The 267,496-nt window shown below is 47.9% G+C and overlaps 2 protein-coding genes and 3 long non-coding RNA genes across 25 annotated transcripts; 3 read left to right on the forward strand and 2 right to left on the reverse strand.

Annotated features, from left to right (window-relative positions):
* The first annotated feature begins 35,752 nt into the window (after positions 1-35,752).
* Positions 35,753-147,046, forward strand: PUM1 (pumilio RNA binding family member 1). 21 transcript variants are annotated; one of them, XM_084787656.1, is made up of 22 exons: positions 35,755-35,925; positions 41,797-42,167; positions 64,314-64,382; positions 82,825-82,930; positions 83,805-83,983; positions 92,613-92,779; positions 95,033-95,303; positions 106,778-106,871; positions 109,000-109,116; positions 112,919-113,070; positions 115,213-115,351; positions 117,188-117,331; positions 118,602-118,898; positions 119,974-120,210; positions 127,528-127,795; positions 129,093-129,222; positions 131,032-131,166; positions 133,433-133,570; positions 136,517-136,642; positions 137,337-137,458; positions 139,241-139,433; positions 145,263-147,046. In XM_084787656.1, the coding sequence occupies exons 2-22, from the start codon at positions 41,808-41,810 to the stop codon at positions 145,392-145,394; spliced, it is 3,576 nt and encodes a 1,191-aa protein (XP_084643782.1). In that variant the 5' UTR covers positions 35,755-35,925; positions 41,797-41,807; the 3' UTR covers positions 145,395-147,046. The 21 variants fall into 21 exon arrangements, with proteins under 21 accessions (XP_084643790.1, XP_084643791.1, XP_084643772.1 ...); XM_084787645.1 differs by having other exon boundaries at positions 35,756-35,925; positions 82,822-82,930; XM_084787659.1 differs by having other exon boundaries at positions 35,756-35,925; positions 82,822-82,930; positions 131,032-131,160.
* LOC311600682 lies at positions 66,657-70,745 on the forward strand. Its single transcript, XR_014780311.1, has 2 exons — positions 66,657-67,617; positions 69,462-70,745. It is a non-coding gene; the product is annotated as an uncharacterized lncRNA (long non-coding RNA).
* A 12,826-nt stretch (positions 147,047-159,872) lies between the features above and the next one.
* Positions 159,873-193,873, forward strand: SDC3 (syndecan 3). The gene is made up of 5 exons (XM_084786289.1): positions 159,873-160,145; positions 184,689-184,806; positions 186,207-186,829; positions 189,190-189,478; positions 190,115-193,873. Exons 1-5 carry the CDS (start codon positions 160,014-160,016, stop codon positions 190,279-190,281), a joined length of 1,329 nt encoding a protein of 442 aa, XP_084642415.1. The 5' UTR covers positions 159,873-160,013; the 3' UTR covers positions 190,282-193,873.
* Positions 193,874-221,214: 27,341 nt separating this feature from the next.
* On the reverse strand, positions 221,215-230,905 carry LOC311599348. The gene is made up of 2 exons (XR_014779871.1): positions 230,732-230,905; positions 221,215-221,947 (listed from the first exon to the last, which is right to left on the reverse strand). It is a non-coding gene; the product is annotated as an uncharacterized lncRNA (long non-coding RNA).
* Positions 230,906-240,898: 9,993 nt separating this feature from the next.
* LOC311599349 lies at positions 240,899-244,761 on the reverse strand. The gene is made up of 3 exons (XR_014779872.1): positions 244,461-244,761; positions 241,685-241,860; positions 240,899-241,003 (listed from the first exon to the last, which is right to left on the reverse strand). It is a non-coding gene; the product is annotated as an uncharacterized lncRNA (long non-coding RNA).
* Between the last annotated feature and the right edge of the window lie 22,735 nt (positions 244,762-267,496).

Below are 267,496 nucleotides of genomic sequence, written 5' to 3' on the forward strand. Positions count from 1 at the left end.
TCTTGTCGGGAACCAGACAGACAAGAGCCCAAAGCCTTGAGTTCAGCCTGACCCACAGGAAGCCTTTGGAGACTCAGCCTGCCCATCTTTGGCAAACCTTTGAACCTCATCCTTCAGGAAAGCAGGTCCCTAAGCCTGGGTACCTATCCCATAATTCCTACCCACCCACCCCAAGCAATTACACTAACCCTCAATCCCTTTACCTACTTCGCCATTGTGGTTTCAAAGGGGAGGAAGATGAGTCCTGAAGAGGCAGGATGGGGCTTGGTGAGTACAGTCAGGAGGGCCAGCGCCCCACCCATCCCAAGCACTGGCAGATTAGGAGGACTGGCTCTTCTTCATCACCTCTCTCCAGAGATGCCCTGAGGACCACATGTCCTCAGTACTGCCTGGTGTGTTGTGTTCAGAGAGAGAAGACATCAGTGCCCCCCAAAGCTGAAGCAACCGTGGATTAGGATGGCAGCGAAGAAGCAGAGGGAGCTAGCAGAGACCTTGGGCGGTAGAGACGGTTTAGGCCACACCGCGGTGACCACATCCCTGCCAGGCCCACTTGTCATCCAATGTGCCACACAGGACAGCCAGGCCCAGGCGCTCCTCTGACCATCACAGGTCCCTGGGTGGTGAGCCAAGTCAGAGGGGGATGAGTTTCCCTTCGGCCAGGCTGCCTCCTGCCACTGGGCCATCTCCCGCAGGTGCACTCACCTCTCCCATCCCTTCCCAGGCTGCTTTCTACTCAAGAGTTTGGCCACAGGTGCTTTGAAGCCTTGGTTTTATACACTGGGTTTTGCAAGGGGATTGGTTGGCTTCTCAAAGAGACCTTGTGGGCTGGGACCTCCCTAGTATCCATGCAGGTGGGTTGATTAAAAAAAAAAAGAAAAAGGAAAAAAAGTTTTCTTCACTGTGCCTGTCCTGCCCTCTTGCTCAGAAAGGGAAAAAGTCCCACCACCACCCCCAAAAGGGGTGGGGGGGGGGCGGGCAAAGCTGGATGGTCATTTCAAGTTTCTTGTTGTTGCTGCTGTTGTTTGTTTTTGAGACAGAGTTTCTCTGTGTAGCCCTGGCTGATCTGGAACCCACCATGTAGACTAAGATGACGTAGAACTCTCAGAGATCCGCCTGCCTCTGCTTCCCGAGTGCTGGGATTAAAGGCGTGTGCCACCGTCACCCCCCGAAGTCATTTCATTTTGTTTATTTGTTTGTTTTTTGAGACAGGGTTTCTCTGTGTAGCCTTGGCTGTCCTGGACTCACTTTGTAGACCAGGCTGGCCTCGAACTCACCACAATGTCTCTGCCTCCTGAGTGCTCATAGTAAAGGTGTGTGCCACCACTAGCGTGTGCTAGTCATTTCACTTTTAACATCTATACATAAAGTTATTGTTTGTTTATTTTAGACAGGCTCTCTCTTTTTTTTTTCTCCCCGAGACAGGGTCTCTCTGTGTAGCCTTGACTGTCCTGGACTTGCTTTGTAGCCCAGGCTGGCCTCGAACTCACAGCGATCCACCTGCCTCTGCCTCCCGAGTGCTGGAGTTAAAGGCGAGGGCCACCACGCCTGGCTCTTATCCTTCATAATCTTCCTCCTCAGTGTCAGATTACGAGTGTGCACCACCATGCCCAGCCTTTATTATACACCCCTGAGGCCCTGGCTTGAGCCTTAGGCTAGCTTTGTGGCTTTGGGCAAGCCACTGTCTTTTCCTCAAAACACTACGGAGGTTGCTGGGTAGTGGTGGCACAGATCTCTAATCCCAGCACCCACAAGGCAGGTGCAGGAATCTTGGGAGTTCGAGGCCAGCCTGGTATACAAAGTGAGTTCCAGAGCAGCCAGGGCTACACAGAGAAACCCTGGAGAGAGAGGGAGGGAAAAAAAAAAACACCACAAAATGCTTTCTATTTTGTTTTCTCAGTAAATGCACATTCTGATGATGTTTCTGGGTCTCTTGCATCCCGGCTCTTCTCTCTTCTTGACAAACTGAGTTCCTAGCTTTGAATGGACGGTGTCTTAGTTACTGTTCTATTGCTGTAAGGAGATACCATGACCACAGCAGCTTATAAAACAAAGCATCTAATTGGGGGCTTGCTTACAGATTCAGAGGGTGAGATCAGGGCGGCATGCAGGCAGGCAAGGCACTGGAGGAGTAGCTGAGCGCTCACTTCTGATCTGCAAGTTGCAGGCAGAGAGCGAGACTGAGCCTAGTGTGGACTTTTGAAACCTGGAGGCCTGAACCGGGCATGGTGGCGCACGCCTTTAATCCTAGCACTCGGGAGGCAGAGGCAGGCGGATCTCTGTGAGTTTCAGGCCAGCTTGGTCTACCCAGTGAGTCCAGTACAGCCAGGGCTGTTACACAGAGAAACCCTATCTCAAAAAACCAAAACCAGAAACCTGGAAGCCCACCCCTAGTGGCACCCCCCCCTCCAACAAGACCCCGCCTCCCAATCCTTCTCTGTGAGTCAAACACTCAGATAGATGAGCCTATGGAGGCCGTTCTCATCCGGACCACCACAAGCTGGCCTACGCTGCCTCCTACCCTTGACGTTCATCCCTAGAACCCACATAAAGGTGGAAGGAAAGAACCAAGTCCCCCAAATTGTCCTCTGACTGTCACGCACATGAGGGGCTCACATGCCCACATATACACCATGCAAAAGTTTTCTCAAGTGTGCCAACCCATATGTACATTAATAATAAAATAAAACAAATTATTTTAAGTTAAGAGCCAGGCTGTGACAGAGCACTGATGGTACACACCTTTAATTCCAGCACTCCAGCACTCGGGAGGCAGAGACAGGCAGACCTCTGTGAGTTTTGAGACCTGCCTGGTCTACAGAGCAAGTTCAGGACAGCCAGGGCTACACAGAGAAACCCTGCCTCAACAACAAAAAGATCCTCACTTTATCACACCTATGAAGTCCCTTTTGTCAAAGTGGTCCATGCCTGGGTTCCAGGAATGGAGTGGGAGGGGGCACCCTGCTTCCACAGGGAAGGAACTCTTTCTGGGTTATACAGCCCCAAGTGTTGAACAGAACCGGGGAGCCTCAACCTGTGTGAGGGAGGTGGGGTGTCACTGAAGAATTCTGCTCACGGAATTCTTGCAGGGTCAGGCTGTCACTCTGAAACCTTTGCACATTCCAGGAGCCCAGGTAGAGCATCTCAAGTAGAGTGTTTTGTCTAATACACACCAGGTCCTACATTTGATTTTTTAAAATTTTTATTTTAAAAAGATTTATTTATGCCGGGCGTGGTGGTGCACGCCTTTAATCCCAGCACTCGGGAGGCAGAGGCAGGTGGATCGCTGTGAGTTCGAGGCCAGCCTGGTCTACAGAGCGAGTCCAGAACTGCCAAGGCTACACAGAGAAACCCTGTCTTAAAAGAACAAAAAACAAAAGATTTACTTATTTATTATTATGTATACAGTGTTCTGCCTGTATGTACACCTGCAGGCCAGAAGAAGGCATCAGATCACATTACAGATGGGTGTGAGCCACCATGTTGTTGCTGGGAATTGAACTCAGGACCTTCAGAAGAGCAGGCGGCGCTCTTAACCACTGAGCCATCTCTCCAGCCCCCTTTTTTGCTTTTTCAAGACAGGATTCCTCTGTGTAGCCTTGGCTGTCCTAGACTCACTTTGTAGACCAGACTGGCCTCAAACTCAGTCCACCTGCCTCAGCCTCCCAAGTGCTGGGATTAAAGGCGTGCGCCACCACGGCTGGCATGCATTTGATTTCAAGCATCGTAAAAACAGGGTGCCAGGCACTCTTAGTACTTGCCTGTTATCCGAGCACTCAGGAGGCAGAGGCAGAAAAATCTAAAGTTCAAGGCCAGCCTGGGCTATATTAGACCCTGTCTCAAAAAGGGGATGGAGGTGAAGGCTGATGAGATAGCTCCATGGACAAAGGTGCCTGTTACCAACCCTGACAACATGAGTTCGATCCTCAGGCCCCTCTGGTGGAAGGAGAGAACTGACTCCTGCAAGTTGGCCTCTGAGCTCCACATGCGCACTGTGACACACACAACATAAATAAAATGTAACATAGAAAAAAAACATTTTTAAAAAGAAGCAGAGCTGGGCATGGTGGTGCACACTTTTAATCCCAGCACTTGGGAGGCAGGCAGAGTTCCAGGATAGCCAAGGGCTGTTACACAAAGAAACTCCGTCTTGAGAAACCAAAGCCAAAAAGAGGAGGAGGAGGAGGAAAAGAAAAAGAAGACCCTCAGGGTTTCCCCTCTATCCCCTGAAATCTTAATATCTGAAAGCCCAGTACCTGGGCATGGTACTACGTGCTTTAATTAAATGCTGTAATCTCAGCACCCCAGAAATAACACCACAAAGAGCAGAGGCTAGTTTGAGGCCAGCCTAGGCTACATAAAACCCTGCCTCAAAAACAACAAAAAACAAAGCCTGCTGGGCAATGGTGGTACATCCTTTTAATCCCAGCACTTGGTAAGCAGAGGCAGGCAGATCTCCGTGAGTTCAAGGCTAGGCTAGTCTACAAAGTGAATCCAGGATAGCCAGGGCTACATAGACAAACCTTGTCTTGAACTCCTGCCCCTGCCCCCCCCCCCAAAATAGAAAAGCTGGAGCATCTCCTTCCTGGTGAGTGTGGTTCATGATGGAGACTGTGGGTGACATGGCATTCCTTAATACATGTTTAGGAAAGAACCTTCTGGAAGGTTCCCTGTAACCAGGCTCCCAGGTTCATCCTGTGGGTGTTTGTTGAAGTCTTTGTATGTCCACTAAGCAAGGATGAAGGGCTGTAAGGTCTTCCCCACTCATCCTGGTCCTGGAAAGGCCAGTAGCAGAATTAAAGCAGGTCAACAGGGCAAAGACAGGCAGTCTGTTTGTTTGTTTTTCAAGACAGGGTTTCTCTGTGTAGCCTTGACTGTCCTAGACTCGCTTTTGTAGACCAGGCTGGCCTTGAACTAAAAAAACGATCTGCCTGCCTCTGCTTCCCAAGTGCTGGGATTAAAGGCGTGTGCCACCACCGCCCAGCCGCATGGATTTTTCTTAATCAGAGTTTTGCAAACTCAATACTGGCACTTTGGGCTGGGTGACTGTTAGCTGTAAGCAGGTGGTCTATGCACCAAAGGATGCTTGGAATCATCCCTGGGTACCACTTGCGAGATGTGCCCCTCCAGGTATGACAATCAAAATTATCTGTGGACATGACCCTGAAAGGCTGCATCACTCCATTTAAAAAATAAAATGTTGTAATTTTATGTGTGTTTGTGCACATATATGCCTAGTGCCTGTGATGGCCAGAAAAGGGCAGCAGATCCCCTGGAATTGGAGTTACAGAGGGTTGTGAAGCCGCCCATAGGTTCTGGAAATTGAACTCTGGTCCTCTGGAAGAACAGCCAGTGTTCCTTACCAGCAAGCCAGCTCTCCCGGCCCTGAGGCTGTGACCTTTGAACATTAAACTTGGATGGTGGTGTTTCTGCCTGTAAAATGGCATGGAGAACCTGGGCCTGGTGGTACACGTTGTTAACTCCAGCCATTCAAGAGGTAGAGCCAGAAGAAGTTGATATTCAAGGAGGCCTGACAACTTAGTGATACCCCTATCTCAAAATAAAAAATAGCAACAAAGGGTGGGAGAGTTGGCTCAGTGATTACCAGCATTTGCTGTCCTTCCTTGCAGAGAACCCAGATTTTATTCTCGGCACCACATGGTGACTTAAAACCATCCTTGCCAGGCGTGGTGGCGCACGCCTTTAATCTCAGCACTTGGGAGGCAGAGGCTGGTGGATCGCTGTGAGTTCGAGGCCAGCCTGATCTACAAAGTGAGTCCAGGACAGCCAAGGCTACACAGAGAGACCCTGTCTTGAGAAAACAAAAACAAAAACAAACACACAAACAAACAAAAAACCAAAAACAGAATGTAGTTGAGGTGTGGGAGGATTATAAAGTGTTAACTTACTGCTCCTTGCTTAGGTTCTGTTTGTAAATATATTTATTTATTATTATTTATTTATTTATTTGGTTTTTTGAGACAAGGTTTCTCTGTATTATCTTGACTGTCCTCTGTAGACCAGGCTGGCCTAAAACTCACAGTGATCTGTCTGCCTCTGCCTCCCAAGTGCTGGGATTAAAGGCGTGCGCTACCTCGACTGGCTAAATGCTTTTATTATATTACATTTTATTTATCCATTTTGTGTGTATTGGGCGGGGGTGATTGCATGCCCACCATGGCATTCCTATGAAGGTCAGAAGATAATAGTTTTGGTTTTGTTTGTTTAGTTGTCTCAAAACCAATAGTTAGTTGGTTTTGAGACAGGTGTGTAGCCCTGGCTGGCCTGGAACCCAGAGATCCACCTGCCTCTGCCTCTCTCGTGGTCTGAGAGTAAATGGGTGCATCGCCATGCATGGTCAGAGGACAGCTTTTGGAAGTGTGTTTTCTTCTTCCACAGTGGAGCCCAGGGTTTTCGAAGCAAGCTCTTGCATCGGCTGAACCATCCCCCAGCCTTTCCCCACCCCCACAAATACAGCGTCTCTTGCTGCCAGGCAGCCTAGGCTGGCCTTGCGTTTCTGATCCTCCTGCTTCCCTCTCCCAAATGCTGCAATGACAGTCCTGCACTACCACACACAGCTTATGCAGTGCTGGAAATTTACTGCTAGGACTTGTGCCTAGGAGGAGCTGTATCCCAGCCCCTCAGACTAGCCTTCAATTGGATGAAATACTTCTGTCACATTTCCCAGGTGGTAAAATTCAAGATGTGGACCACTGTACCCAGCTCTTCGCTTGCTTCCTTCCTCCCCTCCTTCCCTCCTTGCTTAGATCGGGTTTGCTATACTCTTCAGGTTGTTTTGAACTCCTGAGCTCAAGCATTCCGCCTACCTTCTTCTGGACCATACTCGTATGATACATATGATATGGCACATACGTATATGTGACAAATATATGTGTCATAGCACCAAGTTCATGAGCAACCTCCTACCAATCACTGCGAGCTATCCAGCCTTCAAAAATACTGAAAGTATGGGCTGGAGAGACAGCTCAGCAGTTAAGAGCACTTGCTGCTCTTGCAGAAAACGTGTTAGGTTCCCAGCATCCATGTGGCAACTCACAACAATCTATAACTCTAATTCCAGGGATCCAATGCCCTCCTCTTCTTCTTCTTCTTCTTCTTCTTCTTCTTCTTCTTCTTCTTCTTCTTCTTCTTCTTCTTCTTTTTGGTAGATTTATTATTTATACAGTGTTCTGCCTGCCATGCCAGAAGAGGGCACTAGATCTCAGTATAGGTGGTTGTGAGCCACCATGTGGTTGCTGGGACTTGAACTCAGGACCTTTGGAAGAGCAGGCAGGGCTCTTAACCACTGAGCCATTTCTCCAGCCCCTCAATGCTCTCTTCTGACCTCCTTGGCACCAGGCATGCACATGATGCAGATGCGCATGCAAGGAAAACACTCACACATAAAAAAGTAAACACTAACCCAGCATAGTGCACACCCCTGTAATCAATCCCAGCACTCAGGGAGGCAGAGACAAGCAGATCGCTGTAAGTTCAAGGCCAGCTTGGTCTTCAGAGTTAATTCCAGGACAACCAGGTTACACAGAGAAACCCTGTCTTAAAAACAAACAAACAAACAAACAAACAAACAAACAAGGGCTGGAGAGGTGGCTCAGAGGTTAAGAGCACTGACTGCTCTTCCAAAGGTTCTGAGTTCAATTCCCAGCAACCACATGATGCCTCACAACCATCTATAATGTGATCTGGTGCCCTCTACTGGCCTGCAGGAGTACATGCAGGCAGAACCCCTATATACATAAATAACTAAATAACTCTCTTTTTTAATTAAAACAAACAAAACAAAACAAAAAGTGTAAGTCCTTGGGTATAGGCTCCTGAATAGCCACTAAGAGCTGTGGTGTAGGGGTTACAGAGGTAGCTCAACTGGTAGAGTGTTTGCCTAGCATGCCCGAAGCCCAGTAACATATAAACTGGGTTCAGTCATACACTTGTAATCCCAGCACTAGGGAGATACAGGCAGGAGTTCAAGGCCATCCTCAGTATAGAGAGGGTGAGAAGCTAGCGTGAGATACATAAGACCCCATCTCAACAACGAGTAAAATAAAGAGTCATCCTTATCGGAATAGTGGTGAGTGTCTCTGTTTGCCACTCAGGAGACCACGGTTCAATTCCTGATGGCATCCTTTGGGGCTAAAGAGATGGCTCAGTAGTTAAGAGTGTTTGCTACTCTTGCTGGGCGTGGTGGCGCATGCCTTTAATCCCAGCACTTGGGAGGCAGAGGCAGGCAGAGCGCCATGTGTTCAAGGCCAGCCTGGTCTACAAAGCAATTCCAGAGCAGCCAAGGTAACACAGAGAAACCCTGTCTCAAAAAAACGAAAAACAAAACAGCGTTTGCTACTCTTGCAGAAGACCCTAGTATGATTCTCAGCACCCAGAAATTGGCTCGCAGCCATCTGTAACTTCTGTTCCAGGGAATCCCCTTCTCTGATTTCCACCAGCACTGGGTATGCAAGTGGTACACAGACATATGTGCAGTCATAATACTTGTGAAAATAAAAAAGAAGATACAAAAGAAAGAAAGAAGAAAGAACACCTTGCCAGGTAAGGTGGCACACACCTTTAAGCCCAGCACTCATGAGGCAGAAGCTGGCAGATCTCTGAGTTCCAAGCCAGCCTGGTCTACAGAGTTCCAGAACAGCCAGGGCTACACAGAGAAACCTTGTATTGATAATAATAATAGTAATAATAACAATAATAATAATAATAATAATAATAATAATAATAATAATAAACAAAAGATTAAAAAGTAAAGAATAGCTTGACTGGGGCTCTTAGGCCCCAGATAAATCTTGGTTGGACAGGGCTGGAGAGATGGCTCAGTGCTTAAGAGCGCCACCTGCTCTTCCAGAGGTTCTGAGTTCAATTCCCAGCAACCACATGGTGGCTCACAGCCATCTAGAATGTGATCTGACGCCCTCTTCTGCAGATAAAGCACTCATATGCAATAAATAAAATAAATAAATCTTTAAAAAGAAATCTTGGTTGGGCTGTATATAGCTAGCTGTGCTGATGTGGCCACATCACCACATGAGCTCTTCAGAGACCCAGCTATGAATGAGAGAGAGCCTTAGTTCCCAAAGGCAGTGCCAACAAGCTTTTGCAATCGTTCCACAGCAAACTCTCTGTGCGTCCTTGGCCAGGGCTTCTGATTCCCTGCTGGTTCAGCCATGAGGACAGGCTGCATTTTATACCCAGCTGAGATGCAGCAGGGTTGCCTAACCGTCCAGGTACTGTTGACCTGGGATCTCCACCCCACAGGCCCTATTCCACGTGCATCTTTCTCTTCATGCCCTATTCAGGGATCGCAGGCCCACAGTGTGCCTGGGATGTTGAGAGCGGAAGGAAATAAATAAAGACACTGAGACCTAGCTGCACAAGGAATTTACTTCCAGGAACTGAGAGTCAGGTAGCAGGCAGAGGCACAGGCACAGGCAGAGGCACAGCTACAGGCACAGGCACAGGCACAGGCAGAGAGGCACAGCCAGGGGCAGAGGCAAGTGGATCTCTGTGAGTTCAAGGCCAGCCTGGTCTACAGAGCAAGTTTTAGGACAGCCAGGGCTACACAGAGAAACCCTGTTTCTGGGAGTGGGGGTGGGGGAAAATGTTACCAAGTAATTTCTGAGCACCACACTAATGTCCTTCCATCTTCACAGTGACCCTGTGTGGTGGTTTGGACAGGCATGGCTCCAATAGACTCATGTGTTTGAATGCTTGGACATAGGGAGTGGTGTTATTAGGCGTGACGTTATTGGAGTAGGCTTAGCCTTGTTAGAGAAAGTATGTCAGTGTGGAGATGGGGCTTCGAGGGATGAGGTCATATAAAGGCTCAAGATATGATGGGTGGCACAGTCTCCTTTGCTGCCTGAGGATCAAGATGTAGAACTCTCAGTTCCCCCAGCAGCACCATGTCTGCCTGCACGCTGCCATGCTCCCGCCATGATGATAATGGACTTATCCTCTGAAACTGTAAGCCAGCCCCAATGAAATGTTTTCCTTCATAAGAATTGCCTTGGAGCGGGGCGTGGTAGGGCACACCTGTAATTCCAGCACTAAGAGGCAGAGGCAGGCAGATCACTGTGAGTTCGAGGCCACCCTGGTCTACAAAGTGTGTCTAGGAAAGCCAAGGCTACACAGAGAAACCCTGTCTCGAAACACCCCTCCCTCCCCAAAAAATGAGTTGCCTTGGTGGGCTGGAGAGATAGCTCAGAGGTTAAGAGCACTGACTGCTGTTCCAAAGGTCCTGAGTTCAATTCACAGCAACCACATGGTGGCTCATAACCATCTATAATGCGATCTGGTGCCCTCTTCTGGCCTGTAAGTGTATGTGCAGACAGAACATTGTATGCATAATAAATAAATCTCTAAAAAAAAAAAAAAAGTTGCCTTGGTTCAGCACTCAGGAAGGCAGAGGCAGGTGGATCATTGTGAGTTCAAGGCCAGCTTGGTCTACAAAGTGAGTACAGGACAGCCAAGATTGCAGAGGAAAACAAAAACAAATTGCCTTGGTCATGGTGTCTCTTCACAACAATGAAAATGTACCCCATGAAGCAACTGCTATGTATATTTCCCCTTGTATAGAAAGAAGAGGCCGGGTGGTGGTGGCGGCGGCGCACGCCTTTAATCCCAGCACTCGGGAGGCAGAGGCAGGCGGATCGCTGTGAGTTCGAGGCCAGCCTGGTCTTCAAAAGTGAGTCCAGGACAGCCTAGGATACATAGAGAAACCCTGTCTCGAAAAACAAAAAACAAAAAAACAAAAAAACAAAAAAAAAAAAAAAAGAAAGAAAGAAAGAAAAAGAAAAAGAAAATAAGAAAGAAGAAGAAACCCAGGCATAGAAAGTAAAATGGTGTGTGTGTGTGTGTGTGTGTGTGTGTGTTAACGTTCTTGGGCGGGTAACTCCTGACTATATTTTCATATGTACACAGTTTGGGGGCTGGAGAGCTAGGTCATGGGTTGAGATCACTGGCTGCTCTTGCAGAGGACCCGAATTTAGTGCCCAGCACCACATCACACATATCACCGTTACACCTTCCTACGAGTCCAGCTCCAGAGGATCGATCCATTGCCTCTGACCTCCTTGCGCACCTGCACTCAGGTGCACAAACCCACACGCGGACACATAATTCAAAATTAAAAGTAATAAAATACATTTTAAAGTATATGGTTCTACATGAGACATGGCAAACACCTCCCCATCTTCAGCTCTGTGTGTGTTTGTGTGTGTTGTTGTTGTTGTTGAGACAAGGTCTGATTTTGCAGCCTTGGCTGGCCTTGACAAACTCCAGAACCTCAGCTCTACCTGAGTGCTGGGATTACAGGCATGTGGTAAAATACTCTGCCGATAAATATATTTGGATGAATGAGTGAATTAGATGGTAATTATCTGGTGGGTAAGAAACAACTCAGGGGCTGGAGAGATGGCTCAGAGGTTAAGAGCACTGGCTGCTCTTCCAAATGTCTTAAGTTCAATTCCCAGCAACTACATGATGGCTCACAACCATTTATTATTTATTTATTTATTTATTTTGGTTTTTTGAGACAGGGTTTCTCTGTGTAGCCTTGGCTGTCCTGGACTCGCTTTGTAGACCAGGCTGGCCTCGAACTCACAGCGATCCGCCTGCCTCTGCCTCCTGAGTGAGTGCTAGGATTAAAGGCGTGTGCCACCACACCCAGCTAGTACAGTTCTTAGTAAGTACAAATGCATGCTACTGGAAGTGGGACCGGCTGAGACTACGGATACTTGGGACCCTAGAGCGGCCTGCGGAATAGCAGGCCTATGGAGCACAGCACCCAACTCTCCCAGACCAGCTACTTGCTCCGACACCCCCACCCGTCCTTCTCCCACCTACAGTCGCCCCACCTCCGCCGAAGTGTTCCTCTGGCCCCGCCTTTCTCAGCCTAGTCTCGCCCCTCCCGCCCCTCCCGCCCCTCCCGCCAGCTTTCTCCCTTCGGGTCCACGCCTCCTTAGGGCGGAGTTTTAACCTCCCGCCCACCTCTGCCTCCCAAGCCAGAGTACCATCCTCCAACCTTTCCGGCCGGGTGTGGGGCTCCACCCTAGTTCCTCTGCAGGAGTGGAAGATACAGACCCCACTGCTTTCTGGCTCTAGTGCCCAAGGTTGAGCTGAGATCGACTTTGCCCCCATCTACCTTGGTTCCTCCCCTACCTAGGCCTAGTCGGGTCTGCGTCTTGCCATGGCCCCAGACGGGCCTCTATCCCCACCCCACTCCACCCCCACTCGTCAATGCACTCACCACTCACTAGTCCACCAGGCTCTGTCCTTTTTTTTTTTTTTTTTTTTGCCCCGCCCACGATCGACTCCTCCTGGGCATGCTTTGACTTCAACCCACTCAGACTCTGTCCCCAGTTAGGCCCCGCCCCCAGATCCTCCTGACCCCGCCCCCCGGTGCGGCTGCTGCTCTTCCAGGCTCGGCCCCGCCTTGGCCCCACCTCGCCTCTTCTTTGTTCCCACTGGGAGAGCCGGCGTCTCCGGGAGCTGCAGAATTCTCCGAGTGTGGCCCGTCTGAAGTCCAGTTCTTGCTGGTTCCCGGACGCCCGGGCCTGCTCTGTGTAAGAGGTGTGCGCTGGCGCTGGGCCAACCCTTCCTTTGTTCCCTAGAACATTCCTTTGCCCAGCCCTCCTACCTGTGGAGTCCGGATTACGCAGCACGGAAACCGATCGCCTTGTGACCCCTGGCCTTAGCTAACTGCTTCCTTGTGCTGGTGGGAGCTGAGAGCCCGGTACCTGATACCCAATACCTGTAGGAAGGGTATTTAGTGTGTTTGCTGCTGGCAACCGTCTTCTAAGGTTTCCATGGAAAAAGCGAATTCCTCCCCCCACCACGCCCCCACCCTGTTCCTCCTTTCACCTTTTCCCTCACCGCACAATTTATGTTCTGTCTTTGTCTCGCCCCATGTCCTTGACTTCTCAAACACATCCACACCCTTACTCAGTTACCCTAAGGTACGCTTCTGAAGTAATCCCTTACCGGGTTTTTCCAGTTACTGTTTTAACAATCGAGCCATAATTGGACTGGAAAAAAGGCTATGAGATTAAGAGCACTTGCTGCTCTGGAATCCAGTTCGATTCCCAGTACTCATGTTACAGGCTCAGAATGTGATTATGTGGTTTTTCCCTCCCAGGACACTTTGTAATTTAGTTTATCTGATTTTTATTTTGAATATCTGGGGTGGTGGGGTTCATACCCAGGGCCTTATGAATGGTGGTAAGAACTCTATCACTGAGGTACATCCTAGCCCCCCACCTCGCCCTTTGTGTGTGTGTGTGTGTGTGTGTGTGTGTGTGTGTGTGTGTGTGTGTTTGTTTTCCAAGACAAGGTTTCTCTGTGAAGCCTTGGCTGTCCTGGATTTGCTTTGTAGACCAGGCTAGCCTCGAACTCACAGAGATCCCCCTGCCTCTGCCTCCTGAGTGCTGGATTTAAAGGTGTGCGCCACCACACCCGGTTTAGCCCGCTCCCTCCCCCCTTATTTTGTGCCTTATGCATTCTTTTTCAGGGTTGGGGAGGAAGCCAGAAGAGGGTGTCAGATCCCCTAAGACATGTTACAGACAGTTGTGAACTACTATGTGGATTCTGAGAACCAAACCCTGGTCTTCTGCAAAAGCAGTTAAGAACACTTTAACAGTCACTGAAGAGATGGCTCAGAGATTAAGGGCGCTGACTGGTCCTCCAGAGGTCCTGAGTTCAATTCCCAGCACCACATGGTGGCTCACAACCATCTATCATGTGACCTGATGCCCTCTTCTGGCTTGCAGCTGTACTTTAAGACAGAGCACTGCATACATAATAATAAATAAATAAATCTTTAAAAAAAGCACTTGGTGTAGTGGCACACATCTTTAACCCCAGCACTATGGAGGCAGAGGCAGGTGCATCACTATGAGTTTGAGGCCAGCCTGGTCTACAAAGTGAATCCAGGACAGCCAAGGCCACACAGAGAAGCCCTGCCTCAAACACTTAAAAAAACAAAAACAAAAACAAAAAACTACTTTAACTTCATTCCTAACTGCTCAGCCATCTCTCCAGCCTGATCTCCTATTTTTTACACTTTAATTAAGGCATTGTCAATGCCTGTTTGTGGGGCACAGAGTGATATCTCAGTACACATGTACACTATAGAATGTTTTATGAAATTTTAAAAAAGATTTTATTTATGTATCAGAGATACACAGTATTCTGCCTGCATGTACACCAGGACAGGACACCAGATCTCATTGTAGATGGTTGTGAGATATATATATATATATATATATATATATATATATATATATATATATATATAAGACAAGGCAAAGAACAAGGAAAACAAGGCCTGATGTTGATCCCTGGCCTTCATATATACAGGTGTCCATATACCCATGTGAACATGTACACACCAAACATAGAAAGACAAACAGAGAGAGAGAGAGAGAGAGAGAGAGAGGGAGAGGGAGAAAGCGAATAAGCCAATACCATGAAGAGTTAACTGCACCCAGGAGAACTGTTGAAACAAGATCGGCAATGCCAACTGCTCACAAGGGTGTTGGCAAAAGGAACACTTGGGCACCGCTGGTGAGCCTGTGAAATGGTATAACCACTTGAGACAGCTGTTTGGCAGCTTCTACTAAAATGACACACAATTACCCCATGACCCAGCCTTTTTGCTTTTACTCAAGAGAAATTTAAAAAAAAAAAAAAATTTTTTTTTAAAAATAAAAGATTCGGTTTTTTTTTTATCCAGTCTTGAAAAAAAACCTGGAGCCCATCCTTTGGACTAGACTGACTAGCCAATGAGCTACTGAGATCCTCCTCTCTCTGCTCCTCCAGTTCTGAGTGGCCACAGTGCCAGGCCTTTACATGGGTTGGGGGATTAGAACTCATGCTTGTGGGAGGTATTCTACCAACTGAGCCATCTCCCATTCCTGGCCTGACTTTTTAAAAGATGATTAACACACACACACAAAAAAAATGATTAACACAGGCATGCAACTGTAAAGGCTAAAAATAGTGCTCTGAAAACGGCCCCCAGCCACCCTCCACTCCCCCATCCCCTCCCACCCTTCCCCCACTCCCCTATCCCCCACCCTCCCACCCACCCTCCCCCACTCCAATCCCCAGTCACACGCCCCACCAAAAAGGTGAGTTTCAGGAAACCTCTATTCCCTTTGAGCCCAACTTTGTCTTTGGTTGTCAGTCTTTTGTTTGTTTTGTTTTTCAAGACGGGGGTTTCTCTATGTAACAGCCCTGGCTGTCCCGGACTCACTTTATGTCCAGGCTGGCCTCGAACTCACAGAGATCTGCCTGCCTCTGCCTCCCGAGTGCTGGGATCAAAGGCTAAAGGCTTGCGCCATCACTGCCCAGCCGGCTGTCAGTCTTTCTTGAGCCCCGGATGGAGAGGAACTTCCTGTGGTCTTCACAGCTGCTCATCTCCCCAGCTAGTAAAAGCTAATAAATGTTGTTGAGTGAATGTCAGGCACCATTCAGAAAGCCTCAGCTTGTAGCAGGTTTTGGTTTTTGTTTTAGGTAAGAGTCTCACTGTGTGGCCCTGGCTCTGGAGCTTACTGTGTAATCCCAGGCTGGTCTTGAACTCACAGAGATGAGATTGGACTGCGTCTGCCTCTGGAGTGCTGGTATTAAAGGTGTTCACCAACACATCAGAGTTTCTCCCAACTTTTTTTTTTTTTCAACAGGGTCTTCTGTAGCTAAGCCTGGCTTTGAACTCCTGATCCTCCTGCTTCTATCCCCTGAGTTCTGGGATTACAGGCAAACAACACTTTATTACATTTTTTTGTTTTTTGTTTTTTGAGACAGGGTTTCTCTGTGTAGCCTTGGCTGTCCTGGACTCGCCTTGTAGACCAGGCTGGCCTCGAATTCACAGCAGTCCGCCTGCCTCTGCCTCCCCAATGCTGGGATTAAAGGCATGCGCTACCACGCCCGGCATTTTATTACATTTTAATTCAAGAGAACAGCAGTCCCTTCGGATAAAGCCCATAAATGAATGATATCAATAAAATTTTGTTAAATGAGTAAATGATGATGAAGGAAGCCCCCAGGGACTCCTACAGGCAATGCAAGCTTATTCATTTCTGCTTTTTTTTTTCTTTTTCTTTTTCTTTTTTCTAACACTTCCTAGCCAGGCGTTGGTGGCGCACGCCTTTAATCCTAGTACTTGGGAGGCAGAGGCAGGCGGATCGCTGTGAGTTCAAGGCCAGCCTGGTCTACAAATCGAGTCCAGGACAGTCAAGGCTACACAGAGAAACCCTGACTGGAAAAACCAAAAAAAAAGAAAAAAAGAAAAAAGGAAAAAAAAAATCCAACACTTCCTGTCTGTCAGCTGCTGGGCAAAACCACTGAAGACGATCATCGGTTACTCCTGTTGAACAGCATTACCTCACCCTTCTGGTAACAGGATCCCAATCTTTCTCAAGGGTATTGTCTTTCTCCACTCAACCCACACGGTCCATCAGTTCCAGGGCTGTTGACTCAGGCCAAACCACTCAGAATGCGTCAGCCCCTTGGCAACAGTGACTGGCTGTTCCTGGGAGTGTCATGCCAGTGTGGACCAATGAAAGCCAGGCCTGGACTCGCATGGCAAGAGAACTCTGGAGTTGGCTGCTTACAGAAAAAAAACGGCCAGAGGAACTGAGTCATGAGTGAAGGGGAGGAGTTGGCCACCAGAAATGGCGGGACACCCCCCTCACACTGGAGGGAAGACAGTACAGGGGTTAGAAGGGGAGAGAAACAGGATGTACCATGGAGAACTTCGGATTTTACAATTAGAAGCTATTGGAGGGCTAGAGAGATGGCTCAGAGGTTAAGAGCACCAGGTGCTCTTCAGCGGTCCTGAGTTCAATTCCCAGCAACCACATGGTGGCTCACAACTATCTCTCCAGAGATCTGGTGCCCCTTTCTGGCATGCAGGTGTACATGCAAGCAGAGCACTGTATACATAATAAATAAACAAATCTTTTTTTTTCTTTTGGTTTTTCAAGACAGGGTTTCTCTGTGTAGCCTTGGCTGTCCTGAACTCTCTTTGTAGACCAGGCTGGCCTCGAACTCACAGCTCTCCGCCTGCCTCTGCCTCCCAAGTGCTGGGATTAAAGGCGTGCACCACCACTGCCCGGCTAAATAAACAAATCTTGCCAGGCATGGTGACACAGGCCTTTAATCCCAGCACTGGGGAGGCAGAGGCAGGAGGATCTCTGTAAGTTCAAGATCTTACAGCCTGGTCTACAAACCAAGTCCAGGACAGCCAAGACTACACAGAGAAACCCTGTTTTGAAAAAACAAAAACAAAACAAAACAAAAACAAACAAACAAAACAAAAACAGCTATTTGAATGTTTTGAGTAGAGGAGGGGTGGAGGACCAAACATCTCCAGTTCAAAGCCAGCCTGGGGTATGTGAGTTCCCAGGCTGCCCAACACTGTTAGCAGTGAACTGGCCTCAAAACAAAAGGAAATGCAAACAAAGAATGAGAAGCAAGCCTTGCCTGTAGTCCCAACACTTGGACTGATAGGAAGTTCAAAACCAACCTCAGCTTTGCAGCAAGTTCTAATCCAGTTTAGGATACTAAAGATCTTCTAAAAAAAAAAAAAAGGGTCAGAGTTGTCATACGGTCTGGTTCACTTTGTTAGAAGATTTCTATGTGAGGGTGGTGAGATAGCTCAGCAGGTGAAGGAGCTTGCTGCCAAGCCTGATGGGGACCTGTGTTTGATCCCTGGCATCTTCCACACAGTGGAAGGATCAGACTGACTCCTTGAAATTGTCCTCTGCCCTCCACACTTGGCCCCAAAATAAATAACGTGTTTAAATATTATGAAATAAGCCAAGCAGTATTGGCTCATGCCTTTAATCCCAGCACTGGGGAGGCAGAGGCAGGCGGATCACTGTGAGATTGAGGCCAGCCTGGTCTACAAAGTGAGTCCAGGATAGTCAAGGCTACACAGAGAAACCCTGTCTCAAAAAACCAACAAAATAAAACAAATTATAAAATAGAGCATTGTCCAAAGATGAGATTAGGACTGAGGAGAAAGAGACAGAGGCCATGGCTGTCACTGAAGACAGAGACAATCAAACTCTGGTTTGGCCTATGGTTTTAGCTCTGGTGACAAATAATTTGGCATGGCTTGTTTGAGAACAAAGGGAGAGCTAAAGGAAACAGTTTAGAGAGCACCTGCCAATGACATCATTTGAACACCTGGATCCAGCTGTGCCTGAGCCTGCGTCTCCTCTTTAATAATTATGTGAGACAATACTTTATTATTTTGAAATTTTATTACACTGGGTACCATAGGTCATTTGCATGCGCACACACACATATACACATATATGTATGTATAAAAATATTTTTGTTTTTTGTTTATTCTGTTTGTTTCTTGGTTGTTGTCAAGTGGCTCAAAACTATCTATAATGTGACCTGGTGTCCTCTTCTGGTGTGTAGGCACACATGTAGGCAAAACACTGTTTACATAATAAATAAAGAAATCTTTAAGTTATCCCCCCCCCCAAAAAAAAAAAGCTGCCTGGTGTGGTAGCACACACCTTTAGTCAAAATACTTAAGAGCCAGGGGCAGAGGTAGACAGATTTGAGTTCGAGGCTGGCCTGGTCTACAGAGTGAGTTCCAGGACAGCCAGAGGCTACACAGAGAAACCCTGTCTTGATAAACCAAAAAAAAAAAAAAAAAAAGGAAAGAAAAAGAACAAAAAGCCAGGCAGTGGTGGCCCATGCTTTTAATCCCAGCACTCAGGAGGCAGAAGCAGGTGGAGCTCTGTGAGTTTGAGACCAGCCTAGTCTACAGATCGATTTCCAGGACAACTAAAGCAACAGAGAGAGAGAGAGAGAGAGAGCTGTCTTAACCTCCTCCCAATAATACAATAAAAATAAATTAACTAATTAAGTCTAAATAAACAAACAACCTGATTTGGTGCCGGAACTCTGTAGGCAGAGGCTTATGTGTCTAAGTTCCCAGGCCAGCAAAAGAAACAAAAGGAACAAAAGACATTGTTTATAAAAGCCACTACTATTAGGAAATCCTTGATCTCCTGCTTGCAAAGTGCTCATTGAATAATTATCCGGGAAGCATCTAGTGTCACCAGCTCCAAGTCCAGGAGCTGCTCTATGGGATCCAGACCCTGTGCGAATTCCCAGTGAGTTTCAGTGGGTGGGACCAGAGTATCGGGAGCAGGTGATGGGGTCTGTGATCCTCTAATTGCTAGGTAGCGGTGATGGGGGCACAGGAGGAGGGATGACTCTTGCTGCGATGAAGGCGGCAGGGACTCTTTGCAGGATTAGCAGCATCTCCCTGCAATTTCTGCAGCAGGAAAGTAAGGGATGAATAAGAGGCAGGTGCTCAGCAGGCCTGATCCATGCCCCGGAGGGAGTCCAGATTCCATACAGGCAGGAACACTAAGCCCTCAGGCATCCAAATTCAAGAAGAAAATAATACTACCTTTACAAGGGGGGGGGGGGATCTGAGTGAAGAGGCACACACTGTGCAGAAAAGGCAGAGGCAGGAAGAAGGCTAAAGGTTCTGGAACCATCTTGGTCCACACAGTAAGTCCAAGCCAGCCAAGGCTACATAATGAGACCACATCTCAAAAATAAGCAAAAGGGGAAAGGTTGATGGTTCCTTAGTGATGAAAACCCAACTATGGTATAAAAGATCAACGTGTTCAATAGAGAAAGAAAAAAATTACCCCACAAGGGGGTTGGATCAGCCGTTAAGATCTGGTGCCTTCTTCTCATGTGCAGGCATACATGTAGGCAGAACAGTGTATATGTACTAAATAAATAAATAAATCTTAAAAAAAAAAACCCCACAAAACTAAAGTCACATGATGCGAGGAGAGGGCAACTTGAAGTTAAAAGGCAGGTGAAGGTTGTGGGGAGACGCAGCTAAGGTAAATGATCTGCCTGGAAGTAGCCAAGTGTTATCGATGTGAATAACGCAGAGCTGGGCTAGGTGGTCCAGGCTTGTAATGATTCCAACAATCAGGAGGTTAAGGCAGGTGGACGGCAAGTTCAAAGCTTGCCTGGGCTATGCAAATCCTTTCTCAAAAAAATAAAATAAAATAAAATAAAATAAAATAAAATAAAATAAAAAAATAAACAGGGCTGGGGAGATGACTCAGCATCAGCCCAGCCTGATGACTTGGGACAGATAGGATTCTTGCATGTTGTCCTCTGATCTATACACTCAAGCCTGCGTGTGCACACACACACACACACACACACACACACACACACACACACACACCCCACAATGAAACAAAGCAAAACAATAAACAAGCACAGACGTCCAAGAGGGAAGGAGACAAAGTCTTAGGCTGTCGCCCACAGGACCCAGCCAATCCCCATAGTAGCCAAGATCCAGTTGGGGCAGCAGGAAGGGTGTGGCGGGGTCTGTCCTTAAAGCTAACCTTTGCAGACTTAGCTCCAGATCAACCCTCGGTCTTTTTTAATTTGTTGTTGTTGTTGTTGTTGTTTTGTGTTTTGTTTTTTAGTTTTTCAGAGACAGGGTCTCTCTGTGTTAGCCTTGGCTGTCCTGGACTTGCTTTGGAGACCAGACTGGCCTTGAACTCAGAGATCCACGTGCCTCTGCCTCCTGAGCGCTGTGTAGAGTCTGTGTGAGGCTTGGGGGAAGGGTGCCCAGTGGAAGAAAAGAGAATACCTTATAAGCAAGACCCCATCACACAGACGGCTCAGCTTGGCAAGCAACCCTGTGTTTATTCTGGCTTGGTTTTAAGAGTAATATAATGTGTGTACTGGAGTCAGCACCTTTGGGTGCCGGATTTGGCTTTCCATTTTTGTAAAAGATTCTTTCTCTGTAGCCCAGGTTGCCCTTAAACTGGCATCAGTCTCCCAGATTCTGCCTCCCAAGTGCTGGGATTACAGGCATGAGCCACCCTGCCTGGCTATAGTCAGCACTTCTAGCCTGCAGGCCTTGTACATCCTGTAAGAACCTCACACATGCTAGGCCAGCATTTTCCACTTTGCTGCCCCTAGCTACGGCCAGTGCTTTAGGAAAGGAAGGATGAACTGAGGAATTTTCTTTTCCTTCCTTCCTTCCTTCCTTCCTTCTTTTTCTTTTTCTTTTTCCAAGGCAGGGTCTCTCTGTGTAGCCTTGGCTGTCCTAAACTCACTTTGTAGACCAGGCTGGCCTCGAACTCACATCAATCTGCCGGCCTCTGCCTACCAAGTGCTGGGATTAAAGGCGTGTGCCACAACGCCCAGCTCTGGACCTGCTTTCTTTTTTTTTTTAGACCAGGATGGCCTCAAACTCACAGTGATCCACCTGCTTCTGACTCCAGAGTACTGGGATTATAGGCGTGCGCCACCATGCCTGGTTCTTGTCTTGTTTTTTTGGGACAGGGTCTCACTATGTAGCTCTGGTTATCCTGAAGCTACTCTGTAGATCAGGCTGGCCTCAAACTCAGAGATCTGCCTGCCTGTTCCTCCCAAGTGCTGAGACTAAAGGTGTGTGTCACCACACCGGGCTGAACTCAGGAATTTCCTGATCATGGGGTTCCACATACTTCTGTGGATAGTTTGTTCTACCTCTGGGTTCCAGGCCACCTGTAATATTTGGCTTTAGGAAAAGACCCATATGTCACTGTGCACATTCCCCGAGGCCCCTCAATCCCTTGGCCACATATGGAAGAGAGGGCATGGTACAGGGTGAGGCTTAGGGGCTGGGGAGCCTGCACAGGTGACTGGAAAGAGGGCAGGACAGGAGCCATCAGTTTGTTCCTCTACTGTCATGGGATAGGGCATTGTGAGCCACGCCTAGAGCAGAAAGCCCATCTGGCCCCAAAGAGGGCTAATAGGCTTAGCAGAGAGCCTCCTAAGGACCTAGCTAAGGCTCTCTGTCTTTCATCCTTGCCATGAAATGTGCATGCACTTCTTGATGGTTGTTGGCATGGGGTAGCTCAGAGGTATAAAGCATTTGCCTAACAGGTGTGAGGACCAGTTTAATCTCCAGCAAAACAGTCACTCACCCAGTGCCTGTGTTAACTTCAAGAACCTGGGCTGAGAGATGAGCAAGAGAAAGAGGAAAGCCGTGGAGCCCTGCCTGGCCTGGAGCTCTCTCTCTCTGTGGACCAAGCTGGCTCTGCCTCCTGAGTGCAGACATTAAAGGCCAGTGCCACCACTGACCAGCTAGCCTGGAACTCTTATGTAAAGGAGGCTGGTTTTGAACTGATAGAAGTCGGCCTGCCTCTGCCTCCCAAATGCTGGGATTAACGGCAAGCCTCGCCCAGGCACATTCGTGGTGCACAGATATGCACACAGGCAAAATATGTGTTCGCATAAAATAAGGGTAAGTAAATGTTTAAAGCAAAATGTGCCCCATGAAGCCTGGCACTCTCCACTCTCCTGGGGCTTGCTCGCCCCCCCCCCGCCCCGTTTCGTTTAGCCCAGGTTATCCACAGACCCTCTACTAGTTGAGAGTGATCTTGAACTTCTTTTTATATTCATTTTATCAATATGAGTGCTCTATCTGCATGTACACCTGCGGGTCAGAAGAGGGCATCAGATCTTATTATAAATTGGTTGTGAGCCACCATGTGGTTGCTGGGAATTGAACTCAGGACCTCTGGAAGAGCAGCCAGTGCTCTTAACCACTGAGCCATCTCTCCAGCCTGATCTTGAACTTCTGATACTCTCTTTCCCCAACTACCTGAGTATAGGCAGGCATGTGTCACCATACCTGGCTTATTCAACGCTGGAGACCAGTCCATGGCCTTCTGCACACTAGCCAAGTACACTACCAATTGAGTTCCGTTTCCTGATCCCCCAAATTCTTTCTTTGTTTCTTTCTCTCTTTCTTTCTTTCTGTTTCTTTCTTTCTTTCTTTCTTTCTTTCTTTCTTTCTTTCTTTCTTTCTTTCTCTCTTCCTTTCTCTTTTTCTGCAGTGTTAGGGATTAAACAAGCCAGGGCTTCATGTGTGCTAAGTACACACTTTACACACACATACTACTGAGCTGCTGCAGGCTTTAATTGTTTTGTTTTTGTTTTTGTTTTTGGAGACAGGGTCTCATTTAGCTGACCAGGCTGATCTCCAATTGAACTTGTTATGTAGCCGAGGATGACCTTGAGCTCTGGATCTTTCCACGGGCCTCCTAAATGCTGGGATTATAGGCAGCTGCTGCCCCACCCCCACTCCACCCCTGCATATTCTAACTCTTTTGCTTTTTATTTTCTTTTTAAAATTTTATTTTCATTGCGTTGGTGTTTTACCTGCATGTGTGTCTGTGTGAGGGTGTCAGATCCTCTGGAACTGGAGTTATAGACAGTTGTGAGCTGTCATGTGGGTGCTGGGAATTGAACCTGCACCTGGAAGAACAGCCGGTGCTCTTAACCAGGCCATCTCTCCAGCCCCCCAACTTTTTTCTTTTTTTTTCGAGACAGGGTTTCTCTGTGTAGCCTTGACTGTCCTGGACCCGCTTTGTAGACCAGGCTGGCCTCGAACTCACAGCGATTCACCTGCCTCTGCCTCCCGAGTACTGAGATTATAGGCGTGCGCCACCAAGCCTGGCTTTTTTTTTTCCCCCTCCAACTTTTTTCTTAATGGAGATGATGAGAATTGACAATTAAATCCTGAGGAGACCTTGGCCCTGGGGGTTATCACAATTCTCTTCTGCTGAGAGTGTCAGTCAGTCAGTGGGAGGGAAGAAAACCTCTCCGTGCTGGAAAGGACTAGAAGGAACGGTGAGTGTGAGGAGATGGCTACTGGGAGGGAGGACAGATGTCCTGGGGTTGGAAGAGGACGGTCTGATTGGGAGACTGAGAATCTAAGCCTTGGGGGCTCCAGGGAGAGGTGGCAAAATACGAAGGTGGAGGAATCGGGAGCTGGCCGGAGTGAGGCCAGGAGGCCGGTCAGGGTACAGAGAGAGCCCTGAGCCCAGGCTGGGCTTTGTGACCTGTGTCTCCGGGGCAATGGGAAAATGGGGAGGGAGTGCTGGCTGAGGTTCTCTGGTTATATCAAAGGGCAAAATTGCAACAAACTTGGTTATAGATCAAATTGGCTCCCATTCTGCGAGTTGGGACTGAGTTTGCACTGGAAAGCAGTAAGTTTTGTAAGATGAGAACAAAGAAACAAAACAATAAAAATGCTGATTTCTTTCCTGCTATTTTTGGTAATGGTTAGACCTGGGACTTCCTTGTTACACTGACTCAAGTGGACTGGCATCTCCTGTTTTTAGGGACAAGCAGTCTATTTTGGAAAATATCTGCTTCAAGAGAGTTTCCCTGTGGTTTTGCAGTCCATGCTTTGAGTTACTCCATTTTGGTCTGGCTTAGTCTGTTAGGGCCTAGTCAGAAGCCTGCCCAAAACAATGGCCTAAGTTTTGTTATGTTTTGTTTTTTTCAGACAGACTGGGTATCTCTCTGTAGCCTTGGTTGTACAGAGATCTCTCTGCATTTGCCTCCTTGAGTGAACATTTTATATTAATAATACTAATTACACCATTCAGTGTATTTGTGTGTGCCCGTGCGCATGTGCGTGCATGGGCATGTGTGTGCATGCGTGTGCCTTTGTGTGCAAGTGTAGTGGTTTATTTATTTATTTTTAAAGATTTGTTTTTATTATTATGTATACAGCATGTACACCTGCAGGCCAGAAGAGGGCATCACATCACACGATAGAGGGTTGGGAGCCACCATGTGGTTGCTGGGAATTGAATTTATGACCTCTGGAAGAGCAGACCACTGAGCCATCTCTCCAGCCCCAAGTGTGGTGGTTTAAATGAGAAATATCCCCTACAGGCTCATGTCTTGGAACACTTCCTTGTTTGGAAAGGTTATAGAACCCTTGTGAGGTAGAGCCTTGTTGGAAGAAGGATGTCCTGGAGCCAGGCTTTGAGATCTTATAGCCTCTGCCTACTTCCGACTCTCTCTTTGCTTCCTATGTGTGGCTGGAAATGTGAGCAGCCAGCTGCCCATTCCCACTGCTGTGTTGTCGCTGACTGTTGCTATGTCTTCTCTTCCAGGATGGACTACACTTCTCTGGAACTGTCAATCAAAACAAACACTTTCTTTGGTTGCCTGTTACTTTTGTCACAGCCACCAGAAAGTAATTAATACAGCATATTCGTGTGTCTGTGGGTGTACATATGTGTGTCTGTGGAAGGAAGAGGACAAATTCAGCTCAGGTTTTGCTCCTCAAATCCTATCCATCCGCGCGCTCACGTGTGTGTGTGTGTGTGTGTGTGTGTGTGTTGCCAGGGAGACTGTGGTCAGAGGTTTTGGTTTTCACCTTTTACCTTATTTTGGGGCAGGGTCTCTTGTTGCTTCCCACTGCATATGCCAGTGAGCTTCTGGGAATTCTCCTGTCTGCCCCTCCCATCTCCCTGTAGGAAAAGTGGGATTAGCCTGTGCTACTGTGCCTGGCGTTGTGTGAGTTCTGAGGATCCCAAATGAAATCCTCATGCTTACTCAGCAAATTATTTACTCGTGGCCATCTCTCTAAGCCCCCTTTGTTTTTCTTTGATGTCTTGCACTGGCCTGGGGCCTGCTAATTAGGCATCTGTTTCTGCATCCTCAGCCTTTGGGAATGTAGACTCATACCGTCAGGCCGGCCAGAAGGCTCAACAGGTAGAGGCACTTGCTGCCAAGACTGAGTTCAGTTCCTGGAACCCACATGGTGGAAGGTGAGAACGGACTTCTACTTCTACAAACCTTGTTGGGTGTTTTGCTTTGATTTTTTTTTTTTTTTTTTTTTTTTTTTTTGGTTTTTCGAGATAGGGTTTCTCTGTGTAGCCTTGGCCATCCTGGACTCTCTTTGTAGACCGGGCTGGCCTCGAACTCACAGCGATCCGCCTGCCTCTGCCTCCCGAGTGCGCCACCACGCCCGGCTCTTGCTTTGATTTTTGAAACACGGTCTCATTATGTAGCCCGGGTTGGCCCGGAACTCCCTGTGTAGACTAAGTGGCCTTGAACTCCAGAGCTATGCCTGTTTCTTCCTCTAAAGTGCTGGGATTAAAGGTGCGTGGTGAAGCCTCAGCTCTATATGATTGATTTATAACATTTTGCCTACAGATTATGTCACGTTAGCTAGTGAGTGAATCCCTCTAAGAACTGAAATACTTTGGGTGTGGAAATACTCTTGGGAAGCAGGAAGATCAGGGTTCCAGGTCATCCTCCATCTCATAGTGAGTAGGAAGCCAGCCTGGGCTACATAGTGAGTTCCAGGCCAGCGAGGGGTACACAGAGAGGCCCTGTCTCAAACATCATCAACAACAAAACCAACCAGTGTGTGTGTATGCAGAGCATCATAGCAAAGGCCCCTGCATACTAAGCACACCTGACCACTGAGCTGTTCTCCCAGACTCAAAGGAATCTGCAAAGGAGATAAAGATTCCAACATTCTAACATTACCTCTTTGGTTTTGTTTTGTTTTTTTGGACAGAGTTTCTCTGTGTAGCCTTGGCTGTCCTGGCTGTCTCTCTGTAGACCAGGCTGGCCTTGAACTCTTAGAGATTCACGTGCCTCTGCCTCCCAAGTGCTGGGATTAAAGGCGTGCGCCAACACACTTCACTTTTTGTAAGTGTTCCTGTGAGGATGTAGGACCCTTCCCTGGTTGAGTCATCTGCAAATTAAAATTCCCCCAAATATTTATAAGTAAATGTGCTCAGGAAAACAACAAACCTAAAATGATTGCTGTATGTTCTAGATAGTTACAGACTGTTAGCCATGTTGATGCTGGGAACTGAACAAGACGCTGTCGGATCCCAAAGAAACTCAGGGCAAATGGCTAACTGTGCTGCCTATTTAACATATGACTCTAGTTCTCCAGTACCTTTTACAGAGTCCTGGCTCTCTCAGTACTTTTCATCCCCACCCCCACGCTAAACCTCTACAACCCCTGTGCTCCCCTTCCCCAAGCTTCTGATTACTGTAGAGGCAGCTATTTCACCATGGCTTTTGTCCTCTTGGTTCTTCTCACTCTCCTGGTTCCCTTTCTTTTTTCTTATTTTTTTGGGGGGGGCTACACAGAGAATCCTTGTCTCCCTGCGCCCCCCAAAAAGACAAGGTCTCCTACTAAACATGAAGCTTCCATTTCGATAGACTGGCTAGTCAGCAAGCTCCCGGGGGCTGCCTGGTCTGGCTTGGCAATGCTGTGGGCAGAGCTGCCTGGCTTTTTACAAGGGTGCTGGGGATTTGAACTCAGGTCCTCATGGCTCTGCAGCAAGTGCTCTTATCCACTGAGCTATCTCCCCAGCTTCTGGATCTACAGTTTTAACATAGTCTTATTCATCTCCTAAACAATGTCATAATATGTTGTGCCAATATTTATATTCTGCATACACATTCTGACATAACTGTATTAAATTGTGCTGTGATTCTTGCCAAGGAAGAGAATTCCCATTCTCACACTCATCAACTTTTTTGGATGACTCTAGACATTCCATCACTAAAAACCTGACTCATAAGCATCATATTTCAATAACAGCTCCCAGTTTTTCCCCTCGTTTTCACATAGATGTGTACTTATATATCTTGGAATCGGGTTTGAGCTCAGTTTGGTTGGTATGCCTCTCACTCCCCTCATGTTTATGGGGAACATGGAACAGACATCGCCGATCTTCATGTTCCTCCTCATTCTGGCGCTGGTGAAATACTTTCCAGCCCCAAAGACCTTGCAGTGCAGACAAAACAATAGATTCCTTTGAGAGGTGACGTCACCATGGTAGGAAGATCACCCCTCCCCCTTCCCTCAGTGTGATTAGGTGGAGATGCCCTGCATAACCTCAAGCATGTGACTATTGGTCCTTACCTGGTAGCACTGTTTGGGGAGGCTTAGGAGATGTGGCCTTGCTGGAGGAGGTACATCACTGAAGCTGGGCTTTGAGAGGGTTTTTGTCTTAAAAATGTATTTTAGCTGGGTGTGGTGGCACACACCTTTAATCCCAGGACTTGGGAGGCAGAGGCAGGTGGATCACTGTGAGCTCAAGGCCACCCTGATACTACAAAGCCCCAGGACAGCCAAGACTACACAGAGAAACCCTGTCTCAAACACTAAGAAAACAAGCTGGGCGTGGTGGCGCAGGCCTTTAATCCCAGCACTCAGGAGGCAGAGGCAGGCAGATCGTTGTTAGAGGCCAGCCTGGTCTACAAAGCATGTCTAGGACAGCCAAGGCTACACAGAGAAACCCTGTCTTGAAAAACCAAAAAATAAGCCGGGTGTGGTGGCGCACGCCTGTAATCCCAGCACTTGGGAGGCAGAGGCAGGCGGATCATTGTGAGTTCGAGGCCAGCCTGGTCTACAAAGTGAGTCCAGGACAGCCAAGGCTAACACAGAGAGACTTTGTCTCAAAAAAACAAAAACAAAAACAAAACAAAACAAAAATAATAAAATAAAAGAAAAAACCCCCCCAAAAATATGCATTTTAAATTATGTGTGTTGGTCGGGCGTGGTGGTGCACGCCTGTAATCCCAGCATTCAGGAGGCAGAGGCAGGCGGATCGCTGTGAGTTCGAGGCCAGCCTGGTCTACAAAGTGAGTCCAGGACAGCCAAAGCTAACACAGAGAGATTCTGTCTCGAAAAACCAAAAAAAAAATAAATAAATATGTGTCTATGTATGTGTCTGCTCCTGAGAATGAGCAGATGTGCGAGCAGGTGCTCATGGAGGTCAGAACCTTCTAGATGTGGGTTCTCATGAAGCTGGAGTTACAGGGGTTGGGGAGCTGCTTGACGTGGGCACACGGAATCAACTGCAAGGGGAGTGCAGACTCTAACCACCGAACGACCTCTCCAGCCTGGGCTTTGAGAGTGTAAAGACCTTCGCCATGTCCAGTTTGATTTCTGCTTTCTGTTAGAATTTAACATGTGGCTGGGTGGAGTGTCGCATGCCTGTAATCCCAGCACTCTGGACGCAGGGGCAGGCAGATCTCTGTGAGTTCGAGGCCAGCCTGGTCTACAAATCAAGTCAAGGATTTAAGATGTGATCTCCTGAACTGTTCCTGCAGCCACGGCTGTCACAATTCCCTGCTGTGATGAATTCATTTTTGTTTGTTTGTTTGTCTTGTTTTTTTCCGAGACAGGGTTTCTCTGTGTAGCCTTGGCTGTCCTAGACTCCCTTTGTAGACCAGGCTAGCCTCAAACTCACAGTGATCTCCCTGCCTCTGCCTCCTGAGTGCTGGGATTAAAGGCATGAGCTACCATGCCTGGCGAAACTTGTTTTTCAAGACAGGGTTTCGCTGTGTAACAGCTCTGGCTGTCCTGGAACTCCCTCTGTAGACCAGGATCATAGAAATCCTCCTGCCTCTGCCTCTGCCTCTGCCTCCCCAGTGCTGGGATTAAAGGTGTGAGACACCAGGCCCTGGAGGGAAAAATCTGTGTGTTTTGCCTCCAGGTTTGTGTGTGTGTGTGTGTGTGTGTGTGTGTGTGTGTGTGTGTGTGTATGTGTTACACTCAGAGGCTTGGAGGGATCACTAGATCCCCAGGAACTAGAGTCCCCCAGATGGGTGTGAGCTAACATGTGGTTGCTGGGAATTTAGCTGGTGTCCTCTGGAAGAGCAGCCAGGGCTCTTAACTGCTGAGCCGTCTCTCCAGCCCCGTTTGCTTAATGTTTTGAAGGAACTTAGCTTTCTCTGAGTATAGAATTGGCATTAAATGCACATACCTACCCTTCTCACTAAAGTGGTTACTGCTGTGGGCTGTCGGCATGTTCCTATCGTCACTTCCCAAATTCTAAGCAAAAAACAAAAAGCAGGTTCAGAAGCTAAGAAACCAAACTGCCGTGACCTAGCACTCAGAGGCAGAGGCAGAGGCCAAGGCAGGCAGATCTCTGAGTTTGAGGCTAGACTGGTCTACAAAGAGAGTTCCAGGGCAGTCAGGGCTACACAGAGAGACTGTCTACAAAAACCAAAAACCAAACACCCCCCCCAAAACAAAACAAAACAAAACAAAAAACCCAAAGGATAATCTGTGACAGAGGCAGATGCACGGGTACACATGCTGCACACTGAGTGGCCTACAGAACTAGGAATACATAAATTAACAAAATTAAAATTAATTTGCTGTGAGTTCAAGGCCTGGCTGGTCTACAAAGTGAGTTCAGGACAGCCAAGACTACACAAAGAAACCTTGTCTCAAAAAATCAAAACAAACAAACAAACAAACAAAAAACCCATTAAAGTTAATTAATTTAAGGGTGGGAGAAATGGCTCAGAGGTTAAGAGCGCTGCCTCCTCTTTTAACGGTTCTGAGTTCAATTCCCAGAAACTACATGATGGCTCACAACCATGTATAATGAGATCTGGTGCCTTCTTCTGATGTACATGCAGGCAAAACACTGTGTATATATGATTAATAAATAAATATTTTAAAAAATAATTAATTTAAAATTAAAATAATGCTGGGTGTGGTGGCACACGCCTTTAGTCCCAGCACTTGGGAGGCAGAGGCAGGCAGATTGATGTGAGATTGAGGCCACCTCCCCCACCCCCCCTCACCCTCCACTGGTTTAGATGATTTCAAAGATGATCCCAGACATTACATCTCTGTAGCCTAATTAGGAACTTATTTCAGTGGTTTTTACTTTGTTGTTTTTTTCGAGACAGTGTTTCTCTGTTAGCTCTGACTTTCCTGGACTCTTGTACACCAGGCTGGCTTCGAACTCACCTGACTCTAAAGCTGTCTTTTTCCTACAGCTCTCTTGTCAAAACATTGAAACTGAGCAGGACTTAGTGACCCATGCCTTTAATCCCAGCACGCAGGGAGGCAGAGGCAGGCAGATCCCTATGAGTTATAGAGTGAGTCCAGGACAGATAGGGCTACACAGAGAAACCCTGTCTCAGAAGAAAAGAAAAAGAAAAGAAAAGGTTCAGAGCTAGCCAAGTCTGCATAGTGAGTTCTAGGCTACATCCAGAAACCCTGTCTCAAAAGCTCAGCAAACAGTCAGTTCCTCCCCATGAAGCAAAACAACACCATAAACAACCACACCATGACAAAAACAAATAAAGTGCCGGGCGTGGTGGCGCATGCCTTTAATCCCAGCACTGGGGAGGCAGAGGCAGGCGGATAGCTGTGAGTTTGAGGCCAGCCTGGTCTACAAAGCAAGTCTAGGACAGCCAAGGCCACATAGAGAAACCCTGTCTCGAAAAACCAAAAAAAAAAAAAAAAAAGCCAAACCCAAAGGAACCCCAAACCTCTCATGTCCTCTCAGCCGGCTATCAAAAAAAATCCTGACCTGGGCCAGATATGGTGGCGCATGCTTTTAATCCCAGCACTCCGGAGGGAGAGGCAGGTGGATCACTGTGCATTTGAGGCCAGCCTGTGCTTCAAAGCGAGTCCAGGATGGCCAAGGCTACACAGAGAAACCCTGTTTTGAAAACAAAACAAACAAACAAACAAACAAAATCCTGACCTGGAGAGTAGTTCCAAAACAAGAGACCTCAGTGCTTTCCTAGACCCTGGCTTAGTAATTCTCCACTTCCTCCTTAGTTTCCCAATACTATCAAACAGAGCTTTTTTTTCTTTTTTGAGACAGGAATTTCTCTGTGGTGCCTTGGCTGCCATGGACTCACTTTGTAGACTAGGCTGGTCTTGAACGAACTCACAGCCATCTACCTGTCTCTGCTTCCCCAGTGCTGGGATTAAAGGCATGGGCCACCATGCCTGGCAGCGTCTTTTTTTTCTTTTTAAATAAGATTTTTACTTATTATTTATGCAGTATTCTACCCTCATGTGCTCCTGCTTGCCAGATCTCATTACAGATGATTGTGAGCCACCATGTCATTGCTGGGAATTGAACTCTAGACCTTTGGAAGAGCGGACAGTGCTCTTAACCTCTGAGCCATCTCCCCAACGGCTTCTTATTCACTTTTTAGTTTTTCTTCAGTGAGAGAGATTGTTTAGATTTCACTTGGTGAGTGTGGTTGTGGAGGGGAGACTAGTCGGCTGAGGAAACAAAGTGACTGTTGAAAATGGTAAGAGTGGCAGCCGGAAGTGGTGTCACACGCCTTTCATCCCAGCATTTATGAGGGAGGCAGAGGCAGGCAGATCTCTCTGAGTTAGTGGCTTACAAAGCAAGTCTGGCGGATCTCTTTTGAGTCCAGGACAACCAGAATTCCAAGAGAAACACTGTCTCAATACCCAGCCACGCCCCCTAGCCCTCCCCTGCCCAAAAAAGAAAATGGTAACAATGTAGCAATGGAAACAAGGGAAGCCTTCAAGGGAGAGTCTACAACTAAATAAACAGACATGAGTAACACAATTGAAAAACAATGTTTGTTGGTAACAAAATGTCATTTTAGAAAATTAGAAGACATAAAAGCTGCCTGGGAGTATTTACAGTGTTAACAAGCACCACTTTTTTTTTTTTTAATTTAAATTTAGGGTTTCTCTTGTAGTTCCCCCCGGCTGTCCTTGTGTTACTTTGTAGACCAGGCTGGCCTCAAATTAATAGAAATCCACCTGCCTCTGGCTCCCCAGTGCTGGAGTTAAAGGCATGCTCCACCACACCTGGCCGGACAGCACCACTTTTAGACACCTTTATCAGCCAGGCATAGTACAGGAGCAAGAGCCAGTGGAGTCTCTGGAGTCACTGCCAGGTCGCCCCCTCCCACACTAGAAAATTGTCTTGCAGAGCAGGGCTTGGTGGCTCACGCCTTTAATCCCAAAACTAGAGAGGCAGAGGCAGGTAGATCGCTGTGGGTTTGAGGCTAGTCTGGACTACAAAGTGAGTTCAGGACAGCTAAGCCTACACAGGAAAACCCTGTGTTGAAAAATAAAAACAAACAAGAAAACTGTCCTGCCTCAGTAAATCAGACACCTATTTGAAAGGCCTCCCTCCCTCCCTATCTATCTAGATATCTATTTATCCATCCATCCATGTATCTATTTTTACTTGCCCCACCCCCAGACAGGGTTTCTCTGTGTAACATTTTTTCAGTTTGTTTTGTTTTGTTTTTTCAAGACAGGGTTTCTCTATGTTATCTTGGCCGTCCTGGACTCACTTTGTAGACCAGGCTAGCCTTGAACTCACAGCGATCGCCTGCCTCTGTGCCTCTGTCTCCTGAGTACTGGGATTAAAGGTGTGTGGCGTGCCCCCCCCCCCCAGTGTTATCTTGGCTGTCCTGGATTCACTTTGTAGACCAGGCTGGCCTTGAACTCACATCCATCTACCTGCCTCTGCCTCTGCTGTTTCTGCCTGGAGACTTCTGTAGGTCTTTCTTTCCTTCCTTCCTTTTCTTTCTTTCTGGTTTTTCAGGACAGGGTTTCTCTGTATAGCCCTGGTTGTCCTGGAACTTGGTCTGCAGACCAGGCTGGCCTTGTACTCACAGAGATCCTCCTGCCTCTGCCTCCCAAGTGCTGCTATTAAAGGTGTGTACCACTACTGCCTGGCAGTTTTTCTTTTATTTGGTTACAATCCCATGAATTAAGTTTCTACTGATTAGATTAAAAATAACCTTTCTCAAATCCACTCTAATTCTCTTCTCACATCAGCTTGATTAGCTCGCCCGCCCTCCCGCCCTCCCTCCCTCCCTCCCTCTCTCTGTTTTTTGAGACAGTGTTTCTCTCTGTAGCAGCCCTGGGTGTCCTAGACTTACTTTGTAGGCAGAGGTAGGTGGATTGCTGTGAGTTCGAGGCCAGCCTGGTCTACAAAAGTAGTCTAGGACAGCCAAGGCTACACAGAGAAACCCTGTCTCAAAAAACAAAACAAAACAAAACAACAAAAACAAAAACAAAAAACCCCACCAAACCCAAAGTAAATAAAAATAAATATAAAAACAAAACAAAACAAATAGGAGTACTACTTCATCTCTCCTTGATCAGGTTATTTTTAGGTTTTAGGAACTTCTTTGGATTGATATTATGGTATACATAGGTTTGGCTATATGAGTGAGAGGAATCCCAACAGTTTGCTGTGCAGTTCTGGCTGTCCCTGGAACACATTCTGTAGACCAGACTGGCCTCAAACTCAGAGATTCACTTGCCTCTGCCTCTGGACTACTGGTATGAAAGTCATGTGCCACCATGCTCAATTCATGATTTCATATTTTAAAACAGGAACGCTGATGTCTACTATGATTACTATGTCATGGCCTGGCAGTTGTATTTATTTATTTATTATAATTTGGAAGTTTTAAGTTAGGTAAAGAATACAAATGTCTCAGGAGAGCATATGTCACCCTGGTAAACATTTGATAACAGGCCACTCTCGTGAGTCAGCTGGAGGCTATGATCTGATAGAGTTATTTTTGGGCTGGGTGCTGTCTTAGGGTCTTTGAAAGTAATTTCTTTAAGGAGACCAGAGATGTGTGATGTCTCCTCAGCTGGGATTGTCTCACTTGATTCAGTATAGGCCTGAAGACTAATATCTCCTAACTACGGCAAAACCAGCCATATGAAGGCTGGATGTGAGTTAGAGGCCAGCCTGATCTACAAAGCAAATGTAAGACAGCCAAGGCTACACAGAGAAACCCTGTCTTGGACCCCCTTCCCCCCCTTAAAAAAAAAAGGGAAAAAAAAAAGAATATCACAAAATGAATCAGGAAAGCTTAAGTTGAAACTAAGGAACTAAGCCAGACAGTGGTGGAGCACTCCTTTAATCCCAGCAGAGAAGGCAGAGACAAGCAGATCTTTATAAGTTTGAGGACAGCCTGGTTTACAGATCAAATTCCAGGATAGACAGGACTACACAGAGAAACCTGTCACATTAAAACAAAACAAAACAAAACAAAACAAGGGCCGGGGTGGTGGAGGCTGAGGCAGGCGGATCTCTGTGAGTTCGAGGCCAGCCTGGTCTACAAAGTGAAGTCCAGGACATCCAGGAATACAGAGAAACCTTGCCTCGGAAAAAAACAAAAAACAAAAAACAAAAAACAAAACAAAACAAAAAACCCAACCCAACCCAACCCAAACACACCCCAAATCAGCTGGGCGTGGTGGCGCACACCTTTAACCCCAGCACTGGGGATGCTATCTCTATGAGTTTGAGGCCAGCCTGGTCTATAGAGTGAATCCAGGATAGCCATGGCTATACAGAGAAACCCTATGTCGAAAAAACCAAAAACCAAGACTAGCCAACCAACCAACCAAAAAACAAAACAAAACAAAACAAAACAAAAATCACCCAACTAACCCACCAAAAAAAAACCAACTACTAACCCACCAAACAAAAAACCAAACATGTGAGTGCTTGCAAACCCCTTTGGCTTCCTGTTCTCAGTTTAATTTGCTCTGCCATCTCGATATTTCTTATGACCCTTTGATAAAGGGTCCTGGCATTGTTACTGTGTTGCAGAGCTTGCAAATCAGGTTGAGGTCCTATCCTCCATCAGGAAGGCCCTTCTGTTAAGGAGCTCTAGCTCTTCCCTTTTGTACGTTATAATGGGGAAATGGAGGCAGGAAAAGGCGATAATACCAGGAGCCAGAAGTCTGGACGGGGTTCGAACCCAGACTCGGGGCCGGGCTGTGCCAAGGCCCATGCGCAGCCCTAGGTCCGCTCCCCCCCCCTCCCCCCGCCCCCGGAGTCCCCACTACGGCCGATAGAGCACTCCGTGCACTCCGCGCGCGCTCCGGCGCCTTCCACCCGGCTCCCTACGCGGCGGCGGCGGCGGCGGCGCGCGCTCGCCCCCAGCGGGCGGGCGGGCGGGCACAGCGGTTGTGTGTGTGGCCTGCGAGTCTCTCCCGAGTTCACGCAGGCCCTGCGGTTGGCATGGCAACCGGGCAACCTGTTTCCAGAGCCGCCCGCCCGCTCCGCCCGCTCCGCCCGCCCCGCTCCGCACACGCCGCTGCCGCCACCGCCGGAGCCGGGGCCGGCGCCGCTCCCATGATGCACCGCGCGCCAGCCCCAGTTCCCCAGTGGGCCGCCATGTTGTCGGAGTGAAAGGTAAGGGGGAGCGAGAGCGCCGGCGAGCGAAGATCGGGGGGCCGGAATCCATCTTCATCCTACCGCTCCGCCCGTGAGTATCCGCGCCCGGGTGACCCCAAACGGTACCCCGAACCCCCAGCGAGACGATGCGCTCCTCGTATTGGCGTTTGGCAGCGGTTGGCGGGGCGAGAAAGGGCTTAAGAGACGCCGCCGGGCCTGGCGGAGGCTCCGCGCTCGCTCCGCTCGTACGTGTTTGGGAGGCGGCAGCGAGGCCCTATTGTTATCCGCGAGGAAGGGGGTGGGGAGCCGGGCCGCGGCCCCGCTGCTGGCGGCGGCTCCGTGCCTCGGTTCGGCCCTGTTTTGGGGGAGTCCCTAGAGGTTAGTGTTGGCCGTTCTGCTCGGCTTATTATTATTTTTTGGATTTATTTATTTATTTGTTTGTTTTCGGATGGGTTGGCGAAGCCCCCGGGTCCCCACTCTCTCCCGTAGCCGTGGGAGTGGAAATTCGGTGCTACCGCGGGTTCCTTGGACTTCTCGGGCTTCCGTGGCGGCGGCAGTGGCGGCGGCGGCGGTGGCGGCGCCGAGGGAGGAACAATAACATCGCTGTAGAAGGCGGTGGGCCCTTGTTCCTTCACGGGCGAGCCCCCACGGTGGTGGGGAGTGGGCGATCGTGCGAGCCTTCAGTGTTGGAAGGGTCGGCCATCAGGAAGTTTTTCAGATCGCTTTGTACGCCCCTGGGTCTCTTGTGGCCTTTTGTTTTCCGTGAGAGAGCTTGTATTTTTATTTATTTAATTAATTTAATTTAATTTTGATTTTTTTAAAATTTTTTAATTTTTGGAGAGTGTTCTTCCTCTCTGAGCCTCCCGGTGTTGGTGTGCTCTTCACTCCAAGGTGGCTTTCAGTAGGTAATAGGAAAAATATGTAGATACCTGCCTGTACTCAACGCTACAGTTTCGGTCCTCACAAACGTGGTTGGTAAACATGGGTCATTTTGTTTAACTCGTCGGTACCACCCCCACGTCAAGTGAGGAGCACTCCTGTAACTTTTGTCCGGTGTGCTCCCCCCCCTCCCCGACAGCCCCCTCCCCCATGGAAGAGCTCCTACACAGATGACCAGGGAAGGCATTATCCTCACCATAACTTTGAAGGATTGTTCCGGTTTCATTGTGCAAATTACGATAACGCTTCGTTACACTTGATCATTTTTGCTCACCCCATTAATTACTGGGATTATTAAAATGATTTATGAGGCCCTTTTGGACGTTCTGGTTTTACAAGCCAGTTATTTCTGCAAGATAGGGTAGTAGCTTCAGCTTTGTGTTTTGGTGCAAAAGTTACTAACGTGGTCCCTGCGCCAAGATAAGCGGCTTCCTTTGAGGTTTTAGTAAACAAAGTGCACATTTTGACCCTGCGCAGATTGTAACTTTGTAAAAACGCTCGGGGCTTCGGGTTCTTTATCTGGTCTTTTGGAAATGCTGAGTTCTGAACTTTGAGTTAGTATTTTGCCTTTTCACGCCTGAACTCATCTTGTCGAATGCCACAGCGTTTTGAAGTTGGGATTTGTTTAGTTTAGGACTGTGAGGAACCTACTTTCAAATAAACTTACGTCCACAGAAGGTTTGTTCAGTGTAGTAAAGATTAACTTTTTTAAAAAAAGATTTGTTATGTATACGGTGCTCTGCCTATATAAGAGGGCATCCTATCACATTACAAATGGTTGTGAGCCACCATGTGGTTGCTGGGAATTGAACTCAGGACCTCTGGAAGAGCAGTCAGTGCTCTTAACCTCTGAGCCATCTCTCTAGCCCCAAGATTAACATTTTTTTTAAACCTTTAAATCTTAATAAAAGGAGATCGAGTAAACTGTGTTCCTTTGTTTAAAGAAAACTCTTTATTAGTGATATTAAAAGAAAGTAAGCTTGATCTTTATGCAGTTGGAAAGCTGTGAGCAGTACCCAGGCTTGGTACTTCATTGGATTCCCTAAAACACTTTTTAAATAACATGCCATTTAAAAAAAAAGTCACATTTCAAATACTGCATATAGCTTTATCGTTGTGTTTTCTGGTACTTAGGTAACTGGGTATTGATTGTCATTGCCAAGATGTTACACAATTTTTTCAGACACATGTTAGTGTTTAGGTGTTTGCTCACTTTTAAGTTGTCCCGCTTGCCAGGTTTTCTCTCTTGTTTGAGAAACTGCCTTGTCTTGTTAGGTAAAGCAGGAAGTCTCAGGCCTCCAGATAGCCTTACAAAGGGCAATTGTTTTGCTTTAATATTTTTGGAAGTGTCCCCCTCCTCAGTTTTGTTTTGTTTTTTTGTTTTTTTGTTTTTAAAAGACTGATGGTGTTTTCAGGGACAAACTTGATCTTGAGTGCTGGGATTAAAGGTGTGAGCCATCACCACCTAGCTAAGTTTGCTTGCCCGCCCGTGTCTCTCTCTCTCTCTCTCTCTCTCTCTCTCTCTCTCTCTCTCTCTCTCTCTGTCTCTGTTTTTGGAGACAGGGTTCTGTGTGTAGCCCTGGCTATCCTGGACTCACTTTGTAGACCAGGCTGGCCTCAAACTCACATTGATCCACCTGCCTCTGCCTCCCGAGTGCTGGGATTAAAGGCGTACATCACCATGCCCAGCTCTAGTGCTTATTCTGAATATGGAAATTCATTTTAGGAAACTTTTGGCAAGTGTGTCTTATGTTAGAAAATACTGCTTTTATTATTTTATGAGTGTCTTGGTGATTGGGGCCCTGTTGCCTTGAGTGGTGCAGGTAAATAAACTTGTGCTCTCTTCAGAATAGTGGTTTGAAATGTAGTAAATCTTTATACTTTTTATCTTACTTTGTTAGAAGGTTTCCAACAAACTAAATGATAGAGGAAGCTGCCTGAGAGAGATTGCTACTTTTGTTGCAAAACTTGAGTTTTGTATTTTTTGGCCTAAAGTATCAGATGCAGATTTTCTTGTAGCAGAAAGTATACAATGCAGTACCAGGGTAATGAGGATTTTAGAGAATCGAGTGAGAGAAGGCTTTAGGCTGGGATGCACTTTGCAAAGGCTGACGATGAAACAGCTATGGTTTTCTGGCTTTGTACTTGAGCCTAGACAGCATTTTATTCCTGAGTGTCTAGAAGGCTAAAACTATTCCAGTATAAAGTTCAGTTGATGAGTTTTAATGGGGGGATGGGGGGAAGGGCCAGAGGGGAGGATATTTAAATTGTTATTTACACCAGCCATTTCCAAAACAGAAGTTTGGTTTTGTCTTCTGAGAGAATTTTACTGTCTTCCAAGTTGGCCTTAAATTCACAGTGTAACTCAAGCTAGCTGCAAACTATTCTGCTTTAGTTTCCCAGAATGCTGGGATTAAAAATTAGGTTTTGGGTCTGGGTGTGGTGGCACAGCCCTGGGCAGTGGCAGGCCGATCTGGCCAGCCTGGTCTACAGAGTGAGTCCAGGACAATCAAGGCAAAATAGAGAAACTCTGTCTCAAAACAAAACAAAACAAAGTTAGGTTTTGAACAGATTTCAGAGTCCATTGTGACATTTTACTTCTAGTTTCAAAACATGGATTATTTGTGAGAAGCTAGAATGACTTTTCCAGGCGGGTACTTACCTAATTGGAGAATATGGTTGGAGGCTGCAGAGGATAGCCTTTGCAGAGGCTTGGTACCCATCATTCCTGACTCCAGTTTTAGAGGCTATGATGCCCTCTTCTGGCCTTTTCAGACACTGCGTGTATAGAGTACATAGAGTACATACATATACATGCAGCAAACAAAAGATGAACTATTAAAGAAAAGAGAGAAAACAGGTTTCTTTGTTTTGAACAGTGTTGATAATGTTGGAAGTTACTGTAGTGATTGCAGACAGATGTGCCCTAATTGGTAGCCAGTTTACCTTGTGTATACAAATGTAATTATTGGGTGTTGAGGAACTTCAGCAGCAATGGTTCCTAGTAACATTGGATTTTTGTTGTTGTTGGATTTCCAGAGGAGTTTAACCTACTACAGATGCTGGCAGGGGTGGTGGCCTATATCTTTAATCTCAGAATGCTGACAGGCAGATCCAGTGAGGTCAAGGCCAGCCTGGTCTACATAGCAAGTTGTAGACCAGCCAAGGCTGCATGGTGAGACCCTGTCTCAACAAAACAAAACAACAAAATAACCCCCAAGACAAATGGAAAAGCTAGTAAAGATACTGTTGCTAGGATTGTAGAAGGAACCAGGGCTGTTTTTAGACCAACTTGGTCTCTGTTCCTTCCCAGCTGGATGGCCTTGGGGCCTCCTAACTTCTGTAATGCTTCACTTATAAAAGCAGGGCTAGAAATGCTTCCCTTTCAGTGTTAGGGTGAGATAGTGTCTGCCATGCATTTGCTACCCTAGTCCTGTGGTCAGACAGACCTCTGGTTTTTACAGTGAGGTTTAGTACCAGCAAAAAGTGAGTTGGGGTTTTCTTGTCCTGTTTCTAAGAATTGATCAATAACGAACATGCTAGCATTGTATTGTATTTGTAAGTTATTGGCAAAAGTGTATTATAAAAACAATGCCGATGTTGGTTTTTGTCCCACAGACGTGTTAGTTTTTTCTTTTTCTTTCTTTCTTTTTTTTTTTTCTCTGTTTTTTGGGGGACAGGGTTTCTCTACGTAGCCTTGGCTGTCTTGTACTCACTTTGTAGACCATGCTGGCTTTGAACTCACAGTGATCTGCTTGCTTCTGCCACTAGAGTGCTGGGATTAAAGGCATGTGCTATCATGCCTGGCATGTTAGATATTTAAAGAGACTTTTATTTATTTATTTTTGGTTTTTTGAGACAGGGTTTCTGTGTAGTCCTGGCTGTTCTGGACTTGCTTTGTAGACCAGGCTGGCCTCGGACACATAGCAATCTGCCTGCCTCTGCCTCTTGAGTGCTGGCATTACCAGCATGTGCCACCATACCCAGTTTACAGAATCTAAGCTATAGGGTTTTGTTTGGTTATTGATGTGTTTGTTATAGCCATAAATTTTTTCAAAGTATATTGAGTCGGCTTGGTGTTGGGGTGGGGGTGTTGGGGGTGGTTGTCCAGAGGATTGAACTGGTGGTGGTAATGGGAGGGTGGTGGTTGGAATCCAGGGGATTGAATTTAGGGGCCTGTTCAGGCAACGCAAGTACTATACTGCTCTATTGAGCTACGTCCAGTCTATAAACTTAATGATGCTTTCAAAAGTTCCTGGTCACACTCCTGTTGATACATGTCTGTAATCCCAGCTTCCAGGAGGTTGGAAGTAGGCTACCTATTAATTTCAAAGCCAGCCTGGTTTACATGAAATTTTATCTTTAAAAAAAAAAAAAAAGAGTATTTAGAGATGAGTACAGAACCGGGCTTGGTGGCGTACGCCTTTAATCCCAGCACTCGGGAGGTAGAGGCAGGTGGATTGTTGTGAGTTTGAGGCCACCCTGGTCTACAAAGTGAGTCCAGGACAGCCAAGCTAACACAAAGAGACCGTGTCTTGAAAAACCAAAACCAAAACCAAAACCAAAACAAACAAGCAAACAAAAAAGACAAGTACAGTTGTTTGACTTAAGGAGAAAATAAGTTGAGTAGGGAAGCTATTGATTAAATTCTGATTCCATATTGCTGTTCAGTTTATTTATTTATTTTTTGTGTGGCCCTACTGCTCAAACCTAGGAGCTCTTTGTTACTGAGCCCCATTCTTTCTATCATTACTGTTACGTGAAGCTCTCATCACAGCAGTGGGCCCTCATCCCAGCGCTTGTTAGAGTCCTTGCTGCTTTCCATTTTAATTTCTGTCCACATAGGCCCAGCAGCTTCAAAGGAGGTTCAGTTCAGGAAACTTGCAAGACACTTGACTTCTTGGTAGAGACAGTTATGCATGATTGTGTTGCAGAAGAGGGAATTATTTATCACTTTGTACTGGAGTCTATGGAGTTTTTTTTTTAATGCGAGCATTAAAATCTGTTAACTGTTTGTTCTTAGGTGTTGGTGGAATGAGCGTTGCATGTGTCCTGAAGAGAAAAGCAGTGCTTTGGCAGGACTCTTTCAGCCCCCACCTGAAACATCACCCTCAAGAACCAGCTAATCCCAACATGCCTGTTGTTTTGACATCTGGAACAGGGTCGCAACAGCCACAGCCAGCTGCAAACCAGGCTCTTGCTGCTGGGACACACTCCAGCCCTGTCCCAGGAGCTATAGGAGTTGCAGGCCGTTCCCAGGACGACGCTATGGTGGACTACTTCTTTCAGAGGCAGCATGGTGAGCAGCTTGGGGGAGGAGGAAGTGGTGGAGGCGGCTATAATACTAGCAAACACCGATGGCCTACTGGGGATAACATTCATGCAGAACACCAGGTAAAAAAAATTCCCTATTTCAGCTTTGAAACTCTTCTAATCACTGTCTGCTTAGGATGTCTGCTTTCAGGGACTGTCTTGAAACTCTTTGATTGCTTATTTAGTTTGTTGTTACCAAGACTCATTTGTTTTAAACAATGATTGGTCATTGCAATTGTCACTGGCTTATTTACCATTCTGGTGTTATATAGTAGATTCACTAAAGAAATCTCAAGACTGTCTTAATGTTCACAATGCATTTCTAGGAATATCATTAAAAGAATATCTAACTTTTCCCACCATTGATGTGCTTTTAAGAATTGTTTGGGTTTACAGCACAATGTAGAGCAAAGGTTTTTCTGTTCTTTAGTGACTTCTATCTTTAAGATCCTGTTGTTTGGAAACAATGTGAGAATGTTTTAATGCCCTGGAAGAACTAAACTTGACAGATGTTGCAAATTGAAAATTATAGGAACTACTGAAATAAATAGATGCTACAGTTGAAAGTGGGGAAATTAAGAAATCCGTTGCTCATGAAATGTGTTTGAAGTGGAATTGATCAGTGCTAGTGTGAGGGCCTTTTAGGTTTTAACCATCTTCTTCCTCCTGTTCTAAGAACTTTTGTTTTATTTTTTTATTTATTTTATTATATGAGTGCTCTATCTGCATGTTCACCTGTCCACCGGAAGAAGGTATGAGAAGGTATAGATGGTTGGGAGCCACCATGTGGTTGCTGGGAATTGAACTCTGGACCTCTGGAAGAGCAGCCAGTGCTCTTAACCACTGAGCCATCTCTCCAGCCCTGTTTGTTTTATTTTTTGAGACAGGTTTTCTTTGTGTAGCCCTGGCTGTCCTGGAGCTCCTGTTCTGTAGACTAGGCTGCCCTCTGGAATGCTGGGATTATTAAAGGCCTGTGCCACCACACCCAGTGAAATTCATTAATTTTAACTTTTTAATTTTTTGTTCTTTTGAGAGATCAGGTCTCATATAGACCAGGCTGGCCTTGAACCCACAAAGGTTGGCCTGCCTTTGTCTCCTGAGTACTGAGATTAAAGACTTGAGGTCCATCCTGAGTTAATTTAACATTTTTAATCTATTTTACTGAGAAGAGTTTAGCCTGCTCTGTTTCCTGAGGATTAGACTTAATCAGCTACTCTTGGCCATTGGGTGTAAGTGTTATTTGCAAAGACTCATTTGATATTGCCAGTCCAGTGCTTATAGCAAAAGGAACTGACATCTTTCCTTGAGTTTCTATTTTTTTTTCTGCTGTTTCAAAAACAATAGCAGGCATACTTGCAAGTCTGAATTTTCAGTTAGATGTTTCTTGAACTCTCCAGAAAGCACAGTAGTCATGGTTTTCTGTTATTTTCTGTGTGTATACATGTATGGTATATTTGTTTAGTGTGTGTATGTGTTTGAGATATGCTTGCCTGAGAGCCAGAGGAGGACATCAGGTATATTCAACACATACTTCTCTGTGTAACAGCCCTGACTAGCTTGGAGCTCTTGCTGTAGACCAGGCTAGCCTCAAACTTGCAGAGATCTTTCCTCTGCCTCCTGAGTGCACTTATGTTTTGAGACTGATAAACATGGAGTTGGTTGGCCATTTTGGCTAGACTGGCTGGTATTGAGGCCTTGGGGTTCCTATGGCTTGCTTTCCCAGCAATGCTGGGGCTAAATACATGCCTTTACACTCAGCTTTTACGTCAGTGCTAGAGATTTCAAGGCTTCAAGGTTTTTTGACAAACACTTCATCCAAAGAGCCATCTCTTCAGCTCCTAATTCTTCCATTTTCTAAAAAAATTTTTTATGAGGAGAGATGGCTTAGAGGTTAAGAGCATTGACTGCTTTTCCAAAGGTCCTGAGTTCATTTCCCAGCAACCACATGGTGGCTCACAGTCATCTATAATGAGATCTGGTTCTCTCTTCTGGCTTGCAGGCAGAATACTGTATACATAATAAATAAATCTTAAACATTTTAAAATTACATTTTATTTATTTATGTCTTGGGTACATGTGTGTACAGTGAACATGTACAGGTCACAGGACAGAGAAGCCCTGTCTCGAAAACCAAAAAGAAAAGCAACAAAAACCAAAAAGAAAACTTGGGAAGAAATTTATTGATTTCTTTATCCCCTAACCTTTTGGCCTTTCAATAAGGTTGTAGAAATAGAACATGGTAGAGGAGAGGCCTTGAATCCCAGGCTAAGATGTCATATTGTTAATGTGGAATGGCTTGTAGGAGTGTTTTGCCTGCATGCATGTATGTGCACAGTGTGCATGCCTGGTGGCCATGGAGGTCAGAAGAGGATATTGGAGGACCTGGAACTGGACTATAGGGCTGCTGGGAACTGAGCTTGGGTCCTCTGGGAGGAAAAAGTACTCTTAACCACTGAACCATCTCTCCAGCCCCAAACCCCAAACTTTCTGTTCCTCTCGTTTTTTTATTTTTTATTTTTTCCCCTCAGACAGGGTTCTGTGTAGCCTTGGCTGTCCTGGACTTGCTTTGTAGACCAGGCTGGCCTTGAACTCACAGGGATCTGCCTGCCTCTGCATTCTGAGTACTGGGATTAAAGGCGTGCACCACCAGGCCCAGCTTTTGCTTCTTTTTTTGGGGGGGGGGGAGGGGGAGACAAGGTTTTTCTCTCTCTCTCTCTCTCTCTCTTGGAGACAGGGTTTCTCTGTGTAGCCTTGGCTGTCCTGGACTTGCTTTGTAGACAAGGCTGGCCTTGAACTCACAGCGATGTGCCTGCCTCTGCCTCCCAAGTGCTGGGATTACAGGTGTGCGCCACCACGCCTGGCTGCTTTTTTTTTTCCCATCAGTGTCTAGTAAAATGCTCCAGGCTGGCCTTGGGCTCTTCGGACTGTCAATTCTTGTGCCTCTGAGTGGTGGGATTCCAGGTGTGCAGCATTGTAAGCTTGTTCTTGATAACAGCTTGAACACATACACGTGAGGTGTAAGTATGAGAGACTGAGGTGTCTCAGTGGTAGAAGCTTGGTTAACATGCCTAAAGACTGGAGTTGAGCACCAACACTGACAGAAACCACAGAAAAAGACAGGGAACTGAGATGCTCAGCATTGTGGATTGAATTACAAATGTTGGGTTCCTAACTAAAATGAAGTAACAGGACAGGTTAGTTTGGGAGATAGGTTGTTAAATTTGGTAGTGTACCTGTTGACTTCAGGTAAAGATGGGATGCAGTAGGCAGGCGCTAGATGGAGAGCGGTGTCACGCTAGGGTAACTTGGTTTGGCTGGCACCTTGGAAAAGGCAAAGGAAAAAAAAAAGGCTGGCTGACTTGTCCAAACATATTTTTAGAGGCCATAACCTTTACTTTTAAAATCTGTTATTGGGCTGGAGAGATGGCTCAGAGGTTAATAGCACTGGTTGGTCTTCCAGAGGTCCTGAGTTCAGTTCCCAGCAACCACATGGTGGCTCACAGCCATCTATAATGAGATCTGATGCCATCTCCCGGCCTGCAGGCACATATGCAGGCAGAACACTGCATACATAGATAGATAATAAATAAATAAATAAATAAATAAATAAATAAATAAATAAATAAATATCTGTTTTCACCAGGCAAGGTGGTGCACACCTGTAATCCCAGCACTTGGGAGGCAGAGGCAGGTAGATCACTGTGAGTTCGAGGCCAGCCTGGGTTACAAATGGAATCCAGGACAGCCAGGGCTAACGCAGAAAACCTGTCTTAAAAAACTAAAACTAAAGCCGGGCGTGGTGGCGCACGCCTTTAATCCTAGCACTCGGGAGGCAGAGGCAGGCAGATCGCTGTGAGTTCGAGCCCAGCCTGGTCTACAAAGTGAGTCCAGGACAGCCAAGGCTACACAGAGAGACCCTGTCTCGAAAAAACCAAAAAGAAAAAAAACCAAAAAAAGAAACAAACAAACAAACAAAAACTAAAACTAAAATAAAATTAAAATCTGTTAAAGACCTGTAACATCTTAGACTGGCTTTCCTTCTCACAGGCTGGTGCATAAAAGCTGAAAGAGAGTCAAACTCTCTCTTTTTTTTTTTTGGTTTTTTCGAGACAGGGTTTCTCTGTGTAGTCTTGGCTGTCCTAGACTCGCTTTGTAGTCCAGGCTGGCTTTGAACTCACAGCGATCCGCCTATCTCTGCTTCCCGAGTGCTGGGATTAAAGGCGTGCGCCACCACGCCCGGCCTGAGTCAAACTCTCTTAATGATTTTTTCAAAGTGAGCAAATTAGACTCTGAACCAGTTGATGGCACATCTCTGAGATCTAAGATCTGCTTGTGCAAGTCAACAGATGTTTCTTGAAGGATTACTCTGCCCATCTGAGCCCTATTATGAGGAACACATCTGATTTACTGTGCAGTTTTATGCAGTTTGGTTAGCAAAATAGTCACAAATCTGTGGCAAACCTCTTTTCCACCCAGGGCCCTAAACCAAAGGTTGGCTTGGATTTAGCAGTCATTATCACATTGTAGTGGGGGCACCCAAGTAATGCACAGCAGTAGAGAATGCTGGGTGGCTGGCTGGTAACATAGTTATGGAGTATTACCTACACAGCAGTTACAGTGTGCTGTAATGTCTGCACCTCTTCTCCCCACCCCCCAATAGGTTTTCTCTGTTACACAGAACCCTGGCTGTCCTGGACTCTCTTTTGAAGATTAGGCTGGCCTCGAACTCAGAGAGAGAGCTGCCTGCCTCTGTGCCCCACTGCTGGGATTAAAGGCTTGGTCACCATGCCCAGCCCTTTTGTTGTTGTTGTAGGTGGTAGTTGAGATAGCTTCTTACTCTGTAGACCTGGCTGGCCTGAAACTTCAAGTGATCCTCTTGCCTTTTCCTGAGTGCTGGGACGATAGCTTTGTCTGGTTTGGTTTTAGTATTTGTCTCACCTTTTGGACCGAGCTACTGTAAGGTGGAGGTTCTTGTGTCTTTTTGGTGCCCTTTCCCCTGAAATATTCTGTGATTTTATGTTAACTGTGGAAAAAACAGGAGTTGTTTGCTTTTGTCCTCAGGTAGCTGAGGGGTCTTCAGCTTAGCTGTCCTGGAGATGCAAGGCTTGAGACACGGAGTGCAGACAGAGAGTACAAGGGAGGGAGGGCTCTGCAGGCTTGTGCGTTTCAAGCCAAGTTGGGCTAGACTGAGATCTTGTTTTGTTTAAAGCCAGCTGAGGTGACTTGTGCTAACTCAGCCCCCAGCAGGAGAAACACTAGAACAACTAGGTGGGGACTCTGCCCTTCTCAGCCTGTGACTGATGAGGGGGAGAGGCTGTGTGACTGTCAGACAGGTGAGTTGTAGGCACTGAGCGGTGTAGTTCCTGACTTTGGTCCTTACAACTGTGGACTATCTGAAGAGCATCTAGTACAGGACAAAAAGGTGAGGTTTAGTTCTGAGGCAGACCCAAGTGCTGGCATTACAGGAGTATTCCACTGCCATGCCCAGCAGATGTAGTTTTGAAGTGTGGGCCCAGTGTGCAAACTCTAGGCGGACTTGTTTCTGCCTTCCCAGGAAGACATGCTAGTCCCCAGAGAACTAGCACAGCCAAGTAGCATATTCTTAGGCTAACGAATTACTTGAAAGGTGGCGATCATAGACTTGATAATAGATAAATATAAATGCTTTTGACTATCTCATATTCCTGGAGTCTTGCTTTGCATGAACAGTGTGTGTTTAGTGTGTGCTCTATTTTTTTAAAATTATGTATACAGTGTTCTGCCTGTGTATACACCTGCAGGCCAGAAGAGGGCACCAGAGCTCATTATAGATGGTTGTGAGCATGTAGGTGCTGGGAATTGAACTCAGGACCTTTGGAAGAACAACCAGTGCTCTTAACCTTTGAGCCATCTCTTCAGCCCTGTGTGCTCTGTTTTATGAGGGTTCTAAGTAGTAATGTTGGGAACTTAATCACTGTACAGATACAGTCTCAATATGAAGTGATCTTACTCCAGGCCTGCTACTGTACTACTGGGTTATTCATTTTTGCTGGGGGCAGTTTTCTGACCTCTTAGCATAATGGATCAAAAATTTTTTTTACGTTTATCTTTTTTATTTTTACCTCTCATTTTATTTTTATTACCTGTTTTGTAGACAGTCTAGTCTTACCCTGCAGGCCTGGCTACTCTGTCACCAGGCTGGCTTTGCATTTATAGACATCTGCCTGCCTCTGCCTCCTTAGTGCTTGGATTAAAGGCATGTACTACCGAGTCCTGTTATATAATGGAACAAAATTTAATATCAAGTTAGTAAAATGCTTTCATCATTGATGCTTAGGCTGTAATATGATTTGTACTTTTTAAAAAAAGATTTATTTAAGTATACAGTGTTTCTTTTTCATATATGCATGCATGCCAGAAGATCTCATAGGTAGTTGTGAGCCACCATGTGGTTGCTGGGAATTGAACTCAGGACCTTTGGAAGAGCAGGCAGTACTCTTAACCTCTGAGCCATCTCTCCAGCCCCATATAGTTTGTACTTTTGTGTCAACGTACTTTAGATTTATGTTCCTCCTTTTAGTGAAAAACTTTACATTTCAACCATTAAAAAAAAATTACTTGCCTGGCAGTGGTCAGTCTTTACTCCTAGAACTTGGAGGCAGAGGCAGGCAGATCTCTTGAGTTCGAGGCCAGCCTGGTCTATTTAGTGAGTTCTAGGACAGCCAGAGCTATGTACAGAAACCCTATCTCCAAAAACTTAAAAAAAAAAAATTCTGTGTTTGCCCAGGCTTTCACTCTGTAGACCAGGCTGGCCTCCTCCGAGTGCTGGGATTAAAGGCATGCATCACCTCCACCCACAACAAACTATTTTATTTATTTTTTTTCCTGAGATAGGGTTTCTCTGTGTAGCCTTGGCTGTCCTAGACTCACTTTGTAGACCAGTCTGGCCTTGAACTCACAGGTATCCCCCCTGCCTCTGCCTCCCAGGATTAAATGTGTGTGCCACCACACCTGGCCGATTTAATAGTAGTTTTTGTAGTTTAAGTTTTTTTTTTCTGACTAGCATTACGAATTTCATCATGCAAAACTAAAGGTTAAATCTTTGACATGTTATTGTTGCACTCTTATTGTGAAATCTATTTTCTCTGTAAAATGCTGGGAGATAAAGTAGGTGATGAAACAGGGAAAACATTTAAGGTCCATGGTTGACCCGTGGCCTTTATATTGGGTTATCAAGGGCAGACATAAGTAGCTCTGTCCTGGCCACAGTGCCATGGTGCATATTCATTTTGTCTGTGGTCTTTGGCACGAGGATCTGGTGGTGCTCACTGGAGGTTTGCATCATAAGGGATGATCACAGACAGGCAGAGCTCAGTGGATGGAATGTCTCACTGGCCTTGTAACTGCTGTTTTCTTTCATCTTGTGTGGGCATCTTATCGTGATGCTTATTTGTTTACTCTTCAGTGCTGTAAGGGAACTCTGGCACCTTTGTAATTAGAGTTGCCTTTTGGGGTAGGTTGCTTATGTTCCTGAGCATTTGAGCCAGTAGTACTTGGCTAAATAATCCATCTTTCATATTTTGTATCCTCTTTTCCCTTTTTTTTTTTTTTTTGAGACGGGGGTCTGTCTGTGTTAGCCTTGGCTGTCCTGGACTCACTTTGTAGACCAGGTTGGCCTAGAACTCACAGTGCTGGGATTAAAGGTGTGGGCTACCATGCCCGCCTGGGCTTTGACTTTTTATTTTTGTTTTTGTTTTTCAAGACAGTATTTCTCTGTGTAGCTTTGGCTGTTGTGGACTCGCTTTGTAGACCAGACTAGCCTCAAACTCACAGCAGTCCACATGCCTCTGCCTCCCGAGTGCTGGGATTAAAGGTGTGCGCCACCACATCTGGCTGCTTTGACTTTTTAGAAACCCTTCCTTTGCTGTGTTCTCCAGTTAGTTTCTTCTGGACATAAGTAGCTTCCTGGTACTTTGTTCCCTGCTGGGAATATTGTGTAAATGGTACATAGATACCATTTACACAAAAGGTGTGTGGGTTTGTTTGTTTGTTTATTTGTTGATGATAATAGTGTGCTGCTGCCCAGCTACATTTCCAGCTCTGAAGTACTTTTAGACTTACTATGTTTCCAGGAAAGTGGGTTTTGTTTTTTTTTTTGAGAGAGAGAGACAGGGGACAGGGTTTCTCTGTTTAACAGCCCTGGCTGTCCTGGACTTGCTTTGTAGACCAGGCTGGCCTCAAACTCACAGTGATCTGTCTGCCTCTGCCTCCCAAGTCCTGGGATTAAAGGAGGAAAGTGATTTTAATGTGTAGAAAAGGAAGCCTTAAAGATGTTGTCAATAACCACTTTCTTGATACATAGGTTGCTCAATCGAAGTGTTGATTCAGTTTGTTGGCTGCTTACACAGTTGCCTAGCCGTCCCAGTCTGAACATTCTTATCTCCTGCGGATCTCATACTCTGTCACTCCCCAGCCCTGGGTAACTACCAGCCTATACTAGTCTGTGGGTGTGGGGGGCTGGTTCAGAACTTAATAAACTGGATACAGTCTAGTTCTTTGTGACTACCTTCTTTAGCTTGGTCCAGTGTTTGAAGGGCTCATCCAGGGTCTGGAGATGGAGTTTTAACAGGGGTGCTGCTTTCTGAGTAATGCGGGTTTGGTCACCAGTTTTTCAGGGGAGTCATTCGTGCTGTCAGGATCACCATTTCTCTTCTTTTTTTTTTTTTTTTTTGGTTTTTCGAGACAGTGTCTGCTGTCCGTGGAGGCCAGGAGAGGATGGTGGGTCTCCTGAACTAGATTTACAGGTGCTGTGAGCTGCCACGTGGGTGCTGGGAAGTGAACCTTGCTCTTCTGGAAGAGCAGCCAGGGCTGTTAACCGCTGAACCAACCACCCTTTTGGCCCCTGTTGTAGTGTTTCCAAGTTTAATTTAAAACAACTTAATCTTTGTGTGTGTGTGTGTGTGTGAAATATATATGTGTTGCTGTGTAAATGTGCACTTGTCATGCCATGGGTTGTATATGAAAGCCAGAGGATAATCTTGGCTATTAGTTCTCCCCTTCCATTTATGAATCTCTGCTGTTTGTACTGATATGCCAGGCTAATTGTCTATGAGCTTCTTTTTTTTAAAATACTTTTATTGAGTGTCTATGATTTACACGTCATGCACCAAACTCCCTCTCTCCTCCCAGTAAAATAAAACAAACAAACAAAAAGTCTTGTCATAGAAGCTGTAGTGTATCACACCTTTTCTCTACATATGTTTACTTTCAAATGTTCATGGGTCTGGTTGGAGGCCTAAACGATCGTTACTGGATCCTCCCTGGGACTGTTGTTGGATATCCCATCCTTGCTGTGTGTCAAGGAGATTCTTTTTGTTGTTGTTGTTTGCTTGTTTTTTCTGAGACAGGGTTTCTCTGTGTAACAGCTCTGGCTGTCCTGAACTCACTTTGTAGACCAGACTGGCCTCGAACTCACATCGATCCCCTGCCTCTGCCTCCCGAGTGCTGGGATTAAAGGCATGTGCCACCATGCCATACATCAAGGACATTCTTTTTTTTTTTTTTTTTTTTTTGGTTTTTCAAGACAGGGTTTCTCTGTGTAGCCTTGGCTGTCCTAGACTTGCTTTGTAGTCCAGGCTGGCCTCGAACTTACAGCGATCCGCCTGCCTCTGCCTCCCGAGTGCTGAGATTAAAGGCGTGCGCCACCACGCCCGGCACATCAAGGACATTCTTAATCTTTGAATCTGCAGGTCCGACCCTTTCATGTGTTCTAGCAGGTTATACATGGGGTAGATGTTGGGGTGTGGCCCACTCTCCTGCTCCTGTGTCCTCATGGCAGGGCCTGCTTCCCATGTTCTTAGGGTAGGGCCGGCTCACCAGGGTTGGGGGAAAATTCAGTTGTCACATGTGAGAGAAAACAAATTTTTGTTTTTGTTTTTTTTTCCTTTCTTTTTCCAAGACGGTTTCTCTGTAACAGCTCCGGCCGTCCTGGACTCTCTTTGTAGCCCAGGCTGTCCTGGAACTCAGAGATCTCCTGCCTCTGCCTTCCAAGTGCTAGGATTAAAGACATGCCCCACCACGCCTGGCGAGAGAAAACAGGTTATGTTTATCTTTCTGTGCCTGTTTTTGAACATTATTATTTCAACTGCCATCTTTCTGAAAATGTTAATTCCATGCTTTCAGCTGATAAGATAGTTACATATATGTTTCACTTCTTTTTCTTTTCTCATCTCCTGCTGGCTAGGGTAAACTATGTATGTAACCAGGCTTGACCTGATTAACTTTGCATGTAAGTGCTGAGGTCACAGCCATGCATATATGTGCCATGTATTCCTTATCCATTCATCGGTCAGTTTATTTCTAAGTTTTTCTGTGTCTTGGCTATTGTGAGTAGTGCAGCAGTAAACATGAATTGTGTAAGGATCTCTGTGATATGTTTGTCATAGTCTGCATTAGTTACTTTCTGTTGGCTGTACTATGACCAAGGCAACTTAATAAAAGCAAGAAGTGCTGGGTGTGGTGGCACAGGTCTTTAATCCCAGCACTTGGGAGGCGGAGGCAGGGGGATCGCTGTGAGTTTGAGGCCAGCCTGGTCTACAAAGCAAATCTAGGACAGCCAAGGCTACATAGAGAAACCCTGTATTGAAAAAAAAAAAAAAGGAGAAGAAGAAGGGGCTGGAGAGATGGCTCAGAGGTCTGTTCTTCCAGAGGTCTTGAGGTCAATTCCCAGCAGCCACATTGTGGCTCACAGTTATCTCTAATGAGATCTGGTGCCCTTTTCTGGTGTGCAGGTATGCATGTGGGCAAAGCACCGTATACATAATAATAAATAAATCTTTATATAAAAAAAGTAAGAAATACTAAGAACCAAATAAGGATTTGCGTTTATGGTTCCAGATGGATAAAAGTCCATCATTAGGACAGGTGGCATGGTGACTGAATCAGAAAGCTGAGAGATTACATGTTGAACCACAGCCAGAGAGTGAGCAGTGGGAGTAGCATTAGGCTTGAAATCACAAAGCCAGCCCCCATGCCATTCTTCCTCCAGCAAGGTGCTTGCTTCTTAGACTTCCCCAAACCGGTCCAGCCAGGGAAGGAGTGGGGAGAGGTAATCGTGAAATACACAAGCCCACATCTCCTTCAAGCTTCTGGTAGCCATTGCTAGCTCTCTGTTCCAGAGTTGGATACCCTTGTGACAGTGTAGTACTTGGTTAAAGCATTTAGCAATGGTCTTAGACTTGATCATGCCCTATGTCTATTAGATGCCACCATGCTATTGCAGTAAACAAGTGATGGCCTCAGGTCTAGATCCACTGACTGACTCAGTCGTTCATGTATTGCTTCAAGGCCTCCCTGGTGATCCTTATGTGTTCATTAGTTAAGAACCAATACTTTGGGATATTTCCTGAGAGAAGTGTTCTCTATCTTTTATTTCCAGCTCCCGGAAATAGTATATAAATGATGAATGAGGACATTATGTCATCAGGGCACATTGAGTAGATATATTGAGTGGAGTGTTTTATTTTGAAGAGTATTAAGATGTCATTTCAAATTGATAAAAATAAGGTGCAACAGAGTGTAGTGTCATTAGTACTGAGATGGTTTGGGTTTGAAGAAACAGGGAACATGCATTGAAAGGCTTTATTGAAGAACCTTAAAGGGCTGTGGGTACTCTTATTTTGTGATCATGCCTTAAAAAAAACTTGTTGCCAAGATTGATAACCTGAATTTTATTCTTGGCCCTCACACTGTAGGAGAGTATTTATTCCTGAAAGTTGGTCTCTGGCTGCTACACTTGTGATGTGGCATTCGAGCCCTCTGTCCCATGCACACAAAATAAATAAGAATGTAATAAAAATGACAGTGTTTGACATTTTTTTGTTTGTTTAGATAGGATTTCCCTATGAAGCCTGGGCTGTCCTGGACTTGCTTTGTAGACCAGGCTGGCCTTGAATTCACAGAGATGTGTCTGCTTCTCTTGGGAGGCTTATGCCACCACTGCCTGGCTAAAATACATCCCTGTAACCTCAACACTCTGAAGACTGATGTAGTCTTAGGTGCACAGTGAGATGTGTCCTAAAAATCAAGTGAAAACAAATTAAAATATCTGGATCAGTGTCTACTGGTTATTTACTACTTATCTGGAGCTAAGTATGGTGGTTTGAGTAAGAATAGCCCCCATAGGTTCATAGATTTGAATGCTTGGTTGCCATGGAGTGGCAATATTTGAAAGGATTAGGAGATGTGCTTTTATTGGACATAGTTTGTCATTGTAGGCGGGCTTTTAGATTTTCAAAAGCCCAAGCTAAGTCAGAGGTTTTGCCTTCCTGCTGCTGGCTGATAAGGATGTAGAACTGTGTTAACTTGTCCTGCACCATGCCTCTCCCAGCCATGAGAATGACAGTGGACCCCTGCAACTGTAAGCAAGCCTCAGTTAAATGCTTTCCTTTGTAAGAGTTGCTATAGCCATGTTGTTTTCTTCACAATAATAGAAAACTAACAGTAAATTATGCCTCATTTTAGAAAATGCACAGGACCTGATATAATTTGAATTTTTCATTTTCTTAGGACAGGAAAGTAGCTTAGCCCTTCAATATTGTATCTCTTTTCTTTGTTTTGAGACATGGTTTCTCTATGTTATCTTGGCTGTCCTGGACTCGCTTTGTAGACCAGGCTGGCCTTGAACTCACAGCGATCTGCCTGCCTCTGCCTCTCCTGTGTTGGGATTAGAGGCATACGCCACCACACTCGGCCTGTCTTTGTTTTTCAAGACAGGGTTTCTCTGTGTAGCCTTGGCTGTCCAGGACTCACTTTATAGACCAGGCTGGCCTCCAACTCACGGTGATCCTCCTGTCTCTGCCTCCCAAGTGCTGGGATTAAAGGCATGCACCACCCCACCCGCCTAATGCTGTATCTCGTTTGTGTTTAATTTAATTGTAATTTTGTTTTTTGAGATAGGATCTCAATATGTGAGACATTTAACAAATATATAATTGGTTTCTCGAGACAGGGCTTCTCTGAGTAGCCTTGGCTTTCCTGGACTGTCTTTGTAGACCAGGCTGGTCGTGAACTCACAGTGATCTGCCTGCCTCTGCCTCCCAAGTGCTGGGACTAAAGGCCGGTGCCACCACACCTGGCCATGCTTGCACTTTTTATTACATTCTGATTTATTTACTTATTTTGTGTGCATGGGGCAGAAGCCTTGCATTCCACAGCACAAGTGTGGAGATCAGAGGATCAGGAGTAAATTCTTTGCTACACTGTGAGGGCCAGGGATGGAATTCAGATGGTCAAGCTTTGCACCGAGCACCTCACAGGCCTTGAGACTTAAGTTTTTTAAGAGGCACAATTACAGTCAGAGCTCAGGAAACTTTTAAAGGGTTACAGTGAACTTTAGGGTTTGGGATGTATAGCTTAGTGCTTAAGAACACTGGCTGAAGCCGAGTTTGGTGGTAATCTCAGCACTATGAGAGGCAGAGGCAGACAGATTTCTGTTTGAGGCCAGCCTGGTCTACAAAACCAGGGCTACACCTGCCTCTGCCTCCTGAGTGCTGGGATTAAAGGTGGACACCACCATGCCCAGCTTGGGTTTTTATTTCTGGGATAGGGTTTTACTATGTAGCCTTGGATGGCCTCGAACTCACTATAAAGCCCAAGGTGGTCTTGAACTGAGACACCTGCCTGTCTCTGTCTTCTTGGTACTGTTATTTTAGGCATGCACCCCCATGCTGGGCTCAGTTTTTAGTTACTAATTTTTAAAAAATGATTTATTATGTATATAGTGCTCTGCCTGCATGTACACCTGCGTGCTAGAAAATGGCATCAGATCACACTACTGATGGTTGTGAACCATCATGTGGTTGCTGGGAATTAGACTCAGGACCTCTGGAAGAACGGTCAGTGCCCTTAACCTCTGAGCCATCTCTCCAGCCCTATTAATTATTGTTATTGTTTTTTTTCCTGTCCTGGAACTCCTCTGTAGACTAGGCTGTCCTTGAAATCAAGAGATTCACCTAACTCTGCCTCCTGAGTGCTGGGATTAAAGGCATGCAACACCACTGCCTGGCTTCAGTTTTTATTTTTATTTTTTGGTTTTTTGAGACAGGGTTTCTCTGTGTACCCTTGGCTGTCCTGGACTCACTTTGTAGACCAGGCTGGCCTCGAACTCACAGTGATCCACCTGCCTCTTGAGTGCTGGAATTGCAGGTTTGGGCCACTTTGCCTGTTTCAGCTGCGCGCCTCCCGCCCCCCCCCCCTTCTCTGTATAATAGCTCTGTGAGTATGTGTCACAGATGGGCTGTGTAAGCTGCTGCTCCTCCTCTTGTGCAGCTGGAGTGGGGTTCCGTTGTATATTCATCCTTTAGTACTCTTTCATTTAGTGCATCTTTCTTGGATCTGGATTATTATTACTTAATTACTTACTTACTTACTTACTTAATTTTATTGGATCTCCCTCCACTCCCTTACCCCTGGCCTCTTTTTGTAGTCCCGGCTGCCTTGGAACTAGTTCTTAGACCAGGCTGACCTTCAACTCAGAGATCTGCCTGCCTCTGCCTCCCGAGTGCTAGAATTAAAGGCCATCAGGTTGCGGTGGAACTGAGTAAGGGGTTTAACCTTCTTTTGCTTTGTTTCAAAAAATAAATGATGCTGTTTCCTTTTATGACCACTATTTCGATGTTACTCTGTTGCCTACTAGTTGTCATCTCCACACACTGATCAATCACAAGATCCATGAAGGAATCAAAGCCCCGTAGTATTGTTTGTACATTTAACTTCAGTGATAACTTCTTGTCCATAAATATCTTCAGTTCAGGAGATTCACAATTCACATTCACTATTGTCTGTTTGAGAATTAAGCAACAGTGTTAGGGATGTAGTAAACCCAAGCTATTATAACATCTTTCACAATGGCACTGAAGATTGATCTAGCTCTGCTTCATACTGTGCTGCTGTCTCTGGAAACTGCCCACAGCCATCTCATACTTAATTTTTTCTTCTTCTTTCTAGACTGGGTTTCTCTGTGTACCAGCCTGGCTGTCCACGAACTCTCTTTGTAGACCAGGCTGGCCTTGAACTTATAGAGATCAGCCTACTTCTGTTGATCGAATTAAAGACCTGGGCCATCACACCCTGCTCCCATACCTATTTTTCCATTTATTTACTTATTTATCTACTTATTTTAAAGTCTGATACCAGCCTCCTCCTTCCATACCTAATTTTTTGTCAGTTATTTGGTAAAATAGCTATACAACACACCTTTAATCCCAGCACTTAGGAGACAGAGGCAGGATTCTAGGACAGCCAGGGCTATAGAGTAAAACCCTGTTTCAGAAAACAAAAACAAACTGCCACAAAAAACAGAAGCGAGAAAGCAGCATATCTCCTGGTATTGGAGTTATGAATGGTTTTAAGTTGCCATGTGGATGCTGGAAATGAACCCGGGTCTGTACAGGAACAAGAACTGCCAGGTCACCTCTCCAGTCCTCTTCCTCATCAAAGAGCCCTGTGTACTTAGTGCTGGGCTATAACTAAAGTGGCTTGAATGAGGATGGGCCCCTTTACTTGCATTCTTTGTCTCCAGTAGGTGACTGGGAGATGTGTCTTTGTTGGAGGAGGTCTATTGCTAGAGCTGGCCTTTGAGGTTTCAGAAGCCCATGCCAAGCCCAGTTCTGCCTGCTTTCAGTAGATCAGGATGTAGCCTTCAACTACTTCTCCAGCACTGTGCCTGTGGGTCCTGTGTCGCCATGATGGTCATGGACTCTCTAAAGTTGGAAGGAAGCCCCTGATTAAATGCTTTCCTTTATAAGAGTTGCCTTGGTCATGGTGTCTCTTCACAGCATAGAACATTGACGAAGTAACTCACTGTGTATGTAGCCTACACCTGCGGTCCTCTTACTTTTCCTTTTCTAATTGTTTGCATCCATATATGGTTATATGCCCATATATGCACGTACCTGCATAAGTCAGATGCTTGTAAACCTTGTAATATTTGTGCAGGGAATTGAACTTGCATCCTGGAAGTGTAGTCAGTATGTGCTCTTAACAACTGAGCCATCTCTCCAACCCCTGCATTTGTTTCTTGAGCTGGGAGTGCATGTGTATGCTACTATGCTAGGCTACCCAGGTCTAAAAGGCTTTACATTTTTATGTTTTACTAGTGTATGATGCGTATGTGAGTATGGGCTCAGGAGGCCAGAGAACAATATTCAGGAGTAAGTTCTCCCCTTCCACCATGGGTTTCCTGGATCACGTTAGGTCCTCAGGCTTTTACTGACTGCACCATCTTACCAGCCCCAGCTTTAGAAGTTGTAAGTTAACATTTGAGTATATAGTTTAGATGTTACTTGTATCCCCGTGGCACTTTGCATTGTCCTACTTTGAGTCTTTTTATGTTCATATGTTTCTCTTTAAAAATTTAGACATGTTTTTGGGTGCTGTAGTGGTTTAGACCTTAATGCATTTGCTGCTCTTATAGAGCACCCAGGTTCAGTTCTCAACACCTACATGACAGCTCGCAACCTTCTATAACTCCAGTTCCAAGTGATCTTAACACTTTGTCCTGGCCTCCACAGGCAGCAGGCACCCACACATGCACAGGCATACATGCAGGCCAAACTTTTATATATATAAAAAAGACATTTAAGTAGTTGTATCATATTCTTTAAATTCTTTTTTTGTTGGTGAGGTGGGGTGGGGAAGCCTCCAGACTGGGTTTCTCTGTTATAGACTCGATTCGTAGACTAGGCTGGCTTTGAACTCACAGAGATCCACTTGCCTCTGCCTCCCAGAGTGCTGGGATTACAGGCATGTGCCACCACCCTGCTCTTTAAATTCTGCTGGGCAATGCTGGTGCATGCACTCCAAGGTAGAGGCAGCCATGTCTACTGAGCGAGATCCAGGACAGCCAAGGCTCCGCAAAGAAACCCTGTATCAAAAAACAGGACAAGGCCATGGCTATATAGAGAAACCCTGTCTTGAGAAACAAACAAACACTAAAACAAAATCTTTAAAACACATGTTGTGCCGGTCGTGGTGGCGCGTGCCTTTAATCCCAGCACTCGGGAGGCAGAGGCAGGCGGATCGCTGTGAGTTCGAGGCCAGCCTGGTCTACAAAGTGAGTCCAGGATGGCCAAGGCGACATAGAGAAACCCTGTCTCGAAAAACCAAAAAAAAAAAAAAAAAAAAGGAAAAGAAAACACATGTTGTATTTAATAACTTCCTATTTTGTAGCTGTTTCTTCCTTTCCCCATTTCAATATTAAGTTTGAGGTCTTCGTCAATAAATCTTTGCTTATATTTCTGATTATTTGCTTAGAATTTAAATTCCTGGAAGTCAGTTTTAGCAGGTCAAAGGGCATGGATATTAACAAAATTCATAAGGCTTATTATCAGATTCCTAGAAAAGCCAGTAAAGTTGGCTCTAGCAGAAGACTTGCTGCCGCCTTGCCCCTCCCATTTGGTCTCTTAGATTTATTAAGATTAAGTGTAGGGCTGGAAAGATGGCTCAGAGGTCCTGAGTTCAATTCCCGGCAACCACGTGGTGGCTCATAGCCATCTATACCCTCTAATACCCTCTTCTGGCATGTAGATAGAGCATTCATATATATAATAAAATCTTAAAAAAAGACTAAGTGTAAATGTTGAAGGTACATATATTTATGTCGATGGCTCATGTTTTAATTCAGCTAGACGTTAAGGGATCACTTCGAGGGGAAATATGAGCAATTCTCCTGGTAAAACTTATGGAACTCACCTGTAGTCCTGGCTAACTCTATGAGACCAGGCTAGCCTGGAACTTAACTGACATCTGCTTGCTTCTTCCCCTAATGTTGGAATTATGTGCGCCACTGCACTCAGTTTTTGGTTTAAAACTTTCCCTCTCCTCTGTGTAGGGGCTTCAGGGAAGCACTGCACCTCTTAGCCATATCCCCACCCCCTTTCTCCCTCCTTTCTTTTTAAAGGATTTAAAAAGATTTAATTTATGTGCACTAGTGTGCTTGCCTGCATGTATGCATATGCACTACCTGAGTGCCTTGTGCTCATAGACGTCAGAAGAAAGATGGCTGATCTCCTGGAACTGTAGTGACAGATGGTTAAGAGCTGCCCTGTGAATGCTGGGAACTGACCCTGGGCTCCTTTTTTTCTTTTCTTTGAGGCAGGGTTTTTTCCTGTGTAGCCTTGGCTGTCCTGGACCTTTTAGACCATGCTACCCTCCTTTCACCCCTTTGGGAAGCAAGACATGCATGTGGCGTACATGCAGACGAACGTTCGTACATATAAGATAAAAGTAAATATTTAAAAAAGGGGGTGGTGGTACCTGTAGCATGGGAGGAGGTAGCCATAGCAGCAGGGAAGCCCTGGATAGGGAGAGAAAGGTATGATTGGCAAGTAGCACAAAGAAAAGAGATGATTGCTTTTGTGAAAAAGACAGGAGATAAAGGAAGTCTTACAGATATTTAGCAGACACAAAAGAGGAATTACCAGACAAGAAATTAACATCACCTGACAGTCAAACTTCTGAAGAAAAGGGAGGCAGAGAATATAATAACTTGGAAGTCCGGTCTTGGTGGGAAGGGTTGGATGCTGGCTATAAGGGACAGCCAGCTTTTCTCCTTGATGGAGTTGTTCTGTAGGCCTATGGCTTTATCCTCCAGTATCTCTTGATTCCTTTGTGTGTTTATTTGATTATTAGTTTTGTTTTCAAGGAAGAATTTTGGCTGAATAGCTGGCCTGGTGTCAGCAACCATACCATACAGAGCTCCCATATTAAACAAATGGCTTCCTGAATAGGAATAGTTAAAAAGATTTATTTAATTATTATACAGTGTTCTGCCTACATGTACACTTGTGTGCCAGAAGAGGGCACCAGCTTTCATTATAGATGATTGTGAGTCATTATGTGGCTGCTGGGAATTGAACTCTGGACTTTTGGAAGAGCAGCCAGTGCTCTTAACCTCTGAGCCATCTCTCCAGTGCTGAATATGAATGGTTACTATACATCTGTGAGACAGATGTGGTTTATTTGCTTTGGTTAAGTGTAGGTGTAGTTTTAAATGGAGTTTGTGGTATTTCAGCAAAGAAAGCTTTAGGAAATGTAGACCTTTCTTAGCATAAGAGGCAGAAGACAGTACATAAGGAAAGGATAAAAATAGTTTCTAGTATAGGTGAGGCGGGTCACTTGGAAACAGGGAGGCCTGGAGGGAGTGATAGAGCGAAAGAAGGTGTAAGAGGAGACCTGGGAAGGATGGAGGGCAAATAGCAGAGGGAGAAAGAAGAGCAATCCTGGGATAGTAAAGAGTAACAGCATTTCAGGGATGGCGTGGGCACTGTTTGAGGATAGAAAGGGAAGTGGAGAGAGAGAGGCTCAGTCACCTGAGCTACGGCAGACAGGGGCCGCAGTCCACACCTGTGCTCTCCAGAAGGCCGGGGCTGTCCTGAGCTTGCTATGGAAGAGCACTAAGATCCCTTGTAGTGCTGACAGGTGCTCTTGACTCTTGGCCTGTTCTCTACTGAGCCATGGAGAAGGCAGTTCATTGAGGTGCAGTGTGAGTCACGTGTGGCAGTTGCTGTGTTGACCCTATGAGGATGTGTAAGGTGTGTTCCTTGCCTAATCGTACCTGTAGTTTCTTTGGGAAATATGCACAACATTTCTAACATTCCAGTTAAACGTATATTTGCATTTTTTAATTTCCAAGAAACCCCCCCCCCCAAGACAGGGTTTCTCTGTGTAGCCTTGGCTGTCCTGGACTCACTTTGTAGACCAAGAATTTTTTAGTTCTCTTAAGAGATGGCTAACACAGTAAGAGGTAGACCAGCGTGCTGAATTCTGTGTTTTTTAAAAAAAGAGTTTATTAAAAATTTTTTCCCCTGGGGCTGGAGAGATGGCTCAGAGGTTAAGAGCACTGACTGTTCTTCCAAAGGTCATGAGTTCAATTCCCAGCACTCACATGGTGGCTCACAGCCATCTAATGAAATCTGGTGCCCTCTTCTAGCCTGCAGGCAGAATGCTGTATATATAATAAAAATAAATAAATCTTTAAAAAAAGTTTTTCCCCCGAGACAGGGTTTCTTTGTGTAGTCCTGGCTGTCCTGGAATTAGCTCTGTAGACCAGCTGGCCTTCAACTCACAGAGAACTGACCACCTTTGCCTCCGAGTGCTGGGATTAAAGGTGTGGACCACCATGCCTGGCCATTTAAAAATTTTTATGAGTATTTTGCTGGCATGTATGTATGTATGCTTGGTGCTCATGGAAGTGAGGAGAGGGCATTGCATCCCTGAACCGAGTCACTAATGGTTGTGAGCTCTACCATGTGGGTGGTGGGAATCAAGCCCCAGGCCTTTTATAAGAGCAACAGGTGCCCTTCACCTCTGAGCCACCTCTCCGGCCCCTGGCTTTACAATTTGGTAAATTCAGGCTGGCCCTGAATTTGTGATCTTCTTTCTTACCTCTCAGTCTTAGTGCTGGGTCATTTAGATCATACCCAGCTTGAATTGTATAAGTTTAATATTTTTAGCAAACATTCTCAAGTTATTACAACTTAATATTGGATTGTATCATTAGTTGCATAGTTTGTTACCTGTGGATTTTAAAGTATATGATAGAAAGTAATAATAGTACAGTCAGGTGTGGTGGCACACACCTTTATAATCTCAGCACTCAGGGAAGCAGAGGCAGACCAATCTTTGTGAGTTTGAGGCTAGGCTGGTTACACAGAAAAACTCTTTCTCAACCCACCTTCCTCACCCCCCCCCCCCGCCCCCAAGTAACAGTGCTACTATACTTTTACACAGCAGAAGTTAAGACAAATTAACATTATAAGTCTCCCCCCCCTACCCCCCCCCCCAGGGTTTCTCTGTGTAGCCCCAATTATCCTAGACTTGCTTGGTAGACCAGGCTGGCCTGGAACTCACAGTGATCTGCCTGCCTCTGCCTCCCAAGTGTTTGGAATTAAAGGTGTGTGTCACCATGCCAGGCCAACATTCTAAGCCTTAAGTTGGTCTTTTGTTTTCCTTTCCTGAGACAGGGTTTCGTTGTGTATCGCTGGCTGTCCTGTACTCACTCTGTAGACCAGGGTGACCTGGATCTCAGAGTGATGCTCCTGCTTTGGCCTTTGGAGTATTGGCATGAGAGGAGTGCCCCTTCCCCACCTGGCTTCTTTTAGTTTTGATACAAGGTCTCTCCAGCTCAGGCTGTCCTAGAACTCATTTTGTAGACCAGGCTGGCTTGGAACTCACAGATCTGCCTGCCTCTTCTAGGCCAAGTGCTGGACTGTATGTTGCCATCACTCCTCAGTTGTGTTTTGAGTGCTGCCTTTCTCCTATAGCTTGACCTTTGCATTTACTTTCCTAGAAGTTGCCCACCAACCCTGGGAAGGTGGTGGCCAGAAGAGCAGCAGGTTTAGGAGGCTCCTGCTTCAGGAATCTTATTTTCAGGTGTGCAGAAATCTCTTCTCTCAAGGCTGGCCTTGAACTCACAGAGATCTGCCTGCTTCTGCCTTCCAAGTGCTGAGATTACAGGCATGCACCACCTGAGGCCAATTTACCCTCACTGTTAATGTTATCTTATATTTATGATTACTGTTATATATATGTGCATGCATGTGAAAACAGCCTATGGGAGCCAGTTCTTTCCTTGGACCATGCGGGAAATGCCTTGATCCATTGTTCCATTGTTATCTTCCAGTTAATGATGTTGAAGCTGATTGGATGGAAGCTTAAAGGGTTGTATATACATATGCTTTATGAGTTGTGAGGAAGGTTTCTTGTGATATATGCTATTTCTTTCTCTCTTGTTTGAGATTTGAGGGCTTGCTGGTACTGCCATCTATGGATAGATACTGGGATATTCCATAAAATTTACAGCCTGATCTCTGAGAGTGCTGGTTCAGACTAGCCTCATTTATACTTGGCTGCTACAGGCTGAGATGCAGTACTGCTGTAGGTCAAAGACTCACTACTGAACACCATTGCTGCTCAGCATATTGGTCTCTGCTTATTACAGTATGTGAGAAGTAGCTAACATTGTCATGTGATGTATTTTGTGCTTTGAAAATTAAATGAGTAGGTAGGGTAAAGCAGGGATAATTTCTGAGTCCAGATGGTTAAAGGTAAGTGAATGTTTAATTGCTTGAGTTTTGTTGCTGTGTTAGTTTCTTAAAGTAAATATAGAACAACTTTTCATTTGTGCATAATGTGTATATAATATTCATAATGCTGACATAAAGCTTTCCCCTTTATTCTGGACACTAGGTACGCTCTATGGATGAATTAAATCATGATTTTCAAGCACTTGCTCTGGAGGGGAGAGCTATGGGCGAGGTAAGTGAGCTGGTGTGGTTGAAATTGGGCGTTCCTAGGGAAGCCTGGAGTTGTCTTCCATCAGTTTTGTCTGAATCTAGTCTCTAGAGATCTGTGCTTGCTTTTCCTTGTTGCCATCCTCACAGTAGGAATAGGATGCTGGCGAATTGTGCCAAAACTCTGCCTATATAGGGTGACTAGTAACTTAGTCTAGTTACTTAAGCACTAATTAATAAGTTAGCTGTAATGTGAGGTGTTGAAGCACAATTTTATATTCATCAAATGGTCTTCCTTTTACCTCATTTTTCAGTGGCTAGGTGTTTTGACAGTTGGAAAGGGAGTTTTAGATGTGCTGTTAATCAGAGTATGTCAGTCACCTGTGGTTTTACTCTTAATGCTTTTTACTACCCAGGCTCCATTGTGAATGCAGGGTGCTTCCTGGGTTGGCTGGTCAAATACTCAAAGGTAGATATATCAGCTAGTAAGAACAAATCCAGAAACAAGAAACTTTGGTTTCTTTTTAGCATTAAATATTTTGGTTCATTATATTGATAAGTGGAGTTGTCATTGTTTAGAAGGGGAATGTAGCTAAAGTACAGCCAACCCCTGAAGGTTCTGCTTGTTGACAGGAAACATGTACTGATGACAAATAGAGTAGACTGTTCCAATGTATTGCTGAAGACTGCATAGGTTCGTAAGAGACCATTTCTGTACAGCTCCCATTCTGGACAGTAATTCTAGGTTTGTCTATTTTGTTCTGTACTTAAAAAGCTCCCCTATCTACTTTAATGTTTTGAAGGAGGGAGAATGGCTATACTTAGATTTTCGCTCATGTCCTGGCTATTAGATAGTATTTAGTTTAGTGAATGCTATTTGGTCCAGGCATTGTGCTGGGTTTGGAAGATTCAGAAGCAATGTACCCCCTTTTTTGGGGCTTGCACGGAGACCCTTACTTGCTCTATGGCTTTTACTGCTTTGTCCTGAGATTCTTGCTCAAATTGTGGAAGATTTTGCTTTGATTTTTTTTTTTCTCTGTATTTTCTTGTGGTCAGAGAGGTCAGTGTCTGCCTTACCATCTTGGGTTCTGATTTTTAGGAAATGATTGATAGTTGTCCTTGTGCTAACTCTGCCTGCTATCACTGGAGCAGCATGTGGTAATAATAATAAACCTTGTATGTTGTTGGGTAGAAGACTTTGTTATTTAGTTTCTGGAGTAAGTTTTGAAGAGAAAATTAGCAGATTTGTTAGCTATTAAATATGGATAGACTGTTTTTCTTCTGCTATCTCTGTGATTCTAACCTGTTCTTTAACAGTTCAGTGTATGAGATAAAATGAACAAGGACAATTTAAGGAAAAAAGAGTTCATTTGAGCTTCTGGTTCAAGAGGGAGAGTTGATAGCGGTGGGAGAGGCATGACCACAGCCTCTCTAAACAGCGTCATCAGCGGTGTGTGCCTGAGCCTGTGGGCATCGTCTCATTCAGACTACCAGCTCAGCAGGCACCACATTCACAAGGACGCATGGTGATGGCCGGGCCATCTGTAAGCCCCGTCTAGGCAGGTGTTACATACTTGTACCAAACACTGGCCTATTGGGACCAGCTGAGGACATGGAAGGAAGGGTGCTACTCCCACCTCAAGCTCAGATGACTCGCAAAAAGGGCAGTGAAGTACGGAGTGAAGGAAACATTAAGTCTACATGGAGGCAGAACAAGTTTCTCTTATAGTTGAAACTTAGAGAAAAGAAGCACTTGGAGAGCTCCTTGGTATCAGGAGGTACCAGGCTTGGCTACTTGCAGAGTGTGAGAATTTGCCTCCTCTCTATGCATGGGAGAGTGGTATACCAGAAGCATAGCAATATGCTTTTATAATAAAACTTCAACATCTAATTACTTGGTTTTTCTTATTTAGCAATAAAATATAGTCTTTTGAAGGGAGTGATATAGTATTTACTAATACTATATGCATTAAATTTAGGTGCATTGGATGGACTTTTAAATTAGGCACAATGTGTGAGAGGGAGGGAGAGAGAGAATACATAAATACATGAATGTACATGTCTTTAAATTTCAAAGGACATTGATTCCCTTAAAATGATTTCTAATAGTGTTATGCTGCTTTACTCTGTTCAAGTCTTTGTCATAGCTCTTGGCATAGAAAGATTTGGAGTTTTTTTTTTTATTAGAAATTTTGTTGTGTGTGTCTGTCTCTCTCTGTCTCTGCCTGCCTCCTTTCCTCCCTCCCTTCCCTCCATCATCCCCCCCCCCCCCCCACTCCAGTTTCTCTAACAGCTCTGGCTCCTGGAACTCGATTTGTAGACCAGGCTGGTGTCAAACTCACAGAGACCCACCTGCCTCTGTCTCCTCTATTGCTGGGATTAAAGGTGTGCACCACCATATCCGGCAAGAAGTTGTTGCTTAAATTATCACTCTCACATCTTGCTGGTTGTCTGAAGTGCAGCTGTTTTTTTTTTTTTAATTAATTTATATTTTATTAATTCTTGTTACATCTCAATGGTTATCCCATCCCTTGTATCCTCCCATTCTTCCCTCCCTCCCTGTGCAGCTGTTTTTATTTGGAGTGTGTGGATGTTCGTGTTCTCTCTCTCTCTCTCTCTCTCTCTCTCTCTCTCTCTCTCTCTCTCTCTCTGTGTGTGTGTGTGTGTGTGTGTGTGTGTGTGTAAAATGCCTGATACCTGCAAAGGCCAGAATAAGATGTCAGATACCCTGGACTTGGAGTTATCCTAGCAGGTTATGGACTTCCATGTGGGTGTTAAGATTTGAACCTGGGCCCTCTGGAAGAGCAACTGGACTCTTAACTAGTGAACCCAGCTCTCTAGTTCCTGATGTACAGCTGTTTTTAGCTGAAGGGCTTCCTTTCTCTTCATCTATTGTGAAGTGAAAAAGGAAGAAGGGACAGTGTCTTGGGATCTGGATGATAAATGAAAGTAGCTCTTGTGCTTTATTGGCCCCTCAGTTCAACTTCAGAGTCCTCAGAAATTTAAAGACACTTACTGAGCAGCTTAATTGGTGTGGATTCAGGAGAGTATTTTTGTACAAGTAGGAAAACTTACGGATTGTGTTACATTCTCCTGTGATCACCAAGACCAAATATCTGGTAATAACAAAATAAAGGAGGAATTCTTTGTTTCTATTTCATGTGTTTGGGTATTTTGCCTTCATATATTCCAGCCCAGAATCACTTATTTCTCAGTTTCAGAGAGTTTGGGAACATACAACAGAGGGCCTTCTTAACCAGGTGTGGTGGTTCATGCCTTTAATCCCAGAACTCAGGAGGCAGAGGCAGGCAGATCTCTGAATTCGAAGCCAGCCTGGTCTAAAAGTAAGTCCAAGGACAGCCAGGGCTGTTACACACAGAAACCCTGTTTCAATAAACCAACCAACCAACCAACAAACCAACCAACCAACCCAGCTGGGCGTGGTGGCACACACCTTTTTTTAAAAAAAGATTTTATTTATTATGTATACAGTATGATCAGATCACATTATAGATGGCTGTGAGCCACCGTGTGGTTGCTGGGAATTGAACTCAGGACCTCTGGAAGAACAGTCAGTGCTCTTAACCTCTGAGCCATCTCTCCAGCCCCGGCACACGCCTTTAATCTCAGCACTGGGGAGGCAGAGGCAGGTAGATTGGTGTGAGTTTGAGGCCAGCCTGGTCTACAAAATGAGTCTATGATAGCCAAGGCCACATAGAGAAACCCTGTCTCTAAAAGCCAAACAATAACAACAACCCCCCAAAACCAAAAAACACAGAAAAACAGGACCTTCTTTATAGCAGATAAGAAGCAAAAATTGAAACTGGCATACAGGAAGAGGCCATGCAATGTATACCCTCTAGGGGCATGTCTCCTGGGACTGTCTAGTTCCTACCTCCTGCCTTTAAGCTTGTCTAGTAATGCCATCCTTTTCAGACTTTGCCAGGGGATTGATTGTATAGTCTCTGGAGGTGCCCTTATGCACTCAGAATGTGCTCTGTTTGTTTCTAACCCAGTCATGCCGACACTCACTGTTAGCTTCGGCATGGTCTCTGCTTTCCACACAGAAGGGTAGTTAGGACATGACTGTGTATGTCCTAAAAACGATGGGTTTTTGAAAAGAAGAGTATTGTGAGAGTCATCGTCGAAAAGATCCCTTAATACATAGTTGACTTTTGTTTTCCCTCTTACCTCTTTTTTTATGGTCTTAAAAAATACTTATTTTTGAATAGAGTCTTTTATGGAGTTTTTTGTTTGTTTGTTTGTTGGGGTGTGTGTGACAACAGAGTTTCTCTGCATAGCCCTGGCTGTCCTGGAATTCACTTCAGTAGACCAGGTCTCAAAAGTCAAGAGACCTGCCCTCCTCTACCTCCCAAGTGCTGGAACAAAGTCCAGTGGGTATGAAAAAGTCTAGTTCATCTGGAACTGACTATGCAGCTTCCCAAGGGCTGGGCTGCTAGCATGAGCTAGCCGAAGTTTTCTAACTTTTATAGAGCAACTGACTATTTTTCTTTTAGGATGTTGGCGATGATGGAGATGTAGCTCAGGCTGGTCTCAAACGTGACATGTAGGCGACCTTGAATTCATTCTCCTTCCTCCACTTGTAAATGCTACTGTTCTAGGCATTCACAGTCATACTGAGTTAAGATTCCATATTGTTCTATATACCTAGAATAGTTTAGTAATGTAGGCTACCATCTTATTCCTGGCTTAAATGGAATGCATTTAGGTAGTTAGCGCCTCATCATTTAGAAAAATATTACTGACTGAGAAAGGGCTGAAGAGATGGTTTGGAACAGCACTCATTGGCTGTTGTTCCAGAGACTCAGATTCAGTTCCCAACAACCACATGGCAGCTCAAAGCTGCCTGTAACTCCAGTTCTAGGAGATCTGACACCCTCACACAGATATACATGCAGGCAAAACACCAATACAAATGAAATATGAGACAGTCCAGAACATATGGAGTGATAAAGAATCCTTCTCTATTGGCCAGAAGTAGAACAGAATAATAGTATCCCTGAGTATGAGATAGCAGGGTCTCACTATGTAGCCCAGGCTGCCCTGGAACTCAATAGAGAACCACCTGCCTCTGCTTCCTGAGTGCTGGGGTTAAAAGGAGGCACCACCACATAGACTTAGAGGAGGGGGTGATTTGATAGGGATCGAGGAAGCTGTTTATTCAGAGAAAGTAAAACTTAGTAGGGTAGAGCCAGAATAGAGCAGGGCCTTAGCCCTGTGGTTCAGTCCTGTATGTATGACTGTATGAGTTTATGTGCACTGTGTATATGCGGAAGGTCATGGGAATCAGAAGAGGGTGTCAAATCTTCTGAATGTCGTGACAGGTGGGTATGAGCTATCATGTAGGCGGTGGGAGCCAAACATAGATAATCTGCCAGAACATTATTCTTCATTGCTGAGTTACCTTTTCCAGTCCCAACCTCTGTCCTACTGCCTTCATCTCCAGAGTGCTAGGATGATAGGTGTGTACTGCTGCTGGGCCGCAGACCTGCGAATGTAACTGCAACTCAGTTACACTCCTAGCCCTCAACGAGCGCTTTTAAATGACCCATTCAGCTTTCTAGAGCTGACTGGGAATGTTCATCAGGACACATGGATTGGAAGAAGGGCAAAGTGGGAATGACTCAGTACGTGAAATTGTTTTCCATTATGGTTGACAGTTGTCAGCTAAAATGGCGTGTGAATCACATTTCTGAAAGGGACTGCTGTTTAAGCTGGCAGATCCTTTAAGGTAGAGGGCCATAAAAGTAGTTTCTTGAGTAGATAACAACTGAGACAGATTGTCGGTTTAGAAAGCAGGCCTTCTTAGATACAGCAATAAAAAATACCCGACAGGCCATATAACTAACATCTCTTCCCCAAACTCTGCTGCTGAGTGCAGACAGCCATGGTGGAGGCCCTAGTTCTGTTAACTCCGTATTAGTACTGTTTGGTTTAAGCATTTCCTACATCTTGCTGTTAGAATGAAATGTAGCCAGGCCACGTGGTCCAAAGGAGCAAATTTTTAGTAACTGGCTAACTTAAGCTACTTACTATGTGTTGAGTGTGAAGTGACTTTTCTGCATTATTTGGGGATATTCCTGAGGCCTCATAATAGTTTTGAGAATGAGCCTTTTAAGATAAGGTGTCTTCTAGTATGGAAGGGTGGGTGTATTGGTATTTGGACAGCAAACGTCAGCTTTCAATACCATATTTATATGGCACCACCAATAACATCTGTGAGTCACCCTTTTGTTTTGCTTTGTTGTTTGAAATAAGTCTTCACTATGTAGTCCAGCCTGGACCACAAACTGTTATTTCTGTTTTTGCTTGAAAAATGTTGAGATTATAGATATGTGCAATTTTGCCTGACTTGCACCTCAATCCCCACCCCCTTTTAAAAAATTAAGGAAAGGAAGACTAGGTAAGGTCGTAAGTGGCAATACGGAATAGACTCATTCCATTTTGTTGGGCACAGAAAAAGAATGGCTACAAACATGTTGAACAAATACTTTGGGGGGGGGAGTGGCTATGCTTATCACTTCATAGACATGACTTACTTTCTTCTTCTTCTTCTTTTTTTTTTTTTTTCTTCCTTTCTTCAAGACAGGATTTCTCTGTGTAGCTGTCTTGGACTTTGTAGACCAGGCTGGCCTCAAACTCATGGCAGTCTGCCTGTCTCTGCCTCCCTGAGTGCTGAGATTTAAAGGCGAGTGCCACCACACCTGGCTTCATGTTAAGCCTTAATTCCTTTCAGAATTTAGTTTTAGTTTCTGCTCCTCCATGAAGCTCTCCTCACCAGCTAGAAGCTATAGAGAGCGTTCAGGTTGCAGGTGATTTATCCTGTCCTTAGTCCCTTTACTTGTCCAGGTCAATCTAGGGTTGTGAAGAGGTGAAGAGGATGGATAACAGCAAAACTGAAAGGCCTTGCCCCTCTGCTGCACTTAAACACAGGTACCCAGTGATTGGACAGTGTTGCTGCCCTTCAAGTGGAGTCTGATAGGGAGCAGTCCTACTATGTAGCCCTGGCTAGCCTATATCTGCAGTGATCTTGCCTCTGTCTCATGAGTACGGGGGGACTGTAGGCATACTCTGCCATATGCTGCCAAGACATTTGTTACCAGGATCTTGTACCAGATCAATGGGCTGCCTTTTCTGTGTCATCTAAGGCATAGACATGCCCCTATTTGTGTACATAGCCAGACATAATGGTGTTTAGGAAGTTGGACTTACTTGTACTATGTTGCTTGCTCAGATCTGTATTAAACTATGATTTGTGCAATTCTTTCTTTGGTTTTTTATTTTTATTCTTTTAAAATTTTGGGACAGGGTCTCATGTAGTGTAGCCATGGCTGTCCTGGAACTCACGGAGATCTGCTTGCCTTTGCCTTGTAAGTTGCCAGGATTAAGGGTGTGTACTGCTATGCCCAGAAAACTTTTCTTTTTTACAGTAATTTTGCTGTAAGGGACCAGAGAACATCAACCTTACTTCATTATATTTTGATTTAGTTCTCATAATAGGGCACTTAAAGTCTTTTCTATTGGTATTTCTGGTATAAATAGCAGCAATGAACCAGTCATTTCTGAGAGTGCATGACAAGGGCACTCCTGTCTTCCAGAAGTGACAGGAAGTTTGAGGTACTGTCTATGTCTGGGCGTCTTTGAGGGGCTTGTTTCATGAAAGCAATATGTTTTTGCAGTCAGTTTCACAAGTTGCCCCTGATGTGGCTGTGTGTCAAAGAGATAGCCTGTAGTTCTCACTGATTGGGGTCCTAAAGAGCATTAGTTCTTCAGACGTCCAGCTCCCTCCCCAAATTACAGTTCTTGGTTCCTCAGCAGTTCATAGTGGGTCTTCAGGGCACCTTAATGTCTTCTGGATGGATGAAACACAAGCTTTCTATTTGGATCCTGTTATATTTGTCCTGTGTGTCTCAGTGGACTCTACAGAATAGATTTTCAGTTAAAACAACTTCAGCAAGCAAGTGGCTTCCCTGATCTCATTCTTCATTATGATGAGCTTTGATTATTAATTTGTAATTACAGTTAGAAGGCAGAAGAGATGGCTTTGTGGCCAAGAGCATATGCTCTTGCAGGGGACCTCGGTTCTATTCCCAGCACCCACATGTGGCTCACAGCTGTCAGTAGCTCCATTTCCAGATGTGATGCTCTTTTCTGATCTCTGAAGGCACCAAGCACTCACATGGTATACATGTAAAAAACCCTCACATATAAAATGAATAAATCTTTTTTGTTGTTTTGCTTTTTTGTTTTTCAAGACAGGATCTCTCAGTGTAGCCTTGGCTGTCCTGGACTTGCTTTGTAGACCAGGCTGGTTTCGAACTCACAGTGATCCACCTGCTCTGCCTCCCAAGTGCTAGTATGAAAGGCGTGTGCCACCACGCCCGGCAAGTGAATAAATCTTAAAAAAGAAAAAGAAATTACAGACACAAAAAACCAAAACTTGCTCTGGGGGCTAGGGATGCTACCATATATTACAGTAAATTAAGTAAAGCAGTTGCAAAGCTGAGTGGCATCTTAAGAGCTCTTAATGTTCTCCTAGAACTTCATACCTTAGATACCACAGACCTATCCTCTGGCCCCGTTTCTTAAAGATTTTTTAAAAAAATTTATTATTATGTATACAGTGCTCTGTCTGCATGTACACCTGAGTGCCAGAAGAGGGCACCGGAGCTCATTGTAGATGGTTATGAGCCACCATGTGGTTGCTGGGAATTGAACTCGGGACCTCTGGGAGAACAGTCAGTGCTCTTAACCTCTGAGCCACCTCTCCAGCCCAAAAGAATTTCTTTAGTCACTATTGTGCATGCATGCATGTGCATCATTTGCGTGCAAGTATACTTGGAGGCTGAAGCAGGTAGATAGATCTCTCAATTTGGGACCAGCCTGATCTACAGAGTAAGTTCTAGGCTAGTCAGGGCCCTCCACTAAAACAAAATAAAACCACCCAAAACCAAAAAGACCCCATCCAAACTAGGTCTCCCACCGTAGAACCCGTACTAGCCTTGCACCCCAGCTTCAGCTCCTGGGTACTAGGATTACAGACACTCATTTGCTGATAGAACTTAATTCTTTTGTTTTGATTTTTGAGACAGGGTTTCTCTGTGTAGCCTTGGCTGTTCTGGGTTCACTTTGTAGATCAGGCTAGCCTTGATCTCACAGAGGTACAGGGATCTACCTGTCTCCCAGAGTTCTGGGATTACAGGAGTGCACCACCATGCCCAGCTTAGAATTTAATTCTTTTCCACTTAAGGTGTGTGTGTGTGTGTGTGTGTGTGTGTGTGTGTGTGTGTGTGTGTGTCTGTGTCTGTGTCTGACTGAGGTCAGTGTTGGCTGTTTTAAATTCAGGATGGAAAGACTAAACGACTTTTAATTGGCCAGCTGAGCGCCCAATTGGTGGGCGTCAGTATAGTTGTGGAACTAGTATTTGAGAGGCATCGCTCCTGCTTATCACCAGTGTCTGAGCTGGAGAGACCGCTCAGGCTTTAGTGCTACTCTAGAGCTGCCTTGTGAGTCTGGTGCTAGGGGACTTCGTCTGCCCTTCACAAAGTACACACAAGCAAGCATTCACATACACATGATAAAAATAAGACATATCTTTAAAAAAATTCTTTGCTTTCCACACTGAGGGTTCATGTAATGCTGGGCATTAAATTCAGGACTTTGCAGGCTTGGCAAGCACTTCAGCAACTGAACCACATTCCTAACCCTGTCATATGCTGCTGTTATTACTTATTTTTTTTAAAGACAGGTTTCTCTGTGTAGCCCCTGCTGTCCTCGAACTTGCTCTTGTAGACCAGGCTGGCCTGAACTCAGAAATCTGCCTGCCTCGGCCTCTTAAGTACTGGGATTAAAGGTGTGCACCACCACTGCCTAGCTCATATACTTTAAAAAATTTTAAATTGCTTTTATTTGCATTGGTAAGAAGGTGTGAGAATCTCTGCAACTGGAATTATGTGTGAGCTGCCATGTGGGTGCTGGGACTTGAACTCCGGTCCTTTGGAAGAGCAGGCAGTGTGCTCATAATCACTGACCCATCTCTCCAGCCCCTCAAATGCTTATTTTTAATACATCAGTTGGCTTGTGATGAAGCCAGTGATCATTTTTATTACTCCTTAAATAATCTGCCATTTGCAACTTTAGCTGCAACTTAAGGCATTCAAACTATGTTAAATATTAAATAATACAGTATAATCTTTCATTGTGAATTGAAAAGTATGAAAGTTGGTGGTAATTTAGGAGATTAACACCAACTTTCATACTTTTCAATTCACACTGGAAACAAATTTTGTCTAAGAGAAAAATACTTCTTATTTGTAGTGAATTCTAGGTCATTTAGCCTCAGTTTTTCTTTATTAGAATGTAAGTTGTAAACTGTTAAGGACATTTAAAATGTTGCAATTGACAGGCTGGATAGTCACTCTAGTAAGACCATGCACCCAGACCTAGTTCTTCACTGAGGTTTGGCTTTCTAAATGCTGGTGATAAGCCGTGCCTGGTGGGTTATATGATTGTTCTGTTTGATCATAAGATGGTTGAGATTATAAGACATCTTTAATTGGTCTTAAGAGTAACAACTAGCACTGTAATTGCACATAGTGCTAATCTGCCTTTTAAGCTAAAGAACAGGCAGGGGAATCGTGTGATTATCAGTTGCCATTAAATGAATTGTAAAACTATTATTTTTATATTTTTATTTTCTAGGAAAAACGTTGAAATTGTGTGTGTGCATGTGTGTACATGTGAGTGTGTATTTACCACTGTGTATATGTGGAGGTCAGAGGACAACTTGTAGGAGTCAGTTCTCTCCTACCATGTGGGTCTTATAGATGGAATTTAGGTGATCAGCCTTGGTGGCAAAGCACCTTTATTTGCAGCCATCCCAAGTCCCTACCAATTCTACAAAGAATTCATAATTTTGTCACATCAATAAGCACTGATTTTTTTAAAAATATATTTTCCAGACAAGTTTTCTCTGCGTAGCCTTGGCTGTCGTGGACTTAACTCTGTAGACCAGGCTGTCCTCAGACTCACAGCGACCCACCTGCTTCTGCCTCCCGAGGGCTGGGATTAAAGACGTGTGCTATCATGCCCAGCATCCCCCCCACTTTCTTTCTTTCTTTCTTTTTTTTAAAAGACAAGGTCTTAGTATGTAATAGCACAGGCTGTCCTAAAACTCAGAACCCTTCTGCCCCTGCCTCCCAAGCGCTGGGATTGCAGGTGTGCGCCACCATGCCTGCTACCAGTCTGATCTTAAAAAATTTAATTTTATATGTGTGTGCATGGATATGTGGAGGTCATAGAACAATTTTAGGGGGCACCTAGCTTGTTCCGTAGGTTCTGGGGATTGATCTCAGACATCAGGCAAGCGCCTTTACCTACTGGTTTATCTCATTGGCCCACTCTGGGATCCTGAATCAAAATGGAACAATGCACAAAGAGAAACAGTCCTTTTCTTTAGGACTCTTCTATTACATTTGATGGAGGGAGAGAGGGAGAGGAGAGGAGAGAGGAAGCGCGAGTGTGCAGGCGCACATGTTCAAGAGGCAGGGGTGATAACTCACAAATGTGCATGTTGAGAAAGAATTTTGTATGTAACTCAGGTGTGTGCTAATCCTCCATTAGTTTCAGGGTGCTAGGATTACAGGCATATGCCCTACTCTGTCAGTTTGAAGAACTTTGGTTGAGATAAATTCTTGGGACTTGAGATGGCCCTTTATTCAAGCCTCATTCTTGTGGTAACAGTTATTGAGCAGCTCAGTCTTTCTTTCTTGTACAGCATGATGATTTACCGTCAGTATAGGTCATGGCATTTGTGAGCAGTTCTTGTGTTGTCTCATTTGGCTTTATAACAGTCTGGTAGGAAGGGACTAGCTAAGTCTGAGGGATTTACGGTTTTAAGAAGAAAGTTTTAGAAGTGCTGTTGTTTTCATGGACTTGTGAATTACCATAGTCACCATCGGAGCTCAAATTGCAGTCTCAAAAGGGCTCTTTCCTGACTTAATTTCAGCTTCTGTTAATGAAATGAGATAATGAGAAGATATACTAAGAGACTTAAAGGATTTTCTTTTTCTAGAATCTTACAAGGCGGTTAAATGTTCAGTCATTTGAGGTGAAACTTAGGCTTGGAAATTTGAGTAGCCAGATAACATGATGATACCTGATCGTGCCTGTGAGTTCGTAAGCATCCCTGTGTGTGTCTTACAAGCCAAACCTCTGATTGGAGTGGTGTGAAGGGGAAGAGAGAGGAGAGAAAGCAGAGAAGAGAGAGTGGTAGTAGGGTGGGAGGAGATGCTGGAGAGAGGCCGGATGGTAGCCGGGACATGGTTTACAAGGGTAAGCAGTTAACTAATGGTGAGCGTAAGGGAGTACAAGTGATACCCACTTGTTTTGTCTTTCTTTTGACTGGTGCGTGGGTTGGGGTTCGAGCAGGGATAGAGCTTTCTGTAGCCCAGGCTGTTCTGGAACTCACTCTGTAGGCCACTTCTGCCTCCTGAATGCTGGGATTAAAGGTGTGCTCCGTCACTGCTTGGCTTTTCCCACTTTCTTTTAAGTCCAGCAGAGAACCTCATGGATACTTCTCTAGGCAAATTTTAGTATTGGTCATACATGCTGATCCTCAGTCTAGCTTCTCTAGGTTTTGCAGAGCTGTACTCATGGTTCCTGTGAGGTTTGGTTGGTTGGTTAGTGATCTTTTTACTACAGTTACCTGGGTGACACTGTGCCAGCTTTGTCTATTGAACTCTCACTCCTCTCTATTGATATCATATTATTTCATTTGATGTTCATGACAGACCATTTGCAAGGTGAGATAAGGAGGCATATAAAACGAATAGTCAGTTATGGAAGTCAGCGAGTTCCTATGCATTATCACTGAACTTTGAAAGACATCTTAGAATTTTTTTTTGTGTGTGTTAAGGGTTCCTTAATAAGGGATATAAGATGATTGTGTGAGGTTTCTGGTTTTAAATATTTGTTTCTTGTGTTTTTGGTTTTGGTCTTTGATAGCTTACAATTGTCCTGGAACTTACATGTAGAACAAACATGCTTGTGAATTTGTGGTAGTTCTCCTGCCTCTGCTTGAGGTGTCAGGCATGTGTAGCCATACTCCACTAAGTATAACTTTGTGTACTGTCTTTTTTGTTAGACTCAAAAACTGAAAATGGTGTTCCCAGGCAAAACGGCAGTTTCCCAAGTGTCTGATTGCTTGTAGAACAGCACTTCTGTCTTGCTCTGTCAAGCATCACAATGTGTTCACCTGTTTAAGCATTTCCTTTGTGAACCTATGGTTCAGGAAGAGATAAAGTGGCATATTTTCCCCCTCTATTCAATTATGAATAACGTTTGATGGGATGTTATGGGGAAGGAGAACAAGGTTTGTTCTATTACTGAGGATGGTAAGACATTGTGCACACTCTCCCCGCTCCCCCTTAGTTTGTAGATTTTGTTTCAAGATAGGGTTTTTCTGTATAGGTTTTGTTATCCTGGAACTCTGTAGAGCAGGCTAGACTCAAACTCAGAGTACTGCCTGCCTCTACCTTCTGAGTGCTAGGATTAAAGGTGTGTGCCCAGCTCCTTTGTAGATCTTAAAGCAGGTCATTATTACTCATTCAGAGGAATTAGATTATGACATTAACCCCACTCTAACCAGAACAACAAGAGACTAACTCATAAAAGCCAAATTGTAAGCTATTAATTTCTGAGAGCCACTGTGGTCAGTGATTATATTACTTGGCTACAGAGGAAGTCAGTTCTGAGAGGTGCTAGCTGTTAGCATTGGAGTCAGAGAAGTTACTGGGCTGATGATTTTAGTGTTTACTGTACCCAGGTTGACTTGTCTTGCTCCTTTTCATAGGTGTGAACTTGGTTGCCTTCATGTGTTCTTTTCTACGTGCCAACTGGGCTGATACATTCTGACTGCATCTGCTTCCTTGGCTTTGTTGGACCAATTCCTAATTCCACCACCTTCTTTTAGAATTGTTAGGTCTTAATCTTTTACAGCCTAGTTTTCCCTTAAAGCGAATTTTGCAAAGCCTTGCTGTGCTGTGTTTTTTATCTGTAATGTCAGTACCAGGAAGCTGAAGCAAGAAGATTGCCTAGACCCCTAAATCAGCCTGGGCTACCTAGTCTCTTCCAAGCCAGCCTGGGGTTACCTGCCCCACAAAAGAAACGCCTGGTGGCTGGGAATGTTGCCCAGCAGCAGAGTGGCCTGAGCATTTGAGTTTTGCTTACCATCAGTAATTCTGCCCCACCCCAATTCTCACAAATAGATTAAGGCTGCTTGCATTTAGATTTGTAGTGGTTGAAGTTAGGTCTGGCTGAAGTGAAAGTTTAGCAACTACTTGTTGGCATTGGCTTGGATTGTGGAGTGCTGTAGCTCATGCTGTGGATAGAATTACCCTCCAGAGGAGTGCTTGCGCAATCTGAATTTAAGCACCTCTTGATTCTTGATCTTGCTTTATAATAGCTATGCTTTAACATCAGAGGTAAAGGTTGCTATCCTTACTTTTGTGGACTTTGAATATAAAGTTGAAGGTGTTGCTACTGCCTATTTCAGCATGCAGAACTTTAAAAGCTACTTATTTTTAATGTGAAAGGGTTATAAGCCAGAGTATCGGAGAGCATGCAATAGACAGGTAATTAATTAATTCATCTATCTATCTATCTATCTATCTATCTATCTACCTACCTACCTACTTACCTACCTACCTACCTACCTACCTACCTACCTAACAATGCTCTGTCTGCATGAGTGACAGAAGAGCGCATTAGATCACATTGAAAATGGTTGTGAGCCACCATGTGGGAACTGAACTCATGACCTCTGGAAGAGCAGTCAGTGCTCTTAATCTCTGAGCTTTCTCTCCAGCCCTAATTAGTTTTTCCTTAAAGTAAAAACCGTTATACTTTCAGCATTGGAAGTGGAATGAGAAGTTGTGTTTTGTTTTGTTTTGTTTTTGTTGTTGGTGGTTTTTTGTTTTTCCAGACAGGGTTTCTCTATATAACCCTAGGTCCCCGAACTCAAGTGCTCCGCCTGCTTCTGCCTCCTTGAGTGCTGGCATATGCCATCACTACCTATTGAGGAGTTGTTAATAGAATTAATTAACTCAAGTGTTTGAAATGCACATGCACACATAGTCATGATTGGGTTAGTTTGCCCATTGTATAGCAGATCTCAGACAGCTCAGAAGGCCATTTTCTTTGTTTTGTGACACAGGGTTTCTCTGTGTAGCCTTGGCTGTCTTGGAATCCCTCTGTACACCAGGCTGGCCTTGAACTCACAGAGATCTGCTTGCCTCTGTCTCCCGAGTGCTGGGATTGAAGGCGTGCCTCTCACAAGCTGCAGACATGATTTCTACCAGGTCTGAATTTATGTTCAGTGTTATCAGAGAGGGATCTTCCAAATTTATGTGGTTGATGTCAGGATCCAGGTCTTTATGGACTCTTAGGATGAAGGCTTCAGTTCCTAGTGAGTTGTTGGATAGAGAAGTCTCTCGATTTCATGCCAACGGGACCGACCACTCTCCCGTGTGGTTCTCAGCATAGCAGCTGTCTGAAGTGAGCAAGCTGGGCAGTAGTGGTAGGAGGGCAAATGAAGCTGTACAGGGCACCATAGACTTGGACCTCACAGCATCCCATTATTAGGTCCTGTTTACAGTACAACTGGACTAGGTCATTTGGAGTCAGCTCTACTGCTTACCACAATTGAGTACAGACTTTACCATAACTGAGTACAGCTTTACAGTAAAGTGAGGGATGTTAGGTTCTTTGTAGAACTCAGATATTAAAGGGCTTACCTAAGCTTGCTTTTGAGTTTACCCAGATTCCTTGGTTCCGGGATGGCTTTGCTGTTTGTTGAGCACCCATGCAACTCACCCATTCTACCCTGCCTGGCCCCAATCAACATGCTGCACTCTGCTCTCCCACCTTCTTTTTCTATCTCTTGGGAACTTGCTCAAATAGTGTCTGCTGTTCTCACTGATAACAGCTGATCTCCACCCCACAAATGTATAAGGAGCTCCAGCACTGTGTGGATTACACTTAACACATGTCTAGTATTTGTTTTCTATTTTTAGTAGTAGAACTGGATGACTTAGTGAGCTAGGAGCACATTTTTGATGTGTATTCCTTTGAGGCTTGTTGCATCTGTTACTAATAGGAAGTAGACTCTCCACCTCAATTTTTTTTTGACATTGGTTTCGTTATATATTTATTTGTGTGTGTATGTGTGCATTTGTGGACATGTGTGCCACAGTGCCTGTATGAAGGACAGCATGTGGAGTTGGTTCTCTTCTAATATGTGGGGTTCAGGATTTGAGCTCAAGTTGTCAGGTTTGGAGGCAAGCACCTTTGCCCTCTGAGACACCTTATTAGCCTTGAAAGTCTCCATTTTAACAATGTGCCTCATGCTTGCTGTACTGTTTCCCTTTAAAGGAGTAGAGCCTAGAAACATGTTGCTTTCATCTTCTCACCTGCACTCGCTGCTTTTATATGTTGTGACAACCTAATAGAGTATAGTAAACAATGTCAGAACCCTACACGGCTCCTTTGAGCCCTTGAGCTGCAAGAGTGCTGCGTTTAGTTACCAGCTTGATCAGTTAGAGCAAGACTGTGTGTTGAGCCCGGTACTTGTTGAGCTATTCTTTTCTGAGTTTATGTGGAGAAGGGTGAAGATTGGGGGGGGGGGAAGGCAATGTAGGCTTTAATTTTACAGAACATTAAATAACTATGAAGAGCTGTGTCCTCTTGTGCTGATACAAAGGGGCCCTAAGTTGGGACTACTATTTGGTCTTACCCTCTTCAAAATAAGAAGGAGAATTTTGTCACTTTGAGATGGCGGAAGAGATCCAGCCAGTGAGTAAGGAAGTTTTATGGGTTTGCAAGGGCCATTTATAAGATGAAAAGGAGAAAAAGAATGTGAAAATAGCTCTTTTAAATTGACCCTTGTATAGTTAATAATTCTCAGTATCTCTTCTGGAATTTGACCATGATTTTGTTTATGTCTGGTGCCACTGAATACATTTCCCAAGAAGCTGTTTGGTGAATATTGTACTTGGTACTTGCTGATGATGTTTCTGATTGGCTCAGTCCCTAAAAAACAGGTTTGACATCAGAAAAAGAGAGGATGCGGCCAAGGGCAGTTTAATAGTAGTTCCCAGGGCACATCAGAATTACCTAGTCCAGGGATTCCTGGCTTCCTGCTTAGTTAGCTTTTTCTGGACACCTGTTTCTCCCTCTCTTTCCCCCTCTTCCTCTCAACCCACTCTAGTAAACAAACCCCAAAAAGCACCAAGGAAGAATTGACCGATGCTTGTAATTTAACTGTTTAGCACTTGGACAATTAAACATTAGACCAACGTCTTTCTGTAAGGGTTCTGTTTGAAACAGGTGGCAAACGGCTATGGGTCTATGAGGGGACCTACGCCTGTGGAATAGTTTAGAACTTTATGAGGGTTAACGCTGTGCTGAGAAAGCTGTAAGTGGCGAGGCTGGAAAGCTGGGGTTTGTTTGTTTAGACAGCTTTGTTTTCTTTATTTTGCTCAGTGTAGCCAATAAGTTGGAAAGTTAAACCTGTCCAGGAAGAGAGCAGGTCCCTTGAGGTTTCTGATGTTTTACTTCTGGAAGTCAGCATTCCATTTCTGATGTTGCACAAGTTCATTCTTAGGTATGCCCCTTGATGCTCAGAAATAGTGATCACACGTTATCTCAAACTTCTTGATATCCTGTCTGAGGAATAGCAGTTGAAAGAAAACATAATTAGAGGAAATAAGAGGGAGATGTTTTATTAAGTAAAGCTGGTGAGCAGACCAAGAGTGATAGCAATCTTAAGGAAGTTTCTTTTGTAACAAGACTATTTCTTTTATTGCAGTCACTTTAATGTCACGATCAAGTATTGTTAAACCTAACAGAGGTCAGAAAGTTTTGAGTTCCCGTCTGGAAATACACGAATGGCTGTTCTCTCTTCCTAAGACCTTAGAATAGATGGCTGTGATAGGGAAGCACTGTTTGATAGCAGCAGTGTTTAGTGGCCTGTAGCTGGGCTTTATAGCTGGGTTCATGTTCTTGCTTAAGTAACTTTGTATGGTCAGTTAGTGCATGTGCAGACAGCATTAACAGTCGTAGGCACATTCTTCAGCAGTTAGAGCCCTCTTAACAAGCAGTTAGCTAATAGGGCAGTGCTTGTGCTCTTACTTCCTCAAAATCTTCACATAGACTAAGTGAATGATTTTTAGATATTTATGATTAGTGTCCCCTTGCATTGGGCCTTTCTGTGTCTTTTACCAAGTAAGAATAGTGCTCTGATCTCAGCTGTGTAGCCAGAACACTTGATTGAGACCTTCAGGGCCCTTGAACATCTTTAGTACCCTTGTCTAAAGAAAGTGTTGACTGCTGTACTTTCATTCTTTATGAATTCTTTAAAAGCATCTATTATTTTTAATTTGCAGCAGCTCTTGCCAGGTAAAAAGTTTTGGGAAACAGATGAATCCAGCAAAGATGGACCAAAAGGAATATTCCTGGGTGATCAATGGCGAGACAGTGCCTGGGGAACATCAGGTAATCTAGCTCTAGCCTCTCTTCTGTGATGTATGCCTGTTGTAGAGCTCCCTTCCTCAGCACTTGGCAAGTCATGAATTCCACATTAGTGGCAGAAGCACACCAAGCAAATGTCCTGTAGTACAATTGCTACTAAGGAGCTTAGATGATTTAATATATTAAAAATAATTAACACAAAATCAAATCTCCAAAAATTTCTGAAGTGCTAGTCATAGAAGAATGGACTCATTTGAAATGTCCATAATTTTAGCTCTAAGCTTTCCCTCTGTGCTGCTCTCAGCTTGCCTGGAATTGGAAAATTCAAGCCTGTACTTTGAACTTCATGATTCTTTTTTTTCCCCCTTGATGTTCTGTGCCTCATATGGGATAGTTAACTTTAAATATTCGCGGGACCAAATGAAATCACCAGGCGCAGACTTCCTTGTGATAGACTTCCCCTGAAGAGGGCTGGAGAGAGCTGGTGAAGGCAGAAACACCAACAGCAGAAAGAAGCCACGGCTTCTAGGGAGGGGAGACAAAGCCAGCACCAGACAAACTGTATTCAGGATAGTGCAAAAAGGAGTCCTCAAAAGATTTTTTGTTGCCAGAAAAAGCAATCAAGGAAATTCTACAACTTGAAGAGGTGAACATTGGCTAATCTACCTAGCTTTGTGAATTGCTGTACTCCTCTGCTCTCCTAGACAGAGGAGGGATGTGTTCCGGGTCCTCAGCTTATGTAGAATATCAGTGCTTATTGAAAGAACCAAGAGACCCTGGCTCAGCTGACCGTGGCAGGTCTCCTGATTCCCAGACATTGGTTTACCCATGAGACATCACTCATAATTTGTTTGGGCCTCTGGCTGCACTGTGTCATACTTGTGTATCTTTTTTGTAGATCATTCAGTTTCCCAGCCAATCATGGTGCAGAGAAGACCTGGTCAGAGTTTCCATGTGAACAGTGAGGTCAATTCTGTACTGTCCCCACGATCGGAGAGTGGGGGACTAGGCGTTAGCATGGTGGAGTATGTGTTGAGCTCATCCCCGGGCGATTCCTGTCTAAGAAAAGGAGGATTTGTAAGTTGGCTTGAGGAACTTGTTCCTATCTATTTCTTCTCCCTTTCCCCAATGCACAGTTAGCTTGTTGCGTTTCCTAGGCACTCCCAGTTGTTTCAAACACTTCCGTTGTAGCACGGAGCTCAGCAAGTGTAGCAGGAGAGGGGAACTAGAAAGATGGAAAAGTAGTGGTTTCCCCCCCTGGGGGTGGGGTGGGGGTAGGGTGTACATTGGTAGGTGAGATAAGAGCTAAAATCAAAGTCTCAATTAATTGGTCTATAAGAAAACATTTCTTAATTAAAACAAAAGGCATAAGAGAGAAGGACTTTATTTACAAAGAAAGTAGAAGCTGGGTGTCACCAGGAGGCACTTGCCTGAGAGGAATGATTGACTACTACCTAAGAATGTTAAAAAGGACAAGGCATGTGGGGGTCATTCTTGTTTTGCAGGCTAGACTTTAATTTTATGGTGGCCTTTCTTGAGCAGCTTTGTTTCCTATGCCTATCCTGTTGGGGGGGAATTGTGTTTGTTGTTGTTTGTTTGTTTTTGTTTTCTGGTTTGTTTTTTAATCCATTGCCACTAACCCCACTTACCCTGACTGTTTGGCAGCCAAAGCAGCCTCTGGTTCCTGCCACTCCCTATGAAATCTTAGCGTTCTCTCTGTAGCCTTGTGATTGCTTTCTTAAAGCACACTCTGTATTATCAGCTTTACAGACTGAAGAATCTTATGAAACGTACCTACTTGAGTCTTCTTCAGTTTGTATTCTCTGGCTGGTGGTCTATGCTGCAGCTACCTGCCTGCCTTTTTTCCAAACTCCTAACTCACTTTGTTCTGTGCCTTTTCAGTCCTTTTCCGGAAGTCATCGTGGTCTAATAATACCTGGTGGCAAATCTTTAATACACCTTCTTTCCCCAATGTCATCCTCATCATTTTGGCTTTATACCCACGTGTGTTTCTTTATATGTTGCATTTGTTATCTGGAGTATTTTCCTGCTTCCCTCTGTCACTTAAAGTGTAGAGCAGCAAGAGTTGGTGTTGGTAGCCGGCTTTGTATGTTAAGTGCATTCTTAAGGACGAGCCTTTGCAAAACTGACCTGAATGTTTCTGGGACTGTTGACTTGTCAATCAGACAGGGAACTGCTTTCCTTGGGGATACAAGATCTACACTGTAGACATGAGGAATGGGATCAAGCCACATGATCCTTTGTCTTCTCAAGAGAAGAGTGGAAGGACCTCTGCTTTCTTCCTCCTTCATCCTTCCATCATATTTCTTAGAGGAAGTATTGCCTTCTAAACTGCCTACCACCTTACGTTATTTGCTGGAAAGAAGTGAGTGTGGCACACTAATGAGCTGCTTGGTAACAATGGCTGTGAGTTCAGACCAGTTTCTGTTTGTGGACATTAGTCACGGGCACACATCTGGATTACTGTCAGGTGTGCGGGAAGCAGAAAAACCATTTGAATTAAAAGTAGATAAAACAGTAGAATGGAATCATTACTGTCATTTAAATCCAGTTTTTATGATAAAGCCCTGCTTTTGGACTATCAGGGAGGGTCCCGTACTTGGTTATTTTGGGAAACTGTTGATTTTTAGCTCTTCATAGTATTGTGCTTAGATAAGATTAAGCCTCAGGACAGATGAGAGCTGGTAACTGCTCCACCTCCAATTGAAAACAGGAGTAGCAGTCAGATAAATAATTCTGCAAATCTGCCTTCTCTCTCTCTCTCTCTTTTTTTTTTTTAGGAGGATGGGTGTGGAGAATAAAATGTTATCTAGTGTTTTGACTTCTGTACTATCTGTAGATTGATAGAGGAAGACTGAAGGCTATCGAGCCAGGGTGTTGACAGGAGCCATTTTCTGGCAGATGAAGACCTGTTGACCAGAGAACTACTGGTCAGCATTGGGGTTGTGTTCTGCTGATGCTGTCCCTAACCTGGGTTTACTCTGCTGTTGTTAGCATGACACCCAGAGAAAACTGTGCTAACCGAAAACCTGACTCACATTATCCTCATGTATGCATGCAACATCTGAACGGGGGTAGGGGTGGGGAGAGGCATCCCACTCTTTCTTTTAAAAACAAAAGTAGTTCAGTGTTAAGTTTGAGAGCAAGGACAGGGGGCTATCTACATCTAGGGGAATTGGTTATAGAGCACTTAGCTCTTGGTCAGAGCAGCTCAGGGTTTGCTCTAGTAAGTTGAGTGGCTAGCATCATTTGTGGCATAGTGATGATTAAGCACTCATAGCAGGTACATAGAAGTCCTCAGATGTGACAGCTGGCAGTCCAGATGTTACTGTATCAGGGCGGCCCACAAGGAGACCAGCCTTAACTGTGTTGTAAGTAGTGTCTATTTTCATCAAGATTTCCTTGTCACAGCTTGAATAAAAGAATTTAGCTCTTTGCTTTTCTTCCCTTCCTTTTGAGTTGGGCCTCTTTGAGTTGGTTCTGTGGCCGTAATGCTTAGTAGTTTTGTTTTTTGAGATAAGGGTTACTTTCATGAGGCATGGTGTGGTGGCTTATGCCAGAGAGAAGCTAAAAGATCCTTGTGAGTTTAAGGCCAGCCTGGTCTACATAGTGAATTCCAGCCCAGCCAATACTACACAGAACCTGCCACAAACTAATTAGCTAACTTACTTTGAGGTTCAGCAGAAGACTCTGACATCTGTATTATTTTCAAACTTACTATGAATGCCAGCTAGTACCCAGCATGAGTATCCCCAGCATTTTTAGATAGCAGATTTTACAAGGAGAAAAGTGAACCCAAGAGCCAAGCAGAGCCCCCCACCCCCCAGCTTTTATTTGCTCCTGGAATAAGCTATCCTTTCCCCACCCATCTCCTGAGTTCAGAAGTAGTTACAAAATTGTATGTTTTGAAAGCTCATGGGTGACATTGCTGTTGGTCCCCTGGTTTTCTTCAAATAGGCCGAAGCCTAGTTATTAAGAACAGTGTAGGTCATGAGTGCTACTTTTTGGTTTATGCACTGCAAGCTTTGGCTCAGTGACTATTCTAACTTTGCAGAGATGTTGGAAGGGCTCCCCATGTTGTATCAAGTGCCTGCCTTTTGACCTGGAGGATGCGTACCTGAAGCTATTCATCTGGGTCACAGTGATTTGGCTTGGAAGCTAGTGCTATAATTGAGTTTTGTGAAACTTGGGATATTGCATTATATATAGAAGCCAGGGTTTGGGGTCTCAGCTGGATTCTTATCTGTAGAATAAGAATATTTGCCATTCAAGGAAGCTGTAAAATAATGTAACAAGGCATATTAATACTCTCCTTTATTGTGCACTATTAACATTAGCACCATCCTGGGGCCTATTCCTAGGGCCTACCCTAGCCTTCCTGAACTGAAACCTGCTTTTGTTTTTTGGGGACAGGGTGCCATTGTGTAACCCCGGATGGCCTCAAACTCACAGTCTTCTTGCCTCAGCATCCTGAGTGCTAGGCTTGCAGAAGTGTAGTGCCATTTTAGTAAGACAGCCACCTACCTGCCCCCAGTGTTTCACATGTATATTAAAGCAGTAAGCACTGCACTCCACTGTTAGACTCTCCTTGGAGTAGCATATCATTAGGGTAGACCGCCTTTAGATTTTGGCTAGCTCCACAACTGAAACCACATGTTATAGGCTGCAATGTCAAACTTACAAAACCAAACCAAGCTATTTTTTGAGTTTTCTAATAAAATCAAATATTGTTTTTTGCCTGTAAGACAGCTGCTTTCTTCCTTTGCATATCCCACAGGCTCTTGTTCCGCCCACCTTTCTGCACAGCAGGAATTGGGTTATGCTCTCCAGTACACTTCTATCAGCTTTTCCTGCTGAAATCTGCATATTTTAAATGTGTCCATGTCATACTTGTACTATGGTTGCATCCGTTTTAGTGGTGCATAGCATGATAGCATCTCAGAGTCAGTGAAACCTAGTAGTGGCTGCATTTTTTCATACTAATCTTAGAAAAAGAAGTTGATTTGTTTTTATTTCTTTTGAAGAAATGTAATTTTAAGGATTGCTTTATTAATCTTTGGAACAACACTTATGGTAGATTAACTTATAGATGATAAAAGTAAGGCTCAGAGGCAAAGTAGGGGTCTTGTGTTCCTGCTTTGTTTTCTTTTCAGTTCTGCCCAGTATGGCGTTTGCTTTGTTCTGTTGGCTTTTGAGGTAGATTCTCATCAAGTTGTTCCACAAGGTAGCAGATGCAGATTTTTAATCATTTTCTTGATGGTGAAAGTCTATTCCTATCAGATACGAGCTACTGTACTTAGCAGAAAATTAAATTTTAAAAATCTTGGGGGTGTTTTATGGGAATACACATGATTTGTTGTAGTCAGCATTAGCTTGTTTGTTCTGCAAGTAGACACACAAAATACTGCTTGTTTGATACAGACGAGGAGTCTCTGATCTCACTGAATGGAACTTTTGCCATGTGAAGTGTTGTTCTAAGAACCCTGCAGTTAGAGGAGGATTTCTGGTTCTGACTTCTTTGGGAACAAGAAAGTTGTTTGGAATTGTCTTCCTTTATAGTTGTCCTGAGGAGGCTGAGGTGGCAGTGAACAGGCCCCCTCTGTGCCTGTGGTCTCTAACAGTGGCTCTTTGGCTCCTGGCTCTTTGGTGGTTCTTCCACCACCGTGTTGCTTGGCCATCTCTCAGCACTGCTTTGTTCCCAGTGTGGAGAATTTGCTAGGGACTGGTTGCTTGGGTGTTGTCTACACTACTGGCATTTGTTTTTTGCCTTGCCATTTATGGTTAATCTCTAAATTTTGAGGTTGTGATCATTAGCCTGAGCTATAGATCGACTTTTTAAATGCCTGCTTTGGGAGTGTTTGGTAACTTTCAAACCTTGGTATCCCAGAAAGTGTTATGTGCATCTGTCCTGCTGTAGTTTTGCATGTGTATAACAGCTTTAAACTTTGCAATGCAGCATTTCATTCTTGTTCATAACTATTTATTAAACAAAATTAGTCCTGCTTAATAGATAAGAAAACTAATACTCAGAGATTAAATGACCAAAGTTTTATGACCAGTTAGTGTTGCAGATAGAATACAAAACAGATTGTGTGTACCTCTGTTAGTATTTTCTGAAAGACCACACAACTGTAAGTACTTCACATTATATATTATTAAAAACCACAAAGATGCCAACAATTAACACTTTTTATACTCCTATTCTTTTTTTCCTCCCAAATTGAGTTTAATTTTATGAATATGGGTGAGTTACCTGCATGCTTATTTGTACAGCACATGTATACCATGTTTCTAGAGGCCACAAGAGGATGTTAATTTCCCAGGAACTGTTTGAACTGTCATGTAGGTGCTAGGATTGAACCCAGGTCCTCTATAACTGCTGAGACATCTCTCCAGCCCAACTTTTCTATTTTAGGCTCTTTATAAGCTGCTTTTTTTTCTTTCTTTTCCTTCTTTAGGCTGGCTGGAACTCCCTTTGTAGCCGAGTACCTCTAAATTCATGGTAACCCTCCTGTTTTATTACCTGAGAACTGCGATTACAAGTTTAACTCCCCCTGGCCTACTGGCCTCTCACATTTCTAACAGGTTTATTTATTTATTTAATGTTTGTTTTTTGTTCTTAAATAAAGACAGGGCTTCTCTGTGTAGCCCCGACTGACCTGGAACTCACTCTGTACACCAGGCTGTTCTCAAACTCAAAGAGATCCTCCTGTCTCTGCCTCCTAAGTGCTGGAGTTAAAGGCACACACCACTACCGCCTGGCTCTAAGAGACCGTTTTCTTGTTATTTGAAACAGAGTCTTTCACTGGCTAGCTGGCAACTTACTGCTCTTGCCTCCTGGGTGCTGGGACTACAGTTAAAAAAAAAACAAAACCATTTTTATGATCTTGAACCCAGGGCTGTCTTTAGAGAGCAGCTGGTTTCTCACTCTGATCTTGCCAAAATGCAGAAGGCAGACTCGATTGCCAGCAATTTTTGTTGTATATCCTCTTTTGTAATGAGCTTTTTCTTTTAAGTAAAATGGGTATGTACATATAAATGTATTCATGTACATATACACATGAGTGCTGAAGTTATAAATGGTTACCACAATTGCTTCAAGAGGAGATGCACCATGGAAATCAACAGGCACCTGTCAAAGATTTGATGTTTTGATAGGGGAAGAAAGTCAGGTAGCAAGTTGTAGAAATGGACTGTATAGGATTAGTGAAAACCAGCCAACCTCAGGGAATATTTTGAAAATCTGTGAAACTGATAATGAAACTGTTAGTGGCTATGTTTTCAGTACAGGCCAGTGAGCAAATGGATAGGCTGAGATGGGAAGGAAGCCCTTGTGAAGGTCGCCAAGGAATGAAAATGCTAAACATGAGCTCTCCAGTAAGTGCATTCTCTACGAGTCCCTTGCTTGCTGTAGGACCTTCCTACTGAGCTTTCTCCTATTTCCTGTGTAGTTTTATGAGCTTGCCTTTTAAACTTGTTAGGAGGCATTAGAGCCGAACAGTTTTCTTAAGCCATAGACTTGGTGTATAGGCTTGTAGAGATTCCTCCTGTGATGCCTTTTGGCCACTAACATTAATGGGTTTTTAATTTTTTTTTTTGCCATTGCAATGATAGTCTCACCATCTAGACTGGTTTAATGATGATAAAGACAGATGCTGTTCCTTATTTTGGCAGTTCAGTTTCATAGGAGGCTTTAACCCTCACCATTAAAACATGTCTTGGTCATATTTATTGAGCTTCTGCTAGACAGTTTATTCATCTTTATAGCAGCAGCTATAAAAGTGAAAACTCTACTTCTATACTTCTCAACACGGTGTGGAGGTTGCTGCTGTTTCTGGTTATCTTGTAAGCTCCAGGGCTTCAGAGTCTTGTCTTCTACCCTGTGTGCACTGGCGTCTCAGGGTGCTCCCTCAGTGCTTCTGTGTTCTTAAGCTGCAGGTTGTAGAACTGCAGTCTTGAAGGAACATCCTGCGGTGGCCACTGCTGTGCCTCACTGTCTTGATGCCTCCTGAGGCTAAGCTGTGCATATAGGTCACATGTATTCCTGTTTTTAATATTATCCACAAAGGCTTTATTTTTCCTGTGTGTACTTGAACAGAGAATGACTGTCTACCTTTAAAAGGGAAATGGGCTCTGAAATAGTATTCTACAGGTAGGTCTGAGGCAGCCAGGGCTCCTGTATTGTGCTTTCTGATCAAGTGGTTTCTTAAATCTTTAACAAAGAGCTTGTTTAGTTTTCTCTGTGTAGCCTGTCCGTTTCTTAGTCAGTCTGCTCACAACTAACTGCTGCTCTGTGCTCCACTAAGTTCCACTGAAGTGACTGGAAGTCTGGTGTAGAAGTGCTTGTCTTCTGTCCACTTGGCCTCCCTTGTACCAGGAACTTTAATTTGAGCCATGTGCACTTGTTCCCTTCATAAAGCCTGAGTCAGTGATGGGAACAGCAAGATCACTTCTTTCAGTTTATAAAAGCTAAAGTAAGGTAGTGCTCTGCAGTGCTGGGTTCTGCAAAGCTGTCTGCCATATTCAGCCCACAGATAGTTGCTTTCCTTTTGAACTCAAGGCATTTCCCCCCTCCTATATCCAGGGCTTATGCTGGATGCTACTAAAAGGACACACTTTTACAGACAGCACCTGAATATATCTGATACCAGATCCATTACTTAGGTCTAGTGTTTAGAAATATTCAGAAGAGCCGGGCGTGGTGGCGCACGCCTTTAATCCCAGCACTTGGGAGGCAGAGGTAGGCGGATCGCTGTGAGTTCAAGGCCAGCCTGGTCTACAAAGTGAGTCCAGGACGGCCAAGGCTACACAGAGAGACCCTGTCTCGAAAAAAACCAAAAAAAAAAAAAAAAAGAAATATTCAGAAGTATATTCTCTTGTATAAAATGTCCCAATTATATTAAACTGTTTTCATTGAAATATTCAGATAATGGAAGATAAAAGTTTTTAGAGCACACTTCTTTAAGATTAGTTTTGAAGCATCATTTTTTAAAAAAAGTCAATGTTGGCTAAGTGTGTGGTGCACACTTGTTATTTCAGCATCTAGGAGGCTGAGGCAAGAGGGTTGCTGAAAATTCAGGCCAACCTGAGCTTTGAGTGTAGTGTGTTCCAATCTAGCAAGGGACAGCAAGAACTCGACTCAATAAAACCCAAATCAAATAGACAGGAAAAAAAAATCCATAGTGCAGTTTGGCAGGGCATACACACCCAGATCAAGTGAAGACCTGATTGAGGTCAAATGGTTTCAGCCCACATTAGGTTTCACATTTAGAAATGAAGGAGGGGCTTACATAGGGTAGTGGGAAGTTGTGGATTTTATTTTATTTTTTAAAAGAGGCTTAATGCTTTCCCTCTTAGGAATATGCTAGACAGATTCGAGAGTAGAGAAGTAGGCTTGAGAGATACAGTTTTAACCTGGCTTTGGGAAGAAGAAGGTGTGGGGCAGAAGGAGCACATAGAACGATAAGATGTCCTCAGTTCTGTAACGTACTTGTCTGTCTGTCTTCCCCCATTTGGCAAAAATTTCTGCAGTGTTCCTGCCTCTGTGTTGTTTGTAAACTAGACTGTAATGTCAGGCATGGGCACTGTCCTGTTCCAGATAGTATTTAGTGTAGTCTGGTGTCCACAGTGGGTATCCACAATTAGTTGATGATGATTAGTGAAGCTGAAGCTATTTTTTAAACAGGGCCCAAGGGATGCAGACAGTGATGAAAACGACAAAGGTGAAAAGAAGAACAAGGGTACGTTTGATGGAGATAAGCTAGGAGATTTGAAGGAGGAGGGTGATGTGATGGACAAGACCAATGGTTTACCAGTGCAGAATGGGATTGATGCAGACGTCAAAGATTTTAGGTTTGTATATTTTACACTTCCGATTTTTGGATGTGGGCTGTGGGTTTTTGTTTTTATTTTAGTTCCTCTGTTACTGTTTCCTTCTTAAAAATTGGATCTAGTAATAGATGATGCCACAGAGGTGTAAACTAACTAGTAAGGTGGAAGTTTTAAAGAGTTGTCCATGTGGGCTGGAGAGATGGCTCAGTGGTTGAGAGCTCTGTCTGCTCGTCCAGAGGTCCTGAGTTCAGTTCCCAGCAGCCACATAGTGGCTCACAACCATCTATACTGTGGTCTGATGTTCTCTTCTGGCCTGCAAGTATACATGCAGGCAGAACACTCGCATACTTAAAAATAAATAAATATTAAAAAAAAAATGAAGAAGAGCTATCCATGTTTCATGCTTTGCCCAAATGGTAGAACTTTGTATGGAGGTGGATTTGCAGAGTGGTTCCACAGAGGAGAGTAGTAATTCTGAAGACCCAAAAAGTTTTGTACGTGCTTTGAGACTTTACTGAATTTCTCGCACACCATTATACACTAGAGCCATGGTCACTGAAGGATATATCCCTCTCTCATATTGGAGGGGAGAAATAGCCGAGAAATTTTGTGCCTTCCAGCTGCCTTCAGCAGCTCCATTCCACATAAGTAAACCAGTCATCGGTTACTTCAGCTTGAAGAAATAGGAGTTAGGTGCAAAGTTAAGAGAAGGGCTCACTATGTAATACAGGCTGCCTTTGAACTTGGCAGTCCTCCTGCCTGGGCCTCTAAGTGCTGGGATTTCAAATGTATACTGCTGCCACACCCAGCAAATGGCTTGTTTGCAGTCATATAGTTTCCATGGATGCCTTTTATCCTATCTTTGTTGATAGTTTCAGGTTTCCCTGAAGTAGAACATCCATAGTATTACATATTTGTCTTCTACAGCTGATAACCATTCTTATTTATGTAGACAAGTTTTATTTATGGTGTATAATTTAAAAAAATCTTTGTTCACTGATAACACATACACAAGTAATTTAATGCCAGTTTAAAGCTAATGGATGTTTATATGAATACAGACATAAACACACAGTTTTTTCCTCCCAATAACCACTAGTATCAAAAAGTATTTTACGTCATTTGCAGTTGTTTAATAAGCCTAATTATATATATATATATATCAATATGTATATATTGATATATATATATATATATTGATATATAACATGTATATAATTAGAGCCTTTGAAATTCAAGACAAAGGGCAATACATGCTTACCTCCCTGAATCACGAGCATCCTGGAGCAGTGCTTGTGGTGTCTGGCTGGCCGGAGCAAGAGGTTGTGTTTGTAATGGATGGAATATGACAATATTTTAACTTGTACAAGCTGTATTGTTTTTATTATCGCTATTGTTATTAATTATTTTTAATTTTTAAGAGATGAAAGGATTGAATATAGCTATGGGCCACTTCTTTGCCTGTAATGGGTTTGGATGATACAGGCATTTAGCAGGGTTGTGCTGTATATATGTCTCAAGTCCCAGAACAGTACTCATTTAAACCTTCAGCCTAGGTAATTACTTTGCTCTTTGGAGTTTTGTGACAAGGAGGATGGGACATAAATACACTAGCTAAAGTTTAACATTGTCTTTGCAGAGTAGGAGCTTGTGGTCAGCAATAAAGCTTTACAACAGTTTTTAATTGATTTGCTTCTTCCATTTCTTTGGCAGGTGGGGATAGTGTTTCCCACTGGTAATAATATAAATAATATATGGAAACCTTTTTATTAGAATCATTCTAAGAATTGGAATTTCCCCTAGGAACCAACTGTAGGTGTTTTGCTTTATTTCGAAACAAAGTCTTGTGTGTACTTCAGCCTAGCTTTGAAACTTGTACTGCGTGCTGGGATGATAGGTGTACATCACTATGCCTGGCCCAGAAACCAGCCTTTCCGGTTTCCTCTGTTTAAGGAGGAGCTGCTGCTCTGGTGGAGCGGATATTCCCCTGTGCTTGTGGGGGACACTTGTATTTCTTCAATCTAGATTTCATAGTAAAGGTGTGTTGTGTGTTAATAGCAGAGGATAAAGGTTCAAGAGGTAGTTGGGAAGGCAAACCATAGACTTATTCTAGAGGCTACAACCCTGTAAGTCTTGTCAAAGATCTCTGGTTATTTTGTAGAAGTAGCTTTCAGGACTTGCTAATGAATTATGTCAAGGACATAAACTGGGGGTTGCTGTAGTGTCCCTCCCGGATCAAAATAAGGTTTAATGCCCTTTACTTTCTCTGTTTAGCCGTACCCCTGGTAATTGCCAGAACTCTGCTAATGAAGTGGATCTTCTGGGTCCAAACCAGAATGGTTCTGAGGGCTTAGCCCAGCTGACCAGCACCAATGGTGCCAAGCCTGTGGAGGATTTCTCCAACATGGAGTCCCAGAGTGTCCCCTTGGACCCCATGGAACATGTGGGCATGGAGCCTCTTCAGTTTGATTATTCAGGCACGCAGGTACCTGTGGACTCAGCAGCAGCAACTGTGGGACTTTTTGACTACAATTCTCAACAACAGGTACAGTGTGTGTCTTTTGTCACCCTTTTCCTTTCTCTCTAGCCAGCACATTATGGGGGTGGGGTGGGAAAGGTTTTATCAGTTTAGAATGCCATCAGCCAGCAGTTTTTGGTTCAGCAATGAAATACGTTTACAAAGCTTACCTTTTAGCCAACATTGCTGGGATGAGAGCATCCTGCTCTGTATGTACTATGCTTGGCTCTTTCCTCCCTACCCTTGGGGAGGATGCTAAATTACACGTTGGAAGATTTCTGTTGTATGCTGTTGCTGGTTTGTTCTGTGTTTAAAAAAAAAAAAATGAGGGGCTAAAGAGATGGCTCAGTGGGTAAGAGTGATTGCTTTGAAAGCAAGAAGATCCCACTCCAAATCTCTAGCATCCTTGGAACAGCTGGACATAGCTGCTCATGCCTGTAACCCTAGTATTGGAGATCAGAGACAGGCACATCTCGACAGCCTAGCACAGACAGTGAGCTTTGGATTCAATCTCAGACCCTGTACCAAAAAATAAGGTAGAGAACAATAAAGGAAGCCATGTAGTGTCCTCTCCTAGTATTTATTATTCACACATGTACACGGTGGCACATGTACCCCTTCCCCAAGTGTGCATACTCTCTTCCCTCCAAAAAAGGGACACAAGATAGTGAGCATTCTTGTCCATAACCTCAGTCAGTATAATACCAACTAGATATAGTATCTGACATGCATAACAGATACCTTTTAAAATAGCTAGAATGATTAATAGAACACACAGCGCTCTAAGGGCTACCATTGTTATTTGGTTGGGGCTAGGGGAGGGGGTATGATCATGAGAGCCAGAGAGTGTGTGGCTCACCTATGCATGCACTTGCAGAGGGCAGAGGATGATGTTGGATGCTTTTCTCTATTGCTCTTTGCATATTTTCCTGAAACAGGGTTTCTCACTGAGTCTGGATCGGCCAGCCAGTAAGCCCCAGTTATCTCCCTGTCTCTACCCTTTAACACTACCACGCCAGCCCACCTCCCAGTCCTAGAGTTACTATGTTCAACTATGTCCATTGGTTTCTGTGCATTCTTTGAATCCAAACTCAGGTTTGCATGGCAAGTGCTATTATTCACTAAGCCATCACCCCAGGCTTAACTTTCTTATGTGTACAAGTTTCTAGAAAATTTTGTTCATGTGTTTACTGTTCTGGGTTTTTCTGAGACAGTATTTTGCTATGAATCCAAGACTGCCCTGGAACCTGTCCAGGATGGCTTTAGATCTTGTTTCAGCCTCCCCCCCCCTTTCTTTTTCTTAAATTTTATTTTATATATATGGGTGCTTTGCGAACATGCAAGTCTGTGTACCATGTGCATGTATGTGTACCTGTGCCTAAGGAGGAAAGAAGATGGCGTTGGATTCTCTTGAACCTGGATGTTTGTGAGCTGCCACGTGGGTGCTAGTAACTGAACCTGGAGGCAATCTCTGGTCCATTACTTTCAGCCTCTTTGGTAGTGCTTAGATCACAGGTGTGAGCCACCATGTCCCATAACTATGCCAACCATTTTTGAAGGCATAATAGGACCAATTCATTAGAAAGGAAATGAGCTATCAGAGGGATCAGGAAGCTTCACAATCTCCAAACAGTCTGATAGATTGTACCTTCCTGTTACTCCTTAGTTTTGGACTGTACAAAACTGGATTCTTAGTATGAGAGACTGCAGTATTATTGTAGTTTTGAAATTATTTGTTGCCTTTGGAGACAAGTTGTAATGTGCTGTACCTTTCCTTGCTGTCATTTAGCTGATGTCAGATGTATTTTGATTGATATATAAGTAGCTCAAAGAAATATCTTCAAATTATGCTGTGAGACTATATGGTTGTTGATTTTTTGTTTCTTTAGGTGGTACTGGGGGTGGAGCCTGTGCTTGCTATATAGGTGCATAGGGCTGAGCCATACCCCAGCTTTTGTGAGATTTAATTAGCAAACCTTTTTTCCATAGAAAGAAAAGTATAATTGGACACTGTTCTTTGTAGCTCCCAGAAACTGTGTCTAGCTCCACAAAAATTGTCTCTCTGTTCTTTTCTTTCTGGTCCTTACTGGCTCAGTGCTTTTGTTTCCTATTTTAATTGCACTCTTTTTATTTAAGAAGAGTTTGCCTCCTATGTGTTGGTAAAATTTTTGATTCTCTTTTATCTAACCATCTTTTACTTCATAGTCAAGGAGCTGTGGTCTTTTTTGGTTTACTAATTTATGGTTTTATATTACCAGGAGTTTTGCAGCTAACTTATGTTTAGGACTTAAACATAAATGAACTTTTGAATATATCAGAGATACTAATTGTGGAGATGTACAGTGTCATAGATGGCTTTTCCACTGGCTAATTGAAACAGATTTGCACTTTGGAACCTGTTGTTATGGCTTTTCATAGATATTTTAGTTTTTGCAGTGTGGGGATATTGCTATGTGCACAGATGTGATTTGGACATTATTGTTTTATCCCATATCTTAGGGTTACTATTGTTATGGTGAAACACTATGGTTAGGAAGGAACGTTATTTGGCTTACAGTTCCACATTGTAGTAGATCATTGAGGAAGCCAGGGCAGGAACCTAGAGAGTCAAGAGCTAATCAGAGGCCACAGAGGCATGCTGATTACTGGCTTACTCCTTAAGGCTTCCTAGGTCTGCTTTCTTATAGAACCCAGGGCCAACAACAGCCCAGGCATGCCTCCATCCATAATTGACTGGCCCCGCCTTCATCAATCACTACTTACAATATTTTACAGGCTTTCCTGCAGTCTGACTTTATGGGAACATTTTCTCAATTGAAGTTCCCTCCTTTCAGGTGACAATAGTTTATGTCAAAGTTGACATAAATCTAGCCAGCACATTCCATATACTCCACAGCTATTGCTTCTATCCCATTCATGCTAATGACATGCTCAACTCCTAAGCTATATTGCCAGGGGCAGATTTTTTCTTTTTTCTTTTTTCTTTTTAAAAGATACTTGTGTTCTGGGCACTCATAAAAAAAGATCTGGTAATCATTATCCTAAGACTTCAAAGTGTCTTTCCAGCCTCAGTTTCCCAGAGGTGCCTGTAGAGAAGCTGGAATTGTTAAGGAGGAAGGATCATTTGGATTTATCATGTGTGATAAAACACCATGACCAAAGCAGCTTAGAGAAGGTAGGATTTATTTGCGCTTCCAGAACTAGAAAGCCTGTTATTGCGGGGAGACATGGCAACAAGTGGCAGGTATGGCTATAGGAGCAAGAAATGGGAATCAGAGAGCTCATATTTTTTAAGCAAACACAAAACAGAGAGTGATCCACAAGTGGCTTGGGCCTCTAAACTCTAAAAGCACACCACGTGTTGACACATTTCCTCCAGCAAGCTTACATTTCTGAAACAGCACCATCAACTAGGTACCGAGGGTTCAAATGTTTGCGCCTGTGGGGGACAACTCATTCAAACCTCCCCCCCCCTCCCCTTAACATTTAACTTTATTTTCATTCTCTTTCTCTAAGAGCCAGCTGGGTCAATCTTACTTTATTTATAATTGAATAGTCCTCAGTCCCACTGCCTTTGAGTGCTACTGTAAGAGTGGTTTACTTAAGAGCTAAGGGCACATGCGCCTGTGTTATGATAGCATGTCATTGCCTTTGCCAGTTTGTAAGCTGTGTGAGAGCAGGGTGTCCTCTGCTTCCCTTCAGCCAAATGAGCATTTAGAGAGCTCTTCCTCTCTTTCTGTTATATCTGACTACTTCTCTGTTATTTAATACACTTTCCCAAAATAAAATTTGAAGCTCTTTAATACCTGGGAAAGTCTTTGGATATTGTTGGAAGGTTATATAACACCCAGTACTATAATATTTCTGTGTAATAATAGCCTTGAGTTATTTCTTAGATCAGATGAACTATTTTAGGGTCACTATGTTGCCATCTGATCAAAAACTATGGCCCTTCAATCCAGAAAACATTCTTTTGGGACCCAGCTTTGTGGATTGATTCAGAGAGACGGTGGATTTGTGGGCGACTCATAATAGTATTTAGTTTGTACCCTTTTCATCTGTAGCCAAATATATCTTTGATGAACAGAGCAAGCTTTTCTATTTAGTTTTCTGCATTCCAGTTGTCTGTTTAGACATTAGAATGCATTTCATCTTTTATATATGCAAGATAGTACTCCATGATAAGAGATGGGATGGTGCTGGAGAGATGGCTCAGTGGTTAAATGGACCTCTTGCTCTTACAGAGACCTGAGTTGGGTTCCCAGTTACCCATGTTGGGTGGCTTACAACTGTCTTTGGTACGACCACCATCACTGCCAAGTTACTTTTTAGATCTGGCTGTTTAGAAGTTTGTTGTAAAGACCAGGCAGGCCTCAGTTTCTGTCTGTCTACATGTGCTGGAATTAAAAGTATGTGTATTTAATGCCCCCTCTGAGCCCAAGAACAGGAGCGTCCACATATGCATACGCACCCTAACAAAAAGAGTCGAACCATTCACAGTCACACCCTAGGATGAGTTCTCTGGTCTCCAGAGGAAGGAAAAACGTCTAGAAGAAGGGTTGGTAAGCTGTTCCTTACAACTCTCATTTCTCCAGGAAGATGAAAATTGAAAAACAAAACAAAACAAAAACCCTCATGGAGTAAAGAGTAAAACCAATAAATAGTTAAGCCTAAAAGGGAAATGATCTGGGGTGTATTCAGCCTGGCTAGTAGTTTGGGTAGACCATGAAGGTAAATAGACTGTGCATTTTACTGACAGCAACAAGGCATTGTTTGGGAGGGGGGGGAGAGTGTGTGTGTTTTAAAGTCAGGATCTTGCTATGTTGAATTCATGAATTCCCTCTTACTAATTGTTTGTTAGTATGTGCTGCACTTGAATTTTAGGACACATTTTGTGGTTTTGTAGTGTTTCTTTAGAAGCAGTTTAGACACTTTGATGTTAATCTATTAATTGTTGAGTCACGAGTCCTTTGGGAACTCTGAGTTCCGCTTGCAGTGGAATTGTATTAAACCAGTTGATATAAGTGCTGTGAGTCAGGGCTGGGAGGCTTAGTGATGACCAAGGTCATCTTAAAGGATGTTTGAGTTGACAGAGCAGAGAGACGATGGTGGGTGTACAGGGTACCTGGAGTGCACTTCTATCGCTGAGTACAAGACTGCATAAAGAATTGAGTCTAGGTGATGCAGGTCTTGCTTGAGCAGATTGTGTCTCGGACAGTGCCCAAAACAACTCAGGGTTATTGAGCGAGCTGGTGATCTAGAACACGGTGTATTTTCTTGCACAGTTTGCTCTTTGATTTTGAGTTCTGTAAATGAGGAGCAAAGGGTGGTCATCTTCCTTTGTTTTGGTTTATATGTTTCAAATGGTGGGGCAGCACTATATATTTTTTATTAAAAATTTTTTTTGAGGGGGAAACTGGTGTGGACATTGACAGGATACTCTCTCATTTTTCCTTTTCATTGTGATGTTTTCCCATTGGTATTTATGGGAGTTGGTTTTGTTAGAAAGTGTCCGCTTTAGTGAGATGCATGATACAAAGCACCCAGTGTGACTAGGGCAAAGGTGATTTTGGCTTAGTTCTTTTATTCTCTGGGCTTAGGATGGTTCAGTGTTTTCTCTAGTCACTGGTGCTCATTGTGAATGTGACCTCTCAGGTTTATTTACAAGAGCAAGAATCCCAGAAGTGAGGTGGATAAAGCTTATTCATTAAAATTAGCCTACAGAGAGAGATTATGTAAAAGGGCCTCCAACTTAAGGGTATTTTCTCCACATGATACTCTTTTTGGTGTCCTTCTGGAGTTCTCTTCCCACTTTTTTTGGGGGGGAGGGGGCGCGGTTTCGAGACAGGGTCTCTGTGTAGCCTTGGCTGTCCTGGACTTTGTAGACCAGGCTGGCCTTGAACTCACAGTGATCCGCCTGCCTCTGCCTCCCGAGTGCTGGGATTAAAGGCATGTGCCACCATGCCCGGCCTCTTCCCACTTTTCTTGCTTTTCCCTGTTGCCTTCTTAATCTTGAAAAAAGATTTTGTGTATTAACAAGTTCATACCATTCTGTGTTATGATAATCAGAGCAGTATATTACATTTTATTATCTCCTCACCTTGTAACAGAAACCCAAACTAATGTTATATCAGCACAGATTATTTAGATTGTTGATAAATTAAAAATAACTTAATATACCACAAGACAGGGTCTCATGATACTGGGACTGACCTAGAAAACTCTTAATTGTGCAGTTGAAGGCCTTGAGTTTATCCTCCTGTTTTTATCTCCTGAGTGCTGGGATTATAGGAGTCTGTCACAGGTGGCTCACAATTGACTGTAACTCTAGTTCAAGGGAGATCCAATGTTTTCTTCTCCCCATCACCCAATTTCATACCCCCCTCCTTCTTAACCTCTCTTTTCTCAACAGTCTCTCTCTGTAGACTTGCCTGACCTGGTACTAACTACATAGATCAAACTGGCCTAAAACCCACCTGGCTCCTGGAGGATTGTCATTTGCATATACAAACCGTCTTTTAGAACGTACAACTATTTATTCCATTAGTGTCCTATGTGTTGTTAATAAGGAAGGTTTGATATTGACTAGTGATACAAGATTGAAGTTACCTCAGTGTACTTTTAATTTGCTCAGCTATACAGAAACATTTATTTGGTAGAGGATTGGGTTTTAGTTTTGATTTGCGATCTTACTTAGAAATCATTTACCCTGCAGTTAGCTTTTTCTGTCTTTTCCTTTGTTTTTTTGAGGCAGGGCCTCTCTAACCCTGGCTGTCCTGGAACTCTGCCTGCCTCTGCTGAGATTGAAAACATGCACCACCATGCATGATTGAAATGAGTTTCTTACTTGCTAAGGGATAGTGAAGGCTTTGTTGTTGTTGTTGAAATATAACATTTGTTTACTTAATTCGTATGAATGTTTGGCATGCATGTGTGTATATGGACTGCTGACCCTTGTCTCAGACACACAAACATCAGTAAAACTTGAAACAAGAAGAAAATGGTGAGACCTTTCAGTCCCTAGTGTCGGGCTCTTCCCTTCTGACTTTCTGACTGGCTTTTCTTGTGTAGATCTGTCTCATCTTCACATTCAGCTTTATCCATAGCTTTTGTTTGAAAGGAATGTAACAAGAAAACTGTTCTTATATGGTAGATAACTTTGTATCTTTCCTTGTAACTTCCAAAAACATTTGTTTAGTGAGGGAGGAAGGAAGGAAGGAAGAAAGGAGATAAAAGAGACGGTACAGGATAGTTTGTGGAAGCTTTCTTCCTCTGTTGTGTAGGTTCAGGTGATTGAAGTCAGGCGGTCAGGCCCAGGTAATAGCACTCTTATCTCACATAAAGGACCTTAGGAACCAGATAATCTGTTCTTCTGTTAGGTAGAGAAGAAAGTTGAGGCATGTGATACTAAGTAACTGGCCCAGCGTTCATAGTGGAACCAAGGTGGGAGCTAAGGCTGTTCTTGATCATTTGGCCATTGTGTTGCCTTAGATGATGAAAATCAAGACTCTCATTAAACATGTTTTTGTTGGGGGTTGAGGATTTAGTCAAGTGCTAGTGTGCTTGCTGTGCAAAACCCTGCATTGGTCCCAGCACCAGGAAAACAAAAACAAAAAATAACCCCAAACTCAAGGGACCATCCCACTTAGGAGGGAGTGTGCGTGTCTTCTCTAGTTCCTGCTCCACGCTGCTCTCCAGATCGGAGAACCCCGCCATGCTACAGAGTCTCCGCAGACTCTGTGCAGTCATTTTTGTTTAGATGTAGACTTTTGCTTTTTTAAAATTAATTTGTAATTGATATTTATTTTCTTTAAACGGGGTTGGACATGCAGATTAGGCTGGCCTTGACTACCTGTGCATGGCAGCAGTAGTACTTTATGCCAACTGTGATTATAACAGCAATAATATTGATAGCTTTTTTTTGTTTTTCAAACCATACTGGTAATAACTATCTTTTATAAACTACCCACTGCATGACACTGTAGAATGCATGTGTGTTTTGAGCTGCCCATTTCCATTTGAAACAGGAACACTGCCTTTTTAAACTCACCTAGTGAGGGATATAGAAGGAAATCAAAGCAGTTTGTCATCAGATGCCCAGACCATGCTTTCAGTATTTATTGTGAATCCCTTCACTCCTTTGAAGTAGTTGCTGGATTTCCTGTGTTCTCTGAATGCTATAATCAGCACAGATGCTCATCACCGCTTTCCTCCCACAGGCACTTCCTGGTGCTCACAGTGCTCAGGTGTGCAGGCCATTGGCTCTTCAGATCTCAGGGGCTTGCTCACAAGGTGGCATTAGTGTGAATTTGTCTCTCTCTCTCTCTCTCTTTTTTTTTAAAGGGTCTTTGGCGGCTGTCACTTCCCAATTAGCCAATTTTGTTCTGAGTACTCTGTTTCTAGTTAATATTGAACCAAAGAGATTGTGCCAAAATTGATGTGATCTAGTCTATAATCAAACCCAATGGCTGTGGATGCATAATTAGTTTTTGTTACATTGTTTACTACAAAATGCTCTCAAGAAGAAAATCTCCCATTTTTCTTACATTCATTAACTGTAAAGCAGCGATTATCACAGGACATATGGGAGCTTTTCCAAGGGTAATATATGTGTTTTCTGTTAGCAGTAATAATCCCCACCTTGAAATGTGACCATGGTGCTCACTTTGACAGCACATATACTAAAATTGGAACAAAATATGACCATGAAGGCAGGAACTGCAGATTTAGGTTACATGGGATGATTGCTTGTATGGTACTCACATATAAATATTTCTCTGTGTATTTACAGTGTATAAATAATGCGTTTTGTACTACTACATCAAGTACATGGTGAGGAAAGTGTGATGGAGTGGTGTTGATTGGATCGTGGCAGGATGCCCTCGGCAGCTACGTTCTATATATATCACTGCTATCCCCAAACTCCACACTATATTGAAGCCCAGTGAGATGGGTTTGTTTACAGTAGGGCTGTGAGGGTGGAAAAGAAGCAAATGGAAGCAATTGTTGAGAATATGACTGTTTCTAAAAGTTGTAGGGGCTGGAGAGATGGCCCCACATGACCTTGGTTCAATTCCCAGCAACTATATGGCAATTCAGAACTGTCTCTAAGTCCAGTTCCAGGGGATCTGACACCCTCACACAGACACACAAGCAGATAAGATACCAGTGCATGTAAAATAAGTGAATAAATAAATAAATAAATAATTTAGAAGTTTTAGGTGTTTTTGGTTTTTTGAGACTGGGTTTCTCTCTGTAGCCTTGGCTGTTCTGTCCTGGCCTTGCTCTGTAGACTAGGCTGGCCTCTAACTCACAACCGAGTGCTGGGAATAAAGGCGTGTGCCACCACTGCCCAGCCTAAGTTTTAGATTTTTATTTGTCTTTTGCCTTGGTTTTTGTTTTGTAAGATTATTTTTGGTACTTGGGATTGAGCCCAGGGCCTCATATACTCTGAGTGAATGTTTTACCACTGAGCCTCTTGGCTGCTCCTCTTGTGTAGACTGCCTCAACGTGCTAGAGACACCGTTCTTAAGATAAAATTGCATGACCCACAAAATGCAACTTATAAGTCATACTGACCAGTTCCCATCTTAGGGTGGAAAGGTGTTTTGAATGCTTGAGAAATTCGTCTAGTCTCTATTTCAGTGTTTGCTACTTATTAGATATGTACAAGGTAATCCCTTTTTAGCTTCATCATGATGAAGTTTTTCTTTAACCTTTGAAAAGGAAAGCTACAGTTAAAAAAAATCTGTATATGATTATGTTTCCTGTTTGTACTATGAACTACCAAAATAAAAATGTCTTTGGTTTTTAGAAAGATTATAAGGTATAGAGAGTAAGACACAGGTTAAACTGGCCACTGTGTTCAACATATGCAATTCCTTTATTTTTTATTTTTTAAAGCGGCTTGGAGAGGTGGCTCAGTGGTTAAGAAAGAACACTGGCTGCTCTTCCAGAGGACCCAGATTCTATTCCCAGCACCCACATGACAGGTTATAACTGACTACTGTTTCAGGGGATCTGACTCCTTTACACATGCTGTCAAACCACTGATGTACATAAAATAAAAATAAATTATTAAAGAATATTTTTATATTTCTGGGTTTTTATTGTTGCTGATTTTGAGACAGGGCTTCTCTGTATAGCCTTGGTGTAGCCTTGGCTGTCCTGGACTTTGTAGTTCAGGCTGGCCTCAATCTCACAGCGATTGCCTGCCTCTGCCTCCCTAGTGCTGGGATTATAGGCATGTACCATCACACCCGGCTATTTTTAGATTTATGTATATGAATGTCTTACCTGCATGTAAGCATGCATGTATGTATGTACATCACATCTTTACCTGGTGTTCACGAGGGTCCTGCGATTGATCCTGGAGCAAAAGCAACAAGTGCTCTAACCTACTGAACAGTTTCTTCAGCCCCTCAACTTTTCTTTAAAAGCAATTTATGTTTATCTTCAAACACAGAGGTAGGGAGTCAGGCCACAGGATTAAATCTCTATTGTATACATTAACAGTAAGAATAGTTACAGTATTAATTTAGCTGAGTTGGGGAGATGGCACTTTTTGATATCTTTTGATAAACATGCCTGTAGTTCAAGTTCTGGACTCTTTGTTGTTTATCACCCAGTGATGGGAACTGAGCTGTTGATGGGTCCTATAGAAAGAGCAGGTGGTTGGAAACTCTCCTGGGAATAGGGCTAATCAGCAATTGCTTAGGCACTCAAGAAGTCTCTGGAAGGAAGCCTGTTGGGGACTTTTACAGTCAGGCTGCCAGCTTCCCTTTCTTCATAACTATTTATAATGAAATGTTATGTCTAGGAAAGCAGGCAGAGGGCCTTTACTTACTCACAGCTACATTTCTGTTCCTTGCATAATAACCATTTGCTAAATGAATAGGTGAGTAATTGACTTGATGCCAGGAACCTTACTGGTTCACAAAGAACATTTGTCAACAGCTGCACTTCTGTTCTTTTTCTGTTCTTTTCAGTGCGTAAGAAGATCTAGGAGACTCCCAAAGTTAGGCATTTCTCTAATTCATTCGTTAGGAAAAACTACTAGTTTAGAAAGGTATGCAAAATTATTTCCCCAGAGAATAAAGTAAGCTTTCCTTATCTTCTCCAAAGCATGACTAAGTGCGAGCTCAGTGCTTGTTGGGTCTTAAAAGACACTTCCACCCTGTCACGGGGAAGTCACTCTGCAACATTCTTGCCTGAACTTTAAGGTGTACCTTTAGTCGCTGTGGACACTTGCTATAGTCATTAGGGATTTTGCGTGTGTATATATATATCAGTAGTTCAGGGAACATGAAACATATAACCTGTCTATGAAGAGGGGAGAAAGAATTGAGGCAGCGAGAGAAGAAGGATAAGCTGAAGCAGGCACGAGACATCCTGTTGTGTCAAACTGTCATGTGTAACAGAGGCTAATGAAATTGTTAAGAGATTTAAAACCTCACTTCACAGGATAGTTCTCTAACTACAGCATCTTTCTTTTGCCTCAGCTATTCCAAAGACCCAATGCACTTGCTGTTCAGCAGTTGACAGCTGCCCAACAGCAGCAGTATGCACTCGCAGCAGCCCACCAGCCTCACATCGGTAAGTCCTTAAGCCCCTGGCTCTCTTGTTCTCTAGGACAAGTGGATGCTGGGAAAATCTAGTAGTAACTTAGCTGTTATCAACGTCCATCCTAACACCTGGGAGGAAGAGAGAGTTTGGAGGATGGTGTTGAGTTCCAGGACAGTCTGGTCTACATAATACATAATACATTTGAGGCCAGCTTGTATTTTACAGTGAATCCCTGTGTCCAAAGAAAGAAAAGGCAAGAGTTGATGGAATTCAGAGAAATGCTTTGTACAGAGTAGATGGACTCTTGTGTGTCCAGTTGTTTCTTACCCGTATTTTATTTTTGATGTACTAGAGTTGAGCTCATAGTATTTCTTTTGATATCCATTTTTTCCTATACCATAGCTGTATCAGGATTTAAATAATTTACTAGAGAAATAACTGCTGGTACTTCTTAGTAAAATTTAGGCAACAGTGCTGGGTGTAGTGTGCACACATTCCAGCACCGGAGAGGCAGAGGCAGGAAGATTTGCGTGAGTTGGAAGCCAGCCTGGTGTATAGTGAGTTCCAAGCCAGCCAGTGCTACACAGTGGCACCCTGTTCCCCCAAATAATAAATAGATTTCAGCACCCATGATTAGGTTGTTGCCATTGTAGATAGACACCATATCAGCTTCTCAGCTTACTGAGCAGCAGATAGTGCATTCATTGCTTTTAGATCCATCTTGCCTTCCTCTTGTTGGGGGTGAGTTTGACAGGTATTTTAATCCTTACCTTGATCTTTCTACCTATTTGGACCTCTATTTTTGGTTCTTTGAGAAAGAGTCATGGTGCAGTTCCAATTGGCTTTAGACTCATGTCAGTCCCCTCAAGTGCTGATGACACTGTTGTGCCTGGCAGCTCAGTCAGACCTTCTTATGGACTCTTCAAAGCAAATGCCAAAAAATTCACAGAAATGAGCAGAAAGGACATGGCAGCTCTGGATGTGATGTGCAGGGAAAAAGAGAGCGTAATCTTACCCTAGTTGATAACAAGACTGTGCCAGTGCTGTACACATATAAATTGTTGTCTGTCTTAATACCAGTACTTTTTTGAAAAATTATTTTTAATGAAAATAAGTCCTCACTTAATAAAAGTGTTTTGAAACAATTGTTAGTAATAAAAAATTGAACAATAATATGAATTAAGACTTGGAGATGGACTCAGTGTATATATATAGTGGACCCAGTGCCTGCACAAGGTCCTGGATTCAGTCCTCTCTACCACCACAAAAACTAACAAAACAAAAATCATCCACCTGTCCTAGATGGACTACATCAGGGGCAGGGGTAGCTTGGAAGTAGAGGGGTTGCTTGACAGTCAGGAGGCTTAGGTTTGATAAAACCATAGAGATAAAACAGAAATGACATATGAATGATTTGTTGTAAACTTTTCTTTAGTAAAGATGGGAGAGGTTGTACAAAATGATGTAAACCAGACATGGTTGTCCACCACTTGGAAGATTGAGGCAGGAGGATTGTAAGTTCAAGGCCAGCTTCAGCTACATAGTTAGACCCCCATTTCAGAGAGCCAGTCAAGACTGTGGTGAAGCTTGATGTTTGCTGGGAAAGCAAGAAGACACGAGTGCAAATCTCTAGTATTCACATAAAGGCTAGGTAGAGCCCAGTGCCAGGAAATGTACAGCAAGAAAACCTGTCTTGAAAAATAAGGAAGAAACACATAGAGTAGTGGTTCTCAATCTGTGGGCCCCAGTAATTACATTAGGATTCAAATAGTAACAAAATTACAGTCATGAAATAGCAATGAAATACTTTTATGGTTGGAGTCAACACAACTGTATTAAAAGGTTGTAGCATTAGGATGGTTGAAAACAAGTACCATAGAGGAGGACACCTCTTGTCTTTGTTCTTCCTATGCACAGACACAGATATACAGATGTAGACACACACACACACACACACACACACACACACACACACACACACACACACACAGAGGCCACTATGACTTTTTATTGAAATTATATTATCTTTGTGAATTCCTCTTTATTTTTAGCCTATTCTCTCTTCCTTTTCCTTTCCCTCATCTATAGCCTGGAATGCTAGCCAAACTAGAGAAGTGTGTAGTAGGGCTGCAGTTTGGTCGTTTGTTTTTACTGACAGGTATGTTTCCAGCAGGTTTAGCTCCCGCTGCGTTTGTCCCCAACCCATACATCATCAGCGCTGCTCCCCCAGGGACGGACCCCTACACAGCTGGATTGGCTGCAGCAGCGACACTCGGTGAGACATGTGCTGCATGAGGGATTTGCTCACCTGCTAGTCCTTTGAAATGGGCACGCCTTCTTTCTACTCTGCCAAATCCAAGTCTCCAACAAAAATGTCTCCTGCTTTCAGCACCAGTCCCCTGTCAGTCATAGTACTCTGCTTAGCTATTACTTGCCCTGTTCTGCCTAGAAAAACAAGGTGATCACCCCTCCTGGACCATAGTATCTTGGATCTACTGAATTGCTTTTTTGTGTCGCAGGGTATTTGTTCCATAGGGAACTCACACTGTTTCCTTACCTTCTCCTCATTACTCTGTGGTTTTCCCTTCCTCCAGATTGTGTAGCTTTAAATGCAAATCTTACCTCTTTCTTCCTTGTATTTCTCTTCTCCCTGTTCTGTAATGTGGCATGCTACTGATGTTGTCGCATAAAAGTCATCATCAGAGCCTAAGGAGATGATGGCTATTCTTGGAATTAGTATTACAAAGGAGCTAATCTTGAAGATTTGTTGTGGTTGGCTGCTGCTTCTTCTCCTTCTTCTCCTTCTTCTCCTTCTCCTCCTCCTTCTTCTCCTCCTTCTCCTCCTCCTTCTCCTTCTTCTCCTTCTCCAGATTTATTTATTTATTATTATATATACAGTGCTCTGCCTGCATGTACATCTGCGGACCAGAGGAGGGCATCAGATCACATTATAGATGGTTGTGAGCCACCATGTGGTTGCTGGGAATTGAACTCATGATCTCTGGAAGAGCAGTCAGTGCTCTTAACTGCTGAGCCATCTCTCCAGCCCGTGCTTCGCTTCTTATATTGTCCTCTCTCCGTGAGGGGAAGTTGGACCAATGCAACAGTTTTCCTCCTGCATGGTCAGATTGGCTCACACCACCCACTCACTACAGCCAGCCCCATCTAATTGCAGTTTTCTTACTGTCCCAAACTTGTTCTTCTGTCTCAGTCAATCAATCACAGCTTGTGCCTAGGATAGTCTGCCTTTAATCTTGATTCCCTGTTATTTGTCTATTGCAGACACCTGTGGTTTTTATTTGCTTGTGGATAGATTCACAATGGTATTTTCCTTCCTTAAACTTTGGTTTTTCAAAGTCAAGTGCTTTCCCTGTTGGACTTTGTGTGGCATAGTTTTGTCACTGAGGGGCTGTAAATGTTAAGTGGCTTCATTTCAATATAAGGACAAAGACAACAACCTCTGACCCTTTGAGGGCACAGACCTCTCCAAGTTATGCTCATTTCAACCCAGTCTCAACGGGAGGTATCAGTAGCTATGCGTTCTGCAGCACACTTACCTCTGTGGTGTAGTTCTCAGTGATGATGTCACGGCACCTTGGCATTTCTTAGGTTGATCTCTAGAATTACTTCCTTGGTTGTGATGGCAGTCTATGTGGGCAATACTTGCCTTTGCGGGGTGTGGACAGGTATTGTGATCTTGGCTGGCTACCACTAACAGTTGCTTCACACCTGTTTGTCTTGCATTGTTTTGTCTGAGTTGTTCAATATTGAATTCACAACTCAGAAGTTCAGGAGTTCAGAAACTCTTATTTTAGGTTATACAGTTCAGATCTGTTCAAGCAAGGTTTTTAGCCAGTTTGACGGATATTAGATGGCTTAAGGTGTATTTCTTGAACAGGGGATTTCAGGATGATCAATGTGTAGTTAATGAAATGATAGATTGGTAGTTAACAGTTTGCACATGAGCTAGACTACAAATGATTTAAATAGTGTGCCAGACAACAAGAGTTACTAACTACCCAAACAAACCCCGAAAGAAGTATGGTGTTAACATGGAAATTGAAGCAGGCCTTCTGATAAGCCAGTTTCAACTAAGCACTCCGGGGTTTCAGATACATGATCAAGGTTGAAGTAATAGAGGTACCAGCTGAAGGATTTGAAGGAAAAATGTAAGTTTTTAGGGTACTCTCCTTGCGGGCCACACCCTTCTTTTCAAAGGCCAAAGGGCCACACTCTTTTTTCCCCCAAAGATTTATTTATTTATTATTTATACAGAGCTCTGCCTGCATGTACACCTGCAGACCGGAGGAGGGCATCAGATCACATTATAGATGGTTGTGAGACACTATGTGGTTGTTGGGAATTGAACTCAGGACCTCTAGGAAGAGCAGTCTCTCCAGCTCCCTAGGGCAACACTCTTAACCTGCTACACCCACTGTGTGAACAAGAAACCTGGCACCAGGATGCTCCCTGTAAGTGCCTTTCTCCCTACCCCGCTATGGCCTTCTTTACCTTACTAGTGTGTGGACACTGGTCAGTTGTGTTTTGAGATCATTTAGCTTGGGGATAAGACTTTGGAACTGTTCAGGTCCTGACAAGTCAACAGAGCATTTTAATCCATTTGCGTACTGCAAGATGATGGTTCATATTGCAATAGATTTCCCCAGCAACACTGTCGTTTTGCAGCTGGCTATAGAGTTCCACAGTGGGCATTCTTGGTCATGGTAAGTCACCCACACCAAGCAGCACCCAGCTATAAATGCTGAGCCTATCATTAGGCAGTGATGCAGTCTGACTTGCTCAAGGTTTTGAAACTTGGGAGTTTGTGCCAGTTTATATTTGTTTAATGAGAACCAGCTCCTTTGCCAGCACAATTGTACTATTTGAAACAGCTTGGAACACAAGTGCAAGGCTTGCTCACTGTCTGTCAGGCTGCACGTGCTTAGCCTTGTGCTGTGACTGAGAAAGAAAATTGCAGGCGTGTTTCACCAGATTCAAGGAGCTGACTTTAAACACTTTCTTATTTTTCCTTCTTCTGTAAGTTCTTTTACCCATACTGTTTACTCTTAGAACCCTGTCACTGTCCTGAGGGCATATGCACATTCTTTGCATTTTTCATCACCAGCTTCAACATAGAATTTTGACCTAGATTTTGACCCCACCTAAGTTGCTCTCTGAGCCACTTTGTTCCATTCAGATCTGCTGGCTTGCCCTGGGTAGCAGACATTGGAGCTGTGGGGTGTTGTCAGAGAAGGTGAACTGCTCAGTTAGCTTGCAGCAGAGTGTTTAGTTTCTGTGCTGTGGTCAGTGGGTCTCTTGTCAGTTAAGGTACACTGCTTTTGTTTCAGTTGCTGTCAACTTGAATGTAGAACTTGACATGACAAAGTCTGTGTGTGTGTGTGTGTGTGTGTGTGCGCGCGCGCGCACGCTCTATTGAGTAACTTTTGTGACTTTAAACATGGAAATAGAAAAAATAATCAAAGAATTTGGAAATTGTATATGGTGGTCCAGTTATCAGAAGGATACTAGATTTTATCTGGAGTTAGTAACACGGGGCCTGGCAGCCCTCAGGTTGGTCCTCAGGTGACTGTGAAGGCAGAGCCCAGGCTGTTTAAGCTCATAATCTTCCATTTCTTTCTTTTCCAGCATCAAGCTTTGTCTATTGTTTATCATGCTTCTTTTCTTTCTCATGGGGTAAACATAGCTTCCGGCTGGGTATGCAGGCTCACACCTGTGACCCAGCACTGGGGGACTGAGGAAGGAGCATCTCTAGTTTGAAGCCAGGTGGGGCTACATGGCAAGACTTTGTCTGACACAATTTGCACTGTTTTTGAGCCATATCCCTTTAGTTCCCTTCCCATCCTTTCCTTGTCTGGCTGTACTGCAGTCAGACTTCAGAAGATTCTGCCATGAAGATCAAATGCAATCACTCTCAGGTCCTCTCTCCCCTCATAATTACTAGCTAGCACACATTTTTATGGTCTTTAAGTGAATGTTTTTTGGATCTCACCTTTCAAGATCTGAATAATCCTCAGATCATTCTTTCTAAATGTCTCTTACCTTCTGGTTATTTTTAGGCCCAGCTGTGGTCCCTCACCAATATTATGGAGTCACTCCATGGGGTGTTTACCCTGCCAGTCTTTTCCAGCAGCAAGCTGCTGCAGCTGCAGCAGCAACAAATTCTGCTACTCAGCAGAGTGCTCCTCAGGCCCAGCAAGGACAGCAGCAGGTAAAGGCAACACCAGTCACTTCTCTGAGGCTGGCTTACAGTGTGTGCTATTGACAGGAAATGTCCCTCTTCATCATGAAATGCTGAGTGCCTGTGTGTGCTTGCCCACCGGCTTGCTCCAGTCCTCATTTACTTGTTTATTGTTGTTGGGGGCTATATGCACCAAAAGTTTACCTCTGGTATTAATTCCTTAGGAGCTCACCACCTTGTTTGTTGAGACAAGTGTCTCTCACCCAACCAGGCACTAACCAATTAGGCTGGACTATCCAGCCAGCGAGGGCAGGGATCGTCATGTCTCTCCTCTGACACTGGGGTGGTAAGCATACCACCATGCTGACAACTGAGTTATGGGTCACATGCTTGGGCAGCAAACACTGACTGTTCTTTTAAAAAATGCTCTCCTCCACCCTACCCCAGCCCCCCACCCCCACCCCATGTGTGTGTATGTGTGTGTGGGTGTAGCCCTGGCTATCCTGGAACTCACTGTGTAGACCAGGCCTCTTCTGAACTCAGAGATCTGACTGCCCCTGCTTCCTGTGTGCTGGGATTAAGTGTGTGGGTCACTGAGCCCTGCCAGAATATCAGTGGGAGTTTCTGTACAGAAAAACTCTGTCTCAGTATCTACCCCAACCCCACCCCCCAACAAAAGGGAAGGATTTCAGAGGGTTACAGTTTTAGACAGCAGGTTGGTAGCAGCAGCTGAGAGCTCACATCTCAAACTACAGCAGGAAGCAAAGAGCACACTGGGAAACTCCAAGCTCGCCCTCATTGGCATATTTCCTCCAACAAAGCCTCACCTCCTAGTTTCTCTAAAACTATTTATACCACCTGGAGACAGTAGTAGTCAAACTAGAAACTGTGGGGGCCATTTTCACTTAACATGCATATAAGATGAAAAAGAAAATATTGGAATTGGAGTTACAGGCAGTTGTGAGCCACCATGTAGTTTCTAGGAACTGAACCTGGGTCCTCTGCAGTAGTTTTTGTTTGTTTTGTTTTCCTTTTTGTCTTTCAAGACAGGGTTTCTCTGTGTAGTCTTGGCTGTCCTGGACTCACTTTGTAGATCACAGAGAATTTGCTTCTGCAAGAATTCTTTTTTTCCCCCCAATAATTTATTTATTTATTATGTATACAGTGTACATTATATCACATTATAGATGGTTGTGAGCCACCGAGTGGTTGTTGGGAATTGAACTCAGGACCTCTTAAAGAGCAGTCTGTGTGCTCTTAACCACTGAGCCATCTCCCGAGCCCCCTGCAAGAGTTCTTAATGTTTGGCTAAGCTATTTCTCCAGCCCCATTGTTATCTTCCTTATTTAGTAGAAGCTTTTGTTCTTTTTGTTTTGATGTTCTGATCTATGGTAAGAGTTAACTGCTTGATTAAAGAAGCAATGATGCACTCTACTTTCTCTCCTCCTTTCCCCCACCCCCATTTCCTTTTGGGGAGGGGGAGACAGGGTTTTTCTGTGTAGCCCTGGCTGGCTTGGAGTACTTTCTCTGTAGACTGTGCTGGCCTCCAACTCACAGAGCTCTGCCTGTCTCTGCCTCCTGCGGGCTGAGATTAAAAGTGTGAGCCACCACTGTCCATCATACTCCACTGTTTCTGCATGGAAGCCTGCCGGCCAGAAGAAGGCACCAGATTTCATTATATTTGCTTATGAGCTACCTACCATGTGGTTGCTGGGAATTGAACTCAAGACTTCTGGAAGAGCAGCCAGTGCTCTTACCCTTTGAGCCATCTCTCCAGCCCCTACTCCGCCATTTCTAAAGTTTATAACTAAGGATAGTACAATGAATGAAATTTTAACCACATGGTGGGATGAATTGAATATTTATCCTAACAGCCATGGCATGTGATGAAACCATTATAATAAACTTTTTTTTTTTTTATCTTGCAGTGGTGTGTTACACCTTTAATCCCAGCACTCAGGAGGCAGAAACAGGTGGATTTCTGAGTTTGAGGTCTATAGTGTGATTTCCAGGACAGCCAAGGTTGCACAGAGAAATCCTGTCTTGAAAAACCTAAAGCGGGGAGAGGAATATTTTGTTATTGCTATCACTTAAAAGACTGACTTTTCTTGAGCATATAGTGTGTCCTTTGATAACTTCCTGTGAGATGGCATTTCTGTCTCCTGTTCCTAGGTTCTTCGTGGAGGAGCTAGCCAGCGTCCTTTGACCCCAAATCAGAACCAGCAGGGACAACAAACAGATCCCCTCGTAGCAGCTGCAGCAGTGAATTCTGCTCTTGCCTTTGGACAAGGTCTGGCTGCAGGTATGCCAGGTAAGGTAATGCTGATGCTCCTAATACTTAGTGGAGCCAAAAATATGTGAATTACAGGAGAATAAGCAGTGCTTTTAGCTTATGATTGGGGACTGGCAGGGATGATAAATACTTGCCCTCACTTAGACCAGAGGTCATTGATGAGAGCTTTGTTCTGAGCCAGTCATTGGTCATCATGGATATCCTCACTTGTGCCCTCACAGCTGAGCATGTGGGCTTTGCCCTGTTGGCAGTCTCTCTGGCCTCAGGAAGAAGTGCGGGCAGAGTGATCAGCCTGCTTTAGAGAGAGTCTTTGGTTTGGTCCTAATGCCTGTGTATTTGAACAACATGACTAAGAAGGAATTCCTCTATTCTTTAAAATGGCCTCCATTTAGATTTGTAGGGTTTCTAGGTTTTCTTTTGGCTATCAGCTTCTGAGTTCTAAATGCATGAGTCAGCAATGTCTATTGGTCTTTTTACTTGTTGGCAAGAGATTGGATGTGGTTTGATGTTATACAGTTGAAACAGGTCCTTAATTTTTTGACCCTTTCCTGTCCAGATGGAGTCAGATAAACTCATTAATAAACTGAGTAGCCTTAACTTGCCTCATGTATTTTGTTACTTATCTCTGTGCTGTATTAGCTCTCCTGTGTATGTGCACACAATTCTAATTAAGACCTGGAGATTGTCAGTAGCTATGAAAACTTTATCAGTTGGACTTTGCCTATTGCTTGTCACTCTCTTTTGGGATGTGTAGCCTGGAGTATTGTGTGGTATGCCAGGACTATGGTGGTTGTACCCATTGCACTTTTGTTATTTGTTTAGTCAAGAAAACAATAAAATAGCCTTGGCTAGCACTTTGAAGAGAAAGTATTCCCTATCCTAACAGTAACCAGAAGAAGAGAACAGCACTGTTCTTAGTGTAAACGTGTTAAAGTGTGCTTGGTCACTGAAGACCCTTCCACCCATCTTTAATTTTCTGAAGGTTTTTTACAGATCAGGAAACGAATGCTCAGAGATTCAAGGCCTTTCATTCAGTTATGTAAGTGTCAGAGCCAGGTTGTAAGTCTAGGTCTATGTAATCACAAAACTGGGTTTGTCACTATTAATATGTTGATGCCAAGGATGCATTTTTCCTTTTGTAATTTCCTTGATTACTGTGGCTTATGAGGCCCATATATGTGATCCAGACTGTGGTTAGTATTGAATCTTGTGTACCTAAACCTATGGATTTGATGCACAGTTAGAGACTAACAGCTGTCTTAGTTACTTTTCTATTCCTGAAGTAAGACACCATGACAAAGCAACTTACAGAAGAGTGAGTTTATCATTTAGACTGACTAACCCTCCAAAACTGTAAACCCCAAAAAAAATAGGCACGGTGCTGGAACAGTAGTTGAGACTTTCCATCTTGATCCATATCCATGTGGCAGAGAAAGCTTATTGGGAATGAGCTTTTGAAACCACAAAGCCTGCCCCCAGTGAGGCCACTAATGAGGTCAAACTTTATAATCCATTCCGAATAGTTCTACCAACTGGGGACCAAGTAATCCCTGTGGGGATTAGTCTTGTCTCTGTTATTCATCAGGGAACTCTTGACCTCAAGCCCTACAGCACCAATACAATGAGACAGTTGGCTAACATAGACAGCTGTGGCTGATGGGCAGGTAGCATTCATAGGAAGGTGGAAATGCTGGCGTACTGTGAGATTTCATCATGTCACTTAGAATGGCCATGGGGTGTGATGCTTACAAACCATCTGTTGGAGTAATTCCCACCTAACACATTGCATGGTGGTTAAAACCTTGGCGGCTGAGACTGACAGTGTTTCTGTTGTGTGCTGCTTTCTACCCCCAGGTTATCCAGTCTTGGCACCAGCCGCTTACTATGACCAAACTGGTGCCCTTGTGGTGAATGCAGGGGCGAGAAATGGCCTTGGAGCTCCAGTTCGGCTTGTCGCTCCAGCCCCGGTCATCATTAGCTCCTCAGCTGCACAAGCAGGTGAGCTTCCTTTTAGAGGACTGTAGTGACAGAACTGAAGGGGAAGGGTGGCTGAGAGTGATGGTCTTTGAATAGTTTGTAATGTTCTTTAATTGGTAGATCTCTGCCTTCGCTTTTAGCTCTAATATTTCAAAGAGAATCAGAAGCTACAAGGCAGTGTGGTGGATTCAGATTCTTTTGGTGTTGTCTGGCACCTGGTTAGATGCAGGGTCAAGCACAGGAAGCAGCTCTGCAGGCAGCATTCCAAAAGCTAACGGTGTATTGTTTTTCAGTGCCCTTTTCTTTTTTTGGTGGGGCTGGGAGTCTGTTTTGACATAGGGACTGAGAGAACTGGCAGAGTAATGTGTTGATTGTGGTGAGATTATTTTTTTTAATTACATATTTTACATGGAAAAAATTTTTTTTAAGTGAGAGTAAGCTGGGTGTGGTTGCACACACTTCCCATCCCAGTTCTTGGGAGGCAGAGTCAGGTGAGTCTCTTTTAGGTTCTTTATCCATTCCAGACAAGGATACATAGTGCAGCCCTGCCTATAGCTGGATGAATGATCATGAAAAGAAGAGCATGTTAAGAGGTTAAAGGATTTAAATGTAAGGACAAAATAGTGTCATGGAAAAAGTCTCCATGGGTATGTACAGAATTTGAGATTTTTAGAAAATAGTTTTTAATGGGTCTGTATAATGCATGAGCCACTTTTAGACTGGAGACACAGCTGGGCATGCCTTTAGGGAGGCAGAGGCAGGCGTGTCTCTGTGAGTTCAGTGCCCACCAGGTCTACAAAGCAAGCATAGGACAGCCAAGGCTACACAGAGAAACCCTGTCTCAAAAACAAAGCTGGAGCTGCGCCAGGTGGTGGCACACACCTTTAATCGCAGCACTTGGGAGGCAGAGGCAGGTGGATCGCTGTGAGTTTGAGGCCAGCCTGGTCTACAAAGTGAGTCCAGGACAGCCAAGGCTAACACAGAGAGACCCTGTCTCGAAAAACCAAAACCAAACCAAAACAAAACAAAACAAAACAAAAAACCCAAAAAACAAAAACTAGAGACACTTTAATCTACTTCCAGCATAGAGAGCTTGTCCTATGGTATTTTTACTTAAAGTCCATAATATAGACAGTAGAGGCTTCACATGAAGTGATCAAAAATGGATTTGTACCATGTCAGCATTGAAAAGCTAATAAAGCATTAGAAGTTTTTTAAAAAATGGATGAAGTGCAGTATGGGTATGTGGTAGTGCCTTTCTTATCCTAATGGTGTGCTTTCTTCCTCACAGCTGTTGCAGCAGCTGCAGCTTCAGCAAATGGAGCAGCCAGCGGTCTTGCTGGAACCACAAATGGACCATTTCGACCTTTAGGCACCCAGCAGCCCCAGCCCCAGCCGCAGCAGCAGCCCAGTAACAATCTGGCTTCCAGCTCTTTCTATGGCAGCAACTCTCTTAGCAGCAACTCCCAGAGCAGCTCCCTCTTCTCCCAGGGTTCTGCCCAGCCTGCCAATACATCCTTGGGATTCGGAAGCAGCAGTTCTCTTGGCGCTACCCTGGGATCGGCCCTTGGAGGGTTTGGAACAGCAGGTAGAAGTGAGACGGAGAAGCTGAATTTGAATGAGTTTTATAAACAACAGTGCCTGACACCCTGCACAGATACCACAGGCAGATCTGGACCAAGTCCCAGGCTGCCTAGCCAGCCCACCTAACCTTTGAGATGTTGGACTATAGAAATCAAGTTATGCAGCCTGGGCCTCTTTCAGGTCCATGTTCATGTCACTACTTAACTTATATTCACTTTGCCAGTTTGTTTCAGGCATTGAAAACTAAAGAGAGGGGTTCTTCTAGGCGTTAGGAAACTCATAGAGGGAACTGTAGCAATGTGGCTATTAAGCTGAGGGGGAAGGAACCACAGAAGGTCATAGGGCTGGGGGCTCCACATTTAGGACTCTGCCCGGTGATTGGCTTGAATAGCTTAAGCAGGAGTTTGTTTTGAACATGCTAAGGGAGATGTTGTGGAACATTGGGAAGAACGGTGCTAGACCACAATATTTCTGTTTTGATGGGAGAAGAATTCAAGAATGTAGTCTGGTGGACAGTGGGATACTTGGAGTGGCTATCAACAGTGTGAGTTTAGAACAGAAGGGCAAATCTGAGAGAAAGTGCACTAATTGGAGTTGTAGGCTAAGGCTAGCGAGCAGTAGCTCCTGATGGAGCCCACCAAGGCAGTAGGCCTCATAAGAAAGTCCTGTGTAGTGGGCAGTGCCCTGCTTATGCATCTTTTGTCTGTGTTCCATTTTTCTGCTAGAACCTTTCAGCTGGTGAAAGGCTTCTTTTCTAGTTCATTTCCTCTCACTTTTCCCATAGCTCATGTGGCCGTCAAAGCTTTTTAACCTGCCCCCATCCCATTATATCTGTGACACTAAAGGAGGTAAATTTGGCATACTCGTGTGATGGCTTGAATACTAGCTCTGTTAACCTAAGCCATGTCCTCTTTATTACTTTAGCTGCCCCTAGAACTGCTACATTAACAGTTAGGCTGTCTCTGCTGACACATTTGCGGTGGTAAGGAGTCTGGATCAAAGTGTTAGGAACAGGCCACTGGGCTTGTTCTTCAAAGAACAGGCCTGTTCTTATCTGCATTGTTTTAATTCCATTTTAGTTGCAAACTCCAACACTGGCAGTGGCTCCCGCCGTGACTCCCTGACTGGCAGCAGTGACCTTTATAAGAGGACATCGAGCAGCTTGACCCCCATTGGACACAGTTTTTATAACGGCCTTAGCTTTTCCTCCTCTCCTGGACCCGTGGGCATGCCTCTCCCTAGTCAGGGACCAGGACATTCACAGACACCACCTCCTTCCCTCTCTTCACATGGATCCTCTTCAAGCTTAAACCTGGGTAAGAACCATTACTCTAACACCATCTTGAACGCTAGAAGTCTCTTGCCACTGGTGACATTACAAGTACTTTGCATAAGCAAAGGACAGTCCCTTTATTCTAGAAGTGTCCTGGTGTTCTGTGCCTTTGGTAAATTCCTCATGTTGCTCAGGTTGTACCTGCAGCTTCACAGCAGTTGGGGATTGCTTAACATCTGGATGCACCCCGTGTATTCACTCCAGCTTCAGTGTGAACATTTATTCTCGGGAAAACATAGCAAAAGTCATGGTAGAGACACAGACAGACACAGGAAAAAAAAATAGTCATAAGTATAGCACCGGTGATGATAGCACTCTGAACATGCTGCTAATTTTCTTTGTAGAGTCCCTCTTCTCTTGTATAAAAATTAGTAGCTTTTTCACATACAACATTTCATTGACTTTTTTTTGCCAGATTATTAAGTATTGATAAATGTTCTTCAAACTTACAGTCTGTTAGTAACTAGATGTAGATTCTTAGGCTCATGTGTGGGAGTTTTAGAAGATTCTCGACAGCAGGCTTTAAGAACAATAGGAAAATTACAGTAGGACTGGTCAGGGTGGAGATTTCCTATCCAGAAACAAGGCATGCCCCTTTCATTGTTTCTCAGGTATGGATTTTAGGTACTGATTTACTTCCAGATGGGGAAAGTTGAATTAGAGAAGTGGACAACACATTTTATGAACAAATGGTGAGGTGAGAGTGTTGCTATTTTGTATTGGTGGCTTTAAAAGAGAGTGTCCTGAACAAATCAGCAAGAATACGCTTACTAAAAGATCCTGCCTTTGCCCACCATGTTTAAATGTGGCTTCAGGGACTTGGCAGTGACGACGGAATAAAATTGAATAGCATGATTCTATTTGGAGAAAAGTTGGGTGACATCTACAATAAGTATTATTTTAGAATGAAGAGTTTGAAGGCAAGTGCTGCATGAAGTGTGTGTGTGCATGAGGATGTGTGTGCACACACTCATATATCAGAGTGCATGTGTAATCGGAAGTGGAGGGCACTTGGAAGGACATTTCTTACTGGCTGTCCACAATGGGTGGATGGGGCATGTTGCAGTGTAGTGTTTCCTAGCAACAGAAGGCCTGGCTGCAGTGTAGAATCTGGAGGGTGATAGGCTCAGAGACAGAGGACTGAACAATCACTGTCCAGATTGACCTTCCTCATGTTAAAACTCTTGTGCCTCTGGGAAGCACAAGGTAGGTAGCACCCTATTCTATGTCTCACTTGTCTCCGATTTAGACAGATTTTTTTTTTTAAGATTCTAAATTATGTATTTTCAATGTATAACTTTTGAACCAGCACGTTGTAACTAAATCTGTAACATTTCACTGAGTTGTTTGTGGTGTTATTGTTGTTGTTGGTCTGTTTTGTCGTCGTTTTGAGTTTTAGATTTTTTTTTTAAATGTGTTTGGTTGTTTTACCCTGCATGTATGTTTATGTACCACATATGTTCCTAGCGTCCAAAAATCCCCTGAAACTGGAGGTGGGAATGGTTGTGAGCCACTATGCGGGATACTGGGAATCTATCATGGAGCCTCTGGAAGAGCAGCCAGTGCTCTTTCCTGCTGAGCATCTCTCCAGCTAGCTGTCTTCTAACTAAACTAGTAAGACAAACTAAGTGGAGGCCACGTGTAGCCTGAACTAAGTGCAGTGGCTCTGGGTATGCACACTAGGTCTGAAAATGCTTCATGTAGGAGGCCTCTCCTCTTTGCAGCCTATCTGCAGTCACAGTTAGATCCAGTAGTCAGTTCCTTAGAATATTCTAAGAAAGCAATTGACTTGCTTAATATGTTTTTTGAATATGTTTTTCTCTTCTAACATTTTACTCGTTTTTCTTTTTTCGATTTTTTCCGAGACAAGGTTCCTCTGTGTAGCTTTGGCTGTCCTGGAACTCACTCTGTAGACCAGGCTGGCCTAGAAATTCAGGGATCTGCCTGCCTCTGTCTCCTGAGCGCTGGGATTAAAGATGTGTGCCCCTATCACCTGGCTTTACTGTTTTTGTTGTTGTTTGGGCTTTTTTTGTTTGTGTTTTCTTTTTTTTAAAGATTCATTTTTATAATTTTAAATTTGTGTAGGTGTATGTGGGTGTGTGTATATGAGTGTAGGTGCCCTCAGGCCAGAGTTACAGAATTCATGGAGCTCTGCTTGTGAGCCACCTGATGTGAGCATGGGTCCTTTGAGAGAGTAGCAAGTGCTTTATCCCTCAAGTTTTATTGTTTTAATTCCTAAATTTAATGTGTTCATTTTGAGTTAATGTTCTCATCTTGTGTGGTTAGGGTTTGCTTTGCCAGTATGTGGTTTGGATGCCATTATGAGTGGAAATCTGTTCTAGTTGAAGATTGTTTGTTTTGTTAGTGAAATACAATATATCTTATCCAGAAAAATCATTACTTTGTTTATTCTAATGGTCTTAAGGTAAATTTGCTAGAATTTCTTTATAATAGAATAGAGAGGAGCATATTATTTTGTCTGTGTTTGTTTACTTGCCTGACATTTGTTACGTGTTGATATTGTAATGGACCTTTTGTGAGGAGAAGGCTTCCCAGCATTACAGTTGAGTTTCTGTTGTGAATGGGCTTTGGTTTGCCAAATACGTTATGTCTTTGTTGATCATGATAGGACTCATTTTGTGACTATTTTGTTGAGTTTACATCTGTATTCGTGAAATACAGATATTTTCCTTTTGTATTATAATGTGTTTGTGTCTCATACTTGTTGTCAGGTAGAATTGATTTGTTGTAAGTATCCTACTCTCCTGTAGTTTCTGGAAGTTGTATAGTATTGTCATTGTTTCTCTTTTAGTCGTTGTAAAATTCACCAGTAAAGCCTCCAGTAAGATTTTTAGTTACTAGCTTACGTTTTTTTATGTATGGACTTTATGCATGGCTTTAGGATTTGTCTGTCTGTTTTGATCTTTCTTCCTTTCTTTTTTTCTCCTCTTTTTCCTCTCTTCCCTTCTCTTCTTTTTCCTTCCCCTTCTATTTCCCCTTCAGGTTTTCAAGATAGGTTTTCTCTGTGTAGCCCTGGCTGTCCTAGAGTTTGCTGTGCAGGAAAGGCTGGCCTCAAGCTCAGGGATCCACCTGTCTCCATCTCCCAAGTGCTGGATTTAAAGGTGTGTGCCCCACTATACCTGGCATTATTATTACTACTACTGTTTTTTGTTTTTATTTTTTGAGCCAGGGTCTTCTTACGTTGCCCTGGCTGTTCTGGAACTCAACTGTGTAGATTAGTTGGCAAGTTTTGTGTTTCTTAAATCAGGTTTGGTAATGGTGATTGTGCTTTCCAAGATATTTGTCCATTTCATCTACATTCTCAGAATTGTCATAAACTATAATTAGTGCTGGTTCCGTAGCTCAGCTGGTACAACTCTTGCCATGCAAGCCCAGTGACCTGTGTTAGATACCCAGGTCCCACATAAAGGTTATAAAAGAGAACCAACTTGATGAAGTTATTTTTTGACCTCTTCTGGCATCTCCCTCCCTCCAATTAAATATATATGATGTGAAAGGGGAGGGGGGGCACTGGAGAGATGGCTCAGAGGTTAAGAGCACTGTCTGTTCTTCCAAAGGTTCTGAGTTCAATTCCCAGCAACCACATGGTGGTTCACAACCAACAGTGAGATCTGGTGTCCTCTTTTGGTGTGCAGGCATACATTCAAGCAGAGTACTGTATGCATAATAAATAAATAACTGGGCAGTGGTGGCGCATGCCTTTAATCCCAGCACTTGAGAGGCAGAGGCAGGAGGAATCTGTGAGTTTGAGCCCAGCCTGCTCTACAAAGTGAGTCCAGGACAGCCAACTCTACACAGAGAAACCCTGCCTCAAAAAATAAAAAATAAATAAAATCTTTTTTTTTTTTTTTTAAGGGAAATCTCTTTAATCTCTCCTTCACGTTGTTCGTGCGTACATACATAAATACATTGTGTGTAAACATACATGCTTGGGGAAGCATACAAAATGTGGCTTTAAGCAAGGTTGATGATGTAAACAAGCATCCATTCCACATAGCTGAGCTGTGGTCACAGAGCTTCTTTGCAGTGTACATGTGGAATTGATGGAGCTGGTGGATGCACACTTATGCTGAAAGGTTTTTTTTCTTTCAGTAAAGGTTTGAGGGTTGATGTCCACTCTGGCCTGGATGTTCCCGAAATCTTATGTTAGTACTTTCTGCCCCACTCACCCATGTGTTTGTACTGTACCTACCCATCATGCTCCTGTTCCCTGGTATGTTTCTCCAAGCATACTGTTTTTGGCAGCCCCCAAGTTGTATCTTATAAAGCTCTTGAAAATCAGAGGTAGTTGAGATAATTTGCTAGGCTTGTACAGAAGTCTGTAATCCTCAGGCTTCTTATACTCTGGAGGAGAGTTGTTCTTGTTACTACCTCCCGAGTTGAAGTTCAGTGTTGTTCTCCTGTACTCCATGCAGGGTGAGAGAGGTCTACCATCTACCATTTAGGGTGTTTTTTTTTTCTTGTTGAGGCAGGGTCTTGCCTGAGCCTTCCTAGTGCTGCAGGTATTAAGGCATGTGTCACACTTGGAGACCACCATTTAAGTTATGTTGCACATAGAAAGAAGTCACAATACATGTTAAACCAATACCTTGATTTTTGCTTAAAACTGAAGTTCTCTGGTCTTTTTCTGAAAAGACATTTACAAACAGATGAGTACTACTTGGCTCATGCAGAATATACCTGCATTGCTAGATTAATGACCTGAGGAAGTTTTTCTGTTCCAGAGATTTGCATATACTTCCAGTAGGTAAAAACGTGAGCATGAATGGATAAATGTCCAGTGTAGGGGCATATTGATTATCATTCTCTCTAGCCACTTGAATTATGAATATTTTTGGCCACTGTAACAAAGTCTAGCTAATGTTAGCTTCAACAGTACTGCACTTCTTAGTACATATAACTGGAAGTTGAGAGTGTTGGTTTGTTCCATCATTAGATTTTGTTGCCAAGGACCTGGCTTTCTTTCAGCATACCTTCCACCTTTGTGAGTGACCTGCTGATACATTATTTCCCAAGTGGTGTGTGTTTGTGCTGTTCCCCTTTAGGCATGCTTGGTGTGACCACCACATCTGCAGCACCTGCCGTCCCACCAGTCTTTTTACCATTTCTCTGTCCTCCTCTTCCCAGACATGGAAGAAAGAATAAGGCTCTGACTGGAATAAAGAGCAATCATTAGGCTGCTGTTTTCTTTTGAATAAATCCATTTGTGTTCAAAAGTACTGTAGCATGTGATGAGAATAGCAGCATTCTGAAGAATGAGGAAAGTTGATGTAACAAGACACATGCGGCTGTGAGAGATGAGGTTGCTGGGACCTGAGGGCCAGGAGCCTAGCTTTCCATTCTGGCTATTAGAACTATGTGTATTGTATTTTTGGATGACCTCTTCCTCCTCCTCCTCCTCCTCCTCCTCCTCCTCCTCCTCCTCCTCCTCCTCCTCCTCCTCTTCCCTTCCCCCTCTTCTCTCTTCAGCTTTTGTTTTCTACTAGGTAAATGTACCATTGAGAACCTTAGGAAGAACTGGGCATAAATAGATGCTCAGTAACAGGGTAATGTTGAGTTGTTATTATTTTTGTTGTTTCATCACTTTGAGTGAGAGCTACACTTTTGAAGTTGGGGCCTAGAATTTGTGAAGAAATCCAAGCTAGGTCTCTTTCTGTAGCTGCCATTAAATACCATACCAGGTTCTGTACAGAGAACGTAGTAAGTAGATCCTGTTGGTGGCGTTGCTCATGGATTTGGAGTTGCTGTTCATCAAAATCTTTGTGGTTGATTTGGTGTTTTTTAAAATACTTAGATGTTTTGGGTTGGTTTGTTACAGTGATTGGGGGTGGGGCGGGGGAACAACCTGGTTCGGGAATGCACTTTAGTGGTAGAACTTACAAGGCCACACGGCAGTCTTCTAATACCAGAAAAAGAAAAAAAAAAAAACCAAAAAACCAAAGATTTTATGTTTGTTGTGTTATGCAAGAAAAGTTAAACATATGAACCAAGTCAGGCATGGTGGCATGCCTTTACTCCCAGCACTTGGGAGGCAGAGGCAACTGGCTCTCTTGAGTCTGAGAACAGCTGGGGCTACACAGAGAAACTGTATCTTTGAAAAACCAAACCAAACCAAAAACCCCAACAGAAACCATGTGAACCATTGTAAGAATTATTGAAAAAAACTAAGTGTACCTGTTAATTTACTCTGCTGCTTTCTTTTACTGTGTGTGCATGTGTGTTGGCAGGTGGAACCTAGTGCCGTACCTATGCTAGGCATAGACCTTTCCACTGACCCACACCCGAGCCCTGCTTCATTTTTTGTTAAGTCTTTAGGTCATAGCTCCATCTTACCTGTTTAGGAAATCACATTTATACCGGAGCCACCAATCAGAGCAATAGTACAAGTGGCCTATGAAGGGTGTTACTGCTGTATCATGTCACGCTTTGTCCCAGAGAAGTTTAAGAGTTGCTTGTTGATGAGGACCTTGAAAACCTACCATCTGCCCTACATGTGAGATTTCCAAACTCTGCGTAGTTTTGGAGCTACTCCTTCAAAGAAAGTTTTCCAGGAGTGTTGGGGATGGGGGGTGGGTTGCAGATGAATTAGGATGCATGATTTCATTCCCTCTTCTTATAGCACTGGGCATTGTCATGTAAAACAAGTGCTGTACCACTGATCTGTATCTCCACCACTGTCGGTGCTGATCTTAACAGGTGGGCTTCAGCTGAGAGTGCAGGCGATTTAGAAATGTAGTGAGGCCCTGTAGTGTGTGGGGTGGATAAGCTAAGAAGCCTCAGTGTCCTTTGTATTTTCTTAGTGTTACTGTAGGTGTTGTGCCTCCTTTTGTTTATTCAGGACATATAATGTATTGCTCTATTGGTTTTACTGGTTGTTGGTCTTGTTTTTCTCCTTTTTAAGTAGTACTGGGGACTGAACCCCAGGCCTCATGCATGCTAGCAAGTGTTCCATCTTTGAGCTGTATCTCAAGCCCCTTAGCACCAGTTTTGCTAGCAGTATGTTATCAGTGGTTAAAGCAAAACAACAACAAACCAAGCAAGCAAACAAAACCCAAAATAAGTATCTTTCTTAATTTTTGTGTAAACATTTCCTTTCATATTGGTGAGGGGGCCTTATGAAAGTCACAATAGTAGTGGAAATTGTTGGATCATAACACAGTGCAATGGGAGTCATGAGATGATGTAGGCTTATAGAGGTGGGGTGGGAGGTCGGTGCTTTTTCCTCTTAAATGATGTTCCCTAAGCATGGACTCAGGTTTTTCTATTTTGTAACCAACAGGAGGACTCACAAATGGCAGTGGAAGATACATCTCTGCTGCTCCCGGTGCCGAAGCCAAGTACCGAAGTGCAAGCAGTGCCTCCAGCCTTTTTAGCCCCAGCAGCACCCTTTTCTCTTCCTCTCGTTTGAGATATGGAATGTCTGACGTTATGCCCTCTGGCAGGAGCAGACTTTTGGAAGATTTTCGAAATAACCGGTACCCTAATTTACAATTGCGGGAGATTGCTGGGCATATAATGGAATTTTCCCAAGACCAGCATGGGTCTAGGTAAGGACCTGGCTTTGGCCCCCAGCATAACTGAAATCTGTGCCCTAGATTCCATGCCTCTGATCGATATACGCCCCATCATAGAAACATAGTGCCCTTTTGTGTTTTATAGTATACCTCTGCTTTGCCTCTCACTGTTTATTTCAGAGGGAGTTGGGCATGACAAATATTGAAAAGAGTTTTTAGTGGTCTGGACCATGGCCTTTGTGCATACTTTTTATTTTATGAGCAGTTAGTCTGTGTTTCTAGTTCCCAAGAATCTCTTAAAATGTTGTTTGCCACTGGGCATGGTGGTACATAGCTGTAATTCCATTACCCAAGAGACAGAGGCAGGGGGGCTGCTACAGGTTCAGGCCATCTTGTTTTACACTTGGCGCATGCATACTCTGCAGTGGTCAGCACTATAAGGCCTGCTGTGGAGGAGACATTGTCATATGGCAGTGTGGATTCCCATTTTATAGGAGCATAATAGGCCTAGCACTTGTTCTCACCCCTGTTGTAGAGGAGAGAGGTCTAGGAGATCCCTGCTGCTCTAGGAGCTGCCAAGAGGGCCACACTGGGCCTAGGGACCCAGTGAGGTGAGATGACACTCATTCTCCTTCCCATCTCTGTGGTAGTTTTCTTCCTCTTCATTTTCAGGGAAACTCCTAATAGTCTCCTTGCTCTGTAGCTTCTGCTAGCAGTCTTCCCTGAGGAGTAGAGGCTGGGTGCAGAGACCACAAGGTTTTCCCGAGTCAGTCAAATGGGTAGCAGTATTTTTGAAGTTAATGAATAACTTTCTTTATGGATATGGGTTATAGAATGGTATAAGAACCATAAGCTTTACGTTTCTGATGAGGGATGGTTTCTAAAGATCAGAGTCAAGCAGAGCTGGTGCTTTTGTGCATATGCTATCTTGTAGTGCAGTACACCAAAAGTACACTTAAAAGTTGAACTGTGGTAGGGAAATTCTCTCTTTCAGAAATCTTCCCCTGGAGAGCTTGACGTTGATTTAACAGCCTGGCAGCCAGGCTTGCTGGCGCACCTCTGTAATCCCAGCACTTGGGGAGGCAGAGGAAGGAGGATCTCTCTTGAGTTTGAGGTCAGCCTGGTCTGCCTAACAGTTGCTAGGCCAGGCAAGGCTACATAGTGAGACCCTATCTCAAAAAGCAAACAAGCAACAGAACAAAACGAAACAAATCCCACTGTATTTTTTGGTTACATGGACTGCATGTTGCGGAACTGATGATGCCCCTCACATAGTATAGTATAGTCTTCTCTGTGTGTGGTTTGATTGCCCATTCCTTCTGTTCTTCAGATTCATTCAGCTGAAACTAGAGCGTGCCACAGCAGCTGAGCGCCAGCTTGTCTTCAATGAAATCCTCCAGGCTGCGTACCAACTTATGGTGGACGTATTTGGAAATTACGTCATTCAGAAGTTCTTTGAAGTATGTCTTTGTTCTTTCTGCCCTTTGACTTGAAAATCTCCATCACATTCCATTTCTGTTGGCTTTGTGAAGCACAACAGCTCGTTCCAACCTTTAAAGCGATAAGATCTTCTTGAAGAGCTTTTCAGTGTTTCTCCAGTTCCTTCTCAGTCATCATTGTGCTCGGTGTGTTAAATACCCACATAGACATGCTCTGGGCCTGTGGCTTGCCGACTGTCTACATGAGACCCAGCACAGAGTGTAGACCAGACTGGGCTTGAACTCACAGAGATCCACCTGCCTCTGCTTCTGTCTTCCAAGCGCTGAGATTAAAGGCATGCACCACCATGCCTGGCCTTTAAAAAGAGATTGTTTTTAAAATATATGTGGGAGAGAGGGGTACCTGAGGAGGTCTGAGACATCAGATTCCTTGATGCTGGAGTCAAGTGGTTGTGAGCTACTTGACAGGTGCTGGGAATCAAACGCAGGTCCTTTGGAAGAGTGACACTTGCCCTAATTGCTAAGCCCACCTCTGTAGCTTCCACCACAGTGGTTCAGATGGTCACACTGCAAAAATAAAAAATAAAAGACACCTAAGCACTTGACTCTGAACACCAACCAGCCTCAGTGTTTCCACCGTGGCCTGAAGTTGTGTGTATAGGGGTGTCCTTTTGCTTTGGTTCCTTCTTTTGCCTATTAACTTGAGTCATGGACTGAGTCTCTTTGGTCCATTAATGATAAATAATATCTGATCCTTCTAATAAGTTAAAATTTCAAAGACTTGGGGATTAATGTTTATGTTACTGATAATATTGTTGTTTTTGCTAATCATTATCAGCAGCTCCAAAGCTGTTGGATGACACAAAGACACTGAGAGAAAGAATCAGGTGTGGGAACAGTTGCTGGAACTCTGAGCTTATCTGCTAACATCTATAAATTTCTTATGACCTCTTGTTTGTAAGAAGATTTAAGAATGGGTCTCTCAAACTTTACCTGCCCACTTGCTCACAGACACTTAGTTGCTCAGTTCTCTGGCTATACTAAAAATGCAACAGCTGTATTCTGATTCTGGACTGTCTCTTCCCTGTCATCATGCCACTGATTTAAAGTGCTGCAGCACATGCAGTTGAGTGTCAGAACTAATGTGACATTTATCCCTGTGGTTTAGAGCAAGCCAAAGAGGCTCCCTGGGCCCATGGGTGGAGCATGTGGGCTTGGACAGTCCCCTGATGATTCCTCAGATGAGCACAAAAAGCTGAGCATGGGAAATGACCTTTAGGAGAACTTTAACACTGTGATGTCACCTCTGGATTCCTTGGCTCCTTCTTTCAAAGGCTTCCTGTTAATATCAACAGTCCCTGAAAAACACTAATCCACACTGTTGTGTGTCCTCGGCTGACACTTGGCAGAATCACTTGGGTGAAAAGGCCTGCCAGCCATAGACCTTGCACATGCACACTGGCTGTCCATGGAACAGAAGTTATCACCATCACTCCTAGGCTCGTTGAGCCTTGAAGGCCCTCCCATTCTTGCTTCTAGCTTTGGAATAACAGGTGCTTGGCTCCCTCCATTTAGAAATGAATGTTAGTTTCTTAATCATTTAGGGCATTAAAATATTTTTTGCAAAGTGACGAAGGCATTGCTGAGCATTGAAGAAAGTTTCTCAGGTCAGAGGCCGAGAACTCTTTGCTTGAGGGAAGAGTGGCTCTTTAAAAAGTGTGGTTGATCCTAGGCAGTAGGATAGCAAGAGGAGGAAGATGGACACAACACAGTTTTCTCTGGTCTTACTCCTTTACTTAAGTAATGGTATCTCTCACACGTTGTGTCTAGTTTGGCAGCCATGAACAGAAGCTGGCTTTGGCTGAGCGGATTCGAGGCCACGTCCTGTCATTGGCACTGCAGATGTATGGCTGCCGAGTTATCCAGAAAGCTTTGGAATTTATTCCCTCAGACCAGCAGGTAATTGTAAGTTTCCCTTTCACTTTTCTCTTGGTGTTCTCTGTGGCGTGTGCATTGAACTGTGAAGGCTGTCAGTCTGGAGTTGTTGGCTGGTATATGCTTGTGTTGGCTGTGGCTTTCTATCCTCAGAGCAAGCAGGAATTGTCCAGTTACTTTATAAGATTCTAATGGGTCAGATAAGTCTCCATCCTCATCTCTTTGACCAGAGTGTAGCCTGAGTAGCTGCAGCTTTACAGAGAGGCTGCTGGCCCACAGCGAGCTGCACAGGAACAGTGGGAAACAGTGTTGCCTGTCAGGGAGGCCCTCACGCCATCCACTGCAGAATCAAGTCTGAGGAGAGTTAGACAGGAGAAAGGCAACGGAGGCTGAACAGCTAGCTGCTGTGAGTCAGAGTTGATAGGGCAGTCACCCAAGTCACCCAAGAGGCCCACAGGTGGGGAAGGCACACCACAGCTGATTGTGCCAGGTGATGCCAAGGCCTCTGGCTTGTGTCCCTCAGCCTCTGTGCTCTGAGCTCCCTCAGCCTTGTCAGTGGAGGGGTTGCTGTTGTCTGGCAGTGATGACCCACTTGCCCTCACTGAGGACCAAGTTCGATAATGAGAATCTGTTATGGACTCGTTCTGAGCCAGACACGATCCCTCCAGCTCTGATCCAAAGCCATTCCACCAGCAGGCAGTGTGCAGATGGTGGCCATTGAAGGTTGGTGGAGCCCGGGGCACTAGAGGCTGGGTCTCATAGCTAGGCACTTGAAGATGCTGGGAAGGTGGGAAGGTGGGTGAAGTTGGAGACAGAGCTCTGGGCAGCACAAATAAGAAAGCACTATCTAGCTGAGCGGGGAGGTACAGAGTAGAATCCCAGCACAATGAGAGGCAGATGCTGGAGGATCTGCCCCCAAGTGTGAAGTCAGCCATAAAAAGCTAGATAGCAAGACCCTGCCCCACTCTCCAAAAAAAGGCAGTTTGAAATTAAAGGCCATCTGAGGCAAGTTTTATTGTCATTGATCATTCGCTCAGGCATTATGACTTTAATGACATCAGAATTTTCATGGCTCAGTGACTCATATTTAATTCTGTTGCTTTTTTTTTTCCCCCACCTGGAAGCTTCTTTCTCTTCAATCATGATAGCACAGACTTTGGTCAGTGCACCTTGGTTGAAAAATCGTAGACACCCAGCATCTAAGTGTAACCATTCTGAACTTTGTAATTTGTTCTTGTCTGTCCCTGTGTCCCTTGACTCTATCAAAGGGAAGGGCCCCCTGAGACATGATCTTGGCATGTCTAGGTTAACCTTGAACCTCTGGTGATCTCCAGCAGTCGTCTTTCGTCTTCCTAGGAGTGTACCATCACTACCCCTGGCTGACTAGATTTAGTGTGTTGGTGTTTTGAGTGGACCTTTACTCTGTATCCCAGGCAGGCCTGGAACTTGAGCATGTCCCCAGCTGGCCTTGAATTTGAGGCAGTCCTCCTGCCTCAGCCTCTCCAGTGTTGGAATTACATGGCCTAAGCACCAAGTTTGACTTTTCTATAGTTTCAAGTATGCAACTTCACTTGTCAGTGTGTTTTTCTGTGTCTGGAAGGGCTGCAGGGAATTGTATAATTGACAGGTGTTTTCCCAGAACACAGGGGCTGCATTGTGGTGATGCCCCTTGGCTTTGAACCTTGGTAGTATAGGTCTTATGAACTGTTCAATCCTGTGCACTTCATGGCCTTTTCTATTTGAAGATGACTATGGTATATTTGTTGTTGTTGTTGATTTGTTTTGTTGGGGCTTTTTTGTTGTTTGTTTGTTTGTTTGATTTTGAGTCTTATGTAACCCAGGTCATCCTTGAATTAATTCTGTAGATAGATAGGACTGGCCTTGAACTCCTGATCCTCTTGCTTCCCCCTCAGTGCTTGGAGTACAGGGTGTACCACCAAACCCTGGCATGTTTGTTTGTTTGTTTTAAATAGGTTTCAGTAGATAGTTTAGGCTGGCCTAAAAGTTGCTATATAGAAATTCCAATCCTGCCCCAGCTCCTAAGAACTGGAGTTAGAGGTGTGTTCCACTACACTTGGCTGGTGCCGCTGTTTTTAGAGCTTCACCAAGTCTTTTCCAAGCTTGGCCTCTTTAGGTCCCACCTGCTTTCAACTCGCTTGCTGTGTTGTTGCTTGCCTACAGTTGACTTTGATTGTCATGTAGCTGTACAGTGCTTGCTGCTCGGTAGGGAGTGGGGACTATCTGGATGTTGGCTGGCTGTGATTCTGGTGGTGCCTTCTTTCCTTGTCTCCAATAGAATGAGATGGTGCGGGAGCTAGATGGTCATGTCCTGAAGTGTGTCAAAGACCAGAATGGCAACCATGTGGTTCAGAAGTGCATTGAGTGTGTGCAGCCCCAGTCCTTGCAGTTCATCATCGATGCCTTCAAGGGGCAGGTAAGTGACTCAGGCTCATGCCGTCAGCATGCATTCGCTCTTGCACTCAGAAGGCCAGTGCAGTGCCGTCAACTTGGCCATGTAACCAGGCCCCTTCCCTTTAGTTTCTGAGGGTCTGATTTGAAAGATTTTTTTCCCCCCTGTGGCTCCTACTCTCCTGATATCTTAAAGTTCTTTGGTTTTGTTTTGTTTTGTTTTGTTTTTCTGTTTGGTTTGTTTTTTGAGACAGTGTTTCTCTGTGTAGCCTTGGCTGCTCTGGACTCACTTTGTAGACCAGGTTGGCCTGAAACTCACAGTGATCTGTCTGCCTCTGCCTCTCCTGGGATTAAAGGCGTGTGCCACCACGCCCGACTAAAGCTTTTTTAATATAAAAATTAAGATATAATTTTGCAGATCATAATTGGATGTATCTTTAAAATAGCCAAGTGTCCTTGCTTATGGCTTACAGAGGTGTGTATAGTAAGCATGATTGTTTGAACTATAGAGGAGCCACGTAACAGCCAGTTCATCCTTACTTGTCTTTGTGTCAAAGATGTGTTCTTAATGCTTACCTGCAAGCTCCAGTTTGTACAATTCTCCAGCCTTCCAAGTGGGTGTGGCCATGACTAGGCTAAAGTTGTCATCACTTTTGTGAGTGACTCTAAATTGGCTATAATTGCTAGTTTCTTTGCCAAAAATAATACCTTCCCCCTTGCTGACATTAGTGGGATAGGACACTAACACAAAACTTTTTGGGGGGCAAGTGAATTTATCTGGACTCTTTTTTTCTTTATTTTTTAAAGGGGGGGAAATATTTCTCAAAGGAGTGTTTAAACAGAAGCGTGGTTTAAAGTTCTTTCAGGAGAATAAATTTGTTTACTTACTACTTGCTTAAGAAGACTCAGAACCCAGGGGTTATTGGGAGTTTCAGGGTTAGTGGGGGGGACAGAGACACATTCGTTCACTGAGATGTTTTATTGTTGGAGCTGGAGAGATGGCTCAGTGGCTAAGAGCACTTCTTACTCTTGCCAGGGACCTGGGTTTGGTTCCCAGCACTCAACAACTATCCAGTGACTAGCTCCAGGGGATTAGACGCTTCTTTCTGGCCATGGTGGGTACACATGCACACACAAATTCTTTAAAAGGCATTAAATTAATAATAAGAATATACAACAAAAGTGAAAATAAAGGAGAAAATGGTTGCTGTGCTTTTTTGAGGGAGCGGTCGGGAACTAATGGCTGTTCAGAGAGTGAATGCTATCCTGTTGAAACTGTCAAAGAGTTGGCAGATAGGTTAGATAAAGAACTCCTACAATCAAAGGAAACAATATGTGATGGGGAAAGGTGATGGAAAGATGAATTAACAATTTACAGAAACCCAGAATGCCAGTTGATAGGAGAAAGCCTATCCCATCAGATAGGAGGAAAGTGCAAAATGAGGCAGCCCAGAAACAGTTTCCACCTGAAGTGTGCTTCAGCCACAAAATCAATAGTCTTAGATTTCAGCACCTGTATTTCTTAGATCTTGTACTTTTAACTAATAGTTGTATCTGGTGAAAGACCTACTTAGTATATTTTAAACAGCAATAGTCACACTGAGGTAAAAATTAAAAAAAAAATAAACAAGTAATACCAGGTGTCTGTTTAGGTTTAAGAATGGCGTGCTCTGCTGTCAGCATGCTAGGAGACATTCTAGACAGACAGCAAATTCTGGAGACTGCCCTATTCTTACTTGTGGCTTTTGGAAATATGGTACCGGGTGAAATAAGCTGTTGTAGACCATGAGCATGCAGCATCTTTGCAAACCTGACTGCGCATAACAGGTGCAATGGTAGGGCTATGCAGCAAGTGAAATGGAAGCACTTGGCCCACTGACACAGGACGTAGGCAAGCACCCCTCAGGTGTGCAGTGCTGCCACTGCTCTTAGGAGTCTTCATCTCCCTTGTCCCTTCCCCTTGTCCCCCTACCCCCCACCCTCCCACCCCCTTGGTGTTCTGAGGCAAGCTCTCACTACATAGGCCTGGCTCTTCTTCAACCTCATGATCTTGGTTTTCTGAGTGCTAGGATTTTAACAGCATTCACCACTGTGCTCACATTAGTATTTTAATTAGAAGGCTGGGGTATACCTAGGAATCCAGATTGGGGATGTGGGCTGGAGATGTAGCTCAGTGGTGGGGTACTTGCCTAGCAAGGAACCCCTGGTTTAATCTCCAGTACCACAAAAGTCAAATCAAAACAGGACAGTTAAAAGCTCATGCACTTTTTTCTTAATTGCTTTAACCCTAAAAGCACCCCAGCCAGCCTCCTGTGCAGCTGTCTGTTTGTATGGACATGTTTAGACTTAATAGCCACCTTTTGTGTATGAGTTTCCTTGTGGGGTGCCTCCCTGTGCTGGAGGAGCTCTCCACTGATGAGCTCCAGCTGTAGCCTTCATTTTGTTTTGCTGTTTATTTTTAAGGCAGGGTCTTAAACTGTGTAGCCCTGGCTTCCCTGAAGCGGATCCCTGCCTCTTGTCTCTCTGCCTCTATAGAATGCCGAGATTAAAGGTACTGGCTACCATGCCCAATTTCTCCTCTTCCTGTTTTTCAGCCCATCTTCTGGAAAGGCAGTTGGTTGATATTTTTTATTCCTTTTTGTTGTTTTTGTTTGAGACAGTGTTTCTCTGTGTATTACCTTGCTATCCTGGAACTCACAGAAAACCGCCTGCCTCTGCCTCCTAAGCGCTGATTAAAGGTGTGTGCCACCACTGCCTGGTGACGTTCTTGATTATTGACTAAGTGGATTTTTCACGACCTTGGCTCATTTCCATTCCATTTTAGGCTTCTTGGAAAAAAGTTCAAATTTAAACACGTATTTGAATTCCTAAAGCAACCCAGCACACAGTTGGTTAAATGTGTCTGTGAAGCCAGAGGGGCGGGCACTTACTTAGCAGCACTGAGTGACTGCCTTGTATTTGTCTGCTCCAGGTGTTTGCTCTGTCTACACACCCTTATGGCTGCAGGGTGATCCAGAGGATCCTCGAGCACTGTCTTCCTGACCAGACCCTGCCTATCCTTGAGGAGCTTCACCAGCACACGGAGCAGCTTGTGCAGGTACTGCTGTTGCCAGAGGAGGAGCTCTGTGTCTTATTAGTGGAAAGTATTAACGTGTCATCCTTCACATCTTTGAAGGATGTGTATTCCATTAATATATAGACAATGATTTGAAGCCCTGGCTTATGAGTTTGGAGTGTCTTCTGCACTTACTGTGTCCCTCTCGCTCTCCACCGCTCCAGGGCACACAAACCAAGTGTATTGGTTGACTCTTCTTTTGGTATTTGCTTCTGCTACTGATAAAATAATGAACGCAACTTTTTGTTGGATGCAAATCTATAGAAAGATGTAACCAAATTTTTTGCAGCTTCTATTAGAGGAAAGCATTTCTTTATTCCTCAAACACTGCCTCCCCAATTCTAAAATAATTACAGGCCTACTTTTTTGTGGTTAGTAATTTGTAAAGAGCCCAGCTAGAAATAAGTGCATAAATATATAAAGAAAAATAGTCTCTTGTCTAGTAACACTATGTTCTTGTTTTGTAATGAGAAAGAAAAATTGTTATTACCTGTCTGCTTAAAACATCATTTCAGATTTCTTCACATTCAGATAAACTTGAGTGCTGTTAAGTCATTACCACACCCCTTTGCTTCACAGGAGTGATAGACACTAGTTAGATGGGGCACTAGCAATCCATCGAATCGAAGAGCTGTTTCTTACGTCTATTTTCTTTGTTTTGTTGCTTCTCAAATAGGATCAGTATGGAAATTACGTAATCCAGCATGTGCTGGAGCATGGCCGTCCTGAGGATAAAAGCAAAATTGTAGCAGAGATCCGAGGCAATGTGCTTGTACTGAGTCAGCACAAGTTTGCAAGGTATGTACTCTGGGGAGCCAGGTTCGGGCCACGCCTGAGCTGTAGAATTTTTTCCCCTAAGTTCTTACATTTAATTATTTGTTTCTTTGTGTGCGTGTGTCTGTGTGCCCATACCCACTGCACCACAGTGCACCTGCGGAAGTTAGGGGACAACTTGGGGGGAATTTTTCTCTTTTTCCATCTTATATTTCTGGGTATCAAACTCTCTGTAATTTCCTTTTTTGTTTTGGTTTTTTGTTTGTTTGTGTTGTATGTATTGCCTACTTTAACAGTCAAGCATGGCTGCAAAGATACTCCTTAAATGGTCTTTCTACTCCTTTGGAGTTGCCATTGAAGTCTGGGAGCTATTTTTTAAATATTGTACTTTGATCCCCTGTATATTTCCTACATTGGGTGGGCATTCTGAGATGTTTTCCACTCATCTTCCTCTTTGGCCTGACAGACGGGGGTGGGGGTGGGTAGGGGGAGGGGGAGACAGTTTGTCAGCTCTGTCCAGACCTCAGCTTCAGAGTATCAGGCTTGGGAAATAATGGCCTCCGGTGCCTTAGCCCGGTGGTCTTCTGAACACCTCCTCACTGCTCATAGAAAACGGCACTGCTTAGTTTTCCAGTATTTTCTTCCCTGGGCTTGCTAAACAGAGAGTATGACTCATGTTTGTCAGCGTTTACATTGATGTTCATTAACGTTCACTTTTATTAATTAGTAACATCTTTAATATTTTAGAATTTGTGTGAGTGCGAATGCACCTTCCATGTGGAGCTTAGTTGACAAGCGGCTAGAGTAGATTAGATTCCTTTCATACCTTTGGGTTCCAGAGAATGGACTCAGGCCATCAGGCTTGGTGGCAAAGCACTTTATCCATCATGCCATTTAGCTGGCCCATTAATTCATGAGCTCTGCAAATACTACAGCTTGAAATCAAAGCACTTGTATGTGACTTAGTCCAGAGAGGCAGGTAGGCCACACACCCACACACCTGCGCGGGTTCACCCTGGAGTTGTGCTTGTTGTGTATGGTCTGCTTAGGTAGGAGGGGCCTCCTTTAAGCCTTTTTTCCTTGAGGATTTGGGATCCAGAGCGCGCACGCGCTTGCGCCCCCCCCCCCCCCCGCAAAGCTTCAGTTCCCACCAACTCCATTTACTGACTGCTGGGTCTTCTGCTCAGTGACAACAGTCCATATAGCACACTGCTGCTGACCTCCACAGCGGTGTCCATGGAACCGAGACGAGGGTACATGTCATTTAATAGAGTCAGGCAGTCAGTGTGAGGAGTCTCTCACACTGTGGTGTAAGTGGTCTGGCAGCGAGGCATTTAATATTAGAAAACCGTGCCTTAGTAGAACCATTCCTTTACTATTTTCCAAGATGACTTGAAGCTCCTTCACTGAGCCCGGAACTGCTGCCACATCCCAGTGTCTGTGTCATGGAAGGTGTGACAAAAAGAGTCTTATTGCTGAGCCTGAGTTCACAGGTGCAAGGACAGCATCACAAGTCTTGATAAGTGTTGCAGTAGGGACTGTCAGGCAGCTAAGCTGTTAGAAAACACTGCAGTGTGGCTCTGTTTCCTCTTGTGGTCATTACTGTCCCCTGTCCGCAGGTCAGGACCCCTCTCTTGGACACTGCTGGACCTCCCAGTGGGTCAGATCAAAACAGGAATCTTACAGAGGCAGACCCTGGGGAAACGAGTTCCCCATCTGCACCACCTCCCCTCAATGTCCATCCTGACTAAGGTGGCCTCGGAGGGGACCTTTTCTGATTGCTCTTCCTCATTTGTCTCACGGCAGCAATGTTGTGGAGAAGTGTGTCACTCATGCCTCACGTACAGAGCGTGCTGTGCTCATCGATGAGGTATGCACTATGAACGACGGTCCCCACAGTGCCTTATACACCATGATGAAGGATCAGTATGCCAACTATGTGGTCCAGAAGATGATTGATGTGGCTGAACCAGGTCAGCGGAAGATTGTCATGCACAAGGTAAGCAGATTGGGTACCAGCCCAGAGTGGGCAAAGGACCAGATGGAATGTGTTCAGATACAGAGGACAGCAGACAGTGGGCTTCCTTGTGTTTGCACCAGGCTTGTCTGTGTTCCCTCCTTACTGTGTGGAATCACTATGGTCTTTCCATGTTTTTCACTCCTCAACTCAGTGTAGGCTCCTGTTTCTGGGATTAACACCCTCCCACACACGCCTTACTTTTTTTTTTCATTTTTCTTTTTTATGAGGATGTGTGTTTTGTGTGCATTTAGTGTTCTAACCATTTTGAGTGTGTGAGTGCTATGATGTGTCTAGATCACAGTGAAGTGGTTGGTTAGGTTGGATGACAAGTGCCTTTTACCTACTGAGCCCAGATGTTGGTCCTTAAGAAGCTTCTTTCCTGTTTTGCATGGTGTTCTGGGGGTCAATCCCAGGCCTGGTACATCCTAGGCTAGCATTTTGCCACTAAAGCCACATCCCCAGCCTTTGTTTTGGGGGTTGGCTTATTGACAGAGCTTTACTGTATGGTCCCAGCTGGCCTTAAAATCAGCATCCTCCTGTCTTAGCCTCCTGAGTGCTGGGATTGCAGGCAGATGCTGCACGTTTTGTAAGGTCTCTGAGATCTGCCTATCATTCCAGTAGGTAGCCTGCTTCCTGTTTCTTTTTTTCTCTCTTCCTCCTTTTCACTTACGCATCACACTTGTCCTGCTGTGTGTCAAAGCTGGGAAGCATGAGATGGCAAGATCTAGTCTCTGCTGCTGGCCCACAGTGAGCTGCACAGGAACAGTGGAAAACAGTGTTGCCTGTCAGGGAGGCCCTCACGCCATCCACTGCAGAATCAAGTCTGAGGAGAGTTAGACAGGAGAAAGGCAACGGAGGCTGAACAGCTAGCTGCTGTGAGTCAGAGTTGATAGGGCAGTCACCCAAGTCACCCAAGAGGCCCACAGGTGGGGAAGGCACACCACAGCTGATTGTGCCAGGTGATGCCAAGGCCTCTGGCTTGTGTCCCTCAGCCTCTGTGCTCTGAGCTCCCTCAGCCTTGTCAGTGGAGGGGTTGCTGTTGTCTGGCAGTGATGACCCACTTGCCCTCACTGAGGACCAAGTTCGATAATGAGAATCTGTTATGGACTCGTTCTGAGCCAGACACGATCCCTCCAGCTCTGATCCAAAGCCATTCCACCAGCAGGCAGTGTGCAGATGGTGGCCATTGAAGGTTGGTGGAGCCCGGGGCACTAGAGACTGGGTCTCACACCATGTTGGTGTATGAAGGTGCTGTGAGGCAGGGCTGATGCACAGTACTAAGCCTGTGACTCTAGCCAGCTCCCCTGATAGGAGTTTGTCTTGGTGCTCACTGAGGCACAGGAGAGCTAGGAAGAGCCGGTATAGAGGGGCCGAGAATAGTGTGTGGAGTGCTGCTTGCAATGTGTTGGTAGAAAGAGGGCCCTGAAAGGAAGGACATTTGAATACAGCTTTCCAGGAAGAGGGTGCACAGTGATGAAGGCTTGGGTACCAGAGAGGAGACTCTTATTTTTACTTTTATGTGTGTGCTTCAGCATGCATATGAAGGTCAAAAGACAACTTACTGGCTTTCTTTTCTTTTACCATGTGGACTGGGAGGATGGAACTCAGGTTGTCAGACTTGGTGCCTTTACCCATGGAGTAATCATTCAGGCCCTGGACTGTGCTTTAAACAATTGTCCTGCTGATGTGCCACCACCGTGACCTGGAGCAGGGGAAGCCATGAAAACAGCTGAGCTAATAGCTGGTAGCATTTTTCAGACTGAAAAGAAGTAGTTAGTCAAGAGGCTAGGGAAGGCTAGGAACTGCATGCACACAGCGAGGGTTTGTGGGAGAAGAGTGGGAGATCCCCTTCACAGCTCATTAGTCAAGGTGAAAATGGAGTGCAGGAAGGCTGTGGAGAGAGGTCAGGGGAGTGTGAAGATTAGGAACTATAGAAGCCAAAGAGTGAGTGTGTGTGTGTGTTGGGGGGTATCTAAAGCAAGGGTGCTTGAGGCTGGGGGCTTAGTAAGAGAAGCTCTTGTTGAGGATTGGGTCCTTACCACCCCTGGGGGCACAGGGCCTCTGGGTCCTTTGGACAGGCACTCTTGGGAAGGTGTATGCAGTGTTATCTAGAAGCCAGGACAGTTGGTTACCAACCGTGGTCTGTGGAGGTGCCAGGATGAAGGTGTGCTTTTGTGTGTGTGTGTGTGTGTGTGTGTGTGTGTGTGTGTGTGTGTGGCCTGTGTTCTATGTGGGTTTGTAGTAGTTTCTAGAGCTCACTGGCCCCCTTCCTTGCTTTGAGCTTGCAGTTGAGCAGATTACCAGCTGACCCTGTAGGCTTCAGTGTGGGCTACCACCTGTCCTCTATCTGGTATGGTGCTCCTGAGGCTGTGTGTGCAGTGTGAGTTCGGGTGGGACACGGTTAAAGCATTCCTCCCCCGTCTTCTGCTTCCTGTGTGGAAAGATTACTATCTGAAAGGAAGGGAGTCAGTACTGGAGCTGAGCTCCAAGGGAGGTCTCCTGTCACCTGGGGCCCAGGGCAGGGGCAGGAGAGAGTGCTCACAGAGGGGGTGACCAGGGCTCAGGTTGGAGGAGTACTAAGGGTGCCAGGTGGGGGGATGGGGTGACTGATGCCAGAGCTGTATCATGAGTGTTGGAAGAGTGAATCTCTGGGGTAAGATTCTGTGCTATTACTTGGCTATTGTCTTTGGCGAAAGATAGAGACGCTTTATCTTTGATTTTCCTCGCCTGCACTGGCACACTGTCCATCTGGAAAAAAGGAACTTTTATTTGCCTGTTTCAACTGTTCTCAGGGCTTAACCTAGGCCCAGCCGGGACGCTTCTAGCCTCGGTGCAGTCTTATCGAGGCCTAGAATGTTTTCAGCCTCTGAGACTTACTGCTGAATAAGCTCAGCTGTTCTGGCTCAAACTCCTCTCCAAGCCAAACATACTCAATCTGGCTTTTCTCTTGGCCCCAGAATTGCTCTGCTTGGCCTCAAACTAACTCCAGCCGTCTGCTCTGCTCTAATCTTCTGGCTCCTTATTCTCTGCCTCCTTCTGCCTTCACCTGTCTCTAGCTTGCTCTCTTTCTCTCTCTGCAACCTCTCTATTACTGTTCAGGTAAAACTGCCTCCTCCTCCTCTCCCTGCATTGTCCCTTAAGTAGTTTCCCTTTCCTCTCTCCTGAGAATTGGGAGTATCCTACTCTGTCAGATCTCTGAATTGTCACTTTCTTTTTCCTGCCACTCAATTAGACATCACTTTCAAACATGGGTGCTTCCTTTCAGGGACTGGGGGCGATTTGAGACAGGGCTTCTCTGTGTAGCCTTGGTTGTCCTGGACTCCCTTTGTAGACCAGGCTGGCCTCAAACTCAGAGATCTGCCTGCCTCTGCCTCCCCAGTGCTGGGCTGGCTGGGTGCTTCCTTCTACAAACTTAACTTTACCTTCGTTTGGGTTTAAAGGCATGTACCGCCACGCCTGGACCTAAGCTTTTCTTTACCTGAAACTTGTGCTATACAGGGTGGCCTTGAGCTCAGATCTGCTTGCCTCTCTCTCCTGGACTAAAGATGTGTTTGTATTCTTCTAGCTGGATCACACACACCTAGGTCTTCGGATGTGATCTCTTGTCAGAGCAAGCGATTCCTCTACGTCCATTTCTTTCCTTTGTTTCTTTTTCTATTTATTTATTGGTATCTTAGTTAGGGTTCTATAGCTGTGATAAAGCACAGTGACTACAAGCAATTTGGGAAGGAAAGGGGTTATTTCATCTTCAGTTTACTCAACCACAGGACTCAAGCGGGAACCTGGAGGCAGGACTGGGTATAGACGCAATGCTGCCTGCTGGCTTGGCAGGGGTGGTACCACCCGCAGTGGGCTGGCCCTCCCTCCTCAGTCATCCACGCACAAAAATGCACTACAGTCTTGCTCACAGGCCAATCTGGTGGGGGCATTTACTCATCAAGGTTCCCTCTTGTAAAATAGGACTAGTTGTGTCAAGTTGATACTAAAAACTAGCCAGTGTAGTCAGCTGGACACATACTTACTTCTAAAGCATAATCTTTCCTTCCTTACTCATTCTTCAAGATCTCATTAATATTAACCTCACAATATAGAACATTTTAACCTTTAAGAACCCTGCAGTCTTTACAAATGCTGTAAATACCCAAAGTCTCTTTCAAAGTTTAAGCCTCTAAAATATCTATAGCCCTCAAAACTCCAAAGACTCTCAGCTGTGGGCTCCTGTAAAATCAAAATAAGTTAAATGCTTTCTTATTTCAATGAGGAAGAAGGAGGGCACAGTTACACAAAGCAAAATGAAAGTCCAGCCATGTGAAGCTTAAGGGCAGACTTGTGGGACTCACCCAGGATCTTTTTGGGTCCTCCTGGAGGGCTTGGACAGCCACCTGCAGCCCACATAGCTTGTCTTGTAGGTTTAGGTTGGCTCCACTCCACAGCTGCTGCTGTCCTGGGCACTCATCCTATTGCATGGCATCACCAACATGCTGGGGTCTCTGTATTGGGCTCCACCAATCACCTCTCCTGGGCACTCTGCAGGGATTCTGACACTGCCATATTGGTACCAAGCCTCAACTACTTTCGTGACTCTTTCAGTCTTGGGCCTTCTACTGCCATGGAGGTTGCACTCCTATTCTCTCAATGGTGCCAAGCTTCAGTTTTTCTCCATGACCCTTTCAAAACCAGATCCACCTAGAAGAGACTTTATGCATGACCAAGGCTGCCTGCAGCACGGGGTGTACCCCGTGGCCCTTTCTAGACTACAGCTTTTGTGTGCTGACCCTGAGGAAGGAACTCTGGGAAGATTTTGCTCCACTGACGCTGCTCTCATCTCAACCACAACCTGAGCTACCCAGTGTCAATTGGACCAGCAAAGCAAAGGTTTCACTGGAGTGGTTAATAGAAAATATCACTCAGATGGCCCTGATAGTCTTTGCTTCCCTCTGAAGTGTCACAAGCCCAGCCTTTCTTGTCTGTCCTGCTTGCCACATTGTCTTCCACAGAAGCCCACTGAATTGAGCACACAATGGCTTTCCCAGCCCAAACTGGAGGTGCTACCACAGTCCTCTCTAAAGCACAGTGTCTGTTGCAGCCACACCCCTGAGCTGGTACCAGACTCTGTCTTAGTTAGGGTTTCTCTTGCTGTGGTAAACATCGTGACCCAAAGCAGCTTGTGGAGGAAAGGATTTACCTCATCTTACAAATTTTCTATCATCCAGGGAGGTCAGGGCAGGAACCTGTTGGCAAGAGCAGATTCAGAAGTCATGGAAGAGTGCTGCTTGTTGGCTTGCTCCCAGTGATTTGCTCAGCCTGCTTTTTTTTTTATAGCACACAGGTGGTCCCACTCACAGTGGGTTGAGCCCTCTTATGTTAGTCATCAAACAGGAAAATGCATCACAGGCTTGCCTTCAGGCCAACCAGGTGGGGACATTTCCCCAATTGAGGTTCCTTCTTCCAAAATGACTCTAACTTGTGTAAAGTTGACAAAAACTGGCCAGCACAGTTGGCCACTGTTAAGTGGAAACTGTCGTGTGCCCTGGAGAGGTAGAAGTCAGGTGGTGAATGGTTCCCCAGAGGAAACTCCAACTGCCAGGGCAGCCTGGCTGTCTGTGTGCCTGTGGGCAGGTGGTGCTGGGCAGCTGGCTGGCGTGTGCTGATGTATCCTGGCCAGGTTCCCTGTCCTGTGTCAGTCCTAGGGCAAGTGCTCCTGTCTTTACCTCATGGCTTGCTAGCAGTGATACAGTCTGTATCTGGGAAGATACTGGAGACTCCTCAGCCCTCTCCAGCCGGTCTAACACACACTGTCCTCTCCAGATCCGGCCACACATCGCGACTCTTCGAAAGTACACCTATGGCAAGCACATCCTGGCCAAGCTGGAGAAGTACTACATGAAGAACGGCGTGGACTTGGGGCCCATCTGTGGCCCCCCTAATGGTATCATCTGAGCATTGCACCCATCCTGGTCCTGCTGACCTCACTGACCCTGGCAGATCAACCAGCAACCAGAAATGCCCAGCGTAGAGTCGGAAGTGGGTGATGGTTGCTCCGGGATTACTCCCTCCTCCAAAAAGGAAGCAGATCCACTTGTGGAAAGGCCTTTGTAAATTTCATTTTATTACACATAACATGTACTAATTATTTTTTTTAATTGACTAATTGCCCTGCTGTTTACTGGTGTATAGGAACTTGTACATAAGTAATCAGTGTACATGGGAGACCACATGCTTTGTTCAATGTTGTATCTATATTCCACATGTGGACACTTTCAGGGTGGTTGGTTTAACAAAAAAAAAGTTACAAAAAAAAAAGACAAAAAAAGGTTTTTAACTCATTTGCCTTGTGGCAAGTTTTGCAAATAGCTCTTCCCCACCTCATTTTATTAAAAAACAAAAAACCTGAGAAATTGAATTTTAGTTAAATGACCCCAAACTGGCATTTAACACTGTTTATAAAATATAAATATATATACATATATACATATATGAAATGGGAACGTTTCAGAGTTGCTAAAGCATCAGCCTGTGACACAGAGTTTATGACGCTCTTTTTGGAGATAACCTCATGCTGAGGAAGGTGGTGGCTGCAGATCCAGGAGGAGCCAGAGCTCAGAGGCCTGAGGCCAGCGGGCAGGGCCGTGTGCTGCCTGTGAGCTTCCTGTGAGCCGTGGAAGCAGATTCTGAGTATCTAGCATGAGAGGAACCCCAGCTCTGCTCCTGGGCTCGCTTCTATAGATACATAGTGTATACTTGTGTAGACTTTGCATATATACGGATTTGTAGTATTTTCCTGTTTTGATGTCTAATCTGTATCTATAATGTACCCTAGTAGTCGGACATACTTTTGATTGTACAATTGTACATTTGTATACCTGTAATGTAAATGTGGAGAAGTTTGAATCAACATGAACACGTTTTTTGGTAAGAAAAGAAAATCAGCCAGCCCCGTGCACTTGGTGTATATCCCACCTTTTATGGTCGTAGCAGATAGTGTTGTATATTGTAAATTGTAATTTCAACCAGAAGTAATTTTTTTTCTTTTGAAGGAATAAATGTTCTTTATACAGCCTAGTTAATGTTTAAAAAGAAAAAAAAGCTTGGTTTATTTGTCAGCTAGTCAAGACGGTAGTGAGAGCCTTTCCAAATGTTACTTCAGACGATTCAGTTCACACTAGTGTTCTTTTTTTTTTTTTTTTTAATTCTAAAAAAAGTAATGTTTCGCTTATTTTGTGACAGTCAAAAAAGGATGTGAGAAGTTTGGCCCACCCCTCCCCTGCTCAGCGCCTCCCCCTGTAAAGTGACTCACCCTCCGTTTTGTACAGATGAGCTGTATTTTGCATTTTGTCTACTTGTAAGTGAATGTAACATACTGTCAATCCTCGTTTGAATATAGACTGTAACACTACACGGTGTACATTTCCAGAGCCTTGTGTATATTTCCAATGAACTTTTTGCAAGCACACTTGTAACCATATGTGTATAATTAACAAACCTGTGTATGCTTATGCCTGGGCAACTATTTTTTGTAACTCTTGTGTAGATTGTCTCTAAACAATGTGTGATCTTTATTTTGAAAAAAATACAGAACTTTGGAATCTGAATTTGCTGTTTGGGTTGCTCTCACTCCCCACGCCTTCCATATGAGCCTTGCTCCAGCCTGGGCCTCTCCTGGGAGAGCAGGCCCGAGAGAGTGGAGCAGGGTTGGAGTATCAAGCTGATGGCTTCTGAGCCTGCTTTTACCTGAGGTTGAGTTCAGTTTGCCTTGTGCAAAAACCTGGTTTCCCAGTGTTATGTGCAGGCTTTTCCTGGGGAGATACTCCCCCCACCACTTGCTCACCCCACAAAGGGAACCCATGGCAACCCAAAGTAACGATTGTTCCAGACCCCAACTTGGTCAATCAGTGAACTTTGTATTGGGTCACTAACAAGAGTGTGGGGGAAGCAGCATCACAAAGCCACTGTGCGTGTGCCCCATGCTGCAGCCCTGGAGCTCTGCAGAGCGCAGAAACAGCTCCACAGTCAGAGCCTTTTACGAAAGCTGGGGAGATACCTTGAGAATCTTGGGTTTCTGCACTCCTGGATGTGAGCTTTTCTCCTCCTGAGTGTACAGATGATGATCCCTCCCCGCCCCCTTACTGGAGAGACAGAGACCCTGTCTGGAAAACCAAAAAGGAGAAGGAAAGGAAGGGGACACTGCCATCAGTACCCAGCTTGCTTGGAAATCCGCATTGTGGGTCTCCTAGGCACCTTCCTGCAAGCCTGCGTCCTTGGCTGACTGGCCTGTCCTGCTCACCATCCTGCAGGGTCTTCATTTTGGCCTCTGGCATTTTTGGCCTTGAAAAGTATCTTTCCTGATCCTGTATTGTGGCCAGTGTCCTGACAACCCCCATATCCACAATGCCCACCCAGGCTGTCCAGTGCCTTAGCTTGTTCTGATTACTCTCTGATTGAGAACCTCTTTGGGCTCGCAGAAGTAATTCCTGTCCTCAAGGTGTCCTTCCTCCATCCAGCTTTTCGTTAGGAGTCACTTTCGGCAAAAGTTGAAAAAGTTTGTTTCAGCCAAGAAGGCCAGATGGGAGGCTACACCACCTGACATTTCACCTGGCCCCCTCCCTCACACAGGGCCCTCTGTAGTCATTCATGTATGTCAGTTAGCCCTCAGGGCTGGGAATTGAGACCAGAAAGGGGGAATGTAGGTTTCCAGTTGAAGGAAGGTTCGTGATTCTGCTTGGGACTGGGGAGTTAGTTGGCCACGCCCTGGCCTTACCCGTCTCTACCTTGACTTCCCAGGGCAGGTATGTACTGAGGGTCTGTTTTCTGGGAGAGGTGGGCAGTGCCTGGGGCCTGCGTTGCATGCAGGACAGCTCAGGGCTCTCACTGCCTTCCTGGCCTCTTGTATTGTGCTTCCTTGTACTTTGTTTGGTTTGGGTTCTTTTAGCATCTTAGTGGATGGCCCCTCATTTCAAACCTTGCATGTGTAAGGAGTCTTCAGAAACAGCATTAAATGGAGCGTTTAATCCTTGCCTGCCCCTAAGACCCAATTCTCTGTAAGAGAGGAAGCGACCTGAATACTAATAAACATGGTTCAAAAGGAGTTGTGTAGATTGAGATTGTGTAGGGCCCAGCCAGTTATGTAACAAGCAGTATTTGCGTTGTTTCCCCAATTTACTGTAGGAGACTTCACCTTAGGAGCCTGTGGGTAGATGATGCAGTGAACTAGCTCAGGGGCTCCAAAGCTTGTCATCTCAACCCCAAGAGGCCGGACCAGGAGGAGGGAGAGTTTGTGCTTGAGCTACAAGAACAAGATGGTCTCAGAAGTAGCAAGACAAAACTAACTAAACCAGTGCACATCCATAAATCCCAGCACTTGGTAGGCGAAGGCAAGTGGCCCAGGAGTGCGACACCATCTTGGCTATATATGGAGTCAAAAGGCTAGGAGACCCTGGTTTTTGGTGTGGGAGGTGGAGAGATCCATGTTCCACAGCACAGGTTATGGACAGAGGACAATCTTTGCTTGCTCACCCTTACCTTACAGGCTTTATTTTGTTCGTCTTTGCTATACACACTATCTGACCCACGAGCTTTTGGGCCATCTGGCTTTCCATAGGCTTCAGGGAATTGAAGCCATAGTCTCACAGTTAGCTGTCAAGTTCTTTACCCACTGAGCCATCTCCCAGCCTGAGATCTGTCTTAAAGAAACAAAAACATGCCGTGCAGTGGTGGCGCATGCCTTTTAATCCCAGGCAGAGACAGGCAGATCGTTGTTAGTTCTAGGCCAGCCTGGTCTACAAAGCGATTCCAGGTCAGCCTAGGCTACATAGAGAAACCCTGTCTCGAAAAACAACATCAAAAACAAAACAAAACCCAGGAGAAGAAACCTGTGAAGAGGAAGAAGAAGAAGAAGAAGAAGAAGAAGAAGAAGAAGAAGAAGAAGAAGAAGAAGAAGAAGAAGAAGAAGAAGAAGAAGAAGAAAGAAGCCTGTGGCCACCAGAAAGTAATTTGGGCATGCCAGGTTCTGAAGGCTGAGGTTCCGCATTCTGATGTGAGATCCTCCTTCTGCAGGACTCTGTGATGGAACAAGCTGGACTCCAGGCTGTCCACCCCTCACCCTTGTGACAACCAAGAGCAAGGGAGCACAGCCCACGGTGCAGAAGAGACGAAAGTCAGGCTTGGTGTGCACTGACTCCCGACTCCAGTATGACATCTTGCTTCCGCCATTGATTGTCTGTGTGGCTTAGCAATTAATTGCTACCTTTCAGAGTTGCAGAAGGGCCAGTGAGGGTAAAAAAGGTGCTTGCCACCCACCCTGATGACTGAGCTGGATCCCCAGAACCCAAATGATGGAAGAGAACTGACATGTACATGTATACTGTGGAACAAGCATCCTCCCCCCCCCAACATATGCACATGAACACACAGAGAAATAAATAAACTGTAAAAAAGAATTCCTGGGGCCGGAGAGATGGCTCAGAAGTTACAGTGCGTATTGCTTTTTCAGAGGACCTGAGTTCAGTTTGAACACCCAAGTAAGGAGACTCATATTTGCCTGTAATTTTAGTTCTGTGGGATCTGAAGCCTTGTGGACCTCCATGGACACCCACAGAGGGGGAGGGGGAGGGGAGGGAGAGGGAATTGAGGTGGCAGAAGACCTGCATTCAATTCCCAGCACTCACATGGCACTTCAGAACCACCCCAAATACCAGGCAATGTGATGCTCTCTTCTGGCTTCTTCAGGTACCGTATACACACATACTTAGTGCATGGACAGGAATGCAAACAAAAGACCCACATGTAAAACGAAAGCGTTAAATTACAAAAAACAAAACAGGTCAGGGGGTGATGGCACACACCTTTAAGCCCAGCACTTGGAAGGTAGAGGCAAGCGAATCCTTGTGAGTTTGAGGCCAGCCTGGTCTACAAAGCAAGTCCAGGACAGCCAAGGCCACACAGACAAACCATGTCTCGAAAAACCAACCAGCCAAACCGAACCAAAAGAACAACAACAAAAAAATCAAACTCCAAACCCCCAAAACCAAAACAGAAGAAGAAATCGGAAGAACTGGGGCTTCTGGTAGTTACCATCTTTGGCCACATGAGGGTGCTACTGCACTGTCAAGCAGTGTACAAGCACTGTAGAGTCCCCAGGGTGCCAGGATTCAAGGTCTGGCTTTCAGGACCTGGAAGCAGCCCGAGGTTTGTTTCTTCTTCACTCCTCTCCAGGAGTCCCTAGTGTGCATGATCTCCTCCTCCACCTCCTATGTAAAATAGGAGGACATGAACACCTTCACTGGGGACGTGCAAGCCCCTGACCCAGAGCTGGGCACACAGCTGGAAACGAGCACTGCCTTGCTGCTCCGAGGCACTTGGCTTCTCTGCTAGGGTGACTGACACATCTCCAAAACTGGAACACTTCAGTGAGAAAGTAGAGCTCTGCCAAGTGCCTCACTGGAGGCCCCAGGGGTCCTGCCTGGTGGTACTCTTGCTTTGAACCACAGGCCACAGGAGTGCTTCCCCCCCCCCCCCAGACAAGGTTTCTCTGTATAGCCTTGGCTGTCCTGAACTCCCTTTGGAGACCAGGCTGGCCTCGAACTCAAAGTGATCCGCCTGCCTCTGCCTCCCAAGTGCTGGGATTAAAGGCGTGTGCCACCACACCCGGCCCACAGTAGTGCATCCTATAAGGGCGATGTTGCACTATAGCTCTGTGGGCGTTCAGAAAGCACCCTGCTGGCTGGATTCCTGTGGAAGCTGCACCTGGCACTCTGCGGGCAGAACCTTCAGACCCCTGGGAAAGATTTTTGCCGCACAGCCACCCGCTCCAGCTGCTCGCTCCCTGACCTCCAGAAGGTACCTTGGCTTGTCTCAGTTTCAGGCAATGTGACTTCCTAACAGTTGCCTAGCTGGCTGTGGTGGTGGTGGTGGTGGTGGTGGTGGTGGTGGTGGTGGTGGTGGTGGTAGGCTCCCCCTCTGTGCCATCACTTGACTTCTGAACATCAGGAAGTGGTGAGTCCAAGACCCAACCCCTGCCAGCCCCCACCTAGGCAAGGGGGACACAAGTCGAAGTGACTGCCTCCCTGTGTCCTTCCACGGCAGCCTTCCGCCTCACCCAGAGCTGTGGCTCACCAGTGGTGGGGACTGGATGCCAGTTTCACAAGACTACCCTCCCCCCCAGCCAAATCTAAGATGTACTAATCCCAACAGCAGCTTCGCTGAGAGAGCACGGTCCAACAGTCAAGCTGTACAGCCTGGGTGTCAGGATTCCCAGCCCTCAGCTCAGTCTCAAGATGGTGGGGGGGGAGGGGGTGAGAGGAAAAAGTATTTTTAGGAAGTCCTTTCCTTTCTTTTTCTTTTCTTTTTCTTCTTCTTTCCTCCCCCCCCCCACCCCCTTCCAGGAAAATAACTTTACACGTGCAGTTTATTCCCAGAAACTTGAGTGTGCTATGGAGAGGCTGCTGAGGTGATGTCCTTCCTTCCTTCTCCCCTCCCTCTCTTATTTCCTCATTTCCTGTCTCCTCTCCCTTCCTAGTCTTAGCCCCGCCCCCTCTTCTCTTCAGGTCCTTAGGTCCCCAACACAGGTGTGAGCCTGGGCAAGTCTGGACCTAGATTCCCCACAGCTTTCCTAGTCCTGTCCCCTCAGCCAGGGTCTTGGGCATAGGTGACCAGGACCTAAGGGTTTACAAACCAGGGGCTGCTGGTGAGACGTGGACAAAGCTACCTGATAGTCTCGGAGGAGGCCCCAGGGTGAGGAGGGAGCCATCTGGGTTCCCAGCTCAGCCGTAGACTGTGTCACCTCACTTCCTACCTGTCACCTTATTTTCTACTCCTTACTTTTCTCAGTGTGAAATGGGCAGAGGAAATGGCCTGGGTAGGGCAAGGCGAGCTGCTTCCTTCAGTTTGACATGACAGTTGCCGTTCAGAAGTGGAGGTTCGATGGCCACATGACACCCTCGGGAGATGATGCCCATCCCTGTCTGGGTTCATATATATAACCCTTGAGTGGAGTGGCCTTCCGGTAGGGTAGCTGCTCCTAGACACGAAAGGGATACAGCTTCCATGAGTCATCTGTACTGGTGGCTTTTTTGAAGGTGCAACTGCTTTTGAGTCACCGATGCTCCTGCGAGTCACCTCAAACTGGGTTCAGATGGAGTCGATCTGAGGTCTGTTGAGTCCTATCTGGGGCAAACGGGCACTTCCGTTCATCTCTCAAGGAGAAATAGCACCAGTGCTCAGTCTAAAGCCGAGTGCCAGGGCGCACCTCCAGAGCACCCCTTCCTGGCCCAGCATTTGTCTGCCCCAGCCACCCAGGAGATGCCACTTCTAGGAAGCCTTCCTAGATTTCCCCCAGGGGATGGTAGCCTCATTCTGATATCCGGCTGGGCCCAAGGATCTCTTCAGAGGCAGATGGCTGTAGAAAACAGGATGGCTGCAACCTCAGGCCCCTCACTTGCACAGCCCCCCTTTCAAGGCCCTCTGGTACCTCAGGGCAGCTCTGGACACTTTGGGCAGCTCAGGCTCCTCAGAACCGGTCCTACCCTCTCCCCTCCCCTCCCCAGAAGCAGGCCCGGGGAGCCTCCCTCACCTGCCTTCCAGCAGCCCCATGGCAGTTCTGACCCAGACACTTTGTGCTGCCAAGGGACCTGTTGGAGTCTTGAGGCTTCGACCAGCCTGTCCACCACAGCCATCCTAGGTGCAAAGGCCACTTAGCCCAGGCTCTGACTTCCCCTCCTTCCACACAACCCCCATGGACCCTGAGGGCTGGTTGGGCACTGTGGCCAACAGCTGCTGCTCACGCTGGATTTCCACAGGAGGGCAAAGGATGACCTCCGAGCCTCTCCAAGTTCTGCAAAAAAAAAAAAAAAAAAAAAAAAGTCATTCTGGTTCCTCTGTGTCTGGGTGCAATCCTGCCACGACCTTGTTTCGGTTCCTGCATCGGGAAGGTCACTGACTCCTCAGCGTTGTGTCACCAAGACTTCCCCAGAAGCAAATCTTGACTCTGGCCTCCATCCCAACTCTTCGGACAAAAGGGAAGTTTGAGTGGGAGGAGGAAGGGCCGGAAAATGCAAGAGCGGCTTGTGAGGGCCCCTCACCCCAAGTCACCACCCAGCACAGAGGTTAATAAGCCAGGTTACACAACGGTGGCGCACGCCTTTAATCCCAGCACTCAGGGTCAATGTCGGGCAGACCTCTGTTAGCGCAAGGACAGCCCAGTCTACTTAAAGAATTCCAGGGCATTGTAAAGCTAAACTATCTGGTCTTCAACCCCATCAGAGACTTGAGAAGGAATAAAATTAATTACCCGAGTATACAGGGATCGCTGGTTAGCAGCGTCCCAAATGAGAAGAGGACAGAGACAGTTTGCTACCTGAGCAGTCATCCAAAACTCTCTATAACATTGGAGCATCATCTTCAGCTCTCTGGTCCAATATATGTGACAGACATATTTCTAAAGCAGGAACTATTGAGGACTTGCTTACCCTGTCTTGGCAGAGTTTGGCCCTTCTACTCTGCCTGCATCCAAGCTTGCCCTTTTTGAGGCAGAATTTTGTCTGTGGTAGAAACGAGGATATTTTGCCCAGTGGCTTTTGTTGTTGTTGTTTTGTTTTGTTTTTGTTTTTGTTTTTCAAGGCAGGGTTTCTCTGTGTAGCTTTGGCCGTCCTGGACTTGCTTTGTAGACCAGGCTGGCCTCGAACTCACAGTGATCCAACTGCCTCTGCCTCCTGAGTGCTGGGATTAAAGGCCTGCGCCACCATGCCTGGCTTGCCCAGTGGCTTGTTGGTCACATTTGAAGCCATCCCCAGAAGGAGATTCTTTGATGCTCATCATCCTCTTTGAGGTAAGCTGGATGTTGCCATAAGCTTAGTTGTGTAGGGGTTAAGATGTTTTTAGGTCTAGATAGATGTTTTAAGTTGATAGAGATGAGATATGATAGATATTGATTTACATTCAGAATTTTAGATGCGCCAAGATAGAAAAGATGTTTTCTTCAAGGCTGCCAAATACAAATAGCCAAAACACTAAGAGTGTAACATTTATATAATTCCTGATTGTTTCACGGTTCTTCTTGCTATAGATAGTTTATTGTACATATGTGTAATAATATAAATGTATATGTTAAAAATAAAAAATATTGCTAGGTGGTGGTGGCACACGCCTTTAATCCCAGCACTTGGGCGGCAGAGGCAGGTGGATCTCGGTGAGGTTTTTTTTGTTTGTTTGTTTGTTTTGTTTTGTTTTGTTTTTCGAGACAGGGTTTCTCTGTGTAGCCTTGGCTGTCCTGGACTCTCTTTGTAGACCAGGCTGGCCTCGAACTCACAGCGATCAGCCTGCCTCTGCCTCCCGAGTGGATCTCGGTGAGTTTAAGGCCAGCCTAGACTACATAGAGAGTTCCAGGACAGCCAGAGCTGTTAAACAGAGAAACCGTGTCTCAAAACAAAAACAAAAACAAACAAACAAAAAAAAAACTTTTTCACAAGCTGGGTATAGTGGCACATAACTATAATCCCAGCAGTCTGTGGGGCAGAGGTAAGCAGATCTCTGAGTTAAAGGCCAGCCTGGTCTACAAAGTGAGTCCAGGACAGAAAAATAAAAAATATTTAATAAAAAAATCCTTAAAGCAAAAACCAAAACAACAACAACAACAAACAAGCAACAACAACAACAACAACAAAAAATCCATGCCAGCCTAGGCTACATAGTGTGACTGTATCTATTTGTTTATTTTTATTTATTTTATTTATTTAATTATTATTATTTATTATTATTATTTTTTTTTTGGCTTTTTCGAGACAGGGTTTCTCTTGTTGCCTTGACTATCCTGGACTCGCTTTATAGACCAGGCTGGCCTCGAACTCACAGAGGTCTGCCTGCCTCTGTCTCCCAAATTCTGGGATTAAAAGCATGTGCCACCACTGCCTGGCTTATTTTTATTTTTAAGGTTTTGTTTTGTTTTTTCTGGAGAGATGGCTGAGTAGTTAAGTGAACTTGTGTTTTCAGAGGCCCTGAGTTTGGGTCCCAGGAGTCACATCCAGTGGCTCATGATTATTTGAACCTCTCTCTCTCCAGGGGTCTGATGCATTCTTCTGGCTTCCAAGCAGACCTTCATTCAAGCTCTCCGCCCCAAATACAATGTACACCTTTTTTTTTTTTTAAAGAGCTGGGCCATGGGCTGGGGAGATGGCTCAGAGGTTAAGAGCACCATCTGCTCTTTCAAAAGGTCCTGAATTCAATTTCCAGTAACCACATGGTGGTTCATGACCATCTGTAATGAGATCTGGTACCTTCTTGTGGTGGGCAGGTGCACATGTGGGCAAAATACTGTATAAAAAAAAAAAAAAAAAGAGCTGGGCCAAGATTCCGGGTTCAAATACTGACTCGCCGACTTCCTGCCTGTGAGACCAGAAGTAAGTTACCTACTTCTGAGCCACTCCAGGTTCTCCAGCTGAAGAGTGGGGGCCCTCAGAGCCAGCAGGCTAGGTTCTCTCAGGTCTGGGGTGCAACCTTGAATGGAGTGGAATGTCGATGACACCTCCTACAACTCTTTCTTGGGGACTCCCCTAGTTAGGAGACAGTTTCACAGAAGTGTAAAGGATCGGGGAGACATGACTCTGGGAATCACCTGGGTGCCAGGCTGCATCTGAGCATGTCTTTGGTTTGGAATGTCCCTCAGTGACTTTTTTTTTTAATGATTTATTTATTTATTATCTATAGTGTTCTGTCTGCATGTACACCAGCATGCCAGAAGAGGGCACCAGATCTCATTATAGATGCCTGTGACCACGTGGTTGCTGGGAATTGAACTCAGGACCTCTGGAAGAACAGCCAGTGCTCTTAACCTCTGAGCCACCGCTCCAGCCCTCCTCAGTGACTCTTGAATTCACTCATCAAACACTCCCAACACAGTCTGGAGTTAGCCTGGAGGCCAAGGTCTTGACCCTCACTGGCCGGCTTGCGTGGTAAGGTGTGTGTATGTGTGTGTCTGTGTGTCTGTGTGACTAGACCCTTGCCCTAGTTTGCTTTCTAATGCTGTGATAAAACATGACCAAAAGCAACGTAGAAAGGAAAGGGTTTGTTTTAATTTACAGCTCTCAGGTCACACTCAGTCACTGAGGGAAAGACAGGGCAGAAGCTCATTGCAGGAACCTGGAGGCAGGAACTGAAACACAGAAAAGGTGTTTATTGACTTGTTTCCTATTGCTTGCTCAGCCTGATCTCTTTATATCTTCCTTCCCTCCTTTCTTTCTTTTCCTTTCTTCCTTCCTTTCATCTTCCCCCTCCTCCTTCTCCTTCTTTTGAGACAATGTTTCTCCCAGCCTTAGGTGTCCTGGGACTTTGCTCTGTAAACCTCAAGTCTCAAGTCAGGGGTCCACCTGCCTCTGCCTCCTGAGTGCTGGGATTAAAGACATGCCACCACTGCCTGGCTTAAACATTTATTTATTTTTATATGTAAGAGCTGGGGTTTTTTTGTTTTGTTTTTTGTTTTGCCTGGGGGCTGTAAAGATGACTCAGAGGTTGAGCGCGCTGGTTGCTCTTCCAGAGATCCCGAGTTCAATTCGCAGCAACCACGTGGTGGCTTACAACCATCTGAGGTCTGATGCCCTCTTCTGACATGCAGGTGTATGCACAGGCAGAGCACTGTATCCATAAAAAAAAAAAAAAAAAAGAGTTCTGCCTATATGTGTGTTTGTGCAGTACATGTATGCCCAAGGGTACCAGAAGAGAGCATCAGATCCTTAGGGGTTGGAGTCACAGGCAGTTGTGAGCTACCTTGTAGATGCTGGGAATTGAACCCAGGTCCTCTAGAAGAACAGCCTGTGCTCTTAATCACTGAGCCATCATCGTCCCACCTCAGCCTGCTTTCTTATACACCCCAGGACCATGTGCTCAGGGATCACACTGCTCACAGTGGGCTGGGGTGTCCCACATCTTCAACCATTGATCAAGAAGACGCCCCACAGACCTGCCTATGGGCTAAGCCAATGGAGGCTTTTTCTCAATTGAGGCTCCACTGCAGTTTGTGTCAAGGTGACCAACCAACCAACCAACCAACCAACCAACAAAAAACCCCAAAACCTGCCCAGTTCTTTTTCAGCTTTGAAAAAACAGGGATGGCATCATGTCATAGAGAAGTGTGGCTACAGGCAGCTTAGCTGGAGCCCTGCAGCTGTTGTCCATTGAGGACCTGGATTTTCAGTTCCAGGAAAGACAGACTGTTGAAGGCGAGTGGGTGTGGTCAGGACCACTTACCTCTTGGGAGCCCGGAAATCTTTACCAGGTGACCTGAGACTAGAGTCTGTTTGGATGGGACAGCACAGAAAAGGACACACCAGTGTCCTGGTGTGTGGTCGGGACACACATGGTGGTATAGGGAGGGTGACCTGTGATGCAACGGTGTGCCCAGGGACTAAATGTGCACCTGTTCCCAGGGAGACTCCCACCTCCCCTCTATCTGTGACTATACCTATGATTAGCAGCAGGTGGCGCTCCTGGCCAAAGATTCCCTACAAGGTTTCCTGCCCGGATCTCGGGGAAGGAGGGGGGAGGGGGTTTGTGGTCTGAACCGTATTCCCCAGGCAACCTGGTGGCCTCCTATGAGCTCTCTGAGCCTTGCTTGCATGGGCAGCACAGTACTCTGTCGTCAGTCAGGTCCAGCTGCCCCAAGGTTTTTTTTTGCCACTCTTTTGGGGCTCCTTGATCCCCTGGGGGCCCTTTGGGAGCAGCACCTCAGAACCAGTCTGTCGTCTTGGTCTGCTTGGCCACTCTGGGAGGTGATGTCATGTCCACATCTGAGTCCCAAGCACATTGGTTGAACTTCCAGTACACGAAATAGAAGCACTCGCCAACTTTCTCAGATTGAGCCCCACACCCTGGGAAGTCAGCTCAGAGAGGTGAAGTGGCAAATGCAAGCAATCACAGCTCATGACTGTCAGAACCAGGACTTGAACCCAAGCACTGGCTGAAACCCCAGCTTCCAGCTCTGCTAGTAATAAAGTCAGCCCCTGACTCCTTGGCAAGCCAATCTTTCCTGTCTTATTCTCCAAGGCATCGTGGCTCCAAACACCAAAATACTCGGGAATGGGATTGATTCAAAAGACTGTTTTTGAGGGCTTGGCGATGTAGCTCAGTTGGTGGAGCACACGCCTTGTCTGCACAAAGCCCTGGGTTTGATTCTTAAGGTACAGTATAGATTGGATGTGACGGAGGCAGGAGGATCAGACATTCAAGGCCATCTTGGGTACATAGCAAGTTCAAGGTCAGTTTGGGGGCTACGTAAAACCTCATCTTCTAAAACAAAAAATGTCAACGTTTATTTTTATTATTTAAAAAAGATTTATTATTCACATGCATGTATGTGTGCATACGTGTGTGTGTGTGCGTGCGCGCGCGTGCATGAGTGCAGGTGTCCTTGGAGGCTGACAGTTTAGGATTTCCTGGAGCTGGGGTTGTAGCCTGCCTGATGTGGATGCTGGGAAGTAAACGTACATCTTCAGGGAATACACACTCTTAACTGCTGACCCCCTCTCCAGCCCCTTCCCCCCTTTATTTTTGTAAAGATAGGGACTTGGTATGCAGCCCAGGCTAGCCTTGAACTTTGAGAACCTCTAAGTTCTAAGTGCTTGGGTACAGGCATTCACTCCCAAGCTTAGCTCTTTCCTAGTGTTCTGTAAACCGCTAGGTAGTCCGCTCCCTCTGCTCGGGATGGCTATTCAGGGCAGCTAGGCAGGCCTTGCATACCTGCGCTGCCCCAGCCTCTCACTCCCTCTGGGGAACCCATCTCACACTCTGCCTTATATGGTGCTGAGCTTCGTACTCTGCATTTCTTTCCAAGGGCCCGTGCATGACAAGGACCTGTGTCAAAGGGGCTGACCGCATTGACCTCAAGGGGGTCCTGGTAGGTTCGTGTGCCACCAATGCCTACCCTTACCAGCTCGCCTGAGGCGCCTTGGTGTAACTGAGCTCTTGTGAATGGAAAACATTGTTGACTTCAAGAATATGTGTGGAGCCAGTTACGTGCTGGTGCTCCCCACGAGTGACCCAAGCCCCTGCTTCCCGGACTCAGGGCACCCCAGGGGTGTCAGGGTCTCTCAGACGGAGACAGGCAAAGGAAGACCAGGGGGATCCCAGGCCGGGGTCGGGCTGTCCTCTGACATCACCCTGTAGGAGTAGGAGAGACCTGCGGTGCTATCTGGAGGAGCAGGTTCTCCCGCCGCTCGCTCACCGCGTGTTCCGCGGATCCACAGTTGGGGGTAGGGGGGCGCGGGGAGCAGACATCAACGTCCCTAGGTCCCACCGCACCCGGGGAAACTGAGGCCGGGGTTGGGGGTGCCGTGTTGCGTGGTGCTGTCGCCGCGGCCCCGCCCTCCTGCTCGCCCCGCCCGCGCGGGGGGCGGCGGTGGCGGCGGCGGCGGCGGCAGCGGCGGCGGCGGCGGCGGCGGCGACGCTTCCTGCGGGCGCGGCCGCTGTGGGCGCGGAGCCGCGAGCGAGCGAGAGAGCGAGCGAGCGAGCGAGGCGGAGCCGGCGGCCGAGGAGCTGAGCGCAGGTCCCGCGCAGCCCGCGCCGCGAACAAAGGCCGCCATGAAGCCCGGGCCGCCGCGCCGCGGGACCGCACAAGGGCCGCGCGTGGACACCGCCACCCACGCGCCCGGGGCCCGCGGGCTGTTGCTGCCACCGCTGCTGCTGCTGCTCCTGGCCGGCCGCGCCACGGGGGTGAGTGATGGGCCCCAGAAGGGTCTCCCGCGTGTCCCAGCCCCCCGCGTGTCTTTGCGTGTCCCTTCGCCGCGCGCCGCGCTGGGTGTGTCCCGGTCTCTTCGGGTCCCCTCCCCGCCGGGAAGCGTATGCGTCTGGTATCCTCTGGGGTCTCCTCCTCCCTACCCCCACCCCACCCCAAGCGGCCCACAGGGCCGTGGGAACTCCCGAGGGGGAGGGGGAGGTGAGTAGATGAAGGTGACCCGCGGGGGTGAATGAGGGTGACCCTGTGTGTGTGTCCCTCTGAGAAGGGTGCGTGGGCACCTGTGGGTGTGGGCACGGGGAAGGCTCTGTCCATATGGGTGGATGCCATTGGCATCCTGCTCCACACTAGGGTGACCCATTGTACATGCCGTGTGCCACCGTGGCCATGGCTGAGTGCCTGCCGGGTGAGGGGTGTGTGCTTTGACCCATGGGACTGTATAAAAGAAAGCACATGTATGTGTGTGCAGGTGTGTGGCGGTGGTGGGCCTGGCGCAGCTCCCACCCCAGGAGACATGGGTGTGCATGCTGGCAGAGGTGTGTACTAGATGACCCCTGACTGTCCCTTTGAGAAACAGAAGTAGCTATGGGGTTGAACTTGGTCCTGGATTCGCTAGTGGAGGAGGAGAAAGAGGGTCCTGCAGGTGGAGGAGTCCCTGCCCTGAGGAACCCAGGTCCCAAGTGAGTTCGGAGTTGATAGGTGTCTAGATGTGGGCTGAGTGAGCTGGGGACTTCTGTGTCCTACCCCCATGGTTGACTCTAGGAGCAATGGCTGTCTCTACCCTCAGAGATGACCACCAGAGGCCAGGCTGGCTGGCACGCCCCTTCTCTCCTAAGCATGGTAGCCAGGTTGCAAGGAGGCAGGCAGGGCCCTGGGCTGGCTTGAACCCGTTAGCTATTTTTGGTGGGAGGAACCACAGGATAGTTCCTGGTGGGCCATTCCTTGTCCTTTTTTTTTTCCTGATAGGGGTAAGGGGAGAGGTCCCTGAGAGAATAGGGCACTGCCCACACTGGCAGTGGGATCCGTTTCTCATCAGCATTATAGAAAATTACCCTCGATTATCAAAGACCTGGTTTCAAAGTCCAGCGACCACCACCCATTCATGGTGAGGTCGAGCCAGCTGGCCACTCCTCTGCCTCAGCTTTCCCCTCTGTAAAGAGCACTAAGGATGCCCTCCCCGGAGGAAGAGTGGACACAGTGGCCCCTTGGGGGGTATTTTGGTGTGAGTGTATAGGGCTCAGGACAAATGGCTACAGAGAGGCTACTGTCCCCAGAGAGGAAAAAAGGTTGATAATACACACGCTACCAATAGGAAAAGGATCCAGGGAGATTGTGGGGACACGACAAATAGTGTGGGGACCCAACATATAGTAGAGCCTCAACCAGATGGGCATGGAGGCAAAGTGGGGCTGGGGTGGTTCAGACCAGTGCTGCGTGACAGTCCTGGGAGGTGGGCTTGGCTGAGGAGAGGAGGGATTGTGGTAGGGTGGGACTCAGAGATGTCCTTTCTATGGGCACGTTGTCCGCCCAGGGAGGGGCCCGGGCCGTTGAGGAAGGGCTTTTCCCTGCTACCTGGCCTGAGGCTAATGGTTAGAGGGTCCTGGGTTGTTGCAATGCCACATCAGAGGAGAGGGTGTGTTCTCCGCAAGGACTGAGCTTAGACTGGAAGGAGCCCAGCTGGTGGTTCTAGGATGGCCTCTGGTGGGGGCCTCTGAGGACAGTGGCTGGCTCAAGAGAGGAGGAACAGGATGACCCTGGGTCTTCTTGCCAGTCTGGGAGGGCATGGGACATGGGGGATGGGACTCGGGGGGGGGGGGGAGGCTGGGGGAGGAGAAAGCTGGTTTTGTCCAGGTTGCCGGCAAGTTGGGGGTGTGTCCTGACCCACAGATTTGAGGCTTCAGTCTTGAGAGACTGGATGTCTAAGGCTCTGAGGACCTCAGGCCACCTCAGCTGCTCCGCTTAAGTGACTCCCAGAGTGCCATGGAGTGTGGGGACACTAGAACTTGTAGCCTTAGGAGAATGTCCTTTTAAGGTCCAGGTCTGGGAGTGACCATAGATGCCGTTCAGTCTGCTCTCAGGGCTGGGTTTTCAACTGATTTGTGAAAGCATACTGTTTGGTGCATACAGATACCTCTTTGGGGGCGGGGCAGGGTCTCATGTAGCACAGGCTACCTCAAAGTTGCTACATAGATAGGCAAAGATGATCTCGAACTCCCCAACCTCCTGCCTCTACCTTCCAAGTTCTGGGATTACAGACATGAGTCACTGTGCCCTGCTCTTTGTCAGAGTTACTGTTGTGTGTTTGGGAAGTTGAGATGCATGCTAGCAGGTGGATGCTTGGCCCCTGCATCTAGGAACCATCATCCCCTTTGCCCTCCCAGGCTGCTCTGATGAGCTGTTGCCCTCACTATAGAAAGGAAAAACTGGGACTCTTGGGACTGTTCCAGGCCAGGAACCATAGTGAGCAAAGGAACTCAGAGGCACCAGAACTGAGAGTCCTGATGACTTCCCGGGGCTGCTGGACACCAGGGACAGACGCCTGCTGTGCGATCTGGGCAAGGCGCTCCTCCACCGCAAGACCCTCTCTGTGCTTTAGACAGCGTCAGGCTCAGCCTCCCCCTCCCACTAGGAGCTGGAGTAAGCTGCCTTCTCTGGAGATGACCCTTCTTGCGGGGAGCCTTGGAGGCTTCCTGGAGGAAGATGCTTTCTGAGCTAAGCTGATAGGGTTCACAGTGGCAGCCTGTGGAACCTTCCAGTCTCTCATCTTGTAGTCACCTCTAGAAACAGGGTCCAATTTTCAGGGCTGTCGGCTTGGACCTGAAGCCTCCTGTTCTCTCGGAGCAGAAGCAGCCTCCTAAAGCTGGACAGCTGTGCTTGGGCTGCGTGGGAGGGACCACCTGCTTCCTTTGGGAGAAGGAAGGCTCCTGGAAACTGCCCCGCACCCCCCTCCACTCCGCCCATCCTCCCCTAAGCTGCTTGGGGAGAGGGGCTGCTACTAAGAGCCCTCTGGGCCAGCTAGGGGACTGGCTGAGGGGGACTCTAGGTAGGTGCCACAGTTCCCGCCTGAATACTAGACACAGTTCTGATGCCCTGCCCACAGCGGTCTATGTGCTTGAGTGTAGGATGTGTGCAGGACAGTCTTAGAATTGACCAGAGTCCCTGCTTTACAGCTGAGGAAACGAGCCACACAGACACTTGGTGACTTGCTCAGAGTCATGTAGCCAGAATCTAGCTGTTTGGAGCTGGGTCCAGCCCTTGCCATCACTCCTGATCTATGCCCTCGTGCTGTGTGAGCTTAGGTACTTTACTTCACCTCTCTGGGGTTCTTTTTATCCCCCAAGTTATATATCTGTTGCTTTTGGGGGACTAGGGGTTGAGACAGGGTTTCTTTGTAGCCCTGGCTGTCCTGGAGCTCACTCTGTAGACCAGGCTGCCCTTGAACTCAGAGATCTGCCTCTGCCTCTCCTTAGTGCTGGGATTAAAGGTGTGTGCCACCACCACCCTGCTTATTAAAATAATTTTTTGAGACCAAGTCTCACTCTATAGCCTAGGATAGCCCTTGAACTCATGATTTTTTTCTGCCTCAGCCATCTGATTGTTAGGATGATAGGCAAATGCCACATCATTCGCTCTTGGTGACCATTTGGTAGGTGGCAGTCTTATCATAGATGCCATCCCTGTTCCTGTTTAATTCTCCTATAGTCTTGGAGGTTCTAACAAGCAGCTAGAAGAGAGATTTTCTTTTTTTTTTCTTCTTTCTTTCTTTCTTTATTTTTGGTTTTTTTGTTTGTTTGTTTTTTGTTTTTTGTTTTTTTTGGTTTTTTGAGACAGGGTTTCTTTGTGTAACCTTGGCTGTCCTGGACTCCCTTTGTAGACCAGGCTGGCTTCGAACTCACAGCAATCCACCTGCCTCTGCCTTCTGAGTGCTGGGATTAAAGGCGTGCACCACCATGTCCAGCAAAGAGGGATTTTCTTAAGGCTCTTCTTCTACCAATTCACAGGTCCCTGTCACCTGCAAACGGGTGACTCTAAGGGTTGTTGGGGGACAGGCTGGGGGGAACTTTGTAAAAGGGCTATGTACAAAGCTAGATCAGTACTGGCACACACCTTTAATCCCAGCCCTCGGGAAGCAGAGGCAGGCGGATATCTGAGTTTGAGACCAGCCTGGTCTACAGAGTGAGTTCCAGAATGGCCAGGGCTACACAGAGAAACAAGGTCTCCAAACACAAAACAAAACAACAACAGCAACAACAGATGTGTACCGCTTGAGTGGCTTGTATTGGGTCGAGTGGTAAGCACAGGACAGGAAGTATTTGGAATCTTGGATGCCTGGCTCTGCACAGGGGACCAGACCTGCCTTTGTACCCTTCCTCCACCTCCCACCCCTAGAAAGCCATTAGGAACTCAGACTCTTGCCCCAGCCTTTCTTTCTGAGCGCTACCTCTCTGACCCTCACTTTCTCTGTGTCCTGGCAGCCGAGAGGGAGTGACTCACAAGGGCCAAGAAAAGATGAGGGGAGTACAGTACTCTCTTGACAGACCTGGAGCTTCTGGGGCGCCCGAGCCTGCTCTGGGCAGTGGGAATGGAGCATGGAAACACAGATAATGCAGCTGGGCCAGAGACTCTGCTCCTGTGTGGTGGGAGCAGCCGAGAAGATGGCTCATGGGCTGGGTGGCACCAGGGCGCTGCATGGGGCCCCAGCCTGTGGTAACACTGTCACCACCAAGTCTGGCCAGGACCATGAGGCTGTGGTTCTGGGCTCCAGCCCAGCTTCACGCTGCCCTGTGATTTTGTGTCTGGAGGGAGGATGACCAAACTGGGCACTGCCTAGGGGCTGGCCCCTTCTTTCCACTACTCAGTCCTGTCTCCCAACACCAACCTGAGCAAGGACTGAGCTAGTGACCACCTGGACCCTTTGGATCTCTGTCCCACAAAATGTCCCGGGAACATTAGCCTTATTGACTGTCCCCCCACTCCACTGGTCTTGGCTTCCAGCCTTCGGAGATTCTGGGGGGCTGGGCAGCCTTCACTTTCCAGCCCCTCACTTCAGAGTAGGCCCCCAGCCAGAGCAGTGGCTCTTCCCCTCCCCCACTCCCATAGACCAGGCCTGGTCTGAGGACGGAACAGGAAACAGTGATTACAGTGGGGTGTGTGTGTGTGGGGGGGGGGACTCTGAGCAGCCAGAGCTGGTGGGCCCAGCTGTAGGAGAGGGGGAAAGGGGACCCTGACAAATGATGTAGCACCTTTCCCACCTGATTGCTGAAGGTGGCAGGCTGGGGTGGGGGGTGGGGTTCCATGCTGCCTTTCTTGCCACTGCTGGAGCCATCAGAGCTTGTCTTTCCACCCAGACCTTGGTGCTCTGTTTGTTTTGGGGTCCACTGAAGGGGAAGGTGAACTTGAAAGAGCCAACTGGCAAGAGAGTTGTTTCCAGTTTCTTGCTGTGTAACCTGGGCACATTGGCCCAACCTCTCTGAGCCTCTTTATAACTTGGAAGTTTGGATGTGGAGTGATGGGGTGAGCAGGGAGTGGCTGTCCTTGCTCCCGTTAGATTAGCTTCTTGCTTTTAACTGCCCAGGCTTTTGCTTTTTTTTTCCCCCCCTTGCCCTCTTGGTCTTACTAAATAGCTGCTGTCTGGAAACAGGGCCAGCATTTCCTTGCAGAGTGTGGGAGAAGCAAAGCCCTGGGCCCCGACTAGGAAAACTAGAGTTGGGACTCCCAACTGCAGCTGGCTGGATTTAGGCCAGATTACACTAAGTATTTTCTAGGCTCTGTGGTGCGGAGCTTCTGGAAAATTCTGTTCCCCACAGTGTTGGCTGGAGGTTGCTTGAGCTATCTACGGCTCAGGCTCCATGGCCCTGGGACTCCCAGAAGATCAAATTGCCTCTGTGCAAACCCCTGGGCAGGGTGGTGTTCGTGGAATCTGAGCAGCCACGGCCCACATACCCACGGTCCTTTAGCCCAGAGCCCTTAGCTGTGTTCTGTCAGTCCCCCAGTCCTGGTTAATGTTTAGGAAGGGACCTTAGAGTGGGAAGATCCTGCAGAGAGGGTTAACCTTGCCCAAACATGGTGGTTCATTCTGTGGTCATAGATCACTGAGCCTTCTGGCCTCTCTGGGAGGCTGGTGTCACTGTTGTTCTTCCAAGGCTCTGGGCTGGCCAGATACCCACCAGAGCCCACACTGCTAAGAGGATGTAGAGTCCGTGCTCGGCTGCTTGGCTGCCCCAGCCCTACCCTGGAGCTCTGAGTGGCTAAGGTTGTGATCACACCTTTAGGGGTGTGCCATGTCTGAGCAGCTCTGGAGCATTCTGCACGCTCTCCTTGCCTGGTGGATCCCCACCCCAGCCCCACCTCAGCTCCTAGCCAGGCTGGAGGAGTCATGCAGAAGTGGCCCCCAGTCTGTAGCAGCGTGCAGCTGGCTGATTGCCAGTTGGGTCGCCAGTGGCCGGCACCGGAATGGGTGGAGGAGGAGGGTACTTTGGTGACCCCCCCCTCCCTCCATCTTCAGGCCTGGGACAGCTGAGGAATCCTGGGAGTAGGGAGATCTGTTGGCCCCTGCTCTGGGTACCTGGTGGAGCCCGCGCCTGGCTCACTTCTCCAGGGTGTGGCAGGTGTAGGTGTCCATCTATCCTCTTCTCCTGACTCTTGTCACTGCCTCACCTGGGGTACAGTGCTTGCATCTGAATCCCACCCACTTCCTGCCTTTGAGGTGCCTCCTGTTGGAGGGTGAGGACAGACAGCAGGGAATACAATGGCAAGGACAGTGGTCAGAACACGGAGGGTTCTGCCAGGTGCTAGGCACCTCTGGGTCCTCAGCACAGCCTGTGGGAAGCCGTGTCATGTCACCCTATCTTATACGTGGAACCCTGAGGTCTGGGCAGCAAGTGGCTTGCCAAGGTGAGCACCCTGCTCCGCATTCTTCCAAGTGCTTCCCTGAGGCACTGGGCCACGAAGTAGAGCACACAGTGGTAAGGATTTGGGCAGGACATCTGGATCCTGATGGTGGGCTACTCGGTTGGTGCAGCAGTCTTTATTGGGTGCCTTACTGTATGCGGGGTGCATGCTGGGGGCTTGTGGTATTAGGCTGAACAGCCAATCTGCCTGGTTGTGGATGGCTATGGAAGGGTAAAAATATGAGAGATGGGGCTGGAGCCCACTTCCATCCACTGACGGTGAGCACAGCCCTGCCACCGGAAAGGTGTCCTCGTATAAGGAAAGGGACTGGTGGCTCCTGGCTCTTTAGGCTTTGGGGAACAGAGCTGGCTCAGCAGTCACTAGTTAGGAGAGTGGCAGGGTTTATTTTTAGTATCAGCTTCCTCTAAGATTGCCTGGGCTTAGAGGTGATCCAGGGAAAGGCGACCATCTGTGAAATGGGGCCATCAGATGGGGCGATCTGAGCCTGCCAGTAATCATCGCTGAGGACAGGGCCTGACCTCCAGTGTCCCACTCCGTTCATGTGCCCTGTTCATGGTTCCTCTTGGGCCTCGGTGGGAGTCTCTTTCCTCTGTGGTCATACTGAGTGCCACCTCCCTCCCTGACCCTCCCTGGGGACATGATCACTCACATCCAGGCCACCCAGAAACTGGACACTGAGCACGGTTTCTAAGATAAGAGGAGGGACACTGGGTGGGGACGGGCAGGTGGGGGGGGGGTCTAGTACTGGCTGTTTGTCCTTGTTTGCTGGAACCTGCCAGGCCCCATAGGCCTTGTGTGACTTGTGAGCCCATGGTGTCTTGCTCCTGACCTTATGAACCTCCCGAATGGAGAAGGAAGGAGTCAAGGGAGTGAGGTGTTGGTTTGACTCTGGAGATTGAGGGAGGGCTTGTGAAGGAAGTCTTCTTGGTTCCAGCCCTTGAAAGATGACAAAGTGAACAAAGGCTTAGAAGCAGGAAGAAGGGCCATAGTCTAGTGGAAGACGGAGCTGTGGAGAGAAACAGACAGTGAGGCTGCTAGCCAGAGGAGGAGCATCCGGCATGGGCAAGGAGCACACCTCTCTTTGAGATGGAGGGTTTTTCTCTGTCCCTGTTCTTGCTAAGTGTGTGGCTCTGTTGGCTGGCCACTTCCAGGTCCCTGGATGTGTCCCTCAGCACATTCTGGGGTGAAATAGTTGGCCCCACCCCACCCATCCTAGGCCCCAATGCAGAAGCCTCCACACTCTACACAGCTCCCAAGATGAACAGCAGTGAAATAAGACCTCAGTGTTCTGCCCTGCAGCAGACGGTGTGGACTATAAGATGCAGCTGGGTACCAAACCTTGTGTATCAAAACCCACTTAGCCCTGTCAGGAAGTCATTGGTATTATCTTGATTTCGTAAACGTGATAGAAACGCAGAGAGATGAAGTAATTTGCACAGAGCCACAGAGCTAGTTAGGGCTGAGTTGGGATTCGAACCTATGCAGTCGGCTACTAGTATCCTATCTCTTACAAGAACGGCCGGCATCGGAGCAGTTGTGGAGTCTGGTGTTGCATGAAGACCTAGTTAGGGCCAAAGTCTTGCCAGATCCCTGAACTTGGCTGGGTGCTGACCCAGGCCAGGGCCTCCTTGACTTTGATCATGAGGACAGTTCAGTCATGACTGTCCCTGGTGAAACTAACCTAGGCATGTGTGTGTGTGTGTGTGTGTGCGTGTGTACATGTGTGTGTGTGTGTGTGTGTGTGTGTTTAGGGGTGGCGGGTGGCAGAGGACCCAGCATAATGGCAAATTGATGACTGAGCTGAGATTACGAACCCTCTGGAGTCCCAGGCTGGACACCAGCCCCTACACTAGGTTCTGTCTTTTACCTGTCTTCATTGCTCACACTGCAGGCTTGGTTCCACTTGTTTCTCTCAAGAAGTCTCCCCTGGCTGCCCCCAGCCGCTCTCCTGTCCCGTATCTATGTCACATCCATTCTTATCATTTTTCAGTGCTCGGCTTCAGACTGGCTCCTCTGCCCTGCGTACTCTGCACACTGCCCCACCTGAGCAGCCTGTTCTCTGCCTTTTTCACACCTGTGTTTATCCCCTTTCACCTCTCCAGCGAACTTCTACTCATGCTCCAAAGCCCAGCCCAGATAACCCGTCTTCCTAGCTGCCAAACACAGAGGGAGCCCGATGTCTGTCCTACCATCTTCCTGCTGATTCCCAGGCCCTGCTCTTCTGAACGTTAAGATTCTTTGCCAAGCCCCCCTCCTGCTTCGGGCCTTCTTCATCTTGTCTGGCTCCCTACAGGGTTACATTGTTACCTCCCCTCTGGGGAGCCCTGTCTTAGATACACTGTTGCAGCTGCTATTCCCCCACCCACCCCCCTTTCCCATTACATCATCATCTCTTTGCCCAACTCACACATCTACTTTCTTTCGCTTTCCCCGGTCTGACATTGCTGTATTGTTTCTTTTCTCCATTTTCGCACATCCTCATTTTCATCTATTTCTGGTTCTTCTCACTGTAACACCTTGTCTTTTCTCCCTAGCCCTCCCCTGTGTGACCGGCCCCCCGCCCCCCAAAGCTGGGGAGAAGAGAGAAGTGGAACGCAGCTGGCGAGATGTAGCCTTGGTGCTTCAGTTTAGGGGTGGCAGGGTGTGGAAGTGTGTGTAAGGGTGCTCTGACTACTTGGAAGTGGGCCCTGGGGGGCTGAGGTGTCCCCTCCTGTCACCCTTCCCCCTCCTCCATTTTTGCTCCCTCCCCCCCCCCCCTTCCTTCCCTGTTTTCTCTCTCTTACTCTGATTCCCTGAGGCTGTCCCTCCCTCCCGGGCTGATAGGGATCTCTCTCATCCCTGACTGTGACTCACTGGGGACTTGAGGAGGGGCAGGGGTCTGGTTAGAGCAGGGATAGACACCCCTAAGGGAGTCCTCACCTCCTGGTCAAGAGCTCATCTCTTCCTCTAACCGGCAAGGGCTTTGAGGCCAAAGCTGCTCTGAGAACAGTAGATAGAAACTGGTCTACCAGGTCAGGGTCTTGCGTCCTCTGGGACCCGGGAAGCTTCTGGAATCGTGTTCTCACGTGAAGTGGGAAAATGTTTTGTTTTTGTTGTTTCCGAGACAGGGTCTCTCTGTGTAGCCTTGGCTGTCCTGGACTCACTTTGTAGACCAGGCTGGCCTCAAACGCGCAGTGATCCGCCTGCCTCTGCCTCCCAAGTGCTGGGATTAAAGGCATGCGCCACCACGCCCGGCGGGAAAATGTTTTTAAACCTTGCCTGAAGGCTGTGATGGCGCCTGGGTGACCCTTTTTCACGTGCTGTTGTCATGGTTCTGCCAGGACCTACACTTTGGAGTGCGTGGAGATATTGCCAGGTGTCTAAGCTAATGTCTAGGAGCCTGGAGTGGCAGGGCTAGGCTGAGGCTGACGCTGGAGAGATCAAGAGTCCCCAAAGGCTGCCTCTCCCCCTTCCCCAGCTTCTGAGGTTCCGCCCCCCAACCTGGTTGCTGCAGATGGATTTTGGTGGAGGAAGTCGGAGATGCTGTGGCAGTGTTGTGATGGTCGGATATACACACAAAGGCTGGGCAGGTAGCTAGGCGACTGGAGTTCTTGCTGTGCAAATGTGAGGACCAGAGTTTGGGCCCTTAGGGTCTAGGGAAAAGCTAGGTGGGCGTGGTGGTCCAAGAAGCATCCCAGCATCCCAGCAGCATCCCAGCATCCCAGCCAAGACCAGGACTCCCCTCAACAAGCTGCCTAGCTACGCTCTGAGAAACTGAGCTCTAGGTTCAGCAAGATACTCTGCTTCAACAGGAAAGCTGGAGCAGGAAGACACCCGACGTCAGCGTCAAGCCTCCACGTGCACTCATACATGTGTGCGTGCACCGATGCACGCACACATGCCAAGACACAGATGGTTGCACATGGCCTCTAGACACAAGCGGTGGGGACTTTCCTCCCATGTATTACTCCCAAGACCCCTTGTGCTCACAGAAGCAAGCCCAGACTCACACAGCATCCACACCCACACTTGATTTCATGCCATGCCCACACCCTGTGTCCCTAGGTGCGTCCCCGAGCCCTCTGGCCACATGTGCAGTTCAGGCACCACGCTGGAGCTGTGCTCACAGGAACAGGCCTGTCCCTAATCCAGGTCTTAATCCCAAGGTCCAGAGCTCTGGCTAGGGGCAGCTGCTCATCTGGCCTCCTTAGGGAGATTAAAGCAAGGGCAGAGGGGACACTGGGAGCTCCGTCTCCTGCCCAACCCCCAGGGATACTTCCCTCTTATCCACCAAAAAGCTCACCTTGGGCCCCTCAGAGAGCTGGTTTTATATGCCACTCATCACTTCTGGATGCTTACAGGGTGGGAGTGAAGAGAAGAGCCGTGTGTTCTCCACCCCCCCAACTCCCCAGGAAAAGGGCAGCTAGTAGAGAGAGGCCAGGAGGGGCATCTCCCATCACTGAACCACCTACCTATCTGCAGTGGCCCCTCACTCAGGATCTTGGGCACCGAGGCCACTGATTCTGGCACTGCAACATCTCTGATGAAGCAGGCAGCAACCAGAAGCCTGGCCAGGAGACGTCATATTTTGGGTCCTGAGCAGGACAGGAGCATATCCTGTCCTAGGATTGGGGCATATCCGGGTGGAGGAGAGCTCTGAGTGGGGTGGCTCTAGAGGTGAATAAGGGCATTGTCGGTCACCAGGAGAATGGGGCAGTAGCTGGCACTGAGCAGGCCAGGCCATGGCTGCATGGCTGCTGTGTTGAGCATGGTCGTCCGGTGGGCTGCTGGGCTATGAGGCGTGTGAGAGTGCTTCTGCTACAGGGGGTTGACATGGACTGTGGCTCTTAGGGGACTGTCCTGGCCCTCTGTGAGAGGAAACACCCCACACTCCCCAGGGTTCAAGGCCTTGCAGGCTGAGCCTTACCCGTTCCCCCCCTCCCACCTCAGCTCTAGCAAGGTTTGTACGGTTTGTCGTGTGTGTGTGTGTGTGTGTGTGTGTGTGTGTGTGTGTGTTGAGGATGGTGGCAGGAGGTGGCTTGGGTGTCAGGGCTGTGACTTGGGCCTTTGCTCGTCAACCGGGTGTCATTGGGCAGGTCGCTTTTTACTCCTGTCTCTAGATCCTCTTTGTAAACAGCAGAGTCCCTGCTCCACTGAAGGAAGCATTAGGGCTCATGTGGCCTGCTGTCCGGCTCACGGTGGTAGCCTCAAGCTATGGCCAATGTGCTGGCAGTGGGAGGAGTCTCAGCCACCCCAGAGGTGACATCCCAGGCTCAGTGAACAAGACTGTCCTGGCAAGAGTCCACTGGCCGACATCCAGGGTGGTGGCCACCTTTTCAGCTCAGGCCCCTCTGTCACTGACACTGTCTTCTTTCAAGCTAGATCCTGGGCAAGACCATCTGGTACTCATTCATTTGTCCCCTCATTCATTTCCTCATTCCTTTTCTCTTTCATTCATCCCATTCATTCATTCATTCATTCATTCATTCATTCTCTTACTCATTATCTCCTTCTCCCTCCATTTAATTATTCATGCTTTCATCACTTTTATTCATTACCCGTCCCATTCATTCATTCCTAGGGCTGGGCTGGAGTCAGCCACCGCTCTGGGTTGGCCTTGCCCCATGCAGCTCCCTGTAGGGGAGGGGCCAGGCAGGTGTTATGGGGGCTCTTCCAGCCTTGCCTGAGAAGGCTCTGGGAGGGAGTCTTGGTAGCTTTGTCTTTGGGCTGCAGAGTGGGAAGAGGCCTTGAAGGCAGGGTGAACTCTGCGCCCATCTCCCATCAGGGAGCCTGTGCTGAGGGTTGAGGTGGAGGCCCAAGGAGCTTGGGATGCTGATGAGGGCAGAGACAGCATATGGAGCTTTCCGTGCTTTCTCCACCCTGCCACTGAGGGGACATAGAGAACCTGCCAGACAAAGACAGGCAGATGGGGCCTGAGCCAGGCCTCAGGACAGACGGGGCCTCCTCCGTCTGGGAGCAGAGAGCGGAAACTGCCTGGGGCTTGGCAGCTGCTGTTGGCTTGGTAGAGGTTTGGCCTGGGAGCCAAATGGAGGTGGGCAGGGCTGAGGAACAGACCCTGGAGCTCACGGGGCGGTCTGTCCTTGAGGCTACACTGGACAGCCACAAGGTAGGGGACAGATGGACTTGTGCCTAGCCTCTGGGGGCCCCCTCTGGCCCTGTATCTTGTTGTTAGGGCGGCCTGCAGGGCTCCTGAGGAAGCTTCTGGGAGCTGCCTTCTCCTCTGGGTCCCTCTCAGGAGGTGAGCTGCACCTGCACTCTCTGAGAGAGATGCTCAACACAGAGAGATCTGGCTCAAACCCTGCTTCTCCGCTTCCCTTACCGAGAGTTCCAGAGCAGAGGTTTGCCCGTCCACAGATGGGCACCATGGGGCTACACCCTGGGTACTTAGATGGGAGTGCTGAAAGGAGGCAAGGGTGTAGCATAAGTTCTCGGAGATTCTGAATTTGAGTCCAGGCTCTGCTGGTGTGCCCTTACAAAAGTCCCCCACCACCTCTGAGGCTCAGTTGTACACTTCCGCCTTACAGAGTTGTACCAAGATGAGACCCACATGCCACAAAGTGCAGGCAGTCTCCTTTTACCCATGGCTTTACTCCCTATGCTCGGTCAACCACAGCGTGACAATACCAAGTGGAGAATTCCCGAAACAAACAGTTCATAAAGTTCAAATCGTGTAACTTTCTGAATGGTGTCGTTAAATCCTGAGCTGTCATGTTGAGTACTGTCTGGAAGCCTGGGGCTCATACTGTGTGTGTGCACGCGAGTCGCTTAGGAACATCTATCTCTGTTACCAGATGGACTATCACTGTGTCACCATGCTAGTGTTCAAGTGACCTTTCTTATGGCTAATAGAGGCCCCAGCATCAGAAACGGAGAGGCATACAAAGTGTCAGGTGTAAGACATGGAGCGACCGCTGGGCCCCATGTGGCTCCAGGGCACTTCGGGAATCATATGGTACTTCTGGGTCAGTCTCCCTGAGGTTCTGGGAGCTCTGCAGGAGATGCAGGAGGAGGGTGGAGACTGCTGTAATTCAGGGCTGTGCAGTATCCTTCCAGAATGCTGCAGCCATCGCTTAGTTTAGGACCTCACAACAAAACAAAACAACACCAAACAAGCCAAAACCAAACCAAACCAAACCAAACCAAACCAAAAAGCCAGGCTCTCAGGTTATCTGGGCTGGCTTCAAGCTTGCTATGAGCCAAGGATAACCTTGAACTCTTGAAACTCTTGAGCTTCCTGCTTGCACCTCCCAAGTTCTGGGTTTACAGATGTGTGCCACCATGTTGGGTTATTTCGGATTTTTTTTTTTTTTTAGTGTTTTTAGTGTTTTGTTTTGGATTTTCAAGACAGGGTTTCTCTGTGTAGCTCTGGCTGTCGTGGACTCACTCTGTAGACCAGGCTGGCCTCGAATTCACAGAGACCCGCCTGCCTCTGCCTCCCAAGTGCTGGGATTAAAGGGGTGCGCCACCACCTCCCTCAGAATGTTCTTTTTTTTAACCATTCTGAATAGAGATCTTGTGCCAATGTCACTGTTCCCTTCATGCCCAGCTTGCCCAGCCCTAGCAGTCAGCACGCTGCCAGGACGGACACTTCCTTCCCAGCGGCCACCCAGTGTGAGGTCTGGGGGACTGATTCTGTCCCTCAGCACAATACTTGCGAGGTTTACTCACACAGTAGTGTACACTATCTTTTTAGCTTTCTCTGCTGAGTAATATTCTTCTGTGTGGATGGGTTCTGCTTTAAGTATCCTCACAGCAGATGATGAGGGTCACCTGAATATTGGCAGGGTGGCACAGCAATTGTATATCTCGTAACAGGGACATTCCTATGTGACTTGGATGCAGTAGGGGCCCTGTGCTTGCAGGCAGGACTGACTCAGCTGGGCAGTCAGGATGGATTCCTCTTTTGGCTCTTCTGGACAGTTCTGCTTTTCTGTTCTGTATTGCATTCCATTTATTTATTTTTGAATATGTTGGGTGTGTGGATGCCAGAGGGCAATCTGTAGGAGTCTGTTTTCACCTTCCACCGTGTGAGTTCCGGGAATCGAACCCAGGTCTTTGCCCTTGGCAGTATGTACCTTTATGAGCTTCTCTGTTTTAAAAAGATTTAAAAAAAAAAAAACACAATAGAATTACTGGGTCAGAGAGGCATTCTATGTTTCACATTCTAAAGAACTAACTGCCAGCTGCTTTTTGGAAGTGGCCATGCTGTCTGATGTCCCATTGGCCGGGTCTGAGGTTGCTTTCTCCCAGCTTCATCAGCTGGTTGTTGTCTGGCTTCTGAGTACAGTGGTCCCTGCATTCCTCAGGTGTCTATAGGGTAGCACAGTGGACAAGGTACAAAGCTCAGGATGATGCTGGTCAAGACCTTGTCCCTTGAGGGGCTGTTTCAAAGGCCTGGCACATGTAGATAGTCAACTGAAGGAGGCAAATTGCCTGGGGAGCTGGGACTGCCAGACCCACAGCCTGAGAGTAAGGGGAAGAGAGGAAAGATGTGCCCATTGGCCACGTGCTGTGCCCAGGATCCTGTTCTTCTCTTCTCATGGTCTTCTGCCCTGGGATGGGCAGGACTAGGCTCAGGTGGGTATCTTGCTAAGGAGGGAAGTCCTCACTGGGGCCCCAGTGTCCCATCCCCTGACCCTTTGAAGGCAATCTTATTAAGCTTACATAAGCACAGCAGAGAAGCCACAGCTCAGCGAAGTAGCCTTTCTGTCCTAGGTTGCACAGCTGCAGAAAGCCAATGCTGGGGTTTGGCCTCTACTTGGCCTAGCTTGAGTCTCTGCTCATTTGGATGATCTATGTGGCTTCCAGGAAATCAGGCTGAGGGTGGCTAGGAACAAGTGTGGTCCTAGGCAGTCTCTGAGACCTGTGCTAGTTAGACCTTTCTTGGTGTCTTTTTTTTTTTTTTTTTTTTTGGTTTTCCGAGACAGGGTTTCTCTCTGTAGCCGGGGCTGTCCTGGACTCGCTTTGTAGACCAGGTTCGCCTCGAACTCACAGCGATCCGCCTGCCTCTGTCTCCTGAGTGCTGGGATTAAAGGCGTGCCTCACCACCGCCCGGCTTCTCTTGGTGTCTTATGTGGACCCTAAATGTGTTAGTTTCTACCTGGGCACGGGGATGGTGGCTCCTCAGGCCTCCATGGCTCATGCATCAGAATCTGGCCTGTTTGTTCCCTGCAATGAAATAGCCTTCCTCCAGTGGGGGCAGATTTGGGGAAAGATGGGACCTAGGGCCTAGTATGTGACCTCAAATGGCACAAATAACCTGGCAGACGGTAGCAAGGGAGCTGCCACTGCACGGCTCGTGGGGCTCAGCCAAATTTGGTTTCGTATCTTAGTCCCAATGCTGTGAGCTTTATCTCTCTGAACTCTGGCTCCCATGTGTGAGATGAGGATAAGCCCCCACCAGTGAGGTGTTTGCGAAGAGAACCCAGGCTGCATGCACCCATAGAACCAGGCCCACGGTGAGTGCTCCCCTCTTGGGAGCACTAACTGTTCCTCACACTGAGGGATGGGACAACACAGGTGTCCTCTTGAAAAATGCCCAGGGGATACACCGTGCTATAGTCTGGGACCTGTGTGCACTCTTGGGGGCTCGGGTGGGGGTGGGGGTGTTCCCTGGGTACAAGAGTCAGTCAGGGGTTCAAGTCCTGTTGGGGCACACTGGGGATCAGCAGCCTTAGTGTCCTTGTCTATAAATGAAGTGAGAAGAGCCTGTAAAGCCCAGCCTGGCGGAGCAAAGCCTAGCAAAGCCCACTGAGGCCTGGGGACAGGAACTGGGGTATCACATGGGAGAGGGTGGACAAGGCAAGAGGCCGGAAGGCCGAGGCTGGGAAATCAAGGAGCAGGGTGTCAGGGTGGTCTGTCTCAAAGGTGACATACAGGAGCAGGTGGCTGGGGTGGATGGGACGGTGGAGTTGTCTCAGCCTGGGATGAAGCATTTCCTGGCTTTCCCGGGTTGGTCACTGTCCTTCATCCGAACACAGGAGACAGACTGAGTGGCACGGAGTGGCTGCCTGCATCCCATGCCTGGGTGGGTGGATGGTGGGTGCCTGTGTCGAGAGCTGGCATGATGGGGGTTAATGACAGGGTGGAGCCAGGCCCACCAGCCTCCAGCTGCAGCCAACTGCTCTGTGTGTGTGTGGGTATGGGGGGTGTCCACAGAGGAAGAGGGCTGAGGAGGCCATTGACCAGCAGGCGGAAGCATGCATGGGGTCAAGAATGGACAGCATTTTAAGGCTGACGCAAAGCCCTGGGAAACCACAGGCGGGCCCAAATAGCCTGCTGGCCTCTTTGGCCTCTCTGAAATGTAACGTGGGGGTTGTCGCCTTCGTGGCAGGTTCTGCCAGGCTGGCTGCACTCCATGTGTGTTGGGTAGCCTCCCTTTGGAACTTGACGGCGATGGTATTAACTGCCAACCACGTCCCAGGCCCAGCCTCCGGTTATGTTGCTCCAGAGCCTTTGTTTTGTCTGGAAGGGCAGGCTGACAGAGTTGGTGTCCGTCCAGAGCTACTCAGGCATTGAGGGACAGAAGTGCCCAGAAGTCACTTTCGCAGTCCAGCTGCCTCTCTCCTGGCAGTCAGTGGACAATTTTTCCCTTATTCTGAAATATTCTTTCAGAAGGATTTTTTTTTTTAAATCTTCTGGGATGTATTCAGGCCTTTAAGGGACCTAATGAGGTAACATGAGTGTGTGTGGAAAATACAATTGTTCACAGGTACATACTATTCCATATACAATAGCTTATTTAACACTCCCTGTTGTTGGGAACAGACGCAGCTTCCGGGTCCCCTTCTTTCACTGCCCTTGGGGGCTCCTGTTCTTAAGGCCCTAATTCCAAAAGGCTGGGAAGGATCCGTTCAGAGAGGTCCTTACCTGGGTTTTGTAGCCTGAGATTTCCTTTTTCTTTTTCTTTCTTTTTCACTTTACCCAGGGGGAGGAAGAGGAAAAGAAACACATTTGGAAGTGGGGAGGGGCTGGGGTGGGGGTCCGGGGAGGGAGGGGTCAGTGCTGCTGAAGGGGTAGAAATTTGAGGGGCACCAGGGAGCTAGGGAAGGTAGGCCCCCCCCCCCCGCCCCACTCCCAGTATACAGCAGGGGAGGGATGCAGCTGCTGCCTTGGTTTCCTTTGCTCAGTTGCTCAGCAGCGGGGGAGGGGGTGGGGGGAGGGGAGAGAGGAGGCAGGGCAGGGGGGAGAGGGGATCGTTTTAATGAACTCAGTGCTGCCCTGGGGAAGCTGGGGAATAAGAGTAGGAAGGGGTTAGGACTGAGGTATCCATGCTCTCATTGTCACCCCTGGCCATCCTTCTGCCCAGAGCCTGGCCACAACCCACATTCCTACAGAGAGGCTCTGGGTTTCCCGGGTGGAGCTGGTGAGCATGAGAGACGCTGAGTTCTCACAGGGCTGAGGGCCTTTGGGGACGGAGCCCAAAGGGACCCTGGGGCTCTGCCTAGACCTTTCCTTTGCTAGCCCCACTCCAGGAACTAGCCACGACCTGTGTGTATCTTTAGGCAAGTCATTCCTCCTGTCTGATGCTTGCCAGGCTAATCTAGACTACTCTCCCTGCGGCTCACCGCGGCCCCCCCCCCCCGCCCCCGCCCCCCGCCGATCTCTGCATCTGTTGGGAGAGGGAATTGAACACTTTGATCTCTCAGGCCTAGTTTAGATTTAAAATTGAGGTCTGGCGTGGGAATGCATGCTGTAGGGTCGAGCCAGCAGCAACAGTCTACCTTACTCACTGCCTTATTGGAGTCTCACAACAGCTCTACGAAGCATAAATTATTATCGTCACTACTTAGCCAAATATAGGCCCAGAGACGTTATGTAACTTGCCCAGAGACACGCAGCACATAAGTACAGCTTGACTTGAACCCAAGACTGTCTGAGCCTTAGGGTGGGCTCCGAGCCCAGCTCACATTGTCTCTGGTCACCAGGACAGTGGAGCCTGAGTCTGGCTAATTAGGGGAAGGAAGCTGGAGAAGAATTAATTACACTTGCTTTTGTTCTAGCTTTTGCGGCGTTAGCAGGGCACAGGGTGCTGGGCTCCTCGCCGCCGCCCCCCCCCCCCCCCCCCGCTCCCCTCCTCCGGCGGCTAACCTAATTTATGTGTCTGAGCGCTTCAGCACCTCACCCCCTCCTCCAGCCTCTCTCTTTAGCCCGCTGTGTGGCTTTGGCAATGTCACTCCACCTCTCTGGGCCTCAACAGTTTGTTCTGCCTCCTCCAGGAGGAGGCTGTGGCTTCAGGTCTGAAACTGTGGAGACATTAACAGAATTGACAACCAGTGGCTACGGACCCCCGTGTCCTGCATGTCATTTGCATGGTCCTGGCGACACCTGCCAGTGGCTCAAATTCCTGCTCTTACCATCATCTCCTTTCACAGATGAGAACCCAAGGGGGTGAGAGACCCTGCCACTGCCCTGCCCCTCTAGAAGGTTCTGGTGGGGAAGGCAGTAGAGAGAGTCCCTTGGGAGTTTGTCGGTGGCTCAGAGGGGTCTCTGAGTAAGGGAGGTGTCTCAGAGCCATGGTCAGTGGCTGCTGTGGACTGAGGGGACATGTCTGACCTGAGACCTCATCTAGCCTGGTCCTGGTCAGGAATCTGGGGTGGCCTGGAGGAGGAAGCCCTTCTACCCAGGCACTCGGGAGCCCAAGGATTCCCAAAGCTGCTAAGACAATGGGGAGAGAGACCTGCTGGTGGACAGGTGGCTGGCTGAGGGAGGCTGCTTACTATTGGGCCAGGTTCCCTGCATCCCCGGATGGGGTCTGGGTGTCTCTGAGGGATGAGGCTGTGGGTCAGTTCCAGTTGAATGCGGCAACGAGGGAGGAACATTATACTTGGTCGTGTGCACGTGAGTTTGTGTCATCCTGCGAGGATGTGCGTCTCTGTGAGTCTGGAGGGGCCTGCTCCAGGAGTGAGGGGCCTGTGACATCCATGGGATAGGGGTGTGCTCTTAAGGCCCAGCTTGGAGAGTAGGTGGGGCTGCAAGTACAGGCAGATGCTGAGTGCTGGTGTGGGTGTGAGGCTGGGCAATTGGGGCTGGCCACATGTGTAGGGACCCTGGGCCCTGGCTGAACATGGAGTTGGCTGGCCTGGAGCACTCAAGAGAGAAGGATTCGGGATAAAAGTGTGCTCAAGCCTGGGTTGTAGGCCAGCCTTGCTGTCTGACTCTGTAGCCTGAGGATAATGCCGCCCCCCCAACATAATGATGATGGCCTGGTACCCAGGTCCTTAGTGGGAGGAAAGAGAACGTTCTACTGGCTCTTTGCCTTGAGATGGCCACGGCAGAATACATGTCAGGGGTATTTCCCTTCATGGTGTGTGCTGGACCAGGGGGGTGGTGCCAGGGAGCACAAGTGCGAAGGGATCGGATTCAAGCTGTGATGTCTGTATTAAAATGGAGTTGGCAATATAGCAAGTAAGAGTGCCATGTGACCTATGGATGTGCATGGATGTGCATATGGCAGACTGATTGGTCCATGGAGGTGACACGTGTGGCCCCGAGTCTGCTGAGGCTTGTGGGGAGCAGCTGTAGGGGCGAGTCATCTGAAACAAGCGTGGGCTGGCATACAACACTGATAAGCTCTACTGGGCATGTGTATTAGGATTTGCCAATGTTGCTTTTAACTGTACCCAGTGCATTGTGTGTGTGTTGAGGTGTTTGTATAAGGAGTGTATATATAGATGTGTGTGTGTGTGTGTGTGTGTGCATGAGTATATGCATGTACTGGGGTATGTGTGTACATGCGTATATAAGTGTGTCTACTGGAGGGTATGTGTGTCCTGGGATGTGTGTAAATGGATATACATGGATATATATGTCTGTTGGTGTGTTTGTGTATGTGTGTGCATGTGTGTACTTGAGTGTGTATCCGAAGAACTGTGTAGTTGTGTGTGTACATGGGTATATGTGCATCATGGGAGTGTGTAGTTTGTACATGCTCACATTAGGCTGTGTCTCCTATTAGTCACTTGCTGGGGCATGGGTGCCTGCAGGCTGCTCAGTTAAAGGAGGCTGCAGGCTGCCTCTGTGGAGAGCCACAGGAAGGGCCATACAGTGAGGCCAACAGAGTCAAGGGCACTAGGATTCTATTCTTTAAGGGGGCAGGTAACAAAGACAATTGTGCTTATTATGTGTGAAGTTAAGCGAATGCAGATGCCATTCAGGGTGAGATGCTGTTTTTGATCCTCAGTTTGTGACATTTAATAATGCTTTCTCCACTGCTGTTTAAAGGTTCTCTCTCTCTCTCTCTCTCTCTCTCTCTCTCTCTCTCTCTCTCTCTCTCTCTCTCTCTCTCTTCTTTCTGCTGTCCCCTGGGAGTTGAGCTACCAGCATCCCTAGTGTTCCCGCAGGCACCCTCCTCCTTAGATCCGCAGGGTGACCTCAGGGTTACTAGGCTATCGGCTGCCCTCCCACTCTGTCCCGCAGCAGCTCACTCTGGTGGAAGGATGTCTGGTGGAGGCATGTTCGGGAACTCGCTGAGGTTGCCCCTCCCCAGCAGCCTCTGATGAGTGTGAGGCTAAATTGAGATGTGAGAATTTTCCCTTCCCTAGCATTCTCACCTCCCCTTCTCCCCAGCCCTGCCTGCTCTGGCCTTCCCCCTCTGCATCCCTGCTGTCCTCTGATCCTTCACCATCTCCCTCTCCTACACTCTCTAGCTCTGTGGGGAGCTGCAGCTCCTGGTCCTTAGCATGGAGACTATGGTTGCCATGGCAACCGTTGTCATGTCAATGGCTACTGAGCCAGGTTGAATAGTATCTAGGTGAGTGCTACCTGAGTGGAGGCTGATGGGTTCATGAGAGGCTGTATGATCCTTTCTGAGCTCACAGCTGCATGGAAACTCCCCCCATCCCCCACTTCCCTCACATGCCCCCAAAGGCATGCTGCCTTCGATGGTTGCCTCTAAGTGAGTGTGTGTGTCTCTGGCTGTGTCACTTGCAGGGTCTCAGTGGCTTTGGAGTTGTCTCTAGGCCTATGAAAACCCTTCTTGGCCACTGAGGAACCTTGAGGAGTCCCCATTTTGGCTCCTGTGTTCACTCTTATTTTGGGGTCCCTGGAATGACAGATCTCTTAGAATATTCCTTTCCAGCCTGCCTCGAAGGAGAGAAAGACAGAAATCCCTGCGTAGTCCCCATCCTGCTGTGTGACATCAGGCTACTGGCTAGACAGTGAGAGGGACAGGTGTCCAAAGCCCCTAAGGGACTCTAGTTTGTAGAAGCTTGTGGCTCCTGCAGCCCAGGACCTGGGGAGTGTGGGCTGGGCAGAGATGGGAGCTGGTGGGTGATGATGGGCTTGCTCTGAGCTCCTGGGATGTCTACAAAGGAAGAAGACCCAGTGATTAGTCACGGGGGCAATTACACTAATTGTTCCATCCCGTGACTCACTGGTAGAAAGTAAATACTGATTAATTCATTACTTCCAGACGTGTGTGTGTGTGTGTGTGTGTGTGTGTGTGTGTGTGTGTAGTGTTGTATGAGGGATATCTTCTCCTGGCTCCCTGCCCTGGCTGGCTTGGCTGGGGCTCTGGAGCAGGTGCTGGGGGCTGGGGGCAGGAAGCCAGGACTAAGAGCCTCTCTTTGGTTCTGCATGAACTCAAGAAGGGCCCATGAGTGGCAGGGGTGTGAGATGCTGACTGTACGTCTAGTGCTCTGCCAGTCTGGTGCCTCCCCTGTTCACACACCTTCCATGGCTCCCCTCTGCCAGCTGGAGCAGATGCCCAGGCACTACCTGAGAACTCTGGCTCCCCGGGATCAGCTTTCATTCTCATGTGTAATTGCTCTGGAAAACAGTTGAGTTCCAAGAGAAATCCACCCGCTGGATGACCTCTAGCCATTCCAGCTCCTGTGTTGCCCCAGGAGCTAAACAGTGTCTCCTAATTACAAACCCGCTGTCCTAAGCCTTCTTGGTCCCTGGAACCTTGCTAGACGCGGGGTAGCCCCTCTTCATGGAGCGGCCTCATTCATAGAGAGTGGATGCAGGGTGAGCAGCCCCTCAACATCGGTACTTCAAGGCAGAACTGCTCACAAGCATCAGGCATCATGACTCGGGAGCGTGGGATGGATGCCTTTCAAACAAAGTAACGCTGGAGGTGGGCGTTGGAAGGGTGCCGTAGGCAGAGAGACCAGCAGGATTGGGAAGAGATGGGGGACCAGGCACTGTGGAGGGTGCTGGGCGAACCTACAGGCCAGGCAGGGCCAGCCCAAGGGAGGCAGCTGTACTGACCAACCCCAGGGCGGATTCAGTTTCTCTTGCCTATGGCGCTTTTCTCTCCGGATTTTGATTGTAAGACGTAAATGCCCTGGACTTCGAATCCTAGCACCAGGAGCTCCGCCCCCTGCCCACCCAACCCCCCACAAAGCTCTGAAAGTGGGAACCACTGGGCAGGGTACACAGAACATCAAGGCCACTTATCCCTTTTTGGGAGTCTACATACCAGCCTTTGAGGCTCTTAATGCTGGCTTCAACTGAGGGCTTCTTTTTTTTTTTTTTTAATTTTCTTTTTTTTAAGATTTTTTTTTAATTAAAAAAAACTTGTATTTATTTACTATGTATACAGTGTTTTATACCGGAAGAGGACACCAGATCTCATTATAGATGGTTGTAAGCCACCATGTGGTTGCTGGGAATTGAACTCAGGACCTCTGGATGAACAGTCAGTGCTCCTAACCTCTAAGCCATCTCTCCGGCCCCCAACTGAGGGCTTCTAAGGAGGAGTACAGTTAGAGCTGGGGACACCAGCTCTAGACCTCCCAGGTTCTGACTCTGAAGGGTTCTTAGGCCTTGGAGAAGCCTGCTAACCCCAGAAAGTAGAAGTAAGAAGGAGCCTGTGCTGATGCCGGGCCTGCGTATACCGTGAGGCAGGCCAGGCGGGAGCTAACATTCGGTTAGGGGAAGAGTCACGGCTGGCTCAGCACGGACAGCCCTCTGCTCTCTTCCCTACCCATTGTAGCACTTCTCTCCTGGGTCCTCTCCATCACCCAAGCCTGTCTTATAGAACTACCATTCTGCCTTTGGCAATTTGAGGTGCCATTCGGCTCTTAAACCTCATTTCATTCCTAGCTCTCTGGGCAGTGGAGCCCCAGTTTCCTCATCTGTGAGTTGGGCTGGTGTCCTGCCACCCAAGTCACTTATCTTGAGGACCGAGTGGGATCCTGTGTGTGGGCACTGTTCACACAGGGGTGACAGTGGACCTGTGTTGAGTCTGCAGTGTGCCAGGGCATTCTCAGGACTATGAAGGAGCCACTCTGTTTACCAAATGCACAAGTGGAATGAATAACCTGCCCTGTTTGCAAGCGACTGTCTTGGTTTCAAACTCAGTACTGTGCTCTCTGAGCCCATTCTCCTGTGTAGGAGTTCCCATTGCTGCAGGGATGGTGGCGACCGCAGTGGGGGTTGGAGGTGGAGGGTGGGGGACAGCCAGTGGTTCCCTAATGTCAACTGTCAGGTAAGAGAGAGTACTGTTACCATAGCCTTTGGTAGGTGGGAAGTGGCCATCTGCCAATACCCAACTCTGTAGCACTTATGGGTCACTTTGCCTATGAGTGTGCCTGTCGTCTCTTGGGCCTGTATAGGCCAATGCCTTCAGTGCCTAACCCTGTGCGTTTCTGCACCCTCCCCAGGCTCAACGCTGGCGCAGTGAGAACTTTGAGAGGCCGGTGGACCTTGAGGGCTCAGGGGATGACGACTCGTTTCCTGATGATGAACTGGATTACCTCTACTCGGGCTCTGGCTCTGGCTGTAAGTAATCCCCATGTCTCCCTGCGTGTTTCTGGCATGTAGCACCAGTCAATGAGCTGATAAGGCCACTTGAGTTTGTGCTGCCACCGTATGGAGAGCAAGACCTCAAGAAGGAGGAGGGCAGAGCATCCTTCTGGCATGAGGTATGCTAGGGAAACCTTCAGAGCCCGGGACTCTCGTGTGCAGCCTGGGCCTGTCCCCAGCCCCACAGCTCCTGCCCTGTGGCTCACTGACGAAATGTAGGCAGCCATTCAGTGACTCAGTGTTCCCAGCTTGGCACCAATTATATGTGGAGGGCCATGGGAAGTCCTCAGCAGGGATGAGTTTTTGGCCTCGTCTGAAGCAGGTGGTCCCTTGGGTCCATCAGCAGAGGCCAAGCTCAGCAATGCGGGTAGGGCTACAGAGAGCTTCAGGGACCTGGGATTGGGTTACTGGGTCTGTCTTGGGGAAGGCCGGTTTACTGTGTGTGGGTCAGGCAGGGTGATGGGAGATCCAGCAGCTCTGACCCAGCCTTGTGGCCAGGCAGCTGAGTGACTTCTGACCCCTTGGAACACCTATGTTCCTATCTGTTGAAGGATTGACCTTCCTCACATAGGCCCTGAGAGGTGAGGGCAGGACGTCAGTGTGACCCTGGAGTTGGTGACTGAGAGAGCGTGCTGAGATGGACCCAGCCAGGGGATGTGTGTGTGTGTGTGTGTGTGTGTGTGTGTGTGTGTGTGTGTGTGTGTGTGTGTGTGAGACCAGACTGTCCCAGGCTCATACTCCTGAGCTACTCCATCTCTGCCTCCAGTCTCCCTCCAGTGTGTGCTTTAAGCCTCCTCACTAAGGTGGTGCTATTTTCTATAGTATCTCTTCCTGGCTCACACTCCCTGCCTACTCAGCCCTCAACGACCCTGGCTTCCCATGGGTTCTCCTCACATCTCCTCACCCTCCCATCTCTTCCCTTATCTTATCCCTACCTGAGTCATTTATGTGGCTCTGTAAGAAGACCTTATCCCCTCCGGTGCTCTGCTCATGTCTGAGAAGTGGGGTGACTCAGGGTCCCCACTGCCTTGAATTTGTACAGGCCATGTCCTTGTGTCTGGCCCTTCCCAAGAGGTCAGGCCTTACTCTCCTGTAACCTTGAGTGGATTCCAGACAGAGACGTCCGTTCACCAGTTACTAGGACTCAGGAGGAGTGGGTTGGCAGAGTCAGGGCAGGCTGCCTGGAAGTGGTTGGTCCCTTCGAGGATTTTGGCTAGGCACAGGCTAGCTCATCTGGTCAGACCTCCATTCTCTCTTGTTTTCCTGGGGAAAAGTTTGCTTGGAGAGGTGGGTGTACTGCTGGGAAGTGCTTGCTTGGGGATCTGGCAGTGAGGAGTACCCACTCTCCAGGGCTCTCCCTCTCCCCACCCCCACAGACTTCGAGCAGGAGTCCGGCCTTGAGACAGCCATGCAGTTCGTCCCTGACATAGCCCTGGCTGCGCCCACTGCACCCGCCGTGCTACCCACAACAGATATCCAGCCTGTGGATACCCCATTTGAGGAGCTTGTTTCTGAGCACCCCAGCCCCGAACCGGTTACTAGTCCCCCGCTGGTGACAGAGGTGACAGAAGTCCTGGAAGAGCCCAGCCAGAGAGCCACCACCATGTCCACCACTACATCTACCACTGCTGCCACCACCACAGGGGCCCCTACTATGGCCACAGCACCTGCCACAGCAGCCACTACTGCCCCTAGCACTCCTGCGGCACCCCCTGCCACGGCTAGCACTGCGGACGTAAGGACCACCGGCATACAGGGGCTGCTGCCTCTTCCCCTGACCACTGCAGCTACTGCTCAGGCTGCTACCCCAGCAGTTCCCTCACCACCCACTACTGTGGCTACCTTGGACACGGAGGCCCCAACACCTAGGCTGGTCAACACAGCTACCTCTCGGCCACGAGCCCTTCCTTGGCCAGTCACCACCCAGGAGCCTGATGTTGCTGAGAGGAGTACCCTGCCATTGGGGACCACCGCTCCTGGACCCACGGAGGTGGCTCAGGTGAGGACAGTGGGTGAGAAAGGGCTTTAGTACAAATTGGACGGAGTTGCGTTGGGTAGGGCCCAGGAGGTTGCCAGGCAAGGCAGGCCTGGTGTGTGTGCTGGGTGGGAGTCTCTGCACAGGGTCAGGGGAGGTCAGAGAGCCAGGGCAGCTGGGTTGTGGTTGCTATTGAGCCAAGATACCGATTAGGTGGATTTGTGGAGTGGAGTTGGGGGATGATGGGTGGGCCGGGCTGGGAGTTCATGTCAAGAGCAGCATTAAAAGATTGGCAGCCAGCAGGGCGTGACGGCACGCACCTTTAATCTCAGCACTCTGGAGGCAGAGATGGGTAGATCTCTGTGAGTTCAAGGACAGCCTGGTCTACAGAGTGAGTTCCAGGATAGCCAGAGCTAGACCCTATCTAAAAAAAACAAAAAAAGGAAAGAATAAAAAAGAGGTCGTCTCTGGGTGGTGGTGGTGCACACCTTTAATCCTAGCACTGGGCAGACAGAGGCAGGTGGATCTTCAAGTTTGAGTCCAGACTGGTCTATTGAGAGATTTTTAGGACAGCCAGGGCCTCACAGAGAAACCCTGTTTTGAAAAACCAAAATAAATAAATAGGTTGTCAGCGTGGAAATCCTCGCCCTGGGGAAGCTGAGGCAGGAGAATTGCTACAAGTTCAGGTCAGCCTGGGCTACACAGTAAGACATTTTCAAAGAGAGACAGAGACAGGGAGAGAGGCCTGTCGTTTATCTGCAAACGGCATTTCCTCACCATTTACAATCCCTAGAATTCTGGAACAGTAAACAAACCAGCTGCTCAGCTGTTGTCACTGTCATTTTCATCATGGTTGTCATCGTCATGGCCTGAGGGTGACTGAGTGGGTGCTATGGGGGAGCCCCTGGCTGTAGCCAGATGCATGGCACTTTCCCTGAGTACTTTTGCAACCCAAAACCCGCCCAGCATCCTGATGTGATCACCTCTTTTTGCAGGCAGAGGAAGCCATTTTTTTTTTAAAAGGTTCTTCAGGTAGTTCAATCAGGATTCAAATTCTGGCCCGGGTGGGGGCCTGGGGGAGGGGCTCCTGAAGCTGGGGGGCTCCTCAAGTTGGGGAGTCCTGAACCTGAGGAGTTCTGAGGCTGGGGGGTCCTGAAGCTGGGGGGTTCCTGAAGTTGGGGGTCCTGAAGCTGTGGGGTCCTGAAGCTGGGGGCTCCTGAAGCTTGTCAGTCTTCGTGGCCAGGGTTAGGCTGGGGAAGGCAGGGGCACTGAAGGGAAGAGCGCGATGAGGGTCATCGGGGAAGGGAGAGACCAGAGGCCTGCAACCTGGCCTATGCATGTACACTGTGAGCGCGCATAAGAAACCCAGTGTGGTGGCGCACATCTGTGATGCCAGCAGAGGTGGAGGCAGGGTGATTGGAAGTTTAAAGTTGTCTTTCCCTACGTAGCCAGTTCTAGGTCAGCCTGAGCTACATGAGACCCTGTCTGGAAAAACTGTGTGTGCACCAGGCTGGAAGAGGGGACATGGTGACTCTGGGCAGCCTCAAAACACCCTGCCATCAACCTCACAGGGGCCCTGGGGCCGTGACGTTGCCCTAGGAGCCCTGCAGTCCCTCTCAGGTCCCAGCCAGTCCCGTAGGACACAGGTCCAAGCCATTCCCTCAGAGAGGAGGCCTCGCAGGAAGTGGGGGACAATAGCAGGGTGTGGCACCCGGAACCAGAAGCAGGGGTGGGGGAAGGGGGGGAGTGGGGGGGCTCTGGCTTTGCCAGACTCTGGCCCACCTTTGCCATACCCTCAGGAATCAGCTGTGTCCCCCTCACCCACAGAGGCTCCCACAGACCAGCGTCAGCCCCTAACTGCTCTCACCTCTGTGCAGTGGGGAGCTGTACACTGCTGGCTGCCGGGTTGGTTTGGAGAGTGTACGTGGACTGGCCTCCAGGTGAAGCAACCTACTTCTGCCTTATCTTATGTGTGAAGACAGAGCCAGGCCTAGCAGGTCCCAGACAACTTCCCTCTCCTGGACAGGAATTGACCAAGGATTGTTCTGAGGCAGCTGGAGAGGAAGTCATGGGGGGACAGGATAGGGACAGGATGTGGCCAGGGATGAGAACAGCAATATGAGGTCCAGTAATTAGAATTACAGCCTCCGAAATCAGGCAGGTCTAGATTTTTGTTCTGCTTCCGCCGTGTGTTAGGCTGTGTGGCCTTGAAAAAAGCCACACAACCTCTCTGGGCTTGTTTACCACTAATTGCTTCTCTGTGGAGACAGTGCTGTGTGTGGTGCACTGAGGACTAAGCACAGCGAGTGCTGGCCCCACCTGGTGTGGGTTTGTGTGTATGGAGTGCTTGGTCTTAACCCCAGGTCATACCGCCCTTTCTGCAGACCCCGACTCCAGAGTCTCTTCTGACCACGATCCAGGATGAGCCAGAGGTGCCAGTGACTGGGGGGCCCAGTGGGGACTTTGAGCTGCAAGAAGAGACCACACAGCCCGACACAGCCAATGAAGTGGTGGCTGTGGGGGGAGCCGCGGCCAAGCCGTCACCTCCACCGGGGACACTGCCCAAGGGTGCCCGCCCAGGCCCTGGCCTCCATGACAATGCCATCGACTCGGGCAGCTCGGCGGCCCAGCTCCCTCAGAAGAGCATCCTGGAGAGGAAGGAGGTGCTCGTAGGTGAGGCCAGGCTCCAGGGGGGGTGGGGGGGTGGGGGGCATAGGGGGTGGGGGGAGGGAAGGGCAGGGGGTGGGGTTCCTGAGAAGCAGGAAGGGAGAGCAGGGGCTTTACCCATGACCCTCTCCTTCCGTTCCTCCCCAGGGAAGTCTGCGCTCTTCTTTCTCTCTAGAACTTTCCTTATATCCTCTGACCCCCTCCGTAGACTCTGACTTTGGACCCCTGCTTTTTGAGGTCATCTCAATTGACCCTGTGGGACCTTCCTAGGTGCTAATAATCTCTGACCTGTCTTTTGGGTTGACCTTTGACCCAACCTTGACTCAAGGCCTATAAGGCTCACCCTGGTGGGGCTTGGGAGAATCTAACTGGAGACAGCAGGAGATGGTTCTGGCACTGTGGGGAAGGGGGCCTTCCTTTCCTAATGGTTTTAAGGCAGTGGAGCGTCTGACAGCTGATGATGATGTTTGACAGTGACAAGGACCAGGGAGTGGTGTGACCGGTCTGTATTGAGTCACAGGAAAGGAGTTGGAGCCAGGTGGCAGCACCAGTACCGTCCCCACCGTCCTCCAGGTCCCCTAGGCGGCTCACACCTCTAAGCTCCTCCTGGGTCCTGCTGACCTCTTGTCTCTTGCTCCACAGCCGTGATCGTGGGTGGCGTGGTGGGTGCCCTGTTCGCTGCCTTCCTGGTCACCCTGCTCATCTACCGCATGAAGAAGAAGGACGAGGGCAGCTACACCTTGGAGGAGCCCAAGCAGGCGAGCGTCACGTACCAGAAGCCCGACAAGCAGGAGGAGTTCTACGCTTAGCAGAAGCCACAGTTGCCTCGGGCAGCCTCGACGCCACCTTGCCCAGTCCCTGCGCTCCACAGCCCGGGCCTGGGCCTGGGAAGGAGCCTGGCCGTGCTTCCTTCTGCTCAGACTGCTAGCCTAACACAGACAGTCCTAAGGAGCAGGGGCGCCACCGTCTGCCCCAGACTGTGCCCTTACTGTGCCCTTCTTTACTCTCATTCCCTCCCGTCGGGGGCATCAGGATCTTGTGTCCAGTGGACAAGAGGAAGGAAGCCTCCCCACCACCCCCCCGGTTGCTGGTAGAAATAGGGGCAGGCCTAAGATGGCCCACAGTCCTTGCTGATGTCCTCTCTTGCTACAGAGGCCACCACGCTGGCTTCCAGGACCCACACAAGGCACATCGAGCGCCTCAACTCAGAATTTTTTAGACCTGCGCAGCAGCCTCAAGCTGCTGTCCCAAGGTGCCTCTCGATGGCGGGAGGGTGTCCTTTGTTGTCACCAGCCTGAGCTCTATTCCGGGGTTACCCTTTCTCTCTCCCCTGCCCAGTGCACATGTCCCAAGGCAGCACCTCTTTCTGCATTGCCTCCCAGGGAAAGGGCTTCCTCAATGCACAGGGCAGCCAGTGGTGAGGGAGGCCACTCGAGTGTCCCTCCTCAGAGGGGGATGTCACATAGCCTCTGTCAGCCACTGCTATAATCCTGTACTGCGTTCACACAGGAGACAAAAACATACCCAGTCCTGACCACCCAGCCAGCGAGACATCATACACACACACACACACACACACACACACACACACACACACGCACGCTCCTTCACACAGTGCTCAGACATCCTGATGCTTCTGCCATGCAGGCCACTGTTGTCATCATCACCAATGGTGACCATGCCACCTTGCTCCCACTTAACTCTTTACGCGTTGGTCCTGCATCTGGCTCCTCTAACCATCTGGGTCACTGAGGAAGGCAGGACCGAGTTGTAGGCATCAGCCCATATTGGGTCCCCCCCAGAGTCACCCTATTCCACTTGGTCCCCACTATGACACCTACACCAGCCACACTGATGTCAGACAGTCCCATACAGATGCAGTCTCTCCTTCCCCACAGAGGTTCACAGAGAGGGGTTTGGGGCTAACCTCTGCCAGACAAGTCTGAAGAAAGAAGGGTTGATGCCCCAAGCCAGGCTGGAGGCTGGGAAGGGAGTTAGGGTCCCCCAGGACCAAGGACCTGTGTGGCTTATCCCTGGTCTCCACGTATATCCTTTCTTCTCTGAGCCAGGAGCCGTCTCTGCCTCCCAGGACACATGTCTCCAAAGTGCCTGTGAGGGCGGGCCTCTGCCCAGGCCCTCTGTGTCCCCTGCCCTGGCCTGGCGAGGCCAACCTCAGGCCTACCCACCTTGGGTCCTCTCTGTGGACACAACTGACCGGGCAACTTGGCAGTTCTGGCTTATAACCGGATGGACCCATAGACCAGCAGACTCATCCTAATGCTGTAGTCCCTGAGAGCAGTTGATGGGGACAAGGGTGTCACAGGCCTCAAGTCTACCTTCCTGTCTGTGTTACCCTTAGGAGCGGGGCTGTTTCAGAGGTATTTTAAATGTGGGAACCATCATTCTCTTTTTGGGAAAAGGGGTGTGTCGCTGGAGCTCTCAGCACCCAAGGGGCACAGCTTAGGGTGCGATTGGCCGGCACCCTTCCCCCATCTCTCACACATGTTCCAGGTTCAGTCAGGTGACTGCCCGGTTTATTTCTTTTTCGTTTTAAAGATTCCCTCACAGCAGACTTGGGAAGAATGACAACCCACATCTGGGCAGTGGAGGCAGGACCTAGGCAGAGCTCGTCTTTAGAGGGGGTTGGGTGGGTGACCCACTGCCCGGCTCTGTTCTGTCTTCCAGACCCCATGGCTCCCTTGATGAGCTTTAGAGTTTTGTAAGGAAGCCAGCTGGCCCAGACTTTGAGGCGGTGAAAGAATGACAGAAGTCCTAGGCCTGTGAGACCTGGAAGCGCGGAGCTTGGCTAGGGTCTTCCCTGCAGCGGGAGAGCTGGGCACGGAGCAGAGGAGAGCCGCCCGGTGTCCCAGACTCCCTGATGGCTGCTGTCTTGGGACTGGTGAGCTTTGGTGAGGAGGCTTGGGAGCTGGGGGTGGGGTGGAGGCAGCTTTCAGGGTGCTTAGCTCACAGGGACACTGGGGGACCATGGCAGGAGCACCCAGCTTCTGTGTTGGGCTAGAGTCCACATTCCACATCTCAGGGTGACTCTGGCCTTGGGGCTGTGGGCTTTGGTCTTCTAGTACCAACACTCCTTTTCTGTGTCCTCAGCATTTGAGAGAAGAGGCCATAGGCCTATGTATGCGGCCCAGGCCCCAAGGCCAAGGCCTAGGCTTTAAGCCCATGAAGTTTGACGTGAAGGTTAATGTCATGGGCAGCCCAGATGCACTTGGGCCAGCCTGATGAGGCCAGGACGATTTAAGAGAGCTCAGTTGCAAGGGTAAACTGAACTCTTCCTAGTGCAATGTGGGTGCAGGGTCCCTACCCTGCCCCAGAAACAGTGCGGTACATGCAGAGCCTGCCCCCAATGAGTCCAGGGACACCTCAGTGCTCCCGGGAAGGTGTTCCGGACACCGGCATGCCTGGAAGCATACTGCATTCTGAATGAAAGGAGCTGACAGCGTCTTGGACCTCTCCAGGCCATGGTTTCCTGAGAGAAGTAAGACATGCTGGGGCCAAAGAACTGCAGAGCTAGATTTTCGTCTCTCTTGGGGGCCAGACTAGGGACTGTATGTGCAAGGTTGATTCCCTTTGATTGCCAGAGGCATGTGGGTGACAGCCAGGACTGGTTGAGCAGACTTGCAGCAAGGGCTTAGGATGCTGAGGCCAGACCCCAACCCCCACCCCCCGGGCTTGACTTAGCTGCCCACTAGGCCTCCAGGCTGGGGTTTGCACCATGAAAAGCAGAGTCAACATTGCTTTCAGGGCAGGGGCTGGCTGCCTTGGCTGTCCTGGCTTTCCCCTGGGATGTACCTCCCCAGCCTTGGTGTCTGTAAATAGAAGCCGACACTGTACAGATCTACAGAGAGGCCCAAAGTGGGCCCTGGAGTCACCATCGGAGGGGCTGATGGCCTGGCTTCCCCCCAGGTGCCCTCTGGGTGCTGCTTGGGTATGCCAGGCCCCAGCGTGGTGAATGCATGTAAATACTTTTCGTAGACAGTGTGGTTCCAGAGAGCCCCCTGAGGCAGTGTCCCCCCAACCGCACCGCCTCATTCTCTCTCCTGTACAGAACCCTCCCAGCCCCTGGGCCACCAGGAACGGGGGTTTTCTCCCCTCCCCAGGCTCTTCCTACCCTTTCTTCCCCCCAATAACCTGTTTATTAACCATCCTTGTCCTGAGTTCATGGCCAAAACCTAAATACAAAACGGAGGAAAGTTGGATAAAGATACCAAGGTCCGGTCCACCCCACCACGGGTGCTCGTCCACCCCTGCCTTGGGAAGGACACGGCTTGCTTTGTTTTGTTTCTGTTTGTTTTGTTTTCGTTTTTGTTTGTTTGTTTGTTTTTTAACATTTCCCTGTGCTGTGCCCATTTATAAGAGGAAATAAAATTAAGCTGAAAAGATGCTGTGTGGTCTACCACTTGTGAGATGATGAAGGGATTGCTCAGGAGGGACAGCCCATGCTTCCCTTGTGCCTCAGTCACTGTCCCTTTGGGAGATGGAGGGGACCCAGGGACAATGGATTAGCATCCCCATGGGAACCTTGAGGTGAAAGTTGTGGTTGGATGAATGCAGGAGAAATGGTCTGTGTGACTGTGGTTGGGTGGGGGTTGCTGCTCTTCACTCCCTGGGGGAGACTCCAGCTTCAGGCTGCAAAGAGGATCTTAGCCTATAGGATGCAGAAACTATCCATGCATGAGGGGAGACTGTGCCCATTGGGGTCTGATATGCTCATTCTTTTTGTTGTTGTCTGTTTTGATTTTGGAGACAGGGTTTCTCTGTGTAGCCCTGCCTGTCCTGGACTCGCTTTGTAGACCAGGCTGGTCTCGAACTCACAGAGATCCACCTGCCTCTGCCTCCCGAGTGCTGGCGTTAAAGGCGTGTGCTGCCACCACCCCAGCTGATAGGCTCATTCTAGTGTCCAGGTGGTGGCATTTCCCAGCCTCAGGCTCTGGGCAAACCCTCGGGTACTCTGAGCCCATGTCCTGAGCCACAACATGGAATGGTCACGTGTCCCCTGTGGAGCTGGGGGGTGGGGGGGTGGGGGGAAGGACGCCATGAGGAACAACACACGAGGAGCACAGTTCTGCCCATTGCCAACTTGCTTGTGGTGTTTTTCAAGACTGTAGGAGTAGAGTGGGACCCGGAGACCTCACCTTTCTGTAGCCTGGCGTACTAGGTTCAGGGTCACGCAAGGCCCCTGTCTAGCCTCTGCTGGACACGAGAGCCTAGGTGCAGTCAGGGAGTCTGGGGCCTATACAGCTAGGCCCACTGCTTGTTCGCAGGTTCTTCCCACTTTTAATGACAGCAGCTGTGCTACACTCACCACCATTCAGGCTCTTATGGGGACATAACACAGGGCTGTTTTACCCCAAGGCAGAAACTAGATGGCAGAAATGGGTGTCATAGTCACAGCCTGCCCTCCTCCAAGGGGAACCTCCTCACGGCTTCAGAAACCCAGACAGCATCTCTGGTAGGCTGGAGCCTAAAGCCTAGAGACCTAGTGATGGCCTGGTCACTCTTTCATGCCTCCCTCCGTCTTCACCCTTTCCACTAAAGGTTCTCAAATATCTACTGTGCACCTGGCCTGTGTTTGGCACTGGGAGCCAAGAGGCCACCAGCAGGGGCTGAGGAGATGACTCAGTGGATAAAGCACTTGCCATACAGGTGTGAGGATCTGAGTTCGAATCCCAAGAAACTCATAAAGGCAGGTGTGGTAGCTCTTGTGTGTAGTCTCCACGTTTATACAATGGAATGTATGTTGGAGATAAGTCTCTGGATTCTTGCAGGCCAGCTAGCCTGGGATACCAGTAAACAAGAAACCCTGTCAGGCAAGATAGAGGCACACACACACACACACATACACACACACACACACACACACACACACACACACACACACACACACACACGAGAATCGGGGCACCAGGACAGATGCACTCTGCTCTTCAGAGAGCTTACTGAGGAAACTAGCCATAACCAATCAGACTGGTGCCAATAGCTGGCCAGGGAGTTCTTTTCTCCTCAGCTGCCACCTCCATCCACTCCAACCCTCCTCACTCTGTGGTAATTCTGAGACAGCTCCCCAGGGCTCCACTGGGGCGGGGGTGGGGTGGGGTGGGGGTGGAAGTGGGACACTTCAGGTGCTATGTTTCCAGGAGTCTCCATCAGCACAGCGATAAAGCCTGGCCAGACCCACCACTGGAGGTTCTGTCAAAATGCTGGGCAGGCTGGGCAGTGAGAAGCCTCCTGTAACCACAGGGGGCTAGCTTCCAAAAACGCAAAGCCAAGTCCACCGGGCTGTCCATCCAGGAAGCTTCTGGAAGATCGAGTTTTCCTGGCTTTAAGTTCCTCTAGCCTGTCACCTCCTCGTGCACTCTCTCCGCTGTGCCTTCACCCCACAGCTGCATTTGAGCAGCAGAAACATCTATTTTCAGCTTGGCAGAGTAGCAGGCTCAGTCTCAAAGCAGCTGTGTGTGCTTGTCCACGCTCTTCTCCCTCTCTGAACCCAGTGTCCCTGTATGTGCATAGAGAGCACTGTGCTGGGGCCTGTGCCGAAGATTCACGGGTATAGTATCCTAAAGTAGCTGGCGGGAGGCTGGGCCTGTGGCTGTGGGCAACGGGACTTGAACCGCTCTCTGCAGTGTCAGGCTTTTTTTTTTTTCCCAGATCCACCTCTGCCGAGGCAAGCTATGTGACATGAGCGAGTTGCTTCAGCGCCAGGGGTCAGTTGTCTCACTGTAGAGTGGAGACTGTAGAGGTTGCCTGGCACGCACAGGGCTCAGAACCACGGGAGGTACGGAGGAGACACTGGACAAGTCGGGGCTGCCATTGTTTGTTGCTGTTATTGGGATGGTGATAATGATAGTGATGATGGTGATGATGACAATGGTGATGACAATGGTGATGATGGCGATGGCGCTTCTGCTGCCGCCGCCGAGGGGGTTATATGGTGATGATGATGGTGATGGTAGCGATGATGGTGATGATGATAGTGCTGCTGCTGCTGCTATGGTGATGATGCTGATAACTGTGATGATTTGATAGTCTTTTTTATGGACTCCAGGCTGGCCTTGAACTTGTGGCAATCCTCTTTCCTCGGCCTCCCAAGGCTTAAGACCACTGCCTAGTCCTGGCATACTGCCTACCGAGTGAATACATGATTCTGAACCTGGGCAGGGGTCAAGGGACCTATGTTCATGTGCTGTAGACCCTGACTTGGGCCATGAACACCAATGCTCATCTGGAACACCACTCTTGGGCCACCCGATGGGCTGGGCACTGTAAGGAGCTGGGGCCTCCCCTCAGGGGCTCTGGGTGAGTAGCTAAACTGAAGAGGAAGGAGGAAGAATGGCCGTTTGTTTCTCTAAGTCCAAGAGGTCACAGGGGCCAGCCTGAGCCTCCCTGGGAACAGAGTGTGCTCAGCTTCTGGAGGCCACCCACCTTGTTCTGCTGGGCTGAGGGTGGGCTGGGGGCCATTAGAGGGTCCAGACTGCCTGTGACCGACCAGACTCTGAGCCTCATCCCGCTCTGGAAGGGAGGAGGCTTTGGCCTGCTGTGGGAATGGAGAAACTGGGTTGAGGGTGGGGAAGGGGGGGGTCATTGCGCAGAAGCCTGGGCTAGGCTCCCTATTACAACTCTTCTCATGCAAGCTCTCTCTGCAGTCCACACTGTCCTTGCAGCATGCGGTTGCAGATGGAGAGCCCGAGGCTCCAAGAGCAAGAATGCAAAGCCCTATAGCTGTGAGACAGGGCCTGTGCCCAGTTTCTTCCAGCCCCGTTCCCCCCTCCTCTTCCCTCTCCTGGCAGCTGGCTGTGTGCTCTGTGAGTGTGGGCAGGTTCCTCACTCTGAGCTCAGTTAGCAGCTCTTGGAGCCACAGACGATGGAGAGACTGGGGAAAAAAACACAGCATGTGACAACACGGGGGCTTTCCCCTGTCAGTGCTCACCCACAGCCTCTGTCTGCACAGAATTGTCACTCTCATCTTGCGGGTGAGATTGGCCTCATCTGCAAAACCCAAGCTATGAAACGGTCTATCAAACTGCCCACTTTCTTCAATAAATCATTTACAAAGAAAGAGAAATAAACACAGAATATATTCTATATAGAATATATAGAAAACGTACACATACATATTTATTTAAATAAAATTGGGGGGGGTCTGGGTGATATTGGGTCAGGAGAAAGCTTGCCTTACAAGGATGAGGATCTGAGTTTGACCCCCTGCACCCAGATAAGAGGCAGGCATGGTGGGGTACACAGTGCTGGGAAGGCCGAGGCAGGTTAACTTCTAGGGTTCACTTGACAGTCTGCCTGATTGGAGAACCCTAGGCTAATGAGAGATCCTGTTTCCAAGGAGGTGGACAGCATTCCTTAGGCTAGACACCCGACACTGACCTCTGACCTCCATGTGTAATTCATACATGCACACAGCACACACACATGCAAATGTACTAAAAACAAATAAAAGTAAAAACAAATTTTTGAGACAGGATCCTGCTGTGTTACCCAGGCTGGTCCTGAATTCCTGAGCTCAAGTCATCCTCCTGCCTCTGCCTCCTGTCCTTGGACCATAAGTGTACACTCTGGCACCCACCTATAGGCTTAAAAAACAATATTAAGAGATATAGTGACCAATGACTGTGGAAACCTCATGTGGATCCTGCTTCAAATACATCATATTTGAGAGGCACAAGAGGAAATCTGAGCTCGCTGGAGTATACACAGCCTGAGTTTGTATTTAGTTAATTTACTGTGGCAGTCTTTTAGAGCCCAGGCTAGCCTCAACCTTCCTAGTAGCCCAGGATGACCTTGAACTTCTGATCCTCCTGCCTCCACTCACCAACTGTTAAAATGATAGACATGGAGCACCACACCAGGTTTATACAGAGTTGTGGATCTAGCCCAGGGCTTCACCCATGCTAGGCGAGCACTCCATCATCTGAACCACGTCCCCACACCACCACATCTGAACCACATCGCCTTTAATCTTTAAAACATTTTCAGCTGGGCGGTAGTGGTGCGTGTTTTCAATCCCAGCACTCGGGAGGCAGAGGCAGGCGGCTCTCTGACTTTGAGGCCCGCCTGATCTTCAGCGTGAGTTCTAGGACAGCCAAGGCTACGCAGAGAAACCCTACCTCGGAAAAACAACAACAAACGGTTTCATCATTTGCTCCTTCTTTTCCCTTTCCTTTCCTTTCCTCTCCTCTCCTCGACTCTCTTGTCATTCCTTCTCTTTTTTTCTTGTCTTTTTTAGTGTATGTGTGTGTGTGTGTGTGTGTGTGTGTGTGCATGCCTGTGAAAACATGTATGTGTGCTTGCCTGTGCATTTGTCTGTAAAGGCCAGAGGTTGGTATTAGCTGTCTTCCTCTATAATTCTCCTTTGCTGTTTAACATTTTTATTATATTTATTTATTGTCTGCATTTGCATGTGTGTGTGTGTGTGTGTGTGCGTGCACATGCCATGATGCACATGTAGAGTTACATGAAAGCTTGTGAGAGCTGGTTCTCTTGTTCTACTGTGTTGGTACTGGGCATGGAACTTGCCTTGCCAAGCTTGGCGGGCAGGAGCCTTTACCTGCTGAGCCATTTCTCTGGCTTTTCCTTCTTTATCTTTTAAGACTGACTGACTATCTATCTATCTATCTATCTATCTATCCATCCATCTATCACCTACCTATCATCTATTTTTTTTCTCTCTCTCTCTCTCTCTCATTGAACCAAGAATTCACCATTTCAGTTAGTCTGGCTGGCTGGCTAGTGAGATCTGGAAATCTGCCTGTCTCTGCCCTCTGCTCACCTTTAGCACTGGGGCTACAGATGTGAATTGTTTGTTTGTTTGTTTGTTTGTTTTTTGAGACAGGGTTTCTCTGTGTAGCCTTGACCATCCTGGACTCGCTTTGTAGACCAGGCTGGCCTCAAACACACAGCGATCTGCCTGCCTCTGCCTCCCGAGTGCCGGGATTAAAGGCGTGCACCACCAGGCTCAGCTCAGATGTGAACTTTTATACTTGGCTTTTTGTGTGAGTGCTGGGGATCTGAACTTAGGTCCTTATGCTTGTGCAGCAGCTTTGCTGGCTGAACCATCTTGCTACTTTCATAACTTTTATAATAAATATATATATATAACAAATATGTGATTTTTATGTATTACTAGGGCTTGAACCTAGGACCTAAGGGAAAAACTCTACTAACTCAGCTACATTTCAGCTCTTTGTTTGTTTTTAACCTGTCCATGAAACAGTTCTGCTTTTCAGCAAAGAACAAATTAGTTTCCAAGGACCTTGGGGGAACTGGAGGTGGTCCTGTCCCAGTAGAGGCAGGACTGTGTAGCCTCTGCCCCTGCTGTCACTTCCCAGTGTCATGCTGCTCTCAACTTTATCCCATCCATTTCCAGTTGGCCAACACCTCCATGGCCCCGTTCCCTTCCCATGTAAGAAAAGCACCTTTCAGGCTGGCGAGATGGCTCAGAGGTTAAGAGCACTGACTGCTCTTCCAGAGGTCCTGAGTTCGATTCCCAGCAACCACATGGTGGCTCACAGCCATCTATAATGTGATCTGATATCCTCTTCTGGCCTACAGGTATGCATGCAAATAGAGCACTCATATACATAAAATAAATAAATAAAATACTAAAAAGAAAAGAAAAGCAACTTTCAAGCTGACAACAGTGCCCCGACCTGCAGGGTTCGACTAAAACTCGGGAGGGAGGTCACCTGTTGAGAAATGCAAGACACAAGGAAGGAGAGCAAGTCTGATTGATCAAGCTCTCAACTTTATTAGTCAGGCAGCAGCGTTTATAATTCAGAAGGCAGGGAAGCATATCGCTCTAGCAACGCAGTTGTGGGTTTTTCTCAAAACATAGGGAGTTCCAGGCAGGGTCATGACGTCCTGCTACGCATGAGGACAATCTTGCTTTGTCTTCGTCTAGCCTTAGTCTAACTGTTGACTCAGGACAGGGTCGCTCCATCCCTATCTGTCTTTAGCTGCTGACTCACAACAGGGTCAGCTAGTTTCCGGTGAAAGGTAAGCTCTGAGAAAGACAGAGATTTAAAGGTGCAGACTTGGACAAGATGGCTGAACATTGGTCATATGGCCTATCGTCCCCAACACAACAGGGAAGCGCACAGAACCTCACAGGTAGCCACAGCTTCTGAGACCCCCTTCTGCAGGATCATGAGAAGGGTCCTTCCCGAGGAGTGGTGGGCTGAGCTTTCCCGGCTTCCGGGAGCTCCTGATTCCAGCTTTCCACCCCTCTTTGTTTGTTTCTTTGTTTTTGTTTTTGTTTTCTGAGACAGGGTTTCTCTGTATAGCCTTGGCTGCCCTGGATTCACTTTGTAGACCAGGCTGGCCTCGAACTTACAGAGATCCATCTGCCTCTGCCTCTGCTTCCTGAGTTCTGTGATCAAAGGTGCGCACCACCACCACCTGGCTCCTCTGACCCCTCTTGGAAGGTTGTGTGGTTTGTCTTTTTTCTGTAGGCCCATTGCCAAGGCCCTGCCAGGGTGGATTCCTCCCGTGTCTTGGCTATAACTATTGCTGCTGACCCTCATCAGCCTAACATGATGTAAGAATGGAGGCATGGATGGGTACACACAGGTCCTTCCTGATTGTCTGTGGGGGTGGCTCACCCCATACCACTAGCCTTGGCTTTATCCCTTTATAGTGGCACTATGCCTCTTTTTTTTTTTTTTCAAAAAAGATGTATTTATTTACTATGTATACAGTGCTCTGCCTGCTTGTACCCCTGCAGGACAGAAAAGGACGTCACATCACGTTATAGATGGTTGTGAGCCACCATGTGGTTGCTGGGAATTGAACTCAGGACCTCTGGAAGAGCAGTCAGTGCTCTTAACCACTGAGCCATTTCCCCAGCCCAGGACTATGCCTCTTGCCAGGCATAGTCCAAGCATCTGTTAGTGTCAGCCAGTTAGAACAGTGCCTCTGGCATGTGTTAGATGAGTTTTTCTTTCTTTCTTTCTTTTTCTTTTTCTTTTTTCTTTTTCTTTTTTTTTTTTTTTTGACATCACTATGCTAGCCTTACCTTACTATGCAACCCAGACTGGCCTCAAACTTGGAGCAGTGGTCCTGTCCCAGTCTCCTGCATGCTGGGACAACAGATATGCATGAGTATGCCTCCCTCTCTCCTCTTTAATTTTTAAAAATATTTTTAAATTTTTTATTTATTTATATGAATGCTCTGCCTGCATGTAAACCTGAAAGCTAGAAGAGGGCATCAGATCCTATTATAGATGTCTCTGAGATACTATGTGGTTGCCGGGAATTGAACTTAGGACCACAGGACTGGAAGATTGATCCAGCTCCCTGCCCCTTTCTTTCCGTCTCTTCTTCCTCCTCTTCTTCCTCCTTTTTTCTTTTTTAGACAAGGATTTTCTGTGTATTCCTGGCTGTCCTGGAGCTCACTCCGGAAACCAGGCTGACTTGGAACTCAAAGATCCGCCACCTGCCTCTGCCTTCCGAGTGCTGGGATCAAATGCTGGTGCTGCTGTTATCACCGCCCTGCTCATTTTTCATTTTGAGACCACTATTTTTTTTTTTGAGACAGGATTTCTCTGTGTAGCCTTGGCTGTTCTGGACTCACTTTGTAGACCAGGCTGGCCTCGAACTCACAGCGCTCCACCAGCCTCTGCCTCCTGAGTGCTGGGATTAAAAGGCATGTGCCACGACGCGGGGACCTGAGACCACTCTTAGTACGTTGCCCAGGCTGACCTTGAACTGGTGATCCTTCTGCCTCAGCCTCTGGAGTAGCTGGGACCATATACTTATGCTAACACGCCCAACTTGGTTGGGGTTTTGAAGGCTGTTCAGACGTTCTCTATGAAAGAAAGAGAGAAAAATACCTTGTGGGAAAATAGACAGACATAAGGAAGCACCCAGTATGTCTGAGGATGGACAGAATCAAAGTCATGTGTGGCTGGAATTCACGATGGCTGCTTGGAATGTATAAGCTGCCCTGTGCGTGTGTGCTTTCTGTACAGTCCACCAGGAAGTAAGAGGATGGTCACGGCTGGGCTGTCAGTCCCCCAAGTACACCGTCTTGGACAGTGATCCCTCTGTTGTTCCCCAAAATGCTTCTAGGAGTGGGGCACGCAGCTGATAACTTAAGCAATGCTTCTGTGTAAAAGACCCAGGTGCCCCAGGGTGTGCCCCCTCCCCCCACCCTGTCCACAGTGCTCACATGTGCTCTAGGCTTCCTGGGGGCAGCTTAGGCTATGAATTTGGATGTATGTGTGCACCTTCGCATGCACTCTAGTACACGCTAACACACATATGCACAGGTGTGCTGGGATGCCTCAGGGTATGCCTCTAAGCCTTAGTGTGTGGATTAAAGGCAGGCATTGAAGCCAGACAAAAGCCTGGGACAGGAGTTGGGGAAGGTGTTTGCTTTTGTTTTTTTCCTTTTCTGTTTCTTTTCTTTTCTTTCTTTTTTTTTTTTTTGAGACTCTATGGCCTAAGTTGGCTGAGCCTCCAGAGTACTAGGGTTACAGCCCTTACGAGGAGTTTTGAACACGACATTGAGCGTGACAGAACTGGGTGTGGCAGCACACATCTGTAATCCAGCACTCAGGAGGGAGAGGCAGAAAAGGCCTGAGTTCCAAGTCTCTTATTGCAAGAATAAACCTGGAAGGGTGAGGCTGAGGTCTCCCAGCCACACCCAGACACCAGATACCACACAGAAATGAGGCGGGGCCTGGACATGCTTTCCTAGAGGGGAGGCTTCCAAGGGCTCAAAAAGGGATGAGGGTCAGGTGGGGGGAGGGAGGGGAGGATGAGGGGGGGGGGAGAGCCTGGGCAGAGGTTCCAGGTGGGCGTAGCTGGTGGCAGAGCAGAGAGTGGAGTCCCCTGCCTTTCAGCCCCCCTGCTCTCCCTGCCTCTCTTCTGAGGTCCTTCCTTCTGGGTGGGCAGAGTGTCTGGGAATGCTTTGGGTGTCTCTGGTTGAGGGAGAGCCTGGGCTGGTTAAAGCTTGTCTAGGTTCTTCCATTGAGTGTGAGGCCCGGCCAGGAGTCAGAGCCCTTTGTCCGCTGAGTCACCCAGCAGACACTCCTGTGGCCTCGACTTCTCACTAGCCCTCCTAGACTCAAGGCCATGTCATGGAGACAGTTTCCCCCCTCGGCAGGCTGTGATGTCATAGCTGAAGGAGGGAAGGGTGGGGCGGAGGGAGAGCCTGGGTGAGCTGTGGTGGCCTTCCAGACTGGCTGAGGGCTGATAAATTGCCTCTTGCCCTCAAGGCTCAGTAATTACCAACCCATTAAATCCTTTAACCCTGGGAAGCAGAGACCGCTGGAGCCACTGGTCCCAGAGACTCCAGAGTAATGAAACCTTTTCTAACAGACCCTGTGGACTAACCCATTCTTAAAGATCATAGACTCAAGGAGCTGTGGTGGCTCCAGGGTGGGGCAAGTGTCTACCATGCATGAGGCCCTAGGTCCCATCCCTAGCACCATGTAAAATTAGGCACAGTAGCCCACACCTGTAACCACCAGTGCTTGAGAAGCAAAGGCAGGAAGATCGGCAGTTCTAAGTCATCCTTGGCTATGCAGTGAGGTTGAGGCCAGTCTGGGCTACTTGGGATCCAGTCTCACAAAACCAAATCAAAGCAAAACAAAAAACTATAGACTTAAGACCCGGGGATGTGGCTTAATTGTAGAGGACTTTCTTAACCAGACGAAAGTCCAGGGTTCAAGTCCCAGCACTGACAGAAAATAGACATCACAGGGAATGGTGGCACATGCCTTTAATCCCAGCACTTGGGAGCCAGAGGCAGGTGGATCTCTGAGGTCGAGGCCAACCTGGTCTACGAAGTGAGTCCAGGACAGCCAAGGCTACACAGAGAAAACAAACAAAAACAAAAACAAAACAAAACAAAAAAACAACAAAAAAAAAAGAAAGAAAGAAAGAAAGAAAGAAAAAAGAAAAAAGAAAAGAAAATAGACTCATTGAGGCTTTCTCTGGAAGATAGTGGTAAGAATGCAATAAAGTGACGTATGAGAAAGACTCAAGACAGCTCTGGATATGAGTCTACGCTCTAAAGGTCAGGTGTTACCTGCATTCCAACAGAACTCAGACCACGCCTCCCCCCAGAGGTATGGCGACTTGTCCCGAAACACACAGCAAGCTAGGCATCCACTGACCTGAGGAAACCCAGGTGGGATGACACCTCTTGGGCTAACCCATCTCTGTGGTGCAGCCCATTGCTTCTGTCCAAAGTTGAAGGCCTCAGAGGCTCTTCCTTTTGTAACCTCAGCCAATTCACTGAATCTCTCTGGGCCTGGCGTTTCTTTGTCTTTTAAAAGAGCAACGGAAATCCCCTCTGTGTGCTCCTAGGCAGAGGACATCCCTTCTCAGAGCTGCTTCCTCCTGCAGGTTCCCCCCCACACCCCATGGTAGACACTTTGCAATCCTCAGCTGCACAGACCACCACTGGCTGCCGGGATACAGTGCTGGGTGCTGGCCAGCTGGAGGTGCTTACGTGTTTCTAGTCTCCTGTAGGACAGAGGGTTCCATCCTGTGAGCACTACTATTGTCTTAGGGTTTCTACTGCCGCAACACAACACAATGACTAAAACAAACAAAACAAACAAACAAACAAACAAACCCAGAGTGGGGAGGAAAGGGTTTATGTGGCTCACACTTCTGCGTTGCTGCTCATCACCAAAGGAAGTCAGGACAGGAGCTCAAGCAGGCCAGAAACCTGGCCGCAGGAGCTGATGCAGAGGCCATGGGGGAGTGCTGCTTACTAGCTTGCTCCCCCTGGCTTGCTCAGCCTGCCTTCTTATAAAACCCCAGGGTCATAAGTCCAGAGATGGAAACACGCACATTAGGCTGGACTCTCCCCCATTGATCACTAATAGAGAAAACAACCTACAGCTGGGTCTTACGGAGACATTTTCTCCATTGAGATTCCCTCCTGTCAGATAAATGCTAGCTTGGGTGTCAAGTTGACATAAGGCTAGACACCACAGCCTTTGATGTTCAGCAAAGGCTTTGGAAAGCCCTATGCTCTTGTGTCTGAACTGTGTGGGAGCACAATGTGCTACCGTGCTGGCAAAAAGCAGAGGGGGGCCAAGCTGTGAGCTTGGAATAGGAGCTTCTTCTTCTTCTTCTTCTTCTTCTTCTTCTTCTTCTTCTTCTTCTTCTTCTTCTTCTTCTTCTTCTTCTCCTTCTCCTTCTCCTTCTCCTTCTCCTTCTCCTTCTCCTCCTCCTTCTCCTCCTCCTCCTGCTCCTCCTCCTGCTCCTCCTCCTGCTCCTCCTCCTGCTCCTCCTCCTGCTCCTCCTCCTGCTCCTCCTCCTGCTCCTCCTCCTCCTCCTTCTTCTGGGCCTCCCCAGGGACCAGAGGGTAATAAGTGTTTACTGGGGCTCCCAACCCCCCCCCCCCACCAGGCAGAAATGAGATGCTCCAGCCAGCATGGGAGCTCAGAGCCGCCAGGCTGGGGCTGTGAGCCCAGCCTTATTATATTAACGAGAGCAGCGGGGTGAGGATTACCACTAATGAGATTAGTCACCAGCCGAGCTCCCCCCAGCCCCAGCCTCCAGTAGATCCTGCCAGGCAGGCACTGGGTACCCAGGCCTATCCCATCTTCCCAAAGCCCTGGGTGGAGGTATCTATGCCTCCATTTTACAGGGGAGAAAACTGGGCCCAGCAAGGGCCTACCTACCTCATGGCGTGCACGTTACATGTTACGTTTTGCTTGCTTGCTTGCTCCTTCTCTGGCTTATTTTAAGCATTCACTTACCAAGTGTCTGGGTGCACATGACATAGTGCATGGGTGGCAATTAGAAGACAATTTACAGTCAGCTCTCTCCTTCCACCATATGCTTTCAGGCTTGGCAGCGAGCCCCTTTTACCCACGGAACCATCTCTCTGGCCTTGCTCTTTTTGTTTGTTTGTTTGTTTCTTTTTCCCCCTCTTTTTTTTTTCCATTTGTTTTTTGAGACAGGGTCTCTCCTGGCTACCTTGGAACTCACATCAATCCTGCCTCGGTCTTCTTTCTTGATTGTTGGGATTACAATTACCACCATGCCTGGCTTACCGCCTGTTAGTTTCTCTGTCCCTAAAAACACTTGCACACATTTGCAGTCGACCAGGGCCTTTGACAGTGACATCACATGAGGAGGAGGGCAATCTCACCTTCCTTGGGTGGGTGGGGGGTGGGTTAGGGGGGAGGGTAGGGGAGAGAGCTCGGTGACTTGATAACACAGTCACCTTGATTGTACCTTCTGGGTCCCCTTTTTCTCCCAGCAGTCATCACAGTGTGGCTGTTCCTTCTGGCAGAGATGAGGTGTAGCCAGAGGCTTCAGGACTCTTCTGTCATCTCTTATCCCCTCAGGTCCCTGGGTTCAGGCCAAGCTCTGGGTACAGCCTCTTGGTGTCAACCTGTCTTGCCGTCACCAAGGCTGCCACTTAGCCATTCACAGCACAAACTTCTGCCCCTTTTTTGGGAGCAGAGAGTCAAGTCTTTCAAGATGCACACAGGGAGTTCAGCTTTCAACTAGCTACACAGTCAACCCAGTGACCTTCCCCAGCTCTGAGGACAGCAGAAGGAGGGAGACTTCTCCGTCCTATGGAGCCTTCCTTGTCACAGGCAGTCACTGTGGCAGGTGATGAGAAAGACAAGACTGTGGGACCGGGTCTCCCTGCTGAGGAGCCTGGCCCCTTGGGGGTTTATATGAATCAGGCTGAAGGATAAATGATTTCTCTACTGTTTAAGCCAGTTATTTTGGGTTTCTGACTTAGGAGCTAAACTTAACATCCCATCTAAGCCAGGCCAGAAAGTGTACGTAATCTGCTGGGGCGCAGAGGGATGCTGGCATCTGGGGGGGGGGGGGAGGGACTGTTAGATCCACACCTGGTGTGTCTGTCCAGCTGTGCTGTTTCTCCGGCCAATGGGAGGACCAGAGAGAGCTTGCACTTGTGGGAGTGCAGCCTGCTCTGCATCCTGGACCAGAAGGAGACCAGCTTCTCATCTGAGCACCATGGGTGCCCTGGTTCTGAGCACACGGGGGATGTTCAGCACACCGCTGCAGAGTGAGGTCATGGAGCAGGCGCTATGGGTGCCACCTGCAGACAGGGCCCTGAGGGACCCAGAGGATGGATTAGCAGTTAATTGGCACAAGCCTAGGGATGGGACCCTGGAGGTCCTCTACACTCATCGCCATGCATATTCTGAGTCTCAGTTTTCTGGTCCCCACAGTGGGCTGCTGCTAAGACAGTGGGGGAGGGGTAGAGGAGCCAGAGACTTGGGTTAAATGAGAGACCCCTTTCCAGCACCAGCCTGGGTTTTGCTCTTTGCCCTTGTGTGTGTGTGTGTGTGTGTGTGTGTGTGTGTGTGTGTGTGTGTGTGTAAGAGAGAGAGAAAGAGAGAGAGAGAGAGAGAGAGAGAGAGAGAGAGAGAGAGAGAGAGAGAGAGAGAGAGAGACTGACCTGCTTTGAAACTCTGGTTGTCCTGGAATTCACCAGGCTGGTCTGAAACTCAAGGTGATCCTCCTGCCTCAGCTTCCCAAATGCTGGGGTTCGGGTGTGCTCCACCATGCTTCAGTCCTCACTTCACTTCCTCAGTGAGGGCTGGAGTTGGGCAGCTCGGAGAGAGAGGACAGAGAGAATCTTTTGGGGGTGACAGGTTGGGGACCTCCTCTGGGTGGCTTGGCCTCAGTCATTGGGTTCCTATCCTCAATCCTGTGAGTTCCCCAGCTCCAGTCCTTTCTGGGCCCCTCCTAGGTCTGGATGGAGGCTTCCTGAGTGGGGTGCTCCTGGTGAGGCCTCACTCTGGGTCTCTTTGCCTACCTGGTTGGGATGTGGACCATGCATGGCAGGAAGCCACTGACAGGGGCTGTGGGGCAGACGACTGACCTGCCAACAGTGGCCTGTGAGGCTTCAAGTATCACAAACTCAGGGGTGGGCCTGTCCCATGGATTCCCTACAAAAGCTATGCAGAAGTGCCACCTTGGGGTCTCTGATGTGGATTAGCTGTCTCTCCCCGCTCCCCCAACACCTCCAAATGCAATCTAGGTGTTGGCCTTTGTCATCTGTATGTGGCCTTCCTTACCAGACAGTTTCTGGAGGTGGGATCCCATTCAGATGATGTCACTGCAGGCTGGGGTGGATCCAGTGCCTACTGCTTTTAAAGGGGACACTTGGACAAACAGGGAAATGAACAGCAGAAGCAACGGTTAGAATTGGCTGCCCCAGCCAATGGGTTGGTGTGAGCTGGGAGACAGACATGGGTACCCTGATGGTCCTGTTGCCAGCAGTCCTGGGAAGTGCATAAAGATGCCATCCTCAAAATGAAGAAACTGGAGCTCAGAGAGGTTAAGTCCTCAGTCCAAGATACACAGCAGGCTGGGACTGAATTCAGAGCTGGTTGGCAACCAAGCTCCTTCCCCTGGCCAGGGCCTGGTGGCACTGGTAACTTTGTTTTGTGCTTATTTGTACCCAGGCTCCATACCATGGGTCTAATCTTTTCCCAAGGACAACTACCAAGGAGCTGGTCAGTGACTGCACATTCGAAGCCGAAATGTAGGGCCAGCAAGAGACCCCAAGATGCCACATTTCTCAGGACACAAGCAGGAGCAAGGAGCAGGCACCAACAACACTTATGCCTGAGGTCAGACCCTGAAGGGCAAGCTCGGCTTCTTACAGTGTCCCCATGAAGGAGAGAGTACATTTGGGGCCTAGAGTTCTGGACGAGGCCGGTCTGTTTCTAGAAGTTTTGGTCTCAACCCTCACCAGCCTGGGGACCTGAGAACTTCATCTCCTCTGCCTTTGTTTACCCGTCTGAAAAATGGGTATTGACTCCCAGGGCCCAGGGCATAGAAAGGGAGTATCTTGGGGGCGTTGTAGTAACAAAGGGCGCTTGTTCCTGGAGCTTTCTCACCCACACAGGCTTTGGGGTGACGCAGGGGAGGTGATTCCAGGACAGACCCTACCATGGCCAAAGGGGAGGGGAGAGGAGAGAGAGAAGGGAGGGGCTTCACCCTAGCCTCACATTCCCTCGGGAAACAGGAAGTCCATGTCGCCCAGGCGCTGCCCTGGCTCCAGGAAGCCAGATGACCCCTTCCTTTCCCATCTCCTCGGCAGGCCGGGAAGGAATTCACTGCACTGTCAACAGCCCTGCCCAGCTTCTGAGTACAATCCTCAGAGCTAAGCGGGGGTGGGGAGGTGGGGGGTAAGGGGGTTGGGGGAAGCAAGGCACTGACCAGACCCTCTTATTTTACTGGGTGGTTTGCTGAGGCCAAGAGAGGGGAGACACCTGCCTCAGTCCACACAGCACACATGGCAGGTGTGGGCAGAATTCAGGGAGTTAGGAGCTTTCTCTCCAATATCAGCAGGAAGTAGCCAAAGACATTTTCTTTGTCCCTTATCCATGTATCATCAACAAAAGGCTGGGATGTTAGGTCCCTACCTGCTGCAGGGCATTGGCTCGCATGCTCTACCCTCTCTCTGATGCCCTAGCCCAGGAGTGGGGCCTTCTCTCTCCCAGCGCCTCTTCACTATATAATTCAGACATTTTGATTTCCACTGCTCCTCCCCTCTCTCCCTTCTCCTCTCTCTCTCCTCTCTCTGAACACACTTCTCTTTCTCTCTCTCTCCCTCCCCTCCCCCCTGCTCCCAACAAACCTGCATATATATATATATATATATATATATATATATATATATATATATATATATTTATCTTCTTGCCATTAGTTCATTCCATTATACCTATCACTTAGTCACACACAATGTCACAGGAGGACAGTGTGTGCCATCGCTCTCACTGTAAGCCCCTCGAGGCACTTGAGTGTCCAGGCCCCTCCTCTGAGAACCCCCCAACTGCCAGGTTCCACCCACAGAACAAGCTAGCTTCCCTAACAGTTGACCAATGCCAGCCCTTGCCCTACAGAGTAAAAAGCCCAAGCTTTAAAAACTTGAAAACCCACCAATCCCCACCCTGGAAATCTCCACCCTGGAAAGCCCCGCCCCTGCTATATAAACCATGTCCTCTGTTTAGTTCTCTGCTGCTTCTTGCCCAGGCAGAGGAAGCCAAGCTGGGTTTTTCCCCTCCCAATAAATCTTTCTTTCTTTTTTTCTTTCTTTTTTGGTGAGGTTTGTTGTGCAGTGCGACTTCGTGGTCTCCCTTGGCTCCCAGGGTACCCCTAACTGCCAGGGTACCATACCTTTCTCCTCAGAGCTGTACCACTTACCACTGACACTGTCCAAACACCTCCTGAGGCCACACAGTAAGAGGGCCGCTGAGTCAGGAGCTTCCATTCTGAAATGGGAACACGGAGGCTTAGACTAGGAGAGGACATGTCACTGTCACACAGGATGTCAGGGGCAGCCTTGGAGTGCTCCAGCCCGTCACCGACAGCCAGCTGCTGAATACTAGTCTCTAGTTACCCACACAAGCCAGACTGCTTCGCAGTGGTCGTGTGCTGTGGAGGCACCTGCTCTCCTCAGTACACCAGGATGCCATGAGACCCTCATTGTACCTGACTTCTAGAAGGGTCTTCACTGGGCTATCTGGCATGGGTCTGTAGCTCTTTGCTTATCCCTTTATTCCTGTTCATAACGCAGACAAAATGCCGGGACAAAATGTGGCAGCCATTCTGTGATAGTGAGGCTTCTCCCTTGAGGATGAGGGTACACGTGGAAGGTGGCTGAGGTATGGGATTTGGATCTCCCAGCCTTGTCTGTCTGGTTTTGTTTTGCTTGTTTGTTGTTGCTCTGGCTTCCTTCTCCTCCTTTTCTTCTTCCTCCTCTCCTTCTTCTTTTGTCTTCTTCTGAGACAGGCTCTCATGTGGCCCAGGCTGACCCTGACGTTGTTATGTAGCCCAGGCTAGCCCTTAACTACTGCTACTCCTGTCACAGCCCCCAAAATGCTAAGATGATAGCCATGAACCACCACAGGAGGCAAACTGGCGTTTAAAGCAGCAGACAGGAGCTGGAGAGATGGCTCAGCGGTTAAGAGCATTGGCTGCTCTTCTAGAGGTCCTGAGTTCAATTCCCCATACCCACATGGCAGCTCACAACTGTCTGTAACTCCAGTTCCCAGAGGATCTGACACCCTCTCACAGATATACATGCAAGCAAAACACCAATGCAAATAAAATAAATAAATTATTTTTTAAAAAAAGCAGCAGACACCAAGGCCCAGCAGTATGAATGATGACTAATCAAAGCCAAGATCACTGGAGTGGGGTAAGAGCTTGGGTAGAGGGCGGGCCAGCAGGATGTATTTCTAGTAACCATTGTCTCTAGTAGCTAGCAGCAGCTGATCCCTACGTAGGCCGAATTTGCTCTAGGTGAATCTGGACAGGGATTCATGTTACAGTGATGGATCACCAGGGGCCACCAGGAGCACAGGGTGGGTGAGGGTCCTGTCACTCTGTTCTGGGTCCTTGACTGTGTAAAAGTAGGGGATAGCAACAGGACAGACAGGACCTAAGTGCTGTCTGACAGGCAAGTGCTGAGGCTCAAGGTGCTCCATGAAAAGCCAAGATGCTCCATGGAAAGCCTGGTGCTTCACAGAATGCCAAGGTGCTCCATGAAAAGCTGAGGTATTCCACAGAAAGCCAAGGTGCTCCATGAAAAGCCAAGGTTCTCCATAGGATGTCAAGGTGCTCCACAGAAAGCCAAGATGCTCCATAGAATGCCAAGGTAGTCCACAGAAAGCTAAGGTACTCCACAGAAAGCCAAGGTGCTCCATAGAATGCCAAGGTGCTCCACAGAAAGCCAAGGTGCTCCATGAAAAGCCAACATACTCCACAGAAAGCCAAGGTGCTCCATGAAAAGCCAAGGTGTTCCACAGAATGCTAAGGTACTCCACAGAATGTCAAGGTGCTCTACAGAATGCCAAGGTGTTCCACGGAAAGCCAAGGTGCTCTACAGAAGCCAAGGTGCTCCAGAGAAAGCCAAGGTGCTCCAGAGAAAGCCAAGGTGCTCCAGAGAAATCCAAGGTACTCCACGGAATGCCAAAGTGCTCCACGGAAAGCCAAGGTGCTCCACGGAAAGCCAACATGCTTCACAGAATGCCAACGTGCTCTACAGAAAACCAAGGCGCTCCACAGAAAGCTCAGTGCCCACTTTCAAGCTGGAGAAGAACCATCCTGGGCAGTTTTCTGTTGAGCAGATGGCTTTGCCCTGCTGTTGTGGTCTGAACCAGCTCCTGCCTCTCTGGGCTGCTGATGGTGAGGGGGAGGCTCTGCACTCTCATATGAAGAGTGTGGCAGTGAGAAAAAAAAATCTATTTTTCTGGGTTTCTAAGCTGCTTTTATGCGCCTCTTCTTTCAGCCAGAGGCACAGGAGTCTCAGAGAGGTCCAGGATTGGGGATCTGAGGGCAAAAAGAGAAGGCTTGATGTTTGGCTTGCGTGAATGGGGCTGCTGTGCTGTTGTTAGCCAACTGACAATGGCCTTGAGAGCTGGCTTTACCAGCAGGAGTAGGTTCCGAAGTCTAGACACACTCTTTACACATCAAAAGCATAGACTGTGTACTGTGGACAGGACACAGAAGCCACCATCTCAGGAGTGAGAGGGACTGGGAAGACACTCAGCGGTCCTGGGATCCTGAGTGGGAAGGACTGTGAGACAGTCCCTGCCTCTCATGAGGGAGGAAGGGGGGGGGGGGATGCAGACCTTGCTGGCCCCTGTGGTGCAATCTGGCTCAGTCCTTACCTGCCAGGGCACTTCCTGACCCCATAGGGCTTCCCAGGAACCAGTGCAGGATTTGTGGGGTCCAAGGAACCAGTGCCAACTGTGGCACTAGCCTGGAGAGGCAGCGGGGAGGAGCCTTACTAGAATAAAGGTTACCTGGGTGATTGGGGGAAGGGGAAGAGTGATCTAGCCTGCATGTCTACCCTGCTGGTTCCTTCTGGAAGCGGCAACAGCTTCTGTCCCCATCTGGGAGGCCATGTTGGAAAAAGACTTTTTTTTTCCTTTTGTGGGGCTAGGGTTAGAACTACAGACATACTGGATAGGCACTCTACCACCAAGCTGCAGCCGTGATTTTAAAATGGTTTCTCTTTGGTTTTCCTTTTGCAGTGTTAGTTGGAATCCAGGTCCTTACAAATACTAAACAAACACTGAACCCTGGAGCCACACCCCTGCTATTTGGGGGACCAAGTAGAAAGGTGAGGGGATCCTGAATCATTAGGTACAGCCACTGAGTCAATCCCAGAGACAATGCAGAGGGACAGAGTACCGTCTCTCTGACAAATGCAAGTCCCTTTTCTCGCACCAGTGTCTGCAAGTGGAGGCATGAAGAAAACTGCACACACAAAGATCACACGTGCAGGCATGAAGAAAACTGCACACACAAAGATCACACGTGCAGGTCTGAGCTCCCTTGGCTAGCATCTGGCCTCCTTGTCTTTGTCTTGTCTCTTCTTGGTGTCAGGTTCGCCTTGCTGAGGACCTGGGCAGGGTGACCTGTGGGATAGTCAGCTTAAGGTGGTCTGCCCAGCTCTTTAGGAAACAGGCCATTTGTGACATTGTATTTGACAGCCTGAAGGATTGAACGTCCTTAGTTGGGGTATCTGGTGTTCAGAGAAGGTAATGCTTTTTAGCCCCAGGTCACATGACATATTCTTTTTGTTTTGTTTTGTTTTTCGAGACAGGGTTTCTCTGTTTAGCCTTGGCTGTTCTGGACTCGGTTTGTAGACCAGGCTGACCTCGAACTCGCAGAGATCTGCCTGCCTCTGCCTCCCAAGTGCTGGGATTAAAGGCATGTGCCACCACCACCTGGCCCACACAACATAACTGAGCTGAGATTTGAACTTGGATCCTGAGAATCCAAAAGCCATTTGTTTCTGACTTGCACAGGCAGCCCAGAAGCACTGGTGGCCAGGTGACTGATGATAGTGGTTAGAACGCCATGATTCACTTGGGAACCTTCCCACCATGTGACAGTGAGCATCCCTGGTGGCTAAAGAAGGGTTGTATGCCATTGTTCTTCCTGCAGGTCAAGAGGAGGGTTGTGCTGCTAGCTCCAATTAAAATGCTGGAAGAGGAAAGAGGGTAATTATCCCACAATTACCTTTATTTATCAAACTGGGAGTCAAGTGTGATTATGAGGACTCTCCGGAGAGCTGCCTGGAGTTGGGCTGTCCCAGCTCTGACTAGGTCTCAGGCTTGCAGGTATGATAGCTGAGCCATGCAGGAGTGCTGAGTCTTTTCTGACGCACAGAGAGCAGGGTGAGGTCCACTCCTGCTCTGGCCGACTTCTTGCTCACCTCCTGGGCATCAGATCCTTCCCCCAGAAAAGGGATCATTTCCCAGGAGAGGGAAAGCTCGGTACTTAGAACCTGGCTGCTGCTTCCAGGTCTTTCATCCATGTAGCAGAGTCCCCGGCATGGTCACCAGGGAGTCTCCGTGCCATCCTCCTGACAGGGCTTGGCAGTCATCACTTGCTAGAAGACCCACCTTTAGGGATAGTGTCTCCCTCTCCACATGTCCCCATCCTGGCTGATCTGCAAAGGTGGGCGCTATTCTTGACTGGTACTGGTGTCCCCATCCCTCTATGGTACCTCTAGCAGAGTCAATAAGACAAGGGGATGAGGCTCATGACCTGCCCAAGGACACATGGCTAGCACTTCTCAGACCTTCCCAACGCATCGTCTAAGAACTTTAGGCCTCGAGGGAAGAGAGATCAAGAGCTTCAAAGTCCCAGAACCAAGGGTGAGCGGATGGCATCGTTATCACCTCCTTGTGGCCATGTCCCCACAGTCACAACGAGGGTCACTCCGAACAGCAGGGCAATGCTTAGTGAGTGACAGACAGCTGTTTATGTGTCAGGTCCTACTTTATGTGGCGGTGATGGAGACACCCCGTTTCAAGGGATGCCTTGTTCCACTGGGGTAGAATCTGGAAGGGGGGTAGGATGTGCGCAGGGAATGTAGAATTACAGGGATCTCTGTGGGGTCTGAATCAGACAGGGACCTAGAAATTTCCCAGAGTCTTTGATGTTTGTGTGAGAGCTAAAAAGGTGGGGGCGGAGTCAAGAGGAGCAGGCGAGAGTCTGGGAGGAGCAGCCTGTGCAGTGGCCCTAGGGTGAAGGGAGCCTGGCTCAGGGAATATCGTGCACGCCACAGAGGGGTGCAGCCAGAGGTGAGGGTAAGGATCCTGAGTAATGAACAGGCGAGGCCATGGTGGCGGTGAGACGGGGACTGGGGTGTGCCTCCAGGCAGAACTGGACCTAGTGTGTGGGATCCCTAGCAAGAACGTCCCTGCGATGAACAAGAGGTGAGGCTGTGGATCCTGGCTGGCTTGGCTCAACAACCGATCCGCCCTGAATATGCTCACTCAAGAGGCTCAGGGATGCCACCTGTCCTCCAGGCCTCCAGGGCAGGAGAGCGAGGAAAACCATTGGTGTTCTGTTTATTCTGCTCCTTCCATAAGACGAGGCTGTGCAAGGAGCCCAGGGCGGTCTCGCCTTGCGTTATTGTTTTAAAAAATATGACTGCCACAGAGCTACCAGGCTGTTGGCTAACATGCCAGCTGTGGCCAAACTAGTTAAAGGACCCAAGAAGCCCAGGGCATGGTGGTGGACATCTGTAGTTTTAGCTACTAGGGAAGCTGAGCAGGTGGATTAAAGTTTGAGGCCGGCCAGGGCAACTCGGTGAACTGTCTCAAGAGAAAAGTAAAAATCAGGGAGAGAGGTGAGGGTATTGAGTTATTGAGCCCAGTTATTGAGCATGTCTGAGACTCCAGGTTCCATTTCCTGCGTCACAAACACGCATATGCACACACACACATGCACAGGCATGTGGTGCACACATAGACTGAGGGAGGGCTTCGTAGAGAACCCCCTGGGACTGCAGGAAGTTGTCTTTCACACATCAGTATCTCCATGCTCACAATGCTGTGGGCCCAATCCTGTAGGTGAGATGGCTCCTTCAGGGTCTGCGGCAAGTGGAGGATAAACAGCTCCAAGTCCTTGTGTGTTGGCATACCCGAGCCTCTCTGACTGAGTGAAACCCGCCCTAAAGAATCAGGTGGACACCGGCTCTTATAGCGGGCGACAAGTGTTGAAGTAAGCCGAGGTCTCATGAGGCAGGCAGCCATATGAAGGCTGGAAAGAAAGCCTTGGGAAGGCTCAGCTGTCTGCCTGGTCTACCCTGGAGGGAGTGCTCTACAGAGGGGGGCGTTGATCCAACTAGTGTTCACGAACGGGGAACCCATGCATTCTTCCCAACCAGCCAGCCCTATGATCTCCACATGTATTCACCCATCTACCCACCCATCTTAGCTCAACTCCTATGAAAACGTTTCCACTCCTCTACTGATTCACCCTCTTTCCCTCTCTGATTTCCTGCCCTCACTCCATCATCCCCTCCATCCATCCATCTGTCTGTCTATCCATCCATCCATCCATCCATCCATCCATCCACTCATTTACTTCATTCATCCATCTTTCCATTCCAACATTCCTCCTTCCCTTCCTCTCTTCCTCCATCCTCACATCATTCATCCATCTATCCTTTCACTCATCCATTTACTTATAATATACATCCACCCACCCATCCACCCACACACCTATCTATCTATCTACCCACACACCCATCCATCCATCTACCCCCACACCCATCCATCCATCCACCCATCCATCCACCCACACACTCTCCATCCATCCATCCATCCACCCATCCATCCACCCCCACACCCATCCATCCATCCACCCATCCATCCACCCACACACTCTCCATCCATCCATCCATCCATCTATCCATCCACCCATCCATCCACCCCCACACCCATCCATCCATCCAATATTAATTTCCCCATCTATCTCTACTATCATGAAAAATTTCCCATCCACTTATGGCTTCCTAAGTTCATTCATCCAAACACATTTCCATCTATCCATCCATCCATCCATCCATCCATCCATCCATCCATCCATCTACCTATCCAGCCACATTGGTTAATCTGGTGATTCGAAGACAATGCTGGGGACCCAGGTCCTTTCTGTATATTTACTGTGGCACTAAGGATGCCAGGCTTTTGTCCTTTTGTCACATTTCTCATGGTTACAAGATGGCTGCACATCTCTGCATATGTCATCTCACACACCCATGTCAGAGACCAGAAGGGAGAATGTTCCCTATTCGAGTTCCTTTAATGAGGATGTTGCTCTTGCAGGGCCCCAGTGGCCTTGCTCCCCTGTCTCTTGAGCCGGAATTGCATCACATGGCTGTTCCTAAGCAAGTCTCTGGCTAGGGAAAAGATATCATGGCGGCCCAGAGCAAAACAAGATGTGTTATCTGGGGATGGACTGGTCCCTTCCCTGAGTGCTAGAGACGGAATAAAACTGGAATTCATTTAATGTGGGAAAAGGCAGAGCAAGAGGGAGGCAAATGCAGGACCACTCTATCCATCTTTCCGTTCCCTGCCACCCATGCTGCGATTCATCCATCCATAGACGTCTCATTTATCCATGCGTGCACTGACTCATCTATCAAACGTTTATTGATGCCCACTGTGAGCCGGGCCCTCCGCTCTCTCTGTCTGCTGAGAACTCAGAAGAGAAAGATCTCGTTAGGGAGAAATATGGGATTTCCCATAATACCCCTGATAACGACTTTATTTAGTCACAATAAGAATAATGTCGGTGGCACGTGCTGTGCGGTGCAGTGTGCGGAGATCGCACAGGGGCCACTCCTTCATTCTGCGCACGTCTGTCGTGCGTCTGCTGCGTGCCAGGCACAGACTTTTAAGCTTTACAGAGTGCTTCTTCCTACATTTGTCAGCAAGAGACCTTTAGGGTTAGAGACGCAACGGCTTCCAGAGGCAGAAGAGAAGTGTCCCTGGGGCCTTCCTCAGAGCCGCCATCTCCCCCGGGCCAGGTCGTCCAGGGATGACAGAGTGTTTTTCAGAACCTTTCTAGAACAGAAAGTGGATCTCTAGAGCACGTGATGGGGTGGTGTTCGGAGTGGGCGTAGGGTGTCCTGTCCAGTCACGAGTGGCTTCTGCGTCAGCTCTGATGAGAGTGTGACTTAACAGCACAGGGTACCGTCTCCACTGACCCTAGGGGCCCATGTGTTTACTCTGCCAGTTAAGAATCTGGCCACAGAATTTTCTTCAGCCTTCTGGAGGCTAGCTGAGAAAGGCGGAGAAGACCTTCTGGGCAGGGGGGAAGCGCAGGACAGCTGCCCTCAGCCGGGTTGAGACAAGAAAAATCTGTGTCCCTTCCAGAGGGGAAAGGGGGGGGGGCCTCTGGCTTGTGAAAGGCCAGACTACAGTTTATTAAACTAAAGACAAAAAACTAGATTTTAATTAACTAAGCTTTAAAAAGGGCAAGGGCAGAAGGCTATGGGGAAGGGATGGGAGTGCACTGCTCAACCTCCCAGCCCCTGAGTTTTTAAACTAAGGGTACTACACTCCCAGGACACTTACTGGGGCTTGTCTCTAGGGTACCTTTGATATGTTTTTCTTCAAAGAGCCAGCTTTTGACAGCTTTTGTGTGGGTTAGGGTCTGCAAGGAACTATCCTTTAACACATTTGTGTCTGGCGGGCTGTTGTCAGCAAGGGGTCCGCTCACCTATGTCCGAGCATGAAGCTTACCCAGGAGGGAGCATCCTCACACAGCCACACAGCCCAAGCAGTGCTGGAGAGGGCTCCAGCGACTGTGATGTTGGTAGCTCTCAGTTTGTCCTTGACACATGTGGTCCCATCTTGGTCATGACCATTAGCCTGTCTTGTCCCCCTAAGTCTCCCCGGACCCCTAAGTCTCACCAAATATTTCCACCGTGCCATGCCAACCTTCCCACTGTCTACTCTGAGGGGATTGCTGTGCCTTTGATGGTAATCTTCCTTTGTGCGTCAGCTAGAGAGAGAGCCGTGCCTCTCAGGAGCTCATATTCCGGGCCCCCTGGATGGAGGGAACATGGGCTGTGTGCACGCTCTTGGGGACCTGAGGGGTGTGGTTGAAGCACCGGGGCTCTCACAGAGCAGCCTGCCCTTTGAGGTGAGCTTACTGCTGTAAGGGAAGGGATGTCATAGGTCAGCTGACAAGTGACCAGACCTGAACATGGCTTCCAGTGTTTTACATACAGAGGCCAGGAATTCTTTTAAGCCTCAGCCTGTGATTTTTTTTCCAGCTTAGGATGACAAAGACATCTAGACCCTGGGGCTCATGAGAAAAGGTTTTCTAGATTTTTGGATGTGTGTGTGTGTGTGTGTGTGTGTGTGTGTGTGTGTGTGTGTGCTAAGGATCCTAGGCAGAATATGTTTCATAGTTAGGGAGGGCATGTTTGGGACAGAGTCTTTACAGATATGTGTAATGCTTTCCTACACTTACATAAAATTCTCCCAAACTGCAACTGAGGGGTAGCTTTTCTCTCAGTCCCTCCTTCCCTCCCTCCCTCCTTCCTTCCCTCCCTCCCTTCCTCTCTCCCTCTTTCTGTCTCTGTTCCCCTCCCCCTCTCTCTGTCCTTTTCTTCTGTCCCTCCCCTTCTTCTTTTCCATCCCTCTGTCTTTCTTTCTTTCCTGGGGACTGAATGAGACACTCATCCATGCCAGGCAAGCATATCACCGCTAAGCCATGTCCCCAGCCCTCTTTTTTATTTTTCACTTTGAGACAGAGTCACCCTAGGTTGCCCAGGCTGGCCTTAAATCTGCTCTGTAGCCCAGACTAGCCTTGAACTTTAGACCCTCCTGTCTCAGCCTCCACAGTAGCTGAGATTTCAGGCCTATAGACACCAGGCGAGGCCAAAAAATTTTCTTGATACAGAAACAGATTTTTCCTCTCAGTTCATGAGCAGAGGCAAAAATAAAAATGTCCATATGGGCCGGGCGTGGTGGCTCACGCCTTAGATCGCAGCACTCGGGAGGCAGAGGCAGGTGGAACTCTGTGAGTTCGAAGCTAGTCTGGTCTACAAAGTGAGCCCATTACAGCCAAGGCTACACAGAGAAACCCTGTCTCACCCCCCCCCACCTCCAAAATTAAAAGAAAGAAAAGAAAAAGATGTCCATATGGATCCCTGTCTGCCCTCCTGGATAGAGATGCATTTCCTCCAGAGGTAATGGCAGCCTGGCATTCCCAGGTCCTGTGTGCAACTAGACTCCACTACCTGCCCCATCCCCAACTGTAGCTCCCAGAGGTGAGTAGCAAACCTGTCCTCATGTTTGCTCATTCACATGAACGGATCCACAGAGGAGCCCACAGTCCAGGCCCTGGAGGCCAGAGGGAAAACTCATTAATCTCTTATATTCTTATGGAGGGAAAGGGCTGAGCTCGTGATCTGCCTTAACCCGAGGTGGGTGAAGGGCTCCAGGATCTCCATGAGCTAGTGTCAGCTAGTGGTAACCTCTGTTCATGTCTGCATGCTCACAACTGCTCAGAGCCCAACACAGCAGCTCCGTGGACCTTGATGCTACATAGCAGATGAGGGCCTCCTCAGAAGCGTGGTTGCTCCCTGGGCCAATGAGATTCCCAGCATGGTTCCAGGGAGGGAAGACCCCAATAACTGGGAAGTGCGCAAGATGGGGACAGGGTAGAGGAGCATTGGTCCATGAGGGTTGACATCACTTAATGGGGTACCTCGGGAAACCGCACCTTCTTCCTCTTCCGACTGTTGGGATTGACACCATCATATCAAGGGTCACCTGGAGTGTCGCTCAGTGGTTAGAGTTCTTGCCTGGCATGCAAGGAGCCCTGGGTTTCATCTCCAGGACAGCACAAGCTAAGAATATCAAAATACACTTGTAATCTGAGCACATAGAAGACGGAGGCAGGAAGATCAGAAGTTCAAGGTCATCCTTAGCTATACAGTAAGTTTGAGGCCAGCCTGGTCCATAAAAAGAAATAAGAAACCAAGAAACAAACAACAGGGGCTGGAGAGATGGCTCAGAGGTTAAGAGCACTGTCTATTCTTCCAAAGGTCCTGAGTTCAATTCCCAGCAACCACATGGTGGCTCACAACCATCTGTAATGAGATCTGGTGCCCTCTTCTGGCATGCAGGCATGCATGGGGGCAGAATACTGTATAAGTAATAAATAAATCTTAAAAAAAAAAAAAAGAAATAAACAACCACAAAAACCCAACCAAACAACAACAACAAAACAAAAGTAAAAGAAAAGGTGATGATGGCTGATGTCCTGCTCTGGTGTGTATTGCCTCAGAATGGCAAGCCGCTCCAGAGCCAGCCTGTGGATGTTTCCCAGACTCTGCCATGACACCCAACAAAATCCCCCCTCCCCTCACACCTCCACACTGCGGTGGTGTCACTCTCTTCTTGTGTCCATTTGTCTCTTTGACACAGGACTTCAGAGGTAAGCCGGGGAGGTCTCGAACTCATGGTCCTGCCTCCACATATGGAGCGCGGGGATTACAAGTGTGTGCTACCACACCCCGCTTGGAGTAGGTGTTTTGGTGCTATAAACGTGGTGACTTGGCCAAGGACTCCAGAATAAAGGTATCTCCAACCCCCGAAGTAGTCATTGGCTGGGAGATTTCTCAAGACAGCTCCATGTAAAGATCTAAAAAACAAACAAACAAACAAACAAACAAACAAAAAACCAAGTGGAAATTAGAATATTCTTCAGTCTAATTCACATTTCACAGAATGTATCTTAAGGCTTAAACTGTGATTTTTATTTGTGAAGACGACTGGGCCATTAAAGGGAAAATCCATAGAATTGATACAGTGATAATCTGAGCTGGCATTTTGATGAAACTGTATCACTTTTAATTCTTCCTTGCTTTGAGTTTAAAAAAATATCTGTAATAAAAATTTAGATTTGGCACCCTGCCTTTGAAATAAAACAAACAAACCAGGAATGACAAGTGTCCTGCTGAGACAGCAGGTGGCAAGGCCCTGTGAGAAGCACCCCCCTTCTCCTGCACCCCCAAATGGTGAGCAGACATTGCCACATAGGAGCTGCGTCTGCTCGTAAGGCTCATTGGAAGGCAGCACACCGGAGCGCCTGTGGGCTTCCTGGCTCACTCGAGTCCAATCAATTAACACTCAAGTATCTCAAAAACAGGGAAACATTTATATAGAAATGTTGGCTATCGTCATCTTCCTTTTGTTTTTGTTTTTTGAGGCGAGATCTGGGACTCCATATGTAGATCAAACTGGTCTCAAGCTCACAGAAAAAAAAAAGGTCACCCATCAAGGACTTTTGACACAAATGTAACTTTTTACAACGAAACAAAAACAATTACCTTTTATTGGGTGATTGTTCAGTGCATGTAAGTGCAGTTGGGGCTCAGTTGGTAGAATGCTTGCCTGGCATGTGCAAAGCTCCAGGACACATGCCCAGCACAGTGTAAATAGGCTTGGGGGGCTATGGTTGTGATCCCAGTTCTTGGAGGTAGAAACAGAAAATCAAGGTGATTGTTCGTTAGAAATTGACTTTTAAGTCAATCTGGGCCACATGGCACCCAATTTGAAAAAAAAATCATTTAGCTGCTAGGCCTCTCTGGTGCAGGCCTGTAAGTCCAGATACAAAGGAGGTTGAGGCAGGATGATAGTGAGTTCAAGGCCTGCCTGGGCTACTGAGTTCAAGCCTAGCCTGGCAACATCATGAGAGCTCTCAAAAATGAAAAGTTGAAAGAGGGCTGGGGATCATAGGTCAGCGGGAGAGTGCTTGCTTTGCAGGCAAAAGGCCCTGGATTTAATCCCCAGTGCTAAAACATATAAGGCGCAGTGAGTGTGCAGATGTGTGCACTGATGCTTCCAGGGGAGGTTGAGGAAGGAGCTGTGAACCCCTGCCACAGTGTAACTTGCTGCCAGATTTATCAATAGCTTAAAGATGCTGAGGAATCTACAGAGGGTTCGACACGGGGGAGTCGCCCCAGCTATCCAGCAAGAAACAAGTCTGGGAAATATAACTCAGCAATAAGCCCCCAACAGTAACACAAACTCCACCGTGTCACCCAGACTCGTGCAGTGCAAGCCACCCCAACAGTGAGTATATGGCACTCTTGCCTCATGGTGCTTATTTCATATGTTTAGGATAACTTTTTCTTCTCTCTCCCCCTCCCTCCCTCCCTCCATCCCCCACCTTCCTCCCTCCCTCCTTCCTTCCCCAACCCATGTGTGTGTGTGTGTGTATGTGTGTGTATGTGTGTGTATATGTGTATGTGTGTGTGTATCTGTGCATGTGTATGTGTGTGTGTATGAACCATTCAGGTGTGAGTACTCAGCTAGCAAGGAACAAATACAATGAGGAATATATCAATCCATATTTAATTTCTTAGTGTTATGGATCTCAGACCCTTGCTACTGCCTTGGCTTTTTTCTTCTACCTTACGGATCTTGATATTTTATTTATGAACCTAGCAATTTTTATATAAAGCAGGATCACATTTACTTTTTCATTGATTGGTATTCAATTAAGTCATAAACTTGACAGATTAAATCCTCGTAAACTTTGAAACCATTCAAACATTTAATTAAGCAAATTCCTTTAGATATTTCAAACTACAATTACAAATTTAATTTATCCAATTCAAATACTTCAAACACCTGACAGGGGAGCCTTACAAAGATGATGAACAAATTCTTCGTAAGCACCCAGGCAACTTCTGTAAATCTAATCAGATGTGAAATCCGTTGCTTAGACTTCATCTTAAATATTATAAAGGAAAGACATGGCCAGGCTGTGGTGGCACATGCCTTTAATCCCAGCACTCGGGAGGCAGAGGCAGGTGGATCGCTGTGAGTTTGAGGCCGGCCTGGTCTACAAAGCGAGTCCAGGACAGCTAAGGTTACACAGAGAAACCCTGTCTCGAAGAAAAAAAGAAAGAAAAAGGAAAAAAAAAAAGCCATGGTCGCGCATGAGAGGCCGAGGCAAGAGGATCCCAAGTTTGAGGCCAGCACAGACTTCTTGGAGGGAATCTCTCTAAAGAAATCCTAAGAAGCGTGTAGAACATCCACCCAAACCAAACAAAGCCTGGTTAGTGTGTCTTGTTGCAACTGAAATGCAAATCATAAAAAGTATCACTTCTATGGGTTTGTTTCTTTCTCATCTGTGTTAGAGATGAGGTCCGTCCTTGAACCGCTACACTCAATTCCTTAGTGCTGGGATTGGAACCCAGGGCCTTGAGCATGTTAGGCAAGGGCTCTATCACGGAGCCACACCCTAGCCCCTGGACCTCTACCTTCCTACCCAAACTGAGATAAACAATATCCTTGTCTTAATGACACTTGGTAGAGAGCCGAGGATATGGCTCAGTTGGGAAAGCGCTTGCCTAGCCTGCTCAAAGCCCTGGGTTCCATCCCCAGCACCACAGAAGCCAGGTTGTCCGTGGGGCATGCCCTGTCATCTCACTACTTGAGAGGTAGCCAGGAAAGTCAGGACTTCAAAGTCTGAGCTAGGTAGATGTTTGGTGGTTAAGAAGGTGTGCTGCTCTTTCAAAGGACAGGAGTTCACGCCCCATATCTCACACTAGGTAGCTCACAATTTCTTATAACTCCAGTTCCAAGTGACCCAGAAAGCACCAAATACTCACAGAATAAATACATTCTCTCTCTCTCTCTCTCTCTCTCTCTCTCTCTCTCTCTCTCTCTCTCTCTCTCACACACACACACACACACCAATCAAAAAAAACCTTTTTATTGTTTCTTTGTGAATTTCACATCATGCACCCCAATCTCACTCATCTCCCCATGCCCTTGCACCTGCCCTCCACCCTTGCATCCTCACCCCCCAACACAGAAAAAAAAAAGTCTCATTGTGGAAGCCGTAGTGTGTTGCAGTGTGTCCCACAGCATACTCTTTTGTCCACCTTTCTTGCTTGCAAATTTCATTGCAATGACTCATTGGTCTGGTAGGAGGTCTCTGGCTTCTGCCACTCAGTCAATCCTGGATCCTCCCTGGCACTCCCCTTGGATATCCTGCTGTTGCCCTGTGTCATGGAGCTCCTGTAGCTTTGGATCTGTAGGACCGGCCCCTTCACACACTCCAGCAGTTCATCGATGGAGTAGGTGTTGAGGTGGGCCAACTCAAAGCCCTGGATCTGGGCCTGAGAGGTTATCTGAGCTGGTTAGCCAGCGGACTCTCACTCTCATGCCCTCAGGGCTGGCTCATCAGCAACCCCTCCTCCCCGCAACCAGGGCCAGCTCTCCCTTGTTGCCTCTTTACTGCTTGCCTCAGCTGGTGAAAGGCAGGGCTGAGGTGGCGAGGGCCAGGGAGAAAGGAGGGTAACTCTTCTTCATCCATGCCACTGCATGGGGGACAAGTGGAAGGCCAAGGCTCCCATGTGACTCACCCACAACTCTTGCAATTTCTGGGGCGTGCTCCAACGAATACTGCAGCTGGCTAGGGATGGGGTCAGTTCTCTTCCTTTTATGACATCAGGGCCAGCCACCACCACCACCCCAACCATACCCAGGCGAGGGGGTGGGGCCAGTTCTGCACAGCCCTCAGACATCAACATGCCCAGACCAGGATGTCTGTCTAGCCTTTAGTGGAAACAAACCCCCCATCCATGGCCCCTGGTGGCAGCACAGGCAAGGACCCCACCATGGTTCCGGGTAGCATCACTAGCTCCTCACATCAGGCTGTTCTTCACTACCTTTGAGACTTGAGTTCTGTCTCTCTCCATTGTGCTCACATCCTTCTGTTTCTCTTTCTTTTCCATTTTCTTCACCACTTGCTTGTTCTTTTTTTTTTTTTTTTTTTTTGAGACAGGGTCTCTCTGTGTAGCATTGGCTGTCCTGGACTTTCTTTGTAGACCAGCCTGACCTTGAACTCACAGCGATCCGCCTGCCTCTGCCTCCCAAGTGTTGGGATTAAAGGCATGAGCCATTACTTGTTCCTCTTAGCGGCACCCGGGGTCTCTGAGTGTCTGGGGTCATCTCAGGCGTGGTCTCAGGAGAGCTATGTCCTGTTTGTGCAATTATGGTGCTGGGTAGGGGTCATCTCAGTCTGAGCTGTGGCAGACTGGTGGTCATTTCAGGCTAGTTCTCTGTCTGGGGCCCCTGGCACCGGGCTGGTGGTTGTCTCAGGCTTGGTTGTGTCAGGGAACGTTAGGCTACTAGTCATTCAGACATTCACAGGACTAAATGCTGAGTGCAGACATAACCTCTCTCCTCTCTGCCTCCCACCGACACACATGTGACACAGCAGCCACACCTGCAGTGCCTCTAGGGGCATGCAAATTAAATTTAAAAAAAAAAAAGAGAGAGAGAATTTCAAGGTCATCCTCATGCACAGACTGAGTTTGAGGCCAACCATGGCCTTATTTGGGGGAAAACACAAAAACGACAACAAAAGCCCACACAACCCCAGGCTCCATGACACAGAAGATTGGGTCATAGAACGTGAGTCAGAGATTTGACAACAGAGGCCAGTGTGTGGGAGAGCATCCAGGTATCTGTCTTCTTGGCTCCAGAGCGGCAAATTTCCAACGGCCACACCACTGATCCGTCTCCATCTTGCTTTTGGGCTGGGACTCACTCAACTCCACGTGCCTCTGTAGGCTATTTCCTGCGAGTGGCCGGTCTGTGAAATTACTGGGGACCCACACGACTGGCTTCACTCTATCCTTACAATAACAATTGAACTGTGCGATCGTTTGCACTACACCTATGGGCCCCAGCCTGTTGTCTGTACAAGGTGGTCTTGTCTTTCTCTGAGTCAGTAGGAGTGACTTGGATGTTTGGATTTGAGCTTTTAGACACACAGGTCAGTTGCTGATATTTTTGTCCATCTCTTCTTCAGCTGCTGTGGAGTCTGATCTCTCTCTCTCTCTCTCTCTCTCTCTCTCTCTCTCTCTCTCTCTCTCTCTCTCTGAGATCCTATGCTCCGTGGCTTACTCCTGATAACCTCACCTGGCCATCCGGCACGACGGGCTTACTCCATCAATCGTGACTCAGCCTGATCCTGTCTTCCTCCCCATCTTCCCCTCTGCTTATCTGCTTTGAAATCAAAGGCTGCCACCGCGATTTCTCCAGTTGCTCCCCCATTCACCGGACCAATTTTTAGATCATGAAACAGAAAATTTGTGCAGAAAGTTCATGAGAATACAAGTTTGCCCAGCTTCTATAAATAGCCCCTCCCCAATGCTCCTGTGAGTAACCCTAATTAAATTCATCGGTTCCCTAAAAATAAGACATGAAAGCAGGGGGGGGGGTTTAGTTGGCAAGAGGAGAGGGATCAAGGGGAGAGGGGTGAGGATGAGAAGGAGTAATGGGGGGAGATGAATATGTTCAAAATACATTACACGCAGCACAAAATACACTTCACAATGAAATACATTATTACACACAATTAATACACGCTAATAAAAAACCGAAGAAAGTACACAAACATAATTGCACAATTTAGCACGATAAACACCCACACACTCACCACCCACAGTGCCAGAATGCAAATTATTTTGCAAATCCCTTTAAAACGAGAGTGTGTTTGTGCATTTAAGTTTTGCCTGCATCTGAACATTGAGATTTCTGTCTCAAAAAAGCAAGACCTAAACCTGAGTCGATAGTTAGAAGGGCCCTATAGAACCTGGCCTCTGTCCCCCTGGACCTCCCTGGACCTGGGCACTGCCCCTCATATTCCTAACTCATAGGGTACCTGCACAGAGTGACACCTGCCCAGAGCAGGCACAAGCAAGTCCTCGACATGGCGCTTTTGGTTTTCTATTGAGGAAAACCAAGGCTACCCCAGCTACTTCATAGAGTGGTTCAACTCAGGAGCTTGCTTTCAACTGATAGTGGGAAGGGAAGGAGGTCTGGGTCACTTGGAGCTCCTGAGTCTGTTCTAGCCATCAGAACTGCTGGACACTGTCCTTGAGTTGGGGGTGTGGAGCTGGAGTCTCATCTGGTGCTACTTCTTAACCGAGAATGGCTTTTTACCTCCTTTTGACATTCTAATCTTTCATGGATTCTCCCCGTTGGCAGAACCCACCCAGAGCCCCTTGGAAGAGTATCTGGGAAATGTAGTTTTCTAGCCTTCTAGCCCTGATCTTTCTAGGAAGTGCAAGCCTTCATTAGAAACCGAGCTGGGAGCTGGGCATGGTAGCCCACGCCTTTAATACCAGCACTTGGGAGGCAGAGGCAGGCGGATCGCTGTGAGTTCGAGGCCAGCCTGGTCTACAAAGTGAGTCCAGGACAGCCAAGGCTACACAGAGAAACTCTGTCTTGAAAAAGAAAAACCAAACAAACAACAAAAACAACAAACAATAAACAAACAAACAAAACCCAAGAAACAGTGCTGGGATAGTGAGGAAGGCCTTTCATGGCCTTGACTGTGGACGTTCTGGAACCTTTCCCTGGCTGTTGGGACAACAAGGACAACGGTTCTGAGAGTTTCAAGGGCATTTTTCAGGTCTGACCACCACGAGTTTCAGACTAACACTCTTGACCTCAAAGAAGCTGCTGGATTCTTCTAGATGGTACCTTGGGAGCGTCTATCCACACCACCAAGTCAAGGGTTTAGTTGAGATCTTGATGACTTAATGTGGCATCGGGAGACAAATCCAGGATTCTGTCTCACAACCCTACATGACCAGTGAGAGATAAAAACAGATGCTAATCAGATGCCCCATGGCGGGGTTGTGCACACTGAAGTGCTAAGAGGTCTCCTCACCTGACTTCGTGTTTATTGAGGGTCTGCCATCATGATGGCTGACTAGGGAGTGTGCCACATGGCACATAGAAGAGGGGCCCATAAGTTCTGGAGATCGGCTACAATGGATAAACACTATCCTCCTTGTTGGAGGGGCTGAGGCATGGTGTGTGTGTGTGTGTGTGTGTGTGTGTGTGTGTGTGTGTGTGTGTAAGAAAGACAAACTGAGACAGACAGAGAGGAGGGGGAGGCGAGGGGAAGGGAGGGAGGATGGGTGAGAGAGACCATCCTTTAGACCTAGATGGTGACTACATTGCTGCAGCTGTGATAGAGGAGGCTGGGTAAAGGGGGCGGGGCAGGGTGGGGGCGGAGTTTGGTGGGAGCTTAATGTTTGTGGCTGGTACTTAGGATGAAGTTCTGTGGCAAGTGCTAGAGCTGAGGTGGTTGTGGGGAGGAGGGAAGGAGAGGAGGGCAGAGGAGGGAGAGAAGAGAGTAGGAGGGAAGGAAGGAGGATTTTTTTTTTTCAGTTTAGTACAACTGTTGAAGCCATCGTTGCACACACAGATAGCATGGGTGCCGTGGAGGCCATGATGGCCCTGTTAGGTTGTCAGGAAGCCCTCCCAGCTTCCTGCGGGTGTGTGTGACTCAAAATCACCTGACCTGGGCTGTCCCCATCTTTTATGCCTGCATCTCCACACTGGCTGGGGGGGGGGATCTCAGCATTTTTCTACCCCTCTCAGTCCCTGCAGAAACCCGTCTCTGGACTCCTGCTCACCCTTCAAGGCAACCAAAGTATATGTCCTTCTATCACAGGTTCCTGCACATCACGGCCCCTCCCTGTACCTTGGGTGCGGTGTAGAGCTAGCTCCTCGAGGCTGCTTTCAACCCTTTGGGATCTTGCTCTTGCATTTCTCGCAGATTTACCCCAACTCTTCCTTTCCAGTCTCCCCCTCATCCCAGCATCTAATTTCCCTCCACAGAGCCCTATGTGCCTCCTGCCTCTGGTCTTAGAACGCGATGGAATCCTTTCCTTTTCCTCTATCGCCCAGAAAACTTGGGCTCTGCCTTCCTGTCTCTCAGAAGCCTTCGTGACTCAGTGGTACCCATGGACCCTTAGCTGGAGCAGGTTTTCCAAGGCACAGACTTGGAGGGACTTATCTATCTATCTGTGCAGAGCTCAGCACTGCTGGTCTGTGTGGCAATGTCTGCAGGTACCTGTGTAGTGACAAGGTGCCTCCGCCAGCTCCCGTCCCCGCACCCCCCACCCAGGGCAGGTGCGCCAGGCACCGAATGGCGGGAGTAGTTAGGGCAGGGAGGTGATAGGTTTCGTTAGAGGAGTTCTGCTTCCTGTTGGAGTTGCAGGAGTTCGGCTTTCCTCTTGAGGCCCCAGCAGAGGTCCCTGGGGCTGAATGGGGATCCCTGGGGAGAAATGGGGAGCCTCCTCCTGGTATCTCCGCGCAACGCCAGCCCAGGCTGTCATAGCAACAGCGCGCACCGGTGCAAGGGCGAGCCAATGGCAGCACGTTCCGGTGAGGTAATGCGTAGGTCTGGCAGCCCATTGGTTGAGCATTTGCCCACGCTGGGGTCCCGGGAGCGGGTGGGGCAAGTTGGGGAGCGGGAAGAGCGCGGGCTCCGAGTCCGGCCCCCTGCGCGCTCTTGGCCTTGTAAGCTCACCATCTCTCCCTTCGCCCGCTCTTTTGCTCTGGGTCTGACTGCATCTTCCTCTTCTCGGTCTCCAATTACCTGGATCTTTCTGTGTCCCTCCCGGTGTGTCAGGGCCGTGGTGACATCTGCTGACTGTCTCCTTGTGTCCGCGCTGCGGACAGCGGTCTTCTCCAAACAAGGGCGCACTGAGGGTTCCTCGATTTGCAGCCAGGAGGTGACTCACCACCTCAGACTGCAGGCTGGCTCGGCCAATCTCAGGAACGTAGTCCCGGGCCCTGGGAAGCTAGGGTCTGGAGAACAAGTTGAGCCCTGGACTGCGCTAGCTCACCAGGTGTTTGTTGATTTTTGACCCAGGGTCAGGGCAGTGCAGGCCATTCTGTCCTCTGGGGAAGGGTCAGGCACTGAGATAGGCACTGGCTTCAGCAAGTACAGCAAGGGTAGTTAGACAAAAGTGTGTATCGAGGTAGCTGGACGTTGGCTCTCACCATGTGGTCCATCATACTGTGGTCCGTCCATGAACACATGTCATACTTGTGTTTGGCTATATTCATGGGGAGTGCGCTGGAGTCACAGGCTTATCTGGGAAGCTGAGAGAGACCTCAGGGGCAGAATGGCAAGGGACCCACCCGGAAGGATCAGTGGAGATGGGGGGGGGGTAGAAGGTGGAGTCCAGAAATGTGGTACCTACCTGGAGCTTGCACTTGACCCCGACAGTCATGGTGGAGCCAGGGCAGGATGTCTGAGCAGGGACAGGGCATGACCCAGCACTGGCTTCATGCAGTCATGGCCACTGTTTTGCTCAGTCCCTATGCCCAGCTTGAGGCTGTGTGTGACTGTAGGGAGGGGGGTGGGGGGACAGACACTTGTTGAAGGAAAGTGTGCACTGGAGGGGGTGTTTCCGATAGAAGGGAGGGGGCAATGAGGCGTGTGTGCTCATGTTGGGGAAGGGGCTGGGATGCTGCTGGCTTACTTGCAACTGTAGGGACAACCGTGAGAGAAGGGCTCAGGGTGACACCTACCATTCTGTGGCTTGAGTGGCTGAGTGTGTACGGTGATACAGATGGAGCAGATTCCCAAGGAGAAGTGAGCAGTGCAGAGTTGGACCCCTAGAGTCTGAAGAGCTGGGGGGGGGGGCGAGGAGGTGGTCAGCTGGGGCTGCCATGGGGAGAGGTGTGGGCTGAGGTCATCCGAATGAAGTGGCGGCTGAAGGGGTGGGACTGCTTAAGGACAGGGATGCTAAAGGGCAACTGCCAGGGAGGGTGTCCCAAGGAGACCTAGCTTGGGGTTGCATGTGCCTTTGAGGGGGTTACTCTTTATTCCAGGGATGCTGTCTCTGCTTTGTCAGAAGAGCCTTTCGGAGGAGAAGGAGGAAGAGGAGGAAGAGAGAGAGAGAGAGAGAGAGAGAGAGAGAGAGAGAGAGAGAGAGAGAGAATTGAGGGCTCTTTTGTTTTCTGTCCCCACTGCCTACTAAGATATTGCTATTCTATTTTTATACTTTTTATTATTATTCTTTTCCTGCATATAGTGGGTGCACAGAAGGGTTAGGGTCAGGTAAAGGCACTTGCTGCCAGGCCTGATGTCAATCCCCAGAACCCACATGGTGAGGGAGAGAATGAGGTCCCACAAATTGTCCTTTGACCTCTTTGTGCGCTCTATGTCACACAAGCACTTGTGCATGTGCACGTGTGTGCATATGTGCATGTGTGTGACAGGGTCTTGTGTAGCGTAGGCTCGCCTTGAACTGGCTTCCGTAGCTAAGCTGGGGGATGACCTTGGACTTCTGGTCCTCCTGTGTCTAGTGTGTGCTGAGATTTCAGATGCACACCAGCATGCCTGGTGTACCCAGGGCTGGGGAATCAAGCCTAGGGCTTCATGCATATTAGGCGATATGTACCCTACTAACTGAACCACACCCCTAGACATGTCCTGTTCTAGTTAGCTTCAGTGGTCAGCTTGACCCGGCCTGGAGTTGTCTCAGTTGAAGGATTAGCTAGATTAGATTGGCCTGTGGCCACATCTATTAGGAATTGTCTTGATTGATGACTGATATGGGAGGCCCGGCCCACCATGGGAGGCACCATCCCTTGGCAGGTGGGCCTGAGCTATATGAACCAGACAGTAAGTCAAAAGCAGCATCCTCCATGGGTCCCACTTGAGTTCCTGCCCTGACTTCCCTCAGTGATGGATTGTGACCTGGGAGTGTAAGCTATGGAAACCCTTTCCAGTTGGGCGCAGTGGCTCACACCTTTGATCCCAGCACTCAAGGCAGGCAGAGGCACGAAGATAGCTGTGAGTTGGAGGCTAGCCTAGTCTACAAATCAATTCCAGGACACCCAAGGCTACACAGAGAAACGCTGTCTCAAAAAAAAAAAAAAAACCAACAACAACAATAAACAAAACAAAACAAAACAAAAACAAAGAAAAGAAAAAAAACCCTTTTCTCCCCTAAGTTGAATCTCTTGGGATACAACCTAGCTCTTAAAGTCAAGGTCAATCCAAGCCAAGGCTGAGGCACAGGCTGAGGGTATCCATCTGGGCCAGTGCCCTCAAAGTAGTTATCCAAGTCAATTAGTCTGAGCACGTCCAGCCCCCACCAACCGGCTGCACTCGGAGATGCCTAGAGTCCGTTTTAGCAGCCCCCCCCCAAAAGATTCAGCGTGAGAAGCAGGATCTAGAGTCTTTAGGGTCCAGCATGGCTCTCAGTCCCAGTGTGACAGCAGCAGGGACCAATTCTTGCCTGCTGAGCTCCGAACACAGCTCTACCCATCTGCTTTGGGAGGCTTCTTGTGTTCAGACCCAGGACAGGGTGAAATCAGTTATGTTGCCTCCTCTATTTTCTAGGTGATGACTGGCGCCCCATGAACTGGCCAGGGCTGCCTGCTGCCTGAGGTCAGGTTCCTCTGTGCTTGGGATGGGGAAGGAGAGTGTGTCTGTTTCAAACTCCGGGGCTCTGTCTTCTGTGGACCTAAGAGAGCCTCAGGTAGGGAGAAGCTCCAGGGGACACACAGAATGGTCCCCTGGGTCATGAACCACAAGGACAGATGTCCTTTCAGCCTCCTCTGTCATGTCTGTTAGGGATTTGTGACAGAATTTGTAAGAACGTGGGTATAAGTATTTTAGAATGTCATACACTCACATACCAACATGGAGAGAGAAAGAGAGAGAGACAGAGACAGAGACAGAGAGACAGAGAGAGAGAGAGAGAGAGAGGATGGCGGGGCTGGCCTCGTTGCCAGGAAAGCCCCAGGGGTGTCTATTCTCCTGAACAATGCCTGCTCTTCCATGTCCAGCTGGAAATGTCAACGCTGTGCTGAGCTCTAGTCCTTGCTTGGAGCAGAAACCTTCTCTCTCCTTTCAAAGGCTGTATTTGAAAGGCATGGACTATGCCAGGCTGGGAATCCTGGCAGAACTGAGGCTAGAGGCCAGGATGTGAAAAGCCAGACCCTAGGAGAGAGAAACATTGTATACTATAAGCCAGAACCATGCCTGATTTATTTATTTATTTATTTATTTATTTATTTATTTATTTATTTATTTTTGGAGACAGAATCCCATGTAGCCCAGGCTGACTTCAAACCCAAGGATGACTTAAGATTTCTGATCCTCCTGTGTCTACCTCCCTACTACTGAGATTACAGGTATGTGCCAGCATGCCCAGTTTATGAGGTACCAGGAATTGAACTCAGGGCTTTATGCATGCCAGGCATGCACTCTGTCAGCTGAGCCACACCCACAGCCTAGCTGTCTAATTCATCCACACTGAATCCCAGCCGTCTCACTGACATCATGCCATTTTTGTTTTTGTTTTTTTTTTTCAGAAGAAGGACCTCAGCGTCAGAGAGGCCTGCATACTTGCTCATGACCACACACGGCTGAAAAGGGTAGGGTGAGAGAGTAGAGGCTCCAGGAGAGAAAGTGGCTTGTGGGGGGGGGGTCACCCCACGTGCAAGGTGGAGCTGAGATTGAACTCAGGTCTCTGCTCTTGGCGTCTGCACGTTTTGTGCACTGTTCTTCCCAGGTTCTGTGGCTAATAGACACACTGAGGGGGTGTGACAAGACAGACATGGGTGCTCAGGGGCGAAAAGGACTGATTCTGCTTGTCGGGCTGTAGGGTCAGGATACAAAGCATGAATGATGGTGGGGGAAGTGGGGGAGGAGGTGTTGGGGAGGGCAGTGCTGGGGGGCGGGGCAGGCCAGAGAAGAGAAGAAAAAGGCATACAGGCATGAAATGGGGTGCCACATTCTGGTGCTTTATGACTGGCCCACTGAGCAGGAAGATGACCTCCATTTCTCCCTGCCCCCATCCAGTCTGGTTCAGAGTGCTTTACTGTCCACACTCTGCCCCCCCCTCCCGGCTTCCCTCCCTCCCCCCAGGCTCCTGAGATATGGACAAGAAAGGAGCTTGTCTTTCCTGGCTCTGTTGGAGTTCTGCCGGCTGAGGTTTGGTTACCATGGTGACAGGCTCCATGGAAACCCTCAGCTGGCCTTTTCCAGGATGGACCTGGACCCAAGCCCACCTGCTGGTGCTTTGCCACTGCGGCCTTGGCATCTGGGGAGATGTGTGGGTGGTCATTCTGGGGGGTAAGCTTGCACCCACACGCTTACCTTGGCAGGAGCGGAGAGTCCTAAGGTGGCATTCCTGGCACGAAGGGTACCAGTGGGTGGCCCCAGGACCACATCAAACCCAGGCACAGAGGCCCAAATTCTCCTGTGGAGATAAACTAGGGACACGTCTGCCTGTGGCTGCTGGTTGGTGATCCGCTATGATGTCCCCACGTCTGGGCGCGCTTCTCCTCGCCCGCCCTGCTTCTCTCTGAGTTCTGCGCCTGCCAGCTCAGCGTCTACCCGATGCCCCCTGTGCTCATTTTGTTTCCAGGGCAGCTAAAGGACTGTTTTAGTACTGAGGTATGGGACCTTGAACATGTCACTCTAGTCTCCCTCACTCTCTCTCCTTCTCTAAGATGGGCTCTTACCATGAAGCCCAGGCTGGCTTCAAGCGCGAGCTCCTCCTGCCCTGAATTTTGAGTAGTAGGATTACAGGTGTGTGCCGCCATGCTAGGTCCCATGTTATCTGAAGCATTTCCTGTAGGGCTGCCTCCTATCCGGTGAACATGAGCTAAGAAGTCAGTGGGGACAATATTGGTGTCCTTGCGTCCTTTTGCTAAAAGCTGCTCTTACCCCATCTCGTGCTCGTAATACTGCCGTGAGAATTTTCATGCGTGCTCGGCATGCACTCTATCACTAAGCCTCACACGCCAAACCCACGCACACAGGTCAGAGGACAGCTTGCGGGAGGTGGCTCTCCTTCCGTCCTGTGGGACCTTGGGATCAGACTCAGGGTGTTGGGCTTGGCTGCAGCTGCCTTTAGCTAGTGAGCTATCTTGAACCTGGGACAGTTTTTATCCCATTTGTCACTGAATGCACTGGGGTGAGGAAGGTGGAGGTCCTGTCACACAGCCACCAGGGGAGGAGGAGGAGAACACTGCCTGTCTGAAAGGTAAGAGTCACTCTTAAACACTTCATTTCGTGGTCTGTTAGCTTTGATTGGGCACCAACTACACCATGACCTCGTGGCCTCTGCTCTACTGGAGCTGCCCCTCAGGGGAACAGAGCTGCTGCAGTGCATAGACAGAGGGCGGCGGGAGGAGGCATTTTAGCTTTATTCCATTTTTGGCTGATGCGTATTAATTGTGCAGGTTCGTGGGTTACAGTGTGAGGTTTTGCTGTATGTACATATTGCATGATTAATAATTAGCATATCTGTCACCTCACATATTTATCATTTTGTTGTGGGGAAACTCCAAACCTCTCCTGGTAACATCAGAGTCGACACTGCACCATCACTGATTGAGGACCAGGCTCATAAAGAGGATGGTGATGACACTCAAGGGTGAGATCTGAAGAGGGAGAAGAGCCAGCCACAGAGGTAGAGATCTGGGCAGAACCAGCATGGATGGGCCTTGACCGAGATGGAGCTTGGTGTGTTCCCAGGGTAGGGAGGGACCGAGGAGCTTGGAGGTTAGAGTGATGGGGAGGGAGCTGGGGACTTGGGGAGGCTTGATCTCACCAGTGTTGGAGATCCAGGTGCATGGTATGGTTGGTTCTGAGAGCAGTAGCAGCCATTAGAAGGTTCTGAATGGATCCAGGTAGGAGAGAACAGGTCAGGAGGCCAGGAGGAGGCTAGGAGGCCAGGAGGGAGGCCAGGAGGCCAGGAGGGAGGCCAGGAGGCCAGGAGGGAGGCTAGGAGGCCAAGAGGGAGGCCAAGAGGCCAGGAGGGAGGCCAGGAGGCCAGGAGGGAGACCAGGAGGCCAGGAGGCCAGGAGGGAGGCCAGGAGGCCAGGAGGGAGGCTAGGAGGCCAAGAGGGAGGCCAGGAGGCCAGGAGGGAGGCCAGGAGGGAGACCAGGAGGCCAGGAGGCCAGGAGGGAAGCTAGGAGGCTAGGAGGGAGGCCAGGAGGCCAGGAGGGAAGCTAGGAGGCCAGGAGGGAGGCCAGGAGGCCAGGAGGCCAGACCTTTGCTGGTGTACGCTATGTGCCCAGCGCCAAGGAACAGATGGAGGTTTCCGCAGGGGTGGTGGGTCTCAAACATGCTCAGCCTGGGGTTGCTCACCATAGGTCTGAGCATTCTGTGTGATGCTGGGCTGGTGGGGAGAGCAGGTTGCCACAAGAAGCCAGCAAGGGATGAGTTGGGTGGGAGAAGCACCCTGGAGACCTGAAGGATGTGGAGGAGAAGGAGAGAGCGAAAGTGGAGAGAGGCTGATGCTTGGTTAGGGAGGGGGATGGGGGAAGGTAGTCAGGCTGAGGCAGCAGGAGTGACCCTTGGAGACCCGAAGGTACTCATGGTAGCTGGAGCAGAGGAGGGAGGATCTGCGCGCCTCCCAGCAGCTCCTTTCCCATCCACACGCCGAGGATGTCGCCAGCTTCCCGGATTTCCACGTTTTGGTGTCAGCCTGACCTATTAGCACACATACCCCGAGGACAATAGCACATGCTGATGCATATGTGTGCATCCGAGAGCACATGTCAGGTTGCAGAATCTGGCTGGGACAGCTAGGAGCTGTGAGCTTTGGACAAGGGATGCCCAGTGGCTGCCAGCCAGACGAGGGTCTCACCCGGAAGAATGAGTGATGACCTGGGACAATGCTCTGCCAGCTTCACAGCTCTGCCCAAGTGTGAGTGATAATCACATCTTCCTGGCTGTGAAACCTTGCAGGAGGGTGATCCCAAGACAGGGACAGAGATGGTGAGGGGTGAGGAGATGGGGAGAGAATGAGGCATAAGACTACAGGTGTGGGGACCAGAGAGACTGGATGCTCCCAGCATGCACATGACCGCTCATAGCATCTGTAACTCCAGTGCCAGGGGATCTGATGCCCTCTTCTGGTCCCTGTGGACACCAGGCACACATGTGGTAGGTAGATATACATGCAGGCAATACAACCATACATGTTTCTTTTTAAAGACTATAGCCGGGCGTGATGGCGCACGCCTTTAATCCCAGCCCTCGGGAGGCAGAGGCAGGCAGATCGCTGTGAGTTCGAGGCCAGCCTGGTCTACAAAGTGAGTCCAGGACAGCCAAGGCTACACAGAGAAACCCTGTCTCAAAAAACCAACCCCCCAAAAAAGACTATATATGTGGGGATACAATAGAGACATTGGACATTAAAAGTAGTGAGACAAACCAGAAAGGAGATAGGACAATCTCCCCCATCCTCTCTCTCTGTGGTGTGTGTGTGTGTGTGTGTGTGTGTGTGTGTGTGTGTGTGTGTTAAGCAAGGGTGGAATTTGTGGAAGTGAAGAAGGAGAAAGAGAGGGAGGGAGAGAGCGATTGATTGTATCTTAGCTGTGTGTGACTTTAATTTTACACCTCTGCTCATATTACCTTCTCAGTTTTCTTTATGTATACTTAAATAATGACATTTTTAGAGAAAGGAGGGTTGGTGAATGGCTCAGTAGGTGACCTGCCATGACCTGAGCTAAATCCCTAGGACCCACTTGGTGGGAGAAGGGAACAGACTCCCAGAAGTTGTCTCTTTTGACCTCCACATACTAACCTGAGGTACACATGCACACACACACACACACACACACACACACACACACACTCACACACACACACACACACTCACACACACACACACACAGACTCATGCATACACATAAATGCATATACACACCCTCATGCACACATACACATGCACACATATGCAAAATACGCACTCATGCACCATACACTTGAATACATACACGTGCACTCATGTACAAACATGCACTCATCCACATCTCTCCACACACACTTATGCACACACACACATACATACACAAGCACAATACACGTGAATACATACACATGCACTCATGTACACACATGCTTAATAAGCTTGCAATGAAAATATTTAAAACGTGGTTTCTAGATGTAAGTTGGGGTTTTTAAACTTTCTGCAATTTGGAAATATCGGAGGAACGCTTAACGATTTGCATGCAAATTGACCTGGAAATTTAACTTCATAGAATTTATTCAAAGGAGACAATCATGGCCATGCTGATGATTTAATTGCAAGGATGCTTTTGAAGTGTCAGTTGGTAATGGGGAGAAAAAAAAAACTTCCCAAGAAATAAAAAAAAAAGAAAAGAAGGACCACTATCTAACTGTGTAAAAGTGGGTGAATAAACAAATGCAAGATGGAGCCATCTGTAGAATGGAGTTTTTTTTCTTATGCTTTATCCACACAGTGGCTTTCCAAGTGGCCTTTAAAGCAGTGCAGTAGGAGGCTGCAGAAGGGGGCACCACGAGCCACTCTTTTTTTTTTTTTAATATTTATTATTTATTATGTTTACAGATTTCATTATAGATGGTTGTGAGCCAACATGTGGTTGCTGGGAATTGAACCCACGACCTTTGGAAGAGCAGTCAGTGCTCTTGACCTCTGAGCCATCTCTCCAGCCCCCGAGCCACTCTTATTAGGAAACAAAACAAAGCGAGACACGTTTGCCTGTATAATGACCTGGAATTTTAAAACTTAAGATGCTTTTGTTTATTTGTATTGTGCATATAGTGTGTGTGTGCATGCACGCGTGTATGCACCTCTATGTGCATGCATGTGTGTGTGTGAGTGTGTGTGTGTGTGTGTGTGTGAGTGTGTGTGTGTGTGTGTGTGTGTGTGAGTGTGTGTATGCGCTTCTGCCATGTCACTCATGTGGAAGTCATAGGACGACTTTATGAGTTGGTGCTCTTCCTCCATCTTTATGCGGGTGCTGGGGATCCAACTCAGACTGGCAGGCCCTACGGCAAGTGCTTTGCTGGCCCAGCCCTCTTGCCAGCCCAACTATCAGGAATTTTCCTCAACTTCATTGTGCAGCAGTAACAACACTGGAAGAGTCACATCTGCCACTGTGGTAAATGCTCCACACCGGGCTGCTGTGGGCTGCCCTCCAGTCTCTCCTCCGGGCCAGAGATGGTGTTGTCATCCTAGTGCGATTTCGATGGTCACCATTAAATCTCACCTCGTCCATGTCAAGTCACACAGCTATATGCCACCTCTTCTCTGTCCCGCAGGGGCTGAAACCAGCTGGTACTCATTCAGAAAAACAATCTCTTGTGCCTTAAATAGGCACCGAGGCAGTCCACTCCCCCGGCAGTTGCAAATGGATGTCTTTTAAGGTGGGTGCTTTGGTAGCAAGCAAGTGAACCCTGACACTGGAGTGTCAGGAAGGCTGACTCCAGGTGTGTGGAGAAGGCCAAGCACACTTCAGGGATTTCCTTCCCCTCCCCTCCCCTCTCCTCCCCTCCCCTTCCCTCCCCTTCCTTTCCCTTCCCTTCCTTTCTCCGAGGAAATAAAAATTAGACAAATAAGGGCAAACAAAGACAAAAAAGAGTGGTTAAGAGAAATGGCTGCTCTCCTGCAATACCCAGTACCCACATGGTGGTTCACACAGCTGCCTCAACTCCAGTCTTGAGGAAGCCTATGCCCTCTTCTGGCCTTAGAGGGTACTGCGTGTGCACGCACACACACACACACACACACACACACACACACACACACACTGGGGGGGGGGAGAGAGAGATAGAGAGAGAGAGAGAGAGAGAGAGAGAGAGAGAGAGAGAGAGAGAGAGAGAGGCAAAACACCCATACACATAAACTAAATTGAAAAAAAAAAAGATAAACAGTGACGTTACCTCAAGGAACTGAGAGACTTGCTGACAAAAGTAGTGGGTTTCTCCTCCTCCTCTTCCTCCTCCTCCTACACTCTTGCTTCTGCTGAGGCTTGAACCCAGGGTCTCACGCTCACCAGGCTAGTGCTCTATCAGACGCTGAGTCCATCTTTCTGACTGTTTTCTGCATTCAACCTAATCTGGGGCGAATGCAGAGAAACATAATGCCTAAGCATAAACTATCACTTCCTTCCTGAGCTGAGATGTCATCTGTGTCTCTGCAAATAAGCTGGGTCTTCTTCCACTTCACAGGAAAAAGGGTTCTTCCTCTCGCACCCACCGTTTCTAGCCAGCAGACAGCCGATGGCCTGCCCAGAGCACCGCAGGTTTCTCTCTGGCTTTTAGTGTAAACAGATCAACAGAGAAGGTACCAGGCCTCGGGCTCAGTGGCAGGGCTTCCTGACTGGCCTCCTGTCTCCAGCCCTTGGCCATAGTTTCATGTTTCAGATTCCTGGTCCTCAGATAGGAGCCATTCCGTCACATCCTCCGTCCCCCGTGCTGATCCTGGGTATACCCGCTGGGGTGATGATTAGATTTCAAGTAAGATGTTACCTTGGCAACCAAGTTACTGGCTCACTCAATTAACCCGCTTTCCCTTTGTAATCAATACTCATTAGCTTCCAATCGCTTCTTTTCTGTGTCTTGCAGCCTTCACTGCACATTCAGGCCCAGCCTGCTTCTTATAGGTAAAAGCCATCTCTCCCTCGAAACCCTGGACACATTTGAATCTATCAGAAGCCCCCGCCCCCTTCCCCCGCCCCCGCCCCCTGCTCTTGCCCCCGCCCCCGCCCCCTCCCTCTCCTGGCCCTCGAGGCTGTCACCTTCATTCTGGCCCACTGGAGAACAAGCTAGCAGGAACTGCCAAGGGAACCTCCGCGGTGTTTCTGGTATCCCATCAGGCCACAGAGGCCTGGTCCACAGTGAGGCTGGCCTGGAGCATGATGGTATCTTGGCATTTAGAACCAGAAATAGGGCTTCCATGTCCATTTGGGGATCCCTGGGTGCTCAGAGGGAGAAACACTATGTGATAAGTATGGCAAGCAACAGAGAAAAAAAAAACTTAGACCCCCCCCCCCAACAACCCCCCAGCAATCGGCTTGTAAAACAGAGGTAGAGTGGTGGCATCTTCCTTGGGGAGGAGATGCGGTTCTAGGCGTTTTCCTCCACTGCCCGGAGTCCATGACGGCGGGCATTCCAAAGCCTCTGTCCTGTTCCAGAGCTGGTGTTCTACAGGGACCAGGCCTGGCACCTTGTAGAACAAGGACGTCACAGGAGCTGGCCAGAGGGGACAGTGGGATTGCTCTAATCGAGCCAGAGTCATAGGCATCTGATGGCCGCACTTGAGCCACAGCACGTGTGTAGTTCCACCTACCATGTATACACATGCACACAGAATAAATAAATAAAGATATAATGAAAATTAAATAGGAAAGGGCAAGGGCTACCTCTGCCTTTGGGGACATGCTGCTGGCAGAGGCGCACTGCGAGGTGGTCAGCTGACCAAGTGGAACGCTCTCTTTCCTTCTTCCTTACTATTTCTTTTTAGGAAATTCTCTAAAATTATTTAATTATTAAAGCCATATGTGGCTGTTTTGCCGGCATAAATGCCTATACATCACATGCATGCAGTGCCCGAGGAGGCAGAAAGAGGGCGCCAGATCCCTTGGAACTGGACAGGTGTGTGCCACCCTATGGGTGCTGGGAATTAAACCTGGGTCCTCTGGAAGAAGAGCTCTTAACCACTGAGCCATCTCTCCAGCCCTTATCTGTCTGTCTGTCTATCTATCTATCTATCTATCTATCTATCTATCTATCTATCTATCTATCTATCATCTATTTATTTATAAGATGGTTCCATGTAGCCCAAGCTGGCTTCACACTTATGACCAAGGATGGCTTTGAACTCCTGAGCTTCCTTCTACCTGTTCAGTGCTGGGGCTACAGTATAGTTACCCTGATTTCCTCCACTCACAATGTAGCCAAGGACGACCTTGGGCTTCAGATTTTCCCGCCTCCACTCCTAAGCGCTAAGATAATAGCTGCATATTAAACAACCCTGTTTATTTGGTGCTGGCGTCTGAACCCAGGACCCATTCACTCAGCAGCTGGCAAGTCCACTGCCTCTCCCAGAGACAGGTGGCCATGCAGTGTTACCCTCTCACTCGGTCCTCACAAGCTCAGGGCTACTGTTCCCATTTTACAGATGAAGAAACTGAGGCACAGAGATAAACTTGGAAAAAGTCACCTGTAATTAAGAGAGACAATCAGGACTTGTCCTTTGGGTTCCTGAGTTTTGCACGTGCTGGTGCCCTCTTCCCTCATCTATTTGAACTCCTATTCATCCTTCAAGACCCAGTTCACATATGCCCTAATACTGCTGCTTTCAAGGAGCCTCTCCTGGTATCCCCCTGTGCTCTGGCCTTGACACAGACTTCTAGGGAGTCATGTGTTGAGACAAGGATGGGCATTGGTAGCCACCTGAGCTGCAGATTCAAACCCAACCCTCCCTCCCCCAGGAAGGGGGACAATCTCCTGCCCCTACCCACCCTGTGGCAGACAAGAGGGATTTGGCTTGCGCGATTCCCAGTGAGTGCCCTGAGGTTCAAAATGGAATAGGTGTTCCGTCAAGGGTGCCTGCTCTCTTTTCTCATGGAAGACTCTAGAACTGTCCCCTGCCTCAGTTTCCCTGCCTGTCAAGTGGAGGCACAGTAGTGCTTCCTCCTAAGGCTGGGGAGGGCAACATGAGCGAAACCTATGAAGTGTTCCCGTAGGTGACTGCTGGCGGCCAGCTCCGCTCAGAACTATTATTTTCATTAATCTCATTACTGAAGGGCACGTGGTAACGGGCTGCTCGCCAGAGCCTCCTCCCTAGGCTGGGCTGCGTCTTCAGGCCAGGCAGGGCCTGGCTCCATGCCCAGCTCCAGGGAGCAGCTCTTCCAGGGAGGAGGGAGATGAGTCTGTGGCTCGGGGAGTGCTCATTGGAGAGAGAGGATGGATGTGGGTCAGGGTCAGCATTCCTGGGGGAACCCTGGTGGACCCTGAGGGGTGGCCCACCTCTGTGAGGACAGATCCATGGCAGGAGCCACTGGGAAAGCTACCACCCTGTCCTCACTGTCCACTTGATATTTGCCTGTAACTGGATCTCATCCTCCACCTCGGCTAAGACACTGGATCTGCTGTCAGCCTGGACCCTGGGGAGGGCTCTTACACTCTTTCTTCCTCAGTTGTCCCCTGGGAACTGGGATCCACCCCATTAGGGTCATTGCTAGCTGAGTTGGTCCCAGATTATGGCAGGTACAAGTACAGCGTGTGCCCCATAAAACACTAGCTGGGACTACTTGGCACTTGGGAGGGGCTTGTGGGAAAGGTCTTGGGTTCTGTCTGGGAAGTGGTTTGAGTCTGCCCTGTCACTATCTGTGTGAGGTTAAGCCTCAGTTCATCCAAGGGAGCCTCAGGGTGTTTGTAAATGGGTGCAATGTCTATCACAGAGACATTGTGCCAATCCAGTCAGATATTGGCTTCCATGTGACACCATGCTGAGGAGGAGAAGGAGGGAGGGAGGAAAAGAGAGAGAGAGGAAACAAGTTCCTGGCGTACCTGTAGAGGTTATGTAGAGGTCATGTAGAGGTTGGCAGATGACTGGCAGGGCTTGGTTCTCTTCTTCCCCCATTTAGGCTCAGAGCTCAGGAATCAAGCTCAGGTGAGTCAGGCTTGGCAGCAAGTGCCTTTACCCTGAGCCATCTTGATAGCTCTCTTGGTTCGGGGAGTGGGTACCTTTGAAGGCTGAGGGTCCAGGTCGGACTCTGCATCAGCGCTTAAGTCCGTTTTTCAACACCAACAGTCACGCCCACCTCCCAGAGAGCCTGCGTCAGGCCGAGCACTAGCTATGCTTTATTTAACAAACCACAAAATCACTCCTTCTCAGGAGGAGTTAGATTGCCATCTGAGGCTCAGAGAGGTTGAGGAGGAGGCTCCGGGTCACACAGCTCGTTGGCCAGTTCTATCAACTGTCCCGAAGTCCCAGGCCTCTCCATCGTGGTCTGTCAGCCCTGAGGCCCAGCCCTTCCAGAGCTGGCTCTGAGATTTCTCAGTCTGTCCCTGCCATGTTCTTCCAGTTCTTATACAATACCTGAGCTCCCAGACCAAGTGACAGTTCAGCTTTGAAGGGTGGCCTTGGCTGCCGGGGCATGGGGGAGGGGCACAACTTCCCGGAAATCCAATAAGCCAAGTGACTCAGGGTGTGTGCTGTGCCCCTCCCCAGCCCAGCCTCACTCTGGTTCTAGCTGACTGTGGTCACGGTCACCTCCATCTTTGCCCTGCATCATCACCCCCTCTTCCCAGGCAGGAGCGCTGGGGGTTGAAAGCAGCCCTCACTGCTCTCTCCTTCATCCTGGCTGCTGCCTCAGGCTCAGCCTCTTCAGTCCATCTTCTCTCCACTGCAGACTTTCTAGACTCTGCCCTTGGGCCTATCATCCTACTCCCTGCCCGTACCGCGTTTTCATACAGGCAGATTGGATTCTGTCCCTCATCTACCTGTTGCCTCTTCCCACCTGTGTGTCCTCAAACTGACCCAGACATGGCCCAGGGCATGGTCTAATGTGCCCAGTGGCCTCTGAGGTCCTGAACCTCCTTGTCATCTTCCAGGAGCACCCTCCATGAGCATCCTCCAGGAGCACCTTCCAGGAGCACCCCCCAGGAGTACCCCCCAGGAGCACCATCTAGGAGGACCCTCCAGGAGCACCCTCCAGGAGCACCATCCAGGAGCACCATCCACCTCTCATCTCAGGGCCCAGTCCTCCTTAGCCTTCCTTCCCTTGGCACCTTTTCTTGGAATTCTTCCCTGATTCCTGCAGAGGGCTGACAGTACTTCCCTGGAACCAGTGGCACTCTCCCTGGGTGGCAGTTATTTAAATAATAGTCTTTTTTCTCCATTAGACCTTGAGGACCTGTAATGAAATCCAAACAGCTGCCTTCATGGGGCTCTGCTCTGTGCTGGCCGCTGCTCTGGGCCTTTACCTGCCTGATCTCTCATTTTCCAAACAACCCTGGATCCCATTTACAGGATGAACAGGAGTGCAGACAGGATTGGCCCGGCTCAGCCTAGCAGTGTCTGCAGGTCTGCTCAGTGAAGGGACTAGCGATGAGAGAGCTCTCTTGGTTAAATCACTGCCTTGGGAGCTTGATGGGAGAGAAACCCTTAGTGGATCTGCGACCCCAGCACTATCATCCCACTTTACAGATGTTAAAACTGAGGCTTAGATTACCAAAGGACTCTTCTAGGCTCAGAGAAAGGTGATGGCTGGCAAGGACAGGGTCTGTGTTAGTCACAGCTTGTATGAAGACGAAAATCTGGGGATAGGTTATTTCGGAGGGGGGAGGGGCTCATTTTATCTAGCAAAGCTGCCTTCTGGTGTTTGGGGTTCTGGCCTTGACTCTGTGTCAGGAGCCTTCCAGGTCATCAGCTTTTTGGGGTGAATCTAGCTGAGCTTCAGCCAGGAGATCCTCTTCAGAGCATATTAGAGGGGTGGTCCTCAACCTTCCTAATGCTGTGACCCTTTTAAAACAGTTCTTCATGTTACGGTGGCCCCAAACTATAAAACTATTTCACTGCTACATCATAACTGCAACTTTGCTACTGTTATGAGTCATAATGCAAATATCTGATAGATGACCCCCTGTGAAAGGGAGGCTCAGCTCTGAAGGGGTCGCAACCCACAGGTTGAGAACCGATGCATTGTAGGAAGGCAGTGTAGACATGACTGAGAGCTTGGCTTTTGGGGGTGCACAGTCCTGGGTTTGAATAGTGCTGCTGGTACCTGATGGCTGAGTGGCCTTGGGCAACGGTTTAACTTCTTGGGACCCTCTTCTCCTCACCTGTAAATGAGGACAGCCAGAGGGATTTCCAGCGGGTCTGTATGAGGATCACACACTGTCGCCAACGTAGGCGGTGCATTTGCTTTTGTTGGGTCACAGTGAGGCGGGGATTGGGTTAGGCGGAGAATTAGGTTAGAACCTGTGAGAAGCTAGGAGCAGTACTTCCAGGCAACCATCAGGACTTTGCCACATTTGGCCTCTTCTTGGGGTCACCCAGAGGGTTTGGCTGGGGATTAGCAGAGGGCTGGACTCAGGACTAGTTAACAGAGGGACTGGATTTGGAGTTCTGCTGTGACCTTGGACCCCGTTTAAACCTTAGTTTTCCCTTCTGTAAAATGGGGGTAATGTCACCAAGCCCAACAGACTGAAAAGATCAAATCAGATCACAAGGTGACCATCAGATCTCAGTGAGTGCTTTGTAGTTTCTAAATTGCACCGAGCTTGATGGCAGAACCTAGTTTTCCAACTACTAGGGTGGCCAAGTGGGGATGAGCCTAAGTTCAAAGCTTGCCTGAGCTTTTGAGTAAGACCCTGTCTCAAAATAAAACAATGTAAAAAAAAAAAAAAAAAAAAAAAAAAAAAAAAAAAAAGAGGGCCTGAGGCTATAATTCACTTTTAAGTGTGCTTGCCTGGCCAAAAAAAAAAAAAAGTCTTCTCGGGGATTTCTGCATTGAATTATTTGTTTCTGAACCATGTGGGTGGTTTGTAGCTGGGTTTCTTCTACCCATCAGTCACTCCTCCACCCGGGCATCTCTCCCTGTTGAGGGGCAGCCTGGCAATGAAAAGACGTAGGGGGTCTGGATGCAGACTGAGCAGAGGAGGCCTCAGCAGAAGTAAGATGGTTCACTCTGTCTGCAGCCTGGCAGGGCCACAGTGTATGCAAAGGTGCAAATGCCTGGTGTTTGCATGGTGGGGGAGCCGTGCCTCAACCGGGAAGCTGCTAAAGGAAAGGCGAACCCATTTCTGGCTCCCTGCAAGCCATCTTCGGGCAAATAAAGCATGCACGCCCCCTGCTGGACATCAGGCCAACTGCACGTTTGGCTTTGGTGATTTCCTAGCCTCTAGGTCTGGGAAACCCACATATCCATAAAGGTGGACTTACAATGGAGATAGGGAGCTACGCCTGGGGTCTGGGGAATTGTAAAGGGCAGGAATTTGAAGCTGTGACTCCATGGCTGAGCCTTGTCAGTGCCTGAGGAGAGGGAGGTGGACTGCTCCTCCAGGACATTCCTGGCAGCTAGCCCCAGCTTGCAGGAGGCAGGGTCGGGTGGGAGGCTGTGGAGAGCAGAGGGGGGTTTCAGATTCCCAGCCCCTTGCCTCATCTGGCTGGCTTGGTTCTGGGATTTCCTGTTTTGTCCTGGATCAGCCCCAGAGGGTAACCTGATACCCATGAAAGAGAACTCAAAATGTATACACTAGTGCATGTGTGTGTGTGTGTATGTATGCACTGCTGTGTGTGTGTGTGTATCTAAAAGCGTGCTTTAGACATCCATCAGCAGGTGCCCTGGGCTGGTGACATCACTCTGCTAACACTCTGGGTCCCTGCCTCCACATCCCTAGGATTGCTGCTGTGTGCTTGTCCTGGGCTCTCCACCATCAGGTGGTGGTAGTGGTGGGGTGGGGTGGGGGGGCACAAGAGCAGGTCAGACCGATGTAGGGGGGAGGTGAGTGGACTCAGGTTTCCTCTAAGGCCTGAGAAGGAAAGTAGGAGAGCTATTTGGTGAGAGGGATGCCTGAGCCTTTAGCCTAAGGGGGTGGTGCCCCTCAGTGATGTGAGGAGCCAAGGAGGGCACAGCTGCATGATGTTGGGCACTTACGGCAAATGTGGGGCTCTGTGTCTGCCTGACCTCTTCTTCCCCTTCCAGCCTTTCTTCCTGGCTGGGCTGCGAGGTGTGTTGGCACAAGCACGTGTGAATATAGATGGCCCTCTTTATGTGCTCTGTATGTCCATGCCTAGGAGCTGGACGCCAGGATTGCTAGGGGCAGGAGCTCTGTTGTTTTTATTCTCTCAGAAAAGGGCCCATCTGCGCAGGGAGTTGACCTGTGGGCTAAGTTCTTGTATCCTCTCCTTGCTTTGGTCATGCTGGCCCTCGCTGGTCTTCCACGTCCACAAATCACCAGGCTCTTTCTCTTCTTCACCCAGGGCCTGACAGGTGGGACCCTCCTGTGTGATGTCATCTTCCTAAGGCCCCACCCCTGTCTCAGACTGAGCTCTGGAGTGGAGACCTCATCTCTTGTGTTCCCTACTGTGCCTCCGGGACTTTCAGCAGTGTCTCGCACACAGTAGGCCTTCAGTAGTTCTGTGTGGGCATGGCAGAGGCTCCTGCTATGAGCCATTTTGGGGCCAGACCATTCTGGCTTAAACTTGGGTTGGAATCCCAAGCCCTGGCTACATCACTCACGGCTCTCCATTTTTTGAGCCTCTGTTTGCTCCATCTGCCCTGGGGGGGGTGGGGCTAAGTAGATTGATACCCAGCTTGCTTGGAGGAATGGGTGAGGTCCTGCACATGCATCGGCATGTCGGAGGCAGCAGCTGGCATCCCCAAGCAGTAACAGAAGCCTAGGCCATATGCCCAGATCCTCACTTCTTTAAGCTCATTTTCCCATCAGGACCACTAAGGCAGGGGTGGGGCAGGGGAGGGGGAGGGGTGGGGCAGGGGAGGGGGAGGGGTGGAGCAGGGGTGGGGAATTACTGTTCCACTTGACAGATGGAGACACTGAGGACCAAGACAAATGCCCTGTACTGCTCTTTTCTTCCCAGCCAGAGCTGCAGGGTCAAGAGACTTGGGTCCTAGCCAGCGTCCTGGGCACCACCTACTGCTCCAAAGGATGAACCAAGCAAGCCCTAGTCCCAGTTCTCTGCCACGATGTGGCCCTGGAAGTTCATGTCTCCCCATTTCTTCTCATGCTTCAAGGAGGTCCAGGTGCAGAGGCTGGGCAGGTAACACAGTAGCACATGGACCTGGGCATAGTGGCCTATGGTCAAGGCAGGAGAATCAGAAGTTCAGGGCCGGGTGTGGTGGCGCACGCCTTTAATCCCAGCACTTGGGAGGCAGAGGCAGGCGGATCACTGTGAGTTCGAGGCCAGCCTGGACTACAAAGTGAGTCCAGGACAGTCAAGGCTACACAGAGACACCCTGTCTCAAACAAAACAAAATAAAGCAAAACAAACCAGAAGTTCAAGGTCATCCTTGGTCAATTGTAAGTTTGAGGCCAGCCTGGGCAGCAAGAGACCTTACCCTAGAACAAACAAACAACAAGAGGTCCAGGTGCAGGGAGGACTGAAAGGAAGGTGGATGCCTTGGGAGGATCCAGGAGCCACAGACATGGAGTCAGCAGAGACTCTGCCACTCAGCTCTGGCTGAAAGTTGCCAGGCCAGAAGGCAGCCTGGCACTGCCAAATCTTTGAACTTTTCAAAGAGAAGCAGATAATTTGGATTTTTGATGCGAATTCTAATTTTTTTTTTTTTAAAGTGCTGGCAACAATTTACGAAGAAAAAAGAAGGGGAAACAAAGCAAGGCTGTGTGGGCAAACAGAGGCCATTTGTGGCCTGTGTCTGGGCTCGTGGGCAGTAGCTTTGCAATCCGTGGCATTGCCCAGTTGCTACCGACCCCTTCCTGTCCAAGGCTCTTCTTAGAAAAGACTCTCATAGCCGAGTGACTGCCCTGCTCTGCCCTGGGTGTGAGGTCACTTAACATCCCTCCTCTTCTCTCCCCCCTCACGTTCTTCTCCTGTATAACATCCCAGTGGGACACATGATCTCCATTGGACAGCTGAGCAAGCAGAGTCGCAGAGAAATGAATTACGTTGTCTAGGGCCACACAGCTCATACACGGCAGAAGGGGTGCGAAGTGGGGCTCCTGGCTTTGAAGGTCACCGGTGTAAACGTTTCACCAACCTGCCACAAGATACACTTTGTCCAGTTTCCTGCCCTTCAGGACCCCGGTTCTGCTTTCCTAGGGTCTCCAGGGGATCCTTCGCTGACTCATGGTTGCTTGGGCATCATCTTCTTAAAAATTTTTAGAGATTAATCTTTATTTATGTTTAGATGTCTGTATGTGCCGGGAATATGCGCTCAGGTGCGTCTTTCTTGGGAGCTGGAGTTACAGATGGTCTTGAGCCACCCAGTGTGGATGCTGGGAACTGAGCTCCGGTCCTCGGCAAGAGCAGTGCTACGCTCTTTGTTTTGTTTTCTTTCTTTTCTTTTTTCTTTTCCCAGACAGGGTTTCTCTGTGTAGCCTTGGCTTTCCTGGACTCGTTGTGTAGACCAGGCTGGCGTTGAACTCACAGAGATCCACCTGCCTCTGCTTCCCGAGTGCTGGGATTAAAGGCATGTGCCACCATGCCCAGCTTGCTTTTGTTTTTTTTTTTCAAGACACGATTTCTTTGTGTAGCCTTGGTTGTCCTGGACTCGTTGTGTAGACCAGGCTGGGGTCAAACTCACAGAGATCCACCAGCCTCTGCCTCCCGAGTGCTGGGATCACAGGTGTGTGCCACTGTGCCTGGCTAGTACTACACTCTTAACCTCAGAGCTATCTCTCCAGCCCTGGGCACAGTCTTGACCTGGAAGGATGAGGAGTCAGTCAGGCTAGTCACCACTCCTGCTCCCCTGGGAACCCTGCCTTCTCCTCCCCGCCCCCGCCATGCTGCAGGCTGTGTGGGAACCTGGGGTCTGATGAGCAGTGGCCTGGAGAAGCAACGCCAAGTCGGGGCCTTCTCCCACAGCCCATCATGGATGCTAACAGATGCTCCTCTCCGCTCAGCCCCCCTCCCCCCCCCCCCCAGTGATTGCTCTGCTCTGCAACATGCTTGAGGTCATAGGGTTCAGATAGACCCCAGGTCAGCAGAGCTGCTGTCAATCGGTTACTCCCAGCAACGTAGAAAATCTGTCCAAAACGTGTGCTTCTGAAGGCACGCCTGTCTAGCTCAGATGCTGTGTACCCCGTGTCTGCCCGTGCTGCTGCATCTGGGCCCAGGAAACTGCAACGTGCACATCCTCCTGCTGGCTCAGGTGTTCACCGGGTGGGTTCTGTCTCTGTGTGCCATTGACCAAGCGGGCAGGTGTGCCAGAGACCACACAGGGGTACACGTGTCTGGTGCTTGGAATATAGGAAACGCTTAAAGATCTTAAGAGAATTTAACCTAAATAAAGAGGTTTAGCTTACTCACAGAAAGCGTGCATGTCTCCGTGGACAAGATGATGGAATTTTAGATTTGTAATCATGTGACTAACTACCAGGGTTCAGGGGCTCCCCCCTCCTTCACCTCTGCAGCTGAGATGTCCTGGACAGCCTCTATCACTACGGGGCTTCAGTTTTCCTTGAGTTTTGACCGTGATCCTGTACCAGGTGTTTATTGCATTTGCGCATTCAAGCAGCAGCCGCAGCAGGGAGATATTTGGAAGGACTTTTATGTGGAGCGTCTGGGACTCACGCCCTCAGGGAAGTGGCAAGGATGCCGTTTCTGATGGGGAAGGTGGCAAACAGTAATCAAAGTGGCCATTGCTTACCCTGTCCTGAGAAATAATTTTTTTTATCTAAGGGTTGTCCACCCCTGTACAGCTGGCACAGCTGCTCCCCACTTTGTAGATTAAACAGACAGAGCTCTGAGAAGGCAAGAAGATATCCAGGCTCATAGAGCAGTCAGGATTTGAACCCGGGTCTACCGTTTCCTCTCTCCTACCTCTCCACTGTTCCTTTGCATGAGCGGTGACCTCCTGCTAGGGTGGGACCTTACTCCTGGGGGCTGCCCTTGGAGCACTCCTCTCTGGCCCTTTAGGGAACCCACTCCACCAGCAGGCGAGTTTTGCTGGTACCCCAGGCATTCCCAGCATGGAGGAACGAAGGTAACCTATTCAGAAGGTGCCACTGGGACCCACCTGACTTACCTCTTAGCTCATGGCTGCACGTCAGGCTCTCAAATTAAGCATCCTCACCTTAGTACCCACAGACCTAATCCTCACCAAACTGGCTGAAGCCCTAGTCACTCTCAAGAATGCGGCCATGATAGTATCGTCTGTGCCATCTGGGGCTTCAAAATGGTGGACCCCATAGTCTAAAGACTATTGGCCATGCCTTTCCATTTTAGAGACCCCCCCTCCCCCCCCCGTTTACCTGTCACTATGGCCCAGTTGAGAGACACTATGGTGCCATAGAGACAGGGTTCCAGGCACACAGGAAGTGTGCGATTGAATCCATCTCTGCCACTTATTTGCTGTATGAGCCCAGGCCATTTTGCCCCTTGCAGCCTCGGTTTCTTTATCTATAAAATAGGAACAAAATAGACCTTAGTAAATGATCAAGTTGGGGAGGCAGAGGCAGGAGGATCTCTGTGAGTTTGAGGTCCTCCTGGTCTACAAAGAGAGTCCAGGACAGCCAAGGCTACACAGAGAAACCCTGTCTTGAAAAACCAAACCAAACCAAACCAAAAACCCAACCACCCCAAAAAACTCCCCAACACAAAACAAAACAAAAATTCAATTGTGAAAACTCAAAGAATGAAGGCACTAATAACCATAGCCAGGCCAGGAGTGACGGCATTGACCAGGTTCTGTCATGCATCCAATATCTCCAGAAGATTATCGGGGGACGGAGGCACAGACTATGCCACCCCGCTTTATAGACGAGAAGGCTAAAGCTCAGGGGGGCTCGGCATCCTGCTCAGGGTCTCTCATTAGTGTCTGGAGTCTCTCCCAGCCTGACTCCACCGCCTAGAATGCTTAACCAGGTGGGCTGTCCAGAAGCTTAACAGTCAGGCCGGCCTGGGCCCCACGCCATCAACATAGATGCCTGCTGGAAATAAACTAGTGGCGCGCCCTCCCAGCCCCTCCTATCCGTTACACACTTGACTGTGTTAAATGGGATTAGTTCGGGAAATGAGATTACAGATGTCAGGCATCTTGGGAGAACCACAGAATACTCTAGAAGCCTTGGGTTTTAGTTCTTCCCACACAGCGGGGTCGGGGGAGGGGGGCGGGGACTGGCCGGTGGGTCAGAAGACCTGGGCTTGACTTCTGACTCCGCCCTGAGCCTTCTGCCAAAACGTCATTAGAGCCAAGCCCGCTGAGCAGCTGCGGTCCATTAGCGCTGGTCAGGTTATGTGCTAATTAGAAACGGCTGGGCTTGGAGGCCCTCAGTGTGGCCACTGTTTGCTATGTCACTCAATGAAGGGATGGATTCTGTGCTCTGAGCACAGCGCTTGGCGAACTCCATCAGGAGACCCCCTGTGGACATTCCCTGGTTGAATGAAGTGGTGGGAGGAGCCTCAGACCCTCACCTGACACTCTGGCCACGCCCCCTGACCCTCCCACCCCCCCCCCCCCCCGGAGCTCTAGACTGTACAGACTACGGAAGGCTGACTAAAGCCAGGGCTCCATCCAGGAGGAAGTTGTCTTCGTGCTGGGATGAGACTTTCCAGGGATGCGGCTGGTTTGGGGTTCCTCAGGTTCTTGTAAGTGGCTCCACCCTAAGAAAGCTCAATAAACGGATTTACCAAGTTGGGCTTTGGTGGAATAGGACCTCGATCTGCCATTGATGCTATGTCGGGGCGGGGGTGGCGGGGTGGAGCAAACATTTGTCTCTGTCTTTCCCAGGAAAAGTTCCCACCACAGTCTCTAGGAGACACATGTAGTAGGTACAGCTCCATGTGCAACCCAGGTTTCCACACACACCCGCAGAAGCACCCCGTTGTGAAGGTATGCCAGCATGCCTGTCTCCCCTAGAAGGTTTCCTGTTTCCCTCAGCCTTGGGGATTGTTCTGATCTTGTCCCAGGGGCAACCCCCCCTGATCTGTGTACTACCAGGCTAGAACATTCTCTTTTCCTGGCTATCTAATAAATGGGGTCATACAATGCATTGGCTGTGTTCCCCCTTTTTTCCTGCAGCGTAGTGTTTGAGGTGACCACCCGCTGTGTGTATTCTTCTCATTGTAAAAGTCTACTGCAAGGAGTGTTGGCCCTTTATTTTCCACTCATCTAGAGATGCGTGTGTGGGTCGTTTCCAGTTCCGGCTATAAAGAAGCTGCTAGTGGGGGGAGGGGCGGCTAGCGAGATGGTTCAGTAAAATGCTTGCCACGCAGAAATGGAGGACCTGCGTTGGATCCCTCATAAAAAGGCTGGGTGTGGCTGCGTGCAGCTCTAATCCCAGTATTGGGAAGGAGACAGGAGCCTCTCTGGGGCTTGCTGGATAGACAGCCTGGCTGAGGCCATGAACTCTAGGTTCTGGTGAGAGCCTCTGCCTCAAAAAACCAAGGCAACTGGTTCCGGAGGAAGGCTGTCTGAAGTGGACTCTGGCCTCCACATGCACACGCACACACATCTGCACCGTGAGTGTGTGCCTGACCCCACATGACTGCTCCCTCCTCATACAAACATTGACGCTGCTGGCAACATCCCTGTGTGAAGCTCTGGGTGGTCATGTGTCCTTATTTCTCCTTGGGGGCAGAGAGTCTAGTGCCTGATTGTTTATGAGATAATTCTGCTCAGATAGTTCCATCCCACTGGATTTATGTTCAGGGCAGGGGGATGGTGTTGTTTTCCTTTTTCCATTTTTTAAAATTGCTTTTTAGACAGGCTCTCCATGTGCAGCCCAGGTTGGCCTCAAACTCAATAGTTTCATAGCTCATCCACTTGAGTATTGTGGTCATAAGTGTGACCACCATACCTGACTAGAGCATGTGGCTTTTCATGGCCTAAGGTGGATGGGGGAAGAGGCAAAGTGACGAGAGGCTAACCATTTGGCATCACTGTCTATATGCGGATTGGTCTTATGAGGTAGCAGAGGGCAGAACGAGGGCCAATCAGAGAGGCCTTCAGTGAAATAGGTTTTGTCAGTGTTGCAGAGAGAACTTCCTGTCAGCCAGTGCTGCCTAAGGATGGAGTGGCTTTCCTCGTGGAGCAAACACTCCTGGTTGCTGGGGTGACTGTGCCTGGGTCAGTGGCTTTATCAATAGATGTGTTTCCAAAGAGCCCTGGCTGTTGCTGGGCTGGGTGCTGGTGGCACACACCTTTAATCCCACCACTTGGGAGGCAGAGGCAGGGGGATCTCTGTGAGTTTGAGACCAGCCTGGCCTACAGAGAGAGTTCCAGGATAGCAAGGGCTACATAGAGAAACTCTTGTCTCCAAAACCAAAACAACCCAAAAAACAAACAAAGAAAAAAAAAAAAGACTCTGGGAAATCCTCCCACCCGTCCAAAGATGGTGGGTGGGGTAGTAGTCCCTGGACATTAAGGCTGTTCTGCATTCTATGATACAAAATGCCTCAGTGAATTTCTTTGGCACTTGAAACTTTTGCCATATACAACCAACTTCCGTGTCATCTTCTTTGAAGACGGAGGAGGGGACGAAGGCTGCAGGCCTCAGGTGTTCACCCCTGCAATGGAACTTTCTAGAAGGCTCATACCGAAGCTTCTAGCACCATTTGGTGAAACTGTCACTTCACCCTCCTCACTGGTGGTGGGTTTGTCTCACTCTGTCATGTTCTCCCACCAATTGTCGGCCACCTGTGACCTTGGCTCTGTGCACACGTTGGGACAATACAGAGGAGTCACACTGCTGACGCAGCAGCCATGTTCTACCAGGCCTCTTGGGGACTAAACAGTCAGGAAAGAGCCATGTCGCTTTATTTAAAATGAAGTGGATTCTAAACACCACTTAAAAACACATTAATAACAGTATTGGTGTGTTATTCATCTCGGAAAAGTGACAGATGTTTCCCTCAGCAAATCGCTGACGGGGGAGTGTGAGGTAGGGAGCCAGGAGATTGATTAGCTCCTGTCAAGGGGCCCATTACAGTTGCCTGGTCACCTCCTCACTCTGCCTGCCCCCCTCCCCTACCCCCTCCAGGGCATGCTTATCTAGACAATCTTCCTCAAGGATTTGGGGGCTGGGGGCTGGCCTGGTTTACTGTCCCCCTATTTTGGGATGACAGTTCTGACTTTCCTTTGGGGTCAACATCTGTCCCTTTCTCAAGCCCCATTCCAGTGGGAGGCACAAGGCTGGCCTTTGAGACTTCCCCCGAGGGCCAACTGCTCCAAGCTGAGCCAGTGTTTATAGCTGGCTCCAGTTGTTCTGGAGTCTGCATCTTTGAACATCCTGGTTATTCAAATCCATACTCGCCTCTTAAAAAAAAAAATCAAATCAGTCCACGTGAATCGCTTGTCAATTACCAGCAAAAATTGCAAATATACACAGTGTGATCTTAACTGGGTTGGTCCTTTCTCTCTGGAGCCCTCTGGGCTCTTCCTGCTTAGGAGGGCTGTAGAACATTCACTTGCAGAGGGTCACACACAGACAGGCAGTGGCTCAGCTGACTTCCCAGAAGCCCCAGGACACAAGCTTTCCCTGCATCCATGGCCACCCTGGTAGGAAGGCAGGGTCAGGAGGACAGTGTAATTCACGAACAACGCACGCTGTTCCTGCTCTGTAGGTGCTGTAGATGCTACTTTTTAGTTTGGTTTCTTATTATCTCTTTCTCCCTTCTCCACCCCAATCCCTTCCAAAGAGAGAGAGAACGTTAGTGGGGAGAAGGGGTGTAGTTTTCCTTAGCTACTTCCTGCTGTTTAAGGTTGTCGGGTTCCTTGGGGCAAGTCCGATCCTAGGTTCAGGATATCTGCCACTTCTCATTAAACTGCATCAACAGCAACCAGGAGCAGCTGGGGTGGGGGTGGGGGAGGTGGGGGTGGGGGTGGGGGTGGGGGTGGGGTGGGGAAAGCACCAGCAGCCTCTTGTTTCTTTCTCTGAGCTCCTAGTCTCTCTCTGGGTCTGGCGTTTATGCCCACTGGCAAAGACCACACCCCCACACGAGGCAGTTCCCAGTGAACAGAGCTCGTGCACCCTCTCAGGAGGCAGTTATCAGCTGTGGACAAACTGGAGCAGCCCCACCCCCACCCCTCATTTCCCATATATGGGATTAAAACAAAAACCTGTTTACATTACACAACCAAGAGACCAAAACTTCTATCACGCTGCTCTTGTCTCTCAGTGGCTCCCAAGGACCTTCGGGATTAAGTCTATGCTTAGCAAGTTCTGAGTGAGGAGCTGGCTCAGGTGGCAGGGCGCTTGCCCAGTACGCACAAAGCCCAGAGTTGGGTCCTTAGCACTTCATGAGCCAATGTGGTTGTGCAGGCCTAAAATCCCAGCACTTGGGAGGTGAAGGCAGGGGGATTAGAAGTTTAAAGTCATTCTTGGCAACATTGTAAGTTACCAAGGAGATACTCTGTCTTCTAAAACATCAAAAATGCATGAAGGAAGGAATGAATGCACTTCATTGCCAACTCCTGGGCCGAGCTCCCAGCCCTAAACTCAGGCAGTGTCCACCTGTGCCTTGGCCGGTGTGTTCTGTTTCCTCTCCAGGGAAAGTTTTTTTTTCTCATCCCACCTGCCAGGCCTCCCTGGGTCAGGAGTCTCCCAGCTCCATCATGCACTTTTAGTTTTGTCCTGCTGTATTGCTGCAGGCTGCTCCGTGAGCTGGGTTGCTCAGGACAGGAGAGGTGGGGAGGTACCAATATCAGGGTCAGCTGGTGCTAAAGGCTTCAGAGAAAATCAAGCAGGGAGGAGGGTGGGTGTGTTTTTGTGTGGGAGGAACTTTTTTTTTCTTTTTTTGTGGTTTGCTGAGGAGGGACATGTAAGCCAAGACCTGCTCAGTGGAGAGGGAGCCATACACATTATTGAGAAAGGCGGCACAGCAGGTGCAAAGGCCCTGGGGTGGAGGTGAGTTCAGAAGGCTCTGAGGAGTTGGCCACAGATACCAGTGTGTAGGGGGGAGGGGAGGTGGCCGAGTAGGGGGGAGGGCAGCTATACGGCCTTGTGGCCTGCTTATTGGCTTTTATACTGAAGGAGACAGGTCTAGGGGACTGGGTTCCAGGGGACAGGGGTTAAGGAGAGAGCACGAAGGGGACAAGGGAGAGGTAGGGAGATGCATTAGAAATCCAGAGTCGGGGTGGGGGCTGGAGAGATGGCTCAGCGGTTAAGAGCACTGACTGCTCTTCCAAAGGTCATGAATTCAAATTCTCACCAACCACATGGTGGCTCTCAACCATCTATAATGGGATCTGATGCCCTCTTCAGCACTGTATACGTAATAATAAATAAATAAATCTTAAAAAAAAAAAAAAGAAAAAAAGAAATCCAGAGTGGGGCACCAGGAATGGCAGAGTGATCTGCTTGTTGGCCTGCCAAGGCGAGGGAAGCTACAGGTGAGGTCTTTGCAGTATGGGGTGGCAAGAAGGCAGATGAAGCCAGAGAGGGCCCTGATTCCAAAGCCAGGGAGGAGGAGTCACAGCAGCCTGCCAAAGAGGGCTGGGAAGCTGGAGCAAGACCCAGGGGAGCTGCCCAGTCATCAGGGCAATTGGTCCCCAGTGCCACCTGCTGCCACCCACCCACCCGTCCCAGGTAAGAGCTTGGCTGCACACCCATGAGCCACAAAGACAGGGACTGAAGCCTCCAAAGGGAGAGATAAAGGTACTCCAGACACCCAAGTCAAGGGTAAGGGGTCAGAATTTATGGATGTCACTAGAAGAAAGCTTCAGGGACCAAGGGAAGCGGTCATCTTGCTTCTGCTACCAGGTAAGGAAGTGCTATGGGGTGGGGGATGGGATGGGACGGGATGAGGGTCATGTGTGCAGGCACATGTGCGTGCATGGGGCTGACCGGAAGCAGCTCTTGGGGACTGTGAGTGCTCTCTTTATTTTCAAATGCCTTCTGGCTTCTGCAGGGTGGCTTTTAGGGGCCTTTGATCTGAGCACAGCCCCTCCTACGTCCCTTCCTGTTGTCCCTTATCTCGGCCCCTCTGGCCTTTAGTAGGGTCACAGCCTCTGTCCCTCCTGTCTCTGATCTCTGCCAGGCTATGTGGGCCCCCCTGGGCCACCCCAGCAGGAAGCTGGGTCAGTGGGCACATCCACAGCAGATCCAGGCTTCTCTGGCCTGTGAGGCGCTTTGTTTGGGATGACCTCTACAATTTGTTCAGGCCCTAGCGGGACAGGAAGTGATATCTGGGGCTCACCAGACAAAGGGCCTCTTGAGAGGCCAGGAAGTGACCACTAGGGACTTATGGACAGAGCTGGAGCCTGGGAGCCTGGGATGCCATTACTTCATAGATTTTTGCTAGTTTTACAGAAGGCTTCTTCCTCCAACTCCTGCTGGGTCTTCCGTGAGCCATCTCAGTCCTTTCCTGAGGGGGCTTCTCGTTCTGATGCCTTCTGCTAGTCTAGGTGAGGAAGGGTGTGTGAGCTCAGCCACTGTCCTTTCCCTTCCTGCTCCCAGGGGCCGGAGTGGCCTCGGGAGCACCTCAGAGAGATGGCACACCACCTGGAAAGTTTCTTCAACCTTCCACACACAAAGGAGAACTGTCCCCTATGGTCCCCAGTGTGTGCAGGTGTGGACAAGGGACCTGCAGTGTTGCGGTGTGTGAAGTCAGCTCTCAAATCGCAGATGTGCCCAGTGGGCAAGCTGCTGTAGTTTCCTGGGTTTTGCCGTTGATTAAAGGGCAAGTACTCCTCTCCAGGCAAGAGGAGGGATGTAGGCTCTGTTTCTTAACAATTAAACTTTATTATACAACCCAACTAGCTTACACAAGAGGGGAAAAAAGGTTAAAGAGAAAAAAAGAGTGAACCTTCCGGTATCCGTTCCACAGGACGGGTCCTTAGGTGTCTCTGGCCTGCGTGCTGGTCCAGCCTGTTCGCTGATCCACGTGCGCTCAAGCCCAGTCTGAACCTGCTGTTGCTCTCTCCACCCCGCCTGCCTGTGAGAAGGGGGGTCTCCTTCTCCCTTTGAGGGTCGATTAGAAAAACAATAGTCCAGGTGGAGTCCCCAGGTCTGCTTCCTGAATTCCAGGCCCAGGATGGCTCCACTCAGTGTATCTCAAGGTATCCATGGGGTGTCCAAGGGTAAAGCCCGCCAAGACTGCTTTCACCTGTGACAAAGTTTACAGTCTTTCCCACAGAGGGGAGCCAGGTCAGGGCATCTCCTTGCCAGTTAAGTGAGCCTTGTGTGTGTTCTCAGTTCTGGATGGGAACCTGGGGCTGTCTGTTACTTTCCCGGGCCCCTTCATGGTGGGTATGTCTTAGAAGTAGAAATAGAGGAACCCTGTGGGCCCATCATCCTGGGCCACAAAACATGGCCCCCCCCCCCCGCAAAGTCACACCTCTCCTAGTCCAAAAAGGTCACAAGCCAGAGAGACCCCAGCTGCCTCCAGGGAGGGCCACAGGGACCCAGCCCCAGAGAGTCCATTTTCCATGGGCCATCATGGGCTGACCCTGCCTGCTACCATTGCTAATCAACGGCCTCCAGCTGGGCTGCAAACCATGATCACTGCTATGTCACGGTTCCCAAATGTGCCTCCCGGAGGGACAGAGGGTCCTGGGACTGGCATGCTCAAGAGGAATGCTGCTTTATCGCCAATGTATGCCTCAGTTTCCCCATACCTCAGCGTCCTGGGGTAGGTGTGGGTGCTGTTGTACTTCTCAGTCCCTCTTTACTTTCACACTTGCTTCCTTCTCGGCTGAACTCCCTGGGAGCTGGAGGAAAGGGCAGATGTGCCTTGTGTCTTGTTCTAGCAGTGTTTGTGTGCCGACTACTTCAGGCTCCCCATTCCTGGAACAGGGGCCCCCCAGTTCTAAGCCCCTTCCTAGTTGGACATTTTGTACCACTGGTTAGCAGGAGAGACCTGCAGCTCACGGGTGCAGCGCGCCCTCTGGTGGCTTCTCTTGAGCACTGCTCTGTCCTGGTTCCGGTAGCCAAATTCTCTCCTCTAAGGGACCCTATTTTCTTTCCTTGGTTGGGGGAAGGTAGGTGAAAGTGAGACTGCTACAACTCCTGGGAAGCTTGAGGGGGCCCCATATGCAAGCATGCTCTAACCCCTGACTCTCCCAAGCCAAGGCCCTGGTCAGGGCTTCCTCTCTTGTTCGATGACCAGATTGTTATTCCTACACCATGAACCAGAAGGCTAAGCCTTAAAAGCCCACACGGATGGGCGTGGCCGGCCCAGCCTCTTCCTGTTCTGTGAATAGATGCTGTCAGTTTGGCTGAATCTGGACTTGTCTGGGAGATGGGCTTCTGGGTGGGTCCATGGGGATCGTATTAATTAATTCAGAAAGGCACATCTTAATTATAGGTGGAATTGCAGCCCAGGCACGGAACCCTGAACTGTATAAAATGGAGAAAGTAAGCTAAGTACTAGCAGAATTCATTCCTTGCTCTCTGCTTCTTGACTGAGGGTGTGACGTGGTGCCTCTATGGGATGTAAGCTGGAACCATGAGCTAAATAAAGCCTTTCTCCCTTAATTTGCTTTTGTCAGAGTATTTTATCGTAGCAACATGGAAATATATGAAGATGCTGTCTTCTAGAGACTCTCCAGGGTCTCTGGCTCCCAGGGAAGGTATGGCATGCTTCTGCTTGAAGAACCAACGCTGCTAGCCTGCACTGCTCAGTTCTCTCTCTCTCTCTCCCTCTCCCTCTCTCTCTCTCTGTCTCTGTGTCTCTCTGTCTCTGTCTGTCTGTCTGTCTGTCTGTCTGTCTGTCTGTCTGTCTCTCTCTCTCTTCTCTTCTCTTCTGTTCTCTTGTAGCCTAGGCTGGCCACAAACTCAGTATATAGCAGAGGATGACTTCTTGCTTCCTCCTGAGTGCTGGGGACACCACGCCATGTCCAGTTTATTGGTGTTGGGGATTGCACAAGGGCTGGGTGGGCTGTGTCCTAGTAGCTTCCTGCGGTGAAGCCTCCACCAATGGGACACCGGAAGGAGGGGGTTTAATCTGTTTACAGGTTACAGTCAGGCACTAAAGGAAGCCAAGGTAGGAACGTGGAGGCAGGAACTGAAGCACAGGCCATGGAGGAATGTGGCTTACTGGCTTGCCCTCCGTGGTGTGCTCTGCTCCTTTCTTACACGGGCCAGGATCACCTGCCCAAGTGTGGCACCACCCACAGTGGGCTTGGTCCTCCTACATCATCAACAATCAAGAAAATGCCCCACAGACACTCCTGTCAGTCGACCCACGGGAAGTCATTTCTCAGCTGAGGTTCCCTCTTCCCAGATGTGTAGGTTTGTGTCATGGTGACAGAAACTGTGACACTAGGTAGGTGGCACTCTTTCAACAGAGCCAGGTTTACTTATTTATTGGCTTTAAGATGGCGGCAACGGGTTTCTAACTTGAAATTAACCATTTATCTATATTTCACGCCTAGTTCATTGGCATTAAACACATTCTCGTTGTTGGGGGACTGTCACCAGCTTGCACCTCCAGAGCACTTTCTTCACAAATGCAAACTCTGTCCCCATTAAACACCCCCTCCCCCACCTCCCAGCAGCCTGGATGTCTCCCTCCTCTGTCCCTAGGAGTATGACAGCTCTGGGGACCTCATGACTGGAGCGTATTTTGCTTTGCCCAGGCTCATCTGTGCAGTAGATGCCAGAACCTCTTTTGTGTGTGTGTGTGTGTGTGTACACATGTATATATGTTCACATGTACATGTAGAAGCCAGAGATACATATCAGACATATTCATCTACAGCTCTCCACCTTCTTCTTATTTTTTTATGACTCTGCAAAGGTCATGCATTTTATCCTTTTCTTAATAACTTACATTTTTTAGTTAAAATATTATTACATCATTTTCCTCTTCCCTTATCTCCCTCAAACCCCTCCCATGCCCACTTGCCCCAACCTCTCTTATACCTTCCTCACTCTCTGATTTCATGGCTTTTTCCTCTTTGATTATTAATGTCACACACACACACACACACACACACACACACACACACACACGTATAAATTATATAAATACAACCCGATGAGTCTGTTTAGTGCTACTTATATGTGTATATGATTTCAAGACTGGCTACCAATTAGGGGGCTCATCCTTGGGGAGGACTAATTTCCCCCTCTCAGCTCCTTGACTGCTGGCAGTTCAGGGTGCAGGGGTGGGGCCCTGTGAGACTTCCCTTTCCACGTTAGCGTGTTACTGGTGTTATCCTTGTGCCGGTCTTGCTGAGGCAGCCGTGTTGCTGAGACTTCATGTGTGTAGCATCCCTGCCATTTCTTGGAGACACAATCTCACAGCAGATGTCCTGGGCCTCTGGCTCTTCTGGTCTTTCCGGCCATCTTCTGAGATGTTCCCTGGGCCTTAGATACAGACGTCGTGCTGTAGGTGGATCTGCTGGGCCTGAGCGCCACACAGTCAGCTCTTCTCTGTCTTTTGGCCATTTGGTTTTCTGTTACGGTCTCTATTTGCTTTCAAAGAGAAGCGTCTATGATGAGGCAGAGAGATACAACTGCCAGGAGAAGTTGGCTCAAGAGCCTCCACAGTAATTTTTGAGATGGGCTGCTCAGCTCACTGAGCTGGGAGCACTCTGATTGGCTAGGAGCGCTGGCCAGTGAGCCCCTGAACGCCCCATCCCCTTCCACTCTTCAGTGCCAGGGTTATAGGAGCCTCTATTTTGGGTTTTTAATTTGGATGCCAGGGATCTAAGCCGAGCCACCTCCCTATTCCTGCTTTCTTTATTTTTATGACCAAATAACCACCCCTATGTCTGTACCCATCCCACCAGTCTGTCTGTTCCCTGATGGAGACTGGGTGACTCCTACACCTGGAGCTGCTGTGGATAATTCTCTCATAAACCCGGGGCTTGGGCTTGAACAAAGCCAGCTGAGTTCCTGTTTCTGCTTCCTTTGTGTGTGTCCTGGGAAGGGGACTTGCTGGGTGATTTCTATGTTTGTGTTTCTGAGGCTTACCACACTGTTTCCACCGGCAGCTGTGTCAGCGCACGTTTCTGCCAGCGACATGAAAGTCACCAAATGCTCCTGTCTCCTCTTTCTCCTTCTCCTTTCTCTGCTTCTTAAAAAAAAAAAAAAAAAAAGAAATCACACGACAGTAGCCACTCTAATGGGTGGTGCGTAGCATCTTATTCTGGCTTTGTTTGCGTTTCCTAGTGATTGCAGTGTATTTTCTCAGGAGCATATTGATCTTTTTTTTATTGTTTTAAAATTAACATCTATTCTCCCTTGCTAGTATCACCACCACCACATCACCACATCACCACCATCATCATCACCACCAACTGGAACCATGTTAGATGTGCTAAGCATGGTAGCACATATCTGTAATTCTAACACTTGGGGGGATTTCAATTTTGGGCCAACCTAGGCTATATAGCAAGATCCCATCTCAGTCCCCTCTTGGAATGGACTGAAATAGATCCCCTGGGCATGTCATCTGAGAGACTACATGGCACAAATTGAAGAGCCGCTGATCTGGGAGTTGTGCCAGGCACTTCCCAGCATCACTTGACTGAAGACACCTACTATTAGCCACACATGGAAGATGAAAAGCTGACGCTCAGAGCCGGGTGTGGTGGCGCACGCCTTTAATCCCAGCACTTGGGAGGCAGAGGCAGGCGGATCGCTGTGAGTTCGAGGCCAGCCTGGTCTACAAAGTGAGTCCAGGATGGCCAAGGCTACACAGAGAAACCCTGTCTCGAAAAACCAAAAAAAAAAAAAAAAAAAAAAAAAAAAAAGAAAAACTGACGCTCAGAGAAGTACAGCCTCTTGCCCAAAGTCATAGTTCGGCTTGCCTTTCCCTAGGATTTATCAGGTCCCTGGGTGAGGTTCCCTGTATGGACAGCAGAGGGAGCACTTGACCTAGTACTCAGCATTGAGCTGGGTTTGGAAGATCAACATACTCATTCACAAGGCTGTTTCAACCCTGGTCCTATTTTACAAGAGTGGGCACTGGGGCACATGGTACATAGCTGGGGAGTAGTGGGGTTAGGAGTTGAGCGTGCCCACACGTCTCTCTGTGTGTGTGGCCAGGGTTTTGTGTAGCCCTGGCTAGCCTCAAACTCATCTGTAGCTGAAGATGACCTTGAACTTCTGATCCTCCTCTGCCTCCACCTTCTGATTGCTGGGGCTATAGGTGTGCACCAACCACCATGACTCTGTCCAGGCTTTTAATTCACCTGAAGGGAAGTGGCAGTTAGCAGAAGCAGGAAGCAAGGGCTGTGGCACACAAATGGAAGCCTGGTCCCCTAGCCCTCACAGTCATTGAGAAAGCACCAGCTGAGTCTCGTATGTAGCAGGTTTACAGATGGAAAACAAGGGCAGGCAGCTTTGTCCCCAGCAACCTGTGGTACTTGCTGGGTGGAGGCTGTGGAGGACCAGTGCTCTCTAGCTGGGAAAGTTGGGAAAGGCAGTGGGTGTATCCCTGCTCCAGCTCCCGGGTAGAGGCTCTCAGTGTGAGGGAGTCCCTGTGAGAGGTTTGGAGATGGGGGTGTGGAGTTAAAGGGGGCTCCTGAGAGGGGCATAGGAATGTAGAGGGTCCCCGTGAGGGGTGTGGGGATGAAAAGGGATCCTGTGAGGGGTGTGAAGATAAAGGGGGCTCCTGTGAGGGGTTTGGAGGTGAAGGGGCCCCCTGTGAGGAGGGCATATGGATGGAGGGGGCCCTTTGAGGGGTATAGGGATGAAAGGGGGCTCTTGTGAGAGGCTTGGGGATGAGGGGGATCCTGCAAGGATGCGAGATGTAGGGGGATCCTGTGGGGGTGTAGGGACCTAAGCGGTGTCTGTGAGGAGGGTGGGGATGAAGGGGGCCCCTGTGAGGGGATGTGGAGATGGAGCCCCTCCATCCATACCATGCCCCTTTCTGATGTTAGCCTTGGAGCTGGGCTCCAGGGTTCATCTCTCAGGGCCTGAGCTGGGCAGGGCTGGGTACACAAACACCAGGCACACTGGAGGCCTGAGAACAAGGCTTTCCCTTAGCAGTCTTGACAAGGCTTCCAAAAACAAGAGGGTGAGTTTCTGCCTCCTGCTGCAGCTGCTAATTTATGTTAATCAGATGCGTGACCACCCCAAGTCCCCAGCGATATCTGGGCCTAGGAGGATGGAGCTGGCTGAAGAGAGAATGGTCCTGTGTGTCTGAGGTGGCTCTGTTTGCCTTTACCTGGGCCTCAGGGCAGTCTACTTCCCATGAACCTTTGCCATATGAGGCCATGGTAGAGGGCCTCTTCCTTGGTGCCTGGACACTGAGGAAGACTGAGGGGATGTTCTGTTGTCTGGTAGCCATGTCATGGGACTGTGTAAGTTCACAGACTCCCCTCCCATAGTAGGGGTCACTGTGGCCACCTCAGGGGCACAGAAAAGAAAGGGAAACACTTAGGGGCAGCTTCCACAACAGGTAGGCAGGGCTGAGCTCCTGCACTGGTCTCATAGCTGCTGTGGGACTTGGCCAGTGTCTTATCCTCTGTGTCTCAGTTTCCTGAAGAGAACCGGGGACACTGACTGTTTCCTGTCTCAGGATTTGGGACACTGAGGAATATGCTTCACGTGGGGGAAAGAGCACCTTGGAGGTAGCTGTGACCCAGTAAGAACCCGGAGATGAGCCAGGTGTGGTGGTGCACACCTTTAATCCCAGCACTCGGGAGGCAGAGGCAGGTGGATCTCTGTAAGTTCAAGGCCAGCCTGGTCTACTAAGGGAGTCCAGGGCAGCCAAGGCTACACAGAGAAACCCTGTCTCAAAACACCAAAAAAAAAAAAAAAAAAAAAAAAAAAGGAGCTCATCTGGAGTCTGGACTCATGGGGTCAGAACCAAAATTGGTTCTCTGGCTCCTCCCAACCTTAGAAGCTTCTCCAGGGCTCGGCTCTCTGCAGGCTGCACCTCAGGGCCTTTGCACTCTCTTCCACTTCTGGTCATAATGGCCAGGGGACCTATGATGGCCTTTATGCCCTGAGGGAGATGTGAGTGTGGGTGTGTCATGTATGTATATGGATGGCATACA

Source organism: Acomys minous (assembly GCF_964271855.1).
Source record: "Acomys minous genome assembly, chromosome: 6".
In the NCBI taxonomy this organism is placed as follows: Eukaryota; Metazoa; Chordata; class Mammalia; order Rodentia; family Muridae; genus Acomys; species Acomys minous.

Bases quoted from the DNA above. Each gene is read 5' to 3' on its own strand.
- PUM1 (XM_084787645.1), top strand. From the start codon at position 41,808: ATGAGCGTTGCATGTGTCCTGAAGAGAAAAGCAGTGCTTTGGCAGGAC. The intron at 83,984-92,612 runs GTAAGTTGGCTT...TTTTTTAAACAG, and splicing joins GTCTAAGAAAAGGAGGATTT to GGCCCAAGGGATGCAGACAG. The intron at 131,167-133,432 runs GTAAGTTTCCCT...TGTCTCCAATAG, and splicing joins CCTCAGACCAGCAGGTAATT to AATGAGATGGTGCGGGAGCT.
- SDC3 (XM_084786289.1), top strand. From the start codon at position 160,014: ATGAAGCCCGGGCCGCCGCGCCGCGGGACCGCACAAGGGCCGCGCGTG. The intron at 160,146-184,688 runs GTGAGTGATGGG...CACCCTCCCCAG, and splicing joins TGGCCGGCCGCGCCACGGGG to GCTCAACGCTGGCGCAGTGA. The intron at 186,830-189,189 runs GTGAGGACAGTG...CCCTTTCTGCAG, and splicing joins GACCCACGGAGGTGGCTCAG to ACCCCGACTCCAGAGTCTCT.